This window comes from Rhinolophus sinicus, linkage group LG03, assembly GCF_036562045.2.
Source record: "Rhinolophus sinicus isolate RSC01 linkage group LG03, ASM3656204v1, whole genome shotgun sequence".
Classification (NCBI taxonomy): Eukaryota; Metazoa; Chordata; class Mammalia; order Chiroptera; family Rhinolophidae; genus Rhinolophus; species Rhinolophus sinicus.
In genome coordinates this window covers 22,002,835-22,256,674 of record NC_133753.1, presented here as the reverse complement: position 1 = coordinate 22,256,674, position 253,840 = coordinate 22,002,835, and the positions used below count along the sequence as shown (strand labels likewise).

Below are 253,840 nucleotides of genomic sequence, written 5' to 3'. Positions count from 1 at the left end.
TTCATTTTGTTTCTGACCATAATAGGTAAGTCACTGAGACTTGCTGTGAGCCAGACACTGCTAGGTTGTTTACTTGCATCATCATTAAACTCTCAATATTTAAAGTTTAATCTACAAAGTAGATTTTGTTATTAACTCTGTTTTACAGGCTCAGAAAGTAAAGAGGTTAAATAACTTTCCCAAGGTCACACGGCCGTTTGAGACAGCTGGGATCTGAATCCAGTAAATCTGATTTGAGAGGTGGCTTTGACACGCTTAGGTTCTCAAAGGTGGTTTGGGTACTCAAAATTTCCATCAGACCCCCCCCCCCTTGTTACATACAATCTCTTCTAAAGTACTATGCAAATACACCTTCATAACCAACCCCCATCTTCTTCTTCCAAACAGATTGTGCTACTGAGTTCTTCCATATACAGACGTTGTGGATCTGCCATTGCCACAGACGCTAACATAAATGCATCATACAGTACGTATAGTGTCAGTCTCACAGGAAGCTGTCAGTAAGTGTTGGTTATTATTAGTATTGATGTTAATGTTAGAACTATTGCTACTTAACATGAAAGTACTTTGTAAATTGCATAAAATGTAAGGACCATTATTCTTACTACTATTACTACTAATTGTAATAAAGTTCAGTTGAAGCAACACGAAGTATTTATTTTTATTTTGACACTTGACCTTCAGAGCCTTCCAGCATTCCCAGTACATGATCTCCCACTCATTCTGGAGCCCAGGGTGCAAAGGAAGGGGAGTTTTTAAGGATAGGGAGAAAGGGGAAAGGAAGAGCCCTAGGGAGCCCCTCTTTCATCTCAAAGCAGCCAGATTTCTGTTTTTGCAAAACAGTGAGCTCACTGTGCACTCCCCAACAATAATAAACTTTCCCTGGCCTGGCTGGCTCCGGGCAGCGATTCCTCTGTAAAGAGCCGCTCCAGGAGCCTTGCCTCACCCTTCCAGACTACAGCCCTCCCCATACCACAGCTAGCCTGGAGTGAGTCAAAACATAGGGCTGGGAAACGCAATGATATCCCCATCAGCCCAAAGCTCCGGGCTCATTAGCTTTGGCTAGGCTGGTTTTCCCACTTCTTTACATTTGTATTTATCAGCCCTTCCCTTTATTAAAACAAAAATGCTGAGGACTAGCAACCTAGTCCCAACCCTCTATCCAGGCTGCTAGATAGCAAGTTGCGATTCTGTTATGGTGTTATGTTTGGTATGCACACACGTCTCCATCTCCTTGTCTGTCTTTACCCTGATACTAAAGGATACACACACACACACACACACACACACACACACACACACGATATCTTGACACAGTTAGAAATAAACACGCATTTAAACAAACTTCCATACAGTCTCATAATCCTTTAAAAAGCATAACTCTCTTGATACCCTTCCCACCCTCAAAAAATCACCATCATTTATGGTGATAAATTTCATCTGAACAGCTTGTCTGAGATGGCCCTGCTTGGGGATGTGTTAAGGGATTGTGAGAGGCAAGAACATCAATGTCTTGGAGATGGATTTTTTCCCTGAAGCAGAATCCCATGTGACAACACTGTATCCATAGTGGGAAGGAACTGGGATGGGGCGGGTTTCAAGCAAAGCAACCAGGTGGAGAAAGGGACAGAACTCTGGCGGTAGGGTCTAGGAGACTAGGTAGCCGAGACCGGCTCAACGAGACACGTGGAGAGACGCCTGCTGCAGTCCTCCCTAAAGTTCCTTGCTACTTACGTTGCTGTCTTACCCCAGCTTGCCATGTAAACTGGCACTCTCAGAGAACTTCGCTCTAAATTGGAGCACAAGGTCAGCTCTCCACTTGGCCTTTTCAGAGGCCACAGCCAACGTCAGAGGTGAGAGGGTCGCAGAGCACCCACGTACTTCGAAGCTCCCTGTCCCTCACCCCCGCTGGTTTGTGGAAGAGATGGGTCGGGCAGGGGACTCCTAGGCCTGGCATCCTTGCAGCCAGCTGGCTGGGCCTTCGAAGAGGCCCAGGCTGAACCTCGAGTCACCCCGCTGCAGCGCGGCCAAGCGCTCGGGCAAGAGAAAGGCCTTTTTTGGTAACACTCAGCCCCGCGGTAAGGAGGACCCGGTTCTTCGAACCGCTAGAGCCGCCTCAGAGTGGATGAAAACAAACGTCTGGGTTGGGCGCTCCTCTGGCCTTTCCAAGGGCCCCCACCTCCGCGCGCCAGGAACCCCCCGGGGCTGCGGGGGTGGAGGAATCGAGTCAGCACGGTAATTTACACATTTACTCGCGGGCCGGTTCCGTGGCGGAAGTATTTGCCTTTTCCTAAAGGATTAATTCTGGTATTAAAAAAAAAAGTATTAGTTTAGGCCAGGGCGTAGGGTTACGCAAGAGCCACTCGAGCGTGAAATCCCAGGAACTACGTGATTCGCTGAGAACCCCCGGGGAGGGGAGACTGCGTCGCCCGCCAGGACCTGCCCAGCCTGGGGCGCGCGGGCAGCCCGGCGCTCTGCAAAATTGGGTGGAAGGAAAAGGAGGACCTAGTGGTTGATGCTGGCACAGTGGCCGCACGAGTGATCAGATCTCTGACTGCGTTCTTCCTGAAGGGGCGGGGAGCAGGGAAGGGAAGAAAGACGGCGGTGGTGGTGGGGTGAGGGGAGTCGCGTCTGGTTCCTACCTCCCCTCTTCCTTTCCCTGCCAGCGTGCCAGGGCACGGGGGAGCCCAGCGCTGTCCTCAGCAAAAGCTGGTGTGTTTTTTAGGTCCAAAAATAAAGGAACCCTGGAATGAGCCTCCCAGGGATCAGGCCTAGAGGAAAAAAAGGGGAAGCGCCAGACAAGGGTGCTATTCACTCACCCGGTAGGATTAAAACAAACACCCATACCCCAAGAAGGAGGGTAGCTGGGAAGGGGGGCGAGAATGGGCAGAGAGCCTGGCCGGCCGTCAAGACCACAGGTGCGCATACCCCCAGACCCTCCACTCTTGCCCGCATGCGCAAGGGCTTCAGCAGGGAGCAGGAGTGCCAGTAGGTTCCCACCGGACTGCACCAGAGCTGGGGATTTCCACGGTCCTGCTTCGGAGACCCGTCGCCGCCGGCGCTTTCCTGCTTGGGCCGCCAGAAGGCGGGGTCTCAGAGCTGGAGTCCCTCCCTGCGGCCTCGCAGTCTCGGTCAAATCTGGTACAGGCAGCCATAACGGCTGTCTCTGGTTGGGGTAAATGGGCCAGGATCTCCAAATATTTTGACTTGCCTAAACTGGGCGGTTCGATCCAACTCAAGAGACAAGGGGGAAGGCACGGTGCTTAGGATTGAGTACATATTTACAGTATGTTGTTCGACTTGGACTTGGCTGACCCTAAATAGCTGTGTGACCTTGAGCAGATCACTTGAACTTCGTTTCTTAGTCTGTAAAATGGGAATAATTGCACTGCCTTCTTTGCCTTCCTCATTGGTCTGTGTGAAAGATACAATATTATAATGTACTTAATCAAATGTAAGAGATTTTGAACAATATAATAACCAATATTTGTTTAAGGCTCTGAAGTTCATTCCCAGACATTATCTCACCAATCCCCACAGCAGCCCTGTGAGGTAGGTGTTACTTTCATCACCCTCCTGTATAGGTGAGGAAAGCAGGTCCAGAGCTGGTCCACAATTACTGAAACCAGGTTCTCTGGCTCTAAACCCAACATTCCTTCTTCTGCCTCACCGGTTGCTAGCCTTTTTTGGGGCTAGCTTCTTAGAAACCCAGATGCTTCTAAGAAACTGCAAGAAAGTCAAATGCCTCTCCGCATAGGAGTTTGCAGGTTAAGGATGCAATATCATGCACAAATTAGCACCAGTTATTTGGGAGTTAAAAATCAATCATTCAGCTTTGAGCAAAACTGTGTAGCTATGCTTCTCTGGCGATCCCCTAAGACTTCTCTCTCTCTGTTCCCGGGTTTTCTATACCCTGGCTCTAGGAAGGGGATCTGGAGGAAAATCTGAAGCTCTAGAACACATTTAAGTATTTAGGAGCTTGACTGAGTTGCCCTTACTGGGGATGGCTGCATTTTAAATGTCCACACCTGAGGAGGACCCCTCCCCTGATGATGAGTGGGGAGGAGGAAAGTGGACCTGCGACATCGCAGGACATCTGTTCTCATCTAATTTTGGTCACACCTACTGTGTGCATATCCACCCAATATGTACATTCCTACACTTAGCTGAAGGCCACTTGACGACTATGGCAGACTGCTGCTCTTAGAGCATTTCTAGCCTAGGGGAAGCCAATAGCCCTGACAGTCAGACCTGACCTAGGTATTACTGGAGCTAGAAAGCCAGGAAGCAGGTGGCCCCCCACCCCTGACCCATCCAGAGGACCACCATGCTTTAACTTGAATTTCCTTTTCTGGCCAGACCCAAAGGATCCAAGTCTGATGTGTCCCTAGTAGATGTGAAACTATTCTCTTCATTTACATTTTGTTTCAAAGCTGAAACTTGGTTGCCATTTGGCATGGTGGCTTTCCATTCCTAACTCCTTACCTTGTGCGCCTCTATTTGCCCTTCATTCAGTTATTCCACTATTTATTTAGAGAACACTTTCTTTCTCAGACCGTGGGATTTAATGACAAACCAAGCCAAATTGGCTTCAGCCCCAAATCTAGAAGCTTCCATTTCCTCCTAAATGTCCTAATTTCCTGATGCAACAGCCCCAAAGTCATTAGAGGCAGTGCTTGTTCAACACTCCCACCAGCCACATGACTGACTTAGAGCAATCTATTCTCTCTGGGCCTCAGTTTCCTCACCTGTCAAGTGTTGATATTAAAACCTATTCTCCCTACTTCAGGGGCTTACTGTGAAATTCTGTATGTTAATGCCGAGGGCTTTAGAAAGGTGAACCATTGTCATGAATCTCTTTTCCTGCACTAGGTCCTTCTAGGTAAAATAGCTGGAAAGCAAGGCCTGAGGCCGAGGTCTGTCTACCCTCTTCATCTTGCTCTTGGTGGGTTTCCTCCTGGGGTGGCAGCCTAGCATCTCTGTTCTTCTGGGCTGACAGACAAAGAAGCAGTGGCTGCCCCTGGACCTAAGAGCTAGAGCAAGACAATAACAAGGTTAGGCTGTCTTCTCGTCTCTCCTAGAGGGACACAACTTCCTTTTCCCAAATCCCTGGTGGTGCCAAAGCTTGCAGCAGTTGGATTTATTTGAGGCTTTTACTTTTTTTGTTTTGGTCAATTTAGGAAGAAAAGAGGCAGTGACCTCTTCTTTAAAAAACAAAACGAGGCAGGAAGTGTGCTGCGCCTGAGTGGCAGGGACTGAGGGTGTAATTACAGGTTTTTGTTCAGCGTTTTCATGTAATTAAATCGAAAGGAAAGCGAGAGCCTGGCCTAGCCTTCTTGGATGCAAGGTAGACAAGAGGGTGTGTGTGTGTGTTGGGCTGGGGAGGAGAGGCAGGAGGTGAGAAATGGATTTGCTTTTCAGGCTGAGAAGAAGCGGATTCTCACCTTTATTAATATCTTTACATTCCTTTTTCAAAAGGTAGCCAATTATTCATCTTTTATTCGGTGCCACTGCACTCTCCTTGGTGACATTTCCCAACCATGCGCAGCCTTCTCAGCACTGATTTCCCTTCAACCGTAGACTCTACCCCTCCCCATTTTTTCATATTGCCGCTTTCTGCCTGGCTGCCCACACAATAAACCCACTGCAGAATCCACAGCCAGCTTTCTTGCCTACGGAGTTTTGATACTAGCGACCTCCGACGCTGCGAAATAGTACCTCCTTTTGTTTTTAACATCTTCTGGCTCTCCCTGTGCCGCTTTACAGTACTTCCTACCACCGCCGCCCCATCCGGCCGTCCCCTTGCCTGCCTCGGTTTCCCCCGGCAATCAGTCTCTGTGCACTCGAGCCCGTGATCTGCAACGCCCAGAGCATTCCCAGAGCGTTTGAAATGGGGACGAAGCCTCCGGGAGCGCGGGCTCCTCTCCCCTTCCCTCCCCTTTCCTCTCCCTCCCCAGGCCCTCGGTGTCCCTCTGACGTTTCCTGGACGTTGTGAACTGGCAGCAAGAATGGATACACTGTCTGCTCACATTCTTAAGGGCAGGAAATCTGACCCACCCCAAACCACGCGCTCCAGAGTTAGGGCACTTGCAGTTTCCCGGAGGGCGGGCCTCTGTAAGGGTTAGGGGCGCTGGCCTTGGGCACCCCTTCCTCCTGTTCCACCTTCTCCTCCTCCTCCTCCTCCCACCCCCCATCGTGCCCGCAGATTACCACCGCCGCCACCCCCCTACGCCCCCTTCACCTACTCTTCCCAAGAACAGATTGTTTATCAGAACGGGCAGCCAAGAAACCTACTCCTGTTTCTAGCCTCTGCCAGAGATTAATCACACTTGGGAAAGGCACAAAACTTGACTGTGCTGAGGCGGGTGGAGGGGGGGGGGGCGTGGAGGGGTAGTTAAAAGAAAAGACCAATAATTTTGACATTTGACAAGCTGACCAAATTGGAGTTACCTTTTCCCTCCTTTAAGTCAGGCAGAGGACTGAGTTATATTTCATTCCCACTCCCTCTACCCCTCTACCCTCACCCTCCTATTCCCCTTTCTTCTCTCTGTCGAAGTCTTCATGTTTGATGCTTTAGTAGCACTGACTGGCTTTTAATTCTGATTAACATTCTCAACTGCTCTGTGTGTGTGTGTGTGTGTGTGTGTGTGTGTGTGTGTGTGTTGGGGGCTAGAAAGACACATTCACAAACCTGACCGTCTGACAAATCCCCCCTTTTAATCCTTCCCTTTGAAATGACATCAAGATGGACTGGGAGGGGGGAGCGGGGATGAAGAGAGGAGGAATGGAAAAAAGAGAGGGAGGGGGAAGCAATTTATGTGCTTTTCTAAGGCAGCTAGTAAAATTCCTAAGGGAGAACAAATGCCCAAATTGACTGTCTTGGTGTATTTTAGACACCGTCTTCGGGGTGAATCATGTCAGAGCTTTGCACTGGACCTGCAGCCTGGACGCCAGGGACAGGCACACAAAACAGCCCTGTGTCTGGGAGGTACCTTTCTGAAGGAGGCAGGAGACAGGTATTTGCTCTCACCAGATTCCTCTCTGTCAGGATTTTTTCCCCTCTAACTCATTGCAAGATGGATTTTTTTTTTAATGGGCGCTGATAAATAAAAAACAGGGATAGAAAATGCCCCATAAAACATGGCCCCCAAAGGGAAGGTGCAAAACCCATTTGATCCAAGATATAGATATCTCCACCCTGGATTTTTTTCCCCTTTGCTTTACAACTCTGCAGACATCAGGTTAGCAAAAGGTAATAAATAGTCCTTGCACAGCAGGGTCTGGACTAGTGAAAACAGTTTACTGAAATTAATGGGCTTGGCTTGAACCAAAACCTCCACTTTGGAATTAATGCCAGACATAGTTTTCCTGAACTCTATCCAACCGCCTAAGCGGCAGACAATTTTTGTTCTATTTGTGCTGGAAAATAAAGCCCGGACCCTTGATTTCAGTGTAGATTATAATTAAAAAAAAAAAAAATTCAGCACAGTGAACACTATACCAATTCTCAGTTTCTGCTAGTAGAAGCCCTGTGCTCTGAGCTATGCTTGATGGTGTGACTGTCAGAAGTTATCTGGTAAACTTTCCATTGAAAACCATCTCCAGACTCCTGCCCCATCGGTGGCCTCAGAGCTTTCACCATGACATCCGAGAGATTCAAGAAAAGCTCCAGAAACCAGCTCGGTTCTCAATAACAACTCTGTCTTCCCCAGGGCTCTTGGAAAGGCTGGATCTGAACCATGCTGCCTGCATGATCTCCATTCCCCACCCTACATGAAGCTCCAATACACCCAACCGAAATCCACCCCGCTAGCCGTCCCCGGTACTTAAGGTGTCTACAGTTCTGAAGCTCCTTTTATTTTTATTAATGTATTTTTAAGGTTGTGAGGCGCGCGCGCGCCCGCACACACAACACAGAGGTTCACACCCAGTGGTTATGGCAGGTACCATGGAGATCGGGTACCCCGGCTGTCAGTGTCAGAACCCAACCTGCCCTCTCTCCACCGCCCTCCTATTATTAATAAAAGCCTGGTCGTGGGCAGCCAGCGTTCTGGTTTTCATTGTACAGTCTGCACTGGTGACACAGGACATGTGGAAAATTTTGAGAGCACTGCAGTGAATGGCGTGCGGGGGGGGGGGGGTAGCGTGAGCAGGGGGAAGGGAGGAGGGCAGGGGAGGGAGGGGAACGAGTTACTTTTTAGCTTCCGCTAAGTACTTGGCAGCTCGCCAGGACCGGAGGATTCTGGGAAGCGAAAACCTCCCCAGTATAAACTGCCAGCTTTAAGCAGCCCTGACAGTTCTGCTCCTTCCAAACTTGGCAGCCGTTCAAAGTGCTCTTTCATTTGAAATGCTGGAAGCCTGCCATGTGCAATGCAGATTTGCTGTGCCTGTGCGCAGAAGGAACTGATAAATGCCGTTGCAGTTGCCATGGGGACAGGAGGCTATCAGAATGGCCTTGTGATCCGCAGCCTCTCAGCGCGGCAGGCTCTCGCTCTCCCTCCCGCCCCTCCTTCTAGTCAGTGAGATGGTGAAATAAATGTTCTGGAAAAAGGTTAACCCTCCCCGCTCTGGTTCTGCAGCCGAGAGGAGATTAACCTCTAAGCATTTCCCCGAATCTTAAGTGCCAGCCAGGACCACAGGACTCAGCACCATCCCGGGGCGGGTCACCAAGCCCCTCCCCCCACCCAAACAATCACACACGCACACACACCAGCCCTGCTCCCTGCCCCCCAGGGGCTTTCACAAAGCTGTGTTTTTAATAGAGCTTTTCAGCAAGTCCAAGTGTAAGTCTTTGAGTCATGAAAACCCGGATGTAAACACAGCAGCCCGACATTCTGCACAGTTTGCGTGTATTTTATCTTTTTAATAATATTTTGCTGGCAACTTAGAACTGCAAGGATGCCAGATATTTTAGCCAGCCACTTACATCATGCAGCATCCATCTTAGGGAGAGTGACTGCCTGTCCTTTCCTTGTTTGTTTCTCTCTCTCTCTCTCTCTCTCTCTCTCTCTCTCTCTCTCTCTCTCTCTCTCCCTCTCTCACTATCCTGAGACCGCAGGAAATTTGGGTCTTTCTGAAGAGATCTTATTACAGTAGAGGCAACTGCGTCCCTTAGAACTGTGCACTTTACAATGAGCATGACATTGCCCTAGGCAACAACAACAGACGTATGTTCCTGCTGGAGACAGGACACTGGGTGCTCTGAGGTGAAACAGGTCTATTATTGATGCTCAATGTGAGGGTGCACCAGTCTGGATGGCCAGCTCCCCATTTTGCACAAGCTGCTGTTTCAAACACAGTCTGATTCAATGTACAGAAACAAAATAGCACATTCAGATTTGGTACATGTTCAGGTCTATAATGCCAACTCTCCGGGTGGCCTGTTTAATGGGGAAAAAATGAAATACTCCATTCCAGCCAAGGCCTGTGAAGGCCAAAGAGGTTTAGTGATTTATTTACATTGAGCTGTATTCCTTCTCAACCCAACTCGCTATTTCCTGAAGGTTTCCTGAACCTAAACCTTTGTTAACATCCCAGGAAGAGAACATATTTTTCCTGTGGCTTTCAATATTTTCTGCTAAATATATTTCAGTGCACTGTTTATCTAGGGTTTCAGCTTTCAGACCTTTATGTACTTTTAACACCTTGAGGCTGTTCCACTGAAAAATGGTGTATGTTTATTAAAGAAGACTTTATGTGCTGGGCGTTAAGGCAGTGGGGATTTCTTTTTGGGTCTGTCTGTATAAGGGCTTCAGGATGAGATCCAAGTTAAAGGCCTGTTTAGTTTATGAAGCCCTTTTAAGAAAACGGGCCTTACATAGCTCACACAAACCCTTGAATATCACGGAATGTTGAACCAAATGAGGTATTTCTTCATAAGTGCACCGCTGACATGGAGGCTAGACGTGGGAAAGACTGAAAATTCCCCAGGTCCCTGGGGTTTAGCAGCAATTTCTTTTAACCTGACTCTCACTGGGTGTCTGCTTGTAATTGTTACGGCAGTTCTGGCCAGAGCGATGCACTGTCTTGCTGGAATTCTTGACTTGAAGTAGCCCCTTCCAAATAAATACATTTATCAATAAAAGCCATCTGCTTCACCTTGCCAGCAGGCTCAGAGCTGGAAGGGGTAATGTTCAATGCAATTTTTAGGATCAATTGGCCCTTGAGACATTTGGAGGTGGGTTTTGGCTCGGAATTAAACAGGACAGTATTGGGGGCAGAAATCAGGTGATTCAGAAAGCCCTTTTTCTCCCGCACCCTCCCCCACCACTGCCTCAGCCCCCATCTTCCCCAGACAATCCAGGCAGCTGGGTTTTTGGCTCTCAAAGCTGCTAAGCTTTGGCAAGCCAAAGCATATTTCGTGGTGGTGATTCCTTTCCCAGGTTGACCGACATGTTTCTGTACTGAGCAAGAGATGTTTCATGACTGCGGGTATGAATCAGAGGCTGTATTTTTCATCCAGGGCTTCTGGTGACAGTTTTAAGCTGGAAGAACAAAGCGGATCATGACGAGCCCCTTAATATCAGGGTCCAGAGATAAAGAATCTATCCTCAGAGCTGGCTCCCTATAGCTCGGATATATGATTTTTCTGTTTTAACCATGCCAAAAGCAACCCATCCCCCCAGAAGGCAATGCCTGTGTTCACATTTCAGTCACTACCCTTCCTCTCTCTCTCCATGTCCTTGTGGTGTTTGCTTATTTGTTGTCTTCAAAAGTTCTTCCTTTTTTCAGCCTTCCTCTCCCAAATGGGAAGATTTGCAAAAGCCATTTGGGGGCCCTTGAGTGCCTTTCCAGATGGAGGCAAGCCCTGAGATTCCAAACATCGTCAACACTGCCCTGTTACAGCTGGCTGACCACCGAGGGGCACTGGTGCTGTGGCCCCTCTGTACCAGGGCCTGAAGAGCCAGCTTCCCAGAAGACCATGGATTAGGAAGGTCTGTTCCGGCTGCCTCAGGAGCTGCCATGAAACAGCTCCCTTTTGTTTTGCTGTCTAGCATGTGACCAGAATGCTGCCAGCTAATTTTAACCCCACCAAAGTGCTGCTGAGAAAAAACACAAAACAAAACAAAAAAAAAACTATCTTGCATCTGGAGAGAGAAATGCTGTAGGCTGGATAAAAGCTTTTTCAGCCTGTGCTCCTTCCTGTTTCAGTTTCCAAACTTGTATTATCGGTAACCTGAAAAATGATGAGTTTCACCAAATTCCTGGATATTGCACAAGAAGACAATGGGTCTATTTCGGGTACTGTGAATGTGTCTGGCACAGACCTTGGAAGCCATTGTTTTCAGGAGGGAGAATGCTATGGGCTTTCCTGGTGCTTTCCTTCTAGGGTCTCAAAGCCCCAAAAGGTGGGGGCGGGAGGGCGCTCTCCACAGCAATCGTGCCAGCTTCTCTCTGCAAGGCCCTGGGTGAGAGTGGGTTGTCAGGCCAGTGGGAGGAAGCGTGGGGGTGGCATTGGCAGTGGTAGCCTTGGAGGTGTTAAAAGGTGGATGGTAGGGAGTATTTGAAGTGGGACCACAGGAACAGGAAGAAGTAGGGAGAGGGAAGCTTTCAGGATAGCTGGGTAGCCCCCTGGGACACAGGCCACCAGCTTTCCTACCAGATTTCCATATCCACTTTCAGCACTGGGAATTAATGGAGGACTTCTCGGAGTGCCTCACCCCGGACACTGGCTTCCCAAAGCATTCCCATGGCAGTTCATTGTCTGGCTGGGTGGCCGATGATGCTGGTGAAAAGGAATAGACTCTCAAGAGCCAGGAAGTTAAGCAGTTTGGGTAAGATAGTGTCTAGTTAGGCAGCTGCTGCCGGCCATCCTAAAATCAGGCAGTGAGATGGGCTACCATTAGCTTGAGGTCTACAGTGCAGTCCCAGAAGATATGATGGGGAAGACCCTGAGGGGAAAGGCTTCAGTTAATGCTGCAGCACTGCTGCAATCAGCAGAGCTTGGTGGCAGTTGTTCTGACAGCTGCTCGGGGCTTCAGTTGCCTGAAAAGCCATTGCTCCTGCCTGCCCTGTCTGACCAACTTGTATGTATGTAAAGGCTCTTCGCTGGTCTCCGAGGTCCCGTCTCCACCTGAATCCTCAGGCAGACACCATCTTTGGAAGGGACAGGAACCTCCTAGGAGACTCTTGCCCCATTGTCTGCCTCTAAACAGCCATTATACCCTGCTTAGAGTAGTCAAGATCAATTGGCAAATTCCTAAATTAAGGTTCTGTTTACTCTGTTGTTCCACAGACTTGTTTTGAGCAAGTTGCTATGCTTTAATTAAAAAGACGAGAGCTCATGAGTAAGTGAAAATATTTTCGACTCTTCACAAATATGTTTGAATTTTGTTTCTTGCATTTCACAGTGGGAGTGGGGTTGGGGGTCAGGTTGTTCATCACTTTCATCTGGATGACCACTAAACATTTTTTCTGTAACCTAACAGCTGGCTCTTCTGTAGAGCAGAATTATAAAGGGAACCCTAAGTCAAGAATTGGTTCCTTGTGCTTCTCTGCAGACTTTTTTTTGCATTCAGGTGTCATTAGGACACATTCCTCATTTACCTTTCCAGCCAGAGGATTCCTAAATGTTTCATAATAGCACCACAGCTGGAATGCAGCTGCTTCAGGGTGGAGCAAAAATAACTCCTTATGGGTCAGCGGGGTGAGGGAGGGCAGGGAATCTTGGAAGGTTGGGAAAGTCCTTCTTTCTAAAGCCAGAGCTCAGGAATGAGTGGGGCCTCTGGTGTGAAAACTTTCCAGATGGGGGAAGGAAGGGTAAGTTTTTGCCCTCTGAGTGGATACCGAAAAATCGCTTTGGGGAGGTCAACTATTTTGAAATTGCCTTTATAACAAACAGCACAAATGTTTAAATTGACCTGGAAAACCCTTCCTTTTTCCTTTCCCTACAATCCAAGTCTGTTCCTTTGAACATTAACCAATAGGAGTGTCTGCCCAAGCTTCTCTTCTCCCCCATCTCATTATCATCATCATCATCATCATCATCTTTGGTTTGGCAAACTTTTGGAAGGTTTCCCAGGCTGGAGCTATCGAATGTTTTCAGGAAAATGTATAAGGAGTGTCTGTGTTTTGAGTTTCTCTCGAGGGGGCTGAACATGTTTTTCAGAGAGACTGAGCTAAGAGCAGCCAGGTCTTGTGCAAGAGTGCAGCCAAGCAAAAGGGCAGACGGTGCCGGAAAGATCTGTGTGCATCCAAAAGCGCTGAAACGAAGGTGTGGTTTAGTTGGCCTGCCCGCTCTCGACCTCTTTCAGCCTTTTATTAGTGCAGCTGCCTGGATGTCGGTCTCTGAGTGGAAGCATCCGTCTCCAGAAGATACGCTGAGAACAGCTGGGGGCCAGGGTTTTAACTTTATTCTCAAGTTAGCAGCACTTGTAATTTCTGTCTCAAGAACGCTCCAAAATTTAGATGGAGAAGTGCGGGGAGTCAATACTCACCCAGCAAGCAGACGCCCCACCCAGGCATGGAATGTAATGGGTAAAAGGTGTCCTGGGGATGTGGCTGCCAAGGGTGCTGCCAACCCCCAACCCATGCCAGCACAGCTCCACTTGGGCCCAGAAACACACACACAGCTGCATGCACACATGTATCAGAAACATCTGGACATAACCAGAAAGCACATACATGAGGCCTCAGGGCAATGGGCACTCGCACGACCCCTCACTGATGGACGTGGTTCTCAGCAGCCAGAGTTTTTCTGGAAATATGTTCTTATTCAGGTTGATTCATGGGAGAAGAAGGAAGAAATAGTTCCACTGGAAGGCCGCCCTGAATGAGAACAGAGCTGCCGCAGCCACTCTACGGTGGGAACGTCTGCTTCCTCCCAGGTCAGTCCCCTGTGACCATGAGGACACAAGACCTCAAGAGAGGAAGGAACAAGTCGGGACCTGCAGTGCTGGAAATGAGAGGACACAGCTCCTGGCTCTCCTCACCCCGTGAGTTTGAAAACTATTTACTGGTAACACTGGAACTGGCCATGTTTCCTGCAGGAAAATCTTTTTTATTTTCCGTCCACGGGACACAGTGACTCCAAAAGGTATCTCCCCCACAGCAGGTTGGAAAAGTGCCTAACAGCCCAGACTTTGGAATATTAATAGCAACAATGACAAACACAGCTAACATTCATCGGACACCTCTTCTATGTCTGGCATGGTGCTAAGTATTTTAATGCAGTCTCTCTTCTAATCCATACCTAATGAAGGGGGTTCAGTTATTATCCCCATTTTATAGATGAAGAAACAGAAGCTCAGAGAGGTTAAGTAACTTGTCCAAGGATACACAGCTAGTAAGTGGTGCCCACAGTTAGAACTCAGGGTTTCCTTACTTAGAGTCCTTATCAGACAGACCTGGGTTCAACTCCTGAGTCTGTTATGTGTGACTCTGACCTGTACCAATCTCAAGGCTTCCTGATCTGTTTTCATACGTTAAACATATCACATATTGGCAATTTCATATAATTTAGCCTACACCTTCCTTACAAGATTCGTGTAAGAATTAAATAAGATAATGCATGTAGAGTACTTAGCAGAGTGCCTAGAATTAGCAAGCACTCAGTCGATGCTAGCTTTTAATAGCAATCTCAGAGTCAGTGTGTTTGTTCGGTATGGATACATTAGTCAAGTTATTCATATTCTTTGTGGGTCTTCTCGAACCTTTCGCAGGTCCTGCTCATCCCTGAAGAGACCCATCAGTCCCAAGTTGGCCACACTGCTGATGTCAGGAGACCACCTTCCTAGCCTTCCTTCTTGATGACTTCTCTTAACTTGTTCTGAAATCCACACGTCGAGAGCACACATCAGTCCGAGCCACTGATTTCTCCCTTCTACGTTGCCCACTCCCTTTCACTTGGGTTCCTAAGGGGCCTCAAGTTTTCAAAATCATTCAAATCTGATCACTTTACTGTCCTACTTAAAGATCTTCCAGATGCCTAACAGAATCAAGACAAACTCCTTTGCTTGGACACAAGGCCCCTGGGAAACTGCCTCCAACCTCTCTTTCTGCCTCTTCCTGCCCCTCAATTACTTTCTGACCACATTAAATCCCTCTTTGTTTCTCGGACGCCGCATGAATTTTCAAGTCCATGCCCTTCCAGGGCTCTTTTCTCTGCCTAAAAACTTTTTTCTCTCTCTTCTTCTTTGAGCAAACTTCTATGCATCTTTCAAAACCCAACTCAGTTTTCACCTTTCCTTTGAAACTGATCGCCAGCATTTCCAGCTCTGTTATCCCATGGCAATCTGCATATATCACAGAGTTGTAGTTATCTGTGAACACAACTCCCCCACTGGTGACTTGTTGAAGTTCAAGGCTAGGGCTTACCTTCTATCCCCAAAGTCACCTAGAAGGGCCTAAATAAATGTTAGTCAAATGAATGTACCCGAATGTAAATTCTTTTCCCCCCTTTCTTCTGCCTCCCCACCCCCACTCCGGTTCAAGCCATTGTTTCTCAGTCTAGTTGTGTAGGACACAGCTCCCTGGCCCATGCTGGTATTATGAGCCTTGCGCTCCCCCAGACTGAGGCAGTGGGTCACCAGTCGTCGGTAGGCCACTCACAGCAGCTCACGGCAGCTCTCGCCGGCTGCCGGCTGCTCACGGCTGCTCACGCTGGCTGCCGGCCACTCACGCTGGCCACTGGCCACTCATGGCAGCACACAGTAGCCCAGGCAGCACAGCAGCCGGCGGCAGATTACGCCAACCTCTGGCTGCTCACAGCAGCCCAGTTCCAGGGAAAGCTGTTGTACACAATCTTAGCTGTAGAGGGTGCAGCTCACTGGCCCATAGGGGAATCGAACCGGCGACCTCAACAAGGTTGGGAGCACAATGCTCCAACCACCTGAGCCACCAGGCCAGGCCCTCGAATGTAAATTCTTATAACATAATTTTATTGCCAGTAAAACAGTGTATGAGTGTATGTGTATATTATTTATACCCATCCTTGTTCCAACAAGAATTTGAGGTACATGTGGATATAAGAATCTTTCTTACTCATAAGCAGATAGGGAATAATGCTTGGTACATCATATAGTAAAAGAGCCAGGGCTTTGGAGTCAAACAGTTCTAGGTTCAAATCCTAACTTGGCCTCTGACTGTTACTTTAAGTCATTACTTCGTCTCTCTTAGCCTGAGTTTTCCCATCTGTGTAATGAAGATAACAATTACCTGTGTGGCAGACATTGTTGATTGCCATCCAATAGTCAGTACTGCTTTCTTCCTTAGTGCCCTGAATTTCTTCTCAGAAGTCTTCCTACTCCTCCATGTGCCTGGTGTGGGGGAAGGAGGGGTCCTGATAAGTCTACACTAAGCTTGGTATCCCAGGTTCTGCTTGTCAGCGATTCATTTTGGGATAGATCTGTGACTCAGTTCTGGTCAATGAGATGTAGGGAGGAATCTTTTTGACAGGTGTGTGGAGATTTGTTCTAGGAAATATTCTTTTGCTCTTAAAACATGAGAGAAACAATTGTCCTGCAGCCAGATGTTATGTCTGGAGTGATGGCTGGGGCTACAGCAGTCATTTTGCTGTGATGAAGACAACTCGTCAGAGAACCACGCCAACACGCTAACCATAATAGGATAGAAATATGTGGCCAGAAGCTGGGTCCTAGTAGCCGAATTCAGCAGCTGGATTATCCTGCCTTGGAGCCACCCACCTCTGGACTATTTTTTGAGATAATCATCTCTTCATTGTTCAATGAGGGACCACTGGCTCAATCCAACGGAGCTGATGTTGCTGTTACTTGCAGCCAAAAGCATCCTAACAGATCAGCTTCACAAGGTTGTAGTGATGGCTAAATAAAATAAAGTTTGCACAGTTCCTAACACAGTACCTGGCACATAGCAGGTTCTTAAAAGTTAAAGACTTTCCTGCTGAGACAGTCTGAGGTGACTACATGCATGACTGTGAGGAGTGACCCAAAGTATGTGGCAAATAGTAATAAAGTAGGATTTAAAGCAGTTCAGAGGTAAGTGGGTGCTGGAATGACAACGAAATGACAATGACAATGAAATTCAAACATTGTGCTAGTAAGTGTCTGATGGAACTTCTTGGGGCTGTAACAATGGTTCTCCTTTGTTCTTCTCGGGCCCTTTCTTAGCCCGGTCAGAGTAAAACACTGCGTGACACAGGCTTTTCTAATTGTGGGCAGCCACACTTGTACCATCGGGGTGGTCCCTGGTTACCCTGGGGCATGGAAGCCCTGCTACAGGATGAAGGCTAGAGTGTAATTTGTAGCTCCAGGAGGAGCCAAGATTTGGAAGCAGAACTAACATACCCACACAACATAAAACAGGGCCTGCAACTGACAAAAAAGCACAAAGCCTCCCCTCCCAGATGAGCCCCGCAGACATCTGCAGCTTGGGAAGGCCTGTATTTGGGGGCCCTGGGCCCTGGCAGCCTGCCTGGCTTTTGGCCTGTTGACCAGGCCACCGAGTTTTCTTCCATGCCAGCCCCATGGCCTTTCTGAACCTTGTTCCAGGATAGCTCAGCCACACCAGTGTCTGCCAGACTCTTGTCCGCCCAGCATGTGGGCGGCCCTGGCAGCAGGGGTTGGGGCAGGGTTTGTGCAAGGACATTGTGCCCCCCCCCCACCACCACCGCAGGGTTTTGAGAGAGGCAGTCTCACTTCCAGGGCAAGCCAGAAGGGAACCTGGAGGAGGTGAGGAGCAGAAGCTGCAGACTCAAGGCAGGCTTAGCCCCTTTGCAAAGACCCTCGTCACCTTAGAAGCCAGTTCCAGGTCCCCTTTTCCTCATGCCTGCCTTCTGGCTGTCTACTTCCTGCATGCCCCTCCCCTGCCCAGCCAAGTTCAGCACCGACATTCAATTCTGTCCACTAAACATTCTAGAAAATACTCTCTGCAAGATGCCATATTACTGCTAGCAACTGGGGGGTGCAATGCAAACAAGATTAGAATAGAAAAGACCTCAAAATGGTTTTTAAATTTCTCTCAGCCTCAGAACTTAACTCCCCACTTTCTCCCCAAATCCTACGTATTTAAGAAAGAGAAAACATGAGACTGCTGCCTCCATTGAATCCAGGGCAGGGACAGGGCCCTGTGTGCTCTGGCCAGAGATAGACTCTGTGGATAGATTCAGAAAAGCCATTTTCTACACCAGAGGGGAAACTAAGGCCCAGAGAAGTGAAGTGACCTCCCTGAAACACACTGCAAGTTAGTGGCCCAGCCACATTCAAATTCAGGTGTATGAGCACCTGGCCCGGTGTATGGCCCTACCCCTTGGCATTTGTATTAAAGATCAGCTGGGGAATTGAGGCAAACCAACCCATAATAGAATACATGTGCTGTAGGCTAATTAAAGAGAGCAAATGGTTCTAACACAGGTTGAGAAAGGCTGGAAGAGGGGCATGAAGCTGGGCCCAGAACAGAATGGGAAGGATTTACCGTGGACTCTGGCTGAGGTGTGGTGGGGAGTTGGGTGGTGGGAAGGAAGCAATTCCAGGCCGTGGAGAACATCAGCTAAAGCCTAAGGAATGACTGGCAGCTCAGAGTCCTGGGTTCTAGCCCTAGTTCTGCCACTACACGCTAAGCGACTTTGGGCCAGTGACCTCTGCCGTCTGGGTTTATTTCCTTGCACGTAAAATGGCAGAGGTAATGGGCTAGCTGGTTCTACTGTGGCATGCTGTGATGCCTTCTCCCCTCCCATGGAGTTGGCCCTCACCTCCCTACCACCACCACTGGCACCCTCTAGGACACTTTCCAGTATGTGCCAGGTGGCTGGAATTGACACCAGGAGGAAGTGTCCCTGCGTGCCCCATGAAAGCAGCACAGAGTTGGCAGGCTCAAGGGGCCTGCCCAGAGCTTTGGGGAACAGTGACAAAACACGAGGAGTCAGGAACCTGGACAGAGCTGGGGCAGGAACCATTCCTCTTCTGAGAAGGGTTTTTCCCAATCCAGCCCTCTCTAGAGGCGAGGCCTCAGCCAGGTGCCCCCTGCCCATGTCCACTACCAGGGAGCAGAAAGGGAGGTCTTGAGGGTAGGGGTGACAAACCATTTAGCCCCAAATCTCAGTATTCTCATTTTTTTTAATGAGGTAAAAACACTACCTTAGTATTCTCAATTGTAAAATTGATCATTTTATCGCCCCAGATGAAATGAGACTGTGCTTGTCAAGTGCCTAGCACAGGGGTGTCAAAACTGCAGTCGCAATCCATTGTTAATTGGCCTGCAGCAAATTCCAAAAATATATTTAGTTTACTTACATAAACCAGGTGAGGCAATATGTACTTCACCTCGAGTGAGTGGCCCGGCTGTTTGTGTATTTTACCGCATATGGCCCTTGGTGAAAAATGTTGAAAAAAGTTTAGACACCCCTGGCCTAGCATGTGCCTGGTGTAGAAACCACTCAGTACATATTAGATCACATGCATTGCCAGAGGGGCTGCCTTTTGGGGGAGACCGCACAATTGGAAGGCTCCTGACATTAAACAGGCTATTTGAAGTAAGGCCCCTGTATATCTAACACGCACTCAATCACAGGAGGGGAGAACGGTGAAGGGCGCTGGCAGAGGCTGGTGAGAAGCCCCTCAGAAACAATGTCTGCGTGCCCCCTGCTGGCTGGGAGCAAAGGTGCTGGCCTGCCGGTTTTGCGGGGGGGGGGGGGGGGGGGGGGCTGGGGTGATGAAGGGGGATCCTTGTTTAGCACAACCTGCTGCTGCCTGGTACATTGACCCAATATTCACGGAGCGCCCACGAGGTGTCACTCACCTGACAACGTGCTAGGATGTGGGAGGGATGCAAAATGAGTGACATGTAAGTTAGGTTTTTGGAGCCAATTAATTTGGGAGTCAACCAGTCATTGGCTCAAGCTCAGAGACCAGCCCAGAAACCATCTGAGTCCGATACAGCAGTGAGAAAAGTTCCTTGTATCTTAGGCTTGTAGGAGGTGGAGTGATCTTGGATAGGGTACGTAATGCCTCTGAGCTTCAGTCTCCTGGTCTGTAACAGGGAAGTCTTCTCTACCCCATCTCTCCAAACCACAGGGTAGCGATCCTAAATGTTGACCTCAAGGACGCTGTCACTTGGGAAAAGTTGAAAGTCACCACCGGCTGTCATGTTTTCTCCAGGGACACCTGATCTCTTTGAACCTGGGCTGTCACTTGCTTGGTTCATTTGGAAGGGAGCCTGTCGTGGAGCATGACAGGGTCCCCCAGGTTCTCCCACCTACCAGGTACCCCAGGAAACCCCAGCTCTGGTCCCTTCTATTCCAGGGTAATAATGGAGCCCTCACCTCTAATGAGAGGCCATTGAAGTGGATGCAGGAGGATCGTGCACACAGAAAGAGCTCCTTAGCCGGTGCTGGGATGGTCTACAACGTGAGTCCCCACACTGCGTGTTCCAGTTCTCCTTGAATTGATTGAATTGCTTAGCCTTATCGTGTCAGGGGACACTGGTGTTTGTTCTGAGCAACATGGGAGCCATCACGGGTTTTGAGCAGACTAAATGACATCATCTGTCCTGCATTTGAAGAGGATCATTCTGTCGGAGGTAAGGGTGGGAGAGTGGGGGAACAGGACTATTGGAGGGATGCGGGCAAAGGGTGGTAGTGGCCGGGTTAGTGAGACGGGACCTATGTACTTCTGGATATACTTCGAAGGTAGGGCAGGTGGGGTGAGTCAGATGAGAAAACAACCGTTTTGATTTCTATACATATTTCTTCTTCATATTTTGTTATGAGTGCCTAAGGTATGTAGGCAGAAGGACTAGTGTCCACACACAGAAACACGCTGGACACAGCAACAAATTACAGTGTCCACTGCAAGGCCTCACCCCTAAGGCAAGGACCCTTACTCTACAGGGGGAGTCGTGACAATATTACTTCCGTCATAGACACTTGTGAGGACAATATGTGCAAAGTACTTAGCAAACTCTTTCGACTTGATCAAGAGGAGCTATTTTTACTAATGAAGTACGGTCAAGGGTCCCCCACACCCTTTTCCCAACCAATACAGGTAATTCCAGCTCCCTTCTGAAAGTTCAGAAATTAGCACTTGACTTGTTAGCAGGACATGACAAAGCTCTATTTAGAGAAAGGCGGTGGGGAGAGGTTAATCAGGGTAGGCTTCCTGGAGGAGGAATTTGACTGACTTCCTCTCTTTTCAGGTGAGGACACCAAGGCTCAGTGACATTAAATAACTTGCCTGAGCTGACAAAGCTAGAAACTGGAAGAGAAGGGCTCGTGTCCATGCTTGTCTGGCTCAGAAGCCACTTCTTTTAGCCAGGGTGCTGCCATGGTGACAGGCCATTCCTGTTAGAGGAGAATGATGGCCATTCATGTGAACACCTGGGACAAGATGATGTGAATGGCCATCACTCAGCCAGGGTGGAGCATGAGTATGGGAACCTTGGGACTGCCTCACGAAGAATCACATTCTCGGTGTGAACAGGCGTGGTGTGCCAGGCCCTGTGCCCAGGGTTTTAGATGCATGATTCATGTAACCTTCATTTTGCAGATTAGGAAACTGAGCCCTGACAAGGTTACCCATCTCACCTGTGAGTGTCAGAACTGAGACAAGAACCCAAATGTCCCAGTTACTATTGTTGCGCAAGAGTGAAGTTGAAAAGTTAGTGGCTTAAAACAACCATTTATTTTTTCTCGTGATTCCGTGAATCAGGAATGTGGGCAGGGCTCAACTGGTTGGCTCTTCTGCTCCACATGGTGTTAGCTGGGGTCATTTACTCAGCTGCATTCAGCTGGTGGCTGGACTGGGAGGGAAGGGGCAAGAAGGCTTCATTCACATGCCTGGCACCCCAGTGTTGCTCTACATAGCCTCTCCACGTGGCCAGCATGGCAGCTTCAGGATAGTTGGATTTCTTATATGGCAGCTGGCCTCCGATGGAATAATAGCAAACGCTACCAGGTTCTTCAGGACTACTTGTGGAGCTGGCACAGGGTCACTTCTACAACATTCTAGTGGTCAGAGCAAGTCAGAAGGTGAGGCCAGATTCAGGAGGAGGGGAAACAGCTTTTTCCTCTTGATGGCCACGGCAGCATGCTTACACGGGGAGGGGCAGTGCCTGTGGCCACAGGGAGAAACTGCCTACCACCCCCGGCCTCCTCACTGCCAGCCTTTCTCCTCGGCCCTGGGCCTCATCCCAGGAAGCTCACATTTCCAGGGACCCACTAAAGCTGGCCAGGCCCCCACCTCAAGGGGCGCACCTATGTTTTATCTTACTGACCCCATTGCCCAGTGACTTCTGCATTCTTTGTGCCTGGCTTCTCAAGAATTTGTCTTGTTTTTCTTGAGGGCAGGCACTAGATTTGCCGACTTGGGGCCGCATCACTTGAGTTAGCCTGAGCATGTCTCATTCTTAGGAACCTAAAAGAACCTACCACATGACTCACAGGCACTCAGCCACCTGAACAAGACTGTATCAGATTCATCTTCGCAGGCCCGGTACCAGCACTGGACTTTTCTTGGAAGAAGAGATCTGTACACAGCGCTTACTGGCACCTGCGTTCACATGCGTGGGCCTTGAAGAAAGAGAGAGTCTTACCTGTCCAGGACCAGCCTCGTCATAGTCACCTGGGAAGGTGTTTAGGCACACAGCTCCCCCACACCTCCTGACTGAGAACTTGCATTTCCACAAATACCCAGGTGATTCTCATGCATGCTGAGGTCTGAGACAACGGCGGTGGAGGTCCCCAAGGTAAAGAGAACAGGAACAGGCTGGGAAGACAGACTCCAGTTGAGCCCACCTAGGATGATAAGGCGTCGGTCTCAACCTTAGCTGCTGGTTAAAATCACCAGCAGTGTTTAAAAAAAAAAAAAAAAATCCTGATGTCTAGTGTGTGGCTAGATCAACTAAGTCTAGGGCCCTGGGGGTCAGGCTCAGGCATCAGATTTTCTAAAAGCTCCTCGGGTAATTTTAACGTGCAGCCAGGAATGAGAGCCACTGGTTTAGGGTTTTGGTTCTGAAAATGCGGTCTGTGGTCCATCAGCAACCCATCACTCGGGGCATTTATTCAATATGCAGAGTCCTGGGCCCCACACCTGGTTGAGTCTAAATCTCCTGGGGTGGGGCCCAGCAATCCACATGTTAACGTCTCTCTAGGTGATTTAAATGTGCACTGAAGTTAGAGACCATTGATTTAGGGCGCTGAAGAAGCAACAGCAATGGCAATGCTGTTTTTAAATACCGCAAATAACAATGTGCAAAACATAGAAAATATAGGGAAGTAAAAGTAGGGAACTAAAAATTCTCCATAGTCCTACTGCCTAGAGCCTGTTGGAGGCCCCCCTCAGCACCCACTCTGGAGAAGCTGCCTCAGGGGCAGGGGTCGGCTGTGATCTGGGCTCTGTGCTGCTGGCAGGGTGGGGCCTGTCATCTGGCCGGGACAGAATTATTGCCTCAAATTACATGGTTGATTATCAATTACTTGTGTCTGTGTGAGAGCATGTGTGCGTGTGTGCATAAGTGTCTTTGCAAATCATTAAGGGTCGTAATTCTGGATTATCGTTGATTAACGAGAGGGAGACCTGGTACCTCCAACAGTCGGCATGGCAGCCCTGCAATTATGTCCCAGCTGATCAGTAATTGGCGCATCACAAGATAATTTCTTTCTCTCTCTCGGCAGCCTCCTCCCAGCCTCTCCTGCCGGCTCTGCAATCAGCGCCGTTGCTCATTCTGTTCCAGCCCAGGTTGAGTTCAGAGGCCTGCTTTCTGGCAAGGGGATACTGTAGGGCTGGCTTTGAAGACCACCACCCAAATGGGGCAGTGATGGCGGTGTGGGGGGTGGTGGCAGAGGCACCGTGGTGGGGTTGCGGAGCTGGCATGAACTCTAGCTTGGTGCCGCCTGTGATAGTCTTACCATCATTCTTCCCAGCAAGCTCAGGAGCCATTCTTCAATCTCCCCTCCCCTCCCCCACTGCATGGATGGGGAAACTGAGACCCAGAGAAGGAAAGTGGCAAAATAGAAAAAAAAATTCAAAAACAGTAATATAGAACAGCATGACAACATGAATCCAACCCCACAGAGCCAAGGAAGGAGCTAAGATATAGAAGGAGTCCCTCTCACCATCGCTCCCATCCTCGGGAGGCTGTTAAGGTCACCACTGGTAGTCTCAGTTTCCCTGAGCAATACAGCTTTTGTGTTCCAGAGATGACAACTAGTATGCAAGCTCCCGGGTCGGGCGAGAGTGCACTGACGGATGTGCGGCGTCCGTTCAAAGCAGCAGCATCACCACCTGGATTAGGGCCACGGCCTAACTGCTCCTCCCACTTCCACAGTGGGCCCCCAATACCTATCCCGCTAGAGACAGAGGGATCTTTATAATGCCCTCTCTTATTCTCCCTCCACCCCATCAAACTCCCCGTTGCCTGCAGGATAAATTCCAGGTCCCCAGTCTCCTTTCTCGCTCCACCCCACCTGCCCGCTCTGCCCCAGTGCAGACCCCTCTCGTCCTTTGCCCAATCTGCTCCCTCTCCTGGAACCCCAACCCCCTCCTCCCATCTTCTTTCACCGTAGGGGGGCAATGATGCTAGTGCTCATTCTGGGGCTCCATTCCCGAGAAAGGGGTCTGTCCTCACTGCGGACCAGTAGTTACAGAAGCACAAACTCTAAGGACGGTTTTACAGGGCTGTGAGAAAATGGAGAAGGCAGAGCTGCTCTGGAAACCTTCCACCTGAAAGACTCCCGTGCCTGCAGAGCCACCAGGCAGTTTGTTTCTGAGCCTTGCAGCTGTCTTGGCCATTTTCATTTTTATCTGCTGAGGGTGGTCAGCAGGTCATGGCAAGCAGGAGATGCAATGCTAATGGCTCCGGCTCCACGTGGCGACCATTCAGGAAAGAGCTGCAATGTTCTCTCTGCCACATTAATCAGAAAAACACATCGAGAGCTGTTGTGTGGAGACAGCTTTCCTCCCAGTACCTGCCCTGCATACTAATCACATCCTGGCAGTGAGTCAGCTCCGTGCCAGGCGGACGGTGAGGGAGGGCCAGAAACCCCAGCTCCATGCATGTGGGGAGCAGTCAGAGGGGCAGGAGCCATGCCCCCACCCTCCAAACACATACTGCCCATGACCATCATTGAGGCCCAGGCAGGTAGAGATGGCAAATTCTGAAAGAGGCATCCAAATGCAGACCCTAGACTGCTTTCTTGGATCTAGGTCTTCCCCAAGTTGTCCAGAAGGACCTCTCTAGAAGCTGATCCCTGGACAGAGTCTGGTTAAAGCAAGAGCGGCCTCACTGCCAGTCCCTCTGATAACAATAAGACATAACCTTAGATAATGCTTAACATGCGGCAGGAATACCTGTAAGCAGTCTAGATATATTACTCATTTAATCCTCACACAACCCTATGAACTGGGTACTATTATTCCCATTGTGCAGATGAACAAGGTGACACAGAGAGGTTAAGTAACAAATGCAAGGTCACACAGCTAGTAACAACCAGCCGGGTTTGAACCCCAGCAGCCATGCTCTGAACCATACCCCTCCACTGCCTCATTGCTCTGCAAGAGCTCAGTCGCCTGAGTCAGTAGTAACCATGGAAAACTTGAGTGTCCTTTGCATGTATTCATTCATTCATTCACTCACGCACTCATGCATTCATACAGTAACTATTTGCTGAGCACCTACTATGTACAAGGCACTGTACTAGGCACCAGAGAGACACTGGGAACACAAACACACACAGGCTTAAAAGGGAGACTGGCATCAATTTAGTATTTTTACAAACTTATAGGAATTGCACAATGTGATGTGCCATGAAAGAGTAGAAGTACTGGGCCCCATGGAGGCCTATGGGAGAGTGGGGACTCATCTCTTCTGGGAGGTCAAGGAAGGCTTCCTGAGGAAGTGACAGATGAGGGAATAGCTTCTATCAGTGGTTCTCAGAGTGTGGGCCCTGGGCTAGCATCACCAGGGAACTTGTTAGAAATGCAAATTCTTGGGCCTCACCCCAGACCTACCGAATCAGGAAGACTGGACGTGAGGCCGAGACATCTGTTTAAACAAACTTTCTGGGGGTTTCTGACCATGCTCATGTTTGAGAACCACTGGATTATGCAAACGCCCAGAGGTGAGCAGGAGCAGGCTGGAAGGAGGCCTGAGGTGGTGTGGGGGTGGGGCGGGAACAGAGTAGCCCGAGATGAGCTGGACGGGGCTTTGGTTACGCTGGCCTTGTAGGCACCCTAAGCACTCAGTCCTGCATCATTGACGCCCGTCACCAGGATGCCCAGCTAGAGGGCTCTTCTGCCCCAGGGAACCTCAAGGAGTAGCAGGTCACCTGGGTGCCCAGGCTGGCTGAGCTGAGAGCACAGGAGTGGCTACATCAGATGGCTTCTAGAAGCTCCTGGTCACCTGATCTTGCCGACGTTTCCAGGAAGCACGGATCAGATCCTGTTGCTGGGGAAGTGCCTTAGTCCTCAACACCAAGAAAGGAACTTATGAGGAAAGCTCCTCCTTATCCTCAAGAGACATTGGGAACCCTGAGAGCAAAGAAGACTGCATTGTGGAGCCGAGGGTCACTAGATGTGGTTTCTACCTTCCTCAGGAAGCAACCCTGAGCACAGGCATACGTAAAACACCTTGGGCAGCAGAGGGTGGCTATTACCCTCTAAGCAGAAAGCCCGTGGGGTGCCGACACCATGAGCAGCTGAAGTCAGGTTCACTGCAGGACTGGAGAAGTTCCCTAGCTAAGCCTGGATGAGCCGGATGTGGTCGCATTTGCTTCCCCAAGACATGAGCCCAGAACCAGGACATCTGACAATTAGGTTTGCGAACTTGTTGCAACAATGTTGCTAATCTTTTTTGATATCAGAGGAATTACTCATTATGAATTTGCACCAACTGGACAGTTAACCAAGTTTACTATTTGGAAGTGCTGAAAAGGCTGCGTGAAAAAGTTAGACGACCTGAACTTTTCACCAACAATTCATGGCTCTTGCATCACAACAATGCACCAGCTCACACCGCACTGTCTGTGGGGGAGTTTTTAGCCAGTAAACAAATAACTGTATTGAAACACCCTCCCTACTCACCTGATCTGGCCCCCAGTGACTTCTTTCTTTACCCAAAGATAAAGGAAATATTGAAAGGAAGACATTTTGATGACATTCAGGATATCAAGGGTAATACAATGACAGCTCTGATGGCCATTCCAGAAAGTTTCTAAATTGCTTTGAAGGGGGGACTAGGCGCTGGCATCAGTGCATAGCTTCCCAAGGGGAGCACTTTGAAGGTGACCAGAGTGATATTGAGCAATGAGGTATGTAGCACTTTTTCTACGAAGAGTTTGCGAATGTAATTGTCAGACGTCATAAATCAAAGTTGGTGATGACTGAACAGCTCCCCACCAGTCTCAGAGTCAAGTGGCATTTACGGGGTCCCTACTATGTGCTAGACACTATACAAGGCCCTTTTACGTCTGTTACCTCTCAGTTAGAGCTCTCAGGTTTTCAGAGCCGTCCCCCCATTATTCTGTCCACAAATATATATTGATCGTTTGTTCCGGCGTGGGCATCAGGACACAGTGGTGAGGAGGACACATGCCATCTCATCCTCAGGGAAGCCTAGTGGGGAAGACAAATAAATACAAATGTTTCAGAAAAGGAGCCATCGGGTGCTTTTAGGGCCAATTCTGAGGATTCTTTGTGTTATTTTTTATTAAGACACACTTGGTCTCTTTAAGGGTCCCTTGCAGGGAGAAAGAAACCAAGAGAAGACACCATCTGCTAGAGATGGTCACACTGGCTTTGCCCACAGTTACTATTAAATATCATTGTAGGACCTGGCGGTGGTTGAGCTCCTCGGTACCCCAGGCCCTTTGCATCTCCCGAAGGATGGGCTGGCCAGTGTTCACCACCTCCCTCTTCCCCAGTTGCCCCACCTCTCCATGGGGCTTTTTCACAAGATGCTCGGGGGAATTCCTGCATCTGTTGAGAGAAGAGACACCCACCTGTCTTCCCTCCCGGTGTGGGGTCCTGTAAACCTGACAATGAGTATTGGACGCCACAGGATCTTGGGAAAGGTGGGGAGTAAAAAAAATAGAGCATTTTAAAACATGTCCCTGTTATTTCCCGTCTTGGTCTCCCCCACCTCCCAGCTGTCATATGAACTTGTTCTTCCCTTATAGGGCTCTGAGAAAAGCACCATCTGGCACTTTCATCAGGCCCCTGGGCTCATTTCCATCCAGCCCACTCTGATTTCCTCCCAGCCGTGGGTCTGCAGAGTGACCCAACCTTCGTGAGGCCTGTGGAGGAAGAGAGAGACAGCAGCAGCAGTGAAGACGTGCTGATCGCCAACCGCCAGCTGGGAGGTGTTTGCTTCTGTATGTGTGGTGCTGCTGGCAACTGCCATCATCACCCCCATTTTTCAGAGGGAGAAACTGACATACAGAGATGTTCAGAGACATTCTTAACGTCGTCGATTGGCTGTTGATGGCAGACTTCGGATCTAAGCCATATGAAGCATCAGACTTTGCTGATCGCCTATCACGGAAAACCGAATCTTGGCTAAAAGATATTGGCAGGAGGGGGTAAGAGTTGAGAAGACGGGAGTCTCACCTGTCTGGCCAGGGGAGGTGGATGCCAGAGACAAGGCCGATAAATCCATGAGGAGGGGCAAGGCCTGACCGAGCCTGCCTCCCACCGAGCAGGGTCTGAGTTCAGTAAGTGAAACCAGCCTGAGCCAGGGAAGCACCAGAGGCCTGGAAGGCCAGGAGGACCCCTGGAAACAGCTCCCTGGAAACAGCTCCCTGGGAGCAGCCCGCTGGGAGAGCCGGTCAGGGAGAGGCTGGCAGCCCTCAGGAGACCCTGGTTTCCCCCTCAGGTTCCTTGCCCAGCTTAGGTCCTTACTGTCCACCCCTCCATCATGATTTTCTCTGCTCTCCAGGTGTGAGTGACAAGCACACCCTCTCCGAAGCCCACTGAGCATTAAGGTTGCACTGGGGGTGGTGGGAGTGAGCTGCCCTTTGGAGCAGAGGGACTTGAGCACAAATCTTGACTCTATGTTTGCTGTTTGGCTGTGTGGCGCCCATGTCTCTGAGCCTTATCTACGGGGTGGCACAGTTAAGAGGTATGCATGAGCTAAGTGTCAAGAACCCAGGTAGGCTCTTGGCACAGAAGAGGTGTGTGGCCCAGATGTCCTGTCCCCATTCCCTGTTCTTCCTTCTAGAACAAGGAAGGAGGAAGAAAAGGCCCCCAGGGCAGTTGGGGCAGGGCCTCCAGGAGGCCAGGCAGACACCCAGGTCTCCAGGACGGAAGGGCTCCTTTCTCAGAGCAGAGCCCCCGAAGGCCACAGCCCCTGCCCTGGCCCCCTGGGACGAAGTGGGCAGTGCCAGGCCAGGCAGAGTGGAAGGGCCCTGGCTTGGCACAGGGGATAGTTGTGTCCTGACTCCCTTAGCAGCAAGTAGCTTAGATCCGGAGGCCAGTGTGGGGGCTGTGGCCTCGCCTCACAGATTTAAGGTTCCCCAACACCCTGGTGGGGCCTGAGGCAGGAGGCAAAGCTGTTTCTTCCCCCTTCCACCATCCCCTAGGATGCAGGGATCAGCTGGCAGTGGCAGTGGGGAGGTCCCCCTAGAAAGAGCCCTTGTTGGGCTCTTCCCCACGTCTCCCCTGCTGCAGACTCTCATAGGAGGGGCTTTGCTCCCCTGCAGGCTGTCTCTACAGTGTCTCCTGAACAGCAAGTCCCCCACAGCATGGGGCTCGGCTCAGAAGTCCAGGATGGATGTCAGGCTGCTCTCGGTCCCCTCTGAGGTCACACAGGCCTTTTGCTTTGGGTCCATGTAATGTCCAGCTCTCCTATGCTGGGTTTTTCCTCTGAGAGACAAAACTAAGGGAACTGGGAGGGACCCACTGGCCCAAGAAGTACAGTAAGAAATGGGAATTTGGAGATGGCTGTGGTGGGTGAGGGAGTTGGCAAGAAGCACAGAGGAAAGGAGGGCCGTTTCCTTTTTTTTTTTAACACTAGTTTTTGTTTTTTTTTTCCTCCATAAAAAGATAATGTGAACATAGCGGTAAAGAGAGAAAAAGTGAAAAGTTCCTTTTATTCCCATCTCTGACCCATATCACTGTTTTCCTAGCAGTAACTTGTATTAGTAGTTGGCTGTGTATCATATATCATCCCAGAATTTTTCTGGGTGCACACGCGCGCACACACACACACACCCCTATGTGTATGATGCTGGGATCTTTGTTTTTCTCTGCTTTTACACAAATGAGATTATGCTGACTACCTTGCTCTGCAACTTTTCCCCTTACAGTGTATATCCTGGACATTTTCTCACATCAGCATATAGGAGCATCCTTGTTTATTTATTTACTTATTTATTTAACTTCTGCATAATATTGCATGTGTGGATGTGACAGCTGATTCAACCGCTCTGCTTCCACTCTCGCCCTCACTCAGGGTCCCCATTACCCATCCAATTCTGGGAAACATGGGTCAAAAGGCTTCTAGGATAAATAATGCCTCTGCATGGTTCCAGGGGTGACGCCCACATTCAGAAGGTGGCAGTCCCCTTCCCCCACAGACAGGTAAGGCATCCCCAAGTCTTCTCTGTGCAAACAATTCTGCAACCAGCATCCTGTCCCGGGCCTCCTGATGTACATGTGAGAGTTGTTCTCTAGGCATTGATGCCTCAAGGTGGAGCAGGTGGGCAAAAGTGCATGCATCCTATATTCAGTAGACCCTGCCATGGTGTGGGAGGATGGCTTGCGGCCTTCTACACCCCGCTCGGCTGCAGCAGTCCCCCTCGCACATATCCATCAAGTGGCTGTTGGCTGGGCCAGCTGCTTCCAGGAAATCAATTGCAAAGACTGGCGATTGTCAGTGGCTTGCACGCTGGAGGCCATCCAGGGAGTAGATTAAATTGTAGGAGAAAATTGTACTGGGCTCAAGACCGCTCGTAATGGAGACCCCTTGGTGACCCTTCTGGAGAAGTTAAAAGAACATAGGCAGATACATTCTCACTCTCCATCACCCACAACCAGTCCACCTGCCAGAACACAGCCCTCTGCCCTTGGAGAAGCTGTTCCTCATTAGCAGACACGGTGGGAAGGGGGAGGCCTGGTCCAGGGCCCCGGCTGCTGGTATGCAGGCAGGGAGGCCAGTGGGGGCACCTGTTTCCTGGAGTGTGGACCCAGTTGACCGTCAGGCCCTTAGCTACTCAAGGTCATGGAGCCCTCTTTCTCCTCTTCACCCCCTTCTGCTGCCCACTGTAGAGGCAGTCTGGCAGGGACGCAGCAACCCTCACCGACCCCTCTCCACCTGCTCCCCCGACCAGCGGTTTCTTCAGCTGAGTACTACCATTTCTCCTCCCCCTGCACAAACACAGGCACAGGCACCTCTGCCTCAGTTCTTATTATCCAGCTTGAGACGCTTGTCCTACACCCGTAGGAGAAGGGGGGGGTGGTCTCTTTGAGGGCAGCGTGCAGGTGTGGACAGGTGCAGTGTGGACAAATCCAGCATGTTCTTTAACCAGGAGGGTGGCTGGAGCCTTTACCTCATTTCAAAGGCAGCTAGGCTTATATAAGTTCTCACCCTCCAACCATCCCCCAGCCCCCATTCTTTCTTCTCTAGATCCCAGCCACCCCCACCCCACCGGGCCCCGCACAGAAAACCCAGCCATAGCTATGAATTGGGGAAACACATGTTCATTTTCTACACACAGCTGTCTCCTAGCTCTCCGGGCCGACTTACCTGATGACGATAAAAATAACTCCAGCCACCACCGATTAGGCACTCATAGTGCAGTGTACCAAGGGCTTTACATATATTATCTGACTTAATTTTCACAGACTTTATGAGGTAGGTACTACTGTGATTTCTAGGTGGCGAAATGAAGGCTCAGAGAGGTTAAGTGACTTGCTCCAGGTCACACCGCTGTAAGTGCCATAGCCAGGACTGGAAGCCAGTTCCCGTCAGACTCAGAGCTTGTAAGCATAACCATTGTGCTTCCCCAGTTCTCACTTCACTCCATTCCTTCTTCTAGGTTGTCCCAAAGACCAAGAGGAACTGGCCAATTTCCTAGGGCTGCCTCCCTGGGCTGGGTAGGGCTACCTCTTTTGGTTCCTGGAGCTATGCGGGTTCCTGGCAAGGAAACACTTTCACATCTACTCCCTGCTCTTTTCCAGATTCTCTGACTCTCTTTAGCAGATCCAGCACCCCTCCAGGCCAGCAAGACCTGACAGACCACCCTGCCTGCTGGGGAACTCTTGTAACAGTCACTCACTCTGGTTGCTGGGGGCCAGCCAGGCTGGCCTGGGCAGCTCAGCCTGAGGATTGTGGGACCTCTCTGGGCAGTACCTCCCCACCTGGGCCCAGGTGTGGGCTAGTTTCGTTTCTTCTGGGCTGCCAAGGTCTGCAGGCTGGAAGGTGGGAGAGGGAGGCAGCCCCCCATTCTAGGAAGCTTGCTGCCCTCGTGTGGCCTGGTGCCATGACTGCGGCAATTCCCTCCTCCCTCCCTCTTGCTGCTGCTGCTGCCAGGCCTGGGCTCTACAGGGCAGGAGGGAAGAGAAGAGAAAGCTAGAAGTGAGAAGAAGAGAGAAATGAGAAATACAGGAAGTGGGGTGGGTATGGTGGGGAAGGACAGAGCCTTCTTGAGTACCTGGAGAAGAGCAACAAGAACAATCATAACAAAACCAATAATAATTTAAAGGTAGCTACCATGTAGAACATTTATAACTAATAAATTCTCTCATTTAATCCTTACATTTACATCAACGTGATTAGTAGCTATTATTAGTTTTACAGATGATAATCCAAGGCTTGGTCATTTGTTCCAATGTCCCAGCTGGTGGGTGACAGCCAGAATCGTATTTGACCCCAGAACACTAACCACTCCACGGCCTCAGCCTCCCAGCTGCTGCTCCTCACCATTCAAGGACATACAGAGGATGGCAGGCCAGGGGGCACCTGCACCCCCCTTCCATGTGGCTTTGCCCTCTGTTCATCGCCCCCTCACTGGCGATGTACCCGGCTGGTGGAAGTCATCACAAGTCTGTTGAGATGGCGTGTCCTTATTTGTGCCTTGCTCGGCTCCAAACGTCCCAGACTGCCCCAGGACCCTCGCCCAGCTCCAAGCCCAGAGCAGGTGCCCACGTCATTTTTGCTGCTGAGGGGAAGGAGGCAGAAAGACCGAGAAAGTCCCAACCACCAGATAACACCACAGAGCCAATAGCATCCATGGAGGGGAAGTATACTTATCTGTTAGCCTGAAAATATGTCCTAGCATATTGTTCGGTTTAAAAAGAAAGCAAGTTTTAAAGCTATGTACAGTAAAACATTGTATCGATGAAACAAAAGTATTGTCTATGTGTCTAAGTATAGAAAAAGGGGATTGGCCAAGATGTTAATAGATGATCCTTGTCTATTTTTTTTTTTTTTTGGCTTAACTGTTTTCTATTTTTTCAATAAACATTGATTATTCATATGATTTTAAAAAGCAACAAAAATAAACCAATCCCAGGCTGATTGCACCTCTCCCAGTCTTCGTCCCTACTCCCAACAGCTCTCAGAAAGTAAAAGAACATCACAGTTCCATATCCCTGGGCCTTCCCTTCTCCTCCCATCATTTCCACATCTCGTGTTAAGTGGTGCATGTGTGTGTGGGGAGAGGCGTCCTACCTGCTCCAGGAAGCCTGCCCCTGACTCATGGGAGGCGAAGGCTGCACCCTTGGGCTTTTGCTTGCTGACCTGCCTCTGTCCAAATGCACAGTGTGAGGAGGCCCTGCTGGCCCTGTCACATAGGAGGACGTGCTCTGCTTTCCACTGCATTGTTTGCTTCTGCAGGCGGAGGCTGACTTCTCTGAGGCTGAGAAGCTCAGAGCCAAGGTCCTCCTGGGCATTGCATTGGAGCCCCAGGGCAAATGGCTCTGCTGCTGAGAGGGGATTATGGCAAAATGAAGAGTGAGAGGAGAGAGATCACAGAAACTTCTCATCATCAAAGAAAGAGTGGTGCCTCAGGATGGGGCTAGGCTGGCCCCTCCCAGAAGGCTCTGAGGAAACGAGGAAGGAGATGGGAACATAGCATCTGCTATGTCGGGACAGTGGACCCTCCACAGACACACTCCCTGCTCTCAGAACACGCTCTCCTTGGACAGGGGAGGCAGGTGAGGCCAGGAGGTACCTGGCTCTCAGCTTCTTGTATCTCTGGTGCTTCATCTAAAATCAGAGTAGGCTCCTAAAAATGACTCTGGATCGAGAAACTCATACTGGCTGGCAGCACCTTCTCCTCCCCATGTTATGCACTGTCCAGGCTCCCTAGGAGCTGTAGAGACCCCTCTGTTTAGGAGCCGGGGCTGCACTGCGCATTCTCCCAAGGGGGCTGGCTTTTGGAGCACCTCCCAGGTAAATGACGAAGGTTGCTATCTTGCGCTTAAAACAGCAGTCATCGGAAAGGCCGCCTAGAGAGCCCAGAGAGCTGGCCTGCAACACGACAGAACCTAGGGTCAAGGGAATCGAGCAGAGGACCTTTAGTGCCACCTTGAACCCCCATCTTCAAATCACATTCCTTGAGGTGCCCATCCCTGCCAAGCCTCTTTACACGTGCAGGCTGTGGGGTTGTGGTACTTGATTGGATAGCAGGAGACCCTGGTACTCTTCCAGCTCTGCACCCAACGACCTGGGTCACCTCAGCAGTGTCAGTCCTCACCACACAACCTCCTTCTACTTACACAGCGTTGTGGTGTCAAGAAGAGTTTCAAAGGGTGTTGCTGAGACGGCTCACATCGTCTCCCACATGGGCGTCTGGTGATGAATTCTATGCCCTGAGTATCTTGGTTCGGCTGCAGGTAGTTGAAGTGTGATTGAGAGTGACATCGTGTGGACACAATGGGTAACTGCACCCACCTGGATGGAAGCCACAGGATGACATCCAACTTTCCTCATTATGTGCAGAGGAGCTGATTGCAATTAATCACACTCATCACCTTACACAGGGAGCTGTCTTAGAGCTGGAAAAGAAACACTCCAAAAACAGAAAACAACCTTCCAGCCACAAATTCCTATCAGCCTCCAGCTATACACCTGATTCATTTAAATGTGTCCCTTTTCAAATATTGACCTGAGAGGAGAGTCTAGTGGCCATAGAGGGAGAATAATGTCAGAAGAAAAATGTAATGGACTGTTTACTCATGCCATGAATTTCATGCATTGTCTCGTTTAATCTTTCCAACTACCCAAGGAGATACATGCTCTCATTCCGAATTTTCAGAACAGAAATCTGAGATTTGGAGCATAAGGGGAAGCTATGTTTCAAACCTGGGCAGTCTGGCATTAGACCCCAATCTTTTTAACCACCACTCTGTGCAACCTCACTGCCCAATGTAATCCCTGAGACTGGAGAAAATCCAAATTCCTGGGGCACTGGCTTTAATCCCCAGACTGAATGCCCTGGGGACACTCTGTGGCATCAAGATGCAGGTGGACATGAGGGGCTTTGATAGGCCTAGGTTGGAATTCCACCTCTGTCCCTCATTAGCTGTGTGACCTTGGGCTCTGTCCTGAATCCCACTCTCCTGAACTGCGAAAGGTGGGTCATAATCCCTTGCCTTGGAGGGTGCCGTCAAGATTAGAGACATCACTTGCTGCTGAGTAAATCCTCCTAAAATGATGGTTATTGTTGTCTGCAAGGTGTGCCAGTTGACCTTGGGAGGGGCCAGTCTGATAGATTTCCGTAGGTGGCAAATTCTGACCCAGCCTCTTAAGAAGGCACCACTACTAAGAAGGGTTGGAACTCAGACGAAGGTGAGGGCCAGCCTCCTCACCTTTAGGCTTGTGCTGTTTCAGAGGGAACAGCCAACGTGCCGTTTGGTAGTTCAAAGAATCTGCAGGTGTGACTTGGCTAAGTTGACAGAGTAGAAATAAGATCCTGGGACTTTGAGCCTCCATCCCTCCACAGAGACACTATGAACCATAGGACAGTGTCCCAGAAGGATCGGAGGCCATGCATCCAGGTATCTGCAGGGACCCTGGTACCGTGACGCAGCCTCATGTAGTTCAGGAAGCACAAATCCAAGAGCAGAGGTGGTAGTCTGGGTCCTCGTTCCAGCTCTATGTGCCACTCTTCTTGTGGACTCTTGAACTTGGTTCTCTTCCCACCTCTGCAGGGTCATACCAATGAAAACTTCTCCTGGTGTCTCAACGCTCCTTCTTCCTCGGGCCTCTGCAGTCCTTCTTGCCAATATCTGTCTACTAGGAAAGGAATGGCCATAGGGCCATCAGCCATGAGTTGACTGCTCACCTCTATAGCTCCAGTCCCTAAAACAGCATCTGGCAGAATGTGCTCATTGGTGAATGAATAAGTAGGACACCTCACTACATACGGCTGTGGAGCCCATTGCTGGAAATGTCCCCAGAGAGAATGGCACGGGGGCCTCTGACCACTCCAGGTGCTATGTGAGAATTATAAAAGGACACTCTATTTCAGGTCAGATTGACGCCCCAATATGGTAGATGTCAGTATTAGTTATCTATTGTTGCATAACAGATTACTTCAATACTTAGTAGCCTCAAACAGTAATAAACATTTATTATCTCTCCGTTTCTGTGAGTAAGGAACTAGGAAATGACTTCCCTGGGTATTCTGGCTCACGATTTCCTAAGGGGTTGCAGTCATCTGAAGGCTAGACCAGGGCTGTGGGATCTGCTTACGCTTCAGTTCCTTGCCATGTGGACCTGTCCATAGATCTGCTGGGGTAGCCTCATGTCATGGCAGCTGGCCTCCCCCAGGATGAGTGATTCAGGAGAGACAGGAAGAATTCACAATGTCTCTTATGACTAGATTCATTTCTTAGGGCTGCTGGAACAAATTACCACAAACAGGGTGGCTTAAAACACTAGATATTTACTTTCTCACAGTTCTGAAGGCCAGAAGTCTGAAATCAAGATCCCCCTGAAAGATCTAGGGGAGAAACCTTTTCTCCCAGTTTCTGGTGGCTACAGGTGCTCCTGGCTTGTGGCAGCAGAACTCCAAACTCTGCCTCCGTCTTCACGTGGCCTTCTTCCTGTGTCTGTCTGCCTCTGTGTCTCTCTGTCCTTGTAAGGACACCAGTCATTGGATTTAGGGTGCACACTAATTCTATATGACCCTTGTTTAGATTTGCATAGACTCTATTCCCAAATAAGGTCACATTCACAGATACTGGGGGATAGGACTTCAACATATCTTCTTTGGGGCACACAGTCAAACCCATAACAATGACCTAGCCTTGGAAGTCACACACTATCATTTCTGCAAGAGTGAGTGTTTCCAAGGGTCATCCCTGTTTGTGGTGGGAAGAGGCCACGCGAGGTGTGACTGTGAGGAGGTGAGAATAACTGGGGACAATGTCGGGGGCTGACTATGCGACAGACCCCACGCGCAGTCCTGACAAAGAAAACAGTGCAGAACCAGGTGCACAGCCCATCAAGAACATACAACAGGTCAGATTATGGAGAATGGGAGGGTTTGGAAATAGAAAAAACTTCTGAGAGAGTAAAGCTATGCTGTGAGCTCCACCCCCAACAGGGTTAGGGGTCCTACCACCTCCATCTCAAGCCTTGTGATGGGGACTTCTGTGAAGCCAGTTAGAGTTGTGTCCCCCCATGTGTCAAGGGGAGGTGGGGTGGGATTGGGACAGGGGCATGTGAGTGCTTCCTATGGACCAGATGCAGCCCTGGGCTTGGGAGGTCCAGCGCAGGGTTATTTTAAGTCCTGTGCTGCTTCTTAGAGGGGCTGAGGGGTCTCAGTGGGAAGAAGTTGGACAGGGATGCTGGATTCCTGGGGGCTGAAGATGGAGTCGAAAGTTATTACCTGGAAAGGAGATGCAGACTGGGAACCTTAAGAGAAAGCTTCAACAATGGGAACCTCTGAAGAACCCAGGAGATCCCTCAGGAAACAACATTCGGCATCTGCCAGGCCCAGAGAGCTGGCAATTCAGTGGCCAAATGAGAATTGTCCTATTCCCCTCACTTCTCCCGACTTAGATCCTGAAAGCAACCGGCAATTGGGAGGAGGCAGGTTCAGGTGAGAAAATAGACAAAAGGCTGCCCGACCACAGCCCCAGCCACACCCCCACGTAGGACAGGAGCAAGAAGATTTATTTCTGGAGAAAGAGGACTGTGGCTTCATGTCTACGAGTGGGTGCTTTAAATCTCTAAATCAATCATGGATTTTGTGACATAAAATGACCGTACCTGAGCCTCACCAGAAGAGGCGTGGGGGTGGCTGGGCTTTCACCCAGGAGAAGGGAAAAATGCCTCCCTGGCTGCATAGTTCAAATGAACTGTGAGAAGCAAAAACTGAGCTGCAGTTTGATTATATGCCACACTCAGCAGATTGGTTTCCCTGAGCTCAAGCTTTCTCAGGGGAAATTGGGCCTTCTATTCCCTACTCCCCCCCCCACCCCCCACCCCCAGCAAATTCTGTCTCAGCTTTGGTCCAGAATTGAAGAATGTTTACTATTTCTATCTTCTGGAAATAACACTAAGAACAACAACAACAACAAAAAAGGACGCCTTGTTCTCATGCAAAACACCCACACCCTCTGAACTCCTCACCCTGTCTGGCCTGACTTCACCCCCCGAGGGGGAGGAGAGGCATGAGGTCAGCCGGCTGCTCCTGCTGGAGGAAAGGTTCCTGGGAGGAGACAAGGCCTGGGAACACTAGCTGTTTTTCAAAATCTTTGTGCAAAGTCAACTGAGTGGGAGAGGGGTCTGGGCAAAGCTAGGGGAGAGAGCATCAGGAAGGAAATCGCTGCTACAAACATTTTAATTCCCCAGGGATGTTGGGGCTGGGATTGATCCTTTAAGCTTCTTATTTGTTATTATTGGGGGGGAGAGGGGAAAGGCTGCCTCTGAGTCTCCCTCTCTTATTGTCCTTGCACGGAGCTTGGGACTGGCCCCCTTGAGAGAAGGAACTAGGACCACGCAGGAGCTGGGGCTCCGCAGAGAGTCCAGGGTCTTCAAAGCTTTGGTCTGCTGATCAGACACCCCAGGAAGCTCCTAGCAAGGATGCAGCTGAGCAGAGGCCGGGCTGGAAGCAAGTGGAAATGTCCCCTGGAAAGCAGGGCCATTCCATAGTGAGAGCTTCTGAAAAAGCCCTCTTTCCCCAGCACAAAGTCTTCAGAGAGTCGAGACCCTGGTTCTCTCTATTTTAGTAAAAAGCATTTATCGTGCTAACGTGACAGTGGTATTTCAGGACTTACACAAGCCTCGTTTTTCAGTCTGATGGAGAGAGGGCTCCCAACACTCTTTAAAAGATCTAGGCCCTACATAAAATCTTGTTGTCACTAGACCACCCGTTTTTCTCTCTCCCAGACCCTGGTGCCAAGAAGTAGTCACAACCCCAACCAGGATCAGTTTCCCCAAGGGCTTAATCCTGAGCAAGTTGCTGTCACTCTGCCTGGAGCTGACAAGCCTAGGAGAGTCTCAGGGTGAGGGAGGTCTTCCCTGATGAGAACACAGACCTTTCAGGGAGCCTCAGTTTCTTTAGGGGAGTAACTTCAAAGAGTCTGAGCTCTGCATGGGATGAGCAGGGCTCCTCAACTTCAGCACTAATAACATTTTGGGGTTGGATAATACTTTGTTGTGGGGGCTGCCCTTTAAGTTGCAGGATGTTTAGGACCCTGCCTGGCCTCCATCCACAAGATGTCAGTAGCATCCCTTTGTTCCCCTCCCCCCCTCATCGTGACAATCAAAATTCCTCCAGACATTGCCAAATATCCCTGGGGGCAAAAGTCACTTCTGGTTGAGAACCACTGGCCTGGAGCAGTGCCCAATCGGTGACTAGACAGCTAAGGAAATCCAGGATAGAGCTGGATATGGGCCACATATAACCCAAGAGAATTTATACTTCGTGCAAAAAAAAAAAAGACCAAGTCTCTGTGGCCCTTGCATCAGTTAATGCTCCCTTAGTTGCACTAAGTGACAGAAAATTCAACTGTAAATGACTTAAAAAGGGGCTGGATGCTGTCTGATGTAACTGAGAGGACCAGAAACGTAGGCATAGTTCTGGTCAGGCCTTGCTTGACCCAGATATCAAACAACATCACCAAGATTTGGTTTTGTCTTATCTTTTGATCCTGCTCTTCTCCATAGTGTCTTCTTATAAGGACAAGTTGGCTTTCAGCACTCCAGTCCCATATCTTCCCAGGTTTCAGACTTATGGAGGACACAGGGTGAAGTGGTTATCTTTGTGCAGTCCTAGCAAAAGTCTCATTGTTCTCCCTTGGCTCTGATTTGGTCATGGGTCCATCACCAAGCAAAACACCCTGACCGGGGAATGTGATGACCTAATTGGCCAGGTTGTAGTCACATGTCTACCTCTGGATCAGGGAGTAGAGTCAGCTCTGCAGGCAGCACATTGAAGATGGAAAAGTGGGGGTTCCCAAGAAGAAAATCAGGGTACAACTACCAGAGGACAGGTGACAGGTTTCTGGATGACAAAAAGCAACAGATCGCTACCATAGTCTTTCTACTAAAAAGAAGCTCATTGCTGTTAAATCCATCGAGGTGAGAGGTAACAGTGTACGGAGGACTTTACTGAACGGCAGTACAAAGCCTATGCCGTGATTGTCTAAATCAACCTCCAGGTGACAAACAAAAGCTTTCTTATGTGTCTCTAGGACAAACCAGCAACTAAGATGGTTCATTCAAGCAGGTTCCTTTAATGGAGACGATCAGAGTTTCACCAATATTCTTCCTTCCCTTCTGCCGTAGTAACATTCATAGTTGGATCCATAGCTGCCAAGCTGGGGACAGCATTTCCTCGGTGTGACCATGGGATTTTGTACTATGTGAACAGAAGAGAGGACCAGACCCATGCATTAAGATAGTGGGCCTGTCTAATCTACATTCTTTCCCCTTCCCTTGAACCAGAACTCGCCTGAGATCCAGCTTTGACCATGCAAGTAAGAATGGTGCGTTAGGTAATCACAGAGGAACATGCAAGGAACCTGAATGGCCAGGTAGAACAGAGTCTCCTTCTAGCCTGGCATGAATACTTCAAGTGAAAAAGAAAGAAATTTCTGTCTTTTCTAAGCCACTACATTATTGCACTTCAACACTTTTAAGATGCAAGTTTCTTTCATATTCTAATATCTCTAAAATCCATCAGAGCCCACCGTAAGTCAAGCCCCAGGAACATATTTTTGTGGAGCTCCTGTGTATATACACAAATTAATTTAAAATTAGTGCATTATAAAATTCATAAGTGCATGTGAGGTACAGTGATTGATTAATGAAGATTTAGAATTGTAGGTAAAGAAGAGCTGCTTCTTATGTACTTATTGTCCAATCAATGCATAGGAAGATTCTTCCCTGTGGCTAAGAACCATCTCTTCCTGTTTAGATCCAGAAACCATCTCTTCATAATGTCTTATCTCCCACTATAAGAAACAATAGCAACACATTGTTATGTTGACCAAACACTGGAGAATAACATTCGTTTAAGAATACCGTGCAGATGTTGTTTCAGCCTTTACTTGCTTTTGTTGCATCCTATTGATTGTTTGCTGCTTATTAAGGCTTTGTCTTCATTCTAGAAATTGCATATTGTATGGAAATGATGTTTTGTGTTCAATTTGATAGAGATCCTATGTGTTTCCGGTCCTAGATACCCTCATTGGCCAAAGCTAATGTTGAAAGACGGATTTTTAAACAAGTAACAGTGGTAACAGAACACTTGGTTTTGAACTTGGAATAAACTTAGATTATAAAAGCCAGTTTCTACAGTTTATTTCACCATTTGAAGAAGGTGTAAAGTGAGTTGCTGACTTGTTTTTCAGACCTTGGCCAAGTCCTCTGACTGAAGAATCCCGTCTTCTAAGCAACAGAGCGTGTCCTGCACCTGCGGCCATCAACCCTTGCTCAGGCCCTAGAGAGTAAGGTGCGGGCAGACCTGTGCAGACGCAGATGGAAAGTCGGGGCTGCCACAGGACCACCAGCCAGGGAGCCAGCAAAGGAGCCCTGACGGGTGAGCAACAGGCGCAGATGTGCAGGACAGAAATTATACAGAAAAGCAAAAGGGACAAGAGTGGGAAATGGGACAAGATCCCGCATCAACAGAACCTTTACCTCAAAATCAATTAAAAAAATTCCCTCCCTCCTCACGCTGGTTCAAGCTGTTATTTCTCAGTCTAGTTGTGTAGGACACAGCTCCCTGGCCCATGCTGGTGTTATGAGCCTTGCGTTACCCCCGGCTGAGGCAGTCGGTCGACCTTGGCCCCTCACAGTAGCTCACGGCAGCACCTGGCAGCTCTCGCCCGCTCACGATGGCTGCTGGCCACTCACGGTGGCCACTGGCTGCTCATGGAAGCACATGGTAGCTCACCTCAGTACACAGCAGCCCACGCCAAACACCTCCAGTTGCTCTGGGCAGCCCAGCTCCAGGGAGAGCTGTTGTTCACAATCTTAGCTGTAGAGGGCGCAGCTCACTGGCCCATGTGGGAATCCAACCAGCAACCTCGGTGGGTGTAAGGAGCATGGCACTCCAACCACCTGAGCCACCTGGCAGGCCCAAAATCTATTTAAAATTTAAGGCCAATCCTTAACAACAAAAAAGTCAATCCATCTACTACTATAACTTCAACCGTCAACCAATACAGAGAGCTTCAAAGCTCCCCAACTTAGGTTCATGGATCTGGCTCAAAGTTTGGGAGATGGGTAAGGGATACCTAGACCTCCAACAGCCTTTGCTGCTGGGGTTGGGTCTTAGGTGGAGGTCTGTTATGACCAGAGTCATGACTGGTTACGGACACAGGCTGGATTTTCCAAGGATATGACATAATATAGCAATAATGAATTTTTGTGCCCGTAGTAAGTGGGCTCCGGGCAGGGGCTCTGCTTTTCCTGGTTTCAGCAGTGCTGGTATTTGCCACTTCCTGCACTACTGGTGTTTGTCACTTCTGGTAAAATCAAGAAAGTGTCAGCATCCATACTTGAAGAAAGAATGCCTGTGGCTTGGAAAAAATCCCAGAGATAATAGTGAATTACTCTTTTTGTTTTTATTTATTTATTTATTTATTTATTTTTAATTTATTGAGGTGACAATTGTTAGTAAAATTACATAGATTTCAGGTGTATAATTCTGTATTACATCATCTATAAATTCCATTGTGTGTTTACCACCCAGAGTCAGTTCTCCTTCCATCACCATATATTTCTTTTTATTTTTTTAATTCAAGTTTATTGGGGTGACAATGGTTAGTAAAGTTACATAGGTTTCAGGTGTACAATTCTGTAATATGCACTAAATTTTAATGGTGGCTGTCTTCTCTGGTTGGATAAGAATTTTTGTTCTCCCTTCTAATTTCCTGTATTTTTCACACTTCAGTAACAACATTTTAATACTTCTAAGTATTAAGTGAAGAACACTTTCCTTAAAAACAATGTTATCAGCTTCTTTCATTTGAACCCAAGCTACTTTAAGGCAGGCAGTAGGGTATGTGACGGGGGCTGCTGTGTGCAGGTAGCCAATAGCAAGTAGATTTGAGAATAAGGCTATGAGGGGAATTGTGGTAGTGAATTACTCTTTTAAGATACGCTGTATCACCAACGCTCTTGGCATGAAGGATGATATTGTTGGGGAAAACACAGCCATGATTCTGAGACGAAAAGGGGTTCAGAAGAGGTGGCCTCTGGTGGAAAAGGGGATTTGATGCTCCATGTCAGTGAGCACTCACACATTCATCTCATCACAGTCATTTCCATTCTCTCTGGTTTTAAGAGCCGCCTCACCAGAAAGGATTGTTGGATTGTTGAACACTGTGCCTTAAGTCGGGTAGTGTATCAGGACAGGTCCTTTCAGTTCCAGGCCTCACATTTGTGCCGGAGACACAAAATGGTATGAGGTGCGGGCAGAGCGCCACACCTGGGAAAGACCCTACTAGCCCGTGATGGCCACTTGGATGTGACTGAGCCGCTGTGATTTCTTCCAGCTTGTCTTTAGAGAATAACAAACACTTTATAGTTTGCAAAGCACTTTCACCTGCACGATCTCATTCCAGTCTCACAACCTGGAAAGAGGGCAGACATTATCATCCCTCCATTTCAGAAATGTGAAATAGCTCAGAAAAGTAAGGGGCCTCACTCTCCGGTGAGCCCAGATGGTAAGTGACAGAGCTGGGCTTTGACAGAGATCTTTCATGCCACACCCTGGACTCTGTCCACCATACTGTGAAGTCTGCTTTTAAGGCAATCCCGTTTCTATCTTTGTCTTTTATATTATCTGGATCTAAACAGTTTGTTTTGTGCTGGTTGATTTTTTTTTTTTTTTTTTTTTGGCGGGGGGCAGAGTATGGATTAGAATCTTAACATTTACAGAGAAAATTCTTATAGAGCAAGAATGTTGTTTGACAAAACAATGTCAAGTTTTGGACTGCAACCATTGTAATTTCTCTTAAAATGGCATTCTCACAGATTGCTCATGAGATGGGAAATTTCGTGCCTTGTAACCCTAATGGAAATAAGAGGTACTTTTAAGAGTGGGGTGGGTAATTTTTACCTCATTTTCAAGTTATACAAGAAACCCTCAGTACTCCTGGGCCTTATGAATTATGGCACAGAGTTTACAAAACACTACCAACTCCACCTGCCCCAGTATTAGTACCTATTTGCATCAATTGACACACTTTTGTTTTGTTATAGAAGTAGAAGGGTTTTGTTGTTCGGTTTGGCGGGAGCTGTTTGTTTGGGTGCAGAGCTCCCTGCAGAGAAAGATAAGAGTAATGGAAGGAACTGAAGGACCATCCTGCCCATCCTGGCCTGAGTGAGGGAAGCGTTAGGGTGATAACAGAAAGAGAAGTAATCACGTAAGCCTCGGAGCAACTAAAGATACAAGAAGTTTTGCTTTGGGACAAAACAGGTAGCCAAGGGCAGCCAATCAGTGCAGCCAATCATTTGTTTCCCCACTGCTCCATCCCACCCTCCACTTTGGCAAGTTGGTGGCTTCGAATGGCCCTGGGACAGAATGCTGTGCCCAGCAGGGCAACAGGCGTGACCATTATGAGAACACTGTTCTTACAGAGGACGCACATGCTGGTGAGGCACCTCTTTAAGGGAATGTGAGGAGTAAGCGACCTCCGGGGAGGGTGCAGTGCAGAGCATGGTGGGTCTGCCAGTGAGCCTATGGGGCTTATATCAGGGGCTTCCAGAAATAACTAAGGAAGAGCTGGCAGGGGCAAGGGGCGAGTAGAAAGTTCTACAGACCTTCAAGAAGGTCTCAGACGTAAAGAAATTTGGGTCTGGATGTCAACATGTTCTCAGCGGCACCCACAGGCTGGTGAAGTCTGGCAGTGCGGTATTGGGAAACACTGCGCTTATCTTCTCTTCCATATGTCCTTCAACTTTAAAACTCCTGTCTTTAGTGAAGATGCCATGAAAGATGCTTACACTGCAGATTCCTTCTAAGTGCAATTATCTGGGGCAGACCTCCCACCCGCTGATTGCCCTGCCTCTCCCCACCCTTCCAGGGGAGAACCTGTCAGAAACTGTTCTTAGCGCAGTAGCTGGAGAAGTCTAGCTAGGGACTGGGGGTTGGAAGAAAAGAAATAGCTTCTTCTATATTAGGGTAGAACACCAAATATGATTTGCTAAAGGCTTTGGTGACTAGGTTATTAGGGAAAGATTTTTGCTATTTCAACTGCAGCATAAGGGATTTAGATGAGAGCAGTAAAGGATTTCCCAGTATCCAAGGGAAACAGATTCTCTATTCTAGGCCCATTTTTAAACGTAAAGTGAGAGGCCTCCCTTGTCTGCCAGCCTCCCAGATTTAGTGTAAATGGTTTTCTCTTTATCTTTTCCTAAACGCCCACCTTTTACCTGAATTCACTGATCTGTCTGTGTTCCCACATATTGATTACAGCACTTGACAAAACTGATCTGTGAGGGCTGGCCCAGTGGCCCAGGCGGTTGGAGCTCCATGCTCCTGAAGCCGAAGGCTGCCAGTTCGATTCCCGCATGGGCCAGTGGGCTCTCAAACACAAGATTGCCAGTTCGATTCCTCGACTCCTGCAAGGGATGGTGGGCTGCACTCCCCGCAGTTAGCCGTGGCGACTGGACCTGGAGCGGAGCTGCACCCTCCGCAACTAAGATTGAAAGAACAACAGCTTGACTTAGAAAAGGTCCTGGAGATGCACACTGTTCCCCAATAAAGAAAAAAATCTTTAAAAACAAACAAACAAAAACTGATCTGTGAACGTCTCGGGTAGAGATGGTGTCTTACTCTTTCCTGTGCCCTTGACCCTTGGAAGTGTATGTTGGTTGGATCGATCATAAGTGGGAAGCTGCCTCGAGACAGGAGACTATGTTGTACTCTTTACAGCAACGTATGTTGGCACTTTTTGAGCTTCACCTGTGGAATGGGCCCTGAGGAGCCATGCAGAAGTTATGAGGGGGGCGTGAGGAAGCACAAGGCAGACATCTATACAGGGGTCTCATACCGTCCCCTTCTCCCCTTTGTCCCCTTCTTCTGCCTGACATTGGGTCTGGAAGCAAAGGTCAGATACTCTACATGAGGACAAGCGATCCGAATGATTTCTTGAGAATGGTGAAGGGTCTGAGGGAACTGGATGGTGGAGAAAAGGAGCAGAGGCAGGTCCTGCAGTGGATCTGGGAGGGCAAGCAGAGAAACCCAAATGTGCTGAAATAGGGGGTGGAGAATCCTGATGCCACAGTACAACTACCCATAAGAGCTTCCTCTCTTCTTTGTGGATTCCTGATAGAGTCCACTCGGGAGGGGCATCTAATGAGTGTGGGCAGGACTGGGCCCCAGTGCTGTCAGGAACACTTACTTCACACCAGGCCCTGGAACCTTCTGAGGAAGATGCCAAGCCAATCCACCAGAAATATCAATTCAAGGTACAGGGGCTAGTCAAATCCCAGGCTCTGTCTAGCAACCATCTCTCCAGTGGGAAAGAATTTAGCTTAAGTGATCAAAAGACTGCCTAATGCAAGATCTGGAACATTCCAAAGTCCCTTCGTCAGTGGGGAGAGGCCGATGGCAGTGCTGCAAAGCAGACAAAGAAAGGCAAGGCACTTCTTTTAAATGGAACGTGTAAAATAGAGGCGTGTAAAATAGAGGCGAACACCTCGCAGCAATTATTCAGGAAGACTACAGTACAGACACCAGCCTATCTGACAACACTGACAGTGTCATACTTCAACAAGAGCTGTTTAAGAGCTGCTAATTACTGCGATTCCAATAAGAGCTATGTCTTAAAAGTGATTTTGAACTGACTGCAGCTGTGAGCTACAAAGGACGGACTCTAAATAAAAGTGAAAAATCCTTTGATCAAATACAAAGGAACTCTTCCGAATAAAAATATCTTATGTTACATACACATCTTAGCTGTCTTTTTCACACGTGTAAACAAATGATTTATACCCGTCTATGAAACATAGAAGGTCCCTGAGACAGGACCATACCGTTCATCCTCATGACACCTTACCATACTTAGCATAGACTCGGGCACATAGAAGATGCTTACAGAATTGAATTTCATTGAAGCAATTGCTGTATTAATGATTTGATCAGATAATTGTCATTTTTTACGATAATGGGCTACTATAAAATGAATACACATGAGGGTAAAGCAATAAAAAAGGCCATTTTAATATACTCAAATCCAGGAAAACATACCTATTTTTCTTGAAGCCCAAAAGAAATATGCAAATACAGTCATTCTTGAAGGCAAGCCAACCACTCTACATTCCACAACAGAGACCATGTTGATTGTGCTATGTGAGTTGCTAGGCAACCACTTGGTAATTCCCCATGTAATAGAGATGAACCTGTCATCTGCTTTCTTGGCTATATGTGACATGAAGAGACAACAGGTAAGGACAGCCAAGAGCACACGTAACTGGATGACACACTCCTGAAGTGTGGTGACACTGGAGAAAATCCCCAGGCCGTCAGAAAGTGCTGGAGGGAAATTTTCCTTAAACTATGAACGTGCAACATTCCAGTAATTTTTCTTGGATTTACCCTGCGGGTAAATCCTGTGGGTTATTCTGTATCCCTGTCCACAAAGCAGGAAACCAAAAGCACTACAAGTTCTGCGTGTGGATGGCTGTCAAATCAGTGAGGGCCCCAGATTCGTGTGTTCCCATGATGCCAGCTGGGACGAGACTTTACCAGATAAAAACAGCCTTTTAAATCTTAAAAAGGACACTCAACATCTCAAAGAAACCCAAGTTCTGGGTGAATAAACCACACTTTTTTATACCTGAAGAAAATGCTCTTAGTAATTTGTGTGGAAGAGATTTCCCAGACATTTTAGGTGAATGAGCTGCCAAGTGAAGAGTCCACTTCAGCTATTGCCTGACATCGTTGTCTCTGGAATAGGCTGAAAACACGACAAAGCGCTAGAGAATGAATAAGGACGGTCTCAAAGCTTCTCTGACATTAAGGAGAACTTAAATTTAAATGCCACTTCAAATTTGGAAGGCTTGAGAGGACTCATCCTTTTCACATGAATTTCCAAAAGGACCACCCCCAAAATTTAAAAACAAAAAGCATATTTGCCCACCCCCAGGAATATTATATTTAAATCTTCTTTGGAAATGGCTTGCTTTTCAGTCTCCTGTTTGAGATTTAACTTGGACATCTTGGATTCCTGGATCAGGCAGTCCTTTAAAGAGAAAGGATTCTCAATCAAGATAAAATCAACCAGGTAGTTTTGATGAACAGCTGGGCAAGGCGGCAACCCAACATCTGGTGCCCATTTACCCGACCTGTTGTGATGCTGACTTACACACGCTGGCCAGCCCTGTGGCGAGAAGCCTGTCAAAAGCACCAGACCTGCCTGGCCGCTGCTGGTGTGCAAAGTTCCCGGGCTTGTCTCTGTCTGCAAAGTACCGCCACTACATCCGTCATCTCTACTGACTACCAGCTTTTATAAGCTTCCTCGTGGAATTCCAAAGAGTCAGCCAGGAGCCAAATCAAACGTTAGGGAGGATTCCAGGGTATTCTTGAGCAAATGCTTGGAATGTAAAGACCCTCCAGTGACTGGGGGTGGGGTGGGGTGGGGTAAGGTCGGGTGGGAAGAACAAGGCTCTGGAATTTGTTTGCCTGAATGGCAAGTGTGGGGCAAAACCTGTCAGCAACCTTCACTCCACCTTGTCAACACACCCAATGACACACAGGGTTGTGTGCAAAAGATCTGGAGGTGGGAGAGAGCAGAGCATGTCAGGGAACTGACAAAAGAAAAGATCTCCAGTCTGCCCTTGTACTAGCAGGCCTGGAAGTGACTCACTCCCTTGGTGTCTTCCTTCTCTGGAGTCCTGTCAGTGATGTGTGAGCCCATTGTTAAATTTTCAGGAAGCTGGGGTCCCATTGATATCAAGCTGGTTGAACACTTACTGAGTAGAATTTGCTTTGAGGGAGAAAAACATTAGCTATAATCTCTGCCCTGAAGGAGCTTAGACTCCAGTGGGGAGAGACAGAGAGGTACCCAAGAAATTACAGTGTAGACCAGTCTGACCAAGCCACAGGAGACAGAAAGTGTTCAATTAGGGGATGGTTAACGTCTGTGTGGAGATCGCCCCTGATCTTGGGCTTTGGATCCAGCTTCCTAGTTACTGGTGTCAGGTTCCACCAAAGAGCGCCAGTTCCGTCTGGCTTTGCTGTGGGGGCCTGTGCTCCCCTCCTTGGGGCAATGCCATCTGGGAAACTCCACGGGGATCTAAAGGCTGTGTGCACAGAGGGGGGGATGCTATAAAGCAAGGCGTGAGCCCAAGGAGAACCTGTAGGTTACAAACCCTGTGGTTCCACACAGATGGGCAGCTGGACAGCTTTCTGAGTCCCCTAGAGAAAGAGAAGTTGTGAGTTTAAATCAAAGACTTCTTACTCAGTGGAGGGGGGCAGATGACACTTCTAACATCTTTTCTCCAAGTAAAAGGCAGCCGCTGAGTGGTTTGAAATCAGCATATACCCACACACACAACACATATTTCTACCATATGCAGAGTGAAAGGAAAAGAGGACGAGATGAAGGTGTGTTCTGCAGTTTGCCTTCATGGAGCCCAGACTCCATTCCTCGCGTGCCTGTCCCCAATGCCTTCGGGCTCCCCACTGGCCTCAGCCCAGTAGGAAAGGGTGTGACAGTACCTGAGGCAGCCTAGCAGGGGGGCTAAAAGTAAGGGCTCTGGAATTCAAATCCTGGCTCCACCACCTACATACAACCAGTGGCCTTGGCAAGTGATGTGGCCTCTTAGTTTCCTCCTCTATAAAATGAGAATAATGACAGCACAAACATCTCACAGGACTGTGTGAGGATTGAGTGAGTAAATCTAGGCAAATCATTTAGGACAGTGTCTGGCATAGCAAGCACTCTGTTAGTGGATAAGAAGAAAATTTGTCTTGGGTTCTAGCGTATTTGCAAGTTGAGCAATTATACTTGAAGGAATTCCAGGTATTGGCAAAACGATGGAGAGCTATTTGGGAGGGTTTCCTTTGCTCCTGAAAGCAAACCTGTGCCTCTATATATTAACACTCTGACTGTAACCTCAGTTATCCTGTCACTGTTCCTGCTCCTCCAGATACTGCCTTACAATATGAGCCAAGAACCAACCTGGCTGGTGGGGGTCTAGTCACCTAACTGAGGAGTAAAGGATCACCCACCTTTGCCTCTGCCAGCCTGGGACCTGTAGATCCCTCTGCCCACGCGCAGGCCAGAGCCCCTCTCCTCTTCTCTCACTGACTCATGGCTCTGGGACTCTGGAGATTATACATACCTACCATCCCATCAACTCCTCTTTAAAAAACTAAAGTGGCTAGCACTAATAATGCTAGATCCAGAATAGAAGATAACTGTTTTACAGATGGCCAAATTAAGGTTCAGAAAAATAAAATAGATGGCTCTCAAATGCTGGTCCAAGAACCGATGCCAGTTCTTATGGTGATGTTTTCACAGGTCCTCAGCAAAATTGAAAAAAAAAAAAGAATAATGCAATGAATTTTTCATAAAGCAGAAATTATTCAATTTTTAAATTATGAGATTATGGTCCACCTTCCTTCCTTGTGTATATGTTGGGGAAGATACTGAAATGCTCCTTCTTTTATAAACTATTGATAGGAGCTAGGATTTGAAACTCGATCTTTTGAATACTTTCACTGCTATTACACTATTTTAATCACTTTAAAAGTTTTTTTAAATAACTTTAATTTTAAATTTGACTTTAAGTATTAAACAATTATAAATATTTTATATTGTATACTTTAAAATATCTTCAAATAAAACTCAGCACAAGGTTAACTCTTCATGGCATCCTATGCGGGACTGAAAACTCAAATCCTGACATAGACAGTGGCAGGTAGCAATTTAATGATGAGCGTAGGTGCAGTTTCTGATCTAGTCTGAGAAAGAAGCCTACTTGCAAATCCCTAAGTACAGCATTGAAAAGAGCAGGTCTCCCCCTGCTGGCAGTGGTGGTGGCAAAATGAACCACAACTGATATTGGATCAAATTGGAAAGGACTGCACAGCAAGAAGTGGTGCTTCTAAACCCACTCTCCACCATAGGAACCTCAGCCTAAACAAACATGTGACAGCAAAGATTAAAGAACTCATGGCACCAGGAAACTATCAACAGAGATGATGATTTCAAACTGGGTGAATTAACAAAGAAAGGAAGAAATTTTTTTTACATTCATTTGGTTATATAAAAATGTTTTCATGAATTGCTTTTTCTATATACCTAATTACATCTAATTTTCATGAATTGCTTTTTCTTTTTTCTTTTTTTTAATTTATTGGGGTGACAGTTGTTAGTAAAATTACATAGATTTCAGGTGTACAATTCTGTATTACATCATCTATAAATCCCATTGTGTGTTCACCACCCAGAGTCAGTTCTCCTTCCATAACCATATATTTGATCCCCCTTACCCTCATCTCCCACCCTCCATCCCCCTTATTACCCTCTGGTAACTGCTTTTTCTATATATGTAATTTTTTTCTATATATCCAACCATACAGTAGCTCAATAAAAATCATGCCTATCACTAAATTGGTCTGATTCATTTGGTTCCATTACCAAATTTGTCTCTGAAGTTCAAGTTATAGATGTAACTGGCTGGTTTGCTCATAAAATAGGTAAAATCAGGGAAGTCTGACTTATGTGCACCTTTGCAGGACTAAAATAATCCTCATGCTTTTGCTTATTTCATTTATTCTCTTTGCCTGGTATTCACTATGCTCTCATCCATTTCCATTACTGTAATTCCAACTTTTATCTGTCCTAAAAGCTTTCCCTCCTGGTCTCTTCCTCCTCCAACAACAAAGAAAAAACAAGCTGAAGGGTAGTTTTTTACTCCCTGAATTTTATTAAATTTTGTTCAGAATCCTCTGGCATTTATCACATTCTCTCATACTGTTTATTATAGCATGCCTTTATTTCCTGTATCAGATTCTAAGGTGTTTGAAGGCAAAGAGTGTTTTCTTCTGCCTCAAACTGGGGCAATAGGGCTTAATGAAGATCCCAGTGTTAGTAGTTGGATCACTTCAGTGCCCTCATCTATAAAGTAAAAATGGTAATAAATAAAACCAACCTCATAAATTTGTAGAGGCATCGTAAGAGAATACATGTAAAACTGCCAGGCTGTTAATTACTGGATAATTGTTAGCTATTGTTTCCACTCCCTATATCCCCAAAACAAAAGCCTTACATGCTGTAGGCTTTCAATTACTGTTGGTAGAGTTTATGCTAATAAATATTCATACCCAGCAATGCATCAGCATTAGATAATTCTGTGTTTGGAAGACTAAGGTGATTAACTACGACCTAGCAGCGGTTAGAAAGGCTGGGATTACCAACATCGGGCCAATTTCCCCCCCTTGCCATCTAGACCAGCGGTGTTCAAAACAAGTTTCTGTGATGCTTGCAATGTGCTATAATCTGGGCTGTGCAATAATAACCATTAGCTATACGTGGCTATTGAGGACTTGAAATGTGGCCTGTAGGACTGAGAAACTGAATTTTCTTTATTCCGTTTTAATTCCTTCAATACCCCCTTCATGATTACTGTTTCCCCGAAAATAAGACCTAGCCAGACAATCAGCTCTAATGTGTCTTTTGGAGCAAAAATTAATGTATTATTTTTTTGCTCCAAAAGACGCATTAGAGCTGATTCTCCAGCTAGGTCTTATTTGGGGGGAAACACGGTAGTAGCTACCCTATTGGAAGGGCAGCTCTAGAACTTGCCTCCTCCTGTCCGCCTCTACAATTCACCAGTGTCCCCTTTTTCACCAGTGAAGGACTATTTCCTAATCTAAGAAGTAACTCTCACTGATTCAAAGCATCACAATTTCAATTGATCCCAAACCCTTCTATTCTTTAGCCGTTACACGTGTTCACCACCACGCTTCACCAAGAGCTGGCAAGACAAACAGTATCATATTAAACCCAGTATCTCGGGCAGTCGCACGGGACAAAGCGAGTCATACATCAAATGACATGAGACGACCCAACACAACTACTCATTGCGTCCTCGCCTCGCGGAGCACGGACCACGGAGGTAGCAGGGAACGCAAACCAACCGCCGCGACAGGCGTGGCAAAAACGTGATCGGCGAGCCAGGCGGCCAGGGCACGCCTCCGTCAGGCCCAGGCGGCGACGGGGTGTTAGCCCGCCTCCCACGCCGGACGCCGCCGCCACGGGCTCGCGTGCCAGCCGGCATGGCCTGTCGCGGTCCCCAACGCTCCCGGCCTCCCGGCGTACAAACCGGGAAAGCCGTTTACCCCGGCCAACCTCCACCCGCTCTCGCAGGAGAAGCACACCTCCTGCCCTGTTAGAAGCCAGTTTCTCCAAACCCTGCCTTGAAAAGGCCCCAACGTCTCCGGCCTCAAAGTCCCCCTTCAAAATGGCGGCAGGGCTGGGGGAACCAACCATAGAGACGCCCGCCCTCCAGAGCGCCGGCCTCCTCGGGCCGTCTGCGCCCTCTGAGAGGCTGGCGGGACTCGCCTTCCGGCGGGGGCGGGAACACGGTGCGCCTCCGAGGGCCCTTCTAGGAGAACAGCGAGCAGTCTCCATGGTGGCGGGGCGTACCAGCCGGGTCACGTGGCTGGCGGAAGCCGCCGCGGAGGCGGGGGGAGGAGAAAGGGGCGGGAAACCGGTGGGAGAGCCTGATACTCGGCGACCACGGGGTTGTCATGGAGCCGCGGGGCCGGGCTCGCGCATGCGCTACCTGACTCGCGGGGCAGGTTTTGGAGCGGCGACCCCGGCCCTAGGTGAGAAAGGACTGGGCGCGCCGGGAAAGGATCTGGGCGGGGAACGTGGGGAAAGGTGGTGGGAGAAGGGGAGGGAGGAAGGACGCGAAGTGGGCTAGTGGGAGAACCGGGACTTTCGGGGAACAGAGGGGGTCAAATATGTGGCCCTCCCCCATTTAGTTGGTTTGGCTGCGAGGGGTGGGACTGCGGGGTAGAAGGAATCACGGCTGCGGAGGGGGCTCTGTATCGGTCGGGGGGCTTGTGTGAGGAGCCAGTGGATAAGACCTTCAAGGCGGTGGGCCGTGGTCCAGCCCTGAGGGCAACAGCCTACTGGGCTTGGCGAGGGGGTCGGGGGAGAGCCTGGAGGCCTGCTGGACTGGGAGCAGAGGAGCAGGGAAATGGGGCAGGTGAGTGGGTGCGGGAGCTGTAACCTGGGGAGGGTCCTGGGACTCCGGTTTGAGAGTGGGGGTTTCGCTCCGTTCTGGGCCCAGGGCACAGGTGTGCTGTCTTTTCCAGAAACCTGCTGTCACCCACTTGGCTGGTTATTTCCCTTGGGTGGCCAGCTGGCCGGGCGTGGTGCCAGGGGATGAGGAGGTGGGATAGAAGGTGGGCAGTGCCAAGTAAGGAGTTAGTTTTAGTGGGTGGGTTGGGGGAAGCTCTGATCCTAGGCCCAGGGCACAGGCTCCCTGTTATTGCCCAAGTCCTGGCAGTACGCACTGCCTGGGCGTTTGCCCTGGGAGGCTGGTGGTATGCCAGTCACAGCACAGTCCTAGGGTCTGCCCGGTTCTGCTCTGCTGAGCTGGCAGGCAGGTGGATGCCTGGAGGGTACTCCTGCTGTCTGGCACAGATGCAGTGTGGGCTGGTGTGAATGGGGAGGTGGGCAGTTACTGTGAACCCTTATGGAAGCCGGGATTTGAGGGAAGTTCTCTAATCTTACCTCCTCTGTGGGAGAGGGGAGTGGAGTGAGCCCTCCTTGGGGGCTTTGTATGGGATCAGGGTTCAGGATCTTGGACATGAGTTTGCAGCCAAGTTGAAGAATGAAAATGGATGTGAAGGGGAAGATGAATATTAGAGATTTAGGTAGATTGGGGGGAGGCATTCTCTGTTAAAATACACAGACATTCCCCCAGACTGGTATGTTCAAATGTGTAGACCAAGAAAAATTACTTCAGAGAAAACCCAATAATGTATTTATAGTTCTAACTGGGAGTACTTGTAGTTTTCTGGGGGTAAGGTCTTAATTTTTTATGGCCTTGTCTTTTTATTGTATTTAAGCTCCTGCTTTGGCTTTCTCCTCACACCTTTGTTCATGCATGCAGTGTTATACATGTGATACATTATAAAAGAAACTTGAACTCTCAGGAAAGTTGCCAAGTATCTATAAAAGGAGGGATCTGAGTAACATATCAGATCCTTTCCTTGTAAACCTTGTGTCTCCTTTTTATTATAAGCCTAAATCTTCAGAGAGATTGTTTGTGGATTAGACCAACCTTAATTTGGTTGATGGGTTTATCCCTGAGGTTGCATCTTACAATAAGGGGTACATGAGATATCTGCTTCCTGCAGGAGACCAGACCTGGAAGTTAGATCTTAAGGTGACCGTGGTGTTCGGAAATGCAGAATCTTGACCTTCAAGCTGTTCAGATATTTCAGTGACAGCTAAATTGCTAGGGTTGTTAGTGAGACTCAGCAGGACAGAAAATGTGTAGGAATTTATTATTCTGTTGAGTACCTCACACATTGTTGGGGGCTGAAGTCACAAAAATGAAAAAACAACTCTTGAGGTTGAGGAGACAAATAATTACACTCTAAGGTAAGAAGCACAAAAATAGAAGAGCCAAGTGCTGTGGAATACTTGTTAGAATTTTATACCTATTTATATAAACCTCTATATTTATATGCACTTTCCTTTATAAGTTTCAGTGCGTACTGTTCTCTCTGAGAACCTTTGGATTCTGTGTTACATACACTCTTATAAGAGACCCAGTTAGGGTCAATTCTGACAGTTCGGGGAGCTTAAGTTGGAGTCCTTTTAATGCAGAGTCAGACATGTAAGGATCTGAGATGTTTGTAAAGCAGTGTTAGTGGTTTTCAGTCTGTGCTAGGAAATAGAGATCGCACAAGTGGGTAAGAGCTTGGTAACCCGTTTTCAACCCCTAGTCAGCGTATGAGCATCTAGCTTTATTGTAAAAATACCGAGGAAGAAAACAATCTTGTGGTTTGCAGACTTTGCCCTGGGTTTGAGCGCACCTGTAGTAAACACTGTCACTGCTTCTCTTCTGTCAGGAGCTTCATCTGGTGCTGTGTGTGAGTGGGTCTGTTGTTCACCAGCTAATTGATGTCCGCGGTACTACTTCCAGGAAGGAAGTGCGTCTCTCGGAGAAGAGAGGTCAAGGTGGGATGTAGCCCTTCAGTATCCATTCTACTTGAACCTCCCTGGGACACTAAGGCTTTCTGCTGCTTAAAAAGAACTTAGGACAGAGGCTTTCGTATTTTTAGTCATGTTAACATCCAAAGTAGTGAATTTACTATTCTAAAGTAGACTGTGTGTTCTTTATTTCCAACTGTCGCCAATTCCCTGGGATTTAAAATTTTAGAATCCGTTCTCCTTTTAACACATTTGTCAATGTTTCATATTTAGATTCCACAATCAGTATCGTCCTGCACATTCTCAACGGGCCAGAATAAACTCCTGTGTATCTTTTTAGCTCCATTGACTCTGCTTTAACAGCAGCAGCAAGACCTTCCTTCTCTTGTTACAGGATTGTGGAAGACGAAATTGGGATGCTTTACGTAAAATACCTATAAAATAACCCATATTTAGTAAGGCGTGAAACTTTGTTGTTAATTAGTTGCACCTAACATGAGCTGCCTTCCTAATCTAAATCAACAGCAGGATCAGACTTGAATAGGTCGGATTGCCCATCCATAAGCTATAATATATCTGCTTCATTTGGAAGAAGCCTCCTAGTCACTTTCAGACAGCATTATTTCAGGGAAATGAAACCGTGCCCATTTGCTGGGTTTTGTACAAAAGGATCCTGATTTAATTAGAGATACACTTTTACATTTTAGTCAACTTTTTAAACTGCATTGTCCATGCTGTTGCACTTGTCCGTGGCCATCCAGTAAGAGATACTGCTTTTGCATGGTGCTCTACAAGATACGACAATGTCATTTATTTCTTATGCTCATAGGGCTGAACCTGTGACCTGTCAAAGAGTACTTGATTGGACATGGATTGAATGGGGAAACCAGTTCTGTTCAATGAGTTTGACATGGTACAAAATAATTTTTCCCTGGAATTGTGTTTAAAATTCAGTCTTATTCAGATCAGCATGTGTTCCCGTTGGTCCACTTCTGTACGCAAAAATATGAGCGACAGGGTTGCTCGTAAGCATCCTTGTCATCTGTTTAATTCTATTTCGAACCCCTCCTCTGCTTCCGGAGTAGTTGATGTTCCTCATGAGATCCTGCATTAGCAGAAATGTTCAGTCTTGGCATTTTAGGGTGTTCACATACAGTGCTGCTTTGCTTGTGTTTCCCTGTTGCACTCAGAAGGACAAATGGATGGAGTTGTGAGTGGATTGTGAATTAAAATATCACCAGGCTTTGCTTACACCTACTGTCTTAGCATGCTTGGGCTGCTATAACAATATACCACAGACTGGGTGGCTCATAACCAACAGGAATTTATTTCTTGTGGTTTTAAAGGTTGGAAGTCAGATTAGGTGCCGGTCAGGTGAAGGCCTTCTTCTGGGCCACAGATTTCTCATTGTGTCCTCACCTGGTGGGAGGGACCAGGGAGCTCTCTGGAGCCTTTTTTATAAGGGCACTAATCCTATTCAGGAGGGCTCCACCCTCATGACCTCAGCACCTTCCCAAGACCCCACCTCTTAATACCATCATCTGTGGAGGTTAGGATTTCAAACATTCAGACCAACACCTACCCAATTTCATTATTATTGTCATTTTCCCGGTTGGCACCCTGTTCTCTTTAGCCCTGTCGTATACTTTGTGTTCTTTTTTTTTTTTTTCTTTTTTTTTAAGGTTTTACTGGGGAAGGGGAACAGGACTTTGTTGGGGAACAGTGTGTACTTTCAGGACTTTTCCAAGTCAAGTTGTTGTCCTTTCAATCTTAGTTGTGAAGGGCACAGCTCAGCTCCAGGTCTAGTTGCCAGTTGTTAGTTGCAGGGGGCACAGCCCACCAGCCCTTGCGGAAATCGAGGAGTTGAACCGGCAACCTTGTGGTTGAGAGCCCACGCTCCAACCAACTGAGCCATCTGGCTACCCGGGAGCCAAACGGCAGCTCATTGCCTTCATTGTTGTTGCAGAGGGCACAGCTCGCTGGCCCATGTGGGAATCAAACCGGCAGCACCATTGCCCGGAGCTCGCGTTCTAACCAACTGAGCCACGTGTCCGCCCTCTTTTGTGTTCTTATCATGCCAGCCTTACAGCTGCCATTCAGTGCTGACTCAAAAATGTCTGGGAAGTTTTCAACCTCTGCCAGCCCTTTGATGGGCTAATTTGTCTAATTCTTTGCACTGTTAGCCTTGTTATAGATCTGCTGTGAACCAGCTCTGTGTCACTGGGGCAAATCTAGGCTTCTTCCTGGGGCCCCAGTATGTACATGTGACAGCCTACCCTGCATCTCCACTCAGATGACCCATAGTCAGTCACTTCTCTCTACATGGCCTAAACTGAACTAGCCTGGCCACCCATCCTATCCTTTCCATGCTCTTCTCGGGCTCCCGAGCTTAGAAGATGGTTCCGCCATGCACCCCTGCCCCCAAGCAAACAATTACCAAGCCCTGTCAAATCAGCCTCCTAAATATGTCTCCAATCTGTTCACTTCTCTTCATCTCCACTGCCCTCACCTTAATTCACTTGGACTGCGTAGTAAGTAGTACAGCGGTACCTAGATGATCTCAATGCCACTCTGGCCTCTCCATTCAGTCCAGCATCCAAAGTGCTTTTAAAATGCAGGTCTGATCTTGTCACTCTTCTGGTTAAAATGCTTCTGTGACTTCCCATTGCTCTTAATAACCAAAGTCCTTACAAATTGGGTGATAGGGCACTGCCTGTCTGTCCCCTCCTCCCCCCATGTCAGGGCATGACCTGCTACCCTCTGCACTGCTCTGGCCTCCCTTAGGGCCTTCACACTTCACCCCACCCAGCCCCCTTCCGGGGCTGACTCCCACTAACTCCAGATCCCAGTTACATGTCACTTTCCTCAGGAAAGCCTTCCCTTCCCTTCCCTTCCCTTCCCTTCCCTTCCCTTCCCTGTCCCTGTCCCTGTTCCTGTCCCTTCAAACTGCTAGGCTCTCCCCTATATCTGTTACAAAAATAGTAATTCATTGTGTGATTACTTGATTAATGTCTGTCTCTCTCTAGACTCATTTCCAGGAAGGTTGCGGACAATGTTTGTTCCATTCACCCTGTATTCCCAGTCCAAGCCCGGTGCCTGGTTCACAGTGGGAACTTGATAAATATTTTAAATGACCAATTGTAACTTACCTGAGCCTCACCGTCCTCCTCTGTAAAATGGGATAGTGACAGGAGGACGTTGTGAGGCTCAAGTGAGACAACAGAAATAATGTTGTGGGCTTTTATAGAAGCAGAGCACTATTATATGTAACTTTCTTTCTGCATAAAGGGCTTTTTAAGCCAAAAAGTAGTGTGTGTACGTAAGGAGTTGTTTTCACTCTGTTCAGTACCTCACCCAAAGAAGTGAAAAGTTAATTTGGGAAACCACACTTGGGAGGTGGTAATAAGTCAGGGCTCGCAGGTGTATCCTGGGAAAGTAAGCCTTGTCCGAGATGGGCATCCCTCCTCTGCGCCCTCAGGGAGCAGGGTGAGTTCCCCACTCCAGAAGCCTAATCACATGTCCCTTTGTTAGCAGTTTACAAAGCCTCTACTGAATGTGGTTTGTGTGCCTTGAATTTGTAATGAAGTTAGAGGGCACAGAGAGGACAGCGAACCTCTTTTTGGATGGAAACCCCTCTACTATTTAGTAAACTTGAAGCCTTTTCATTTGAGACTTTGAGAAAATACAGAGGAAGAGGGCGAGGCCACTGTTCTTTGCCCTTACTTTACTCACCATTTGGATCACCTGCTTCAGCGATCCAGGCACTGACAGCTTATGTAATTGTTGTTTTTCACAGGACAATCCAGATGAAAGAGTAGTGGTGAATCCACTTCCAGCCCAGGAAAACATGGAGAAGAAAAACTCATCCAGAGGGAGTCCCAGAAGACTCTTGGCCAAACTAGGCAAAGGCACAGAGATGAAAAAAGTGGCTCGTCAACTCGGCATGGCAGCTGCTGAGTCAGATAAGGACTCTGGATTTTCAGGTTAAAAATACCTCATTCTTTGTATATTGTAACGGATGATTTGCCTGAAAAAGGTTTTCCCTAAAACTCATTTGTGTGATAAAGATAGGAAGCTTTCATGTACAGAATAAATAACTATCTGATCTCTTAAAATTGTAATTCTGATGCCACATGGCAGGGTACCCGTCAGTCACCATGGGGTTAGTTTGAAGGAATGATTTGACATCTTTTTCAACTCAGATGCTCAACTTTAAAATCTTACATTTTCAACTTTGGCAAATGGTTCCTGGGAAAAAGTATTTAAATACTCATAATTCTGTTGTCTTAGCTCCTATTTCATAGGAATAGTGGCATTGCAGGAAAGAAATACTGCATGTAAAAAATTAAAGAAAGTAATACAAAATTTGTTAAGGTAACTTTTTTGCTAAGAAAGTAATTTGGCTGTGTTTAAACACATTTCCCGTCTGCAGCCCATCCTCCCAGTATCTGTGCGTTTTATATTTGGACTAGGAACCTCCTGGCCCAATTCCAAACTTGAGTATCTATTAGAGATAAGAAAGTAGAACAATTTTCCTTACAAGTTTATCTTAAACTTTACCTGAAAGGGCTAACTGCGTACCCATTGAATCAATTTTGTGCTGAGGCTCTTTTTTATTTCCAGGTGTGAGGGGAGTGGCTTGACTGTGACTCTAGCGTCAACATTTTGGCCCAGGGAATGCAGAGGGCTGATGCCAGGGGATCTAGCCAGGCCAGCATCCTAAGATGGGAGTACTCTCCTAGAGGAAGATGTGTTATCCAGCCTCACAGAGACTGATCAGTCCATCCGGTTGATTTATTAACTTACAGTGAGAAATGCAGCTGTTAGGAACACGAAAACTGCCTCATCCTCAGATTAGTTTATTTTCTCCCCGTAGGCATGTTGCGTGAGAAGCCAAATTATAAATAGACTGTTGCTCAGAGAGGAACAGAGTACCCACCGACCGAGGAATTAGAATAAGGACAGTCTGGGGAAGGGAGGGCCGACTTGTAGCCCTTTGGGTTTTTGTCTATCTCTCAGCATTGTTTCCTAAGCTTACTTCTTGTATATTTTATTAGCTGACATTCTTCTGTAAAGAAGCACTTTCCCTCCTCACCCCCTTTTTTGCGTATCACTGTGGATTCATGGAATTTTTTTTGTAAAAATAAGTTGGTCAGTCCTTCACCATTATTGTTTTCAATACTCCAATTGTCCCCGATTTGGCCATTGGGAGTCCCTTCTAGATAAAAAGTCCCTGTGTCTTTTCGACATGTTCCCATTTGTGTTTGAGGACTTCCTTGCTTTCTGGGCTGATAAGATGTCCAGGCGCATCTTGTATCTTCCCTGCCAAAGACTTGGAATCCAAGGAACCTGGTTTCCTTTTCATGCAGAAGGGCATTTAGAACCCGAGATCCCCGCACCAGGTATGCACTTTGCTTCTGAGGCCTTTGTTCCTGGCCTAACGGTTCTTCACTAGAGACGCACATTTGGATAATTTGTGGTGCTTTGTTAAAATATACCTGTCTGGGCACCAGATAAATCAATTCAGTAGATGGAGGGGAGGACCCCAACATCCATAATTTCTAAAAAGTGTCACTGGAGATTCCGATTTAAATGCAAGTGTTGACAGTTGCCCTCATTTAAATTAAAGTCACATTCCAGTCTGCCTCATCCAGATTCTGCCGAGATTCCTGAGGAGCACTTGGGGTACCCCAGACTCCTCAATAGCAGGGTTACAGTAGTCTTTGGGTTTGCTCTAGCAGGTAGCTGATTAAGTCCTTTCTGTACGGATTTCACGGAGAGCAACCTCCTTTTCTTTGCCTCGGAGGGTCTCTTTCTGTGCAGGACCCGCAGTAGGCACACTCGGCGTGCAGTTAGGACACCAGCACAGGAGGTGCTTAACCAGGAGGAAGGAGCAACACAAACGGACACCTTTTAAACTTCGCCTTTGATGAACATATCCAGAATTTACAATTAGAAAACTTAGAAAGAAGCTATTTTAATTTCAGCATGGATGTAAGTTTTCAGGTTTACAGATTGGTGTTGTTTTTATTATAATTCCGTCTTCTAGTGCCCAGAGCCTCTTAAAGGGCTAATCCTGCCCCAGGTTACACACATACTCCCCTCCCCCTTAACAAGAGATTCTTGAAAGTAATAAACTACCTTTGAAGCCTTCAGCACATTTCTCCTGTGGATTGCTGATGATTTACTTTCACGTGAACCCGAGTTGCTGCAGGCTCTTGTCTGTAAGAGAGTTAGGAAGGAAGTCCTAGGGCAGTGATTCTTAATCTTTTGGGGTGAGAGTGATGAGTATGGATCCCCTTGAGGATCCAATGAAAGCTAAAGACCCTCCCCTCAGAAAAAGTCACAAAAACCCATCTCACAAATGTTCGATTCAGTTCCCAGGCACCCATGGCTGCCCTGGTTAAGAGCCCTGAGCCTAGAGCCTGAGTGCACTGACCGTTCTTCTGCCCACCAGATGGGAGCTCAGAATGCCTGAGCTCAGCAGAGCAGATGGAGTCCGAGGACATGCTGAGTGCCTTGGGCTGGAGCCGGGAAGAGAGGCCAAGGCAGGACTCCAAGGCTGCAAGCAGTGCCTTCCCTGCCCTGCCTCCCATGGTCGTCATGAAGAACGTGCTGGTCAAGCAGGTGAGGAGGACCGATGTCTCCTGGCGTCTGTGCCGTTTCCCGTTCCCGAGCGTCCTATGCGGAGAGGCCCTTCCGCTCTGCCCAGGAGAGAGTTTAGAAGCAGCCCATTAGAACCACGCTGATGCTGACTTCTGTCCCGGGGAGAGGAGGTTTCCTTTCAACTACTGACAGTGTTTTTGTTAAAAGGACTGTAAGAATTGTGACTTGTGTTCTCATTTTCCACACAGTAAAACTTATTTTTGTATCCCCAGTTTGTCTGAAGGGACCCCGGAATTCTTTTGTCATGCAGAAAGGAACCAAGCAGAAATGTCACAGCCTTTTATAGTGCATTCTAATATGTGGCAGAATTTAGGGTAGAAACAAAAGAATCTCTTTTTAATTTGAAATGCCCTGGAAGTTTAGAAATGTCGGATGTATTTGTTTAAGAAGTCGAGGCAGTTTCCACGTTTCTCATGTCACATTCTCAGCATTTTCTTAGTAATCAGCCAAAGCCGTGTCATTAGTGAGAGAACAGCTCTTTGGTTTAGGTATGGCTATCCCAGAAGTGTCCCCACAGCATTGCTGAAAAATACCCTGTTTCGAGCTTTATTATATAACTTTAAATAATATGTGGTTATTGTCTAGATGTGAAAGAAAAGATTCAGATGGAAACCTAAGCTAAGCCCCCATGTTTGAAACAGAACTTAGTCATATGAACTGGGTTAAAGAAGATTTAACCTTACCCTCCTTTGCTCTAAAATACATCAGTTCTCCCATGGGTCCATTGACGAGGCCGCTTGAAGCTACTGACATTGGAAATCTGGCCTTACGTTGTTGACCTTCCCGCCTTAGGGAGAAGAACATACATGTCTATAGCCTGACAGGAAACCGTAACATCTTAACTATTACCTAGTTATTTCTGAGGAACACAAACTGATTTTCAACAAGGCAACCTGGTGAGTTTGGAAAAAGAATTTGAAGATTTTTTCTTGGCAAATCACATCTCAGCGGGAAGCACAGCTCTGCTTGTTGAAATGAAGAGAGAGAATAAAGACACGTAATGGAGCCCAAATGAGCTTGTCCAGGCCCACCAGCGCTGGGATGCTTCTCAGGGCTTCCTTTCTCCTGGCTTTTTTCCTACCTGCCTTCCTCTCTGGCTCTCGTGTTACCCCTCCTTGTGAGTCTGTGTTTATATGCTTTCTTTGCTGTAGGTGAGGCTGGCAGCTCCAGAGGGCTGAGAACAGTCCACAGTTGAGGAGTGAGTCTGCTTTTCCAGCAGAGCTGCATTCTTCAGGACAAAGACCTTCCAGGAAGGCGTCTGGGCTCCAGCAGGAGATGGGCGGCTTGGGGACAGGCTGACCCAATGGAGTAGTCTAGGAGTTTCGTCTTCTTTTTTTCACACATGCTAGAATCCAGCACACTCCAAAATTAACATAATGGGATACTTTTTAAATCTCTGCATATTGTGTAACGTCTTGATTACTGCTTGCTTGGCTTTAGGTACTTTTCTTTTGAGGTTCTGATTCTAGTTCTGCCACTCGCCTGTGTGATCTTGCACACAGTCAATTACTTAACCACCCTGGACTCCAGTTTCCTCATCTTCAACATGAGGCTTTATGGGAAATGATTCTGAGAGCCTATCCGAGTCTAACATCATATTCCGTACTCCCTCAGGTGATTCAACATGAATAATACATTGTAACATCTAATAGCTAGAACAAGCAAGCTAAGTATCTATTGCGACAGTGGGCATCACAGCAGCATTAGGAAGAATCTAGTGAAACCATCTGAGGGAAGCAGAGGATTAGATATTTTCTGGATCCGTTTGCCTTGTAGGTCCACCCTTAGAGCAAGAATGACTAAGGGGACAGCCTGACATTTTGCTTCTGACGGAGCTGGACTAAGCCATCTCTCCTTTGAAAGACGCCTCATTCTGGATCCCCTCCGGCAGGGAAGTGTGGTTGCTAGGCCTAGCCCTGCTTGCTTATACACATCCCAGAGTAGACTCGAATACCAAGAGGGCTCCAGAATGGACTCCCCGGGCCTTCTCACCCTTGGCGCAGGAGATGAACTGTAGCTGGCCTAACGTGCCTCGCCAGGCATCCAGGAAGCTGAAATGTGTGCAGAGCGGTGTGCTTGTGAGAAGAGAGCTTCTGCTCAATCAAGGTGACCCACCAAGGATAAGAACCCCTGGTGTGGGCTTGCTCTCTGCCTAGCCTCGACACTTCTATCTTTGGGACCAGGTTGGAACCGGTCTGGCTTTTAAATAGTGGAAATGGGTAACCATGCCTTTTTTATTAGATTTGTATCTGAATCAGGACTTGAATGAAAACTGAAAGTGTATAATTGAGGAATAATATAACAAAGGCAGTATAGCAGAACGGTTAGGGTGGGTTTTAGAGTCAGTCAGCTCTCTCAGTAGCTTGTCGACTTAAAGCAAGTTATTTCAACTTCCTGTGCCTCAGTTTCCTATTTGTGAAGGGAAATGATAGCTACCTCATGGGGCTGTTACGGAGACAACCCGTGTAAAACCACACGCAGTGCTGGCCTGTAGTAAGCACCACTTATTATCATGGAAGGTTTCATGGTTGGTGAGTGTCACTGCCTTTAAAAGGGGCCCTGGACTCCTGGCCACGTGTAACTTTTTAATCAAAAGTTGTTTTCAGGTAGAAGAAGTTCCAGATGTAACTAAATGGAGATAGATGTTGATGTAAAGTCACATTTATAGTCTTGAGATTAGCACGTTTTCACGCCATGAAATTGTACTTTCCATATTTTTATTGCCTCAGTTGTGACCTTAGATAACTGTCATTACTTCACCTACCTACAATTTCATTTTCTGAGTGATAGCACTTGGATAAAAATAGGTACTTCCTCCAGTTTTCCCTCAGGAAAAGTTGAAAGAAAAAGGATGATATCAGACCCAAATGAACTTTCAAACTACTTCTCCAGTGACGTTCCTGAGAGGGGCTACCCCATCTGTGAGCAAAGCTCTGGACTTGAAGTTGTTATAAAGATCTCTGCTGTGCCCTTTGAGAGAAGCTTCGGACTTGTCTCCTTTCCGCAGGTAACGAGCCGCTCTTTTCCTTTGTTTTCAGGGCAGCAGCTCATCCCAGCTCCAGTCGTGGACTGTGCAGCCCTCCTTTGAGGTGATCTCAGCGCAGCCACAGCTGTTACTCCTTCACCCGCCTGTGCCGTCTCCTGTCAGCCCACGTCACGCTGGCGAGAAAAAGGCGGACGCCAGGAGCTACTTGCCTATTCTGAATTCCTACACGAAAATCGCCCCACACCCAGGCAAAAGGGGCCTTTCCTTTGGCCCAAAGGAAAGAGCAGAAAGTGGAATGAGGAAGAAAATGTGTACCGAGAGACTGGGGCCCAGCTCGTGTACCGGAGAGCCGACCAAGCGCGGTGCTGTGCCACCCTGTCCCCCGACTCCAGTGCCCCCCAGCGCCAAGCTTGCTGAGGACTCAGCTCTGCAGGGGGTGCCCTCTCTGGTGGCAGGAGGAAGTCCACAAACTCTTCAGCCGGTGTCCAGCAGCCACGTGGCTAAAGCTCCCAGTCTGACCTTTGCTTCCCCCGCCAGTCCTGTCTGCGCCTCAGACAGTACTCTGCATGGGTTAGAGAGCAGCTCCCCCCTTTCCCCCCTGTCTGCTAATTACAGCTCACCTTTATGGGCCGCAGAGCACCTGTGCTGCAGCCCAGATATCTTCTCAGAGCAGCGGCAGAGCAAACACAGGCGCTTTCAGAACACCCTAGTCGTCCTGCACAAGTCTGGCTTGCTGGAGATCACTTTGAAAACCAAGGAGTTGATTCGTCAGAACCAAGCAACTCAGGTAGAGCTAGACCAGCTGAAGGAGCAGACCCAGCTGTTTATCGAGGCCACCAAAAGCAGGGCTCCTCAGGCTTGGGCCAAGCTGCAGGCGTCTTTAACCTCGGGGTCCCCTCATACTGGCAGTGACCTGGAAGCATTTTCTGATCTCCCAGACATATAGCACAGAAGGCACATGTTCTTGTGACCTGAGTGGTTCTTTTTCACTCTTGCTGTTATCTTACTTCTGTTTCCCAAAATTTATGTAAGAGCTCTTCCTTCTAAACAAACTGTTCAGCACTTCACTTAAGAAGCCACATGCGAATACCTTGTCTTCACCTGTGGTCTGTGCACGGTTTACCTGTGTCTCCGTTCCACTGAGGACCTCAGATTCAGGGTGTCCTGGAGTCTCTTTTCCTTAGCCTGCAGGCACTTAGATGGATCACGGGGCAAAGCAGGAGGCCCTTCTGGCTGTCATCTCCCACCATCCCACTCACTAATCGTGATCAGGGTGCAGTGACATGGATGAATGTACAGTGACACCTGTCAAGCCAGGGAGTAGGTGACATAAAGATCCCTTCACAGATCTTCCCTTGAATGTCTTAGTCACAGAGAAAAGTAAGAGGAGGTGTGTTTGCCTTACTTCAGGCATCGGTGCCATTTGGGCACAGGTTGGGCTTAGGGTGCAAGCACTTAATCACTTAAGGCTTTGTTTTCTTAAACTTGAGAGTCAAGTGGAAAGGGTCATACATTGAACTAACTCACCACTTTCATCACAAGCCAGGTTTCTTTTCACTTAAACTGGGAGGCAAAGTGACTTCAGAGTTTTAAGTATGGAACAGATGCAGTACCATCTGGAGTGAGCTGATGAACTGTTTAGACTTTCGAGTCTGAAGAAAGTAGACATGGCTAGCATCTCTTGGTCAGAAGCTGGAAGATTCTGGTAATTTGTGCTCCCCCCCCCTCTTTTTGAAACAATGCAACCTGTTTTATGTGTGAAAATCTTAAAGATAGCTTCATGGTTCCTGAGAGGGTAGCATTTGTTACCCCTCTGCTGCCATCTCTTACTCCTCTTTTGTTTCTATAAAAGAGGAAAGACATGATTATTAAGCTTGATAGACTTGGGATTAAAGTCACCCTGAGGTTACAAAATAGAAGCCCACAAAAATTGGAAAACGTTCTGAACAATTTTCACCTCCAAAATGTTTGTCCCATATGTTGCACAGTGACGTGGAGTCACTGGAGCAGAGTCTTCTGCTGCTTCCGTGCGTTGGATATTGGCAGCAAACCCAGAGGAGTGTTGGTGATCTAGGAATGGAGGGTGTGATGAGAACTTACAGCTGATAACACAGTCAGCTTCATTGTAAAGGTAAACCAGATTTCGAAGTAGTAGAGTTTCAGACTTTCTCCTCTTTATTTAAAAGTGTCATCCTCTTGAAAATCATTAAACAAGTTCTGGACGACCAGCTTCATCTTTTCTGCAAGGAAAATGTTCTTAATGTTTTATGAAGGCCAGAAGCGAATGCTCATATTTACTAGGTAGTTGTAACTAACGTAGTTTAAGAATCATGAGGCTTCGGATTGCCTACACGTTGTCCTCACACATGTATGAGTTAGACATGACCAATTTAAAAATAAACAACTGGGTAAAATCTCTAGACTCTCCTGATCAGTGCAGAATCATTACCTGCCATTTGCTTTGTGAAAGTTTCAAAAATCAGAGCAAATGTGTCTTTAAGCCGACTCAGCGCCTTTGAATACTTTTCTCTTGGCCGACTCCCTTTGCCTCCCCTGAATCCATGTGGTACTACAGCAGCTCTGCTCTGCGCACCATGCTAAGAAGCTTCCTTTTTGGCAGAGTATGTTTGGCAACAAACTATAGAGACAGGTGCATTCAGAACAGCCTGGGCAGCAGTCATGAGTCTTACTGAGTGTCAAAAATCTGAACACAACTTGCTGAGAACCACATTTATTCCATCAGAAAAACCCTCTGTGGAACTATAAGCCTGTTGGACTCTTCCTAGATTAAGGCTTGCATTTGCCTTCCTGTCACAGTAAAAGATGATGAAAGCCATCATTGGTCCTCCCTGCTGAGTGGCAGGGAGTAGCAGCACCACCCCCAGCTCTTCTCTGCTCTTACAACTTAGTGCTGAAAGTCTCTCTAGGCTCTTAGCATGGGCGTTCCTTCCCTAGTGGAGCTGTAAGCAGGTGAAGCCGAGCAGAGAAGCTAGATCTTGGAAGGAGAATCCACTGAAGTGAGCAGACATTTGGGGCCAGAAGCCAGATCGACAAACGGAGACACCTCGGAGCTGACCAGAAAGACCTCTGTTGGTTGCGCAAGGCTGTAAGTAGTGGTCCTAGCGATGCATGATTTGACCTGGTGTGAAGTAGTGCTGCAGAGCGACTGTTTTCTGAAAGTGAGAAGCCATACCAACCCTAGCTCAAACCAACCCTTCAGAGAACTTCTGGCAGATTTTGTTGGCAGTGTTGAAACACATCTAGAAAAAGCTGCTGATTGAATTGGTTATGGGATTGGAATTTAATGACATTGTAATTTATTACACTCTCATTGCTTTTTATTGATTACAGTATTGTCTGACTTTGATTCCTTCAGCAGAAAAGTAACTCTCGTGCATATATTGAAGTGTTTTTCCAGCTATGGATTCTTTAGAGGTTTACTTACCAAATGTGAATTATTTTGAGGAAGTATGAAGTTTTGTAGAAATTGACTGTGAAATGTCAGAGAAAAATAAAAGTCACTTACTTGAAAACTACTTGGCCATTTTGATTTATAACTGCTTAAAAATACTAAGTGAGACCTTAGTATTGGTTTAAGTTTAAACATATGTCCTCATGTCACTTGGGCATGTTGGGATTAGATACTGAACTTGGGGGACTTCACCGCTCTGACTTGCACCAGAGTGCACTTAAGAGGAAATGCAGGCAGTCTTAGGGCAGACGAGGAGTGCAGCACTCCCTAGAGTCTTGGAGAGGTTTCTGTAGGGTAGGCTGGGAGGAGTGACAATACAATCCGATGACTGCTTCCATCTGATCTGACACTTTAACAAATAACATTTTCAAATGACAAAGGCACTACAGTTGTCTCCTGGGATAAACTAGAGCCACATGAAGTGCAGTTCTCTCTACAGCAAAGAGGTTGGTAGCAGGTCCACTTCCCAGCCTTCCTCCCCACTTTTGGGTGTTGATTCCTGACGCTGTCCTTCTCAAGGTTCACTCAGAGTCTCAACAGGTAGCTGTGTGGAGTCCTCCCTGCTCCCCACGGCCAGTCAGCATGCCCCTCCCAGGATTTTTAAGACACTGGGAAAAGGAAAACTTACCCTCCGTTAAGGGCCTACAGGGCTGCCCTAGTCTAATTCTACAGCATGACTTCTGTCCCAGACAACGTTGTACTTTTTGGGATCCAGAGACGCTAGAGCACTGAGGAGAGCAGTTACGCAGTGGGTGGCCCCCGGCCCCCAGGTGATGCCTGCATATGGCAATGGTGTCCAGCTAGGACGCCTGTGTGGGAACATGTCTGTCTAACCCACGTCTTCACCAGCATCGTCGCCTGGTGTGATGGGGGCTAAAGACCTGTCACATCCATTACTCATTAATTAGGTGACTGGATAAGTCCCTGAACCTCTCTCGGTGTCATTCCTTTCAGCTGAATACTAAAGAACTGGAACTGGCTCTCTCTCTGCTTCTTTCTAGCTTTAACCGTTTGTAAGATCTCTCGTCTATTAACAGGTGAGCCATAAAATTAGTAAAATACAAAAACACACAAATAAATCTGGGCTCCCTACATAGTACATTCCTAGTGCTCTGGTAAGAGGTTTCATTATTACAGTGTTCTGGCGGATTTTTGACTTGTTATAGGTGACTCTGGAAGGAGCGTTTTGCCCGTCGGCGTTGGTTTTGCCTTTCTTGTGATCACCTGGTTGCAGCTGACCCGGGTTCACTAATTCCCATATAAAAGGTTACTCTCACAGCACTAGCAGCCCCCAAGGAGAATGACTTGGGGTTAAAGCACATCGCGGTCTTTTCCAGTCAGTCAGCTGCAAACAGCGCTTTCATCTGAGATGAAGGATGTAACTGGTTTTATGTTGTGGAGAGTGTGTCACTTAGCTTTTATTTCCTGCCTGATTTCTCTCCCCACAGCCTGGGAGGGTGTTTCCACATGTGTTAGAAAGAGCCTTTTACGTTGATTTAACATTATCTCTAAGGTAAATAGTTACAGCCTGTGTAGATGCTCTGGTGTTTTGTGAGGACTTGATTCTGGTCCCAGCCTTCTGGGTATCACATCCACCTCACGAGATTAGAGATGAGAAGAGGTCTGCGTGAGCAACACAGTGCGATCAGAATGTCTGGGGAGGAAGGCAGCAGGAAGCAGCCTTTATCTCTGCTAGCCTGGTTCCCTTTCTCATAAGACGAGGGGAATAATACTTGCTGTCCACTTGACATCCACAGATTATGGTGAGGTGCAAAAAAAGGATTTCTCTAAAGTGTTTTAAAATTGCTCCTCTCTGCCCACAAACCCAGCGAAGGAATTCAAGGGATGGCATTCCACCCCTTAAAGGTTGTCATTTGCTTGGAGTAATTAAGACTATCTCTTACCAAAATCTCATTTACAACTAAAGGGAAGAGTAACGATCTCAACCCATCCTTTGACTGGTTTCCTGAAGGGAGATTTCTATGGGTCCAACCACTTTGCTTCTCAGAATTCTTCCATTTTTCTTAAAACGCATGGCTCTCCTCTCTCTTAAGGGATGGTTATGCAAGATATTAGAGAATTGCTTGAAAGAACAGTCTGGTTCCTGCCTCAAATTACAGCAGCTGAAGGAGATGAGTGAACGAGAGAGAAAAGCCTGTGGAGTATGAAGTTAACACAGCGAGTGGGTGGACGCTGTTAGGAAATGAAGAGGAATAAAACCTGAAAGCAGATCTGAGGCCAGCCCTCCTGAGGGCCCCTGTCAGGTTGCATGATTGGCGTGTGCAGCGAGGCCTTCTGGGTGGCTGGAGAGCATGAGAGTAAAAATAGCTGCCTGTAATTTTCTTAGACTCAGGAATTGCACTGGCTTTGGAGGCGTGCTCGCTAGTTCTGGTAAATGTATGAGAGGTGGGCCAGGGCCTCTGTCCCCCAGGGGCACCCACAAGACTTCCACTGTTGGGTGGGCAGATGGGGAGTGCCTGGCCTGGAGCCTCCCCCAACCTCCATTGGGTGCTGAGAGAGCGGCAGAAAAAAACAGGATATGCTACTATGTGTAGTAGATGGTAAAACCATAATACCTCTACAGCGAAGTGGGTTGAAATCACCATTTCTGGATATTCCTTATACAATTAATAAACTGGCCAAAGTCAGGGGAAAAGAAGCAGCTTAAAGACAGCCACAGATAAAACCCCACATCCTCAGCGGGCCCTGCAGCATCGTGAACAAATGCAGGAAAGCCTGGTTCCAGACATGTCCTCCTAGGGAATGTTTACGTTGCTCTCCAGCAAGTCGTCTGGGATTTTCCTCCACTGTCACTGGGCTGCTCAGGAAAGGCGAGTGTCTGCTTAAGCAAAACACACAGACGAAGGGCAGTCAGTTGCCCAAACCAGCAGCCCCGGGTACCTACAGCTGAGCACCAGGTTATAAGCAGTCTGGACAGCGAGCTTTCACTGGCGGACCTGGCACTCCGGCAGGTCGAGGGGCCAGGATAGTTACGGCGAAAGCCTTTTGAAAAGTCTCCAAGTCGATGCTCATCTAGTTGAGATGTAGTTGGAAGAATGTGCTGCTTTAATTCTTGAAGCCTTTTCCAACCTCAGTTACACTGTGGAGGCCCTTCCTAGTTACCACTTAGCTAGTAGGTTCCTAATGCTGCTGCTTGTTTTACTCAGGTTACATTGCAGTGACAGGAGTGGCCTCCTGGCCCCACCAGTTGCAGGGGATTGGGAAATGCAGGAGAACACACACTGAGTAGTAAATTTCTCTGCCACGTTGATTTTATTTGAATTGTGAGAAGAAAGGGCTCTGGGACCACTTGGTCAGGTGAGCAGGCACCTGGCAGCACAGGTCACACCTCAGGGTAGGACCCACTTTAGAGACCCTTTGTCATGCAGGGTCTCTGGTCCTGCTCCCCGCACAAGAACACAGGGTATTCTTGTGGCCAAAAAGGAGCCATAGATGGGGGAGTTATACCACTATAGTCTCGCTGGCGGCTGGGTTGGAAACACAGGAAGCGGGAGCCACAATCTGCTGTCCGTTTCTCTGCCAACCAACCCCACTCCACTTGCTAGCTCCAACCCGCGCCTGCCAGCTCAGCCACGGCAGTTATATTAGTGGCTAATGGCTAACCGGTAACAGCTGATGGCCGCCCAGCCACAGCGATGGCCATCTGATTACAGCTGATGACCATCTAATAACCGAGCCAGCATCTTTCCACGTGAAGCCGAGAGCCTGGGAACTGCACTCTGGGACTCTGTCCCCACGCCTTTAAAAATCCTCAGACATATGGTCCTCAATGCTCAGTTTTTCTCACACACACACACACACACACACACACACACACCCCAAGTTTTATTCTTAAACCCTGATCATTTCCACTTCTGAAAGTTTTAATGATTCCTGACCAAACATTGTCATTGTCATTGTCACTTCAGGGTAAAATACATAAAGCTGTCAACACATTTGTGTCCTAGGTGCTGAGCTACTTGTAGGGTATACAAAGGTAAAGGAAACAGACATGGCCCCTACTTATATTCTAGTGGGAGGGTAGCAATGACAATTGATTAGTCAATCACCCTTTTAATGGTTTGGGTCTCACTGGGTCTTATACATCCAAAGTTGGGCGTGTAAGCCTGGTTAAGGTGATATGTCCTACTCACTTCTTTCATTTTAAAGATTAATATTTTGATAACCTTTGGGTTTAGCATCCTTTGATGAGGGCAAGAGTCCGCAACGTTAATCTACTAGTTGAGAACAGAAGTGTTGATAAAAGCACAATATATTAGTTGAAAAGTTCACCCCAACACCCAAACATACTAAGCGTTCTCAGAAGTGGATTATCTGGTTTGGTGACTCACCTTCAGACATCTGAGCTCACCCACAACAGCACCTGCGTCTGCTTTCCTCAGCCTTCCCCCAGCTGCTGCAGCCGAAGCATTTGCAGGACCCCACACGTGAGCACGTTTTGCAGGAGGCACCTTGCTTGCCTTACCCTAGCCCTGGCCCTGGCAGCGCCAAATACTTACTGAGACCCAGGACCTACCGAAGATTACCTGTGATCCCAGCCTCGGAGCCCTACAGCTGAGCCAGGAAACATGACTCACGGGGAAAGTAGCAACGCAAGGGAGTGTGGCCTGGTATCCAGTGCTAACTCCAGACCAGAGTTTCAGGAGTGCTCCACGACCACGAAAAGAACTCAAGGAAAATTGAGATTTGAGCTCAGCCTTGGTGGAAGGTGGAGTTTAGATAAGCTGAGAAGGGAAGCAGAGTTTTAGCCAAAGGAGAGAGCATGAGTAGAAGCATCATGGTGAGATAGAAATGTCATGGCTTTGGGTCTGGATCTGGTTTCTCTGTGATCCTAGCAAGTTATATAAACTCTCTGGGCCTTGTTTCCTCATTTTTGTTAGGTTACTACTGCTCTAAAAAGATGATTGTACCATAGTGTGTCAAGTGTCTAGTATAGTGGCCTCCCACGGTGGGCACTCAATAAACGACAATCGTAAGACTGTTACTGCAGCTGTATGAGGCGTGAGGATGGGGCCAGCTGAACTGGCCTTGGTCCAAGGTCAGCCTTTCACTTTGTGCTTCCAGGCAGCAAGCAGCAAACCAACCAGCTCCCTGCCTGCCTCCCGCACCCTGCTACACCCAGAACAGAGCCTCTCCTTAGTACACACCCTACCGAGCACTTGGCAAGCTGCTCTCCCCAGCCGGTCCCAGGCCTCACCCCTCTTCAGGGCTATACCGCCAGGGTGTGGGGAACTATTGAGGATCAGGGATTGTCGGCCCCACCCTCTCCAGGATCGTTGATCTCAGACCTGGCTTGGCCTCCCACACAATCCATCCTCCACACCTGCATCTGGTGAACTTCCTCAACCCCCTTCCTCAGGCACCTCTGCTGCCGAAGCGCTAGCCTTGGCTGCACAGTGGAAGCCTCTGGGAGCTCTTAAAATCCCCATGTCCAGGACACACCCAGACCAATCGTGTCCGATTCTCAGGGAAGTAGGACCTCCCCCTACCCTGGCCTGCTTGTGATGCCTGAAATCCCCATTACCGGCTCCTTAAAGATAGCAGTGCCCCCCACAACTCCTCCTTTAAATTCTGGGAGCACCTCCTCTAACAAACAAGCACCTGCCATTCTTTCCACAAATCCTTAGCAACTACTATGTGAGAGGCTGGGTGCTAGGGACTGGGTATCAAAAATGGGCACTTCTACTAAAGAGCTCAGAGACCAATGGTGTGTGAATGTCGACATCAGCACTTCGCAGCTGTGTGTTCCTGGGCGACTTTCTCTGCCTCTCTGAACTCGTTTCCTCTTCTGCAGATTTGGGCTAGTCAAAGGCACAGGGCTGTGGTGACGGTTCAGTGGACTTCCCTAGGCCAAGTACTCACCAGGCGGCCTGGATCTAGCCGGGCTCAAGAATGATCGCTATTGTTACAAACAAAAATACTCCCAGGAGGTAGAAAGAAGGTGGAGTGGGGGAATACTGGGCCTCTGTAGGGCTTGCCACGGAGAGGCGGCAGGGATGAGGGGGAGATCGTGAGCGCTCAGGACCTCCTAGGAGGTGATGCGCAGAAAGCGGATGAGGGGGACCGGGGTGTGGACAAGGCCACCCTGTCCTCGCACTCCCTGCCCCCATTCCCTCGGATCAGGCCGGTTCTCCCTACTTCCCTGAAGCGTGGATGAGTCTGGGGTCAGAGCGCTAGCGCTCTGATCTCGCCTTTTGTCCCCCGAAGCCCCTTGTGGCTCAGCCAGGCAAGAAACCCAGCCGCCGCTCTACTCTGGGCTTGATTCGCCCCAGGTCCTTTCGGGTGTCCCAACTTTTGCTGGGGAAGTGCGGGCTCCGGGCGAGCCGGGCGCACAGCCCGGCGGCGCCCCCTTCCGGCGGCGCGAGCCACTGCAGCGGGTCCTGGAGGGTGCCAGGGTGCCACGCGCGGCTGGGAAGCACAGCCAGAACGAAATCTGAGCCCCAGCCCCACGCAGCGTTTGTCTCACGGGGTGGGGCCGTGGCAGTGGCATTGCGGCCCTGGCGTGAGCGGGGGCCTGAGGAATCAGCTTATGGGGTTCGTGTTCCTAGGAGGGTACTATTGTCTCCTGTAATTTAATTTTCTCTCCTGAAAGCGTTGCTAATTAAATCCTTTCTCCGGTGAGCGGTCGTCCTCTCCACCCCCCACCACTGTTTATTAATTACCCAGCACGTGCGAGAGACTTCTCGGCCTCAGCTGCCAGACACGCTCAGATGGATGGGCCTCGCTGCTGCCCCGCTTGGGTTCCAGAGCTTTCTTTGCACCTGGACCAGGCAAGCAATCCTCAAAAGCTGAGTAAAAGCAGGAGCAGCCCGTCCCCTGCAGCGGATGACTTCTGATGGCTCGGAATCCATCAAAATCAAATGTCATTTCACCGCCCCTGCTTTTCCAACTCTGAAGTCATACCCCTGGCTGCTTTCTCTTGTGCAATATTCCTGCCTCCCCCCTAGTGCCCACAGCACAGGGCACTCAGTAGGTTTGCCAGACTGGACCCAGTGGCTTGTGGAAGGTCACACAGCATATCTAGAGCATAGTGGGGACTAGAACTCAGATCCGAAGTTTAGCCTTTCAGAAATCCCAAACTCAGAAGCCTCCAGGGACCAAACTGGCAGGGGAAGGGTGTGGGTAGCTCTGTGTTGGACAGTGGGGAGGGGTGGAGTCTGGGGCATAGTAGAACATGCTTGCCCCTTTTGGGGGGTCACCCAAGCAATATGCCCCAAGGGTGTCCAGTTCTTGAGAAGTCTAAGAGTGAGTCCATTGTCCAAGGATGGTGTAACTTGCCCAGGGTCACACAGAGACTCAGTGGCAGAATGAGTGGGTACTCTGGACTCACAGTATGGTGATCTTTTCACGATGTCACTTACTGGCTGGGGATATGTGAGTCCCCCTTTCCCCCCAGTTCTGCCCATCAGAAGCCTAGTTACTGACCCATGCTGGAGGAGTTACCCAGGCTGGCACCCCTCCCACCACTCATGCAAGGCCCCCATTCCTCTCAGAGTCCCTAATGCTTTGGATGCCATTCTCCCTCCTCTGTATCTGAAACCTCCCATTCAGACCACTTCTGGCTCAACCCTCAGTTAGCTGTCAGGCAGAAAAAGAAGGCAGCTCAAGCAAATCCCTCCCAGAATTTGAAAGGAGTTGGGGTGGGGCACTGCTATTTTTAAGGAGATATTAATGGGGGAGTTCAGGCCTCACAAGCGGCCAGGAAGGGAGCATTCAGGGACAGGTTCTCTGAGGAGGAGCCCACAGTCCTGCTCTTGGCCTGCAGAGCTTGGCGTTAACGCTGCCTTCAGTGTGGAGGAAATTAAAACGTGGCCCCCCCCTCTGGAGGCTTCTATGTTCCCATGTGTCCCAGAGGAGCTTTGGCAGGTGTTTTCTCCTCAGAGCCCACTCCCTTTTAGGGTCTTTGGTTCCTCGCCTGACCTGGTTTCCAAGGGTGGGTGTGGAGCTGTGCCCGGCTGGGCTCAGCCCCCTGCCAGTGTCTGGTCCCCTCCTGCAGGCACCCTGACACTGCCTGGTAGGGCAGCAGCCCAGAAATAGCTCAGGTCTTCTTCCCTGGCGAGGCATCGTCCTTGAGCCCTGGGGTAGCGTCCCCAGCCTAGACTGTCCTCAGACCTCCACCATCAGCCTCCAAAAGAAACTCTTCATGCAGCACAACTTGCCCATTATCATCAGCCTCAGAGGGACCAGGTGCACCTTGTAGGCCCTGAAGCCAGCCTGTTTTCACCTGCAGAGCCACCTTAAGCTGCTGACTGTTAGCTCTGTGAAGGCTGCAGAGGCTGAGCCTCATTCCTTTCTCTGTATCCACCAGTGCCTACTGCATAGTAGGTGCTCCATAAATGTGTTGAACGAATCAATCAATCAATCAATCAATCAATCAATCAATCAATCAATCAATGACTTAATGAATGAAAACTTGACTCCTTGTTACTTTTCAGCAGGGAATTGATTTGGGTGTCTATAATAGTCCACAACAGAAAGCTAATCTAGTGTCTGGGTTTAAAGGATACATTCAGAAGCAGGCAGCCTGTGTTTGAATCCCAGCTCTGCCCACAGGCTTTGGGCAAGTTATATAACCTCTGTGCCTCAGTTTCTTCACGTGGAAAATAAAGATAGTAATAAAGCATACCTTGAGGGTTGCTATGAGACTACATAGTTAATACAGCTGCAGTGTGCATGACAAGGGCCTGGCCTGGAGTGAATGTTCAGTAAATGTGGGTCATCATGAGTGGTGGTAGAATTGCAGCATCGGCAATAATGTCGTGCCCTGTGCCACAGGCTAGGTGTGGGGGAACCCGGAGGATTCCACCGTCGCCATTCCTGTCCTCCAAGGTTTACAGTAAAGCAGAGATGAAACCCACACTGGAGGGAGGGAGGAAGAGTGATGGATTGCTGCCAAGTAGGGTAAGCCCCCTGGGTGTTGGACCTGCTGAGGAAAGACCTCGTGGAGAAGTGGGATGTAGAGGGTCTGGGAGAGGCCTAGGCTGAAGAAAGAGGCATGTTGGGGCCACTAGGTTATGGGGGTGCGGTGGGGAGGTGCCCACTTGGATGCAGAGGGCCATAAAGGGGACGTAGGCCTCTCCAGTGAGGATGAGGGGCTTGTACATCATGAAAGTTCATCCCTACTTTTCAGGATCTTTAGCCTATTCAGTTATACCTTAGCTCCTGGAAGCCATCTTGGTAGGAATGGTTTCCTTCCGACCCTATTTGCTGAAACTGTGTGGACAAGAAAGAGTAGTGGGGAGCTCCCAGAGGCTCCTCTGTAGGCTCAGAGAGCTTTGGGGGTCTCTGATGTTTCCAGGCTGATTCCCTAGGGAATGAATGCGACCCTCTGCCTCTGGTCTCCCACCTGGAGGTCACTGCTGACCATGAGAAAAATGACATGTCAGTCTGTGCTTGATTCACCGAAGAGGAACAGCCTGAACTAGGGTCAGTCTAGGTTTTGTAAGATGTCATCAGAAGGAGGAGGCAGAGTCCACCGGGAGTGTGGCCTGAGGACTAAAATTTCCAACTGTGGCTGCAGCATATAGACCCATGCCCCCCTCACTTCTCAATGCACACTTGGAATCCCCCAAATCACCTGGCGTTCCTGCCACTCCCACCCGTGGCCCTGCTTTTCTGCCCAGCCAAGTCCTATTCATCCTGCATGACCCTGACGTCGCCGCCTCTGGGAAGTCTTCCAGCCTCCCCCCGGCCACGTGAGTGCTCTCCTCCGGCCTCCATGGCACCCTGTGCTTCTCTCCCCCGTCAGCCACTGAGCCACAACCATCTGCAACTGGTCCTTTTCCCCCATCAGCTCCCCGAGGTCAGATATTGGGCCTCCTTCATCTTTGCATTCCTGGTTCTGGGCATCATGCCTGGCATGGAGTCGGCATCAAGGAATGTTTGAGGAATGAACAGAGGAGCTGGGCCAGCACCACCCACAGCGAGAGCAGTGAGGGCAGAGGCCAGCATCAGGCAGCTGAGCTCCCCCAGGCATCCCCTGACCTTCCAGCAGGCTCGCTCTGGCTGGTAACCAGGCCCACGGCTCTGCTTCACCTCTGAAATGTCTCACACAGGGCAGAACAAGGCACCCTTGCTCCCTGCCCATCCCCCCCTTTTCTCTATGACAGGAGGGGCTGCTTCCCAAGCACCCCTGAGAGCATGCCTAGGTGTGGGCAGGAAGGGGAAGAGGGTACAGAGAGGAGCCAGAGTACTTGGAGGACCAAATGCGTAGAAACAGGGACAATCATATCCTTAGGGAAAAGACTGTCTAAAAGATGGCCCCTGGGACCTAAGGACTGGCTCCCTCATTATAGCAAAGGGGGATGTGGTTCAGGTCTCCATGAGTTCGTCCTCTTCCCAAAATTCCTTTGGTTCCTGAACCCTGGAGGGAGGCAGTTCGTATTTTACCTAATCTGACACTAGGGCATAGACCAAACAAGAGTGCCCACTTTCCAGATAGGAATACTGAGGCACTGGGAAGCAAGTGTCTCACTATATCTAATACGGGGTGTGTGGGCCAGAGGACTCGTGACCGATATTCACATAAGCAGATGGTTCCCCTCAGCTTTGGGGGTCAGAGACTTGTGCTGCAAATACCACCTGCAGAGTGCCCTGAACCCCTTCCTCTCACAAGGTGGCACAGTGGTTACCATCAATTGCCAACCATGGGCCAATGACAGAGGAGAGTGCTTCAGGTGGCCCTGAACCCCAGGGGCATGGTATTCTCCCCACCCCGTGCTCATGGTGGCCTGTCCTTTGAGGTCACCCTGATCACTGTCACAGCCTGCAGGATCACTTTGGGCCCTCTCCCCGGCACCCCTCCAGTCACATCCATGTCTGTGAAGTGGCTCTGATGCCCTCCTGTCCTTACCAGCCCACAGCCGGTATTCCCACCCAGACCCTGTTCTGTCACACTCAGGTCATAGCAAATGCCTCTGATTGGGTCCCTCCCACTTCCAATCTACCTGCTAAGACTTCACTTTCGGAAATCTAGCTCTGATCATGTAGCTCCCTTGTTCACAATCTTCAGTGGCTTCCTGCTACTTGTGAAACTCACTCCTGACCTCTTAGCTTGGCATTCAAAGCCCTAGTGGTCAGACTCCAAATCAGCCTTAACTCCCTCTTGCCTTCCCATGGTGTCCCCTACGCTCACCGTTCTGTGACAACTCCAAGGCTCCAGACCTGTTCCTTCTATCTGGAAAGCCCTTCCTGTCCATCTCTACCTGCTGAGAGCTCATCCATCCCTCCAGGCCCTGGCACAAATGCAGCTGGATATGCTCTTCTCCTCTGAGCTCTCTCAGTAACCTCTCCTGGGATATGAGCCCCTCGAGGACACAGTTGTCTCATCTTCCAGCCCCACAATGTACAGAGCAGTGCTGGGCATATCAGGGGAATACAAGATGCAGAGTGAGCAAATGCACACACAGTCTGTGTACTCGTTCGGTCAATATTTATTGAGCACCTACTATGTGCCGTTGTATCCAGGATACAATGGTGAAAAAAGCAGGTGTGTCTGCTCTGTGGAGTGTAGACAGTCCATGCTCCAGAATGTGCGAGCATTAGCTAAGCGTTAGGGGATTTGCCACAGCTCCATTCATCCCCTCCCCACCTGCTCCTGTATGTCTGGAGGCTGTTGCCTGTTGGCGTGTGTTCGGGGGATGCAGACTCATACAGCACTGGCCTCAGCTAAAGGTTCTTAAACAGCCCATTTTACAGTTAAATTTCCAGGTCTGCACATCCTTAGGCTGCATCAGAGGCCATGTCCATTCGCCTGCTCAGGGACCCCTCCCTGCAGGGTTCAACCCCCTCCCAGCTGTCCCCAGGGCTGGGAAGTCCAAGGTCTCCAGGTGTTGTAGGGGCTGAGAGGGCATGGAAAGCAGTGGGAGAAGAGGAAGAAAGTTCCCAGGTCCATCCCTGGTCTGTAGACCTGCTACCAACCAGCAATGATATCCACACATTTACCAACCACACAGCACACCCCTGACCAATCACAATGGGCACTGGCTGAAATACTGGAGCAGGGGGGCTCACAGACGCCCTTTTAATTGCTGGATTACTAGATGAGCCAGGGGTCCCCGGGGAGGAGTGGGAGCAGCTGGGCCAGCAGCAGTCTAGACAAAGGTGATGTACCTAGTTGAACGGAAGTATTTTTGATACTTACCTTAAATATTTTAACAGCTAGTATGACTGCGTCAGTGCATTCCAGCCCAGCTACCAACCACAGTGTCCATACAATCACAGCAAATCCAATTTAAAACCACATATTTTATTGATGGCCTTCATTGACAATACAGGGTCATGTGTACAAATGCTCCTCGAGTCCCACACGTGGCAACCTTCTCATGGTTACCCCTCATGGCCCAATCTGCCAGGAGCTGACCCCCTGCAGGTTTCCATTTGGCTCCCTCCCCCAGTGGCCAGCCTCACAGTGCTAAATCTCCAGGAGGCCAGACTGGTTTCCAAGCTTGAGCTTTGGGGTCAGGAGATAGCCAAGGCCTGGATCGCCCAGTGCCTTTCCCCTCTTTTTCCACTCCCCCTACCTAAGTGTGGTCAGAATGGGAGTGAGGATGCCCCCCCATGACTCCTCCATCCAGGCACCCTGGGGTCTCCTTCAGCCCTCTCTGCCACATCCCTCCCCTCTAAGTAACCTGCCCTGCTGACCACCAAGGTGGCAGAGTGACCATTTTTCTGAGGGTGGAAGTCGGTTCATGGGGGCAGTGACAAGATGTCCCCGATGAGAGGAATCTCATTGTCTTGTTCACCACTGTATACCAGTGCCCGAAAGAGCACATAGTTTGCACCCAATAAATATATGTAGCATACATGACTGAAGGAATATGAGAGGGAGTATGAGCCGGTGGAGCCATTACTACATTAGCCCTCTAGGGGGCGCGAAGGCTGCACCAAGGTAAAGGCCTTCCAAATTCTGCTCAAGAACTCAGGGTGTTGTGTAGCAACAGTTGAGGTCGCTGTGGCCACCAGCTGGACACTGTAGGGTGTGGGCTTCAGCCCTGTTGCATGCATGGATAGCAGACTGGCCTTGGGACCCAGTCAGGAGGGAGCACTTGTTTAGTACCCACTCCCTCATCTGCCCGAGGGGTCTGGTCCCCTGAACACACAGCAGTGCCCCTATTCAGAGACAGTCAGATAAGCGGGGCTGGTCTGGCACTTGCACCCCTACATTCTGGTTTCCCTCATTCCACAGCCTCAACTCTGCCAAGCTCACCCTTCATAGTGAGCATGACCTTCTAGCTGTGCTCTCCCCACCACTGTACCCACCTGCCCTGATATTGTTCTAACTCCCTGTCTTCAAATGCCAACCCCCTCAACTAGCATTAACACCCAGGTAGTTCTGTCTCTCTAGAGACTCTCTCCTTGATGGCTGGGTAGGGTCCTGAAGTTTTGCCTCATGATTTTCAGGCCCTTCCATTCCTGGCCCACCCTCCATGAAAGCAAATAACTCACAAGCATGTCTACAGATCTTGCCTCTGGACGTGGCAATCATGAGAGAACACTAGACTATTGGGGGCAGAAAGGAATTTTCCCTTCCCTGACCCTGTGCAGAAATTCTCTCCACAGCATGCCTGCTAGATGACTGCTTAGTCCCTGCTGGAATACCTCGAGGACACTCACTAACTCCCCAAGTAGACATTCAAACATTGAAGTTTTAGCTACCAGAATGTCCTTTATACATGGCAGAGATGAACCCAGTTCCCTCTCTCATTCTCATTCCCCAAATATACCATCATCCAACTTCTCTGTGACCCTCTTTCTTCCCCTCCCCTAAGTATTTTTCCTCTCTCTCTCTCTCTCTCTCTCTCTCTCTCTCTCACACACACACACACACACACACACACACACACGACCCCTTTCATGTGGTTGTGCAGTCACATGCCTCTCTCATTTATCAGTATCTCTCCTTTCTTTTTCTCTTCTCCTTGCCTTCCCAGCATCTAGCAAAGACCTGGAGGCTGGAGACAAGGGGAAAGGCTGGAAGACTGCCAAGGAAAGGAAGCGTCCAGCCAGATCCTGGACTGGGCTGGGGTGGCCATCTGGGGCAGGATGGACAGGGGACAGCAGCTGGAAATCCCAGACCATTAGCTGCTGTGTCCCAAAGAAAGGGCCTTGCAAATTGGAGGGGCAGATGAGCAGCAAGCTACAGAGTTCTTTTTCCCTCCCATTGCCCCTAATTCCACAGAGGGAACAAGGACACACACCCCTCCTTTCCCACCCTCCCTAGCAGTTGACGTGGTCATTTTAAACATTCGGTAATTTTAAACCTTTTAGCCAGCCTCCAGGTCCCAGGGAATATCATAGCAGCAGCATGAATCTCCTCCCAACGTCCCACATGGGGCTTAGAAGAAGAGCTCTAACCGATGGCAGTGATGACAGGAGACATGGTAGAGAGTGGACAAGCCAGGCAGAGGGGAAGTAGGGACCCCAAGGAGAAGAAACAAAAGCAGAGGCCTCCGAACGGCAGCCACCTGGCCAGCCCGTGGGGAGTGTAGCAATGCCTGGGTGGCCATTTTTCCTCCTTGTCATGATCCACCTGCCAAAGCTATTCTATGTCACAGACCAGGGGTGGAGGCTAGGACCTTACCCGCCCGAGATTGGAGTGGCTCATGGATGGAGACAAGGGAGCAGTGGGCTTATGTTCAGGAGGAGTCAAGACGCACACACACAGAAATGATGGACTTCTGCTACTTGTCCTGGTGCTTGGAGTTCTCGCCTCCAACATAGAACATGGGGACCAGCAGTCCCAGCAGCCACCTTTTCCCAAACACTTCTTGTAAGTTCTTGCGCCAGGGCCGGGCCCTCACCGCCACCCCCTTCCGCACCTGGTGGCGGGTTTGCCCCCGGAGAATCAACAGCAGCTGATGGCAGCAGAAACCAGCGCAGGCCAGGCCGATGGCAAACCAGAGGTAGAGCATGAGGATGACGAACATTTCAGAACCGAGGACAGCTCCTGCAGGGGGCGGGGAAACACCAGAATCGCTTTACACCCAGGCCACGTACGGAACTGCAAACACCGCAGGCGCCTTCCGCTAGGAGGGGAGGGAGATTAATGAGATTGAAGATACATTTTGTAGCAGTCTCAGCGCTGCAGCGGGGGAAAGGAAGGATAAACTAGTTGCCCTAACTTTTTCTTAGTGCTGTCTCCTGAAGCGATGGCAGAGCTGGGGATGTTGGGGAGAAGGGAAGGAAGCTTCTCTGGTCAGGGCGTAGACACTAACATTTCCCGAATCGGGAGATACCCATCTCTCTCTGCCTTCTCTTTCTGGTCTGCGAACAGGAAGAAGGGATTTTTCTCAGGAGGAGAGAGGGGTGAGCTGAGGATCCTAGAGAGGAAGCTGGCGCCTGGGCAGCTGTCTAGACAGAAGCACCTTCTCCCTATGGAGCTGGGAGCACTGACTGGGAGAGAGAACTCAGGAAAGTGACAGCATGATGGAGAACAAGGCCTAGTCATCAAGAAAAATAAGTCACGCACTCCCAGTGCCGACTTAGAGAATAATTCGGTCATTAATGTTAACAAGAGGACAGTGTGGCCCTCCGGAACATCCAGCCAGAGCTGTCCTGTCAGTCAAAGCTTGCTAAGGTTGGAAGAGGCCCCAAGGTCATTAGTCAAGCACACTGCTTTGGGCAGGACCTCCTGTAGACCCCTCTAAACCAGAGCTCTCTATTACTGGTTTTTAAACGTTCGTTGAGTAAGAGCTCTCACACTCTGCTTCAGAGTTGGGGTGGTCAGTCCATGCTAAGCTCGAATCTCCCAGCTCTGTGGTCTCGCACAAGTGTCTTAACCTCTCTGAGTTGCAGTTTGCTCATCTGTAAAATGGGTATAATAACGATGCATGAGGGTGACATGACTCGGGAAAATTGTGTGTGAAGTGGCCAGCTTTCTGGTTCACACTTAGTGCAGTGCTCCCTGTTGAGAGTCATTCACAAATGAGACTATCTAACAAAGGCTCAACTTTAATTCCTTAGACCATCACGCTTTCTCCTTCTCCTTCCCAGGGCTTGCAGTCCTCACTGGACTGCAACTTTGGCAGCCATGGTAGAGACACCTACGTTGACCTGCCCAGTACCAGGGCAGTGGGCCCAGGAGAGGACTCAAAAGCCCTCCTCAGGCCCTCTCTCCCTGCAGGGTAAGCCCATCACCACCTCCTCCAGTGACATAAAGGTACCTGCTCCAGAAACCCATCTTACAACATAGCTGACCTCTGCAAATCTCAACCATGTTCCTCCCTTCTCCAGCTTCCCCTGTCCCCCACCCCCCAGCCCACCTCTTCTCTGGTTTCCCCAGGCTCCAATTTCCAGATCCCTGAAGGCTGGGATTTTAAAACTTGTCCAGTCTGATTAGTGGTGGACTCAGCCACCAGGATGAGGATATGGCCTCAATCAGGGTTTGCTCATTAGCAGCCTCTCTTGCCCTCAACCCTAGGAGTTCTGCTAGCAGGTTTCTCTTTGCGAAGTCGGAGAAAAAATAAGTCCAGCTGCCCAGGGGATGGAAAGCTATCCCCAGCTGGCATTTTGAGCAGCCCCCCAGCTGGCTGGGGGCAGCAGCAGGACAGGCTCACATTGGGCTGTGCCATCCTTCTGACCCACTTCTTCCCCTCAACAGCACAGGTTAGCTGAGGAAGCCACGTGCAGGAGAAAGGATCCAGGGACCATGGTTCCCTCTTGGCTCAGGGAGTGCTGACAGGCAAAGATGACCCTCGAGCTGGAATGTGAGAACTTCAGAGCTGTCAAGTGCGGGCCTGCCTTGTAATTCAGCTGCAGGGAGAAGCCTGGGCTGATGGAAGCTGTTTGCCATGGGCTTTTTTCTGGTACTAAATCAAGGCATGAGGAAAAGACCTTATGGCCTTCTCCTGGCCCCTAGTGGCAGCTACAAAAGGCTATTCTGGGTTGTTTGAAGTGTTTGAAGTTGCCTAACCCAGCTGTCTCAGCTCCTCTGAACTATTTAATAATGTTTCTGCTTCTTTTAGAAAATCACAGTTTTCCTAAAGGGCCTGAATGGTCACACCATTCAATCTCTCCATCCCTACTTCCCACCAACCATCTATAATACCTTTGACAGATCATCACCTAGCATCTTCAATATACATCAAGGGACAAGAAGCTCCCTCCCTCCCAAAGTGGCTCATTCATCAAGAAGCAGCTTCAGAGAGGCAGTGTGGTAAAGCGGAAGGAATATGAGCTCTGGAGGCTAGCAACCCTGAGTCAAAATCTTGGGTTGGAATCATACTAGCTGTGTGGCTTCAAAGTGATTTAACCTTGCTGACCGTTTGGTCAGCCATTCAAGTGGATATGATAATACTTCCCTCATAGGCCTGTCAAGAGGATTGGATGACATGAGGCCTGCACAGTGGGTGGCACGTAATAGGTGCTCAAGAAACGTTAATCTCCTTTCCCTTCTACTGGACGATCTGGTGGCACCCACCATGCTGATGTACTTATCAAAATGCCACGGCACAAGCCAGATGGCATCATCTTCATTTCCCATATGAGAAGAATGAGGTTTAGAAAGGTGACATAACATATACTGGTCCCATAAAGCCAAAAGAAAACTTCTAAAATCTACCTGGCCAGCCTCTTACCTCTTCAGCAGCCATTACAAGACCCCTTCCACTTCGGGTTCACAGGGCCCACACTTATAGCCATCCCATGCTCTGTGGCAGATCTGACTCAGGGGACCACTACTGGGGACACAAGTCACAGGTGGGGAATAATAGTTCAGTCTATTAAACAACTTGAGCTTTCTTACTCCCTACTGTCTGCCTGTCCTCCTGAGCAGATGAGATAAGGTGTGCTCTCAACTGTTTGGGTTTTGAATAGGGGAGGAAGAGATAAGGAGGGAGAAGCTGGAGAGGTGAGGTGTATGTGTGGGGGAGGGGAGAGAAGAAGGGCTGGCAAGGGGAATGATGAAAGCTTGGCAATGGAGGAAGATGAGATGGGAGTTGGAGATTCGAAATCTTGGCCTCCTTTTCCTGGTGGGTATGGTGATGAGATAAAAGATGGTGGGACTCATCCTTCTGCTGGAACAGGGATCTGGACCCAAGGTAGGAACTTACTGGCTCTGCTCTCCCATCAGATCAAAGAAATAGGTCCCTCTTCCTTCCTTTCTTGTCTCCTAAACCTGGGAAATGTGGACAGGCGTCAAGCCTGGGTTACCTCAAATGAAACTATTTCAAGATTCTCCCTTTGAACCATCACTTTTATGTGATGAAACTACTTGGAAAAGAAAGTGTAATCAAGCTCCGTGGCTCTCCTCATCTCTCCACCTGCCTGTGCTCACACTCCACCCCCTAGCCCGCCCACCTACCCTCCCCCGTCCTGGTTATTTCAGTTCCAGAAGCCTCCTATGCCAGCGCCAGGATCCAGAAGGCCCAAGAGCTCTGAGTTCTGGGCCCAGCTCAGCCACCAGCCCTCAAGGCACTCCCCACAGCTGGATTCTTCCTGGGCCCTGTGTTCCCATTGCCGAAGGACCAGGCTGCAGCCCCAGCAAAGACCGAAATAATGGCTCTGCACAGAGTGGAGCAGAATTTTTATGAATGTCCAGCCCAGGAACATCAAGACAACCTTGGGTTCTCCATGGAAGTAGCTGCACTCTGTCTTTCTTTGTCCCTGAAAGGTCAATGGGTGAGGAAACATGCTACTCGTATTCCCTGTGCTGCTGTAGGGGGCAGCCCAGGGGCTGCTATGCAGCAGTAGTTAAGATCCTGGGCAAGCCGTTTAATCCCATCTGAACCTCAGTTTCTTCATTGGAGAAATGGAGGTGATATCACATACATAAACGTGTGCATGCTAGATCGTAAGCACCACGTCAGTCAGAATCAAAGGCCAGGGTAGGGAAGGAGTGGAAGGATATGACATAGGGGCAAATTTGAAGTCCAGCTAAAGTGGTAAGAAATGCCAAGAGGTATGAGGTCCCTCTGGGCCAGGTATCAGGGAGCCGTTCTTGGGGCACACTATGGAAAGTACAGACCTCACCAGGGTGCCCAGCTGAGCACCACTGTGAAGGCCCACATGCTTGGCTCCCACAGGTGTAAGAGCATCTGGAGGCTCAATCCCACACCAGTCCTGTGGTGTGAAGATGGAGCCATTAAACATGGCTTTATCTCCAGCCAAGGTGCCCCCTCCTCTGAGCCATCTGCAGACTGGAGAATCACCTGGTGGGAGTCAAACAGTGGGCGGGAGGGCAAGAACTTAGCCTCTTGCTGGGGCTGGCCTGGCAACCTGTCAAACTTTACTGTGGTTGGTTGGCAAGACCTTTGGAGGGCAAAGTTCTTGGGGGAATCTGTGAACAGGACTGGGGTCCAGGCAGAAGAAGGTCATAGCATGGATATACCTCACAGGCTGCATGGAGGGATGACCAGCACCCAGCCCTGCCTGGCACAGAGTAGGTATATTGCCTGGATCGCCACAATTCTATGTGCAAATGGACAGTTAGGAGCAAGGAGGAGAAGATGAAAGAGGATGGGGGTGGGGAGAGAGGTTGCCGGATAAAATACAGCATGCCCAGTTAGTGTGAGTTTCAGATAAATAACAGCATTTTTTTTTTTTTTTTTTTTTGGTATGTCTCATGCAATATTTAGGAAATATTTATACTAAAAAGTTATGCCCTGTATATCTGAAATTACAATTCAACTGGGCATCCTGTATTTTCATTTGCTAAATCTGGCAACTTTGGGATTGGTGCTGGGGGTTTCTTTGTGTAGGGCTCCACCTGCCCGGCAAGGCCCACTCACCAGAGAAGAACTGGCTGATGGAGGTGGGAAGGAGCGTGAGGAAGGCCAGGGGGTGGGCGAAGGAGATGGAAAGGACAGCAGAGATGTAGGCCACGCCAGCCACCATGGAGTAGAGGCAGGCAAGGGAGGTGTAGAGGCAGAACAGGACGAAGTTGCGCATGTTCCTGCTGCCAATACAGTTGCCAGTGAAGAAACAGTGATGGTCGTGCCTCAGGGTGACTCTGGAGCACACTCGGCAGAAGTGGGTGCTGGATGGGGGACATGGAGCCTTCCTGGCCAAAGTCCCCTGGCAGGCGTCCAGGTCGTCGGGGGAGTTCTGGATGACCAGGACGTAATTGCCCAGGGCGTTGGTTGAGAGGAACAGGAAGAGTGCCCCGTGGAGCAACGCAGGCGAGAAGAGTGGGGCTGCCGCGGGGTCCTCACGCATGCTGGGCAGGAAGAGGAAGAGCTGCAGCACGAAGGTCACCAAGGAGATGCACAGGAAGTAGGCGGGGGCCACCACGTTAAGCAGCCTCAGGGCCAGCATCCTCGATTACATTCCTAAGGGGCCCAGGGTGAGAGGAAGACTTACTGTGGAGTCCAGGGGGCGCCCTAGGGCGCTCCTCCAGTGCTGTCTGTGCCGCTCCACGCAAATCCGTGCTCTGCGACCCCTGTCCTTCCACCATCGCTCCTCTCTTCCCTAACCCGGGCCCAAACAGGCTTGAGACCCCGAGACAGCAAAGGCCTCTGGGGGCCTGGATTTACTTCCTGGTGCCCTCTCTATTGGTTTTTGAGCGACCTCGGCGCCGCGCCCCGGGGTCAGGCACCAGGAGAGCGAGGTTGGGGCTTGTTCACCGTCGGAGGGGATGCGGGGCCGGGAGCTAGGGCTCCGCTCCTTTACGGCAGTGGAAACGAGCCCAGGTTTGGGATTTCTCTTTCAGAACCCCTAGGAGGAGAAAGCTAAGGATTTAGGGTGGGAGCAGAGAGAAATTACCTCCTGGAGGTCCTGCTTCGCCTCCCCTTTCTCCGCTCCCTGCCCACCCTCCCACTCCCCACCCCCATCTTGGGCAGTACGCTGGGACCTCACCGTTAACCTGAGGCTCTTTAGAGGTATGTGTGCTTGTGGTCCGTGATGTTTGTGTGTGTGTGTGTGGGGGGGGGGGTTCCTTGTGTGTGACTGTACGTGTAATCTGTGTGCGCCTGGATGTCTGTGTATATCTGTGTACACACACGCAGCCACTGCTACTAGGCTTTAAAAAATCAGTTAAAATAATTGATACATTCAAACACGCGCTCAGGCACCGGGTGGGGTGGGGGGGGCGCAGCTGGAATACCTGTGTCAGATGTCAGCGGGTCCTGGTCAGCCCACCTCTCCGACGCTGGCAGCCTTGGCTATTTCTTTGCAAAGAGCGTTTTCATTTAAGGCGACGAAATTAAAATCCCCCCGTTCGCTCCAGCCTCCCGCCCCCCTGAAGCGAGAAACCCAAACAACCCCGATTGCACAGAAACCCTTTCGGTACCAACAAGCCCGCGCTGGGTGCAGGAGTAGATGCTTGGCAAGCCTTTGGGCGGACCGACCCCCGCCGCCAAGCGCAGCCCCCACTGCATCGCCACTCCACCCCACCCCCTACAGATCTGGTTCCTGCCCAGGTTCGGAGACCACCGGGAAATGAGATTCCCGGTGCCTGAGAGAACTTTTCCAGGGGCTAAGGAGTCGGGGAGCCACAGAAGCAAGAAAAGTTCTGGGAAGGCTGCTGCACCCAGGATGGGCAAATGCCAGGAAGCCTCCGTCCAGGCTGTCCCGTCTGAACCGGCGACAGATCACCTTGGAGTACCCTCTGCAGGTGTCAGTGCCCCCGGGGACCCGCGGCCGCCGTGGGGAGCGCGGGCCTCTCCCCCGCAGGTGCTCAGCACAGCGCACTTCCGAGGGGTGGTCGCTGGAGGCTCAGCACTGTCCCTGGCCATGCACTCTCGGGGGCTGCGGCGGCCTGCCCACCCCAGAGAGAGCCTTCGGCCTCGGGCTCGGGCAAAGCAAGTGTCTTCCCCACGCTAGTCGCCAGGGGGGCGCGGGAGCAGCCTTCAGATGCGCCGCGGCGCCTGCAGGGCGAAGGACTGGGGCTGGGGGAGTGTGGGGCGCTCGGCGGGTGGCCGCAGCCGGAGCCCTAAGCCGGAGAGGGCACAGCGAAAACCGCCCGGGGGCGTGGGGGAGCTGTCGGTTCAGCACTGGCGCCGGCCTCGCCCACCGCGGAGGGCGGCATAGCCAGAGCCCCAGAGAGGCAGGCAGCGCGGGCGGCCGCCGGCTTCTCGGCCACCGCCTCCCTGATGCCCGGGAAGCCGCCCCCCGCGCCGCTGCCGCTGCCGCCGCTTCACCGCCGCAGAGGGGTGGGGAAATGAACTCACCGAGATCTTGTCGCCGACCAGAGGAGCCCTGGACGTGGGCTCTCGCCCTCCCCGAGGCTGCAAAGTTGTGGGCTCGGCCCGGCTGGCTCGCAGTCTCCTCACGATTCGCTTCGGGGACTGGGCAGGTAGCGGGGGTGTGGGGAGGAGGGAGCGGGCAGCTGCAGTCCTCCCACTTGGGCGCCAGCGAGTGGGGGCCAGGAAGCGGCAGGGATGGCAGCTGGGTAACCCCCAGCCCCGCCATCCCTCCCTCCCCTCCTGGGGGCGGCGCTCTGGCCACCCCTCTCAGCATCATATATTTGCCCCCACCCTTCTCCTCGTTCCCCTGGAGCCGGCTGAAGCGCCCTGCCTGACTTCAGCTATCGGTTCCAACTGGGATCTGGATTCAGTCCTGATGTGGAGGCTCTAGCCATCATCTACTCCCCCTCTCCCCAAGGTGGCTGACAAGCCTCCCTGCTCTCCACTCTGGGACAGGGAGAAGTCTAGGGGCTTGAGAACTAAGCCTGCAAGGGGCAACACCCATAAAGATCAGCGTCATTGTCACAGAGGAGTTGAGAGCCCAACTCTGGAGCCTGTCTGCCCAGATCTGAGTGTCCACCATTCACTACTGTGTGAGCTTCAGATTCCAATGTCCTCATCTGTAAAACAGAGATGTGAGGCTTATATGTGAAGTCCTTAAACAGGGCCTGCCCATGGGAAGCACGATTTGCGTGATAGATCATAATTATTGATACTATTTATTGGGCCCTGAGCACCAGGCACTGTACTAAGCCCTTACCACAGGACAGCTGTGTTAATCCTTTCATCAGAAGCTCTATGATCCCCAGTGTATGGGATTGAAGCATAGAGAAGCTAAGTCACATGCCCAAGGTCACACAATGGGTAAGTGGCAGAGCCTGGGTTTGAACTAGTGCACCTGCTCCCAGCCTCTACACAACCCAACATCACCCTGAGACCAGGGGGAGCGCTGATTTTGGACAAGGGAGGACAACAGAGGGGCTGGTCCAGACACAGAGCTTGAACTGGAAGCATCTGCGTGGAGTCCTGCTCCCGTCTCCCTGTTCTTGTTATTGCCTTCCCTTCCCTATTTCACTATTCTGAGGTGGGTACTGGGGGCACCAAGAGGGTGGGGACACTTGGCCAGTGTGCATCAAATGGGGGGCGAGGGAGGGAAGCAGAGCAAGCTTTAGAAACACTGCGGGAGCACTGGTGCCACCATCACTAGCTCAGTTTCCTGGGCTGTCATGGCCCATCTACCCGCTCTGCTGCACTCTTCTGGGTAAAGGCAAACATAACAAATAAATAATTGTTTAGTGCTTTCTCAATTGGTTGATGTAAATAAGAGCAATCCCTTAAAATGAGGGCCATGTGCTTATCAGCTCAGCCTGTATTTTTGAATCATCAGATACTGTTTTCTCCGTATTTTATCAGTGTGCATCAGAATAAAAGGGGTCCAGGAAACCTTTTCGTGTTCTGAAAGGGTCTTACATAGAAGCAAAAGAGCCGATTGCCAGGTGCTAGCCTCTGAGAATCTGGGAGCCCTGTGAGTTCAGGTGGCCACAGGGTAGGCACAAGGAAACACAAGTGGCCTTCTTTTCTTTAGAGCTGCTTTGTGTCAATATCATGGCTGTCAGGGCCCTTTTCACAAGCTCTGCCTGCCTCTCACCCTGGCTTGGGAGGGAGGAGTCTGGAGGGCTTGGTTTGGGCCGTATTGGTTGAAGATCTCCGTTCCCTAAATACCTTGAGAGTCTGGCAGTATTTCTAATTTTATTTTACATATGGGTGTGTGGTGGGAAGGTGTGTGTCTGAGTCTTTGTGTGTGTGATGGGAGGGAGAGGGAAGGAAGCAGAGAGAGAGAGACAGAGAGAGAGAGAGAGAGAGAGAGAGAGAGAGAGAGAGAAGCTAAATGAATGTGGGAAGATGTCCGTGGGGGAAGGAAATATTCAGCACCAGGAAAGAGATGGCTATCTGGCCACGGAAATGCAAATGGATGAGAATAATTATTTATTTGTTTATCAACAGAAAAGGACATTAAAGCTTCAGATCTCAAGCTAGTAGTTCCTCAAACTTCAATTCTGGCTCCGTCCGAATGAAGCAGACTAAGAAGGAACCCGTTAGTGCCCTTGCTGCCTGTGGGACCTTGAGCAAGTCACTTTACTGCTCTCTCAGTGTTCTCATGCATAGAACGGGATGAAGAGCTTCCCTTGCGGTGATGATGACCAAATGGGAGAGTGTGATTATTGCCTCAGTCCTGGCAGGAGACGGTGTGGTGTTAGCTCCTTCTTCCTCCTCGCTCTCTTCTGAGCCCTTTTCTTTATCCACAAGAATGTCTTATCTTTTCAACTAAAATGAGAGCTCCTGGTCTATGTTGGAAATATTTTGGAGTGTCCTCCATATCTCCTACCATGATGATTTGCCCAGAAGAGACACTGAGTAAAAGTGTATTGACTGATGAGTTGATACTGGTCTGTCTCTCAGAGGAAAAGCTGTGTTCCAAGATCTTTGAAATGTCTGTTGAGGGCACATGTGCCATTGATCTTGCATTCTGCCACCATCCACCCCACTATAGTCTCATCCTTCATAAACAGTGTCAGAAAATGATGTATAAACAACACTCTCCATTGCCTTTGTCATATATTCTTATAGGTAAGCTGTGACTATACCTGCAGGCTGTCCCAAGGGGGCGGGAACGCAGACAGGCGTCTGATGGCTGCTGAGCACATTCCCAGAAATATGGGCCATAAATCTTGCTATTTGAATAAAACGAATTCCGTCCCAAGTGGCAATCATTTCATTTTGCTTCCAAATGTTGTGCATGAACAGAGGAACTCTATGCAGCAAGCCACTTCTCCCATGGGTGGGGAACCCCACACACATGGGTGTCTGACCCTACAACTTCCCATGTGTTTGGAGTAGAGAAGACCCCAAGATGCAAGGGGCCACACCTACGGAGGCTCTGGGGATTGCCCTCATTCTCATGTTCTTATTTCAGATTGATCGGGGTGATAATAGCCTGGGGTCTCAAGGTTAACTGGTGCCCTGAAATTAAATTTTAATAAACATCCTTAGACAGGATGCTCTTTACAGCCTATGGGCAACCCCAAAGTGCTCCCCGAGTTTCAGAAGGCTTAGTGAGACACCATCCCAGCCTGTCTGCATCCAGAAAACACACAAGGATAATCTTCATCTTAGCCAACTAAATACATGAAAATTGGATTATCACAGAATTTCTATTTGGAGGTGGTAATTTATTTGGCCAACTACATCTTCATTTGAACAACAATAACATTACTTTGATGTAATAAAGTGCTTTGCAGGTAATAAAGTATATCCACAAAATTAAAATTTCATTCCGTGAGTCTCTCAACAGCCATGTAAGCTAGCTGGAGCAAAAATGATTAAACCCATTTTTCTTATGAGGAAACTGAGATTCAGAGATTTGCTGCATGTTAATTTGCAAGACTTGGCTATGCTCGAATTAAATGTGATGTAAGATGCAAAAATCTCATGGATACTTACGTTTTCTGGAACATGTCACTTGCATAAAGGAAACAGGTATATAACCTACTCCCTCAGAATAAGAGACCTGTATGATCTCTCTTTATGTAAGATATTTATGTAAAATTACAGAAATAAAGTACCCCTGCAGCACATTAATCAAATGCTCTCAAATACTCTGCTGTTTGTGGTGCTGAAAAGTGTGTGTGTGATTGGGGGCAGCGATGCTCACTGATCACCCAAACCCACATGGCAAGGTAGAAACAGCAGGTCTGAATGCCACCCTCTGGGTGACAGGTAACCCTGGCGATCTCCCTGATGATTGATGCCTCAGGTCGGAAAGAGCCTCCTTTGGAGCTTTCAGGCTGTGGAAGAATGAATGTGATCGTTTACCAATTAGCTCTGGTTTCCAGGAAGCGCTCAGGCAATCCTGGTAGGGAGGTCTGTGCCTGTGGACCAGTGTGCAGTTAGCAGAGGTGGTGGCAGCAAGATTAATTGGCCCTTTTGTCTCCAAGCATGCAGGAGGCGGAGGGAGGGAAAGCGGGCTATAGGGAGGGAAAAGAGGAGGAAGGTAGAGGGCAGAGGGGAGAAGAGGGAAAAGGAGACAGCAGAGAGAAGAAAAGGGGGGCTGAGAGAGTGCACACGCATCTGACTCATCTCTGTCTATGTCTTCATGATGGAGGGAGGTAGGAGGCGCAGGGGGAGATCAGCTTTCTCTCCTGAGAGCCCTGCAATGCCAGGTGTCCAGGGTGGAAGGGAAAGAAGCAGAAGGTTGATATCTCAATTAGAAGAGGAAGGAGGTGAGACCAGGAGATGAGGTCACTGCCATGCCCTTGGCTGTTTGTAGGACTCTTGGATATGTTGTTATGGTCATAGAGCATCAGGCAACACAGACCTCATACCCCTCAGCCCCCTGCCTCTATTCATCCCAGCCCCCAACCCATTCCAGCAGACATGGCCCAGGGCCCAAGAGGGACACAGTGCAGTGTGATGAAAAAAGCACGAGCTTTTGACATGAGCTTTTGTGTCTGCTGATCTGGGCTTGAATCCCTGTTTTCCCATTGCTGTGTGATCTTGAGCAAAATCCTTAGCCTCTCTGAGCCTCAAATTCCCTGTCCATTTAATGCAGATTTTAGCTACAACTTGTAGAATTTGTCATGAATTTTAAATGACAAAGATACCAACTCAATAGCACCTGCCTTTTCTACTGAAATAATCCACCAGTTACCAGCTACCAAATAATCCTTCTGGTTGCATAGAACTTATTGCCTCTATGATGATTGTGTTGGTATATTTATTTATTTGTTTAGTGCCTCTTTGATTGATAGAGTGTAACGCCCCCACAGGCAGGGACTTACCTGTCAGCTTTGTTTCTAGACCCAGTCCAGAGGTTGGCACATAGTGGGTTCTCAATAAATATTAGAATAAATAAGAAAGTCTGGGGGAGGGCAAAGGGGAATGAGGGAACTACTTGGGGTGTGGAAATCTATACCATGATTTTGATGGTAGTTACATGACTATGTTTGTCAAAATTATAGAACTGTACCTCTCAAAAGGGTGGATGTTGCTATATATAAATTATACTTCAATATCTGACCTTTCAAAAATAGGCTACAGGGAGCAGTGGATAAATGGAATTCAACTAAATAAAGATTCGTACTTACTGACATCCATTATGTGCCAGGCCAGCAGGGGGCCAGGTGCCTTCTTATTGGTTATTTCATTTAACCGTTATAACAGTTTGGTTAATGGAAGTCTGATTCTACTTATTTTATAGAGGGGGGAAATGGAGGCCCCCGGCGGTTATGAGATTGACCAAGATCGCAAAGCTTGCTGGCAGTAGAAATAAAATCCAGGTCACTTGATTCTAGTGCCCAAGCCTCATGCAATGCAGTTCCTTCCAGGTCTCTCACATATCAACCTCACACTGACATAGAAATAAAGAGACCATTATTCTTACGGAGAGGTAACGTATTCTGTTGGTGATGGTCTCTTACACTTTAGCAGGAATTAGCCAGTGAGAACCTTTTCTCAGTGAAGTGGGATGTAGAGAGAATGGCTTTTTTAGCTAGAGACCAGGAGTGGGGTGGGACAGGGAGTAGAGTTACTATAAACAGGCCTGCAAAAGTGTCAGATGAGACCAGAGAATAAGGAGCCAAAAGAGAGGGTTCAGAGAGCAGTCAGAGAACAGGCTCTGGAGCCAGGCGCTCTGGGTTCAGATTTCAGGTCCACCAGTCACTCATTGTGTGACCTTGAGCAAATTGGTCAACCTCTCTGTGTCTCAGGTTCCTGATTTGTAAAACAGGGTTAATTATAGTTCCCACCTCATAGTGTTGTTACATAGATTAACAAGATAACATCTGTAAAGCACTTAGAATAGTGGCTGGCCTTGTAAGTATTAAATAAGTGATAACTATTGTAATTAATTAAGATTAGGTTCTATAACATGTGACAGAAACTCCAAGAAAACACTGATTTAAACTAAGATGGAATTTTATTACACTCTCATGTTAAAGAAGTTTCAGGTCACCAGTCCAGGGCTGGCATGTGGGACCCAGACCCTTTCTATCTTATTGTGCCATCGCCCTGAGCATGTTGCCTCATGGCCCAGAATGGTTGCTCCTGTCCCAGATATCATATACATATTCCAGCCAGCAAGAAAGAGAAAAGGAGAAAGGACATGCCTCTCTCTCTTTAAGGACATTTCTTGGAAGTTGCCTGCAACACATCCAGTTACCTCTCATTGGCCAGAACGGGGTCACATGGCCACATCTAGCTATAGGTAGCTATGCAACCAGCTAAAATTTATGAGCTGTATGGATAAACAGGAAAATTAATTTGGGGGGACAACCTTGGAGTTCTTTCTTCTACTATGGAAAACTTTAGATACATTCAAGTTATTATCTCCCAGATCTCAAGACAGGAGCAGGATTTTCCTGGAACTTCCAGTCTCTCTGAGATTCCAGGTCCTTGTTGATCAAATGGGGCTAATACCCCTGCCCTTTCCCACTCTCCCACCTACGCTTGCCTTCCTCCAGGCATTTCACCTCACACAAACAGACCCAGAAACGGCAGCTCCCACAAGCCAAAGCCTTGACCTCGAGTGAACACGGACAGTGAGCTCCACAGACAGCTGTGGTCAGTGTCCCAGACCATATGGCCAGCTCAGCAAGCTCAAAATCGGGCCTTGGATGAAAGAGAAAGGGGAGACAGAAATGATGCACTTTAAATATTTTTATTTTTGAAAACCACATGAATAACCTGTTTTGTAAGAATATACCAAAAAAATTTAATTAAAAATAAAGCAGAAATCCTTAAATCCTTAACCCAGAATAATCATCATTAACATTTTGTGTCTTTCAAACTTTTGTCCATTCAGATTTTTTCCCCTTAATTACAAATTTGTTCTCACATCTTTATCCTCTTTTCTAACCAATGTTTAAAATTCTGCGATAGGCAATCTTTCCATGATGATAAATATGTTTCCCCAAAATTGTTTTTAACGGACAGCTGTATGTCCCTTTACAGAAAGGGACACGGTTTAGTAGGGATGCACCTCAATGTGGCCTTGACCTTGGTATCTTGTCAAAATGTGCTCTTTGGCTTCATCTTCAACGTTGAATAGCCACGTTCAGACTTGAGCGTTATTTCTAGGTTCCCAGGACCTGTGTGTGATCCATGATCCTGTATTATTAATACATAACCTTTGCATCCAAGAAGCATAATAATCTCCATTATGCACACACGGCATGTCAGCTGGATTTACTGGTAATAATCACTTTCAAACACAGATAACCTTCTAGACATAACTTGTAATAACTATCTTCTTTCTTGCTCTATTTGTTTAAATTCTATCAGTGAGTTAAATATCAAATGTCCCTAATGAATCACAAAAGTAAAATACTGTATCTCTCGTAATGATAAACATCGCCTCTTGATGTACGAAAATAATTTTTAAGAGCTTTCAAGTGTTTAAACATAGAAGGAAACCTTGATATTGAGGAAGTATGTCAGCCAGATACTTTTAGAAGATGTTTTTTGAAGCAACAACAATAAAACAGTCAAATAATAATATGAAGCAGAATAATAGAGACTGGATTATATCATAGTTCTAATCTTTGTAGAATTGTTTGGGATACTAGCATTCTTAACACTAAACAAAATACTGTAGTCAATTTTTAGTTATTTTATTCTACTTAGGCAATGAGGCTTTGATAAAAAGCCCTACTTGTAATTCTTGGCACCTTGTAGAGATAAACTGAAAACGGAATGACAGCCAACCTCCTAATTTCATGAGGAGGAAAACCTCTGAATTCATGTGTAGCCATATCCATGGTAAACCATATTTGACCCACCCTGGGGAGGAATATAAAAAATATGAAAGAAGAAATTGTTAGAAAAAGTGAGGATTATATTTTGTACCATCATCAGTCGAAAGTATACATCAATTTATTAACACAACTGTGTGTAATATATAACACAGGAGCAAGCTAGCTACTGCTACGTGTACTAGGAAAGTATTTTTCTTGCCCTATAATGTTAAACTCTTAAGCGCTGACAATGAAGTTTATTAATGATGAAATTATCATCACAAAAATCTCTGATAAAATTTTCAATGTACCCTTTTCTCAAAGACATTCACTCCCTGAGGTGATATCAGGTATTGACCTAGACTTCAGCTGAGTACCAATCTTAACACTTGGCCATCTGGCAGACAGCCAAAGTGTGTACTGAGTGCATCTCTAACTTTAGATTATTTCCAGTTTCTCACTATTATTAGCAACATTGCAATGAATGTCCTAGCACAAACAACTCTATGGGGCTCTATGATTATTTCCTTGGCTGATTTCCTAGAAGTGGGGTGGCTGGGTCAAAGGATCTTTATTGCCAAAGTACCCTTCAGAAAGTTTGTACCAGATTGCCTCCCATAAGAGGAGTAGAGGAGGGTAAGATTGTATCCTGGCTCCTCACCAGCTATGGCACCCGCGTCTTCAGCCTCCCACAGTGATGGGCAGTTGGATGGTGGAAAGCACCTTTCTTCAGACAGCTCCAAACTCTCCAGGATCCCATCGCTGTGATCATAGCTAAAATGTATTTTGTATTTATCTTGTTTCCAGCATTGTGGTGGACCCTTTAGGTACTTCTTGCATTTTAATCCTCACAATGACGGTACAAAGTAAACACTACTGGTCTCATTTTATAGAAGAGAAAATAAGCTCAGGGTTGAGTGGCCCTGTTCCTAACCCCAGTGAAAGCCCCCAGTGGCCTGACCAAACAACAGTCTACAAACCTTTTCCTGCAGATAAATGAAAACTGTAAGGTCCAATCCCCATGACTCCAGCTCTTCAGACCCTTGCGGGATAAAGGGGTCCTCAAGCCCTCCTAGCCTGCATTCATTTCTGACCAGGGCTTGACGATTGAAGAAAGGTGAAGGGCAGTGGGTTCTACTGAACCCCTCTGCTTTAGGCTTGGCTCTGTGCTAGGCACTTAATATACATCCATGTTTATCACTTCTCAGTGGTTTCTGAAGGAAACTACACCGGAGCCTCTAACAGCACCAGGAGCAAGTCAAGATTGTTGGCCATTGAGTCCGCCACCATAGGAAGTGGATAGTTGGCCACTTGTGGGGAGGGGTAAGTAGTGACCACATGCTAAGGATTTTATATACATTATCTCATGTAGGTCTCAAACTGCCAGGTGAGATATATTCCCCATCTTACCAGAGAGGAGCCAGAGGCTTAGGGAAGTGTTCAAGAGCTCACAGCTAGTACATGGTGAGGGACCGGAGTCATCCAGGATAGACAGACATACTTGCTCTGGTCCGGACAGGCAAATAAGTCCTAATTCGTTTCTATGTTGTACCCACAGTGCACAGCGTGGAACCTGGCCCAGAGTAGATACTCAGGACATGTGTACAGAGTAGAAGAAAGAATGAATGGATTCTGCAGGGGCCTGGGTAGTGAAACTATGGGAAACAGAGTGCTACCCTCTACTTGAGCCAGGGACTCCCAGGCAGGAAAGAAGAGGGCAGGACTTGAGTTACCATGGTGGCAGGCACCTTGGCATCCTTTGATTCTCTCAGGCAAGTGAAGATGCTTCTAGGGCTACCGTATACAGTTGTTTAGGCTCTGCACTTTACAATTCCAGGGGGCATCATTTTCACAGTTGAGTCATCATAGATTTGTATGGTTATTATGACAATTACCCAGTAGATGGCAGTGAAGCATCTTGGGTTGGCGAGCTTTGTTCTGTGCAAATGCACTGTTTGGACTATATGCAGTGCTGGTGCCTCTGTGTGCCAGCCCTCCAATCTACTGAGAGGTTGCCTGACACCCTTTCCCAGCCTTGACCCACCTCCTCTTCACTTCAGGGCTTTACAAACTACACCCAGAGCCTTGGTGTTGATCTGGGGACTTCAACGGCAAGAGCCATTAGAGCAAGAAATCCCCAAGTGCATTCTTTGTTCCAAAGAATGTAACATTTGTGATCAGAAGCACTGGGTTCCAGTCCCAGCTGCTGTGCTTCCTAGTGAGTGGTCTCGGGCAAGTGACCTTGCAGTTCGGGAACATAGCTTTGTCTTCTGGAAAAAGTGCCGTAATAATCCCTGCCCTTGAGGTTGTGAAGAACAAACGCTACCCTGAATGTGGCTGTGCATCCCTAGCTGTAAAGCACCACTGCCTAGGAGTATCCTGCATTAATAAAGTGCAGGGCTTTCCCGGGTGACCCCGGGAGGATATGCTGCACTATTAGGCAGGGGTGTGCTGCAGACCACGTGACTCCAGTTTTGTCAGCCCCCACCCCACTCATCATCTCCTAGAAGATCTCTCTCCTGGTCTCCATCACCACTCCGTTCCCGAGGGAGTGCCTTAGCCCCCTTCAATCTCTGCTCCAAACTCCTTAGTACAGTACAGTCAGTTGGCCACTCAACAAATATTTATTGAGCATTTACTATGTGCGGGACACTGAGTCAGTCTCTACCTTCTAGCTGCTTACAGTCCCACAGGGGCAATAAAGTTAGCATAGTCACCATTTTGTTTCTGAGTCTTCGGATCTCATCCTATTCCTGTGGGACTCTAAGGAGAAAGAGGCCTTGCCCAGTCCCTGACTTCTTCATTCCTAGGCCACTTAATGACTGGACACTATCTCTGGCCCACATCACTGTAAATACCTTCCAAGGTCCAGACCAAGAGGGGCTTCGCTGGGGTCTTCCCTGCTCCTCTCCTATTGGGGGAAGCCCAGGGTAGTGAAGCAGAGAACAAACTCACTATGGGATCACCCAGAATTTGAGTTGGCTCTGAAGGGACAAATAACCCAATAATGGTAGTGGCTTAAATAAGGTAGACATGCATTGCTCTCTCATGTAAATGAAGTCCAAAGGCAGACAGTCCAGAGCTAATGTGGTCACTCTACAGTGTCAGGAAGGACCCACGTTCTTTCTGGTGCCCTGTCATGTGATACATCAGTGTAGGCATCAGCATCAGAGTGGCGGGGGCAGTTCAAGGATGGCAAAAGCCTTCATGATACCAGGACCCGGGCTCCTTCTGTATCGTTTTCCTACCACTCTTACCATGCAGCTTCTACCTCATGGCTCAAAGTGGCTGCTCAAGCTTCAGCCTTCAGGTCAACATTCCACCAGCGTGAAGCAGGAAAGAAGGCTGAACAAGGGCACAGCATCTCTGCCTAAAGACACTCCCTGGAAGTTACTCATGATACTTCCATGTGTCTCTCATTGTCTAGAACTTAGTCATATGACCATATCTAGAAACAAAGAAGGCTGGGAAATGAGTCTTTATTCCAGGTAGGCCCAATTTCTGGGGAAGAAAAGGAGAACGGTTATTGAGGAACTGTGAGAATTCTCTACCACATCTTGCCTCTGAAGTACCTTCTCCTGCCTACCAGGGTTGCCTCTACCTAGCAGTCTCCTTGGCATAAATTAGCCAGGACAATAACCCAATAACCGTAAGATCACAGAACAAGAATTATACAAAGATGAGCTAATTTCCTCTCTGTGTAGCAATGACATCTGTGTTGGGCTGTGATAATCATCATTGCCATCATTCAGTGACCCCCATGCTCTCAGCTGCCACAGTCCTGACTCTGCCTGTCCAGCTGTAGCATCTTCTCCACTAACCCTGACACAAACCCCTGTACACCAATTGCTGCCCCTTCATCCCTTTCTAGAATGGAATCTGGCTGAAGTGACTGTGAGGGGAGCCGTGAGGGAGGCCTGTGACAGCGGCTGCCGCACAGCCAGAGCAGGCAGCGGTTGCCTTGCTGAGTTGGGCAAAGAGGCTTCTAGGATGCTGCCAAATGTATTTTCCTGACCCACCACTGCCTTCTCTTTCTTGCTTAGGTGATACCTTTTGGGGACTGAGACCCCTCAGTCCCACCTTGTCTCTCCTCCCCCACTTTAGAAATACCCACTTCCCTGATCATTACCTGTTCCTGTAAGAAGCGGGTCTCCAGCCCTCGGCACCCTAGGATGTGGATGAGAGATCAGATATTGACATTTTTCCCCCTGTACCCCCACAGCACCCCTGTGCCTTAGGTACTTCATCCTCATTTGACAGATGAAGCCACCGAGCCTGAGACCTGCTAGGCCAGTGGCTCTGGTCACCCCGCTCATAGGTGGCAGCTCTGAGACTAGAAATAGTTCTCTGACTTGAAAGCCCACAACACCTTCATGAGTTACCCATCCTAGGTAGGATTCTGATGGCAGAATTTCAGGCATGCTGCCAGATGGCAGAGGAGACATTTGGGGCAGCCCACATCTGGAACAGAGCGTAAGGACAGAAAATGTTTGCAGCACTGACTGTACCCCTGCTCCCGGCATTTCAGGGATATGCTTGGAACAGGGAGAGAATATATAACCTTGATGGTTGTGTTAGCAATAAGCCACATAACTGGCCTGTGATTTGGGCAGACACTTGAGAAAAAGAGGCTGTCCCCCTGCCCTGTCTGCCCCACGCTCCCTAATCTCCAGGGATACTGGCTCTACCCTCACTGCCATCTCTCCAAACCCAGAAAAATCGTTCCTCTACTTAGCAAGGGAGGCCTCATCTGCCTTGCCTTCAGTTCCCCCATTGCACCCCTTGGCTTCTCCCTCCCCGTTCCTCAGTCCCAGGCTGCTAGATCTGGGAACTCCCCAGAAGGTCCTATAATCAGAGGGGTGCCTTCTCCCCTCTGCAAGGCCAGCTCCCCTAAGAGTCATGCATCTGGAAGCCTGTCTGGGCAGCTTGCTTCCCTCCCCTCACAGCTCTGTTCAGCAACTAGGACGGGGAGAAGGGGAGAAGGGGTGAGGACTGGAAGGGCAGTTAGGGGTTAAGGCTCTCAGCCCACATCCTGGAACAGGGCTTGGGGATCAGGAGCTGGATGTTCGGAAGTTTTATATGCACGAGCGTGCTCCTACGTGCAAACACACACTCATCCACATGCCAGCATGCGTGTACTCACGTACTCAAACGTTCATCAATACACGCGTGCATAGACACATGACAGTCACACACACACATTTTCCTTAGTCCAAAGTCCTCTAAAGCATCACACTCTTATGGTTCAGAGTCGGGGCTCTGAAGTCAGACAGATGCTTTTCCACACTGCAATACAGTCTTGACACTGGGGTTTCTCCTTTCAGAACATAGTCTACGCGATTAGAAACATACCGAGGTGCAGTAAGTGCAGGGTCCATGTCCTCCAGAGTACGCAGGCTCTTGTTCCCTCCCAGGGGCAACCCTTGTCACCTATGTCTCCTTCCAGACATTGTCTGCAGATGGCAGCCTCCATGCCAGCATGTGCCTGTGCCCCCCCCCCCACACACACACCCAGTAACCCACTGGCACCCGGCTCTGTGCCGTGTGGGCCATCTGCAGTGCTGGGTGCATGTGTACCAAGCTCCGGGCTGCTGGGAGGTTGCCTGACACCCTTTCCTGTCCCTGGCACTGCTCACCGTCACATTCACATGCACACAGAGCACGTCCGCCTTTTGGCCTTTGTAGTAGTGACCTGGTCGCCTCAGATGGATCTTGATTTGTTTAATGTGCCCCACTGAGTGAGCACGGATTGTTCCAGCTGCTTGTTGTACTTTATTTGCTGCCACCTATGGCTCTCTAGTGAGTGCCTGTATACTTTAGCCCACGTGGGCGTGCACATCTGTCAGAACTGAGTATAAAGAAGTGACCTGGCTCAGTTATTTGGCCTTTTGTACCTTACTTTCTGAATCTGTAGATGACAGCAATGACAGCACTGACCTCAAAGGTGAGGATGATAGGAAACCGTACATGTTGAGCCCCAGCACCGTGCCTGGCACACAGAAACCAGCAATGTTAGCTCCTGAGGGGAGAAGCGCGGGGATGGGGTGAGTGAGGGCCCATGCTGCCTGGCAGGAGGCTGCCCAGCAGCCTTGCTCAAGGCCACTAAGGGTGGATCATAGGGGTCGCAGCCTAGGAATTCCCCTGACCTTGTGATGGGGTCAGAGAGATTCGTGCCTCTGACCGACTAGTGTGGGTGCCACTGGGCAGAGAAGCAGGGAGTAAAAGAAGGGGAGTAAGGGGCCCAGCAGCTGCAAAGGAGCCAGAGTGAGTTGCAGGCCTGGCTTTCCTGCTGAGTCATTCCCACTGGAGCTCTGAAGGAGGTGGGCAGCCCTGCTGTGTGTGTGTGTGTGTGTGTGTGTGTGTGTGAGAGAGAGAGAGAGAGAGAGAGAGAGAGAGAGAGACAGAGAGAGAGAGACAGAGAGAGAGCGGGAGATGTGTGTACACACACACACACACACACACACACTCACACACCCCAGCTTAAGGAAAACGAGCCCCTCCCAGCAGAGAGAGGCTTTGTTCTCCATAAAATGTAAAAGCCATGGAAACAAAAGAAAGGCTGCTTCCACCGCCCCTGTCCCCAGCTGCCGTTTCTCCAACGCTTTCTCTGTCCTCACTCCATTTCCACCAGCCTTCTCCTCTGTCCGGCCCCTAACCTGCCTCTAGGGCCACCAACCATTTTGGATGGCCCAGGATGACACAGTCCCAGGAATAAGTCACTCTACTTGCCCATCTCCATTCTCCTCCTCCTCCCGCACCTGCCCCCTGGTCTTGTTCCCCTGTCAATCACCCCGACGAGGCCCTTCTGGGGCCACAGAAGCTTCCTGGCTCTGAGGGGGTGTTTTGATGTAACAGACTTTTATGAGACTCATCTGGTGCTGCGTGCGGGGCACCGAGGTGAGTGAGGCTGCGTCCCTGTGCCTGAAGGGGCTTATACTAAGGGGCTGAGGACGGAGCTGGTTGGGTGCTGGGCCCTCACAGGGTGGGGCTGCCTGTAAGTGGCAGAGGTCTGGATGGGCTAGAGTCGCAGAGGGCAGGCTGCTGGAGGACAGAATGTTTCCTTCCATCAAAAGTCACGTTTTGTCTTAGAATAAAATTCCAACACCTGACTGCTGTCTAACACCTGGCTCTATACCCTTCTGGACATATTTCTATTCATATGGACCCGGTTTATGGAAAAGTCTGAACTTGACAGGATTCAAACTGGTAACGTCTTGGCTTTGTTTCTAATCACAGCCTACAGCCGGGCTAGAAGGTCACATCTCTTCTTCTAACCCTGAACAACATTCCTGGCAGATTCCTAGTTTTCTGAAAAGATTTCCCTTTTTTCTTTCTTTCCATTTTTGAGAATCCAGGTGAGTATAGTCCAATTTAAAAGTTAAACATCAATCAATCAATCAATCAATCAATCAATCAATCCAAGTTAAACATCATATGCAAATATAGGGTGTTCACCCTTTCCCCCCAGTGCCAAGCAAGGTTAGGAATGGGGGACAGGGTTTCTTCTCTCTCCCTCCCCCATCAGAGTGCTTTCACCTCCAGGGTTTGAACTAGGGGTGTGAGTGGGGAATGAGAGCTGGAGGGGAGCAGCCACAGGTCTTGTTCTCTTGGCCAACACTGCCTGTGATCAGTGCCTTCTGGGGGGCAGGCTTCCAAGTGGGGTGAGTGGTGAAATTCTCTGGGGAGAGGGCTTTCCCAGCTAGACTTTTCCCAACACACCCTGGCAACGTGAGCCCCAGAGACACACTGCTATAATTCCTCCCCAGCTACCTCCCCACGGTTTACCTGGGCCACAGGAAACTCCTGCACCCTTACCTGGACCAGTGGGGCCATGCAGGCCATCTCCACTGCCCCTGGCTCTGCACCGTCTTCCTATCTCCACTCCTGTTGGCCTGTCAGCAGATAACCAACTAAGTCCCACCCCTCACAGGCACCCCACTCTGTGCTGTAAGTCTAGCAGCCCTCCCTCCACTTCCAGAAAGTAGTGGGGGGTGGGGGTGAGGGGACCAGAGCACTGCTGTCCTAGCCTGGGAGACTCTGACCTGTACAGTCGCCCAGGAGCACCTCATGCTCATGGTCGAATGTTCTACTATCTTGAAATTCTTCCTAATTTTTGAACAAGGGGTTACTCATTTTCATTTTCCACTGGCCCCTAAAAATTTTGTCCCACCTGGGATTGATAATTCTGAGCATCCTCGCCTGCTTGTAGAAAGGAGGGGAGGGATGATGGTACTATTTAGAGTAACAGGGCTGGTTCTGGACCCTGAAAATACCCTGGGAAGTGACTCTATAGTGATTTCCACCTTTTTTTAGAGTAAGGGATGTCCAACACCCCATTATCCCCCAAATCTGCTCTTGAGCCCTTCGAGCGAATTCTCATTTCAGTTATACTTTTCAACTTCAGAATTTCTATTTGGTTCCTTTTTATAATTTCTATCTCTTTATTGCTAGTCTCTATTTGGTGAGATAGCATTCTCATGGTTTTTCTTTAGCACTTTAAGCATATTTGAAATGATTAATTTAAAATCTTTTTAAGGAAGTCCAATATCTACGTTTCCTCGGGGACAATTTCTATTAATCACCTCTTTTTCTGTATGTGGTCCATACTTTCTTGTTTCTTTTCATGCCTCACAATTTTTGACTGTTAGACTAATTTTTGAGTAGACATTTTGACTATTATAACGTGACATGTCTGGCAATCAGATTCTTCCTCTCTCCAGGGTTTGTTGTTGCGGCTTGTTGTAGTAATTATTTATTTATTTAATGTCTTTTCTGAACTAATTTTGTAAAAGCTGTACTTTTTGTTGTATGTGTCCCCTGAAATCTCTATCCCATTAGGTTTGTGGTCAGCTAATGATTTCATAGAGATTTCTTTAAACATCTAGAACAACAACATAAAAATGATCTCTCAGTCTTTGCAGATGGGCTCTGTGTTTGTGTTGGGGCATGCCTCCAAGACTCAGCCAGGCAGTTTACAACTCTGCCTTAACCTTCACTTTCTGATTGCCCCGAGAAAAGGCCAGCCAGAGGAGAGAGGTTAGAGACACCATACAGCAACAGCAGTCAATGCACTACAGTGCATGCTACCGCCTGAATGAGTTTTCAAAATAGAAAGTTGAAGAAAAGAAGCCCAACATGAAGTATATATAGACTCTGATTCCAAGAAGGTCCACTTAAAAAACAGACCAAACCAAACTCTATTGATTAGGGATGGTCAAATGATACAGCTAAGGAAAAAAGAATTACCGTTAAGGTCAGGATAGGGTTGTCTCTGGGTGGGGGGACAGGTAGAGGAGGAAGGGGTGTGATTGGGAAACACAGGGAAATGTCTGGTGATAATATTCTATTTCTTGAGTTGGGTAGTGGTTACACAAGTGTTTGCTTTATGATTATTATAAATATGATTGTTTTATAAATACTTTTCTCTATGTGTATTATATTTCACAAAGTGAAGAGAATTTATAAAACAAAGAAGGGGTTTATTACTGAAAACGGATGCCAACTCCTATTGGAATGCCTGCAACAAAGCTGCTTTCAAACACCTGGCCAGATAGGAGATCCTCAGACCAGAAGAAACACAGTAGGAAAGCCATATTTCTACCCCATGAGAATCTGCTCGGTGGTGGTGGTGGCGACGGGGGGTCTTTAACCTCAATAAAATATCAATACAAGGGCCCACGTATTCTTTAATGACCTTTTCCTGCACAGCATCAGCCAGGCTGAAGACAGAACGGAGGTCAGGCTCTGTAGGCTTCAAACCTGTAGATCTGTCCGGAAATGTTACTTGGGTAAATTCTGCATGGGAAACCCTCCCTCTCAAATGTCTTCAGAGCTCCAACACAACAGTGGTGCTTCCTTTGTGATGTCGTCAGCATCTGCCTCTGACTTAGCCATCAGAATGTTCCAATACGGGTAACTGGTGGTGGCTGTCGGTAGTGGTGGACAGTGATGTCCCACCAGTCACGAATTTCTCCTCATCCAGGAGAGAAGTACTAGTAACAGAGGCTTCTGCTAACTGACAACATCTACCTGGTGGGGTCTTGGTGAGTGGGGCCCCAGCCTGAGGCCAGGGGTAAGGGGAGGCAGGGAGGCCAGGGTTGTGCCAGTCGAGGGGAGGCCTAGCTTCTCTACCATGGAGGGCCAAGCAGTTCGAGGGACCTGACTTCTGCACTCGGGCCCACCAACCTGATGAATGTTAGCTTCTGAAGAGGGGTCAGCGCTCTATTCTGGACCTAAGCCTGAGGTCTGTCCTCTCTTAAAATCTAGAGCCACATGTCTGGTCAAACAGAGACAACTTGAAAATAGTTTTCCATTTCAATACATTGCTCCCTTACTTCTGTACAGGAAACCAAAGTCCCTTGTGTTTGGAAAGGCAGATTAGGATGTGTGACAGAAGCCCAAGCTCCCCAAATTGACCCACTGTCTTGGAGAATCTTGATTTGGCTCTTGGGGAAGGGGGTACCCTAGAGTATCTGAATTGTCACTTGTCACTTATTGTGTGGGTAGTGATATGGTTCTGCTTTGAAAATACTGTCCTTCTCAGTGCATAAGTTTACATTCTGGATCCTATAGCAAAATCTGTGGAGTCTAATGCCCACCGCCCCAGGTCCCCCAATCCTACTTAGTCTCTACCTAGCACTCTCGCCCAGCTCCATGATGAAGATACTAGTGGAGCGCTCCTTTCTTGAAGCCTAAATTCACTGGAGTTGAGAAACAGGCGGTGAGCACACCTAGCTGACTCTTTCCTGAGGCTTCCACGTTTTCCCTCTCATTCTGAGTTTTCCTGAACATCTCATCTGGGCAGTACAGAAAGGCCATGTACAGATTGTGTACAGTTGTGTTTGTTTTAAGCAATTATAATCAGTTCTGTAATGAGCATCCATGGGCATGTAGGTCTTTCTGAGCTCAGGGGAGTGTTTCTGATGAAATGATTTCTAGACAACAGAGGCGAGGTCCCAGGGCCACTGTGGGCTCATGACACTCTCGGCAGTGAGAGCTGCGCCCCTGCAGCTCTTCCCTGGAATGGCCTAGAACCTCAGGCAATTTCATTGATCAATATCCCAAATCAGATAGTGGGCCCCTGTTAGGCTCTGGCCTCCACACTAACACAGATTTCACCCTCACAGCCATTAAGAAGTATTTATTGAGTCAGGGCTCTGTGCTGGATTTTAGGAGTAAAAAGGAAAAGGAGATACAAGTTGACCTTCACAGTACTTATAATCTAGCAGGAGAGAAGGTAAATATCAATGAATCGAAATCTCTGCTTTCTGACCCTTGAGGATAGATATCATTTTGGATGGCTGAGTTTTTTGGATGCTGAAGGTTTTTACCCTGAAGCATCAAGTTTTATTTCATGCTCACCATTTTTGATCAAAAATACTTTCTAAATGTATCATAGAATCACTTTCCTTTTAAAATAAAATATTTAACCAGAACATTGTATTTCTCATAATGATTCAGCATGTTTCCATGAGCATATTTCCAACATTACCTTGTCATACAAGGGTGTTCCCAAGGCCTCTTGCAGTGACCCTGAACTAAATGGCCCCAAACTTCTGATTTTGTTGTACTGTTCTGTTGCCTTTGCGATCTACTTTTGCTGATTTCACTGTGCCTTTTTCATGTCCTTTCTCCTTCCAGTATGTTCCTGCTCATCTGCTGTGGACTTGAAAAATCAAGAAACTAGGTTTATCAGTGAGGTTATTGGTTCGGCTGTTGTCACAGAGACCAGTGGTCAGCAGTGCAACGCTCTTCTCCTCCAGGTCAGCGTGAAACTCAGGTTCTTTTTTCTTTTTTTAAAAAAGATTTTATTGGGGAAGGGGAACAGGACTTTATTGGGGGAACAATGGTCAAATTGTTGTCCTTTCAATCTTAGTTGTAGGGGGTTCTGTTCAGCTTCAAGTTGTTGTCCTTTCAGTCTTAGTTGTGGAGGGCGCAGCTCAACTCCAGGTCCAGTTGCCGTTGCTAGTTGCAGGGGGCACAGCCCACCATCCCTTGCGGGAGTCGAACCGGCAACCGTGTGGTTGAGAAGACGCGCTCCAACCAACTGAGCCATCCGGGAGCTCAGCGGCAGCTCAGCTCAAGGTGCCGTGTTCAATTTTAGTTGCAGGGGGCACTGCCCACCATCCCTTGCGGGAGTCGAGGAATTGAACTGGCAACCTTGTGGTTGAGAGCCCGCGCTCCAACCAACAACTGAGCCATCCAGGAGGCAGCTCAGCTCAAGGTGCCGTGTTCAATCTTAGTTGCAGGGGGCAGAGCCCACCATCCCTTGCGGGACTCGAGGAATTGAACTGGCAACCTGGTTGAGAGCCCACTGGCCCATGTGGGAATCGAACCGGCAGCCTTCGGAGTTAGGAGCACGGAGCTCTAACCACCTGAGCCACCGGGCTGGCCCCAAAACTCAGGTTCTTAATGTCTTGTTGATTGTCCAGCCCTCGGGTGCTGTCTTTGCAGCATCATCAAAGCTGCCCCTCACCTCCATCCCTATGTCCACGGTCCAGTCTGCACAGGGGAAAAGAGGAATGGCGAGCATGCAGCTTCTTTTTAAGAATGTGGCCCAGAAGTGAAATCACTTCCACTCACATCCCATTGGTTAGAACTTAGTCTATTAGTCACAGCCACTGTATGAGGTAGGTAATTAATCTCAGTGTGGTTAAATAACTAGTCCAAGGTCACACAGCTAGGAAAAGGGAGAGCCCAGATTTGAATGAAGGTTCAACTGGATCCAAAGGCCATGCTCTTTCCACTTAACACAAGGCCTTTCTAAAGGAACAGTTTTTACCCCCATACATAGGATCGTTAGTCCTTCTACCCTGGGGTCAGACACTAGCTCTATAATGAGGAAGCTGAGAAAGAGGGGACAGGCAACTTTTGTCCAGGTTCTACTCGCTCCCATCAATACCATAACAAGAGCAACAACAACTAATGTTTACTGAGCATCTACTTTGTATACAGTCTCTCATTTAATCCTCATGACCACGCTTTGGTTGTTATTATTATTTCTCCCATTTTACATATGCAAAGAATGTAGCTCAGAGAGATTAAGTACCACATTTAGATGGCCCAGCCCGGATTCAAATCCAGGCAGCTAGAGTTTTTAAACACTACTCATGTACTTATCTGGCTTATCTTTGTTGCTGCCAGCCCTTATCCTAGAAGAGAGTAGTAGAAATGATAGGTCTGGAGGGGCCTTAGACCCCAATTAGCCCAGCCCTTTCTGTGTTCCAGATGAGAGGGAAAAACAAAGTCAGAGAGATTGAGTGAGTTACCCAAGATTGCACAGCACACTAACAGCTGAACCAGGGCTGGAAACCAGACCCTTGAGGCCCTATTGTCCCTGCATAATAGACATCCAAATACCTTCCTGTCCCATGAAAGAATAAATAAACTAATGAGTGGGTGAGTGAATGAAGAAATGACAGTTCTTTTTTTTTTTTTTTTTAAGATTTTATATGGGGGAAGGGGAACAGGACTTTATTGGGGGAACAGTGTGTACTTCCAGGACTTTATTCCAAGTCAAGTTGTTGTCATTTCAATCTTAGATGTGGAGGGTGTCGTTCAGCTTCAAGTTGTTGTCCTTTCAGTCTTAGTTGTGGAGGGCGCAGCTCAGCTCCAGATCCAGTTGCTGTTGCTAGTTGCAGGGAGCGCAGCCCACCATCCCTTGCGGGAGTCGAGGAATCAAACTGGCAACCTTGTGGTTGAGAGCCAATTGGCGCATATGGGAATCGAACCGGCAGCCTTACGGAGTTAGGAGCACGGAGCTCTAACCACCTGAGCCCCCAGGCTGGCCCCGAAACGACAATTCTTGACAGAATGTGTCTAGTGGCTCACGTTGGCTTTTCATGAGGTGGCTAGGTCAGAAGAACCACAGGTTGGACATAAAGGGTGGAAAGCAGGGACATGCCAGGGAAAGACATAACTAGGGTGTGCCAGCCTGGAGAGGGCACTGTGCTGCTGTTATGGGGAACCAACCCATGAAAGCACAGCTACCCTTCGACCCTCCACACCGTATCTCATGACCTTATATTCACACTGCTTCCTTTATCGACTTCTTATCATCATTTTGCTAACATTTCTAACAATTTCTCCCCATAATAAAGCTGTTGAGAGTCATTTTTAGAAACTGTTTAGCAACCCTCCTCTCTCATTAGCTTTTGTACAGTAAGTACCGGATAATATCTCCTGTATAAACGTGTCTAGACTCCCTCCTGAGAGAGAGTGAGAGTGGCTGTTTATTACAGCCCCTTACTACTCATACTGACCTTTGGGGGCTCAAACACTGGCACCTGCCTCCAAGCTAGTCTCTAGAAGAGTAGCCAGGACTTTGACGAAACTAGAGACATGCAGGACTGTGGCCCACGGAAAATTGGAAATGACGGAACCCACTCCCTTGGGCCTCCCAGGCAGGGTTGTGGCCAATTTGTGGATATTTCCTTTGCTGGGGAAGAAGGAGGGGAAACTGGGTACCAACCACTGGGCTGGTGCCAGGAGTGGTCCTTGGGTGGGCAGAGTGCTGCTACCTTTGGGATTGTGTGTTTTTTCTTGCTTTGGCTGGTGGGGTTGGGGAGTCGGGAAAGGGGACAGGCCTCAGAGGAGAGCTTGAGGTGGGATGAGGGCTGTAAGGTGGGCAGAGAGTAGCGAGAGCGCAGACGAGGCCCAGAGAATCAGAGGATGCTGCAGCGACAGCAGCAAGGGACCGGCAGCCTTGTGCGTTTGCGATGGTAATTTGCAGATGGTTCCTGGTAGCGATGAGGTCTCTGAGGCGGAGCCTGGGCCTTTGCGTTTGATAATCCCGCTAGGGTTCCCCGGCGGGTCGGAGCAGCCTTGGGGCGGGGCCAAGGTTGCCTCCAGCCGGGGAGGAGCCGGGATGCCGCTCTCGCGGTGATGCAGGGGGGAATTTGCTGACAGTCCCTTGCCAGGTGGGGCTGGCTCCACCAGGCCGGCGAGGAGGGGGACCGGCTGGCAGTCTCTTCCCAGGTATGGAGTGTATCGCCTGTCGCCTCATCGCAGCGACCTGAGCACCTCGCTTGGGGCTGGAGCTGTGGCGCGGAGGGAGCAGATGTGGTGAGCATGCCGGTGATTTGAGCCAGGACTGACCCGGCCGGGAGAAGGAGCACAGAATCCGGGTTCTGGACAAGGGAGGGAGTGGGGAAGGGCGGCTTGCTCCGTGCTTTCTCGGACCTCTGAATGGGAGGGGTGGGGGTGGGGGAGACTGCGCCACACTCCTTTGCCACGCTGGCTATCGCCCAACCTGGACCCACGAGAGAATGAAATGAGCCCTCCACTAGGGAGCGCCGTGGCTTGGTCGACCTCTTCACTGGGTTTCAGCGAAAGGTGGGCAGGAGGTTTGCCTGGGGTCCCAGGCCGCCAGCCTGACAGCCCGGTGGGAGTTGCCTCTCTGGACCCTCCCCAGCCAGGGATTCCCCGGGCTGTGCCGCCCACTCACGGGGTTGGGCTGGGAGGGGTACGCTTTGCCCCTGCAGTCTACTCCACTGTGACGAGTTATAACAGCGTCACTGCTGCGCTGCTGCTGGCTGAGGGGTCGTATTCTATGCTGGGTGGGCTGGGTTCCTGGCCCCCAGGGGCAAAGGATGCCACCTTTTCTCCTATGCTTTCAAAGGAAGCTTCTTGCCTCCAACCTCACCTTGGCTTTGAGAAAGAAACTTTGGATTTGGATGATGGACCTGGGGAAACTGAGGCCCAGGGGTGCTGCGAGTTCACCAAGATCACTTAGCAGGTCCTGCAGAGCTGGCCTCTCAGGCACTCTGAGAGGGATGCTTTCTGCTGGGGCAGGGGCTGGTCTTGCTCTCTAGACCTCTAGTCCCGTCTGGGGTGGACTCCCCACCCCAGCACCCCCTTTCCTCACCCCTGAGAAAAGGGAGTTACAACTTCCACGTGGGGCTCCAGGGAGACATGGGTATGAACATTGTAGGGATCAGAATTGTCTGGGGACAGGAGAAAATTCTCATGAAAAATGCTCATCTGAGCAGAGGGTGCGATGGGCCTCTGCCATCTTTGGGTTCAGGGAGAGAGGAGAGATGGTTTCAGGGAGAGGAAGGCCCAAGGGGCCAGCCCAATTCTGGGCTTCAGTCTCATGTCCCAGTCTTGCTAGAAACCAAGTGGATGTTCCCAGGTCTCTGGGGGGAAGGACAGGGGACAGGAGATGGACTTTCTTCTTTAATGTCCTGCATCCTCTGGAGAAGAGGCTGGGGAACTGTTGGCAAGTCTGCTTCTCTTAGCATCACCCTCTGTGATATATATAACCTTATCCTTGCTCTCTCCCTGACTCCTGTCCCCAGGAGAAATGGACAACATCGGATCTGTTGCTCTTGGAGGTGAACTTTACCTGAATTCACCATGTCCTCCTCCTCTATAGGGCAGATGCCTTTCTCTGGAGGGAAACCGAGGCAGGGAGAGAGTGATGTTTTAGAGCTGGAGCCAACAAGTGTCACTGTGTAGGTGAGGAAACTGAGGCACAGAAGGTGCAGTGAGTTGTTCCAGGTCTCTTACCAACACACAGGCCTCCTGACTCCCTGGCCCACCACAAGGCCCCTTCCTCTCTCCTTTGCTCCCCCACCCCCAGGTCCCCCAACCCTGGTAAGGTGGGGCTGTGAGTGCCTCCTGATGGATGGAGGGGTGTGTCAGTGATGGGGACAGCTCTAGCACTTTCTCCTCCTTTAAGATATGTTTTCAAGTTACTTGGGAAAGAAGCAACTTGAAAAAGGGGCCAAAGTCACTTGGTCACCTTCTCATTGTGCTCCCATAGGGAACACACCATTTGTATAGGCCTCTCAGAACCAAGAGGAGCTGTCCCTCCTGCCCGGGTGCTAGCAGCTGTGACCACCCAGGAGGGGGCCTATGGCAGAGGGACTTCAGCTACCTCTCTGACAGCATCACAGGATGGGAGGTGCCGCCCAGTCCATTCTCAGTGGGAGGGAGTTACCATGAGCCAGCCACATGAGTTGCTGCTTTTTAGACACACCCCCTGAGCACAGAGCCCCCGAAGCTGGCTCCTGGGGAATCACATCAGCTTTTGGTTGTATGCTGACCCCTAGTAATCACTGGGGTGACCTGTGGGAGGAATGGGGTTCCAAGTACACCAGCTCAGACCTGGATGCCCATGGGCTGATAGTGCAATGCCAGAAAAGGGAGAGGACTCACCATATGTCCAGCTCCTCTGCTGGGTTCCCCGAGGGTCCCTGCCAGCTCTTCCCCAGGAAGAAGGCCACTGCCCTATGGTCCCAGGTAGCTGGTGGTGTGTCCCTCCCAGCTGGCAGAGGCAGAGGCAGGCCTCAGAGAGGCCCCTGGGTCGCGGGAGGAGAACCATTGGCTGAGCATAGCACCTGGTTCTGGACCAGAGCCCCTATTGGCTGGCACTCTGCCCTCAGTTTGCCTACCTGACGGCTGGGCATGAAAACACCTTGCCCAGATGGATGGGAGGGCTTTGGAAACATGTCAAGTGTTTATTACATATGGGAAATGTTATTCTCGGAGACTCTGGTTTAGATGGAAGCCATCTGTTTCTGGCCTCCACAGAGGAACCGTGGCTGTTCCCTCTACCAAGGATGCCTTCTACCCCCATGGCTGGTCTAGGGTTCTTCTAGGCTTGGAAAGCAGGCCATTCCTCCCCAACCTACTTCAAGTTGTGTTTTGGGCCTTTTGATGACTTCCTCTTCCCCCTCCTCACTGCCTATGATATTAAACCTGATTTCCATGCCATAAAATGCTGGTGATTGGCAGTGCAGTGGACCTTCTTCTAGGCCTATATCCTCCCCAGTGACTCTCAAATCCCATGGACTCTATTGTGGTTCTTCCTGAAAAGCAGCTGGTGGAAGAACCGTGGAGATAATGGGCATAAAATGCTGGGAGCTCTTTGCACAGATTGTCCAGGGTGCGGGGAGTGGGTGGGGCATTCAGGAGCATAAGCAGCCTGGCTCTCGGAAAGGCTGTGATGAAAGTGCTTAGGGGGAGTGCTCAGCTTCGAGTGAGATCAGCAGCTTTTAGTGCACTGTTTTGCCTGATGTGGGCCTGGTGTTCTCACCTCTTCCCTGTCCTGGGAGGGCAATGGTTTTCACAGCAGACACATCAGCACGACTGGCGTAAACCAGACTCCCATCCTTATCCATGGGTTGGCTGGTGCAACTCATGCAAAATAGGGCTATAGCGGGAGCTGAGCTGAGAACCTGGGGCCACTGAGATGAGAATGTGGGCAGTTCATGAGGTAATGAGGTGTGATGTGTCTTTGTTCTAGATCTGTCTGGATGCCTCTGGGCCAACTGAGGGTGGCTCTTTAGAAGAGCACCTGTGGCCAGAACTCTGCATCCTGTGTTTCTCAGGCGGGGTAGGCACCCAAGCTGCCACGTGCCTTCCCAGCACCCCTGGGACTGGTACTAAAACAGGCAGAGGCAGGGTAAGATGGGAGGGGATGCCCCATTGTCACCTCTTGGCGATTAGTAATGTTCCACAGGGGAACTGAAGCCTGGACTCACTTAGGAAAAAAACAGGATCCGAGTATCGTGGGCTCCCATCTTCTGCTTTCCCCACCCTTCCACCCTGCTGCATGAGCACCCTCAAGACAAGCTCGGAAGCGCTGGGCTGGCGGTGGCTAAGGTTTGTCATCTCCCTGTGCCTGCAGCCCCTTATTCATGCCAAGTCGAGGCCTCTGGCATCTGCAGAGAATCAGAGGCAGAGGGGCCAGGCCAGCTTCCAGCGGGAAGTCTAGCCTTGCCCTCCTTATCACTGAGTGGCCTCACCAAGGGAGGTGGCTTTCTCCCCACTCTGACTGAGTCCTCTCACAGTTGTCTCCAGCCAGAGAGACACTGGCTTTAGGCCATGGAGTCCTGGTAAGAGAGCAAGGCATCCTGAGGCCTTTGGAGACACAGAAGAGCAAGATAGACCTATGGCCAGGTGGCTGAGGATACATCTGTGTGTTGGGATTTTGGTGTGGAGGCCTCATTGCCTCGGGTGTCTGAGTGGCAAGGGTTTGGTCATAGGCTGGAAATGCCACAGAGGGCAACCAGACACTCACCCTGGGCCCCATAGGGAAACCAGCTGTGCTTTTTTGGGGGGTCATGGGAGCATGGAGAATAAGACACACACAGACAAACTGCCTGAGGGGCACTGGGGAGCTGGATTTCCACCTGCTGCATTACCTGCTTGCTTCACCTCTGTGAGTCTTCCATTCACAACATGGCAAAATAATCCCCAGCATAGGGCCATCTGGAGGATGAATGAGAAGGAGGAAGGTACCCAGCATGTGCTTAGTGACCGGGAGCCCCCTTCTTTCTATTTGCTCGCCTCTTTACCGGCTCAGTGGCCGGGCTGTCCAGGGGTCCCTGGGCTGACTGGCCACACTTTGGTGGCAGTGGCTGACCAACAGTGTTGATTGTTTCAGGCACCATTTGAACTGAGCTGTTCCCTTCAAAAGAGCTTCTGATCCCTGAGGGCCTGGCAGGGGGGAGGTCTTCTCGGAAGCACAGGGTGTTGGGCAGGGGTGGCAGGCATGGGGGTGTGCTGCAGTACAGTACACAAGCTGTTGCTGGGCCAGGGATCCTGGTGTGCCCAGGAACCCCAGGACCTAATGTGCCCAGACCTGCAAACTAGGCCAGGCTTTGGGGAGACCCTCTCAGGCACCAGAAGAGCAATAGCCTGAACAGGGTCCCTGGCCTGAGGTCCTGGAGCCACTCAGGGTCACATTCCTTAGCACTACTTTTTAATCCCCCTCATATCCCAGGGACAGACCAGGGGTGAGTAGCCCACTTAGATGAGAAAGCGGAGGCTCAGAGAGGTTGTAATAGCCACAACCACACACAAAAGTGGCAGAACCCAAACTGGCCCCAGGAGGTCTGATTCCAGTGGAGTGTCCCTCCTCCTGGGTGGCACACGGGCCACACCCTCAGCTCCCCTGCTATTGCACTGCTGCTGGTTTTGCTGAAGTTGCTTAAGACAAAACGACTTGGAAGGGAATGTCAGGCGTTTCTCCCCTTCCCCTCCACTTGGGCAGGGTGCCCAGAGCTGGGTCCTGCTGAAGGACAGCAGGGCACGGAAGGATAGGATTCACCCCACCCCTACCCCACACCCTGGGACACATGGCCTTGAGCAGAGGCAGGGGGAGGAGCTGCAGTGCGGCCAGGCTTGGCTCCATGCTTCAGGGAGGGGCTCCTTGGGACCCTGGCCCAGGAACCTCCACAGAGCAGTGGCGATATGCACTTTTCTGGCCTGGTCACACCGCTGCAACATGGGGGCGCAGAGGGACACCTGTGTGTCTGGGAGGAAACCCAGGGAGGCAGCCCAGATCTTTCCACAAGACAGGAGGGCAAGAGGTTGGGAGGAGCAGCCTCTACCTGGGCCTTATTGCAGGCGCTGAGTATCGCTGCTCTCTGCCTGCTTGTCAGAGGAATCGTTTTTGAGACCAGCTCTGACCTGGTCACTTCTCACTGGCTCCCAAAGCCTGCCATCGAAGATTCCTCTCTGATTAAGCCCCAACCACCATTTGCAGTGTGCCCTCCTGTTGCCTTCACCCTTCCCTCACACTCTGCTGTGGCTCAGAGAGTCTTCCTGCTTGGGACGGGCATGTGTCAGATCACCTCATAGTTTTTACAAAGTACACACGCCCGACTTTTCTACCCTGCCCACTCTCAGCTTGGCTAAGAAGTGGTAACTCTGGCACGAAACGTGCCCGAACTGTCTGACCCACCTCCTCCTCCCAGCACAGTCCTGTCCTCATCCCCATCCTCGTCTATTCAGAGTCTCCCTCAGAGTCTCCCTGTTTTTCAAAACCCAATCTGAGTGCCACCTCCTCCATGAAGTTTTCCCTGATCCCAGCCAGCAGAGGCCTCACAGCCTTTAGGACATTGTCCCATTCGAGTCTGTGTCTTCTGCTGGGCAGCGAGCTCATCCTTTCATTTATCAAGTGTTCATTGAGACCAGTCACACTCCTGCCCTCTGGTAATTCGCGGGAAAGGGGCCGGTAGACAAGCCAACAGCTAATGACAACAGCTTCAGAAATGCTCCAATAATGGCAGTACAAAGCACCAGGGAACATTTTGGCAATAGCAATTAAAACAGCAAATGTCCATATTTTATGACCAGCAGTTTCAAATCCAGGTGTATAATTACTGAGAGAAACTCATCCATGTGCATAAGGAGACAATTCTAAGAGTATCTAGGGCAGCGACGTTTGAAACACAAAAAAGAGGTCTCAACCTCAATATCTACAATAATGGAGTAGACAGCTAAAAATGGGATGTAATGCAGCAGTGAAAACATACATAACTGGGGAATTCTATGTTTTGTAAATTATACCTCAATAAAGCTGATATACATATATCAAAAATATATATCCTCATAAATCTCAAAAATAATATGGCAAGTAAAGAAAATTGCAGAATGATAGCATTAGTGAAAATTTAATTGTAATAAAAACCACAACACGATACCATCTATGACTTACAGGCAGAGACATGTTGCAGTGTCGCAATGCCTCCCAAGTTCATACTTGCGGTGGTCTTCGCAGACCGAGGAGCTGAGGCTCAAAGGGGAAAAGGAAGGCTTTCTCATTTCTCAGCAACGCTTCTTTTAACAAAAAGATCTGAAGCAAAGATGACAGAATGGTACCATTTATTAATTCTGTCGGTTTTATACTTTTAACTTTTTTGTGTTCAAAATTTTTCAAAATGGAAAAAAAAAAGATGTCTGGGATGTCAGAAGAAAGGCGCCGACTTTTCCCAGGAAGCCTGGAAAACTTCCAAAGCTGATTTGACAGCTGGGTGTTGAAGGCAGGGTGGAAGCTGGTGGGTTTAACTGGGGGTGGGGGAGTTAGGAAAGGATATGTAGGGTGTTCAAGGCCAGGAAATATGTGAGCAGGCCAGGCTCTTGGCATTTCTTAAATGTTTGCTGAGTGACTTAACGCTTGTCAAGCTGCCTCTCTCCTGCTACCTTCCTCATCCTCGTCCCTGATTCCGGCTTCTCTATTTTTGGGCTGTGAACATAGTAAATAGGCTCCTGAGGGAAAACAGCCAGATAATAGCCAGATAAATAACATTGGATGTTAAAAGGGGGAAATAGCCACTGATACAGGGAAAATAGGATTATTAGAGGATACGATGGTTGACCACATGCAAATTCAGTTGAAAACCAGCTGTAACTGAATTTTCTGAGAAAATATAAGTCATCAGTTTGGTACCAGAAGAATTAGAAACCCTAACAGATCAATAATCATGGAAGAAACTGAGTTTTCATAAAACTCTCCTCTGAAAAAAACCCAGATTTAGACAGCATTTAATTTCCATTGGACCTTCAAGCAAGAGATAGTTGCAATGTTATTTAAACTGCACCAACCGTACCAGATGATAGTGAAGGAAAGATTCAAAATTATTCTATAAAGCCACCACACATTGACAAAGACAACACAAAAAAAGAGAAAAATTACTTTCAAAAACCTTATTTATGAATATTGGTGCAAATTTTTCATGAAGAGCAACAAATAGACTCACACTGCATTATGTTAAAAAAAATGAATATACCACAAGCAAGTGGGGCTATATCCCAGAAATATGGATTCAATATTAGAAGAACTATTAATATAATTGAACAAATTAATAGTTCAAAAGAGATGAAATATCATATAAATAATTCCATAAGTGTTAAAAATGCCTAAAAAGACTGATAAAATTCAACATATATCTCTAATTTTAACTCTTATTTAATAGGAATAGGTAGATATTACTTAACATGATTTTATGTGTGTGTATGTATGTGTATATGTGTGTTATATGGACATAAACACATACAAGGAAAAAATAACCACTGTTAACTTTATTCCTTAACACTTCCCTAGAAGTACAAGCCAATACAAATTTTGAAAATAGAAGTTATAAAGGGAGGCCAATTTATCAATTAAAATTGCAGGTGATAAGATTGATCCCCTATAATAAAAAAGAATAAGACAATCCACTGAAAAACCTATTAGAAGTAATAAAAAATACTAAGATGACTGCTAATAAATATTAAAACCAAAAATGTATAGCTTTTCTATATGTAAACCTTAGCCTCTTTTAAAACATACTGGAAGGAAACATTTACAATATCAATATTGTAAACATTTACAATTATGATACTAGCACGGTAAAAGTGCTAAACGTAACTGGAAGTAAATCTAACCAGAGTTGGCAAGAACAGCCCTTAGTACTGCTATTCACTCCTGGTTCCCCAGCACTTAGACACATAATAATAGATACGTATTTGTCAAATGGTGGAACTGGCTCACAGATCAACGGAAGAGAAAAGAGTATCTAGACAAAGACAAAGCACATTTAATATGGTGATCATAGTAACTGCCAATATATAAGTAGTTCCCATGTCCCAGGCACTGTTCTACACTCCTCACCGGTAGCCTAACACGTGCTCTATCCTGGAGAATATTCCATGTGCACTTGAGAAGAATGTGTATTCTGCTGCTGTTGGGTGGCGTGTTCTGTATATTCTGTTGGGTCCAATTCGTCTATAGTGTTGAATATACTCAAGTCCTCTGTTTCCTTGTTGATCTTCTGTCTGGTTACTCTACCTATTATTCAAAGTGATTTATTGAAATCTCTTCCTATTATTGCATTACTATTTTTTCTTTCACTTTTGCTTCATATATTTGAGTGCTCTGCTAGGTGCATATATATGTTTATAATTTTTATATCTTCCTGGAGAATTGACCTTTTGTAATTATATAATATCCTTCTTTGTCTCTTGTGGCCATATTTGACCTAAAGTCTATTTTGTCTGATACAATTATGGCCACCCTGCCTCTCTTTTTGTTACCATTTTTATGGAATACTTTTTTTCCATTATTTCACTTGCAGCCTATGTGTGTCTTTACAGCTAAGGTGAGTCTCTAGACAAGACATAGTTGCATCTTTCTACACCCCGTACCTGAAATAACTCATTTAGTTCTCACAATAACCCTATGCAGATGGTGCTATTGTCCCCATTTTTATTTTTTTAATTTATTTTTTAAATATTTGGTTTTTTATTGGGGAATATTGGGGAACAATGTGTTTCTCCAGGGCCCATCAGCTCCAAGTCATTGTCCTTCAGTCTAGTTGTGGAGGGCGCAGCTCAGTTCCAAGTCCAGTTGCCGTTTTCCATCTTACAGGGGGCACAGCCCACCCTCCCTTGCGGGAATTGAACCGGCAACCTTGTTGTTGAGAGTTTGCGCTCTAACCAACTGAGCCATCCGGTTCCCCCTCTGGAAGCTCAGTGGCAGCTTGTTGTCTTCAATCTAGTTGTGGAGGGCGCAGCTCACTGGCCTGTGTGGGAATCAAACCAGCAACCCTGTTGTTCAGAGCTCGTGCTCTAACCAACTGAGCCATCTGGCTGCCCCTGTTGTCCCCATTTTTAGATGAGGAAACTGAGGCACAAGAAGGTTAGGTAACTTCTAGATACAGTGAAATTGGGATTTGAACTAGCACTTCACTCAGAGGTCATGTTTTTTGTATCTATCCTACTATATAGTTAAATTGAGATTTTTAATCTAGAGGGAAGGTGGTGGTGGGGGGGGAAGGAAATTGATTATTTAAACAATTTTGGGACAACTATCAAGCCCCTTGGGGAAAAAATTAAACTGGGCCCTACCACACTTGTTGTACCAAAATAAATTCTAGAAAGAAAAGATTAAAAAGGAAGAACGATTAAAATGAAAGAAAGAAAAGCCTAACAATTCTAGTGAAAAACACAAGCAAATATGTTTAGGGTCCTCTAGTAGGAAATACTTTTGACTGCAGAAAAATCTGAAATTCCTCAAGCAAAAGATGCCTTAAATAAAGTAAAAAAGAGACAAATGACAATACACATGACAAAAGTTCGTTGCCTTAATTTAGAAAAACCTCTTAAAAAGCAGCGAGATCAATTAGAAAGACCATAGACAGTTCACGGAAAAGGAAATGCAAATGACAACCAATCAGTAAACATGAAAACAATGTCTGCCTTTTCTGATTATTAAGAATTACACTTTGAAACAAGACATCGTTCTTCATCTCTCATACGGCAAAGTTTAAAGATTTGATAACACACAGTGGTGTTGAGGGTGGGGGGCCACAGACATTCTCATGCATGGCTGGGCAGTGCCACCTGGTTCATCCTCTTTGGAAGACAATTTGGCACTACCTATCGGAATTTTAGATCCACCTAACTTTCGACTCCTTACCCTTAAGGATTTATCCTACTGCTAACCTCACACATATGCACGAAGATATGTAATCAAAGGTGTCATTGCAACTTTGTGCAGCAAAAATATAGAAACAACAAAATATCCGTTACCAGAATATAGGCCCATAAATTATAGTGCATCCTTGGATGGGAACACTATGAGAATGAAGGATCTATCTGTGTTCCTATGCATAGATGTGTGGTGTATATTAACTAACAAAACGAAGACAGAGTACCAGGACTATGTTCCTGGTTGGGTTTAAAAAGAGGATGCAGGCATAGAAAATGTGTCAATATTTATGGAAAAATTCTTGAAGAAAACTAGAACAGGAAACTTGACCGTGCTTATGTTTGGGAGTGGAACAGAGGTCTGCGATAGCAGAAAGACTTTTCATTGTGTATTATTTTGAAAGGTTTGATTTTTTCCCCCCATAAGCATCTGATTTTCAGAATTTAAAAAGAATATTTAAGAAGAGACCAATTGTAAGGGAGAATATTATTTAAAATACCTCACCCTGAACTTTCTTTTCAAATTTGTTTCTCAGTGAGTTCACCAGTTCTTACATTAAACTTTTACATCTGAAAGGGCCCAAGAGACCACCTCCAGTCTTCATTTTGTCCATGAGGAAAATGAGACCTAGACAGGTTTCAGCAAGCTGCCTGGGTGGGGGTTGGGGGTGTCCCCTGGCCTGTCTGCAGAGACTGGCTCCTATGCTGATGCTGCTTTCAGGAGAGGGACCCACGTCCCTTTTATGAGTAGGAGCAAAGCTTCATCCTGGGCCTTGTTGGCCCTTTCCCAGCACTAGTCCAGCAAGTCTCATTCCATGTGCATCCACATGAAGAATCTTGTAAAATGCAGGTTCCCGGCACCTTCCTGGAGAGTCGGATTCAGTGGGCTAGGGTAGGGCCCTTCAACCTGCATTTTAGCCAGCCCCCCCTCCCAATGATTCTCAAGTCTTACTGGAAGTCACTGGATGGGTATGGCCCTCTCTGATCTGCCCAGCTCAGCCTTGCTGGCATTGTTCGTGTATCCAGGCTCACTCCCGTCACCTCAGTAAGGGAAAGTGGGGTGCTCCAGCTCACCGGGGGGAAGTGGCAGAGCAGACCTTGGTGCTTGGACTTCCAATGCAGTCCTCAATGCATGGATTCCTTTCCCTCGGGCCCCTGCTCTGCTGGGATGGAGGATGGCTCTCCAGCTCAGCCACCTCAGGGGTGGGTACCTGGATGTGGGGGTGGGAGGCAGACTGGGAGTCATGGTTGCATCTGGGGTGACCCTCACCCCATCGCTCCCCTGAAGCAGGCCTTGGGAAAAGACGCTGACAAGCATATTGGACCTGGAAGCAGTCTGGCCTGCCTGGGCGGGGGGAGGAGCCGCGGCGAGGCTGGGGCAGGGTTGGGATCCATGCCCACCCGCACTGAAAGTGCTTCATTGTCCCTGTGCCACAGAGCCGTGGACGAGCCACCTTTGTGCTCAGGAGTCGAGTGGGGTTGTTGGGCTACTCAGAAGCACCTAACGACAGATCTAGAGGAAGACGGGCCAGTGACCGCTCATCTGCCTAAACCCCAAACCTCACCCACTACTCCAGGTAGGTGCTCTTGCTATCCTGCCACCCAGCGGGGCTAAGACCCTAGTACTAACTCCTTCCTCAAGCCCAGGAAACGTAGCCACCCCACTGCCATGGCCTGTGGCTCTCCACTCAGCGCTTGGGTGAAGGCTCTCCCTGAGCCCTCCTAAACCCACAGCCTGGTGGGGGGTGCAGGGGAGTGCAGCAAGGCCCAGTCCCCTCTCCGAAGGACTCTATCCCAGATGACCCTGGCTCTCAAGGCCTGGGAAGGGGACCAAAGCTCTCTGGCTCTGGTTAGGATGCTCCCTGCTCTGCAGAAATGCCCCCAGACTGGGCTGCTAGCTGGGTTCCTTGAGTGGCTCTTGCCCAGCTGACCCTGGTTTGGGACAGGCCCAGAACCCAGCCAGACATGGCTGTTCTGAGAGTTCCCTGCCTCTCCTCACTTTTTACTCAGGAAAGGGTTATGACAAATGGTATCTTCACAGACCGATAGAGCTAGAAGGGATCGTAGTGATACCGTGTAACCTCAATCTTTTACTTCTCAAGCATTACTTCTATCAATAGTGTCGTTTTAAATGTTATAGCCGGACAGCTCAGAGGAATCAGGGGTAATCTTGTCAGGACAGCACAGGAAGCTCGCAGGTCTCAGGTAGCCTTTCCTGGTTCAGGTGCGTCCTTTCTGCCTGGTCCCTAGGAGCCTCGGCCCCAGGAGCCTTTCCTCTCCTTCCACCTATGGGGTGACTCCCAGCAACTCCTCCTGCCTTGTGAAAAGGATACTGGCGGTGTTAAAGCTAGGCTAGCATCTAAGTGAGGCTTTCTTCCACATTTAAGTAAGTAAACGAGTTAACACGTTGCGTACGGCGGGGTTTAAATCCCTCATGAAGATTCTCGTGATCCGTACGCAACGTGTTAATAAATGAAATCAAGAAAGGACTGGCTAGTCAAGAGAGGCTGTAACTGGTATAAGATTTCTCTGTTTGAGAGTGTCTTTAAAATCTCTTTTCCGGGAAAGAAACAGCTATCCTGTGTGGGCTGTTGGCCAAGAACATTGTAATTATTGCTATTATCGATAAAAGTAATCTTAGATATAGTTCTTTTCTGTGCAGATCAAAGTGCTTGATGTTCACGTCTCCCTTAGAATTTCCTGGTGCGGCCTTGTGAGAGCTCCCCAGGGCCAGGAGTCTTAGCCCGAAGCAGTAGTTCACTTCCGTGCCTCCGGCCTTGCCCACTGCCCCCACCCTGGGCTGAACCCTGGTCTAGAGGACTAGGTCTCCCGTCTAGAGTACTAGGAGAGGCAGCATCGAGTCGTGGTAAAGAACTCAGACTCGGGAGTCAGGTGGGTTTGATTCCCAGCTCCACCGCCTACTGGTACTAGCATTATAATCTCTAAGTGCGTCAGTCTTTTCATCTGTAAAATGGGGATAACAACAGTACCCTCGGGGTACTGTGAAGATCAAAGTTAATATCTGTAAAGTGCTTGAAACATCATCTAGCACTTGGTGAGCACTTACCACGTTAGCTGGGCTCATTACAAAAGCCTCTTCTCCCCCAGCCACACTATGCGGCCTGATTACGTCACTAGGTCACTATGTGACCCTAAAGCACAGTGTGGTTGTCTCGCTCCCTGGCTCTAAAATCATCCGTGGCTCCCCATTGCATCTGTAGTGATGGTGCTCTAACCTGCCCTGTAAAGGCCTCCAAGGTAGAACTCTATCATTTTCTTTGTGTATAAGAATCAGTAACATTTGCTGAGAGAGAGGGTTTCCACCCTCAAGGTGAGTAAACTGAGACCCTCAAGAATGGCAGTGCGGCCACCTCAGCTGCGGGTTTGATCCAAGCTCTTCTGCCTCCCCACCCATGGCCCAGATATGACAGCCCTGGATGTTGGACGCTGGATGTGCACATGGGGGGAGAGTTGGCTTCCCTTGGATCTGCTAGGGCCTCAAATGCAGGGAGCCCTATGTTAAACTCCGACTCTCATGGTTCAGATTCGAGTGAGGAGAGGATGCCTGGCCACAGGCCAGAACAGGCAGTGACTGCAGTTAAACTCGCACTCTGAGAAGTTCAGGCCAGGTGGCAGACGTGACGTCATTGTCCTTATTCATCCCTGGAAGGTGGCCAAAAGCTCAGCTGGCATAGCTCAGGTGGGAAGCCTGAAGCCAGCAGAGACCCTGGTGATTGGGCGCCTTCGATGGAGAACACAGCAAGCTCTGCACTCAGCCTGCATCTCAGCTGCTTCTCTGACAGAAGGGAGGCCATGTCCCAGGGAAAAAGGAGCACTGGGTGGAGTAGGCAGGCCCGAGTTCAAAACGGGGCTCCTTACCTGGTGTGGAGAACTTGCCAGGTCAATGAGCTCCTCTGAGTCTCTATTTTCCCATATGTAAAATGGGAGGATAATGCCAATTTCATAGGGTGGCTAAGAGGCCAACATGGAACTAATGCCCAGAGCACCTATCCAGTGCCTGCAAGGGGTGGGCATTCAGTCATTTGAAGTTATTCTGGTCGGTTCATCAGAGTGGCTTTTCCAGACTGCCCCGTGGAGCTGCCTCAGTGCTCCCAGCCTCTTGCTTTCCTTAGCTGAAAATTTTCTCCCCTGGCCTCCACTCTAAGACGAGGGAAAGTGGTGGTGTTTTGGCAGAGGAGGGGAGGAGAAACAGTCCAAATCTTCCCAGACTCCTGGCAAGGGTGAGAGGCACAGCAGGGGAGAGACAGAGTTCTGTCTGATTTCCTCAGATTTTTCCACTCGGGTAATGCCAAGCTCAGGAAGCCAGAAGTGAAGTGACAAGGAGGGAACAAACAAGATCCTGCTGTTGCTTGCAGGGTGGTAGTTTTCTCTTGATTCATTCAACAAATGAATGAATTTGCTGGGTTTCCAGTTATATGCTAGGCACTGGGACATTCAACAGCAAGTAAAACAGACACGGATGCTGCCCTCATGGGGCTTTCATTCTAACGAGGGTGGAGGCAGATGATAAACAGCATAAACTAGGCATGACGTCAGTATGTTAGAAGGCGATAAATGCGATGGAAAAAGCGAAGGAAAGGGGACCGGGAGTGCCAGGGGACTTGTGTGATTAAATAGGGTCTTTAGGATAGCCTCACTGAGGGCAACATTTAAGACTCCAATTATCTGCTCCTCTGGGGAACCCTGAGAAGCCTGTGGGCTCAGAATCAGGGCCAGGTGCTTTTCATGAGATACTAGGAAAGGAGCAAAATCTAGAAGCCCTTCAAGTCCCAGCCCAGATGCCATGCCCTTCCTCCCAAAGCTTCAACAGCTCCCTACAAATTAACTGCAAGTCATTCAGCCTGAGATTCAGGACCGCATGGCCCAATCTGTCTGTTATCTCACCAGATTCTTCTCTCCCTACCTCTGCAGCCAAGCCATTCTACCTGCCATTTCTAGAATATTTCACTCTGCTTTCATCCTCCCCTCATTTGTCCCTTTTGCCTGCCCCCCCATCCTTGGTTTTTGTCAGCCTAGAAATGCCACATGCGACCAATTCCCTGGCCCCCTGGGGCTGTGGTCTCTGAGCCCCATCACCTTGACTTGTACCTTTCTCATTGCATGGCCCTTACTCTGTCTTGGGTATAGGTAGCAGTTTACTGTCTGATCTCTCCCCCTGGCTGGAAGTGCCCCAGGCAGAGCATGAAGCTTTTCACCTCCGGCAGGTGTAGGGCTCGGCAAACCTTGGCTGAATTGAGTGTGACCAAGCTCAAAGACCCCCAGCAACACCAGGAGAAGCTGGGGGGTGCCTTTGGCCCATTCAGACGAAGAAAGCAGAAGCGGGAGGCCAGCAGGAAAGGAGAGAGGGAACTAAAATGTAGGTGAGATACGATGGAGGAGCTAGTAAAGGAAGGGGAGAGAGAAACCCCCACCATATTTTTTCCAGACAGGTAGACAGAGACAGAAGGACAGGTCTCTTCTACCCCAGAAGTAGCTACCACACCCTTCAGCATCCCAGGCCAGTGCTTCTTTGTGCCTAACTAGAATACCTCTTGCTGCAGCTGGAGCTCATTGCTCTCTGGATTCAGGTAGCTATTTGGGTCCTCATTCAGCATGGAGCAGAGTGGCTTTCCTAACCCTCAACCCAAGGGGCAGGAGCAAGGTCATCATGAGGCTGGCCCCTGGCCTGGGGACTAGTGCCCTAGTGGAGGAGGCCAGTGACCCCTAGGGCCACACAGAGACCGCCTGGGGGCCAAAGTGTGGAGGCCCCATAAGTCATGGCGGTTGTGCCAGCCAGTCATCCCTCAGCGTCTCTTCAGGGCGAACCTTCGACAGCAAATCCATACGTAGAGAGCCCCCATCACAATAGCACTGGGATTCTTAGGCCCCTCATGTTCCTGGCCCTCTCTGCCCCCCAGGCCCTGGGAAGCCATGTGACCCAGACCTGCAGCCTCTGCCATCTGGCTTCCACCCATCACTGGAGCAGCTGTGCTCACAGAGAGGCCGCTCCCTTTGCCTCTCTCTGATCCCCCTCCCTCCTTGGCAGCCAGTGTGCTTCCTACCCTATTGAGACAGATGGGGCCAGAGTCTGGTGTCCCTCCCATCTCTGCTGCCCCGATGGGCGGTACATGTCCATCTGGGGGACCCAAAGTCCCTCAGAGAAAAGCCTGAACGCCATGTGAGTCCACCTCCCCGTCTGCTTTAGTGCATGCATGCTGTCCTCCTGGAATAGCCGGCCCCTGGCCTCCATATGGCAGCTCTTCTTCAACTGGGAAGCCCCATATGCGCTTGAGACTGGGTACATGGCTACTGGAACCAGACTGGGCTCAGATCTCCCTTCAGACACAATAGTTCCCTTCTTGGGGTTGTTGTGAGGATTAAAAGCTTGTACTTGCAGAGTCTTAGCACAGTGTGAGGCAGTAAACCTTCAATTAATGTGACTCCGGCTAGCCCTCCTCCAGGCAGCCTTTCCGGATTGCCCAGGTGTCGTGGGGGGCGTCCGGTGGGGTCTCTGCTCCTGCTCCCCACATAAGAACGCAGGATATGGTGAGGCCAAAAAGGAACACCCACGGAGCCATAAGTAGGGGAGTCATATCACTATATTCTCACTGGCGGCATCTGCCTCTCTGCAATCCGCTCTTGCTAGCTCAGCCACCACCTTCTTGCTAGCCCCCATTTTTTTGCTAGCGTAGCCACAGCAGTTATATTAGTGGCCAATGGCTCACTGGTTACAGCTGACAACCAACTAGCCACAGCTGGTGGCCATCCAATCACAGTTGATGGCCATTTACTACCAGAGCCAGCAGCTTTCTATGTGAGGCCGAGAGCCTGGAAACCTTTCTGGGGCTCTGTCCCCACACCAGGGCTCCCAGCATTCCTTCTCCAGGCCTCCAGAGTGCACTTATGCCGACCTGTCATGGTTTCTTTGAGGGTTTGTGACCCACTAGAATCTTATGCCTACACTATAAGGGCCTTGAGTGCAGAACAGAGTCTGGCCCATTACTTTGCTGAATAAATAATTTTGTGAGCGGCATAGGGGAGGCTGGGACTAGGAGACTAAGAGAACAAGATTGAACCTGCCAGGGCTGACTTTTTCTTTTTTTAAAATTTTTATTGGGGAATATTGGGGAACAGTGTGTTTTTCCAGGACCCATCAGCTCCAACCAAGTCAAGTCATTGTTTTCCATCTAATTGTGGAGGGCGCAGCTCACTGGCCCATGTGGGAATCGAACCAGCAACCTTGGTGTTGTGAGCACTGTTCTCTAACGAACTGAGCCAACCGGCCGCTCAGGACTGACTTTTGCAGGGTCTGTCCTAAAAGACCAGGATGTCCACACCAAGCAGTGTCAGTATCACCAGGAACCTTGTTAGAGATGCAAATTCTCAGGCTCCACCCAGACCTACAGCATCAGAGAGCCAGGTGGGCCCAGCAACCTGTGGGGTAACAAGCCTGCCAAGTGATGTTGATGCTCCCCAGTTTGAGAACCACAGCTCTAATGTTTCAAAGTAACTCAGATTCATAGGAGGTGGAGTTCCTCTCGGGGGTCCCGGCTGTGCTGAAGGCTTCCGAGAAGGCTGTCAGGATGGGCTCCAGGGTATGGCTCCTGCTGGACCCACAGCTTGTGCTGATAGGGCAGGTGCAATTGGCACACTCCCCCCACAGGTCTCCCCCTTTCCCAAGTGGCCCTAGACCCAAAGGGATGCTGCCCCCACCTTGCCGTGATGCTGGTCACTCCCCCGGCCACTGGCCAGCATCCCCTCGAGGCCAACCCCTGCAGCAGGGTCCCTAGGGAAGATTTCTGGACTGTTAGGGCTGAGAGAGACCCTAGAGATTGTTGGCTACACACACATATGCTCTCACATACACCAACACACACAAATACAGAGACACACACCAATGCATATACAGACACAACTCAGTGTGTACATATAAACACATAAATGTGCATGCACCCCCAAACCCAAATTATAGTCACAAACACAATCTCAAGCATAACCAGATACCCCCCAAAACATACACAGACACACACAAAACACATTGATACACCTTAAAATATACAAACACAAATGCATAGACCCACTGTATCCATTTCCTAGGACAGCTGTAACAATTATCATAAACAGGGTGCCTTAAAACAGCAGAAATCCATTCTCTCCCAGTTCTGGAAGGTAGAAGTCTGAAATCCAGTTGTTGGCAGGGCCATGCTCCCTCTGCAGGCTCCAGGGAAGAATCTTTGCCTCTTCCCAGCTTCTGGTGGTTGCTGGCAACCCTTGCAGTTCCTTCAGTTGTAGCTGCATTGCTCCAGTCGCTGCCTCTCTCTTCAGTGGTTTTCTTTTCTGTGTGTCTCCATGTAGCCTTCTTATAAGGACACCAGTCATTGGATTTAGGACCCACCCTAACCTAGTATGACTTTATTTTAACAACTTATATCTGCAGAGAACCTATCTCTAAATAACGGGATGTATATAGTTTTTAAAAATTGAGATAAAACTGACATATTATATTAGTTTCAGGTGTACAACATAATGATTTGCTATATGTATATATTGCAGAATGATCACCACAATAAATCTAGTTAACATCCATCACCATATACAATTACATGCACATAAATAAGGTCATGTTCTGTGGTTCCAGGTGGACATGAACTTTGGAGGGATACTGCTCAACCCAATACACTTACACATCCCAAATTACACAGGCCCAGAGAAAGGGCCAGACACACACTCACGCACCCCTGGAGGATGGGAGCTGGAGATCCTGAGGGGGGAGAACCCCTCAATGTCAGAGCTGCTCTTTCCTCCTTTGTAGCCCAGCACAAAGTAAGTCACACCCCAGTACGGGTGCTACTTTTCATCTTGGTTTTGCTTTGTTTGGCTTGGTTAGATATGCACATGGTACAAAATTCAAAAGTAAAAAGAGAGACCATAATGACAGTAAGTCTTCCTCACCCTGCCTCAGCTTCCACCTACTTGCTCTCCCAGAAGGCAACAACTGTCAAGAGTTTCTAGCGTCTTCCTGCAGAGAAAATCCAGGCGCAGGCAGGCACCCGGGAGGCGGCGTTCTCCATGTGCTGCCTGCATCTTGCTTTCCTTACTGAACAGGCATCTGTTACTCTGTATTCTGATTGGCTGCTTTCCCACTGTTTGGGTCCCCCCTCCCCCACCTGACTATTCCGACTGAGGGCAGATCCCTTTGTAATTTACCTTTCCTCCCCACTTCCTAGCTCGGTACTGGCACAGAGCAGGTGCTCAGTGAAGGCTGGTTCTAGCTACACATTAACAAATCATCAACAACTGGTTGGGTTCGCGTGAGCCAGGGCTCAGCCTCCTGGCTGTAGAGCCCGGATCTCTCTGTCTCACCTCGCATGTGGCACCATCCACCAGAGCCCATCTTGGCAGCAGGAGCTGCTGGGGTGGGATGGCACCCAACCTCATCCTGCTGCTGTGCACCTTCCTTCTGGCTGTAACTGGGGCTGAGTCTTGGATCCATGGGGCATCTGCCAAGTCTGTATCTCCTCTCCCCTGCCCTCCCCTCTCAGTGTACTCAGGACTCCTGTGGGAACTCCAGCAGGGAAGCAGCTCGGGAGAGAACAATGTGGGGGTGGGGGAGTGCTGCCGCTGTGAGCCCTTTGCCCAGTCTTTGCTTGCTGGAGGCTTAGTCCAGACTTGTTACCACGGAGACGGGAATTAAGGCGATAACTGTGTCACACTGAAGCCTGCAGCTTCACCTGCTTCTGGTGGTGATGTATGTGCTCCACAACACTGGGATTTGAGATGTGCCACATTTTTTTTTCTAAATCAAGACATAAATGGCTGCCTCAGTCAAGATTTCACTATGCCCTCAATCTACTGATTGAGCGGAGCTCCAGGGGGAGAAGGAGACGGAGGTGGGCAGGGGCTGCCCAGCCTGAGAGAGGAAGCCAGGGAAATGTTAGCCAGCAGCAACCTCTGCTCATCAGCGAAGGAGGGGCTTAGGTTAGAGGATTTGTACGAGGCTCTCCAGCCACAGCACTGGGGGTTTGAGATCCATCCTGGGGGCCAAATGAGACCCCTCCTAATCCCACCGCCAATCATTCCTTTCTTCAACAAATATTTGTAAAGCACTAAGCTCTGCCTAGTTCAGCAGAGAAAAGAAAGAGCAAACCCAGCCATGGGTTCTGTCACCAAGGAGCTTTCCATCCACTGAGGGAATCGGCCACTTGCTATGACATCCTGTAAATAAAAATCAAATGTTCTAGGTAATAACAAGGAAAATAATACCTAACCATATCGAGCCATTGCTATGTGCTAGGCTCTGTTCTAAGGGTCTCATGCAAATTGGTTCACGCAATCCTCACATTCACCCAATAAGGTAGATGCTATTACCATCTCCATCTTACAGATAAGGAAACTGAGGCACAGGTCAAGAAACATGCCCAAAGACATGGAGCTAGTAAAGAGCAGAGGTGGGATTTGGACCCAAGGAATCTAGCTCTCCATAGGGACCCACATTTAAATGCTACACTATGGAGGGCTGGCATGGCTGGCTGGCCCCCATTTGCCCAACTGAGAGCTGTGCTGGGGGCAGGGGCACCAAGCCTCCTCCCTGATCACTGCTCTCGGGTCTTGATGCTGTGGTCAGCACTGTACCATGTCCGCCAGGAGGAGTTATTGATCTGGGGAGAAGGGTGCCTCTGGCTTCCAGGCCAAACTCCAGGGGTCCGGTGGCCACCTTGATCTTCCTGGCTCAGCCCAGACCCTTGAATCTTCTCTCTGAGGAGGCAGCCTGCACAGAAGCCACTGGGCTACTCCACTCCTTCCACTCCATCAACAAACTCGAGTGGGAGCTGGTCAAAACGAGGGCACTTGAGGAGGGAAGAAGGTTTTGAGGCAGAAGGAACAATGGAAGCTGATGGTACATATGCCTGGAAAGATCAAGCCTTCCTTTCTAAGTAGGAATTTTCTGATTATAAACAATAATGTATATGCATATCAAACCCTTTTTCAAATTCAGAAAACATTTTTAAAAGACCACTGACAGTACCACCACCCGGAGAGAACTGGTCTGTTTTTCTATAGCGATAATTTTGTTTTTTATTCTTTCTTTTCTTTTTTTTTCAATGTTTAGAATTGAGATCATCTAGTTTAACAGCATTATATTCTGCTGTTCTTACTTTCCTGCCTTTTTATCACAAGCAGGGAGTCACCCCCCCTCGTCCCGGTGTCTCCCAGTGTCGCTGCCCAGCTCCCAGGGGTCTGGGCCTCAATGACATGCCCACATCTGCATCTCCCTCCTGCCTCCAGCCCCATTTGGGCACTATTATGGCTACTTCCTGACTTGGGGCCATAGGCAGAAAGGCATGGACCCCTGAAGGGGGTGCAGGGTCTTCAGGGCAGTAAAAGGAACCTTCCAGGCAAGGAGAGGGGTCCCAGAGGTGAAATGGATGAGGGGAAAGCCATCAATCACACTCAGCTTCCAGCATGGTCCCGATGGCCACCTTCTCCCCTTGCGGCATTCCAGCTCTCTGTGCCACCTGCAGCCTTTCCTCCCCTTTAGTGGAGAGTCCCTTAGATGTAGACAGATCTGAGAGCCTGTCTTCCTGTACCCAAGAAATACAGCCCTCCTGAAATGGGCAAAGCCACTTTCTCCCCAGTTGTGCCTTCAGGCGCCTCAGGATACAGTGGAACCAGACACTTCGATTCCAATCCTGCCTCACTCTCTGCAGGTGTGTGACTTTAGGCCTCTTTGAGCGAGCCTCAGTTCCTTTGCCTGTAAAATGGGGATATTGATAACTACCTCTTAGGCTTCTACTCCTGGCTTGCTTGTGAAGTGTAAATGATGCTCAGTGGGATAACCGTCAGAAGGCACCCGGTGCCATGCCTGGCCCCTCGCAAGGTCTGTGTCCTCTCCTTTTCCTTTCTTTTCCTGAGGCCTTCTCAGGAGCTGTGCCCACTTGGGGCCTGGAGTGCATTCCCGAAATTTCCTGTCAGCATTTACTTTTCTCCATTTAGCTTCCGTCTTGAGCCCGAGGGCATTATTCCTGGAGAGGGCTGGGCCATCAGATGCCCTGGGCTCAGGTCCCACTCAGGTGGCTCACTGGCCACCTGACCTGGGCTAGTCACTAAACTTCTCTGTGCATGAGATTCCCCATCCATAAGATAGGAGAAAAGCAGAACCTTCCTGTTCTTTGTCTAGGAAGCAAACACTGCTCTAAGAATTTTCAACAAAACAGAATTTAATGCAGGGAATAACATTAATCACAAAATTACTGGAAGGGTTAAAATCTGGGTCTTCAGAGCAGAGCAGAACTAACCCACCAGACAAAGCACTCCTCAGCCACGGCCAGGATGTGACTACTGGAGCCTCTTCTGCAAGCCAGGGATCAGGGAGCCTCTGCAGCCTGTTCCAACCACTACTGCCGCCAGCGCCTCACTCCCACCCCCCACACTCCAGAAACCAGTGACTGGACATTGATCTGCTTCAAAGAACTCTTCCTCTCCCTAGCATTGCTTGTCAGCAGAACACAGCCCGAGCAGCAGGAAGACGGCCTTCTCCTCCCTTCCGCCTTATAAATCTATCTCCAGGGCATCTAATTGATGGACCCTGATCTGTATTCAGATTCCCAGCTGCAAGGGAGTATTGGAAACATAAATGTTAGCTTTCTAGTTTCTGCAATATAGGAAGGCACCCTAGAAAGAGGTGGGAATGGATGCTAAAGGCCATTGACTGTATCCAACATGTAATCTGATAGGTGCATTAAGAAAGTTGGCGCGGTGCCTGGCACGTAGAACGGTTTCAACAGATGTTAGCTGCTATTCTTATTATTGGGCCAGGGGCACCAGCGGGCACTGCTGGGCCCTGCCCACAGAACCCAGGCAAAGAGAAGCAGCCTCAGAAGTGCGGTGCTGTCCATGGTGCTGAGCAGCCTTCTGTGGGGCCCAGCTGCTGTCTGCCTTAGGATTACAGTGGGCTAGACGGCCAGGTGGAACCCCAATCCACTCACTCCATGCTGCGGCTTCTGAAGGAAGGATGACCTCCGTCCTAAGAAGAGAACAGCAAAAACAACAACCAACATGTGTGGTACACATAGTTTATAAACATATCTCTCTGTACCATCTGTAACTCACAAACACCTGGTGTAGGCCGGATGGACAGAATTATGTCCATTTTATAGAAGAGAAAACTGAGCAGCAAGAGGTTAAGTTTCAGTCAGTAAGTAATAGAGCCAGATGCACACCAATCTCCTGACCCAAAATCGTATGCTCTGACTTGGGAAGCAAGACTTGGTCACCAAAGGTGAGCTATGGGAAGGCAAAAGTGAGTGTGTGCAAATGTGTGCCCACCGGGGCCTGGACTGCATTCCAGAAGTTCAGCCAAATTTGATTCTTTCCTGTCCCTGAGTGTAGCCCTGGATAAAGGACCGTCTGTCTTACATTAATGTGTACTACTACATGCTGGTCATTTTGGTAGAATCACAGTGACATGGGCCCTGCCATCAAGGAGCCCATGGATTTGCTGGGGGACTAACTGGCTGTTCATGTGCATGGAAAGATGAGAGAATAGTACCAGGCAGTGGTGGCAAAGAGGATGGGAACAAGGTGCAGCCCAGGATGCTCATTGGAGGAAGGTGTCAGGGACGAGGCTTGGAGCTGGACCCAGGGCTTTGAAGTATGATACCACCAAGGCCCCAGCCTAGCCCAGGAGGGAGTAGCTGAGGCTCAGTCAGGGCAGGGCAGGCAGCTCTGAGACAGGAGGACAGGGCAGAGAGCAGGCTGGCGCCCCATGAAGTGGCCAGGACAGTGACATCTGGCATAGGGAGAAATGCACGAGCTTGAGATTCAAGTGAAGAGGTGGTGTGGGCCTCTGTAGACCTCCCACCAACTTTCCCGTCTCAGAATGAGCTGGGAGGGGGGAGGGGAGATCTCCTGAGGAGAATATAAGGACAGGTCTCCTGAGCTGCACCACTGCAATGTGATTTAAGGAGTGCTGAGCTAACATCCTCATCCCAAACCTCCTCATCCTCCCTCCTTATTCAGGGGAAGCCAGAAAACATTTTGGATCTTTAAGAACTCCTTATTTAGATGCAAATAACCCTGGAAATCTGAAGCTGGTGTTTCTCTATCTCGGATACACATAAGAATTGACTGTCAATTCTCATTCTTAGAATCTGGAGTGGGGTGTGAGTCACTGGATCTACTAAATACCTTCTGGGTGATTCCAGCCCTGCTCCCACCCCCAAGGCTGACAAGTCACTGATCTAAGCCTGAGGGCACCGAGGGGAGCCAGAAAACCCAAGATCTGATCCCAAATCCACCACTTTCCCAAGCCTTAGGCAAATCTCTTAGCCTGCTGGTGACCTAGTTTCTTTATACGTTAAGGTGGGCAAACCATCCTTTGCAGTAAAGATATGAGGAGAGGGCCGTTTAGAGCAAGGAAGGACTTACTGCCACTTAGGAGAAGATGCATGGCCAGCTGGCATGGTGGGTGGGGAAGGACATTAGGCAGAACCCTCACTGCAATAACAACCCCTGCCCTCCTCCCTCTCCTCCTAGCAGTGAGAGTGAACCTGGGCCACTGAGCTGATGTCCTGGAAGGGGAGGGAATACAGATCTGAGAACAGCCGGCATGGAAGGGACTATGAGGAAAGACCCAGAGCAGAAGGGGAGGTGGGAGGGGGTGCCCATGGCCAGGAATTCCAGTTTATTTTTTTAATATCCAGAACCATGGGAAATAATCTTTCCTGTTGTTAACAAAAAGGTGATGAATTATTGAAGAGACTGAGAAGGCCAGACAGCAATGGAGCTGCGGGGGAGGAGGGTGATGGCGGGGTAGGCGCTGTAGCTTTGTGCATTCTGGGGGTGACAGCATTGGGGGAGAAGGTGGGGGTGGCTCCCCACCCACAGTTTCTTCTCCTAGGACGTGGCTTATGACTACAGTGATGTGCTTGTCCTAATCAAAATGCAGTCCCTAGGGACCAGCTCTTGAGAATTCATGTGGATAGTGGAGCAGAGTGAGCTCTGGGCAGTGCCAAGAAATGCAGGCTGTGTGGCTGCAGGATGAATCTCTGAGACATCTGGAATCCTAGCTCCAGCCTGGCCATTAGAGACCTCCCATCAAACCTCCTCGTCTTATAGACAGAAAGCCCAGAAGAGGGCTGTCACCTGCCCAAGGCCACACAGGTGGCCCAGAGCACAGCTCTCCTGGGATCCCTCCGTCCATGGCACTTTCCACTGCACCACCCTAAAAGGCTGGGAAAGTTTCTATCCCTGGACTAGGACTTGAATTCGGTCGTCTCCTTCTTCTGCCCCCTGCCCAGCACTGCCAGCTCAGTAGAGGCCCAGTGGGTCCAGGAAGTAGCAGAGCAGAGGCTTACAAACTGCCCCCGTTCAAGGGCTAGCTCTGCCACTTACTAGCACCGTGACCTCGGGGAACTTATTTTACCTCTCTGGGCCTTAATTTTCTCTTTCATCTAGGATGACTCCAGTACCCTAGGGTACTTGAGGATTAAGTGAGCTAGTGATTAAAGGGGAAGTATTTATCCTACATCAAGTGTTCAATAAATATTAGCTATTAATAAGACTGGCCCCTCCCTAGCGATTCCTGGACCACCCTCGCTCTGGGATTTATGCTCCCCACACAGAGGACTAGGCCTTGAGGAGGGGAGTGGGGAACAACGTGCTGGCCTGACCAGTGGGAAGGAGGGTTGTGAGTGATGGGTCAGAGGAGTAAGCAAGACAAAGCAGTTCTTTGTGAAGCCTTTGCCCAGTTGCGGAGGAAAACTTTATTCAGGCCTAAGAACTGCTAAGCCTCCAACTTTTGCCACTGGAGGCTGGGATGAGAGAGAAATGGGAGGGGAGAAGGCCACACACTCCCCCATCAGAGGAGATGTATAGTTGAGGAAGGGACGTGAGAATCCTGACTCACCAGCCAGCATTCACACTATCTCTCACTGCCCCTTTTTGGCCCAAAAAGCAAGGCTGACATTTGCTTTTCCTGCACTGGAAGAACACAGGCAACAGCCCCGTACAGGCTGCAGTTTGTGGGGTACTGGACCATCTCTTCCCATACTCCACATTGCTGCTTTTGCCTGTCCCAGAACAGAGTAGGTGGAAGGAGACTAGGAATGGTTCACGCTGGGCCCCTCACCACCATCTCACAAATAAACCGATGACGATGATGATAGTACTGGCTAATATTGAGCACATGTAGTTCTCAAGCATGGTGGGAATTATCTTATTTCATGTTCACAGTGACCCTGTGAGGCAGTATTGTTATTATCCCCACTTTGCAGAGCTGGAAACTGAGGCTCAGAGAGGTGAAGTCACTGTCCATGGTCAACACAGCTAGCAAGGGTGGATCTGGCATTTAAGCCCAGACAGTCTGCTCCAGAGACCCCAATTCTTCCTGATGCCCTGAACAGACTCCCTGTGCTCTGCTGTGAAATTCAAGGCCAAAGAGAGGAGATGCCTGATGCCCTTGCAATGGGCAAGTTTGTGCCCCTGCTCTGTGTTCCTTTAGCCTACTCAGATTTCAAGATTTATCCTCTTCAGTGCTGGTGCTTTGGTCTCCAGGAAGTTATCTGCCCCTCTCCTGCACATCCAAGTGCTAGCTTTTCCCTCCAGAAAGAAGGAAGGTCCAGGCATGGTTTATGGGTGAGGAGAAAAGGCTTGGCGATATTTTAGGTTTCCATGGCAACGTTCTCCCTCATGACTGCCTTGCTTGCTGCTGAGAGCTCAGGAGGGTGGTGGGGTGGGAGGGAGTCTCTCTTCTTTCTTCTCCTTCCTCACCTCCCCTTTGGGTTGGGCAGCCAGGTGAGCTGAAAGCCTGTGCCTGACCCAACCCTGCTACGTGGATTCCACCCCACTCCAAGCTTAGGGGCCGGGACCTTGTAACTGGGAGTCCTCGGCAGAACAACAGCCTGGGCCAGGCCTCCTAACAGCAATTCTCTCCCCAAATCCCAAAGGCTGTAAAGTCCCTGAAGAAGACTTCATGTTTATACCTCCAGGGTCTACACAGGGCCTAGCAAGAGTAGATACTCAACGGACTTTTGTTGAAGGAATGAACAAATGAAAGAACAAATCAGTGATCCATCCTACACGGTAGCCATGAGTATTCATTTTCACTTTCCCACAATGCCATGCTCAGTCTCCCTTCTGAGTCTCTGCCCAGATGGTTCCCTCTTCCCATGCTTCCCCAACACACTGTGCTGATTCCAACACCTCCTCAGAGTTCCGTCTGGAGGTCACTTCTTTGCAGAAGGCTTCTCTGACTGCTCCAGAGTGGGCCTTCCCCATGGTTCCCTTTACCCAGGCTTTTAGAGTGTGCAGTGGCGTGTGCCTTGGGTGCTTGCCTGGCTCCCCCAGTGAATCTGGGAGCCTCATACAGGTGGGAACCAGTCTGCCAGGCCCCCAGAGCCTGGCATGATGCCTGGCTCACGGTAGGTACTGAACTCTTTGTAGAAGGAAGGAGGGAGAGGGAGGGAGGGCATAAAGGAGGAATGCTTTTGGAATGAGATTGAATGAGGGAGTGGGAGTTGAGTGGAAAAGAGCAGCTTCCAGAACTCAAGCCTTCTTTTTAGAGCCAGATGGGTGCCCACAGCTCGTCGCAGCCCAGGACACCCTCCCCTTTCCTTGTCATGCATAGTATTAACCAAACAATAACACCAATCACAAGTCCTTATGGTTGAGTAGCAGTTCACGGGCTCTCACATCCCTGGCTTGCTTCCAGTGCCCAGACAGACCTGGGAGGGGCTTATGAGCTGTTCGCCTCATTTTAAAGGTGAGGATTCAATTCAACACATGGTGCTGGCACCTGCATGGCCATGTGACAAAGGTGACCTGAGACCCTTATCTCACACCATACGGAAAAATTAACTGAAAAATGGATCATAGACGTCAATGTCAGAGTTAAAATTGTAAGATTTTAAAGAGAAAAATCTTTGAGTCAGGCAAAGATTTCTTAGATACGATACCAAAAGTGTGGTCCATAAAAGAAAATTGAATATGTTGGACTTTGTCAAAATTCAAAACTTTGGTGCTTTAAAAGATACCATGAAGAAAATGAAAAGACAAGCAGCAGACTGGGAAAAAAACATTTGCAAAACACATATGTGATGAAGGACGAACATCCAGAGCATAAAGATGACGAAAGGGGCCCTGAGGGATGTTGCTGCCAGAGAAGATGACCAGGGTCCCTAAATCTTGTGGTCCTCCACTGCATTTGTTCTTTTGCAGCAGCCCCGTAGCTGAGCGGAGCCCCCAGGCAGGCCTGAGTTGGACCCTCACTGGAGAACTGACTCAGGTAGGACGTCTCACCAAAGCCTTCAGATCCCCACGCCCAGATTCGCCTCTCTCCTCAGTGCCTCACCCGATTCCTCAGCGCGGGCTCCCCCCAGTGGCCATGAACAGAACTGTAGCTTCCTGCTGCAGCTGACCCACCGACTGCCTGAGATGGCTGGATGCCTGCCCCATCCCCCAAGAGACCCCAGAAATGCCATCTCTGCTCCTCCGACCCTCTGGCAGAAGGCTTACTGTTAAAATGTACCATGTTCAATGTCAACTACTATAAGTTTACATTTGGTTAAACATGTTAGTGTAAATGAGTTAACCAGTGACCTGGTTGTAATAATACAGTGGGCAGCCTATGCAGAAAAAGAGGGGGCAGAAAGTAGGGAAACTTAAGATAAGCAAGAAGATCCCTGCTCCTGCTAGATACTAATTTAGCGGGGAGAAGGGTGAGTGTGTGCTCTCTTTCCTTTTTACATCTCCGTATACATTTCCTTTTATACATCTCCAGGGCTGATCTCATTATACCCTTTCCCCTGTTTTTGTGATTTAGCACAAGGAACCCCAGCCTCCCAGGCCACCTCCCATCACCTGCATGCCAGCCCTTTACCTCTATTCCCTCTCCATCCACGCCTCCCAACCTTCCCTGCATCCTAAAACCATTCCACTCTGCTCCCTGGGACTCTGCGTCCACTTTTCATTTTATAAACATCTATGTGATACTTCTTGTGTTCTAGGCATTGTTCTCAATGCTTGACAAATCTTAACCCACTGTTCCTATTAACAGCACTGTGAAGTGGGTACTAACTGATAGCACCCGCCCCCTTGTACAAATGAGTCGATGGTCATGGAGACCTGAAGTAGCTTGGTTGAAGTCGCTCACTGAGTAAGTGTTGGAACTAGGATTCGGTACCACAGAGCCCAGGATGCTCTGAAACACCCCCAGCTCCTCCATGCCCCCCCTTCACTGCGAATTGAAACCCAAGACTCCCCAGGACCCCACTTCCTTTAACCCCTCTCCGAGAATGGTTTATATTTCTCCCCCATCACCACTGGCCTGGGGAGGGGAGAAACATCTTTCTTGCTCCTCTTTGCGACTTGCGGATACTTCTTCCTCGCCACGAAAACACCTGTCTGTCTTGGACCCTTGGCATCCACCTAGACAGCCTGCTCTTTGTTATAGGGATTGACTCCTCGCCCCAGGTCAGGTCCCTCCATCCCCAAAAGGGTCCGATTCCTGCCTCACTGTCAGGCCAGTACTATTCCTGTCTTTGTTCTTATTGATTTCAATTCCCACACATCCAGAGATGTTCCTTCCGCCAACTGGACAAAACAATTCTCCTGGTAGTCCATCAAAAGAGGGTTTGTTTGGGAAAAGAAAAAGAAACAAAACCACCACGGCTGTGTGAGGATACACAGCTCGGCTGCTCACCTCCGGCCAGCCGCCCACCTGCAAAACCTGCCCTCTTGTCAAGATGGCCCCTTATATAAATAAACCCCTCTTCTGGAAGTTAGAACTATAAAGTTGTTTTTTTTAAAGACTGACTTTGTGAGGGACTTTTTTTTTTAATTTTTATTGGGGAATACTGGGGAACAGTGTGTTTTTCCAGGACCCATCAGCTCCAAGGCAAGTCATCGTTTTCAATCTAGTTGTGGAGGGCGCAGCTCACTGGCCCATGTGGGTGTTATGAGCACTGCGCTCTAACCACCTAAGCCAAGCAGCCGCCCCTAGAACCATAAAGTTTTAACAGGAAGTCAAGACTAGAGAGTAACAGGGAGCCCGGCTGCACCCATAGACCTCCCAGTTCTATGGTTAGTCATCTTAAGATGCCAGTTCACTTTTATCACTTCCAACGCTCTCATGGTGACACGCCTCAGCCGCTCACTCCACGGTCATGCCCTAGACCTTATCACTCCCGATAACTGCAATCCCAGGTTCAATGTCACCCAGATCATTTTCCAGCAGCCACTTCCTATGTCAGCTTGCACCCTCTAGAACTCAACCATCCTCTTACCCACTGGAACTTCAACACCTTTCACTGTTCCTCACCCATCTCATGTCCCGTTTCTCTTCTTACCTGGCTCAAATTCCACATCCAATCATTAAAGTTACTCCCTTGTATACGTCTTCAACCCTCTTGTCTCATTCTCATACTTGCTTTGGAAAACCTCTACTGTGGTTAAATCTAGTTGTCTGCCTTTTTCACACCTGCAACCACGCACATGAATACAGCTGGGAGACGTGCACCCAGCTTAAATCCAAGACCATGAATCTCCACGGGCCCTTCGTGCTGCCCGGCAATCCTACTACGTTCTCCTAGTCCATGCACGAGATCACTCCTCTAGATTTCTATTTCTACCTTTATTCCTGTCCTCAAACATGCCCACCACCAGCATCTCCCACTCACCTGAGACCTTTTGCCTTATTTTACTGAGAAAATAGAAGCAGTGAGGAGATGCGTCTACAAGCTCCACCAGCACGCCTGCCTCCCCTCCTGCTACCAGGGGTCAGCGCTCTGGTTCTGGGCAAAGGCCACCTTCACTTGTGCACTAGTCCCCAAGCCCTCCCACATCCTTACAGCCAGTTCCCCATCGTTCCTATGTCAGCGCACCGTGTGCGGCTGGTTCTCCCATCCTAACCACTTTCACCTCTTGTTACTCTGCGAATGAGCTGTTCCTACCCATTGGGTCCAAATCCTCTCCTGCCCTTCTCTCTTGCACCTATTCCAGTCTGGCCACCAAATAACTCGCACTCATTCTTGGTTGTCATCTCATTTGACCACATCGACACAACTGATCCCTCCCTTTCCTGGACACATTTTCTTTCTCTGACTTCCAGGACACCACCGTCTCCTGTGTTCCTCCTTCCTCACTGGCTGTTCTTCCCAGGGCCCTTTTCTGTTTCCTCCTCACCTGCCCAACCTGCTATACGGGAGCCTCCCAAGGCTCAGGTCTCGCATAGCCCTCTGTACTCGCTCCTCTGGTGATCCAGGCCCCTAAGAGTCATCCATACGCTGGTGTCTCTCGCATTTATGTGTCGTCTCTCCTCTGAATTGCAGGCTCACACATCCACCCGCCCGCGTGGCATCTCCACTTAGCACGCCCAAACCCGGTTCCTCATCCCCACCTCCACCCTGCACTTCCTCGCCTGCACTTCCTGTCTTTCCCAGCCAATAACAGCACCTGCATTTTTCCAGTTGTTTGGGCCCAAAACAGTCATCCGGACTGTTCCTCATACTCCCCATCTGATCTATCAGCAAACCTTGTTGGCTTTACCTTCAAAATATGTCTTGTGTCTGTCCATTTTTCGCCACTTCCACGGCTCCCATCCCGGCCCAGGCTACCATTATCTCTCGCCTGGATTGCTACAATTTCCTCCTCACTGACTTCGCTGCTTCTATTCTCTGCTTGCCCCTCCCCCTATTTATTCTCAATACAAGAGTCAAAGTGATCCCTTTATACTAACTCATTTCATGTCACTCCTTGGCTCTGCCTGGGCCTTCACTCTCTCTCCTGGCCAGACACCCTCACCTATTGCTCTTCTGCGATGCTCCATAGATCTCGCACCCCCAGGCCCTTTGCTCTGCCTGAAGTGCCCTTCCCCCCCCCCCCCCCCCCCCCCCCCGCATCTGTGTATTGTGCTCCGTCTCTTCAAGTCTGTGCTCAAAGGTCATCCTCTCCATGTGGTCTTCCCCAGTCACACTCTTTACAATTCTAATCTCCTCCTCACCCCTGCACTGCCTCGCCCCACCAGAATCCCACCGAGGGAGGGCTTTTATTTGTCTTGTTCACTGATGCATTAGTCTGGCCCAAGGCTACAACAGCGATAAGAATTAGTTGTTCACGAAATATTTGTTAAATGAATGAATGAATAAGCCCACTTTTCTTGAATGAGAGTGAAGAGTTTCTAGGGCGAAATGAGGTCTGGAGCCAAAACAAATGATCTTTTAAAATCAGAACAACTTTGCAGGTGAGTCCAAGCAGCTGCTAGTTGCCTCCAGTTTTCACCTGCACTTTCCATTCCTATCCATGCTTGAAACACACTGATCCAGTGACCAGAGCCCTGTACAAAGCAAGTCTTCCCTAAATGGTCAGGCTCACTGGATTGGCTCAGGTCCCTGGGTAGGTGCGATCTCCCTGGTTCAAGGTCACCGTTAGATAGTGACGTTTACTGAGTCACTGCTATGTACCAGGCACGCTCCATCCTCACCTAATTTCGTTGTAGGAGCTATTGCCTCTCCTGGGCTCTGGATCAGAGAATCGTAGGATGTTAGAGATGCTCAGCAGTGAGCCCTGTCTGTTTGGGCGTCTGTGTGTGAATGCAGTGGCTCCATTCTCCAAACTGAATATTTCCACTCTGACCTGCCTTTGTGAAGTTTGTTCATTTCTATACAAGAAAAGCTTCAGAAAGGTAGAATTAGGAAGACGGATTAGATGTGCATTTTATAATTCCTTTTGTTAAGGGATCAGGTGGTACAAAATATAAACGCTCCCGGGCAATCTGGGCTATTCTGCCATCATGTCCCTGGGCGTGAGGATGCTGTTCTCTTATAGGATGGGGCTGCATGCCATCTCAGGGACCCCTCCTGCCTTGACCAGTTACAAGCTGGCACTGGGCACTGGGCCTGATGTGCACGCCCTGCCCCTTCCCCCAGCTCCCTAGCAGGCTCCTGTGTTTTGCAAAGTGACAGAAGTTCCTCATGTCTGACCCACATACCCCTCTGTTCATCAGGGAGCCTGTCAGGATGGCTGTCTCACTGAGCAACCTGGATGTGGCGGAAAAGGCACAGAACATGTCAACGCAGGACTGCTTCCAATCTCACAGCACTGTCCTGAAGGGACAGCCCTTTGGGGGTGTCCCCACTGTGCTGTTTCTCAATATCATCTTGTGGGTGGTGAGTCCTGGACAGGCCATGCGGTCTCAGCTGGGATAGATAGTCAATCTTTCACAAGTGACACAACAGCTGTTCAAATGGACACTGGCCACAGTTCTGGGGATTCCCTGGATGGTAGTCCCATGCAGGGTGGCCCTGTGTCGGTGGGCCTTGGGCAGGAGGGTGCTGAGAACAGGTAGAATTCCTAAGACTCTCTCCCATGCACTATGGTCCACAGGCCCGCCTGGCCAGTGCCCTTGGGACTCCATTCTCTCTACCGTTGCTGATTTCTTCAAGGGGTATCTTGTCCGATACTTCCAAACATGCCAGCACCTTCATTCAACAAACTCTGAACATCCACTCTGTGTCAGGAAGCTGCTGGCCACTGGGAATCCAGAGTTTAAAAGGCAGGGCCCCTACCCTGACAGAGCTGGCCACCTCGTTGGGGAGCCCCTGGGGACCTCAGGGACAGGGTGTCTCCCAGGGGAATGCAGGGGCTGTTGAGGGGAAGGCATCATGAGCTCTCTTGCCCCATATTGCCTCTCCTGGCCTGTAGCTCATCGTTTTGGTTTACTCCTTCCTCCGGAAAGCCGCGTGGGACTATGGGCGTCTGGCTCTGCTGATCCACAATGACAGGTGAGGAGAGGCTGGGGGATCAGGATGAAAGCTGTTTGCTTCCTTGGGGGATGTGCTGCAAGCAGAACACAGCTCTGACCAGTACCCAAGCTGCAGCAGATGTCGCGTCAGCAGGTGGCATCTCATTACCCATCCCTGCCCCTGCTCTGGCCCTCCCTACACAGAGGTGACTTGGAGGGCAGCCATCTCTGGGCATGAGGCCACTTTTTTCTCAGACCTCAGATTTTCTGGATCCCATGACTCCCCAGATGCGTTGGGCACCTGGCAACAAGGGTGATGACCGTCTATACCCAGAGCTGTGTGCTTAGCAAATGAGCTGAGACGGCTCTGCTACTGGGCCGGAGGTGACTGCAGCCCTCGGCCCAGGGAGCAGGAGAGAGAGCAAGGCAGGTACCTGAAGCCTTTTCTGTCCTTTTCCTCCTCCTCTGCACTTTTCCTTCCCGGCAGCCTGACCTCGCTGATCTATGGGGAGCAGAGTGAGAAGACGTCTCCGTCGGATATTTCCCTGGAGATGGAGCATAAGGACAAGGTGGGCGCCGGACTGGAGGGGGCGGGGCCGGAGGGGCGGGGCCGGGAGGGGGCGGGGCTGGAGGGGGCGGGGCCGGGGGTAGCTGGCTCTGGGCAGGCAGCCCTGCCTGCTCTGTGCAGGCTTCCCAGTCAGCCAGACCCAACCACTTCTAGCAATGTGACATGGACAAATTCCTCAGCCTTAGCAAGCCTCAGGTTTCCCATCGGAAATATGGAACTATTAACCATACTTATCTCCTAGGTGCCAAGCAAGTGTTAGCTAATTCTAATATTTTAAAGGGATTTTAAAAACGAATTTGTCTAGTCTTCCCAAATCTCCAACCCTTCTCTCAGCCCCAGTCCTGCCCCGAGCTCCCACTGAACCAAGGACTCACCTTCCTCTTCACGCTGAAGATTCAACACATCAGGCAGGGACTCCCCCAACCTCCTGCTGCCCAATCTTCCCTGTGAAGCCCAGGCTTCTCCTTCCTTCTCTTTGCTGTCAAATGCCCGTCCTCCACCTGAGCTTGTCATTCATTCAGCCGGTTACCATGGAGCACCTGCTGTGTGCCAGCCACTGGACTGGGGACTGGGCACTGGGGAGTGAATAAAACAAAGGAAGTCCTGCCTCATGGCACTTTCTCCCTGGGTGAGAGACACCCAGACAGACACATATAGGACAATGGTAAGTGTGTGAAGGAAAAAAGGGGCAAGGAAGGCCCTCAACAGCAATGGAACAGAGCTGAAGTGTTACAGACAGTGGACAGGGATGGTCTTGGGCGTAAGAGGACATGTGAGTAGGGACCTGTATGCAGAGAGGGAAGGAGCGGGGAGAACTTCCTTTCCCAACCATCCCCCCCACCACACACACACACACACACACACACACACACACACACGTACGACTGGCAGTGTACCTCTGCCTTGTCACAGCTAATCTGAAAGAGTGGTGGTTTGTGCTTGTTGTCTTTTTTTCTCACCTCCCACTCACTCAACCCCCTCAAATGTGGCTTCCACCCCCATCATTCCATCTAGGGTTAATCTCTCCAGACAGCTCCCAAAGTGGTCAGTGGTCCCATGCCATGAAACCCAATGGACTTTCCTCAGTTCTCATCTCATCTGATCTCTCAGAAACAGCTGACCCTTCCTGAACAGTGGCTTCTATTGACATCATGCTCTCTGGGTGTTCCTCCTACCTCCCTGGCCGTTCCTCCCCTGTCGCCTTCACAGGCTCCTCCACACCTGGAATTCCCCACAGCTGATCCCAGACCCTCCCACTCTCACTGTCCATTACCTCTTTCCCCGGCAATGTCATCCACACACGACTTCAATTGCCACCTCGACACTGGTCCCTCCTAAGTTTCTATCTCCAGCTAAACCTCCCTCTGGGCTCCAGCCCTATTTGTGCAATAGCCTGCCAAACATCTCCACATGGATATTGGAAAGGCATTTCAGATTTCATATGTCCAAAACTTGCCACGATCTCCCTCCATTTCCACCTGTTCCTACATCCCTGCTCTCAGACTCTTCCCACCATCCACCAGATGTACCTCCTTTGCTCTTGCCCAGGCGCCTGGGTGCCTTGGTATGGCCAGTTCATGGCCCAGTTGTGTTGCTTTTTCCTTCTCAGTTTTGTTTCTCTCCACCTCTCCCACCATCCCCCAGGCCAGGCCTCCCTCAGCCTCTTGCTTGAGAGACTGCAGTAGCCCCTAACTGATCTCTTTAAGGCCACACTTGCCCCCTACCCCAGAGTGAGCTGCATGAACAGAGATACCCATTCCCCTGCATAAACCTTCAATGGCTTCCTAATGCTCTTGGAATAAATTGCAGATGCCTTGGTCTTGTGGTTTGGCCCTTTGCTCACCTGTCAATCTATCTCTCTCCTCTGAACTCCTCCACCCCTGGCCCATAAGCCATCTTTTAGATCCTCAAAAGTGCTACTTCCTTCCCTCCTCAAGGCCTTTCTTCTGCCCTTCCCTCTCACCCTTCCCCACTGGCCCCTCTCTGAACTAACGCACCCACTCTTTGTTCAGACTCCAGCTCAAGCACCACTTCCCTAGCACAGAGAGGGGGACTTAGAAGGTGGGCCCCATGTGGAAGGGAACAGGGAACTTCCTTCTGTTTCTTGTTTGCCTGCCTCCATTGCTTCCTTTGGGGAACTACCCCTTCCCCAATCCTTATGGTCCCAAGGGACCATCCGCCAAGTGGGCCTGCCTAGTTCACTGACATGCTTGTGAGGGCTAATCAAGGACTGCCGCCTTCTGCAAGGTTTTATTAAACACTCTGGGATCCCAGAAGGAAGCATGCACCAGGGTAACTTAACCGGTTACCAGATCTGGCAGTTTTTAGAGTCGGGGGCCCCAGCCCATCCTCGTGCACACTCTTCCTAATCTGACTCCCTCTTAGGAGCCCCCAGCCTTCCCAAGGCCAAGGCCACCTTTCCCCACCACCCAGAAACGCCAGACGGCAAGACCCCGAGAGAGAGAGGCATAATCCACAGATATAAGAAACCAAACCAAACCAAACCAAAAAACCTCAAATTAGTGCTACAAAAAGGTAACGTGTGGCTTGAGTGTGGGGAAATCCAAGAGAAGCAGCTGCTTCAGGTACAGCTAGATCCAGGAAGTTCAGTGTTGCCACCATGAGTCCCTCTCTGGTCCTCTCTCTTCTGAGCTGGCTTTTTTTCTCAGACAAGATCCTGCATGTGGCATCAAAGATGGCACCAAGCCACTCCACGCTTCATGGTGGTTACCAAGGTGAAGGAACTCAGAGGCAGAGAGACCCTGTCTCCAGACACCCATATCAATCCACCTTAAGAGAATTTTGATCGGCCCAGCTTAGGTCGTGCTCCTATTGGTCACCTGACCATTGGAGGCAGCCGCCTACTTGATGGACAGCCCACTGGGCCACAGGCGTGTGGGAGGGGCATTTTCCCAGAAGGAAGCAATGAGGGACAGACAGAAAGCAAGTGATGTCCACCCTGGAAAGAGTCCCCTCTCTCCCTCCAGCCCAAGCCCCTATTTCCTGTAACAGGATGCCAAATGACAAGACTGTCACCTCACACCTGGAGAGACATCTCCCTCAGCAGTCACCACTGATGCCAGAGCGAGCCGCTTCCTTCCAGGACCCAGGCTCTTTCTTGAGGACGTTTGCCTGGGCAGGAGGCCCCCCAGTGGACACTGCCTCAGACCCAAGGGCTGCCTGGGTTCCCAGAGGTGGGGCGGGCAGGCCGAGGCCTGGATCTTCTCACACTTTCTCTCCTTGTTTCCCCAGGGCTTCTATTCCTGGTTCTTCAACACCATCACCATGAAGTAAGCGCTTGAGCTTTCTGAACTTGTAACGGCAGCATTTCCTTATTTAGGGGCGGGGGGTGGGGTGGCGTCTCCTGGCCTGAATGACGGGCCTGGGCTTCAGTTCTGGATCCCCACTGACTGCCTCACCTCGGCCCAGGCAGACGGCGCCTCCTGGGGTTACAGTTGGTGACATAGGAACTGAACTTAGCCCATGGCCCATTTTAGCTCTGCCATAGCCCTCAGGAAAGGACCACTTTCATATACTTGTAAAAATACTTTTATGAACGTCATACCAGGAAAAAGAAATCCTTCTTGCATGCTATTTGCTTAATTCTTGTGACCCTTATTCATCATATTTGTCAAAATGGAGAGAACAACAACACTGAGCAGAACAGCAGGTTTCTCCTCTCAGCCTCAGCGCCCGATTACAAGCCATAGCCCCTCTTACCTCCTGCATCTCTTCAATGCCAGACCCCATTTGGCAAGGAGACAGCCCCTAAGTCACCTGTTTTGTCCTGATTCCCCGCGACCAGCCAAATGCTTCAGCCAAGCAGACACGTAAGAGAACTCTGTGCCCACTTGTATGTATACACATGTGCACACATACACAGCTCTCCCTGCACCTCAGAGCCCTGCGTGTTCCTGCGCTCTCCCTGAACGTCCCCCATCCGTCCTGCTCTGCTTGCCCTTCAAACCCCTCCTCCAGAGCCCTCTCTTGCATCGTGATGCCTGCCTTAGGATGCAGCCTCATTGCCCCTCAGAGGCCATCTGCACCAGGGGGCCTGGCTGGCCCTGCCCATTTGCTTCTTTGCAAAGACTCATAGGACTTCTTTCTCGTGTGCCTCCATGCCCTCCATTCAAGGGCTTTGCTGGGAGCATTCACACATTGTCCCAAGACCCCACCCCACCCACACCACCAGGAAACCTCTCCTTCCTGAGACATGCTGAAGGGCCTGGGACCCTGTAGGGGCATGGGGCACCCTGACTGGGCCTTGGGAGTCCAAAACTGGGCTTAGGACGAGGGGACCCAACCCCACTGTGGGGGACTCCCCATGGCCTTGGCCTGCGGTCTTCTTTCATCATTCATCAGAGTCCCCAGGAAGTGAAAGGCTAGCTTGTGTGTGGTTCAAGAAATTTAGCCCCATGTCAGGGGAATGGAGGGGGAGACTTATTTTTTCGCACCTTTTCTAGTTTTGCTTTGCCAATTTTTAAATCATAAATACATTTCACATAAATACATTTCATTAAGAGAAACATAGAAGTCCACCTCCAGTTGCTCACAAACCCCCTCCAGAGAGGCAATCCCTGTCAACAGTTTTAAGAGAGCTTTATTTTCTTTTCAACAAGCATTTACTATTTTTGCATTTAAAAAATCACCAATAATGCATAGGAACATTTGGAGCTTCTTACCCTAGGAGGCTGGACGGGCTGGCGCTAGGTTCCTGGGTATAGCAAATTCACGGATGATGGACAGGGCACGATGGTAAAATAACCAGGCCTTTGCATGGGAAAGAGGGAGGGGAAACTGGGTGGATAGGCAGGCAGAGCTGACCACATCGTCAGGTCTGGGAGAAAAGGAACCCGAGGATAGTTTGAGGCTGACTATTTTCTCTGTGGTCTGCTGACATGTCAGTGGACATAGACAGGACCTAGGAGAAGTGTGTTGGGAGGGAGTAGCATACATGCAAAACATAAAACTTCATGTGGCAGGTGTCTCTGCAGTGTGCATGGAGTATGAAATAAAAGACGCAGGTCAGTGCGTTGGTGCAAATCTGTGTGTGCTGCTGTTCGTGTGTGTGTAACTGGACCTGAAGGTCAATAGGCAGGCCGTGTGCACAGCCGTGTGTGTGTTTGTATGAGAATCCTCTTCCCCGCACCCCCACCCCACCCAAAGTCCCCTCCATTGGGAGCGCATTATTCGGGAAGGGAGGACAGCTGGGTGTGGCACTGTGTATCCTGCACCCTTTGACAGCACTGTCTAGAATGCTTAATGCATTTACTGGGCAGGAACGAGGAAGCCAGAGCCCCAGTGCACGAACGCCAGTCTAATTGGAGAAGCAAAAGTTAACAAGACTCACGACGTGTAATTCATAATGGGGAGGTTGTAATTGCTGTGCAAAGGACATTTGGGAGAGTGAGAAATTAATTCCAACTGAGGGGTTCAACAAAAGCACAGTTTTGAGCTAGGCCTTAAAGGATGGGTAGAATTTTCTCTGCTGTGATGTGGAGGGTCCATCAGAAATAAAAGACTGTATGAGCAAAGATTTGAGGAAGAGATGGGCAGCGAGTGTCCAGAAATGGACCCTGGTGTGGCTAGAAGCAAGGGTATATGGCAAGGGAGGAGTTCAAAGATTGGGCTGGAAGGACCAGCTGGGGTCTTGACTGCCACACTGAGAATCTTAGGCTCTGATCTAGAGGCAGTAGAGAGCCAAGTACTATTCTTGAGCAGGAAACTCAGGCTTTGTCTGTTTATGGGAAGGAGTATGGGAGGGAGGATGAATAGCAGTTGAGAAAGTCCAAAGGCAAGTTGAGTAGCTAAGGGGGCTTTCCAAACAGTGTCTTGACAGAAATAGTGCATCTGAGATGAGGCGAGGTCCAAGAGAAGCTCCCATCACGTGGAGGGAGCAGAGGACTGGATGAGACCAAGAACACAAGAGATGGGAGGTGGTGACCAGAAAAACAAGGTGGGGGGAGACCCAGGGGAGGGGGAGGCCATGGGGTTGCAGTCAGTGGGTTGTGGTTTCCACCTGGTTAAGAAAGAGGGAAAAATCGAGGTCTGGCTTCTGGGCAGAAGAGTAATGCTATTAGTTGGAAGATGATGAAATATGATGATATATGATGAGTTGGAAAAATGATGAGAAATGGCCCAGGCAAGCATGTGAGATGACCAGCGAGCTATTGAAAAAAACAGGATTAAAGCTTAGGAGAAAGTTTGGGGCTAGAGATTCAGACTTGTGAGATGGGTACACAGAGGTTGTAGTTGAAATCATGCGAGCAGATGGGTCACCCAAGGGGACTAGATCAAAAAAAGCCCAAGAGGGACTGTCGCTGAGGCAGGAGGAAGAGGTGGCAACCTCCAGGGTGTGTGCTCATTGAAGCCAGGCAAGCACCTGGAGGCTCCATGGAAGGTATGACCAGCAGCCTTCAATGCTATGTATGAGCTTGAGTGGAATGAGAGTTGCAAAGAGACCATTGACTTTGAGTACCTGGGTCTCCATTGAGAGGGCAGTTCCAGGCTAAGGAGATGGCCAACAAGTAGAGGCAGAGAAGGAAGGCCACCTTTTTCAAGAAGTGTGTGGGAGGACAGAAGATATTGGATGGAACTTGAGGGGCAACAGGTCAGGGAATGGATGCTTAAAGATTTTCCTGTTTTATTTGCGAGTAACAAACGAACCCTTGAACCTGGCTGTAGTTTAAGGGGAAGAAGTGTGGGTGGGTGTAGAGAGAGGTGGATGTTAATTTAAAGATGTGAGAGAAGGACAAAGGATACAGCAAGTCTCCAGAAAGAAGTAGAGGAGGGAAAAGGATTAAAGCAGAGACTTGATTGTGAGTAGAAGAAAGGGTGATGGCTGGAACGTCATGGTGGTGGCACTTTAAAGAGTGGTGGAAAGAGGCAAGAATTGAGTCGAGGACTAAGGACAGACTCAAAAATATAGGCTTCCCTTGGAACTGTAAGACAGGCTGCTGAGTATAACCTGGGCTTCCGGTGGAGATGGAGCAAGCGGTCCAGTGTGGGAAGCAGGAGTTGCCAGCGCAGGAAGGAAAGTCTTGTGTTCTTGGTCCCATCCAGTCCTCTGCTCCTTCCACATGATGGGAGGTTCTCTTGGACCTCACCTCATGTCAGGTGCACTATTTCTGTCAAGTGACCAGATCGTGGCACCCCAAGTCTGCAGCAAAATGCTCCCCTGTTCTGCCTCTTCAGCATGGAGCCGTCTTACCAGTTCTCATTCACTCCATTCTCAGGACTTAGTTCTCAAGTCTAGGCCAGGAAGTATTTTCACTGTTTGCAGTTTAAAAATCAAGAGCTCTAAATAATTCCCTAAAGGGGATATTGAAAACCTTAAAGACATGCTCTTTGTAGTATTGTTTAAAATAAATCTGAATCCTGGACTGTATGCTAGAAGTTGCATACAGCCTACAAGCCTGACCAGAGGGCAAGGGTGAATAAACTATTATACATCCACCAGTGGAGTGAGAAGGCCAGCATGGGGCTCGGCATGAACCAGTGCCCCATAAATGGAGGCCACTGTCACCATTATTACTGTGCTGCCATGAACACATTGGGACAAAATATAAAATAGTCAAAAAAGGCTTAAAATGAAAACGTAAGCAAAAGACCAATACATCTAATGCTGTTTATACTACAGTCATTAAGTCAGCACAAGACACTAAAGGAAATTAACCAAAATTCCTAATACTCATTATTGTCTTTGGTTGGGTGAGATTGTAGGTGCATGATTCTCTTCTTTTTTGTATTTTCCAAAGTTTCTGTAAAAGTATGTGTTACTTTTAAACTTTTTATTGAAGTATAACACACACAGAAAAGTGCACAAAAAATAAATGTCCAGCTCAGTTGTCACAGAGCAAAGTCTGTGCAACCGCCATCCTGAGCAAGAATTAGGACGTAACATTCCAGAAGCCCCTCCTGTGCTTTCCAATCCCCTACTACCTGCCCTTCTCCAGAGGCAACCAGTATCCTGACCTCTAACTCTGGAGCTCGATAGTGCCTGTTTTTGAACTTTGTACATGAAATCATATGGCATGTATTGTTTGTTCCTGGCGTCTTTCACTCAACATTGTATTTGTGAAGTTCAGCTAGAGTCATTTATTTTTATCTCTGTACAGTATTTCATTTTATATCTACATAATTGTTATCTATTTATGACAGATAGAGCACTACGTATATATCATATATATATACATACACACACCAGGGGTGCCAAAAAATGTGTGCAAGTGGACACTTTGGTCAGTGTTGCTCAAGCAGTAGTTCGCTATCATCAGAAGTGTCTGGACGCTGATGGTAACCACTTTGAGCACCTCTTGTAATTGCAGAAGTCAGACGTGACTTGCATTCGTCTTTTGTTATCAGTATATATTGAGTACTACAATTTTAATACAGTTTTCCTTTCTTACAATGTGTACACATTTTTTTGGCACCCTCTGTATATCTCACAATTCTTATGTCCATTCCACCTTTGATGACATTAAGTTGTTTTCAGTTTGGGACCAGTACAAATAATGTACCTGTGAGATTCTTATGCACGTCTCTTGATGCATCTGTCCATGCATTTCTGTTAGATATAAACCTAGGAGTGGAATTGCTAGGTCACAGGGTGGGCTTCTATTCAATTTCCATAGATAATAACAACTGTTATTCAAAGTGGCTGTGCCAAAGTATGTACCCATTGACGTGGGAGAGTTCCCAGCACCCCATTCCCTTGTCAACACTTGGTATTGTCTAACTTTCTAACTTTGGCCAATTGGGCAGTGTAGGGTGATATTTCACTATGGTTTTAAGTATTCCTTTTTAATGTAAATAATTAAAAGAAATCACTTTTTAACAGTAGGATGCACCTTGCTATCACTTAGTAGTTCGTCCGTTTTCTGCACCATAGCAAGCACTGAAAATGTTTGAAGAAGCAAGAAAAGACCAAATGAATGTTTGATTTCTGGAAGTGCTTCTGGATTCCTAAGTGTGTATCTATAACATAGCTTCTATCTTTGATAGGCCCGGGAAATTCAGCGAAATACATTTCAGGCATAATAGAGGCTTTGAGAAAAAGGGTACTATTTCTTAAAAACAACAACAACAAAAAAAACACCCAACAAACAAAAAAACCTTGGGGTTAGGATGGTAATGTTGTTTCCCTTTCTCCTACCTACACCCCCTCCAGACTTAAGCTGTGACCACGCTGGCTCCTGAGGCCTGTCCTTGTCTGTGTGTCTCTTCTAGGAACGAGGATCTCATCAGCAAGTGTGGCGACGATGCCCGCGTCTATATCACGTTCCAGTATCATCTCATCATCTTCGTGCTTGTTCTCTGCATTCCCTCCTTGGGCATCATTCTGCCCATCAACTACACTGGGACCGTGCTGGGTAGGCAGAGCTTAGCGGGCCCTGGACCTGGGCCACTAGACCAGAGAGGCAGGCTGGTAGTTAAGACACAGCTTGGGTCTTGGATGTCTAGAAATCTACCTTTTAATTCTGCTTCCTAAAATTAGTTACGTGACCTCAGGCAACCCGTGCTTTAGGTCTCTCTCTGGAGACTGGAGATGATACCTCCTTCATCACCAGTTTGGCCCCGGGCCTGGCATCTAGCAGACAGGTAGTAGGAATTCAGTGTGAAACTATATTTTTCCATGACCCACACCACACTTGCCAGGTGTTTCTGGAGGCCCTTTTATGACATGTGACCCACTGCAAAGATTTCTGAACCTGATTTCTCCCTGTACCCATTCTGATGGGCACAGACCCTAGGGCAAAATGTGTCTTGTAAGACAGCTACCCACACTTGTTATAACAGCGTAAGTCCCTTTGACAAAATAATATCATGGGTGAGGGCTTGGGCTTCAAAGACAGAAAAATCTTGCTTCCCAACTTTTACCCACATCTGCTTCTCAGAAAATACCTTTGCCCAATCTAGCAAATTATTTAATCTTATATTCGGTCAATCAATCCCCGCAAGCCTCAGTTTTCCCGATTGTCACGGGGATTGAGAGATAGTCCATGCTGGCACAGTGCCTGATGTAGTAGGTACTCAGTCAATAACAGCCAGTATTTCACTAAAAAATAGGAAGATGGCCAGAGCTGTATGAAGGCTGTACAGCTACGTGGTGGGCAACAGCACCTGAAACGCCCAGGTGGCAGCCAGCTTTACCCTGATTGCTCAGGTTGCTACTTGTTTCGTCTCGGCCAGAAGCAGACCTCAGTTAACTCAATGTAGCACACAGTATTCGTGCCACCAAATGCCACCACCAGAGCACAAACAACTTCTGACCCTGTCTTTTCAGACCCTCATCCCAAGCTAGTGAGCTGGCAATGACAACAGAATGCAGGATTTCTAGACACATTTCCCAACACCTGAGATGTCTAAACTGACCAACTAATACACTTAGCCAGAAGGATTTATTCTGAGGAAGGAAGCGTCACATTTTCTGGAGTTTCAGGGTTTTGTGCTTGTTGTCAGTGGTAACAACGTTGCTAATTTCATCGTTCCCCTCATGCTGGGGGCGGAGGGTTCCTTTAGCAAGCACTGACCAAGACTTGGTCTTGCTTCACGGCCGAGGAGCCCCATTCAGCAGACCCGGGGAGAAGAAGAGGCTTCTGCTATTTTTGTTGGAAGCTGGAGACAAGCTCTGGGGAAGTAGAAGGAAGAGCAGGTCGCAGGCAAACATCTCCAGACCCCAGGCTCTCGTTCGAGAACCTTGAATGCTGCCCCCCCCCCCCCCCCCCAGCCATCAAGGAACCAGGCTTGCAGTGAGCAGCTTTCTTCTCTTTCAGACCGGAAGAGTCACTTTGGTCGAACCACCATTGTCAATGTCCCCACAGAGTAGGTACCTGATCCTCTTACCTCCCATTCTACTGGCTGAGGGTGTTGGGGGGCAGAGAAAGTCCGGAGTGTGGGTCTGTACTGTGGGCACCATTTTGCTGTTAAGAAAGGCCTGGTTTCCTTGGGAACCCGTGTGCTAAGTGGGACGTCAGAAGTCGTATTCTCTTGGTGGGCCAGGACTCGGTGCCTCAGAGTGTCCTGAAATGGGTGTCTTGGTGCAGTGTCTCTATAATGGATGGAACTACCCAAACCACACACTCCTGAAGACTTGGGAAGATGGTCCTATTTGCTTAGTATGTCCAGTTCCTAACAGGCAAAGACCTTATAGCTAGTAGAGGTTTAGAGTATTGCTTCCTGCCCACAATATAGGTCCAGCCAACCCTCATATAATTGAGGGAAGCATAAACCTGATTCCCCCAGTGGAGCGGTGGAGGGGCCACATGACCTGGGTCCATGCCCCACCTCTGCCATTAGCTGGCCCTGGGTCTAGGACAGTGCATCCACCCCTCTGAGCTTCATTTCTAGTCTGTGGCAGGGGAAGGGCTGTTGCACATGATCTCTAAGCCCCCTCCAGCCCTCATGGTCCAGAAACCATGGATTTTACCATCAGCCAACCCAACAGGTGGTCAAATCAATTTGTACTGAGCTAGATGAAACCTTGCTGGTTTATGTTGAGAAAACAGACCCACTAAGTGTCTTGGCCGGGCTTGACCAACTTCCTGACAAGGCAGAAGCAGCAGTTCCTGCAGGTGTGAGTGGGGGTTCACACACACATGCTCCACCCCACTCTGTTCCTGCACCCTGCAATCCATCAAACCCCCAAATCAGCAGAATGGGGCTGCGGCCTCCTCTCACCTCCCATTTCAGCCAGCTCCTCCTAGGGTGCTGCAAATACCAGAACAGAGTTAGCAGCTTCTCCCAGGCCTCCCCTGGTGTGAGGTGCCTACACCTTCCCAACAAGAAGTGAATTTTAACAAGGCAGCAAAGAGCCATCAAGATTCATAAATCCATACTGGCACCATACTGGAATGTTCCTTAGAGACCACATAGCCTTGCCCCCTCTGAGGAAACTGAGGATCGAGGCGTCCAGCTAGATGGGACTGTTAGGTGAAATGTCAGGCACCTGCACAAGTGGTGAGGAGATATTTTGAAGCAAGGCAGCCTTTCTGTCCTCAAACCACACCAATAAGGTAGGCCCTATTTCTGAACAGCCATCCTGGCCAGATGCCGTGGGACAGTATCACATGAAACCAAAGCCCTAGTGCCACCACTCGTTTTAACCCAGGGGAGGGGTAGCGAATCCACTGGGTCCACCTTCCTCCCACTCGTGTAGGACCCCAGAGTCCCTCATCACAGAGGTCGGGCAGCCCTTCCGCTTGGCCCACTGGGCAGCTGTGGGGATCTGAACTTCAGCCACTGACAGTACAACACAGCAGTAGGGAGTCTCTGGGCTCACCCACCAGTGTTGCCACTGCTGGGAGTGACCTCAAGCAGATCACCTCATTTCCTTAGGGGTAGATGGAAGATAGTACCTATCTAGTGAGAGTCTAGTGAGAAAATGTGTGTTAAGTAGCTAGTCCCACCCTGGGTCTGGCATAGAGTGAGCACTCAGTAAATGTTAGGCTTCGTTAGTGGGACACCCCCGTCTCACCACTGCCATCCCTTCCAAGAGTCTGGAAGCACGCACTAGAGGGTGGTCTGAGGGAGAGGGGTCCCGGGGGAGACTGTGGGGGTGGGAGAGGGGCTCTCACCCTCCCGTGTCTTGCTCCTGATAGGAGTAAGGTCCTGTGGCTGCATAGCTTCTTCTCCTTCCTCTACTTCATCACCAACCTCATCTTCATGACTCATCAGTGCTTAGCATTTGTGCCCAAGAAGAGCTCCAAGGTGAGTAAGTGAAAAGAGCTACCAGAGCTGCTCCCTCCCAGCTAGAGCCCCTCCCCCGCTGAGCTGCCCACTTGCAGCCTCAGAGGCTTCCCGCTGAGCACATTCTGCAACCTGTGGGGACCAGTCTCCCCTGAGCAGAGAAGCTCCCTCCCCATAGCCCTGTGGTTCACCACCTGGCACCCCTGCACAGCCATCCAGGTGTTAAACCATGGAGTCACTTCCAAACTGGTTGGTAAACAGCTGCTCCCAGGTGCCTCCTACCCCTGCACTCCTGGTGCCCTGTCCCCTCTCCAAGGACCCTTGGACCTTCCCACCATCTGAAAACTCAAGGGTTAAGAAACCCCTGGACCAGCAGGGTCCCACATCCGAAGTGGTCAGTGTCCTCTGCTGAACCACTGGGTAAACATTTTCATAGCCTTGCTTGATGTCATGCAGGGACTCAGCTCCCATTTCCCGCACAAGAACGCAGGATATGGTGAGGCCAAAAAGGAACACCCACGGAGCCATAGATAGGGGAGTCATACCACTATAGTCTCGCTGGCAGCTGGGTTGGAGACACAGGAAGCAGGCGCCACACGATCCGCCGTCCACTTCTCTGCCAACCAACCCAACCCCACTTGCTAACTGCAATCCGCGCTTACTAGCTCAGCCACGGCAGTTATATTAGTGGCCAGTGGCTAACTGGTTATAGCTGATGGCCATCTAATAACCGAGCCAGCACCTTTCTACATGAGGCCAAGAGCCTGGAAACTGCTCTCTGGGACCCTGTCTCCACACTTGCTCATTCTAGCTATGCCCAAGCTCCTTGACCTTTTAGAATCTTTCTTAGGTCAGAGACCCCAGTTCCTGCCCCCAAGTCTCCCCACTATCTCGGTTTGGATTACCCCCACCCCATCTCCCAAGCAGACCCTGAGACAAGAGTTTGAGTAGCATTTGTTTATTTGGGAGGTGATGCCAGGAAGGACCGCTGGTGGGGGAGGTACAGTGGAACTGGAGGAGAAGCCTGTGATAAAAGGCAGCGGCAAGGGCAGCTCGCCACTGTGGACGCCGGTACTTAATCCCATGGGAAGCTTTGAGAATTGTGGTGGAGTTCCCCAGCCTAATGGGGAGCCATCGGGGCATTTTCCCATCAACTCACTGCCCATCACTCTGAGAGATGCATTAGGGGGCTTTAACTCTACTCCACTCCTTGCTCTGCACGTGGGCTGGGCACGCTCCCCAGGCCAGGAAAGAGGCTCAGGCAGCGTCCCGGGGTTTGAAGTACACAGGTGCCTTTGGGTGTGGAGACGAGCAGCCAGGGGGCGTGGGCAGGCATCACAAGGGAAGAATCCTGCGAGCTGTCCAGCTCTGGTGGGGAAGGGAAACAGTGAAGAGGAACAGCCCTGGGTCCTGTCCTCGGCCTTTCACAGGCTCAGGGGAGTGGGATAGCTCCTTCGAGGCCATCCCTCCGAATGATTGACTTTACCCCACCCCAGAACCCAAATCCACATACCCCTGAAAGCTTCCCCTGAATGCTTCAGCCCGTTGGGCGTGGCAAGTAGAAGGCCTGCTCCAGAAGCTTCCGGGCCACCCAAAGACCCAGATATCCAGGAGTTTGTGAGCACAGTCTTCCTTCTCCATTCGCCCTCCCCCCTAGGTCACAAGGACACTGATGATTACCTACGTCCCCAAAGACATCCAAGACCCAGAAGTCATCATTAAGCATTTTCAGTAAGTGGGCTGGGTGGGCTGAGCATGCACTGCGTCGTCCTGCTAACCCTGCCTGGGTGCTCACGTGGGTGGTGAGTCAGCTCAGGAGGCTGGGGTGAGAGATACCGCAGGTGATGGCTCACCCTGGACTGGGCTGAGGGTCAGCCTTTCAGAGTGAGGGAGCCCTGGGGCCAGAGCAGGCCTTCTGAAGTCAGGGATTCTGTGCATGGTGTGGGTGTTGGGGGTGGGAGAGCTCATTTTCCTTTCCCTGTTGCTCCAACTACAAGCCCAGGGAGGTCCTGGACCACAGTTATCTAAAGCAGGTCATCTTGAGACGTCTTTTGTAACCCAAGTTTCCAGCCCCAGGAGCTCATTATTTCTCTATGAGGAACAGTTTCCAGCTCTGCCCCTGGGCCCTGTTCTGGGTCATCTGGGAAGGATGTGGCCAATCTCAGATGACCAGGGATCAACCCTGAAGTTTGGCTTTAGGAGCAAGAGCTGGGTTCTCTACCCAAGAACCAGGAACCACAGGCAGCTAAGCCACCCAGCCCTGTGGGCTGAGGCTCTGGGCATGGGGTAGGGTGGCACATTCCCAACCCCACAGCTGGTTCAGCATCCATGTTTGTGGCTGCAGCGAGGCCTATCCAGGGTGTGTAGTGACCAGAGTCCACTTCTGCTATGACGTCAGGAACCTGATTGATTTGGACGATCAGAGGTGAGGCTGCAGCAGGGCCTGTCTGGGTCTGAGGTGGGGGTAGGAGGGGAGGAGGTGGCTTTGCTGGCCCCCCCACTACGAGATCCCTCCCCGCCCCTCCCCCGTTACTCCCCACGGACAGGCGCCATGCCATGAGGGGCCGGCTCTACTACACGGCCAAGGCTAAGAAGTACGGAAAGGTGATGATCAAAACCCACCCCTGCTCCCGCCTGTGCTTCTGCAAGTGCTGGACCTGCTTCAAAGAGGTAAGAGGCAAAGGCGTCCTGGGGCACAGCAGAGGAGGAGCTGGGGACTGCTCTGTCCAGGGCTCGGGCAGTGTCCCTCACCCGCACCCTTAGGGCCCAGGACCCATTCAGCCTGCTCCAATGCTATAGCGCCTTCTTCCCTTCCTTCCCGCCCGTCCTGCCTCCTTGTTGAGAATGTAGAGGAGCCGAAGCCTTTCTGGGCCACCTCCAGAGGGATCCGGGGAGGCTTTCTCTGGCCCACTTCTGCTCTTGGATGGGAGGATCCAAGAGAACATAGGAGGTTGCTATGCCTGCTGGGGCTCAGGCTTTCACAGAGATAGGACAGGAACATGTGAAGGCAGTGAGCTCCACCTTGTCACCTACCCACTGTGGCTAGAAGGCAGCCTCAAGACTCAAATACCTGGCTCAAGGCAGCCCCAAATTCTAGCCAGTCCAGAAAAAGAATCATCCCTCATTCCTGAAAATGCTGCAAACCCATTTTCCTGCTCTTCTGAAGTCTACTCTAAGTCCTAAAGCATCCCCTTACGCCCAGCTATGCCTCACTTTCCCCAGATCTAAGAGCACGGAGCTAATTTCAGAGTCTTAGCCTCTTCCTGTTCTAGAGTTGGGATCTTGGAGCCCATCTGGGGTCCTGAGCTCTTTGCCAAGCTTCAAAGGGAGCTGGGGATGGAAATGAGGCCTCAGACCCACCATCTCCTGGGCTACTGAGCGGAGAGAAGGCTCATGTACAGGCAAGGGTTTCCTGGAGCTCTGGCCTCTCCAGCTCTGAGGGCCACATCTCACGCCAGGTAGATGCAGAGCAATATTATAGTGAGCTGGAGGAGCAGCTGACTGATGAGTTCAATGCCGAGTTCAACCGTGTTCAGCTGAAACGTCTGGACCTGATCTTTGTCACCTTCCAGGACGCCAGGATGACGAAGCGGTGAGTGCAGGGCCAGCAGCTTGCTGTGCCCAGCCCAGCCTCAAGATTAGGCCTCTGCTTCTCTGAAACCATCCTCCTTTACCCTCATTTCAGCCAAAGGAAGGAGGAGAGCACCTCCCTCCAGTTTGCTATATCCTGACCTCCCCTCAACTCCTCCATGCTCCTCACGGGCAGCCGCCATCTTGCTTTCCAGAGCATGGCCACATCCATTTCCCCCCAGCTGCCAGGCTCGGCTTGTCCCCAGAGACGCCCAGGCCCTGGGCTCCTCATTCCCATATGTCCTTGCTTCAGCACGGAAGTGGTCAGGGTAACCTTTGAACTCTTGGTTCCTCTTCTGAGACAAGAATGATATCCATTTTCTCCCTCATTACACATCACCCCTCTCCTCACCAGTGACAGAGTCAGAATAGAGAAGCTCAGCGTGCTGTTTCTCCTCTTGTGCTGTAGGCCTCCCCTTATTCATAGTCTTACAGCCTCCTCTCTCCTCTGCCCCAGCCTCTGGCAGCCCCACTGTAGAGCAGGTCCACTGTGAAATGTTCTAGAAGTATCCTTAGCTCCTTAGCACTGGGTCAAGTAGATGAGAGCCCCAGAATGAGTCTCTTGATTGTGGGGTCCCACCTCTCCCTGGAGAAGCCTGATCATGCACCACACTTTGTGCTTGTCCACTGCCACCCTGCAAAGCAGCTGCGGGACAGCCTAGAATTTAGTCACAAATAATTGTGTGCAATTTTGTAAGTCACTTACACTCTCAAATTTTGTATTTTTCAAATGTGGTTACATATATCTTCCCTGTCCACCTCCCAGAGGGTTAAGAAAGATATATGTTCTATTTGGTGTGTGTGCTATATAAGACCGTACACCTGCATAAGACAATCCTGTTTATTTTCTGAGACACTGTCACTCAGTAGAGAGGAGCTGGGGTTTAATTACAGCAGAAGTGGGTTTAATTACAGCAGAAGTGTGAAAGATGGAGTTCCAAAACCAGCACCTGCCCCTCTTTGCTTCTGTCTGCAGGCACGTCAATTTAGTAATCTGTGCAATTGGGAGTGTATTAATTGCCAACTAGCACAGTGTCGGGTACCCAGAAAGAACTTAGTATTTGGTACTGATATTAAGATGAGGCTGAAATTAGTACCTCCCCGTCAACCTCAGAGAAAGAGCACGTTGTTGTACTGCCACTGCTAAGAGGCCCAGATATTAACTGAGACCTGTGTGGTCCCCTCCCTTCCTGGACAGTCCCTCCCTCTAATGCCGCTTTCCTCCAGCAACTAAGCCTTAGGAGCTGCCACCTCTAAGGTCCTGGGAGACCTATCTGAGGCTTCAAGGATCTGCAGGAAGTGATGAGCGCTTACCTGTGGGACCCTGGCATGAGATCCCTGTAAACCCGTCAGCCTCACCCCAGACTTCTGTCTCCTTCCCCCATCTCCGCAGCATCATGGACGATTACAAGTACATCCAGTGTGGTGTGTCCCCCCAACAGTCCTCAGTGACCACAATTGTCAAATCCTACCGCTGGAGGGTCGCCTTTGCCCCACACCCCAAAGACATTATTTGGTAAGCCCCCTCTGTGCATCCCCTCTCCTCTGAGCTCCTCTGAGACTGAAGAAGGCAACAGGATGTGGAAAGGAATCAAGGCCTCCTCTCCCACTTTGCTGCCCACTTACAGTCCCCACTGGGCTGGGCCGTGTCCCCTTCTGAGCACCACAGCCTCTGCTTACTCCCCAGCCCCCCCTCCACAAGTATGGAAGGCACCAACCCTTGGCGAAAACGTTTCTCCTGCAGAAAGAACCCAGATCTATTTTGTGGCTCACCCATGGGATATATTCAGAGCATTTACAAATGGTGTGATTGAGGGAAAGGTCCAAGGCCAGTTGCATGCAGGTCTGGGCCCATGGGGCTGCATTAGACCAGGGCAGCCTGAGCCCACAGCTGGCATGCAGGAAACAGCACGTGGGCTCTGTCTAAGGACCCACCCGGGGTCCTAAGTGCGGTCTGCTTCCTCCATCCCTCCCCAGGAAGCACCTGTCCGTCCGCCGCTTCCATTGGTGGGCCCGCTTTATCTCAATCAACACCTTCCTCTTCTTCCTGTTCTTCTTCCTCACCACACCTGCCATCATCATCAACACCATCGACATGTACAACGTCACCCGCCCCCTCGAGAAGCTGCAGGTGCTGCTCTGCTCAGGCCAGGGTGGGGCCCCAGGGAGGGGAAGGAAACACTCAGACGAGGATGGAATGAGGGGCCCATGGGGACACAACTCCAGAGCCCGTGCACCGCCAACATGGTGGAGATGGCAGCGGTGTAAATGGTGGGGTGGAGTTTCCTTTGTTTTAAAAGGGATGAATGCAGGTCTCTGCCCATCTTAGGGACTGGAACTGGAGAGCAGAGGGAGAGTGGGGCAGCTGCAGGCAGGCTCTGGGCTGAGTTTTGGGGCTTGGTTGGTCCAATCAAATGTGGGTTCGGACGGCTTAAGTCAGACCCCCCCTAGACCCTCTAGTGGTACAAAAGTTACAGCAGAGCGTGTGGCAAGTGTGACAGTTCTGTTCTCCCCATGTTCTCTAGAGCTGGGGTCCTTGGTTTCAGGTATAGGGTTGAGGGTGGAGAAGAGTGAGGTACGTTCCAACACAGCCTTCTGAGAGAAGTAGGACCCCAGACTTGTGTCCACATCCCTCACTTCCAGACACACCCACTCCACAGTGGGAGTGCTGGACCACACAGGAGCCATTCCTGAAGTCAGAGCATGCTTCATACTGACAGGAGGTTTCAGAGAATTTGAACTGGCCCCTTCCAAGTTCTACAGCCTCAGGCTGTTACATGGGCCTAGAGGGCCTCTTTCTATATTATCCCTATCTCTCTTCTATCAGCATGCACGTGTACACATGCTTCCACACACATACACACACACGCACACATACTTTTGTCCTCCTCTGTCATCTTCCCACTAAGCTCCAGGTAGGAGCTCCGTAGCAATCCCTGGGGATTCCTTTTTCCCATCCTTCCCCTTTGACCACTTCTCGCAGAACATCACATTAAAGATGGCATCATCTCCCAGAGGTATGAGGCAGCTGGCTCTGGCCTTAGGGTGAAGTCACTAGGGGTAGCCCAAGGCTGCCCCTCCAGTGACCTCAGCATAGAAGATCTAAGCCTGTTCAGGATGCCACTTGACCTTGGGGGTGCCAGCTTCTGCCTGCCCCCAGCCAAGCAGACCCCTGGTCAGGAAGGCGGGTAAGAAACACCAGGCCTTCTGTGCCGACTCAGGGAAACCAGGCCTGCTCTGGGACTGAGCTGGAGGAGAAGAGGCCAGGAGTGTGGGAGAAGGCAGGGGTGGCCTCGAAAGGGAAGGGGCCTTACTGCATTGATGTCTCTCTGCCCTCCTCTGCTCCGCCCTACAGAACCCGATAGTGACCCAGTTCTTCCCCTCCCTGATGCTCTGGGCCTTTACAGTGTCGCTGCCTCTGATCGTCTACCTCTCTGCCTTCCTCGAAGCCCACTGGACCAGGTGAGCTAGGGCCTCCTTTCCTAGGCCAGCTCTTCTCCCCAGCTCTTCCCTGCCTGCCACCTCCACCAAGCCTGCTGCTCAGATCCTCCCATCTGGCCTAGGGAACGGAAATTAATACCCAAAACCATCCCAAAAGAGGGGACCAGGTTGTCTCTGGGCCTCTGGCTTCAGGGATGCTGAGACAGGGCCACCATATAAGGGATATGGGGCCCAAAGCAGGCCTCCTTGGGCTGCTCACTCATCAGCCAGCTATGCCCTGAGCAGATGGAGCTGCGGGCAGAGATGCAGGCAGAGGGCAGAGGACGAGAGGGAGAAAGCAGGGCTTACGTGGAGGCTATGGGGAAGGCTGCTATGGCTGTAGCGAGGAGCCCATGAACTCAGCCTGACTGTAGACCCATGGAACCCACACAATGCCCACATTTTAAATAATCAGGAGCTAGCTCCCATTTGTTAGCCCTAATAATTCTATGGGGACTAATTGGATAGAAAGTATTTATTATATCCTGGGGCAGGTGGACCTGCTTTGGCCTGAAGACTATGTGGGTCTCAAAAGTTATTTCCTGCACCAAAAGTTCCTACCATCCTACCAAGCAGTAAACCAAGAGGTTTGTCCTAACAAATGCTTACTGGTCTTCCCTCTGGCCAAAGCAGGACTTATGTTGATTATTGAAACTCTGAAGGGATTCTGAGTATCCTTGGTAATGTCCTTTCAGCAGATACCGAGTATATGGTACCTGTCCTTCCCTTTCCTGTGCCCAGGGCAGGCATCACGAGTTAACCATGCTACTCTTTCCTGCTGCTCTCAGTCACGGCATGCCTCATAGGGCTCCACGGAGATGGCGTTGGGATGCTCTCTTAAACCAATGTTCTAGGCCAGGGCGCTGTCTCTCTCCTTCTCTTCATTCTGGAGTTTGACCTTTGGTTCTTATCATGTCTCGCTCACTGAATAAATCTCTCTGTGTGTTTCCTTTTAGATCAAGCCAGAATCTTATCATAGTGTACAAGTGCTACATCTTTCTGGTGTTCATGGTGGTCATTCTGCCCTCAATGGGACTGACCAGGTACCTCACCTCTAATTATCCCTCCTCTCTCAGCCAGGCTCACCCTAGAGGTGGAACCTCCTCTGTAGGCTGACCTGTGATTGCTGCAAATCCATTCCTCAAATGACAATCCAGCGCCTGTCCTGAGCCTAACATGTCCTAGGTCTCATGTGAACTCTCAGGTGTCAGCCATGACCTCTGCCCTCAGAGTTTATCATTGAACTGGAAGACAAGCCATCCCTCCCAGCTCACTGGCAGCCCAAGTTGGGGAAAATGCAGCCAAAGTGCAGTAGAAACTCAGACGAGGGAAAGAACATTGTGGGAGAAATGGCTTGGTGAAACTTTGCTAAAGGAAGTGGCCTTGAGCTGAAAAGCCAAAGGGTTAGGGGCAGGGGTGTCCCAGCATTAAGAAGGAAGAGAGGCAGTGTGGGTGGACTGGCCATATTAGGATGCAAGAGTCTTTGGGGCTTGGGCAAGGGTGGGTGGAAGGAGTGGAGACAGTCCAAGAAGAATTGCACCCCAGGCCTTAGCTCCTAGATTGATTAACGCAAAGGCTGGCCTTGTGCTTGCTTCTAGTTTGGATGTCTTTTTCCGCTGGCTCTTTGACATCTACTATCTGGAGCAGGCATCCATCAAGTTTCAGTGAGTACTCGAGGGCATGTTTCCGGTGGACTCCCAGTGTACACTGGGGCTGCTGTGGGTTCACACCAAGTGGATACATATGTCCTTTATTTGCTCACACAAGTAGCGATGAGTGCATGCAAACACTCTCATTAGGCAGCCTCTTAACCCTTCCTGTGGCAGAGATCCCTTTGGGAATCTGGTAAAGCACAGGGACCCTCTCCCTGAAGTTTTTGAAATAATTACAGATTTACAGGAAATTGTCCCCCAATAGTGTCCTGTGTACCCTTCATCCAGTTTCCCCCAATGATAACATCTTGCATAACTACAATACAATATCATAACCGGGAAACTGACATGGAAACAATCTACAGAGCTTATTCAGATTTCACCAGTTTTACATGTACTCTGAGTAAATGCCTTCAAATGCACAAAATACCTGGATTACAAAGAATACCAATTATACTGAAATGTAGTTATCAAATATTGTAAAAATAGAATTTGTAACACAATCTTTATAACACACTTAATAACAGGAGAAAGCGTTTTACATATAGGCAAGTTAAAGTTACATTTTATTGTTTTAGAGGCATCAATGTGAAAGCCGATGTTATTTAGCTGAAAAAAATAATATTATATTGGGGTAGGGAGGATCTTTTAACAAGGCAACATGTAGGTCGTATTGGACCTCCAGCCAATTTCATGTTTTTTTAGGATTATAGATGTTGAAAATACTAATTTTCAACGATCAGATATTGCAAATGACACACAAGTTTCCATAGCTTGCTCTATAGAGTAAGGACCAGAATTCTCCAAGTTTTCTGTAGTTTCTGCAAACTATAATTGTAATAAGTTGTTGTTTTTTTCCAAAATGAATGAGTTCATTTTGGGCTATTCAATATCTTGAATACAGTTTATATGTGAGAAAGAAAAGTATTATGAGTCCCTGACTCAACTCTGATGCCATCAAGAAAGAATAGCTTTTGAAGGACTTCTGAACTACGTCCAGGGCTCTCAGATTACTCTTTTCAAGGAAGTTGACAGAATTCTGTAGATGCCTGAGTCACCAATGTGAGAACAGGCAGCTTGGCCATTAGGTGGCTGAATGACTCCTTGAAGTTGGGCAGCTCCGTCTAATACTCGTCTGCAGAGAGGGAATTTTCAACCTTGTGTAGTTGAGCAGCGTGTCTGATAACTAGCATCATTTTGGAGTTGTGATGAGCACAAATGATATTGTAAGATGTCAGCAGTGACTGCAATGTGAATGAAAATACCTGATTTCAGTGGGTGACAGACCCACCACCATGGCTGACATTGCGGTGTTTTTTTGCCCACATTCTTAATTGAAGGAAATGCTAAATTGCAGATCGAGGGTAGTAGAAATAAAGATGTAATTTTTTTTCCCCATTCAAGGTCACAGACGCCCCCGCCCCTCCTCAGCCCAATTCTACTCGAGGACTCTCCAGGGGCTGTGGGTCCAGGTCAAACAGCCTGCTTTAGATCAAGCCAGCACACGCATCTCCTAACACATCCACACTGTATGGACATGAACCCCATCCTTGCTCTGAAGGGCGACTGTTAACTTAAATTGAGCTGGGAGCACAGATTATGAAACATATTCTCACCATCTCTACCTCCACCCCACCCCCTACCCCCACTCCCTTCGCTCTTTTCCTCTCTCTCTCTCCTCCCTCCTCCCAACACCTCTGCCTTTTCCTTTTCCTCCTTGGCTTCTGCTGCTGCCTTCCACTCTCCGCCATGCCCAGGTGTGTGTTCCTGCCAGACAATGGCGCCTTCTTCGTCAACTACGTGATCACAGCAGCTTTGATTGGCACAGGCATGGAACTGCTGCGCCTGGGGTCACTCTTCCTGTACAGCACCCGCCTCTTTTTCTCCAGGTCGGAGCCAGAGAGAGTCCACATCAGAAAGGTGAGGGCCAGGCCCTTCTCTAAGCACAGCCCTTAGTTTCCCTTGGGAGAGTGTCAGGAGGGGGGGCCTGCTGGAAGCACCAAGTGTGGGAGGCATGGTCAGGTGAGGTAGGTGCTTCTTAGACTCCGGGGTGGGAAGATAGGCTGCTTCCAGGCCTGAGCTGCCGACCAGCTCCCAGAGGACAGATAAGGAGCCACAGAAGTAGCCAGGCCAAGGGGGCCTGGCCACCTTAGGGTGACTCCTGCCTTCTGCCCCAGGACCAGGCCATAGACTTCCAGTATGGGCGAGAGTACGCATGGATGTTGAACGTCTTCAGTGTGGTGGTGGCGTACAGTATCACCTGCCCTGTCATTGTCCCTTTTGGTGAGTTATCCCTAAGGCACAGCCAGGGCTTCACACCCTCAGATGGGGAGGAGGAGTTGAGCCCCACAGCATCAGACCACCTCCTAGAGCAGGAGGAGAGCTGGGATAGCCTGTCAGCAGGCTGGGAGGTGTCAGGGCCAGGGCCAGGTCAGGGGGCTGAGGTTGCATGGCTGTTCACACAGGATGTTTGTTGACTGAATGCATGAGCGAATGATGCTTCACCAAACTGACAGAATAGGTCCTGGGGGCTCATGGGAAAACGATGGTCCCAAAGGTCGGCCCCATGGGGCTCCCGCAGCCTGTCCCCGGCCCTTGCTGCTCCAATGTGACAGGCCCCGACTCTGGCTTTTCAGTCCTTTGGGGGACTTGGGGCAGCATAAGCCCCAGCTGGGGAGCGCCACTGAGGGTGCCTCCCTGTCCGGGCCCCCAGGACTGCTGTACCTGTGCATGAAGCACATCACCGACCGCTATAACATGTACTACTCCTACGCCCCGACCAAGCTCAACGGGCAGATCCACATGGCCGCCGTCAAACAGGCCATCTTCGCGCCGCTGCTGGGTCTGTTCTGGATGCTCTTCTTCTCCATCCTACGGTTAGGTAGGCCCCGGCCTGCCGGCCATCCCCCCTCTGCCTGCCCCGCTGCTCCATCAAGCCCTCCACAGCAGCTCTGCGAAAGCTGAGAGCCAGAGGGCCAAGGTGCTGCTCGCTGAGCGTGGCCCAGCCCAGTGGCTTCTCTAGGCCTTAGGGGTTCACATCAGAGGCCAGACAGAACAGAACTTTGAAGGTAAGGGCTTGGGCCAGCAGTGTCCAAATTGGAGGCATTTCGGTTTACAACCCTGAGGGCAAGAAACATTATATTCCTTCATTGTAACTCAAGGCTGGCGGGAAATAAGATGTTAGCCCTCAGGCTCAATTCTCGTGACATTCCCGCTGGGATCCTGGTCTTATGAGTTGCCAGAAACCTGGGAACTGGGGAGGAGTCAGCGTCTGCCCCAGCAGCCAGCTTTTTCCTTGGCTGCAAGAAGCTGCTCTTCCTGTCCCCTCCGGCCAGAGACTAGAAAACCTCCCTGAAGCAAGAAGCTCACCCTGACCTCCCCGTCCTCCTTCCTGCCCACACCGTATTGATTCCTTTCTCCCCCCACACTGGCCTGACTTGAGGGACACTTGACCTTGACCTTCTCAGTGGCATGGGGGAGGGAAAGTCTCTATTTCTTTACTCTTTCTGTCACAGTGGCAGCTATAAACACTCAGCTCTCAGTCACTTGTGTGTATTACCTATTTGTTGCCACCCCCCAACCCCCAATTTCTTATCCCCCTAGGCTTTTCCTGCCACCTAGCAGATTCACTTTTTGGAATGCTTTTCTCTAAGTGTAAGGGAACACCTGTTTATTAGAAAAATAGAAAGATCAACATTTGAATGACCCATAACCTCACCTGGAGCCTGGTTGCTCCCAGACCTCATTCTGTGCACACATTTTGGGGAGGGGGCAAAGCCGGAGGGAGTTTATTGGCTTGTTACGACTTTTCAAAACGGTGATATTTGTTTTATAACATTTGGTCCTGTATCCTGAGTTTCTCCACTGACCATTATGTTCTGAGCCATCTCCTGTGTGATTAAAATACTGTTTGAGCACATGCCTTGTAATGGCTGCACTAAACTCTATCAGGGTTAGTCATTTCTCCATGGTTGGATATCAGTGTTGTTTACCATTTTTGCTACTATAAAAACATGATGCTAAGCATCGTTTTGCAGTTACCTCTGACTATAAAGACTGATTTTTAATATTTACGTAGTTAGGAAACTGCTATCCTAAAAAAGTTACTAAATAGCGCCAAGCAAAACACAGGTGACTGTTAAATTCTGGATTGCTTTTCAGTGCCATTCGCCTGGCTAAGTGCACGCTCACCAGGAAAGGTGTGGTCAGGGATCGTATGTGGGGGCAGCAGCACAAATGAGTAACTCAAAGCTACTTCCCAGAGACTGTGATGTGGGAGGTAACTGATGGGTGGAGGACATGTTTAATGGGCATTTAAGTGGGTACTTAAGTCAATTAAATGTTTTTCATGGGACCCACAAGATGCCAAGTTCTAAATGGCCAAATAGCACCAAGGCGTGATGTCGTTGTGTCAGGCTCATTGACTCCAGTTGTTAGGAGGGAAAATGGGCAAGAGCCTCTCTGCTGCAGGCTTGAAGCCCCTACAGAGGTACTGAGTGGAGCCCAAGCATCTGTCAGTTTAGGTGGCATCTCAGCTGGCAGACGCCTGACCACAGCTCCGGTCCTCGAGCACTGAGCCCCTTTTCTTCTCATTGGCAGGTTCCCTCCACAGCATCACCATCTTTTCCCTTACTACTCTTATCATTTCCATGATAATTGCCTTCCTGGGCACTCTTCTGGGGAAGTTTCGGAAGGTACCTGACTATAAGGTGAGTTGCCAGCCTGCTTTTCCTGCACTGGTTCTCCCCTGTTCCTGTGGGACACAGCTCTAGGATACCCTCCTGACCTGGGCATTCCCAGCACCACAGAGATGAAAGGTTCTAGACTTTCTCTCTGATTACGGACTGTACAAACTCTGTGTGTGTGTGCATGCACCTTGCCTTGGCCCAGGCACTAGCCCCCTCACGGGATGGGGATATTTAGAAGACAACAAACTGTCCTTTCCTCTTCTCTCCTCTGACACCTCCTCTGAACAGCAGCCTGCTGGCCCATGCCTCCTACCATGTGAGCCTGTCCAGCCACTGAGCTATGAGCACCATTCCAAGGGATGGAGGGCTGAGAGAGAGGCTGGAGTGAAGGATGGGGGTGGGGGAGGTGGTAAAGGATGATGACCTGGGGACAGGGCATAGTCATCGTCTCACTTTTAGAAGTCCCAGGATATTGACCTAGAGGCTGTCTGGGGGGGAGCCTGGCTTTCTGGGTTCCGTGACTCCTTCGGCTCCGTGCGGCTGGGGCCCAGCCTCGTCATTAGAGAAGGGAGTCCGTCCATGCCCATGGACAGCCCTGCCAATGGTGCTGTGTGCTCTAGCTCAGCATGTCCCAAAGGGAGGTGTCTGTACAGTCGACGGGAAGGATTCCCAGTGGGTGAAAACATTACCTTTTGTTTTTCATGGTTGCACATTTATTTTTCCATTAGTTCTTATTTATTCATTTTTCTGTTATAGCAACAACACTGGTTTTCTGTTTGTAACAGTGAATTGTTTCCTTTTTAAATTAATTTATATAAGGAAAAGAAAGTTGGTTGATTTAAAGTACTAGCATCCAGCTGAGTCAGAGGAGGAGCTTCTTGGAAAAGGCTCCTCTCGCTTCTAGTGACCACATCATATCTGGGACCGTGGGCACAGACCCCCACTGCCCTTTCCACCTAGCCCCCTCCTCCCTTCCCTGGCCCAAGTGCCATGCTAGTGAAGGAGTGAGTGCATGATGCCTCTGGCTCTGTCTTCCCAATACAATGGTGCCATGGGATCTGGTTGCCCAAGTGTCCACTCTGGAGAAGGACGGTGGCAGGGGACTAGACCATAGTGGTTTAGGACTCATTCCACATAGCGAGGGGAAATCCTGGGAGGAAAGAAGAGTGAGTCGAAGTCAAGGCATTTCCTAGACTCAAAGCAAGATCCTCTTGGAACCCCAATCCCAACTTTGCTTACTTCCCCCATTATGGTTCCTTGAGAATGGAACATTCCAGAAGCATTCCCTAGCATCCCAGTCCTCTCTCTGTCCCCCTGAGCTTTAGCCCTGCCACCTGGGCTGCAGTTCTAGACATCCAGAAGATCATTTGAGTTAAGGCTGAGTTAATAAGCCCAGGTGCAGGGTGCACTCTCCTCTGAATGAGGTACAGGAGGGGGCAAAGGGCAGATACCCCCATTCTGAGACCCTTCACGTTTCTCCCCACTGTTGCAGCACGAGGAGACAATGGAAACCGTGTTTGACATGGAGCCAAGCAGCACCTCCTCCACGCCCACCTCCCTTGTGAGTCAGTGCCTTCACCCTGGGGGACAGGTGGGAGGGGGTGCCTACAGGGGTGGGTTACTCCAGCAGCATTGTGGGGACACCAACGTTCAGTGCTCACCCTGGGTGCTGGGGAGGAGATGGGGCCCCCTTGGGCTCCCTTCCTCTGACACAGCAGGACTTGGCCCAGGTCAAATTGCTGCCGTGGCCCTGGCTGAAGATCTGGAAAGATAGAAGATCCAAAGTTTACTCGGCGTTCCATAAAAGGAACTCAGAGAGGAAGAGAAAGGTCAGGGAGAACCCAGCCACAGCAAGCTCAGTCGTATAGACGCAGGGACGTGCTGGGGCTCGGCCTCAGGAACACAGGCTGCCTCCAAGGGCACAGGTGCCAGGCAGCGCGGCACAGACAGAGCTGCAGGAAGCTATTGGAGGTCTGCACTGAATGGTAAGGCCAGAGTGGCACTAGATAAGTGAGCCCATTGGCATGTGAAGAGACCAGGCCAGACGCAGAGTGCAGGGCCCAGCAGACTGGATGTTGGCTCCCATGCTGTGGCTCGGCCTGTGGGGGTATGAGCACTGGCCCACATCCTAGCTCCAAGCACAGATATAGGGCCACCGATGTGTCCACTGAGCTGGGGACTGGTTGGCCCATGTCCATAGCCTGGGCGCCTTGGAGGAGCACTGAAGAGGGCACGCGGAGAAGGCTTCCCGGAGGAGGGAGCATCTAGTCCGACCCCAGGAATGGGAGTAGGGGTTGCCAAGTGGAATAGGGTGTGGGGGAAGAGCATTGGAGGGAGAGGATCAGCCTGTGCAAAGGCCCAGAAGGACAATCAGGAGCATTGGCAGAACCAAAGGCAGCCTGATGGAAATGCAGAGTGGCGGGCAGGGCCCGGTGGGAGAGCGGGTGCTTCCGTTGTGGCAGAGTTAGGTTCAAATACAGAGACACAACAGCGCTGGAAATGCCCACTCCCAGACCACAGAGCTACAGGTCTGCCTCACATTTAAAAAACAACAAACCTGCATAGGTGGACAAATTGTCTCTGGGGGTGGCAGGGGAGGAGGAGCTTCAGCACTGGAAAGAGGAGGAGCTTTCCAGTCAGGAAAGTCTCTCTTCACTGAGCATCTCCCCCGGGGCCCTTCCAAGGTGACCCTTTTCAAACATTATTAGCAACGGGTTATTGAAATTTTCTTAGGAACTTGACGCTGGGCCATTCTCGTTCTTGATCTTTATGATAAGCCCACATAGTAGGTGTTTTCATTCTGATTCTACAGATGGGGAAACTGAATCTCAAAAAGGTCAATTTAGACCCGAGGGTACTACTAAGCAGGGAAGTGACAGAACAAAGTTTGAACCAGGTCTGTCTGACTCTAAAACCCGAGTTTGCTGGAATTGGTTTTTTTAATCTTTCATTATTACAGCAATGGTATATGAACACTGTAAATATCATGGGGAAAAAAACAGATGAGCAAAAATAAGAAAATAAAAATTATATATTCTTACCACCCAGAGATGACCACTGATACCTCAGTGTATATTCTTCCAGATATATACTGAGGGTGCCAAAAAAATGTACACAAGTGGACACTGGTCAGCGTTGCTCAAGCAGTAGTTTGCCGTAATCAGAAGTGTCTGGAAGCTGATGGTAACCACTTCGAGCCCCTCTTGTAATTGCAGAAGTCAAATGTGACTTGTATTCATCTTTTGTTACCAGTATATACTGAGTCTTACAATTTTATTAGTTTTCCTCTCTTAAAATGTGTATACTTTTTTTGGCACCTCTGTATAAATAATTTTTGCTAAAATGAAATAATCCTGCATACAGTTTTATAACCCGTATTTTTTGTTAACAATCTCCATCTTTCCATATATATACATTTTTACCTGTTCGAATACCCAGTCCATATTCAAATTGTCCTAAGTGTTGCAGAAATATCTTTTATAGCTTGTCCAAAGCAAGATCCAGTCCAGTCTCTGTGCTACATTAACCTGGCACTTGTGCCTGTCTCTTTAATTCTAGCACCATCTCTTTCTAATGACTTGTTAGAGAGACCAAGCCAGTAGGCCTGCAGAATGTCCCACCTTCTGGGTTTTTCTGTTTCTTCGTGACATCTTACAGCAGATTCCACTACCTCCTGTGTTTCCTAAAAATTGGAAGTTAGATCCAAAGGCTTGATAGATTGAAGTTCAATACTAGGTGCTAGACCACATTACAGTTTAACGCCATGCATCCCATCAGGAGATACATAATATCCTGTTCAGTCCCGTTAATGATGCTAAAGTGACTCCCTGATGAGCAGCTGACAGCTGGCTTCTTCCATTGTTCAGTTACAATTTTCTCTTTATGACTAAAAGGTCATCTAAGGGATTTACTTTGGTGTTATGCAAATGTCTAGATTCTTCTGCAGGAAAATTGTTCCCTCATCAACTAGGGCTGTTTGGTTTCACTGAAATGACTTCCTACAGGAAAGGTTTAGTTCTATCCCACAATCTTTTCAAAATAAGGAGTTGGTTTAAAAGCCACTTCGTAGGATGACAAACAGCTCTATCCCCCGTACTTCCTGTGTTTCTCTATTACCTCCCCACCCCCAACCCAGGCTTTCCTGGGACCATTCCTAGATTTAACAGGTCACATGTCCAAGACCTCAGACAGTAGTCTCAGTTTCAAATCCTGATTCACAGGCTAACCAGTGACACAGCCTGAGGGAGTCGTGGATGCGCCTCTGAAGCTGTATTAAAAAGTGCATTCGCTCAGGAATGGGGGGGATCTCTCCAGACCCTACCGTCGGGGAACCTAATATCATGTACCCCTGGGTTCAGTCTGACCTGGAACCCAGAATGAATGACATGTGTGAAGGAACAGTGGACCAGGAGTTAGGAGACCTGTACTAAAGAGCCCTGCGAGCTCGTAATGCTCATTAAATGACCAAGAGCAACGGGGCAGGTGGGATGGCCAGGCCTCGGGGTGCAGGTGAAGGAGGAAGGATCGTGGCTTGGAGGGGCAGAGCTCCGGGGGTAAGGTGTAAGGGGAAAGGGTATGCCCAGAGCCTTGCCCCAGATGTGACCTCACCCCGATCTCCCCTCTCTGTCCCCATCAGCTGTATGTGGCCACCGTGCTGCAAGAGCCAGAGATGAACCTGACCCCAGCCTCTTCCCCAGCCCGGCACACCTACGGCACCATGAACAGAGAGCCAGAAGCGGGAGAAGAGGAAAGCAGTGTGAGGGGCTTTGCAAGGGAGCGGGATCCGGCCCAGTTCCAAGAAGGCCTGGAACTGGAGGGCCAGAGCCAGTATCACTGACGAGCACCTGAGGCCTCCACCTGGCAACTCCAGCCAGGAGTGGCGGCCAGGGCAGGTCCTACACCTCCCCACTACTTCTGCTGACTTTGGAAAGGCCCAGCGTAGCCATCTGCTACCCTGGCCATTGGCTGTGTGGAGGCCCCGACCTGCTGACCAGCTAGAACGGGAGGTGCTAGGCAATGCAGAGGGACCCCAGGATGGCAAGCACCATGTCTTGGGAGAGGTGGCTGAAGCCCTGGGCACAGAGACTGAATGCTGGGGGGACCTTCCTGGGGTCCAGATGGAGGTGTGCATAAGGGAGGAGGCAGAAAGAAGCCCACCGAAGACTCTCCAGGGGCTTCTCCACCCTTCCACCAGCTGCCCTACTAAGGAGCTTCTGCTGCTGCTCTGCCCCCCCCTCACCCTACTCCTGGCCCATCCCTCCCCTGCAATCTGAGGAAGCAAAGGTATGTGTGCTGGGCCTTGTTAACAGGACAGGTGACTACCTCATCCAGGTTTCCCTGCATGGGGGTCTGCAAAGAGAGAGTTTCTTCCCCCCTCCCCACCGGAGCAAGGGGCAGCTAGGACCCTAGACCTGAGAGGCAGTGACGGAGGCCCTTCCTGTTCCTGTGACCCTTAACAATTGTCCCCAGGAGCAGCAGGGTAGAGACCCTTGTCCTTTGTATTCTTGTAAAGGTAGCTGGGGCATGGTCACTCGGGGCTCATTAAATGGACCTGTGTGCATTATGATGAAGGCAAACCTCGGATGATTGCTCTGAGGTGGGAGGGACAGAGGCGGCATTCACAGAGGGCGTCTTCTCCCAAAACGTCGGGTGGTGGGAAATCACCACACCTCCTCAAGCCCCAGGGCCTAATGAGAGGAACCGCAAGGCCAAGGAGTGGCCACTGAGAGCTGCTCCTGCCTCATACCCACGTGAGTGCCTGGGCCCCCAGCATGGCCAAGGTGGGCAGCAGCTTAGGGTAAGACATCCATGCCTCAAACTGAAAGCAATGGCCATTCCCTGGCTTCCAAGTCGGACCTTTCTCTCCTCTCTTGCACTCCGGACTGAAGACCACTCAAGTGGTCTCCAGGGTGGTCGTGACTCAGACCCTGTGGATACCCTGCCATGGGTGGGGTGGGGGCTGTATTCTCCACAAAGAAGCCCTTTCTAGTGGAATAGGCTGCCCTTCCATGGCTGCCACCACCTGAGGCCTGGATGAGTCAAATCCTGAGAAGGAACAATGCTGGGGACATCCAGCACCTTTGCCCCAGAAAGGGGGTGTAGGCCTCTGCCTCTGGGGACAGGCCCCCATTAGGACCACCGGGCACCCCAGCAAAGGAGGACATGGAGAAGGGCCAGCTGGGGCCTCCGGGGACCAGAATGAGCCAAGCTGAATGGGGTCTGCATGCTCTAGAACTCTCCTGAGCTCCTTCCTCCAAAGGTCAAGGTCCCTGCAGCTAAGCTGCTAAAGGTGGGCCCCAGGCTCACAACACCTGAGTGTATTAGCACATGGATGCCCCTGAACTCAGATCACCTGGGCCTCACCCCTGCTCCTTCCTTGCCCACATCCCAGCTCCAGAAGTTCCCAGCTTCACCCCACAGGGGAAATGCTGCTCAGAGGGCACACGTTGCCGTACCCCCAGATTTTGGCTTGAAGGATCTTATCAGAGAGCATGAGTCTGCTAGAGAGGAGGCAATCTCTCCCCCTCCTGGCCCAGCTGGGAATAAGGAGGGAATTATACCCGTCATCCCTCATAAATCCCCACAGGATGCCCAGGACCTCCTCTCCTAGCATTTCATGAGCCAACAAGGAGACAGGTCCTTCCCAGAGTAGGGTGGTCAGGGCTGCAGCAGGGAGCTCCAGGCCCCGCCTGACCCCCAGAGTGCCCTGTTGTGTGTGTGGGCGGGGGAGGGGTTCTTGCCAGAAGCTGTCCTGTGGGCCCTCCTTCACTGGGCACTACCTGCTGGCACCTACCTCTAATCTCTGCAGCCCCGGCTGCATTGTTCCTGCTGCTTCCACTTCCACCGTTGTCCCTCCTCTCTCCTCCCGCTGCCCACCCGGCAGCCTGTGGAAGCTGCATATGGAAAGGGTCCCAGCAGATGACATGGCAGCATGCCTGAGGGCTTCCCCTTCGGAATTTGGGCCAAGTGCAATTCAGTTCTGAGAGAATGCGTGCGAATGTTGGGAAAGTTCCAGAATCCACTCACTTCTCTACTCTTCCTGGAGACCCAGGCAACTGGCAGGGCTCCACCATAGCCACTCGACCATCTCTGGTCACTGTGGGGGTGTAAGGGGAGGCAGGCTTGGGCTCCTTACCTACCACATCCAGGCACCGGCCCTCCAGCCTGCTCTCTCGGCCCACACCTGCCTCACACATTGGCCTCCATCCTACTCCCCTGGCCCACCTCCCAGCTGCCTCTCCCCCATCTGTCCACTGAAGCACCCCCTCTCAGATTTGATCCATTCTGGAGGGAGCTGGCTCTGCAGTGGGGGGACCTGGTACTACCTAGAGCCCTCGAGAAGCGCCCCGTGGGCCTAGAGCAGCTCCACACCTGCCTGCTTCAGACACTTCTGGAAGCAAAGTACCTGTCAGCAGCATTGCGTCCTCTGGGGCCCCAAGTGGGAGGTTTGGACTTCCCTTGGCTACCACCACTAAAGGAATGTGCCAGAATGTCGAACCTTCTTGTTATTAATGCTATGACTGTGCCTTGAATAAACAATGCCCCCAACCTCTGCTGCAGCCTGTGCTTCTGTATCTGGACCCGCCCAGCAGGGCCTTCCTTCCACCTGGAAGGAGCCAGAGCTGCTAAGGGCTGAATCTCCCTGAGGTCACTGTACAGAAACCCCACACCTTAAGGCTTTGGCCCCTGGGGCTAGAGCTGCCCCTCATGGGGTCCTCTCACCCCTGAGGACTTCCATGGCCCTGGTTCACACACAGGAAGGCCTGGAAAGTGCTGCCTGGTCTGCTGGAGGACAAGAAGTGAATTGTCGTGCGGGAGACCCTGCTCGCTGCGCCATTTGTCATGCGGGGCGGCCTGCGGGGTCTCTGGTCCCGCTCCCCCCATAAGAACGCAGGACATGGTGAGGCCAAAAAGGAACACCCACGGAGCCATAGGTAGGGGAGTCATACCACTATAGTCTTGCTGGCGGCTGGGTTGGAGACACAGGAAACAGGAGCCACACTATTCACAACCTGCCGTGCTAAATGCAATCCGTGCTTGCTAGCTCAGCCACCATCTTCTTGCTAGCCCCCATTTTCTGCTAGCGTAGCCACGGCAGTTATATTAGTGGCCAATGGCTCACTGGTTACAGCTGACGTCCAACTAGCCACAGCTGATGGCCATGCAATCACAGTTGATGGCCATTTACTACCTGAGCCAGCACCTTTCCACGTGAGGCCTAGAGCCTGGAAACTGCTTTCTGGGGCTCTGTCCCCACACTCCATACCTCCAGGCTCTCGCCTCACAATCTACGCGACAAGTGTCTTCCGCGAGGGGCCCTGTGCGAGGAGCCTGGAGGTGAATGCAATATCCTGGACACAGCCAGGCTCTCTGGGCACAGCCAGGGTTGCTCAGGGCACCACCAGTGCTTCTGGGCACAGCCAGACTTCCTGGGCTTCTTAGGGTACCACCAGTCTCCCCGGACACAGCCAGACTTCCTGAACTCAGCCAGGGCTCTCAGGGCACCACCAGGGTTTCTCATTTTCTCGATGGTGGCCGGTCGAGACACAAAAGCAAACATCCGCCAGTTCCACTACATGGTGGTAAGTTCCCAAGCAAACAGTCAAGCAGTCCATTAAATTTGGGATGGAAGGCAATTCCCCATAGCCATAGTCATTCACCAGGGCTGTCCTGGGGGTGAGGGACAACCTTGACCTCACCCTCATCTCCCACGGAGGATTCGGCAAGTGTTTCCTCCTGGGACTACAAGTCCTGCATCCGGGCTGCCTCAGCAAGAACTTCCCATCCCACAGGGCTGCAAGGACCTTCGCTTTCTTCGGTCTATACTGGTTGGGGAATCATCCACGTCTTTCCACCCCTCCACGGGGGTCCAGTTCTCTGGCAGCTGCTGCTCCTGGTTTTCCTGAGACTGAGTGTTCATGCACACAAACTGCTCCACCGCCCTTTGGGGAGCTTTGGCCAGCACCGTACCCTGCTCGCTGCGCCATTTGTCACGCGGGGCGGCCTACGGGGTCTCTGGTCCCTCTGCCCACATAAGAATGCAGGACATGGTGAGGCCAAAAAGGAACACTCACGGAGCCATAGGTAGGGGAGTCACACCACTATAGTCTTGCTGGCGGCTGGGTTGGAGACACAGGAAGCAGGAGCCACACTATTCACAACCTGCCGTGCTAACTGCAACCCGCTCTTGCCAGCTCAGCCACCATCTTCTTGCTAGCCCCCATTGTCTGCTGGCATAGCCACAGCAGTTATATTACACAGCCAATGGCTCACTGGTTACAGCTGATGGCCATGCAATCACAGTTGATGGCCATTTACTACGTGAGCCAGCACCTGGAAACTGCTTTCTGGGGCTCTGTCCCCACACTCCACGCCTCCAGGCTCTCGCCTCACAATCTACACGACAAGCGTCTTCCGCGAGGGGCCCTGTGCGAGGAGCCTGGAGGTGAATGCAATATCCTGGACACAGCCAGGCTCTCTGGGCACAGCCAGGGTTTCTCAGGGCACCACCAGTTCTTCTGGGCACAGCCAGACTTCCTGGGCTTCTTAGGGTACCACTAATTTCCCCGGGCACAGCCAGGGTTCTCAGGGTACCACCAGTACTTCTGGGCACAGCCAGACTTCCTGGGCACAGCCAGGGTATCTCAGGGCTCAGCCAGACTTCCTGGACTCAGCCAGGGCCTCTCAGGGCACTGCCACTCTCTCTGGGCCTCTCAGGGTACCGTGCTGGAACAACAGCGACTCACAATCAAGGTGCTTACATATTCTCGATGGCGACCGGTCAAAACACAAAAGCCAATATCCCCCAGTTCCACTACAAGGTGGTAAGTTCCCAAGCAAACAGTCAAGCTGTCCATTAAATTAGGGATGGAAGGCAATTCCCCATAGTCCATAGTCATTCACCAGGGCTGTCCTGGGGGTGAGGGACGACCTTGACCTCACCCTCATCTCCCACAGAGGACTCAGCAAGCGTTACCTCCTGGGACTATAAGTCCTGCATCCGGGCTGCCTCAGCAGGAACTTCCCGGCCCACAGGGCTGCAACGACCTTTGCTTTCTCCGGCCTGTGCTGGTTGGGGAACCGTCCACATCTTTCCACTTCTCCACGGGGCTCCATCTCTCCAGCATCTGTATGGCTTTTTCTGTGCTGGTGGGAGAACCGTCCACGTCCTCCCACCCCTCCACGGGGGTCCAGCTCTCCGGCAGCTGCTCCTCCTGGGCTTCTAGAGACTGAGCGTTCATACACACAGACTGCTCCACCACTCTTCGGGGAGCTTTGGCCGGCACCATACCCTGCTCGCTGCGCCATTTGTCGTCCGGGGAGTCCGGCGGGGTCTCTGGTCCCGCTCCCCCCATAAGAACGCAGGATATGGTGAGGCCAAAAAGGAACACCCACGGAGCCATAGGTAGGGGAGTCATACTAGTATATTCTCGCTGGCGGCACTATACTCTCACTGGAGGCTGGAGCCACACTGTCCACAACACGCCATCCTAACTGCAATCCGCTCTTGTTAGCTCAGCCACCATCTTCTTGCTAGCCCCCATTGTCTGCTAGCGTAGTCACAGCAGTTATATTAGTGGCCAATGGCTCACTGGTTACAGCTGACGGCCAACTAGCCACAGCTGATGGCCATGCAATCACAGTTGATGGCCATTCACTACCTGAGCCAGCACCTGTCTATGTGAGGCCGAGAGCCTGGAAACTACTTTCTGGGGCTCTGCCCCCACATCAAGTCCATTGAAATCCACAAGGGCTGCTCCCAGGGGACAGAAATATGAAGACCACCCTGGCTGGGTGGGAGGAGCTGTGCCCTACTTTCTGGGAACTGGCCTGGGCTGGTGGCTGCTATGGGAACGAGGGGCCTTTTCCTAGGATCCATGAAGTCCTGCTACAGCAGCTGCCTCTCAGGGTCTCCTCCAGCAGCCAGCAGGCTCCAGGGTCCCCCAGATCACAGGTCCCGGGCCATTCCTTGGTTCAGCAGACGATTCAGGGAACATTGCTGTGGGGGCGGAGCCCCAGAGAGTAGTTTCCAGGCTCTCGGCCTCACATAGACAGGTGCTGGCTCAGGTAGTAAATGGCCAACTGTGATTGCATGGCCATCAGCTGTGGCTAGTTGGCCGTCAGCTGTAACCAGTGAGCCATTGGCCACAATATAACTGCTGTGGCTACGGAGAGGAGAGAGGAAGAGAAAGAGAAGAAGGATGGGGCTAGCAAGGAGATGGCGGCTGGGCTGGCAAGCGTGGATGGCGGTTTGCGGACAGTGTGTATCCAGCCTCCAGTGAGAGTATAGTGCCGCCAGAGAGAATAAAGTGGTATGACTCCCCTACCTGTGGCTCCGTGGGTGTTCCTTTTTGGCCTCACCATATCCTGCGTTCTTGTATGGGGAGCGGGAGCAGAGACCCCGCGGGTCTCTCTGCACGACAATTGCTCAGGCAGAGACAGACATAGGAAGACAGATAAAGAAGCTGAAGAAGGAGGGCTACGGCCCTTGCATGTGAAGTCCTGAGGAGAACGAGGTTGGTTAACCTTCTCTGTCCTCAGCAGGCCAGGCGGCCAGGAGGCCTGGAAGGTGGATGCACCTGGTCTGGGTGCCGTGCTGGGCTCTGCAGGGCTGGGGAGGAGGCAGAAGGACCCTGGGGCCAGGAGGCCAAGTGTGAGGTGGCCACAGGCACCTCCAGGGCCGGCTCCCGCCACTCTCCCAAGGCATCATGCTGGCAGAGGCTCAGGTTGTCCCGAGGAAGCTCCATGCGGGCCCAGCTCCAGGTTTCCTAGTCCGCTCTGGGGCAGGCATGGGGGAGCCTAGCTTACTGGAAGGCGCTTCACAGCTTTTCTCAACAGGGTGTTTTCTGAACACTTGATGGCTCTTCGGCCTTGACAACCAGCAGCCCAGCATCTCCAGCCTCCGGGGCCGAGGTTCTCCATCCTGGCTGCAAATGAGTCTCCTGGGAGATTTTCAACAACCCCAACGTCCAGGCCCATCCTAGGACAAACCAAACTTTGGGGTGCAGCCCAGGCACCCCTGTTTTACAAAAGCCCTCCAGCTGACTAATGTGCAGGGAGGATCGAGTGGGTAAGGAAACCCATCCCAGCCCTTGTGTCCCTGGAATAGGGGAAGTAAGTCTCAGCACCTCACACTGTGGCCCTGCAGCCTGTAAACAGCCACAAGGACAGAGGCTGGGAAAGCTTCCTTCACTCAGCTTGCTGGGAGCTCCCATGTCAGGTGCCTGGTAGGTAATCAAAGGCTAGGCCCAAACAAACACTTGCTTTCCAGCTTGTATGGGATTAATACCTAGTACTGGCACAGCTTCTGTCCTAATCACCTTCCTTTGCAGCAAATACTACTGTGTGGGCTGGGCCTCGGCTCACTCTGGCGTCACCTTCAGCACAAGTTTAAAGAACCTTCTCTTCCCTCCGCTCTAAACACAGACCCAAAGTGGCTTTCCTGTCAGCCTTCCCATTTCGACTGCAATAGATTGTTAAGTGCAACAAACCAATGTATGTCAGGGCTTTTGGGTGGGGAGAAGTGCTTTGAAGGAAAAATAAAGCAGGATAAGGGGAGGCCTCGTGCCTGGAGATGGGAGGGATCCAGGACAGGCTCGTGGAGAGGGGCTGTGCGAGCACGTAGAGGCTGCATGAAGGGGCAAGGATGACCTGCTGCAGGACCCAGGGATTGGTGGGGAGGCCAGGGTGGCTGGAGCAGATGCGAGGTCTGAGGGGCGACAGGGCTTCACAGGCCACAGTTAGGACTCTGAGGTTTACGCTAGAGATATGGGAATCCAATGGAGGATTCTGAGCAGGGGAGCGACATGATCCCCTTAGATATTGAAGCAATCGCTGTAGCCACTGGGTGGGGACAGGGTGGACCAGAAATCCACCTTGGAGGATCCAGGAGAGCCAACATGGCAGCTTATAGGCAAGGAGGGACAGTGAATGAGGGGAGAGGTAGAGAATCCAGAACAGGATCTGAGGATGGATTCGATGTGGGGTCAGAGAGAGAGTAAGGCAGTAAGGCTGACTCTAGTTCCTCAGCCTGAACTAGGTAAACTGGTTTACCGAAGCCGAGGACGCTGGAAGGGGCGGGCCCAGGGAAACCACCAAGTTCTACTTTGGTTGTTACATTTGAGATGCCTCATAGGGATGTTGGGCAGGTGGCCTGATCTGGTTCTGGAGTAGAAGAGAGTTAGGTGGCGATGTTAACGTCAGCGTCATCAGTACGTGGGTGGTATTTAAAGCATGGGACTGGCTGAGACCTCTGCGTAAAAGAGGGGAAGGAGAATCAGCAACGGAGACTGAGCAGGAGTAGCAGTGAAGAAGGAGGAAAACCAGGAGAGCCTAGTGTCCAAAAAGCCAAGGAAAGTAAGGGACTGTCATGTGGGGTGTCATGCAGGGTCTCTGGTCCCGCTCCCCGCACAAGAATGCAGGATATGGTGAGGCCAAAAAGGAACACCAATGGATCCATGGATAGGGGAGTCATAACACTATAGTCTGGCTGACGGTGGGGTTGGAGACACAGGAAACGAGCCACACGATCCGCAACCTGCCGTCCGCTTCTCTGCCAACCAACCCCACTTGCTAACTGCAATCCGCGCCTGCTAGCTCAGCCACGGCAGTTATATCAGTGGTAATGGCTAACCGGTAACAGCTGATGGCCAACTGGTCACAGCTGATGGCCATCTACTACCCAAGTCAGCACCTTTCCATGTGAGGCCGAGAACCTGGAAGCTGCTCTCTGGGACTCTGTCCCCACAGGGACTCAGAGAGGAAGGAGCGCGCCCCAGCTCTAACCACACTTGACAGTAAACACGGGACATAGAGGGGTGAGCTCAAGGACACCACAGAGAAGCACTGGCCAAGTTACAGTGCAGGACATGCCATTAGGCAAACAAGCTGGTTTCTCCCACAAATCAAAGGCATGGGGAATGGGGGAGGGGCTGGTGGAGAATGAAAGGTGTAAGAGACACAACCAGATGCAATGGGTGGCCCTTGGTTGCATCCTGAGTTGAACAAACCAGCTACACAAAGACATCTTTGAGACATCAGGGGAATTTGAATACGGACTGGGCATTAGACGATGTTGAGGAGATACTGCTCGTCTTGGTAGGTATGTCCATGGCATGGGTTAAGAGGTGAAAAAAAAAAGTACCAGCTGGGAGTTCATATGGAAGACTTTACGGGTAAAAGAACGGGAAGCCTGGCATTTGCTTTAAAACTCTCCAGCAAAATAAGAGGGGTGTTGGGGATCTTGAGTTGCTCACCATTGATGCTGGGTGAAGGGTACATGGAGATTCACTAGGGTCTGAGTTTTGTGTATGTGAACATTTTTCCATAATAACAAGTTTACAAGTAAAGGAAAGAGTGGTCAACTCTTCCAAGTGCTGCTGAGCAGAAGAGCAAGATAAGAACTGAGATGTGATGCTGATTGCGGCAGGATGGAGGCTGTTGGTGACTAGGGGTGGAGATGAAATAGGTTTCAGTCTGCTCCTAGGAGTGAGAAAATGAAAATGGCCAGGAAAGACAACTCTTTTGAAGAGTTTTGCTATCAAAGGAGGTAAAGAAATAGGACTGTAGCTCGGGCCGGCCCGGTGGCGCAGGCGGTTGGAGCTCCGTGCTCCTAACGCTGAAGGCTGCCTGTTCGATTCCCACATGGGCCAGTGGGCTCTCAACCACAAGGTTGCTGGTTCAACTCCCGCAAGGGATGGTGGGCTGCACCCCCTGCCACTAGCAACAGCAACTGGACCTGGAGCTGAGCTGCACCCTCCACAACTAAGATTGAAAGGACAACAACTTGACTTGGAAAAAGTTCTGGAAGTACACACTGTTCCCCAATAAAGGCCTGTTCCCCTTCCCTAATGAAATCTATAAAAAAAAAAAAAAAAAAGAATGAAATCAGATCTTTTTTGAAAATAGAAAGAAATAGGACTGTAGCTGAAAAGAGAGGACGGGTGTAGAGTGGGGTGGTTCTTTGTATCAGATAGGACACGTGGGCTGATAGATGGGGGAAGAATACAGGAGAGAGGATTACAGGGCCGAGACCTGCCCTAAGGGAGGAGGACCCCCCACACACACACACGTACCCATGCACAAGCAGAAGAGTGGCCTTCAAGAGAGGTGAAAAGCACCCATGCTTAGGATGGCTCAAGACACAGGTCAGAGGAGGCTGTTGGCCTTTCCAAAGCCAGGTCACCCCAATCACCTGAGTGGGTGTCAGACATTCAAAAGCCATAGGCCAGTCATGGCCTCCTGAGTCGGATCACACAGCAGAAGAGGCCCTATCTCAGTGGAGACTGTGGGGCTCGAGAGAAAAAAAAGCTTCTGGTGGGCAAAGCTCCCACAGTGGGCAAAGCATTCCTAACATGCTCCAGACCCAAGGTCCGCAGTCACACGGCCTGCAGGCCTGGCTATCTGAGCTCAGCTGGGAGCTGGGGAGGTTCCGCTGGCACCTGCAACATTGGTCTTGGCGAGAAAACTGAAGCCTGAGGGTGAGGGCAGCAGCCCATGTGCAGCCCTTCCAGCCACTCCCAGCCCAGCTCCAGGACCCCCCACCTCGAGGCCAGGGCATGTGGGGGTTAACCGCGAGCCTGTTCACATAATGCCCACCCTGAAGGCTGTTCTCTCCCCATCCCTGGCTGTCTCTCCACCTGTCTGCCTGATCCTCCTGAACACACACGCTCACACCTGCTCTTCAACTCCAATGTACATGCCAGCTTAACCAATTTAATGCCCTGAGATTGGCACCTTCCCCTCCCAGGAGGGTCTACAAGCTTTCCTCAGAGTCTTTAGTGCCCTTTACTGCTGTCCTGGCACCTGGACCATTCCCATCCCTGGCCTCACCTTGTTTACCAGCAGGTGGGCTCCCAGGTCTCTGGATTAGTGTGGGCATGTGTTGTGACAAACCAAGCCCCAAATGCATAATGGCACAAACACAATAGAAGTTTATGTCTCTTTCCTATAAAATTCAAAATGGGTGAGTCCCTGCTCTACATGCTGGAGAAGAACCTGGGCCCCACTGGGCACTTCTGATTAGTGGGCTCTCTCCTCCAAGCAGTGATTCAGGGACCCACAGTCTTTCTACCTGTGGCTCTGTCACATTCAATTCATGGCCTTCAAATTCACGGTGAGATCTGCATCAAACTGGCAGAAGAATGACAGACCACAGAGGAGCATCCATGGGGTGGGAGTGGCACACATGTCCACACATTCCAATGGGACCAACTTGGTCACATGACCCACCAAATTGCAAGGGAGGCTGGGAAATGTAGTCTAGCTCTCAGGAGGAAGACTAACTGGGTTTGGTGCTATGACAGGCAGTTACCACCACAGATGCCTAGCTCCGTCTCAGCCACTGGCTTGGCTTCCCCTGGCCTCTCCCTTCTTTTCCACCCACTCTAGCCTTAGCCCTCCTGAGCCCATCCTCCCACCCTGGGTTCATCACCCTGCAGCTTCATCTGGCACACGTTGACACCCAAGAAAAGACCAGTTCTGGAGGGTCAGAGAGGTATGCAGAACAGATTTATTCCTTATGAGTTTATACAAGCACAGCATGGAGCCAAAGATAAAAGTGCAGACAGCTCAGGGTGAGGGCAAAGGGCCTCTCCTGCTGCTTTCTCATCTCTCCACCTGCCTAAGAACAGGCACACACTGGGTAGAAAAGTTGGGGAGTTGTGGGTCCACAGTCGGTGTAGGCAGAGGCAGAAAGGAGGGTGGGGAGACGAGCCCGAGGCCCTGCTGGAGGGGGTGGTGAGGAACTCAGGGCTCTCTGGAATGGAGTCACCCCTGCTTCCTTGGCCTTCCACAGCTTCACCCTGTCCCACTGGCTAACTTGTTCTTACAGAGCAAACATGAGGGCACTCCCACCAGAAGTGCTGAGTGAGGGAAAGGGAGGTACTGCAAAAGATAAAGCACTCCGTCAGGTGACATCAGGATAGGACTCTGAGACCCCACTGAGCCCTCTCACATCCCAGGTCACCTGTCCCTTCCTCAGCGGTGCTCCCGATGACCTTCTGTGATTCCACCAGGGAGGCTAAAAGTGTCCCTTCTTTCTCCTGGGGAAGAGCAAACACCCCTGGGAGAGAAAAGCATCAGGCAGGCGAGATGGGAAGGTGCCCAGAGCTCAGCCATTCCTCTCCCGACATGGCTCAGGCTCACCCGACAAGGGTAGCTGACAGAAGCGCCCATTCCCTCAAAGCCCTATATGTTCCCGGCCCCATGCCATCTGTGCCACCAAAATGCTGCTCCTCCTCATGGCAGCACAAGGGATGCCAGAGGGGAAATAAGACAGGCAGGGAGGAGCTACTGGGGACGGGGTGGGGGGTGAGGAGGGGGATCCAGCAGACCCTTCCTGAAGGAAAAGCCACCCCCATCCCCCTACCTACACTTATGTGGGAGTCGGGGGGGTGGGGCAGATGGAGACCCAGCCCTACTCCATCACCTGTCCAGTATGGCCAAGGGGACAAGGACCAAGACACAGGGAGGCCTAGGAGAGCCTGGGCTACAACAGACACAGACCCACAAGCAGACACAGACAAATGGAGGCTGCCAGGTGGAGGCCCCTGGCAGGCGCCACCTCTTACTCGCCATCCCAGCCTCGACTCATGGCCTGTACTACGGCCCCATAGAGCTGGCTCCAGGCGGCCCTGGTGGCTGGTGTGAAGGCGGGACCCAGGCACTTCTCCAGCATGTAGAGCAGAGACTCACCCACCGTCTGCAGAGGCAAGGAGCGCTGTCATTCCCGAAGGCAGGAAGGCATCACTGCATCCCACTGGTGAGAAAACTGAAGCCTGGGGCTGGTGAGGGCTCCTGGGCCTTTCTTCTCTCCTGTACAGGGTCTCTGCTTCCTGAGCAGGATTCTGCCCCAATCCTTGGGTACCACATTGTGCCCATCTTTCCCATTAAATTTGAGGCTTTATAGTGAACAAAGTATTTCATTCCACTCCCAGCCTTGCTGAGTGACCCCCAGCTCAGACCAGCAGTCGTTGGCCCCGGGCCTCAGTTTTCTCCTCTGTAAGGCAGCATTCATGGTGTTAAAAGCCCAGGCTCTATGACCAGATGGACCTAAGTTCACTTTATGACTCTACTGTTTATTAACTGTGTGACCTTGAGCAAGTTATGTAAACTCTCTGAGCCTCTGTTGCTTAATAAGACAGAGAAAGTGAAAAAGTTCCGATTCATTGGGTTGTTGAAATGATTTAATGAGATTATCTATAAAAAGCTCTTAGCACAGCATCTGAACACAGTAAGCCTTCAGCAATAAAAATGGCTCTCATTTGTTATTAGTCATAACACAATAAGGTTTATTTATTCCACAAATACTTATTGAATGGCCGCTGAAGACCAGGCATTGTGCTAATGCAGGGGACAGAGGGAACAAGGCAAACCCGGTCCCTTCCCAAGGGGCTTCCCACCTGGCAAGGTGACTGGACTACGTGGTAGACTCACGTCAGTGGCCCCCAGTGGACCTCACCTTGAGTAGGGGCTCTCCATCTTGACACCGGTCTCATCCGTCTGCCTGACTTTGGCCAATGGGACATTAGCAAGAGTTACGCAAGCAGAGTCTAGAGAAGCACTTGCCTACCCGGACTGGTCCTCTTGGAACACACCCACTTAGACTCAGCTGCTACTCTGTACAGGAGCTCAGCTAGACTACCAAGTGATGAGGCTGCAGGAAGAGAGACCCCCAGGATGACAGGCTATCCTGGCCATTCCAGCCCCAGATGAGCTCCCAGCTGAATGCACTGCATGAGTGACTCCAGCCGCGCCACGTGGAACAGAACCACCCCGCGGAGCCCAGAGAAATCAGAAATCGTTGTTTGTTGGTGTTGGTCTTATACACAGCAGTAGATAACTGAGCAGAGAAGCTAATCCTTGCCTTTCTATGGTTCTAAAAGAAGCCATACCAGAGAAGAAAAAACTGGAGGCTCAGAGAAGGCAAGGCAGCACCAGGGTCACACAGCAGGTAAGTACCAGATGCAGGCCCGAGCCCTGGTCATCTGAGGGTATAGGAATAGGGAGGCAGGGGAGGCCTGGGAGAGAAGGGTGGCCTCAGCTGAGGAGCTGCAGAGAGAGGAAGAGCCCCCTTACCCACCGAGAAGGAGCTGAGCTTGACGCCCACGGCACGGTGCTTCTTGCCCAGGCCTGTAAGGTAGCCCTCCAGCGAGGACAGGTCCTCCACATTGGTCACTGCAGTGTCAATCACGAGCATCACCTGCCAGAGCCAAGGGAACACTGAAACAGGCCAGAGCAACCCTCTGCTCACAAGCCCAGTCCAGAACCTAGGGGTCCCAACTGGAGGTAAGAGAGATCACTCAGTTTTTGAGGATTAGAAATGGAAAGCAATCTGTGTTTGCATGTTGTTAATGTGTGGTGACCAAGCCACTAACGTTACACCATGAAGGAAGCCCCTCTCTTCTGAGGGACTCAAAGTCCTAAACATGCACGCAGAACAGTGTCTGCCTGGGACGAGGGGAAACTGAGGCCCTGTGAGAGATGAGAGTCTCTAAGAAAACCCCATCTTGGTTTTCATAGGCAGATGGCCCAACACCACCTACAAGAGCCAGGGGACAAGGCCGAGGGCAGTGACAGCTGGGACCACCTGGCTGAGCACAGGGTAGGGGAGAAAGCTGACTGTGGTGCCGCAGACTGGGCCCAGCTCAGCACAGAGGGAAAGGAGCAGATGCCCCTGGCGTGAGGGAGCAGAAGGAGGGGAGTAAGACCAGGCCCAGGGCAGAAAACGGAAATCATTTTCCCTAACCCCAGGCTCTCGTTCTCCCCCAGGAAGGTGTTCTGCTGGATCCCAGAGGCCACGCTGGCCCCACCTTCCCCTCACCTTCCTGATGTGGTCCAGGAACTCGGGGGAGGACAGGCAGTCCTCTGGGCTGGAGAACTGGCGGCAGTTGTACTGGAAGAGGGGCAGTAGGTCGGGCTCCAGGTCAAACAGCCTGTGGGGGGAGGCCCAGGTGTTAGCCCCTGCACGCCCCAGCCCCGAGAGCCCTGGCTGCCCGCAGTGGGAACGAGGGTGGGCGAGAGTTTCGGCTGCAAACTATAACACACCCTCCAACCTGGCACTGACCCCTTCACCAGCTTTGCTGATGTCCTCTTCCTAGAAAGAGCATGTGTGCCCAGGTCACTCTAGGACCCAGCATGTAGCAGTCCCTCCATAAACAGTCGAGGGGTGCTGGAACAGGAAGGGATCCTTAAACAGGAAGCCTGGAGTTAACATTGTGGAAAGAGGATCTCTCTCTCTCTCTCTCCCCCTGCCACCTTCCCTTTCCTAGGTCACAATCTCCCAGTCTCATCTCACGTCTTCTGGGACGGGTTGGGGGGAAGGAGTTGGGGAGGGGGCTATGGCAGTGATGACAATAATAGTATTAAGAACTCCTTACACTTACTGAGCAGCGAGTACTTTACATATGGTTAAGTTGTGCATTGCTCACAATCTGAAGCAGTGGGTACAACTGTTATCCCGATTTTATAGAGGAAACAGAAGCCCAGAGAGGTTAAGTAACTTGCCTAAGGTCCCACAGCTTGGGAGCAGCAGAACCATAGAGGATGCCTGAAAAAATAGTGGGCTTGGGGACAGCCGGGAGGCATAGCTGAAACTCTCAGCTACATCTGAGAGGGCTCATCAGGGTTTTAGGTAACTCGGTGAATTTATTTCCCTTTTCGTTGGTGGGGAGATTTTGCAAAGCTTCCTCAGAAGTTCTGGGCTGGCTTAGGGAACCAAGGATCCTGAAAAACCATGGTGAAAGGGACCCTTGCCTCTTTGGTGATGGCAGAGGAGTTTCTGAGAGACCCTCCAGCTGAAGTTGAAGACTGGTCTCCCCCATCCCGTTCTGGGCTGTGCACCCCCATAGCTCTCTCTCTAGTAGTGAGAATTGAGCATCTGTCATCCCTTCCCTGGCAGTTCTCTGTCTAGCCTGCTCCTTTCCTTCGGTTCATTGCTGGAAAGGCACTCTCCTGGTGTCCAGACCTGTGCCCCACCAGCCAGGCCCTGGGAACGCCCCATCTCCTCTTCCTGGCAGCAGTCGGTGCCCCTGGAGTCACCATCCAAGGAAGAGACACAGGAGGCACAGAGCCCGGGAGGAGGCGCAACGCGGGGCTGGCACCTGCTGGCCCGAGTGTAAAATCTCAGTGAGGAACCCGCCGGCCCCGGCCAGCCAGGTTGGGAGTGAGTGTGTGGCGCTGGACACCAGACGAGCCCACTGCCGAGTGAAGAGCAGAAGGGGCTGCGCCACCGTCGCCGCTTGCCTCTGGCGCACATCTGCAGGTGTCCCATCGCCGAGGCAGCCGGCCAGCCTCCTGGAACACATTCCCGGTGAAGGCTCCCGCCCCCTCGCCCCCCGGGGCGCCCGGGCCACCCTCACCTGGCAAATAACACTGTGCCATGCTCCAGCGGGCTGCTGCTCACCGCCCGCCAGCTCTGCCGGATCAGCTCCGGCTCCGGGCGCTCCATGCTCGCCCACGGACGCGAGGCGCAAGACTGGTACCCTCGGGGCGCGGGCGCTGTCACCGCACGTGCCACGCCATCTCAGCGGCGATGCCGGCCACTCTGCAACCCCTGCAGCCCTGAGTCTCGTCCCGGCGGGATCCAACCACCACTCCTTCCCCGTCCTAGGTAGAGGCACCCCAACCCTGCCAGCCCCGCTGGCGCTTCTGGGGACCCTGTTCCGGCTGCTGCACCCTGTGCCCGGTGGCTCCGAGAGCGCCCCGCCCCGCGCCGCCCCACTGGGGCGCTTTAAAGCAACCGCGGCCTCCGCCCCTCTGTCCATCAAGGCGCGCATCTCCGGACAACTGGCTCTGGCTGGAGACGACTTGGTGTCTGGGAAGTGCCTGGGCTTCACACCTTAATGGAAATCATCGAGCCTCGCTGGACCTGTTTCTCACCTGGAAACGAGTGGTAATATTACCACCTACTAGTTAAGGCACTGTGTTGAATTTGACCGCCTTGGGTAGGCTCTACAGGCGCCACCTGGGCACAAGACTTACTCAAACGCTGCCTGGAAGCATTTGAGTTTACCACCCCCTTGGGTTGGAGGTCGGGATGCTAGGTCACCTACCTGGATGACCAGGCTGAGGCTGGGAGTGCCCGCTGCCCTAATTCTGGATCTGACTGAGGCACCCCCACACCTTGGGGGCCACCTGGGCTCTCTGCCTTAGGGACAGCGCCAAGACCACAGTCGTTTCCAGCTAGGCATGGGTTTTCCCAAGACTCCATCTTTAGAGATCTGTGGGCTGTAGTTATCACCCAGCTCTGCTTGGCCAGGGCGGGTGGCGTCTCAGGAATAGCAGCTGTGGGCAATGCACTACCTGGACGCTGAGGGAGTGAAGCTCCAACATTCTACTATCCCACAATTTCTAATAGGCTTTTTAAAAAGTTTATATAGAAGTACTATTTATGTTACAAAATACAAGTTCAGGAAGGGAATCTCACGCTTGTCATTTGAGTGTGAAGTTGGTCACCTGTCATTTAGACCTACATTTTTTCTCTTTCAAACATGAAAGTTCCTCGAGCTCCAGCTCAGTGTAGTGGCCCAGGTTTGGGAGAGCAGGCCTGTTTCCACCCTCATTTATCAGTATTTGCAAGTGTCTGAGCCATCTCCTCTCAGTCTGTCCACTTCTCTGAGTTTCCTCAGCTGTACTTAGTGCACAGCTGGGTTGGGTATCCAGGTCTAGAGGGGCCTCTCAGTCCACCTCCTTTGTTTCCATGGATACAATGTGGGCATGGATACAACTGGGGCCATCGGTTATGAATGGGTTGTGGCCCCATGGTCAGCCCTGTGCTAGGCATGGAGTGTGGAGTCCTTGCCTTCTAGAACTTCTCCTTCTGGCCCCAAATGAGGACTAAGGGCCTCAGCAGAACTCTTGTGTCCAGCACCCAAGCCCAATGGAACCATCTAGCCGCGCTCACTATTACAGGGACCCAGGAGTTTCAGTACCTCGTTACCCTTCCCCATCTCCCCACACATCTCTGGGGTCTCTGAGCTGGAGCACAGTGCAAGGCTGTACAGCAGCCAGGTTTGTGTATTAAGAGTTCAATAGATCCTCACGTAAGATCACAAAGGGACTGGGGCTGAAGGGACAAGGCCAAGGCTTTTCAGGGACTAGACTTGCAGCTTGGTATCCCGTGGCCCTGCAGACAGGTCACAGGGGAAGGGCACGTCTCCATCAACCTTTACCTTCTTTCAGTGCCCAGATGCCCGGTGCTGTATGCAGGCCACCTGGCTCATCAAAGGCTTCCCACTCCACCCATTTGCACTTCCTGACAATAGTCTATACTCAGGACCCTTCTTGCCTCCTTTCCCCTTTGGACGGGGTCTGGGATCTGATAAATTAATAGGAGGTAATGGCCTTAGCTAGTATGTGATGGAGTCGGCACTCACTCTGCCTTTCTAGAACGAGGAGGAGGCAGGAGAGGGCTAAGTGCCCTCTAATCTCTGCTCCCCTTGGAGAAAAGGCCTGAGAATCTGGCTGGGCCTACGCAGTTAGGGTGGTGTATTCCAACCAGAGACTGAGGGTCTGAATCCATATTTGAGGGGCTGGGGAACAGTCACGGGAGCTCCCCTCCCTGCCAGACATCTGTCCATGACTCAGGCAGGAAGTTCCAATTGAGGAGAGTTTCAATACTGCTCGAGAGCCAGTGCTGACTTTCATCAACAGTAACGAAGAGCTACCATTTATCAAGCATTCGTGTCCGGACATTGTGCATCATTAACTCTTTTCATCCTCACGATGCCTCTAAGAAGGAGGTACTATTTATTACACCCTCGTTTTACCATTGAGGGAACAGGGGATAAGAGGTTAAGTAACTAGCCCAAGTAACTAGTAAGTAGTGGGGCCCAGACTTGACCTCAGGTCTCACTCTGACCCATCCTTAGGCCTCCATGACCCACTGCCTCCCTCATTTTAATGGATTGTGACCAAGAGCTGTGTCCATAGCTCAGACCAAGCCACGGTCACTGGGTCTGGATCAGTGGTGTACTGGAACTGGCCCTTAGATGGCTCATGAAACCCCACTGTGCACATCTTTCCAGCTCATTCAGTGACATTAGGTTGGTAGCCTTGAATACGCGGCCTGACAATTAAGTTCACTAACTTGTTGCAACCATGTTGCTAACCTTTTTTGATATCAGAGGGATTATTCATTATGAATCTGTTAACAAATGGACAGTTAACCAAGTTTACTATTTGGAAGTGCTGAAAAGGCTGCGTGAAAAAGTTAGATGACCTGAACTTTTCACCAACAATTCATGGCTCTTGTACCACAACAATGCACCAGCTCACACGGCACTGTCTGTGAGGGAGTTTTTAGCCAGTAAACAAATAACTGTATTGGAACACCCTCACTACTCACCTGATCTGGCCCCCAATGACTTCTTTCTTTACCCGAAGATAAAGGAAATATTGAAAGGAAGACATTTTGATGGCATTCAAGACATCAAGGGTAATATGATGACAGCTCTGATGGCCATTCCAGAAAAAGAGTTCCAAAATTGCTTTGAAGGGTGGACTAGGTGCTGGCATGGGTGCATAGCTTCCCAAGGGGAGTACTTCAAATGTGGCCATAGTGATTGATATTCAGCAATGAAGTCTGCAGCACTTTTTCTAGGAACTTAATTGTTGGACCTCGTAGGCCATGGTAGGAGTACTTACACCACGGAAATTGGCAAATGCTACAAATCAGGGTTTTCCTCCCAGAAAACCACTGGTCTGGGGGCACCAGGAAACACCGGGCCCTAGAGGAGCTATCAACGCAGTCAACAGAACATACAATGAAACACGCTGAATCTGAATGCCTCTGAGCTGAGCCCAGGTCTTCTCCCCAGGGGTTCCAGGGCTGCCAGGTGGTTTTAGGAAGGTTCTCCTAGTCCTAGGACAGGCCGCAGAAGCAGAAAAATCCCAACTTGGTGCCTACCCCTGGCCCCACTGTTTACTAATCACGGGACCTTAGGCAGGTAATTTAATCTCTCATGGGCAGAATGGGGACAAAAACAGCATCGACTTCACTGGGCCTTTACGAGGATTGTGTCTCAGATGTGTCGGGACTTGGTAAATTGGGCTGTGCCAGGCAAGGAGTGTTTGGTCCGTTTCTAACCTGCCTGTCCTCAGCATTTCCCAGTCCTAAAGATTTGCATCATCCCCTCCGTGCCCCATCTCCAGCTACTCTTGGTCCTAAGAGGGAAGGGGGGCTTGGGCAGCCCAGAAGAACCCCAATTTCACAGTGCAGGCTGCTCCTCTCCCCCCACCCCCGGCCGCCCACCCCCCACTGTCCAACATGAGTCAGCTCTTACCTATTTTGGACCTTAAGTTCGCTCCTGATAACAGAAGACCCCTGTCAAGATGGGGGCCTCTGGTAAGCAGGAAGGAAGTTGCTACAGTGCTGGGCCACTCAGCTGTCTCAGAAGTAGACGACTATTTCTCTCATTCCTTTCTATACTTGTGTGGAAAGGTTAAATGAGAAAATATAAGGTCCAGCTTACTACTTATTTTGGAATAAGTTTAAATAAATCAAAATAACCAACATTACTCAAGAAACCTTATATATGAGAGTGCCCAAATATCCGCTGGGGTAAAAATCAGGCTCATCTGTCCGGCCCAGGGCCTCTGCTGCAAGCGGAACAGCCTCAGACATGAGACACGATAGATGGTTCTTGCACTCAAAACATTCTTCTTCTCTTTCGGGGAGCCAGAGGGCAAGTCAGATTCAATTAAGTACAATAGGAACAACATGACATTCAAAATAAGAGCTATTTATTACAAAACTAAATGGCCTCTGATTATCTGTGGAAACTTTTTTTTTTTAAATGTGGCTCAAGAAGCCGACTGGCCGGTGGGCTGACCACCCAATGTCTTCTTCCTCTACCAGCAAGGCTGTGGGGCACATCACATGTCTGCCAATTCTTGGGTGCTGGCCCCACACTGAAAGCACCACTCTGACAGCCCGGCTCCCCAGCACCTTCCAACGATAGAACCTGAGCATCAACTGATGCAGCCTTGTCCCCAGAGAAGGACCTACCAGTCTGGGCAAGGAGGAAGAAGAGTGAGTGGACAGACAATTCTCCCATGCTTGGCAAGCAACAGAAGAGACAGAGGAACCCTTTGTCCCCATTGTGGCCAAAATAGCAGGGAGACACGGACCAGAATCTGCCTGAGATTTCTCCCTCGTCACCCGCACTCAGAGTGGCTGCCCCTCTGAAGGAACTCTCCTTCAGTTCCTCCCTTCCAGTGAGTTCCTATTAGGAAACACAAGGCACAAGGGAACATCAGCCACCCCGAGTGTCATCGTGGGCCACTGTTCTTTGCTGAGAGCCAAGCACAGATCCCTGCGTTCTACCTCCAGGACAGCCCACCCAGGGGGCTGCCCCCATCCAGCTCAGAAGAAACCACTCTGCAGGGAGGAGGGGAGGTCAGTGGTGGGGTGAAAGGGGTGAGCAGAGGTTCTCCACCCCTGCTCTCCTTCCCTTCCAGAAAAGCAATAAGCAAGCAGCCCAGACTCAGCACTCAGGCCACGCTTCCTGCTGGGGGAAGTCAGAAGGGCTGCGGCCCTGGGAGCGGGAGGGCATCAGGCCCCAGATCTAATTAACAAACCTGCCTTGCTTTTGATGTCGCTGTATTTCCTCTATTAACATTAATGATGGTTGGTCTGAACATCCAAGCATGGCCTCCCCACCACCCAGTAGGTAGCACAGCCTGTCCCTGGGACCAATTTCCAGTCTCCGTGGCAACTGCTCCCAAAGATGCTCTAAAGAGCTGTGACCCTGTCAGAGGACGGAAGATGGAGTGTGGCAGAGATTCATCATTAACCTTGAAGCATCACAGTCCTCTGTGACAAAATAAGGATTCTGCCACAAGCTTGGATGAGGGAGGCAGGCTAAAGGGCGGGCCTTGGGTTGGTTGGGTTGTGCCCCAAAGCTTCTCTTAATCCCTTACATTTGGGGAGGAAGTGCAAGGATCAGCTCTGAGCTTCTTGCTTGGGCTTCAAAGCAATACAAAGTAGAAGCTTTCCTTCATTTCTAGAAACTCTGGGACTTTGGGGAAAAAGATTGGTGAAACAGTGACACAGAGAAAGGGAAATGAAATGGAGTGAAAGGGGGAGTCAGCAGGGGTGGACTAGAGAAGTAAAAATGGGGAGCACTTAACAAGTGACAGAACATCAGCTCACACTGGGACCCCAGCCCAGCACCACAAAGACCCCTGCTCTGCCGCACATCTACCTTGGCTGCTAAGCAAGGGGCCCAGAGGCCATCAGGAGAATACATCTGTCCTTACAGCCAGGCTGGATGCAGAGGACAGCAAGACACCACCCCTGGCACCCACGGCCTGGGAACACAGAGCAGCCAAAGACAGGATGCCATTCCTCCCACCAGTCTCATCGTGGGACATTCTCAGACAGCAAGAGACTGAGGACTGAGGGGGGCCAACCAAGGGCTGGCGAGTCCTCCGCTGCTGCACTGTGTGCACACGGCAGGCAGGAAGCCCAGCCACCTGCGGCCACACAGGAGACTTCCCAGCAGCAGCCTCGTGGGCGCTCTGCCGTAATTGCTGGTTTGTGCGAAGCAGGTCAGCACAGCTCCGCCAGTCCCACCTGGCCTTCCCGTGGAGATGTCCCAAGGTGGGGCCAGCGCTCTCAGCCCGCTGGGAGGTCAGAGAATTGTTGCTGAGGCTTACTTACGGACCCAATCCAGTGTGAAAGAAATACCAGAAAGTACTACTGTAGCCCTGGACTATTTCTTCAAGTTTATGCTGCCCCGCCACTGTTCACAGTCAGTCTGTTCCACAGGCACATGGACAAAGTACCCTCACACTCGGCATTCCCACCCGCTCTCTCACACACTCACGCTTCACATGTTGCACACTTGGGGAAATGGGCCTGACAGATGTTGTCCTCTGTGGCTGAGCCACCCTCAGAGGTGGAATCTCTGCAGACAGAGCATGGCTCTCTCTAGTGTTGTTCGAGTCTGGGTATGCTCCCAGAGCTTGGTCCTGGCAGGCTCCTCGGGCAGCTTCCTCCACAGCTGGAAGGCTCAGGGACTAGCTCCACAGCTGGCTGTCCCCAGGAAGTTCCTGGCCTGAGGCTGGAGTCCTTGCAGTGGCTTCAAAACTCCCATGATTCCAGCCACCTTAGTCCTGCCATCGGACTTCGGGGGTCCTGGGCTAGGGGACCAACCATCCCGTATGCAAGAGGGTGGAAGAGGTAGAAGCTGTGAGAGAGAATTCAAAGGGACGCAGTTGGCACACCAGTGCCTCAGCGGAGACCAGCCGCCCTGCAGATCTTTTAAAGTTCAGCCCCTCCCGCTGGAGCTCATCAGGTCTTGTCTGCCGACAGGACCTGGCCCCTTCCATCAGCACGTCTGCCGGAGTTGGCCACTGGGCACACAGCAGCTGGGGGCTCCGTAGATGCTGACTTAGCGACAGTAAAGGAAAGGGCTCTTGCCCAGAGGCCTCGGGGGAAGACCAGTCCAGGGATGTGGTCATGGGCTGTTTGGCCCTGAATATTGGTTAAAATGTGAAAATGCTCTCGGGTCACAGGTCACCACTTCCTGTTCACATGTTTATGTTGCCCCCTAAAGGCCAGTAATTCTCAACAGGGGACCTGTGAGGCTGGCAAGGTGGGGAGAAGAGGGGTGCTTTCCAAACAACACCCTTCTTCCAGTTATTCTGAGCCAGGCCACACACCCCCACGCCCCTCGACCCACCCCACTGAGTGCTATTCCAGGAGGGAGCCACTGTGACTCCAGAGGGGCCTGTGGTACCAAAGCTGGGAACCACTGGCATAAGGGAAGAACGCAGAGTCAGCCCCATGTTTCTCTTCCTATTTGGCTGCACATTAGGGTCACCTGGGGAGCTTGAAAACTGTGGCTGACTGGGCCCAAACTGGGCTCGACTGAATGAGAACCCCTGGAGATGGCACCAGTATGCTTCTAAAGCACCGCAGGGGGTTCTGCAAGGCACGCAGGGCGGAGGCCTCAGGGCTGCAGTGACTCCAGTGCAGGGGAGGCTCACCTGTAGGCAGTTCCCAGGAGCAGGCTCAGGACTCCCGCCATATGGATGCCGCTGGCCAGAGAAGAGGAAGCCAGGCTCCAGGCACAGAGCCGCAGCAGCGTGTCCCACAGAACGCCTGGTGGACAGGAGAGAAACCCAGCACAGCCTAACAGAGGCCGCCTCCCGGGGAGGCAGCAGAAAGGCGCCGCCCAGGTCAGGGCAGCAGACTCGCTCAGTCCTGCTGCTCCCCGTGGCCTCCCCTCCCCGTGGTCTCCCCTCCCCGTCCTCCGCCCTCATCACCAACGCCAGGTGAGCAGTGCTGACCTGTCAACATGCTGGAGAAGAGCATGGCTGGGAAGTAATGGTGGAAGTAGAGGACCCGGCCCATCAGGAAGAACGGGAAGTAATGGAGCACCCAGCCGAGCAGCAGCTGCCCGCCTCCTCGCAGCAGGACCTGGGACAGCCCTGGGCCAAGGAGCACAGCCCCAGTCAGCAGACGGGGCGGGGCACGGAGCCTGGGCGCGAGTCCAGCTCTGCCCCTTCCCTGCTGTGGGGCTTGAAGAAGCCACATCGCCTTACTGGGCTTTCCTTCCCTCCTCTGGACCAAGTCGAACAGCCCTCTGGCAGCTGGCAGACAGGAGCGGCCGGCTGTCAAGAGCCCTGCTCACCACCCCGCCCAGAGGGGCCGCGGCACCCATGGAAGGCACACCAAACACCAGCAGGAGGCAGCTCGGCCTCTAAAGAAAGCAAAATCCTGCACACCCTGCAGGGAGCTGCCCCCCTTCCTCCATCTCCCACATCTTTGCTGCCACACAGATCTTGGCCGCTGCAGACAGGGTGGAGGTGAGGTCAGAGATGAAGAGGGAGGTGGGATAGAGGGAGTCTGGGACTATGGCTGTTCAGACAGGGAGCTGCAGAGGCAAAATCAGCCTGTGTGAATGTCTCTGAGGCTGCGGTCTGTGACCAGGGGCAGCACTGGGATGGGAACCCACAGATCTGCTCTGGGGGCTCCTCTCTACCCCATTAGAGGACAGGGCCATGGAATAAGGAGCAGGCAGAAGAGATGGGCAACTCTGTACAGAGCAGAGGCCAAAAGTGTAGACTATGAACTCAGACTGTTTGGGTTTGAACCTCAGCTCTGTCACTTACTAACATGTCCTGGGACAAGGTTCTTAACCTCTCGTGCCTTGGTTTCCTAAACCATAGAATAGAGGTCATAATCTCTACCCTCCAGGGTTGCTGGGAAGATGAAACATCTAACACATCACCGGGCGTCTGGTGACTCTGAGCTTTCAAAAGCTAAGGAGAAGGGACAGAGTGGCCATCAGCAGGCAGTCCTTCCTCTGGTTGCAGGCACCCCGCCAGCTGCTAGGCCAGGGGAGGCTGCGGACAAGGGACCTGACCTTCAACCTCTGCAGACAGACGCGCCCCTCTGTGCACAGCTACAGCAATGACGCTCCCTGAGAGGATGTAGAGGGCAATGCTCAACAGATTCAGCCACCAGACCACCTGCATGGAAACGAGAACAGGAGTGTGAGGGGAAAGCAACAGCCCTAAACAGACCTGGCTCGAGGCCCAAACTGGCCTGGTGGGTGCTCACCGGGTTGCCAAGCAGGTACACGCGGAAGTCCGTGTCGTTGATCCCCGAGAAGCGCAGGCCCTGGGGAGGGAGCACAGCACATGCTGCCGACCCAGGCCCCGTTCATGCCAGCGGCATGCATCCCAGGGGAGGAAAACCGGTCACCCTTCACAGACAGGGAGCCTGCACAGGAGGCTCAGAACGTGCAGATTGTGGTGAATCTGGGAAGGCTGGGTCAGGATCAGGGTGGAAAACAGAGCCCTGTCTCCAGCCACCCCATCCATGCCAGGCAAGGTCTCACCCTGCAGCCAGCACACCCCACCTCCACCAGTCTCAACGGTCACTTTCTGGGCTCCATTCCCTGGGAGGGGCTCTAGCCTCAGGACCTACCTGATAGTTGATAGGCCAGTGCCAGGGCTTGGAAGTGAATTCATTGTCCTTGGGTTTGAGGCCATTGTTCCCCTACAGGAAAGTGGCAAAGAAAAACTAGTCAAGACAGAGACTGAGAGAACTCACAGAAATGCGAGGCACAGGGATCCCTGATAAATGGCCAAGTGTCAGGAGAAACCCTCTCTCCTGTCCCTCCCATGCAGGGAAGAACCAGGAGCTCGCTCTCAGCACTTGCTCACAGCTGCCTTACTTCTCCCAGCAAGCAAGCCTCCAATTCCCACCAGAGATAGTCCAGTCAGGCCCTCTCTGCTTGAGAAAGAGGAAGGAGGGATTTGCTTCCTATGGGCACAAAATATACACCCATCTTTCAGGCCAAGGAAAAGTGTCAAGAGGGTGAGGAGGGGGCATCTAAAATCTGGGCTGACTTACTGTTCCCGCAGAAGGCCAATTCAAACACAAACCCAGAAATGCTGATGAGTTCTTGGACTTCAAAAATTTTACTTTAGTGTTTCTCAATTTTTTTCATTGCTGCCCCTCCCAGATTTTTTATAGACATATTTTTTTCCTAAACGCCTCCCCATAACATTTTAATACCATAGCTATACTGTAAATCTGTTTATATGCTGTGTGAATACCTGTGCTTTATATACTAAAAAGTTAACGTTTTTTTTGCCCTCCAAGAACACATTTTACCCACTGGAAGTGATACCATTCCAGTTGAGAACGCACACTTTGCCTGAAGGACCCAGACTCAGCCCCTTTAATCCACTAGCCAAGAATATCCAACAACCTGTCTCTATATGGCAAAGTCAGGCCTTTGCTAAAACAAGAGGGGAAAGGACCAGGGCCCTGGCTCCTAGTCACCAGGACGGCATCAGCCTCATTATGAGGGCACCCTGAGAAGGCATTCCCCGGGCCAGGAATACGGTCTGTGAGTTAGTTCGGGGTTTCTCCCCTCGCACTACTGACATTTTGGGTTGGGGAAGTCTGGCAGGGACTGCCCTGTGCAGTGTAGAATGTTTCGCATCCCTCGCCTCTGCTCACTAGATGCCAGAGCATCCCTGCCTCTCAGTTATGCCAGCCAAAAATGTCTCCAGACACTGCCAAATATCCCCTAGGAGGAAATCATCCTGTTGAAAACACTGGTCCAGCCCAAGGAAGATTCAGAAGGTCTGGCTCAGTGAACCACCACCCAGCGCCTTACTCACTAATCCGACTCCTCGAGGGGTTGGGAATTGTTTGTATGCCTCCCTGCAGTGGCTGGGTTGCTCCTCCAGGGTCAAAAGTGCCATGAGGGTGTCAGACCCAGGGTCCAGGTACACAGCCCCTGAAGCACTATAGCCACCGGAAGGGCCTCAGAGTGAAGAATGAATCAGTCTGGACCCCAGAGCATCTGCTGAGGGAAGTCAACTCCTTCAAACCAGTCCAGTCCCAAACTCGGGACTCCAGCCAGAGCCATAACAAGCCAAGGGCATCCCATTCACTACATCAAACTCTGAGAAATCCAGCTCCTTTACTAAACCAAGAAACGGAAGGAAGGGAAAATGTGTAACCATTATAGGTATATGCATTTCTACATTACTCTCTGTCTTAAACCCTACAATGGGTCTGTCACCTCCACACGCCACGCAGCCTTCTCCGCCCAGGCCCCAGGCCCTCCACGCAGCTGGCAGAAAAGCCCTCTCCCCTGCAGTCTGTGGTCTGGACTATTTGGGTCTCTCTCTCCATCCTGACTTTATATCAGTTAAGTAAGAAAGATTCCCTATGTCCCTTTTCTTCTTTGATTCTACCTCTTAGATAATAAAAGAAGAAATGAGACTATTTAGACTCAGTCTGAAAATTCTACCCAGACCTAGAATAACACTTTGACTGACAGGCACATATTCAAAAGAGCTGTATCCCCAGGCCACAGGGACAGCTATGAGCAGAGAGTCAGAGAAGAAGTGACCACAGATTGCTTAATGTCAACTCATCGACTCCTAATGTGCAGACATGACAAAATCTGAATTTTTAAATTTAATGTGGTGATTTAAGTCAACTATATTTACTGGTACTGCTTACACAATCACTTCCAGGAAAGTCCACTAGACAATGGCTCACCAGGGGAAAAGCCACAGCTGTTACATCTCTCTGCAACTGTGGGTGTGGAGCGATAATCACATCTGGCTTGAGACACAGTGATTCTTAAACATCATTCCTACAGAATATCGGTTTTCCCTAAACCAGAGTAAAAAGGTCTCCCCCTACGCATCAAAACTGCAGCAGGATTTCTCCAACTCACAGGGGAAATTTTAAACTAGTAGGTAGAATTTCTCACTTTAAAGATTTACTCTCTGAAGTGTCCTTAAACCTTTGATGCTACAACTGCTGTCAGCTACTAATGATCCAGAGTACAAACAGCGAGTGTTAGAAAACCTTAAAAAGAATCAACCATGCTCCCCTAAACAGTTTGTTTCTGTCTGGGAACATGAGAGGGCTCGTGGTTGGGATTTTATGCTGCATGTAAACAACACACTCCAATGAGCTATTCATCCTAACTGACCCTAACTTCATAGGATGGAATGGTCTTCAACCAAGAGCTCTTTGACTTTCAGGGGCTCTGCCACTTGAACAGATCGCAGAACCACGCAGAGGCAGAGGAATGTAGTGGTAACCAGTGCTGACGCTCAAAGCCCGCAGCCTGGTTTGAAGCCCGGATCCACCTCTTACTTTTAGCTGTGTGAGTCTAGGGAAGTTCCTCAATCTCTGCCTCTATGCCCTCATCTGTCACCTGGGAACATTCATCTCCACAGCACTGTCACAAGTAGCAGGTAAGTTCACATGTGTGCAGAGCTGCGGTAGTGCCGGCACGTAAGAGCCCTGGAGGTGTTCACTCCCTTCGCTGCTGTCATCCTCCTCCCCACCATCACTCTGTGCTAAGGGAGATGCCTTTGAAGACCAATGCAACCAGAAAGTGAAGACACTTTCAAAAGTCCTCCAGGAGGCGGCCGTGGATCTAGACCACGGCTACTGATCTGCGATCCGAATTTGTGGGTGGCCCAGAGCTCTTCGAGAAGCCACCAACTAGGAAGGGGCCATCGTACCCGGATCATCACCATGTGGGACTCCAGCAAGATCTCAGGAAAACTGGGCTGCAGCACGTCCAGGCTGATGTTTGGCACTAGAAAAAGAAATGACAGAGGAGCAAACCGTTGTCACACATTCCCTCTCACAGCTGCCCGTGGTATCCACACTGCTGCCAGTCTGAGCGCAGCTTTTCTGACAAGCTGACTGCCAAGTAGGTGAGAGTGTTGCGGAAATGGGAGAACGCTTGGCCTGATTCTTGACTATTCATTCAACTTGTACTAAGCACTCATCAGGCACTCTGAGAACTACAAAGGCAACAGACGACTAGGCCCGTCCCTGGGTGCTTCCACGGCTCTCAGCACCATCGCCCTTCCTTCCTGTTCTGGCTTGAATGCTGCTCTCCCCTGCTGGGCAGAAGGTCTGTGAGGATGGGGCTCACGTCTATCTCATTCACCAGTATGCCCCCGGGCCCCACATGACTCCCAACATACTCAAGAAAGAGTTGCTTAGTTAATGAATTAGCTGCTTGGTTAAATTAGGTGGTAAAAAGAATGAAATGAGAAGCAAAGAGGGGAAATCAAGCAGAAGCATGAAGAGGGCAATTTAGGAGGACAGATGATGGATCCAAAGACTCACTGAGTTGAAGATGACACTAAAATAGGAATGTCAAATTGCACCTGGGAGTACAGAGATGGGGCTCAGATCAAGGGTTTTGGCTGTCAGTTTCTGCAGAAGGGCTGGCTGGCTGGGAGGAGTGAAACTCTCCACAGGGGCATAAAGGGAAAGCACCAGCCTGCTCTAAGCCTTGCGGGAGGGTCAGGAGGTGCCCGAGGTGCAGGAGATTGAAGAACCGAGGAGACAAGACAGATGGACCTGCTTACAGGTGTCAAGGAGGAGAAGAGTCACATCCAGAGAGAGGCAAGGAAAATAAGAGGCAACTAGCTCTGGCCCCAAGAGAGGTTACTGGGTACTTCAAGGAGAGGAATTGAAGGAAAATGGAAAGTTTAAATGGATGGAAAAAAAAAAAGGGGACAACGCATATGAAGAGATTAGGTTTGAAAAAGGAAGAAAACGGCAACAACAAGATGAAGTGGCAACAGAGTTTATGAAGGTTGATTTTTCTAAGATAAGAGTTACTTATAAATGTTTCCCTTCAGAGCCAGCCCAGGAATCGACCTCACTCACATTTGGGATTGATATGGTCCTCTACATTCCAGACGGAGTTGAGGTTCTCCTTTAGGTATGGAGTGCAGGTAACTTCCAACTGCTCCCAGCCCCTGTGAAAAGTAGTCAGATGTCTCTCAGAAGCCCTGAAACTCACCAGACAGCAGCACTGTCAACTGCTCTTACATCCATGGGGTCCCTCTCTTTCCAACCCAATGGCCATGTTTTCAACCTCACGCTTTCATATGCCACGACTATCCTAGGAGTATTCTAGCATGCAGCGCTCCCATTTTAGGAAGACAGATAGATCCAGTTAGCACATGCCAACTGTACAAACACTCAACTATCAGAACATATAAAACACCAAAGGAACTCTGGAACTCCGCTCTATACCACACCTGTTGCCTTTTCTCCCTCCATCTGCCACTAAAAATAAGCAAATATGAGGTGAGCAATGACACCTGGGAAACAGAAGCTTCTGGTATACTCCTTGTGGTGTGAAAGGAAAAGCATGAGCCTCAGCTGGGACACCAAAACCCCAGAGACTCACCACTTGGGCAGAACCTTTCCTGATGAGCCCAGGACACAACCTGTGACCAGATGAATGAAGCGAATTCGACTTCTCAGCACTTTGATCCGGTTTCCAAATTTTCTATTTACAACCTCAATCCGCCAGAAATCATTTGAGTCCCCTGTCCCATTCTGCCGCATAAGAAAAAAAACAAAAACACAAAGAAAAAGGAGATGGCCACCCTTCCAGATGCCACTGTTATAATGGTCAAAGACTAAAACAGCCTCAGTGATTGAGGTGGGAAAAGGGAGGGCCACGAAAATACCCCAACATTGCCACAACGAGAAAAGTAGTATAACTCTTAGAACCTGAAGTCCAACCCCTCACTTGATAGGACTAGAATTTAAATTCTAAATAGATGTTTTTGCCCTTAAATCAAACTCAGGACATCACCTTAAGCCAACAGAAATAGATCTAGGCCACTTTCATCCATTACTGGCCATCTGTACAATCACTCATCTAAGCCAGAAACATCTGGCCTGAATATTGTATTTTGGAAATTAAGACAGTCGTATCTAATTCTCCTTAGAAGGTGCCCACAAGAAAAAGATGAAGTTCAGTCTTGGCTCTGGCACACAGTTGGATGAGCAAATAGAAAGCGGGTTGGGAAGAGGGCCTGATGAGAGTGGAATGCCTTGTGTCACTTGGGGTACTTCACCTTACGAAACCCAGGATCTTTACTGATGCACCCACGCCCCTGGAAGGGAATGTAACTGATAGTCGTAAGTCTAGTTGCCCACCAGTTGTTTTTGTTTTCAAATTACTCCCCAAGCCATAAATACTCACTGAGCTTCTTCTATTAACTGCATCACCCCAAGGTAGTGAAAATCCAAAATAAATGTGGTTAACATTTAAGGGAAGTAATCCTTCAAAATAAAGCCAACGAGAATTTGGGATCTGGCAAAGCATAAACTTATATATTCATCTGGGGCCATATCGTGGGTCTGTGGCTTCTACCGTGTTTCCCCAAAAATAAGACCAAGTCTTATATTAATTTGGCTCCAAAGGACACATTAGAGCTTATCTTCAGGGGAAGTCATCCTGAAAATCATGCTAGGGCTTATTTTCCTATTAGGTCTTGTTTTCGGGGAAACACGGTATGTCCAATGTGATTTTAAAAGGAATCCAAATAGTATTCATATTTGACATTTATTAAGTGTTAGAACTTAAAAATGGCATCATTATTATGGAAGGAGAGAGATGGGGGCAGAGAGGCTTCATAGGCTGCCTTCCCCATAGCAAGCCTAGCCAAAAAGTTCCCAAATGTTAAGAGAGTCCCTGTGCGGCCTCCAATCCTTAGGAACATGGCAGAATTCTGGGGAGGACATGTTCCGCCACCGGGCCCTGAGCCACATCCTGCTCATGGCACGGTCCCGCTGCTTACTTACTATGCCATAGCCAGTGACCTGATAGTGCTTCCGGGTCAGGGGGGCCTCATGATAATGACTGTGCAAGTTCCGAGAAGTCCTAGAAATTGAGAAAAAGGAGTGCCATTATCCTGAAGAAAAGACATGTGCAATGGTTCTTCTTTTACCAAGGATACTCAGAGTCAACTGTTAGGATAAGAACAATTAGAATCTGAATATTAAATCCAACACATCAGGAACTTTGTGCCTACTTACTCACAAGAAACAGCCAGAGTATTGGAGAACTGCCGGAACAAGGCGGGGCAGACGGGAGGGGTACTGGACCCATGCCAAAAAGGGGCTCACTCCACGTGGGCGAGTGGGCAGCTGGTAATGACTGACCTCGTTTGGTGGTTTTGCAGCACTAAGCTTGCAGGTTTGGGGAGAAGAAAGTTAAAATCCATAATCTACATTGACCTGAGACAGGTAAACCTCCGCTCTCCCACTTGCTCTTTCTACTCCTATCACCAGTCTTATAAAGTGGAAAGTGGGGGTTTCATTTACATTTATTTACTTTGTGCTTTTTATAATGTTCTTACTTTTATCCATAATAAGAAATAAATGTTCATTATAAATATTTTGGAAATTTTCAAAAATAAAATTGAATAATAAATGTATTAATAAAATGAAAATTATTTAATAATAAAATTTAAAATGTAAGTATCCATACTCTATATATGTAACCCGATTTTTAAAAAATCTGTATCTAACAATTCTAGTATATGAAACTTTTAAGGGCTGCTCTGCTGTCTACTGTTCCTGTTCATTCTTGCATGTGGTGTCTTATCCTGGTGTGTTTAGCTATTCTTTACTGTGTACTACTCACTGTCACTGAAAAACTATTTATGGGAGCGGATGACAATGTCTTTCTCAAAAGAAGATGTACATCTGCTTTTATCCATGCAGCTAAGAGATACTACCAGTCTAGGATTACGTTCATTTAAATGTATGGCTTAAAGATTTTGAGACCATCCAGGGGAAATGAATTGGGCTACAAATCCATGTGAGGATCAACTGGTAGTTACAATTTCTCAGGAACCAGAAATACCCCCCGTCCCAAGCCCTCCCAGCACACTCTGCTTAGCAACTTTTCCGGGGGGTATATATATATATATATATATATATATATAGCAGAGTTACCATTACCCTAAGTCTTTGGGGCTCCAAATTTGAGGGGAGGATCACTTAATAAATTTATCACTTTGGGTGAGCCTAGAGCTTTGACTTTAAAACTCCCTCTCCCAAGAGGCGGCCAAAACCAAAGATCCAAACTCAAGATTGTGGGGTCAAGGCAGAGTGGCTACAGTGTCCCCCTTGTTTCTCTGCATTCCCTCTTTCACTTAGATTTTGGCTTGGTAACTCCTTACTATCTTGTCAGCTCTTCAATGCTTCTAAGAAGATTATTCTAGTTTTATATTTATATTCCAGTTTTTCTATTATTAGTCATTTGCAGTGAGAACATTGGTTAAACAAACTAGCTTGTCATATTCTCAGAAACAGACTCTTACATCTTCCTAAAGGCAGCCGCTTATGAAGCTTTGGGTAACTCAATTTTTTGTTTCCTCTAGGAAAAGGGAAGCTGAAAAGTACCTTAAAGTTCAAAGCTTTCCAAAGCCAAACTAGGCAGGCAAAGGCTGGCCAGCTTATTTCATCAACTTTCATAAAGTTGTTCTGCCATCCTAGCACAACAGCGTTTTTCCATTTATTAGAGCCTCATCCAAATCTGATTTCTGTTTATTTCTAGTTTAAAAAGAATTCCCTACCTGTGGTGCCCATACCACTCATTTATCCCCAAAGCAAATTTACTTACTCTTTATGTTCTAGTCTAATGATGTCTCCGTGTCTTACAAACTCCACTGGGAATGAAGGGTCTAGAGGATCTGCCAAGAAGAAACAAACATTGATACCTGAAATTATTCACTCATCAGGCTAGTACTGATTCAGGGCTTAGTGGTAAAGTTATAGCACAAGACGGTACGTGCTGGAGGTACTAACAGAGAGCTGTGACACCAGCAAGAAAGGGCCCCTTACTGTTTCAAAGGACTAGAGAAAAGTGTCCTAAAGATAATGCTTGAAAAGTCTCTTAAAGGAGGGGGAGAATTTTTTCAGGTGAACAAGTGGGAGAAAGGCACAGAGGTATGAAAAACCAAAACTCATTTGATCAATGGCAAATGGTTTCATATGTTAAGGTGGGTGGGCAGCAAGGAGAGTGGGAATAGACGAGTGTGTGAACAAGTGGGCCAGACTGTGGTGCCAGGCTGGTTAGGAAATGCGGCCTTTCCCTTAGAGGCACTGAAGCCCCCACTGAAAGATTTTTAAGCTGGGAAGCCAAATAGTAGTAAAATTTTCCTTTTAGTAGTAAAAATATAGTCCAAAAATTAATTCCATGCAAATTATCATTTGCCCAGCTCTCCTCAAAATCACATTAAACTCTGCAAATTTTGCCAGTGATATTGTCTCTGGCATTACACTTGCTAAATGTGGGTGAAGAAAATGATGAAACGATGAAAGAAAGGGACTACAGGTGACTCTTGAACAATATGGGTTTGAACTGCGCACGTCCACTTATATGTACATTTTTTTCAATAAACACTGTAAATATTTTCTCTTATGATTTTTCTTAACATTTTCTTTTCTTTAGCTTACTTTATTGTAATAATACAGTAAATAACATATATGACATACAAAATAAGCGTTAATCAACTGTTTATGTTATCAGTAAGGCTTCCAGTCAACAGGAGGTTATTAGTAGTTACGTTTTGGGGGAGTCAAAAGTTATATGTGGGTTTTCAACTGTGCGGGAGGTTAGCACCCCTAACCCCCGCGTTGTTCAAGAGTCAACTGTACTTCTGTATCATCTAGAAGTCAAGACCAATCAGGATCTAGAAAAGTGATGATAATGGAAAAGGAATCAGCAGTAATCACAGCATCACCAAAGGATCCTCGCAAATTTCTGCCCCAAACAGTGGGACACCAACAGTCAAGGTCAGGAAGACAAATTTGCCAGCACAAATCAATCTCTCAAGAGAATGAGAGAACTCAACCATACAGACGCTCAATCCTATGTGGGCTTTTAAGATCTCTTTAAAAGATTAATCAGCAAGATAACAAATCCAAAAAGTCAATGGGAGGGAAGTTTTATTTCATAAAAATTTGGGGGAGGGACACTTATAGCCATCAAGAACTCAAGGACCTCCGTCCACACAGTTCCCACTTCCCACAGTGCTTGTAGCTATCTGCCTTCACACAAATCCTTAGTTGCTTCAGTGAAATGCAACTACTTTAACCTAGAAGCCACAACGGAATAACAGGCCAGGGATGTTCACACTGTGGCCCGTGCCCACATGACTTTCCAGGTAAAGCTAGTTCTTCCCTCATAACACCCGTCACAGACCACGTAAGTCTGACCCGCTGAATCAAAACACAATTAATACTGGCGATAAAAAAGGATAGAAATAGACCCTGCTCAAGAGTGTCATAATTTATATTACTGAGTGTAGGACGCAAAGGCGGTGGTTGTGTATGCCACATTTCTAGTCCAAAAACCACGGCAAGAAGAGGCGGGGAAAGGCACAGAGAAGGTGAATTTAGATGAGCATCTGCCACCTCCCCACAAAGGCTCAGGAGCAGATGACCCAAGATAGGCTGAGCCACGTGACGTTTGCTGAGGAGTCACAGAGAATACCTGTGGCACAGGACAATCTGCAAGGCTCAGAAAAGTGAGTGGGAGATGCCCTCTGTTCCCTTCGCAGCTGCAGCAGAAGGCACAGCCTATAGGTAGCTGGCTATCTGACCAAAACAAAGGACGATCCAGATACGCCCATGTCATAAAGCCCTGAGAGCCCAATAGGTGTGCGTCAGAGAGGCTTTGCCAGGCCGCCAGAGGCAGACCAGCAGGCAGTGAGTGAGGCACCAGACACCAGCCTAGACAAGTCTAGCCACTGGGCTGGCAGGCCCTCAGAACTCCAACTGACTGGCCCAGTCAACGGATGACCAGTGGGCAGCAGCGCTCTATCACGTCAAGACAAGTTGAGCTGCACCATATGCTAGAGTGTGCAATGCTTGGTGTGCTCTCAGTGGGAAACGAGAGCAGCCACCACAGGCCACAGTTGGGGCTATTCACCAGCCCCTGGTGGCAATGCCCAGGTGAGCTCTTCTGGATTCAGTCTGAGCCTTGGCCCTGCTCTCTGGCTTCAAAATGACAGCTCTAAGTGTGAGATCTTATTTGTCTTGCTCACTGCTTATCACCTAGGCTGACAACAGCATCTGGAATATAGTAGGTGCTCAATAAATAATTGTTGAAAGGATCATCGAGACAGTAAAGATGTCCCAGAATGCTCAGGAAAGCCCATCTCAGGACCATTCTGTTGTGAAAGGCTCGGAGTAAGTACCACTACAAGAAGCATCAGTTCCCCACCACGGTACCTGCGTTCGTGTTATGTTTCTTGATGATCCACAGGTTGTTGTAGTCCTTGTGCAAATAGGTGGTGACCTGGGGGCGGGAGCGAACACCGTCATTGTCAGCAGAGCCGCCCCTCGACAATCAGCACAAACCAAGCCCGCTTTAAACCTCCTTCAGAAATCCCACCACCACCCCGAGGGGCCGAGCTTCCCAGCAGACTCAGAAGGAGCTTTGTGAGTGAGAGTCTGTCCTGCCTTCTACATTTAGAGAACCCTTCCCACAGTAGCCTTTTGATTGTCCCTTTTGTATCTTTCTGCATCTTGTTCTTAAAGTGCCAGCCTCCTAGAAGGAGGAGCTATGATACCTTGTGGGACACAGTCTCCAGGACACAGAGAGGATTTAGTGCATTTGAAGAAGTAATTAAGACCATGCCTCAAACTCTCTAAAGAAAAATCCATGCTATTATATTTTCTAGAATGTGGACAAATGACACTAAAAAGTTCCAGCCATGAATATCTCATCCTAGGAGGCTGAAATTTTAGCCCATAGCCATTTTGTATGCACTGACTTTTTAAAAATCATGTGTGTGTATATACACACACACATGTAATGCTGTGAGTAATCTAACAGCAAGAACCTGGAAATAGTGGAAATGGTATAAATGTCCAATAGCAGAGGAAGAGTTAACATGATGGTATGTCCACAGCACAGAATATTACACAGCCACAGAAAACATTTCACAGCATTTTTTACAGCATAGGAAAAGGCTTATAAAATGCTGATGCTGAAAATGGCCACCATTTATTACCAGGCACTGTTCTAAGCACTGGGCCATAACTACTATGGTTTTCCCTACCTTACTTACAAGGAAACTGAGGTTAAGTAATTTGCTCAAGGTCACACAGCTGATCAGCTGGAGAGTCAGGATTCAAACTGAGGCAGCTACTAACTCCAGTGCTCCCAGGAATAGAGACTATCTATACACAATTATGCCAATTATGTGGACAAGTACGTAAACACCCAGAAACAACAGAAATATAGGCATTTCTCTTACAACATGAATTTGTATAACTCCAATTGGACAAAACATGACTCATTTACTTGCAAAGAGATTTGGAATTAGCATTTAGGAAAATATTTATGCATGTATTACGGCTGCTTTGTTTCAACAGCTTTTGGTTTCTCAGGAAAAAATGAGAGGTAATGGTATTACGACCATACAAGAAGCTACAAAGTTTTATTAGTCCCCACTCCTGAACAAAAGCTGTACGTAGTTCACGCAGCTTGGATTTGCTCAAGGATGTTTAGCTTTTGAGGTGCTCACTCGTCCTCCTCCATTCACCGTCCTTTGTCACAATTACTGCCTCCTCACTGGTCTTTGCTTCCAATCTGCTCCTCTTCTCAATCCACCACACTCCTGCGAGAGTTACCATTCTGTACTAGAGACCTAATCACATCGTGTCCTCCCTCAATAGCTTTCAATGCCTCCCCAGGGTCAACGGAACAACGTCAGATCTGCTGGAATGCATAAGGCCTCTCCACAACTGGCCCCACCACCCTCTCCAATACTGCTTCTCCCTCTCAGGCACGTCCACCACAGCCACACCTAACACTGCGTAACAGGGACCGGGACACAGGACCACTCATTCATTCAGACAATACTCACGGCCAGCCCTCCAACGTGCACTTTTCACCTACTATCTCATTGAATCCTCACAACCACTCTGTGACGGACAGCGGTACAACTGGTTTTCCCCAATTTAAAGATGAGGTCCCTGGCACACAGAAAGGTTAAGGAATTTGCTGGAAGTCATACTTCAGGGGGACCAGGATTCGAACCGAAGAATATAGTCTGGTTCCCAGGCCTGTGCTTCTAACCACTGAACTTCACTCATCACACACTCTGTGCCAGGCCCTGTGCTGGGCACCTGAGCCTTCCAGGAGCTAACAATCAAGGCATAAAGAGACAGGAGGAAGGAAGGAAGCACTCACAATTCAATGTGAAAACAGCCACTACACAGGCTTGTAAAGGGGCCAAGAAAGCCTCTCACACCAGGGCCCTAATCCAGGTCCAAGTAGAGGTGGCTCATGGTGGTCAGAAGGCAGCCCCTACGCTGAAGCCTAAAGAAACTAGAGTTAGCCAGAGGAGAGAGGAAAAGGGTGCAGGAGGAGGGAGAACGCCCTAAGCAGGGGAAACAGAGCAGGCAAAGGGCAGGAGGCAAGAAAGAGAACAGCAGGTTCAGTCCTGGCCAACCATTGGTGTCGCTGCAAGCCCAGTGACAAAAGCTCACTGACCTGCTGCTGGCGGGCGCCAACGCCCTCGGGGTAGAGGTGCCTGTGGGAGTGGAGGTAGCCGATGGCCATGCGCAGGTTCTTCATGGTGATCACAGAGCCGTAGGCCAGGTCTGCGAGGAAGGCAGGTGTGGAGAGTGTGAGCGGACACCATGCTGGGGCGGCCCCTGGCCGGGAGGGGCCTCCCAAGCCACAGGGCTCGCTGCCCCTCTCAGCCCCTGGGCCAGCCCTGCCTGAAGCGGCTGCACAGTTGTCTTCTCACTCCAATGGGCCAGGCCAGGAGGGAGGTCAGCACAGGGTCTCACAGGCCCTCCCTCTCCCTCCTCCGAAGGCCTTCAGAAGAAGCTGGTATTGACAATGTGATTATTACAGCACTGTGCGTGATAGCAAAGGATTAGAAACAACCTGTCCTTCAGTCAAGGTCTGGACACGCATTCATGGAACAAAGGAAGTAGTAGTTTATGTCTTCACCTGGAATGTTCTCCAAGATACAATGTTATGATAGATTGTTAAGATAGACTTTCCACCCTCTATCCTTTTGTGCCTTTTGAATCTACTACCTCTGTCCTCGTCTCAATCCCCGCTCCACTGAAACAGGTCTCACTCCATCACTGATGGTCTACTCCTGTCTTCCTTTGTTCTTTCAATTGGTCAACAGACTGACTGTACCAATTACACGTGGCTCCAAAGGTGGAGGAGGCCCGGCTGCAGCCCCAGCAGGCTAAGCCTTGGGGAGGGAAGGCGGCTCCATACGCTGATGAGCACCAGCCAATGGGCAGGTGCCCCTGCAAAGGTGTGACGATGTGTGACATGGTGGGAGCCCAGAGCAGGGTGGGATGAATTCTCGCCCAAGGAGTAAGAAGAGGATGGCTGATGCAGGAGACCATAGCTGAGCCGGGCTTTCTAAATAACGAACAGGAATTTGCTAACCTCCACAGCTCCATTCTTCCAAGTTCTCACTCAGGCCAACACATGCCCCTGCAACATGTGCTCCTGCACACATACGCTGCACCTTTCCTTTTGAAAATGCTCTGTTCTCGCTTCTCAACCCCACCCTCCCTCATGGACCCTCCTGCCCTAGCTAGTTCCACCTCCTCCCGCCTTCCCCAGGGACCTCACTTCAGCCCTGTTCTCTTCCTCTTTCTAGTTTCCTTACGGGTCACACCACTATCACAGCACCAATCACCCCTTCATCTGGCTGATTCCTCCTTTGAAAGCATCAGCCCCAAGCCCACTGACCCCATTGCATGGATTTCCCTAAGCATCTCCAGATGAACCTCTCTAGCATAGAACGCAGTACCTGCCTTTCCAAACCAACTTTTTGCCTGGCTTCCTATTGCTTATTCTCCACAGTCTTGGAGGGCTCACTGTGTTGTAGGCACTGCACAAGGCACTGGAGAGACAGAGATGTAGTCCTCGCCTCCAGGAAGCACTCACCTGGGCTCCAGTCCTCAGTGACATCTTTCTTCCTCCCTTTCCATGTTCGGTCTCCCGCGTATGTGCCCGTCTACCTTACCCTGTGACCAGTACCCCCATGCCCAGCTCAAGGCCCTGCCATGGCATTTCAGAGGACATCCCTGCATCCAATCCCGTGCTCTCCCTTGCCATCCTACACTTGGTCACCAGTGTCACCTGCCTACGGCAAAGCTTTCCTGGCCTCCTCCCTGCCCAAATGCCCCACTGGGTCTCTGCTGCTTGTTTAATGAAGTCAAAGCCTCATCCAGACATTTCAAACCCTCATAATCGAGGCCCAAACTATCTTTTCAACTTTATCTTCCAGCGCCTTGCTGCACATAAATCTGTGCCTTGAGTTCTTCCCTGTCCTTGGCCTTGATCATGCTGTCCCTTCTGCCCAATATGCTCTCTCCTCCCTCTCCATGGGTTGAAATCTACCCATTCTTCCAGGGCCTGACTCCAAGGCAACTCACTCTATGCACCTCTGACCCCCTCCAAACCCCTAGCAGAAGTCATCTCTCGCACCCTTCAAACCCCATAGCTGTGTTCCCTCTTTAAATACTTAACACATAGTCCACACCGGGCTCTGTACTCAGGAGGGAGTCCATCTACAGCCTCCAATGTGGCTAACGCTTGCTCAACTACTATCTGTGAAGAAGTAACAGGATGTGAGTGACAGAATATGGTGGTGGAAACTGACCAGTGGCCTTGAAGGCCTTGTTCTTTCCCCGATTGCTCTGGTTGGCCCTCCCAGAGCTGGCTGGGATGCTTCCACTTCCCACTGAGAAGGCGGTCTTCAGGGTCAAGGAGCTGGCTGCTCAGGACATCTACCTCTGCACTGCCTGTGCCCCAACTCATTCTCTGGAGTCCTTGTACTAGAAGTAACTGGACCTTTCTCCCACTTTGCCATCTACAGGCTGAAATAACTCAAGCTATCAAACTAGCCTTTTCTAATTCAACTCCCAGGAAATCCTTCCGCCCTTCTACATTCGTAAAGGCCAGGAGGTACTCACGCTCAGGGATGGAAGCGTTATGAAGGTTGTTTCCTGAAAGCCGGGCCTGAAAGGCGGAACTGAAGAAGCCATCGCCAGGACCACTGGGGGAGAGGAGGCGCAGAAAACAGCCAGGTTAACAGAATGAAACTGGGACTGCCCAGGCACCCTGGAAAGAGCCCTGCTTGGTTAGTGGTAGGCGCCGGAGCAGCAGTGTGGTATCACAAGACAGACCTGGGTGATGGAGCAGGAGAAACTGGAGTCCAAATCCCAACTCAGACACTTACTAGCTAGCTGACCTTAGGAAGACATCTTTGTTTAGCCTAAGTTCCTCATTTATAAATGGGGGATTAAAAAAGATCAAAAGAATTCAAAAATGATTATGATTGAATGTGATAATGTGTACAAAACACTAGACATAGTTCCTGACACTTAGCAGCTACTCGGTAAGTAGGAGCTGCTGCTGGTGTTACTACTGTTACCCTCACTCCAACAGCACACCCTTACGGTGGCCCATCCCCATGAAGCAGCAGGGGACTTTGCTACGGGGTACGGGGCAGCTTGCTGTTAGGAAGTTCTCCTCCTCGTTCAGGGATGGTGCTGGCCTTCCCGAGCCCTTAGGCTACCCACAAAACAGCACACAGGAGGAAACAAACAGGAAAAAAGCCCTGGGTCCCCCTCCTACCATCCCAACCAGGAAATCACACGGCCCATGCGTGGGCTGAGAGGCAAGAGGAAGACCCCAGCGAGGGGCTGGACAGGCTCCGCTCTACCTTTTACTCAGCACCGTGAAGTGAACAGCGTAAGTGGCTGTGTAGAGAGCCAGCGGGAGCACGATGAGGCACAGGACGCGAGCAGTCAGGTGTTTCCCCACAGTCACCTGCAAACAGAGCCAGGGTGGGGTGCTGGGCACAGGGGGCTCTGCTAGTCTTTATACATTATTTGGGCATCATATGTAAGTTCTTTATGTATGTAAGTTATAACCATAAAAAACTGAAAATCTAACAGCCCAAAATAAAGAAGAATATGTGGAAACCCTAAGCCTTTCCCTAACACTCCACCATTGAAACAATGCGGGGGACTGAGCATGGGCCAGCCCTCTGCTGCCTGTCCAGGCCTCACCCAGACTGTGTCTCTGCCACTGAAAAGGCACTGCCTGTACCTTCAGCATTATCACTCATCAGTCCCTTCTATTCTATATCTCAGTCACACTGAGTCCTTGCACTTTCCTCATGCTTCCTGTACTGTGCCAGCCCCACCCAACATATGGATAATTGCTCCTTATTTTAACCTCAGGCCTCTGCTTCCTCCCAGAAGCCCTCCTAGATCTTCTGAGACTGGGCTCATACCCTCCTCTGTGCTCTCACAGCACTTGTGGGCTGGACTGTAATTGCCTGTTTATTTATTTCTCTCTGTCCATTGTCTCTAGGGGGCAAGGATCTTTGTTTTAGTCATCTGCATATTGTGTCTCACACTTAGTGGAGAGTCTGTCTATATTTTCTGAATGAATAAATGAACTCGTTGCGACTTGGTTCAGAAGTAATGGAGAAGCATTATAGTAAAACAGCTCCAGCTTGGAGTCAGCCTGCCCTAAGTCTGAATCCTAGATTGGCATCTTACTACCTGAATGACCTGGGGAACATTACTACCTCTCTAGCTCTCAATTTCCTCAGTTAATGTGTATATATATATATATAGTCATAGGATGTGGAGTACAGCACAGGGAATAGAGTCAATGGTACTGTAACAGCTGTATACGATATCAGAGGGGTAGAAGATTGGGGGAGGGAGGTTGTCACTTTGTGAGGGGTGTAAATGTCTAACTATTACATTATTTTGTACACATCTGACACTAATAAAAAAAAGAAAAAAGAAAGGGGAATACCATATTTTGCTGTGTATATGCGCTTTTCCCCCCAAATTTGTGAGGAACTATAGGATGTGCATTACACATGGGTAGCACTAATTCCATATCTATATAAATGTTTTTAATTCTTTTAGTTATGCTCATAAGTTAAAAGTGTAACTCTAGAAATCAATGATATTCGTATGCAAAATAATACGCTGGAATATGATAATTGGTTTTGTTGAACTTACTATGAATTTGCAACAACGAAGAGTTCTTGGCCTTCTATGATGAGTAAATATTGTAAATTTGTTACGAGTAACTTGTATCTGTTCTTGTGTTTTGTAATTATTTGTTACATAAAATTTCTTGAACCATAATGTTAGAAAAAAATGCTAAAATTCCTTTATAATACCAAAAACAAGTGCCTAAATGTAAACAGATAAAAATTTGAATTAAAAAATAAGAACAAAAGATTTTTTTCCCTGAAAGTTTGGGCCAAAAACGTTGGTGCATATTATACATGGCAAAATACGGTAACTACCTACCACATAGGATTGTCACACAGTGCTTGGCACAGAATCAGCCCTTAATAATAATATTGTAATAAACCCTACAGGCCAATCTGGAGACTACGAGGCAGGAAAAGAAAACTGTGAGTTCGGAAAGTCATCCCACCCATTTTCCCTAAGGTCCCATGCAGTCAGTGTCTGCCATGTATTCGGCATGAGCCCAGCTGGATAGAATCCCCTGGCTGGGTAGTTTGTAGAGCATTTAAAAAACATTACAGAAACGAACGCCAAAAGAGAGCTCCAAGAACGGTAGTTCATCTTCTCCCTTTACACCTGTCCGGCCTCTCGGCCTTGGCCTCCTCCCTGCTCCCGGAAACAAGACTAGCCGGACAATCAGCTCTAATGCGTCTTTTGGAGCAAAAGTTAATATAAGACCCCGTCTTATTTTACTATAATATAAGACCAGATCTTATATAATATAATGTAATAGGAGACCAGGTCTTACATTAATTTTTGCTCCAAAAGACGCATTAGAACTGATTGTCCAGCTAGATCTTATTTTCAGGGAAACACGGTATCATGCTGCCTACAGAAGGCAGTTGGATCCAGCCCCCGTCAGGCCCAGAACACAGCCACTCCACCGTGGGCAGCAGAGGCTGAAAAGGGCCACTGGCTCAGCTGAGCAATACTGGGGAGCAAATACATTTCTACAAGTACTTGGGTTCTCACCAATGAAAGACTGAGGTCTCCAAACAGGTGCCAAAGGTCTGAAATGGTGTTCCACCCCACTTGCAGGATGATAAAGAGGCCAACAAACTTGACTCCTAAAGCACCAGCCAGATTAATGCCAGTCAGGCTGAGCCAGAACCACCAGGGGGCAGAGAAAGGCCTGAAAACCAACAAGATACAGAGTTCAATTTGGCAGCTGGAACCAAACTCAAAAGCAAGAGCGACAGTGGGGACGGGCAAAGGTTCTCTGACTCTCAGAGGCTATGCTGTGCCCCCCTGTTTGAGGGCTCCTAACCTCATGGTGGCTCCAAGGAGGGTGTGATTTGTGAAACCCCTGAAACTGCAGGAAGCACAGTGCGAGAGTGAGAAGGAGCTTTTTCTGGGGAGAGGGGTCATAGCTTTCCCGGCTAAGAACAGAACTTACAGCAAGCAAGAGGCTTATTCCTCAGTAGTGACCCATTAAGTGGGAGTCAATGGAAAATCCAGAGAAGCTCACTGGACTTGGTCAGCCCTCTCCTTTGTATCACCTCTGGGCCTTGGAAAAGCCAGCATTTATTGAGTGCTTACTATGTGCCAGGCACATTCCAAGTACTCTACACATATTGACTCTTTATCCTTCACGATCCCGCGCTAGGTCCTATTATTATCCTCTCTTTACATATGAGGAAATCAAAGTACAAGAGGTGAAGTAATATAGGCAGCAAGTGGCGGAGTGTGGTTCCACAGGGTTTGCTATGCTCACAGCACCTGGGACACTGTGCTGCGATTTTCTGATTATCTGGCTGCCTCCCCTGCCAGAGTGAAGGCTCCCTAACAGCCAAGACAACGTACCTCGGTACCTCCAGTGCCTAGCACAGTACCTGGCACATAGTATGTATTCAAGAAATGGCAGGTGGCAGTGAATGCGGGAGAAGTAAACCCTAAGCCAGAGAGCTGGTAGCCACTGGGTCAGGCTTTGTTAGCATAACGCAATTTAACGAGCTTTGCCATGCTAGGGTGAAACCAAGTTGACTTCTGGAAAAGCCTAGGCAGAGCCAGCTCTTCTGGTTTAAATAGAAAGAATGACTGATTCTACTCTCTCATAGGCAGAGGATGATCTGGAAAAGACTATCCTGAGGGGAAAGCCGGCCCTCCAGAACAGCTTTAGAACTGAACAGGGCCTGCAGGGATCCCCTTGACTGCTATGGACCATGCAAACCAAATTTATATCCATTATTCTCATTGTTAGTTCAGGACTCTGGAACCACTAGGGGCGAGGAGACAAATAGTTTCCAGGCAGTATCTGCTCTGGTGCCCGCCCCTCTCGGACAGATAATGTGCAGGATAAGTCGTCCTAGGATCTGCGACCCAGCATCAGTGCCAAGATGTGCCTTACCAGACGGTGAGTGGGGGGAGGTATTGGACCCCCTCCATAATATCCACAAACCCCCACCTAAATCCATCCCCACTGTAAAAATGGTAATACTTTTGAAAAAGACATTGACATTTTCTTAGTCTTATGTAAAGCAAAAATAGAAGCATCTACAGAAAACTTTTTAAAATCTATGTTTACGATCTAAGTGGGTAATCTACGTTAATTAAAAAACAAAAAGTTGGCACGCCTTAAACCCAGCTTCAAGACAAGTCCTCTAGGCACCCACCCTGTCCCTGGCCATTATAGAAATTCTGACCCCCCACCCCCCAAAGAGGGTATTTCTGACCTGTGAGCACAGGAGTTGTGCTTGACCATGCTCAGCATGGCAGCCATGATGAAGAACAGCAAGATGGGGTCAAGCAGGATGTACTGGGACAGAGTGAGGCATCCTGTGTCTGCAAAACATGAGCTCGGTGGTCAAAACGGAGACTGAGCGATGGGCCCCCTGAGAACTAAACCCCCCAGCAATAAGAAGCGGTCCCCCGTGTGCTTAACTGCATGTAAGCATTTGTGCCGCCAAGACCAGATGGCCCCTGAGTCATCACGGAGTCATGAGAGAAGTAGGGGGGCCATAGCTTTGGGGTACACCAAAGCCCAGCGATAGAAACAGCATCTCACACTGCTTCCAGGCCCTTGATCCAAGAAAGGCCCATGTCATTTGTTCAGAATAGAGATGAGAGCTTCTGCTCATTTCCACCATCAGAAAGGGAGTCCTGCCTCCCTGCCTCCCTGCCTCCCTGCATGTGTAGCCACAAATGACCTACACCCAGGACAGAGTCTTACCATTTTACATGAAGTCTCTGGTGGGAGTTGATTCTCCCACAGGTGCCGAAGTGATTTATTTTTAAAGAAAATTGTATTACATCATGCCCCTGCTTAAACCCTCCAATGTCTTTCCTTCTCACGCAGACCGACAAACTCCTCATGACGCTGTCAAAGCCCGTACGGCCTCCCTACCTATCCAACCTCCTCTCCCAACACTCTCTGCCGCACTCCCTCCACTCTGGCCGTGCTGGCCTTTTCTTGCTGTTCTTTGACCCAAGTGTTGCCTTGTACCAGGGCCACCACACATGCTGTTCCCTCTGTCTGAACACTCTTCCCTCAGATCTCTGCATGGCATAATCACCTGCTTCCCTCACGTCTCTGCTCAAGGCGACCTCCTCAGGGAGCTCTTCACTGACCACCCTACCTAAACCAGAATGACTCCCCACTATTCTGTTCCTTACCCTACTCTATTTTCTACATCACGCTCATTGCTTAGGATGTTATATTACAGACCTATTCATTTACTTGCTTACTGTCTGTCCCACTCGTGAGTAAGCTCCAAGATGAGAGAGTGTCTCATCGGCATATCCCGAGGCCAAGAAATGTGACCTACCACAGAGTAGATGCTTTAAAAATAATTGTTGAATAAAAAATGAATAAATGACAGAATGAGTAACTGAAATGGGAAATTAAAATGACACAAGGAAAAAGTCACCAGTCCTCTACAGAGAGGCCCTATAGTCAGGCAACATACCTAGCAAAACAAAGCCAGAATTACCCCTAAAATACCCACCTAAATTGGTCTGCACTTCTTTAAATGCTACCCTCTATGAGATCATGAATTCACTTTCAGAAGAGCAAGGCTAACAACAGGATCAATTTCTATGGGTCAATTCTCATTTATCCACGTGAAGATCAGCCACAGAAAATATTTAAGTTCCCATTTTGCTAACTCCTGCTACCCAGCTACTTCTGAGCCATCTGCCCTTGCATTCAGTTGAAATTAGTTTAAGGAATGCAAACTAATTTTGATAGCAACCTAAGAAAAGTAGAATTAGAACTGCAAGCCTCCTTCAAACTCTCTCTCTCTCTCTCTCTCTCTCTCTCTCTCTCATTATCCAACCCAGACTCAAATGCGGATAACCTGGAGGTAATCTAGTCCTTGGGATTACCCATGCCAACTCTCCCCTCCAACAATATAAAGGTTCGCTACATACAAGTATGTATCTATGTAAATGTTACACATATAATGTGAATAAAATGAGGTTTGTAATACACTTACCCAATCCTAAAGTTATTTAAGAACTGGGCCCACAGACACGACTGCTGAACTTACTCCTTTCCAGCTCCGCTCACAGTGGTACTCAATTTCCCGAGAAACGCGGTACAGGGCAACTTACCAAAGGTGAGGAGGGCGGCGGCGAGCAGTGCTGCTGGCAGTGACCTGGACAGCTCCAGCACCGTGAGGTAGGCAAAGGGGATCAGCAAGGAACCGAGGAACGCACAGAACTAGGGAAGGAAAAGAGAAGCAGTCAAATACCCGGCTAAGCTCAGCCCCAGGGACCTACTGGACTCCACGCAAACTAATGTTTAACATAAAAGACCCTAAGGAAGGCATGACTTGGTGACCTAACATCACCTGGAATACGTATAAATGAGAAAGTGGTGTAAATCAAGCAACATTTATGTTCCTTCCCATTGAACACACACTTTTGCACTGACACAAAATCAGCACCGTCCAGCCAGGATGGTGCAGGCAGGATGCCACACTGGTTTCAAGTGGGACACGCTGGGGTTGGGCTGCCCAGCACTGCCAGCTGTGACCCTGAGAGAGTCACGTCTATCTCTGTATCAGCCTCCCCATCTGTGTAATGTGAACAGCAAGAGTTCCTACCTCATAGGGTTTACTCTTAAGATTAAATGATCTAACGTTTATTAACACACAGGAAGTACTGGATAAATGTTAGCTTCTATTAGAAAACTGTGGGTACAAGGTAAGCAAAACCTCTCTGAAAGTGTTTTAATATTTCAGATAATTCTAATGTTATTACTATTATTTCTCTCTTGGCCCTTTTCTTCAATCATACCAGGAATCACTTTCTACTCTACAGGTTGTATTTTGATTTTGGAAAAAAGATTGGTTGACATTTCATTATCTGGAAAGTTTTGTTTTGTTTTGTTTTGTTTTGAACAACCAGCCTTCTTTCCACCTCGCTACCCTGTCCATCAAAAGTAAATAGACAAGCCCAAGAGAATGGAAATTCTCACATTGGGGTTGTCACTTTTTGTCAACAGAAAGCAATGTGCCCTAGTGTGAAAGGGAATGAGGCTGTTATATTTGGCCTTCTCAATTTCCATAGCAAGTTCACAATGAGTCAAGCCTATATCCAATCATACATGTTAAGTGGTGTTAAAAAGTCATTAGAAAGACACAGAATCGCTTAAGAATATGAACTTGAGGGTATGGGACTCTCCTTGTTTCATACAGTATGATATGACCATGCAAATCATCCAATGATTAGCCCAAATAAGCACTTAGCATTTATCTAAAGTGCTTTGAGCTCCTCAAGGAAAGGTTTGTAAGTGCAACCTGCTCTGAAAGCTCCACGTTGAGGGTCAGTTTCTTCAGGTTTCATTTTACAGTTATGGACGTGGTCCCCAGAGTTGGGTGTCTAGGCCCTGCCATGCTCCATCAAGGCTGGTGCTGGGCCTCAGGGCAAACACATGGCCTCCCTTCACAGACTGAAAAAGCCCTGTTTGTGCCTGACACCTTCATGGGAAAGAAGTAGGAATCTGGTGACAGGGGCGTGGATGCTGAAATCGTAGGAGGAGGCCCTCGGAGGCAGACCACAATATTCCAGCAATAGTGGTTGGAGAGAGGAAGAACGCGTAGCTTGCTAACATTCTGAGGCCAATGTCAGGGCTCCAGGTGGCTCCTGGCTGCCTAGGCCCTGGCTGCTCTCCAACCTGTAGTCTGATGCCTCACACGGGCAGGGTAACAGGTGACAGGGTAGACTTGCTCCTATCTGTAATCTCCGAGGTATCTGGGCCCCGCCCCCTGCCCTTCTTACCCGGCTCATTTCCGAATCTCTACACCTGAATCTCTACTACAGGGTATGGGTCCAATCAGCTTCCCTCTTTCCCCTGCCCCCTTCCTCCAAGTTCATTTATCTACACCTGCCACCACTCCAGGGCTTCCAACTGTACATTTCTGACTGGGTCTGTCCCCAGGGTCCAGGGAGGCTACACCAAGTCAGGAAGCCTTACTCCTCTCATTCCCATGTAGTTGTGATGCTCATATTTGTCCCCAGGCTTCTGGAATAAAAAGGTACCATCATATCCACTCAGGTAGCCAGCAAGACCTATCAGCATCTGAGGAGAGAAGGAGAACAAACAGAAAGATGAGAGACCTTTGAGAGAAGATTCCTTTGTCCCCTGAACTTCCCTCCAGCTGCATCCAGACCTTGGCTTCCCTCGACAACTGTCCATAGGAGTTGCCAAAGTGACATTTTCTCCTGCAGCTGTTGCAGGGCAAAGAATCTTTTGTCTACAGAGATCATTGCTTGAAACAAATCCTCTCTTGTGTTAAGGCCAAGTTCTTGGGAATAGTGCAGACTGAACACTTTAGGAAGAAAAAATCCCCCCCAGTTTGAAGGGCAGGGCCAATAATGGGCTCTCTCATTCAGCCTTCTTTCATTTGCTAAGAGATAAAACAGGACAGCTCATGGGGGCTGATTCCAGGGAGACTGGCCCACTGAAAGGAAAATGAGGTTCCATGTCAGAATGAGGAGGGAGAAAATGGGCCAAATTGTTACACACCAGGAATAGAGAGAAGGGGAGAAAATAGAAAAGAGGAATGCAAAGGCAATTGCCTTTCCCCAGAGGGGAAGAGAAAAGTCCCAGTGGAAAAAATGCCAAAACGCCAGAGACTGGTTTCTCCTTTTTCCAGTGTTCCAAAGGGAGGCAACCCTGGCACATCACAAACCAGCAGAAATCAACTATAAACTAAGAGTTGTGAATCCTTCAAACTATTTAAGAGGATCAGCTTCTTCATTCCTATCTTTCCTTGGCCATCAACAGTGTAAAATTCTCTTTTTCACATAAGCAGCTAAAACATAAAAACTGTCAACGAATACCCAGCACCTGGAACAGCCCCAGGTCGCCCCAGGAGGGCTCCTGTGTTCCAGTGAGGCGTGTGGAGGGCAAGCCCTTCCCAGCAGCAGTGCTTGTGGGGGCTTGGATGTGGACCACTAACCAGCTCAGTTTTTTCTCCCAGGAGTTCTAAACAGAGTCACTCTCTATAGTTCCATGTCAAGGTACAGAAGCCAAAGTTCAGCAGTAAGTGATGATAAAGACTTTTGTTTAAAAACAAAAAAAGTGGGGAGGAAATCCTGGGTCCAGAAGTTAATTAATATAATTAATTTAATATAAAGTAATATAAGGTATTAGAAAGACAGAGCCATCCAAATACACAGATGAACTAAAACTGACAGGTGACAATCAAAACGAATGCTCATTCCCACGTGGGATCTCAGATGGCAAATCTGTCTGGTGCTGGTCTGACTTCCCAGACTGCTTGGCTGGTCTGGTAGAGCGAAGACATGAACAGATGGTTTGGATCTCAGCACCCCACATGCTAGCTGTCTCATTGTGGACAGTACTTACTATCTCTGCACTACAGGTAATAAAACCTTCCTTGCAGGGGGTTGTGAGGATAACAGGTGATGCTGGCACTATGCCATGTGCTTAACAGGCAAAATTCTGTGCCCTCTTAGTTCCTTTAAGGTGAAAAGTAGCCCTGAGCTTACTTCCTAACTAAAGAACTCATTCAAATCAATAAGAAAAAGAACAACCGACAAGAAAAATGGGCAAATTCATAGAGAACAGAATACAAATGGCTAATAAACATATGAAAAAAATGTTCAACCTAACTCATAAAGACATGCAAATGGAAACAATGATATACCATTTTTTGCTCTCAAATCGGCAAAGTTTTGACAGTATAATCATACCAGTGCTGGCAATGGTGTGGGGGAAGCAAGCACCTCCATACGCCATCGGTGGGAATATATATTATGACAGTATTTTTTCAGCAATATCTAACACAAATTTAAATATCCAATTGACTCTTTAGTTTGCCTGCTGAGAATCTTTTAGATAAACCTGCACAACTCTGAGAAGATAAATGTACAGGATGTTCATGCAGTACCTTTTGTCACAGCTAAAAACTGGAAATAACATAAATGCCCATCAAGCGAAGAGGGGTAAAATAATTTATGGCACATCTGTATGACGGAATAATATACAGCCATGAAAATGAATGGAGTACATCTTTATGTGCTAATGTGGAAAGAAATTAAGCTATATCATGTTTAAAATACAAGTTGCTGAACAATTCGTCCGATCCATTTGCATAATGTGCTGTTCGTGTGTATTAATATGTATGTATAAGTACATACACTGATAGTTCTATAAAAAGTTTCTGAGAGGATATATAAGAAACTGTTAAGAAAGATGACCCACAGTTACCTCTGAAGAATAGAAATGTAAGGAAAAGTAGCTTTGGGCCTTTGACTTCCTTCTGTTTCCCATGTGCAGGCATCTTTATTTCTCTTACAAGTACCTATTTGACTGGAGCCCCCAGGCGCCCCGGGTGGGCGCCCGTGTGAACCGGCAGGTACGGCCTCAGCGCGGCAGGAGAAAACTTCCTGCTCACCACTTCAAGGGGCTTTTTGATTCTTTGGCCTGGACTCTGAACCAACGAAAGCTACTCTGCTCCTTCGCACAGGTTTCTAATTTGCTCACCGCTCTCTTTCAACCAAGTAGAGCACAGGACCACCAGGAGATACTTCAGAGGAGTAGATGGACTGCACCCTCCTAGGGGCAGCCTTAGAAAGAAGCCTCACATTTCTCCCTCCACACAGGGGCCAGATGTGAGGAAGGGAAGGCTTCACTAAAAACAAATCAGCCAGTGCTTTCCACATGTCTTCACTGAGCACTAGGGAACTCCAAAAATGGACAGGCAGGCTCCAGCTGAACGACTAGGCTGGGTTTCCTATGGAAAATCTTGCCAGAGGTCTGGTTCCCAGGCAAGCCCAATGCAAATATTCACCACACTGTTGCTTAATTCTATGGCAGTAACAGATACAGTCCGAGTACTGAGGCAAGGCACGTTCACGAGGCAGTGTGGCATAATGGCTAGGAGCGCAGACTCTAGGCCCATCTGAACCTTGACTCTGTCACTTCTAGCTTTGCTCCCTACGGGAAACTACTTATCCTCTCTGAGCCCATTTCCCCATCTGTAAAATGAAGATACAACGGTACCTACTTCATAGGGTTGCTCTAATTTTGAAAGAGGCCACCTATCCCACCTGTAGGGGCCTCCTCCCTGGCCCTGCCCTATGCTCTCTTGCTTCCCTAAGCCCATCTGTCACAGATCGCCCCGCCTTCCCTCACCCCTGCCTTCATCCCCAAGTACTCCATGCTCCAAGATCACTCCCCCACTTCATAAAAGGCAAATTCCTGTCCCCTCAATGCTGAAGAGCTCAGCCTCCAGTTAGGAAGAAAGGTCTGAGTGAATGTCAGGGCTAATCCATTAGCCTTCTCAGAGGTGTTTGTTTTTAAAAGAGTAAAAGGAATTCTGATTGGTGGAATTTCTAACTTAAAACATGTAAAAGGAATGTGCCAGGAGCAGCCTGATGGCTCAGTTGGTTAGAGCGTGAGCTCTTAACAACAGGGTTGCTGGTTCAATTCCCACATGGGCCATTGTGAGCTGCACCCTCCACAACTAGATTGAAGACGAGCTGCCGCTGAGCTGCTGGAGGGGCGGCTGGATGGCTCAGTTGGTTAGAGTGTGGGCTCTCAACAACAAGGTTGCCAGTTCAATTCCCGCATGGGAGGGTGGGCTGTGCCCCCCGCAACTAGATTGAAAATGGTGACTGGACTTGGAGCTGAGCTGCGCCCTCCACAACTAGACTGAAGGACAACTTGACTTGGAGCTGATGGGCCCTGGAGAAACACACTGTTCCCCAATTAAAAATTAAAAAACGGAACATGTCAAACAATGTGTTGGTAGTGGGGAGAGGAAGAGGAGTTTCACTCCCTGTGAAGATTAGCTCCCCTAAGCTATTTCTGCTTTAGGCAACATAGTCCTTCTCTCCATTTCTTTCTTTCTTTCTTTTTTAATATTTATTGGGGAATATTGGGGAACAGCATGTTTTTCCAGGACCCATCAGCTCCAAGTCAAGTCACTATTTTCAATTTAGTTGTAGAGGGTGCAGCTCACTGGCCCATGTGGGAATCGAACCGGCGACCTTGGTGTTATGAGCATTACGCTCTAACCAACGGAGCCAGCCGGCCTCCCCACTTTTGTTTCTTTTTTTAAATTGAGATAAAAGTCATACACCATAAAATTCTCCATTTTAAAGGATATAATTCAGTGGTTTTTCTGTACTGAATTAATTAGGTTGCGCTAACATTACCACTACCTAATTCCAAATTATTTCATCACCCCCAAAAGAAACTCGACACCCATTTGTAGTCATTCCCCAATCCTCCCTCCCCTCAGATCCTGGCAACTATTAATCTTTCTGTTTCTATGGATTTGCCAACTCTGGACATTTCATATAAATGGAATCCTACAATATGTGTCCTTTTATGTCTGGCTTCTTTCACTTAGCAAAATGTTTATACTATTCATCCACATTGCAACATGTATCACTACTTCATTCCATTTTTATGGCTGAATAATATTCCATTGTATTAATATACCTAATTTTGCTTATCCATCCATCAGTTGATGGACTCTCTCTTCATTTCGGAGTTAGAAATACCCCTAAAAACACCAAAGATTTTCCATGAAAGGAACTGGTCTGGAATGTCAGGAAATTCTTTCTACAAGGCTGAGAATTAAGTCCAAAACCAAGGCTTGGCTCCAACCCTTAGGACAGTTGTTCACCACCCTGCTCACCTTTCCCAGAGGTGGGTGCACATCAAAGAAAAAGGTGCGGTTGATATAGTAACTTCCCATTTTTCCAAAGTGAGTCTCATCCCAACTAAAGGAAAAACAAAAAGAGAATAGAATTTTTAAATTATCACATAATCCAAATTGCCTTAATAAATAAAACATGGTTAAAATTTCAGTTAAAACCAAAAGCTATGCGTTTCAAGCAATTAATGAGAAAATTTGAATTTTTTTAAAAAAGCTTTTGATACAAGTGATTTGAGGAAGCAAGACATCAAGCTGGTCATTAATCTTCATTTATGCAGACGAAAAGGGTTAGCAAATATTTACCAACCAGTTATCATAAATTTATAAGTTAAATCTATACTTATTCTGTATCTTGAGCTTCTATTTATTTTAAAAGGGCAAAGAGTTTCCCTATAATATAGAAAGGTTTGTAGTAAGAGTTGTCTTCCAAGGCTGTTACCTTCTAACACTGAGATTACATTTGCTACTAGAAACTACATTACTATTACCACAAACTACATTGTGGGCAGAGAGAGCCTATAAGCCATGGTTGTCACAGAAGTCTGATTTTGTTCATCAACTTATGATGACTAACTAGCTGACTATGACCTCACTGGTCTTGAGGGCTTTCTTACTAGGACCCTAACTAAAACCGATCCTCATTGCACAAATTATTTTGCAAGTAAATAAGTGATTCTAACACAAAGCCTTGTTCTTCTATACAACCACATAACACCTTTTACACCCTACACAGTGCTTTATGGTGGCAGCGCAGTTATCCAGCAGCGCCTGGACATTTCTGTTTGTTAGTCTCTCCCTGCAGCTCAGAAGAATGATTGCTTTCTAGTGACTATCCAATCCCCAGGTCAGCTTCCATAGTATTTATTACTGACACACAAAATAATAGGCAGAGCATGCTTTTCCCTAAAATGCAGGGTTCTTTTTGTTTTTCTGTAACTTAGTGGGTCCAACAGAGACAGAAGAGGAAATCTGCTTCTGCATCCTATAAGCATGCAGCTTGACATGAAGTGAGGACAGTAACGTGGTGATGTCAAAGAGAGAAATAACTTCCAAAGAGTGTGACAAAATAGATTTGCAGAAAGAAGAGATCCAGTCCCAGCTCCAGCAGTTACTAACAGCACGACCTAGCAAATTCACTCAGCTTCTTCAGGTTTCTTTTCTCATCTACACAATGGAGACAATAATAGTATCCGCCATATCCCCCTCACAGGGAGGTGTTAGGGCTCAAGTCATTTGACATGTGACAGAATTCTGAAGACTATAAAGTCCCACACATGCTGGGCACGATTTAAACTGAACCAATATTTGTGGTTAGTTTTGAAGTCTGTTTGGAAACATACTGACAAAGGGGTATGAGATTTTTACTTCAAAAATTTCCCAGGTAAAACTAGTACAGTAAGTCCTCACTTAACATCGTCAATAGGTTCTGTGACTTTCAGCGAAATGATGTCTAACAAAACCAGTTTTACCGTAGGCTAATTGATATAAACAAGAGTTAAGTTCCTGTGGCATCTCATGGTTACAACAAAACGTTAATCGCCATTAATGGAGGACCTGCTGTAGTAATATCCACATTTCTTCTTGTTTTTCCCTGCAGCTTGTGTTGGGAGAGACTGTCCTCCTTGACTCTCCTGCTCTGCTCCTACAGACCTTGCGGGGCGTAGGCCAAGAATGCAAGGTCCTGACTGCTCTTTCCTCAGGCCATTTCTCACGGTTCTGTTTAAGCAAGCAACCTTGAGGGAAGAGTTAGCGTCTCCCTCTGTAACAGATAGCAGTCTTGTTTACTGCTTATTGTATTACAGCAAATTCCCCCAGCTCAATATTCCTCAGCTGAGATACAACCCAATACGTGTGCAGGCACAGACCCGCGGCATCATGTGAGGCTTGGGGGGCAAGGGGAACCGATGCCAACACGCTGATGCTCATCCTGCTTGCTGTTTCATGAGAAATAACGTCCTTGGTCTCTGATCCAGGACTTTGTCTGCTGCCAGCATCTATAGAACAGTGACCGGCTAACTTATTAGCTTGCACATAGGGTAAAATAAAATCCCAAGTCCTGACAGTTTTGGTGACAAGCAGAGGAGGCTGAGACATAGCTTTCTGTAAGAGAAAGGACAAGGACACCTCCAGGTTGGGTTACTGGATACGAGAAGACTCCTCAGCATCTGGTACTGAATGTTCTTGCCCAGTAGTGGGCAAGGAAGGTAATAAAAGTCCCTCACTGTCATGCTTGTTAATGAGGCTGAGTGGGGAGAGGCAGGATGCAAACAAATGGTCTAAATGCTGCCGTGGTTACTGCTCACTCTCTTCTGGGGGAAGGAGGAAGCGACGCAATCATGACGAGAGGGCAGCAAGCCTAGGCGCCCCTGCCGAAAGGCAATGTGGACGTGGCTGCCGAATCAAGGAGTCTCTAAAACTTACATACATGGTGCCAGCAGTAAGGACCTTGCTACACGATGTAGAACTTTGGGAAAATGAAAACATTGAAAGATCCTTGGCTGAGCTGTGTTCTCAAGCCAACAGTAAACGAGCCTTTCTCAGAGGCTCAGAACCACCATCTCCCTCTGTGTCCTGTGATTCCCCCCCACCCACACACACACACACAACCTCAGCTGCTTTAAGGAGTAAGATGATGAAAGGTAGGGCCAAGGTCTCACTGTCCCGAAAGAGGACGGAAGGCCATACACACCCCTCCTAGCACGGGGCAACTCCAGGGAGGCGAGGAACTCAAACTCAGGACTCTATCGAAATCAGGGGCCCACATGTCCACCCTATTCAATCCTATGGGGGGTGGTGGCTTCCACTGTTGAATGTCTAACTGGTATTGATCCCATGAGTGTTAAAGAGGATCATCGCATTCAGGGACTGTTGTGTGTTGAGGGCTGATCCCGGTGGTCCAGAAGAAATAATACAAATCCCAAGAACAGAACGGGAAATCACCGCTTTAAAGATACAATGGCTGCGGGAGTGCCCAGAGAGGCCATTCTCCGGGATAACAGCGCCACCTGCTGGACTCAGGCACCAAGTACACAGTTTTTTAAAGGGGCAACTATCAACTAAGCCTTTGTTGAAATTGAGTGACTCACCATGAAAGCCTTAGGACCCCTGCCACTTTGGGGCGGGTCAACTTGGAATCTATGGCAAAAAAGGGAAGGGCTCAACAAACCTTGCTGGTGAAATGGAAATGGTATATTCAAGAGTACAGCCGCCCTGGCCCTAGAAGCATCTCAATTTTTCATGAAGGGGTGGCAGCTCCCGCTTTGGGAAAAACCATCTTCCACTCAACCACTTAAAGCAAAGCCACTGGCTCAGTGGAGCCCTTGATTCACAGAGATTCTTCTAAATGCTTGTGCCTAGCTCACTGACGGTCAGTTAGGCTCAATTAAAAGCTGATGGTGTCCACTGGGCAGCGGCAGTCATCCAGCCCCAGTGACAACTCTGGAAGGCCAACTGCAGTAAGGGTTGATCAACACAATGGGCTGAATTGAAAGTCTGCACCCTGGCCTTAGACAATACTCCTAAGAAACAAACAAGTTATATTTTTATTTACTCGGGCTTTGCCCATTGGCCTAGCCATCTGGTGTGTCACTTGGAAAACTATATACTGAGAGATAAAAAACACCTCTCTTTAGAGATGAGAACTGTGGGAAAACATCATGGCTGCCTACTGGTGGGACAATCTGGATCACTCACATAGATGTCCACAGAGGGGCCAGAACTCTGATAAGACTGGATCAAGCTGCTGGTCAATCATGCACCAGCCAGACTGCTGCCATTGCCACGTGGATTCATCAATGCACCGGCATGGAAACACATCGACCATCATGCACTGGGCACAGAGTAAAGGACTACGTATATGTTTCTGAAGCAGAAGCCATTACTGCACTATGGTGGCTTGTGACTCCTGCCAAAAGTTGGCCTGTTTGCTTGCAATAAAGGAAGCCACATTGCATGGGGTATTGACCCTGCCTGCTCCAAGACAACTGAATATATTAGGGTTCTGTTCCCCTCTGTGGGCTATCGTTGGTGCCTCAATGCTGCTGACGCTTTGTCAGGTTACAGTGTTGCTGATGCTGCTCCAGTCCAATCATCTGACTCTAGATACAGCATTGTGGCCTTGAAACTAAAACTATGCCATGTTTCCAGCTTTCCAGACCATTTGCAATCTGATAACGGTACACCTTTTTTTTGGCAGTGGCCACCAAATAATAGGCCAATAGTCAAGATATTCGATGACATTCCACACTCCCTACCATCCACAGGCATATGATATTGTCAGGCACGGAAGAGCTCTCTCAAAAAGATTTCTGACTCTACTTCTGTCTGGGTTCAGACACCTTAGTAAAGCAGTTTGGTCACCTAACGCAGCCATCACCAGAAAGGGTTCATCTCCTCTTGGCCACCAACGGGGTAAAGATCAGGATAAAAGGTGTGACTGGCTATACAAACCTATTTTGAAAATTTGAGATTCTTCCCTGACTTTCCTGGGCATGATTTGTCTTTCTTTCCCCTAACAGCAACTCCAGATCAGCCTGGGGACATCTATGGGATTCAAATTTAACTCTAGTTCAGTCACCTGGATTTTCTTGCTGGCGTGAGATGGTCTTAGAGCATAAAGCTAATGACCATTTGGTTGAGTACAATAGTTGTCAAGTCACCCTATAGTAGTTCGCGTGGGCCAAGGTGGGAGATATAATGCCTCAAAAAGATGCATTAGAGCTGATTGTCCAGCTAGGTCTTATTTTGGAGGAAACACAGTATATGAAATAAGACCTACTGGTCCTTTCCCTACCCCCATGCCCCCACAGTTATTCACAGGTGGCTGAATCCAGGTCCCTGGAAGGCATGGTTGTGGTTAGCACCACAGGTTGGTTTCATCCTGCTGCTTGAGAGTCCTCCTGAGAGCAGCCTAAACTAAATGCTGTATGAGACAAACTGAACAGATTTGGTCCCTGCATCTGTCAGTCAGGTTCATCAGAGTAGCCAATGGAGTAGCACATTCATATGAAAATGTGCTATAAGCCAAGACATGAAGGATAGAGGGGTGAGACATGGGGAGGGACAATCCTCCATGGGTCTCGTCCTGCCACACAATCTCGCTGGGTATGCAACAATGTAAGGCCCTGACTGTACTTTACCTGGGCCATTTCTCAGAGTTATGTTTACATCAAGCCACTTCGAAAGATGAGGGAATGTCTCTCTCCAGGACAAGAGTAAGCTTGCTCACCGCTTGCTATAAAACAGGAGAGTCCCCGAGCTTATCGTTCCTCAGCTGCAAGGGAACCTACCATGTGTGCAGCCATCCATCTGAGCCCATAGCATCGCCCTGTGGGACTTGGTGGGGAGGAGGGGGAACTACCTCCAACATCCTGCTTCCTGTGTTGTCCGTAGTAAGTCCTTTGTCTCTGACCCAGGAGTCTCATGTCTTCTGCCAAGACTCATGAAACAACAACAAACTAATTTATTAACGTCCAAGTAGGGTGGCCCTGACAGTTTGTTAGCTTGCTTGCTTTTTGGTCAAGGAGTTCCATTTCTAACATCCCTACACTTTTCTCCTCAGTGGTAATGAGAAAATATGGTATCCCTTATTGACCAAATGAATTTTCAGATTAAAATTTTTCAATTAAAAATTTTCCTCCTTTCAACTGGAAACTTTTTAAGCTTATGTAATGAAATCTGGCCATGCCTCAGTCCTGCAAGTGAGTCTTACAAAATAAAACCTTTAAGAAAATAAATCTCTCCTCACAGGTGACCCTAGACCTGCTTCCTGGAACCCCTGTCACCATCCCTAGACAACTAAGTTGTCCCTGCTCCCCAGGATGAAGGTACCCAGTTAAGAATTTTCCCCTCCACTGATGTCTGGAAATCTTGCAGATTGGGAACTCAGGCCTTAGGAAATTCTGTACAAAAATGTCCAGTTATCCTTGGAAAGTTCAAAGCACCTTTAAGAGCCACGATTTGAGAGCCAGGTGAGACACTGCACGCAGCAGACCCTGGAAGGCATGAAAACTGCTTCCTCGGATCCTAGGAATCCCACTGCCACTGACTATAGCAAAGACTCTTCTTACATAGACTGTTCTTAGCCAAAGGTAACCACCGGAAACCTCAGTTTCCCCTCCAGCGCGACTCCGCCCGTCTCCCTGTGAATCCCGCCCCCTCTGGGCCACCGGGCCAATGAGAGGGTGCGTCCCTCCCTCCCGGTTGCCTTGGTACCCGGAGAGTCACTCACCAGACGTGCTGCGGCTCGTCCAGACGGTGGAAGCGGGTGGCGAAGGACAGCAGCGTCACCAGGGCGAGCAGGGCCCACCGGCCGGCTGCCTCGAATTGCCGCGAGCCCCAAACAAGCCGTTTGGGGCTCCGCGCTGCAGTCTCAGCAGCTACGTCCCGGCTCCCGGCCCTAGCAGCCTGGGGTCCACAGCGGCCCCTCCGGGGACGCAGCTCGGATCCTGCCAGGCTTGCGCCCACCGCCTGCAGCATCCTTCCCCTCCTCAGGAGCGCCCTCCGGCCCGTAGGCACACTAAGTCTTGCGAGCCGCCCTGCCAAGAAGCCACAAAGGGGCACCTCGGGGTGCCCTGGGAAATGTAGTTCCTTACACCGGCAGCGGGCCGTGGGGCCCCGGCCTCTTTGGTGGGCGGGGAGTGCGGCGGCCTCCCGGGCCGCTAGGAGGTGGCTAGTGGCGCAGAGCATGACGGACCGCGACAGCCGAGCGGGCCAGGCCGGGGAGGAAACGGGCGCAAGGAACTGCAATTCCCAGCAGCGCCGGGACTGGGAGCGTGGCGACAGGGCGGGGCGAGCTAGAAGAAACCGTAAAGATCATTCTAGTCCAACCCCTCCTTTTACTGAGACCTGAGCCAACGTTCTGACGTGTCGTGGTCTCACTGGGCCTCAGCTGACGAGTCAGAGCGTCCCAGGTGCGAAGTTTACTGGCCTGGAAGCGGTGTCGCCCGAAGTGCGAGATGCAAGCGGGGAAGGTGTGTGCCACGCATCCGGGGAGAGGGGAGCTACTCAGAAATACTGAGAAACCCGGGGGGCGGAGTCAGAGGTGCGCCGCGCGGCCCGGGCCCCAGCTCCGACAACGACTCCCAGCAGGAAGCGCGCCGCGCCGCCCGCTCTGCGCCTGCGTGCTGGCCGCTGGGACCCGCGGTCCGGGCCGTGTTAGGCCGGCGGCGGCGCACCTTGGGGGCACGCACCGGGCAGCGTCGCGTGGCTGTTCCCTCGCACTTCGCCTGATTTCCCCACCCCCCGCTACGAGGACTATAAACGTTGTCCCTCGCCTGCCTCTTCCGCGCTGCCCTGCGTGCTCCTTGCCTGGCCGATCGGCCCGAAAGGCCCTAACAGTTAACGTTTGCCCTTGAGAGCCCCAGGGGCCAGGCGAGGCAGTGGCGCTTTAAGTCATCACAGTCACTTGAGGAGCTTCCCGGGGCCCGTGCCAGAGCCACTGTATCAATCTCTGGAGAAAGGGGCCCGAGAATCTGCATGTTTAATAAGCGCCCCCAGATGAGTTACTAAATTCTCGATAAAGTTTGAGAACAGCTGTGGTAGCTGGAAGGAAGGTGGCGGGCACGTCAGGTGAGATAGAACATCACTTTAATAACGGAGAGCCCTCCCGCTCCCAAACGGGATTTTAGGAGTCATTAAAGTCCTTGTGTAAGAGACAGATGAAAAGTGAAATTTACAGTGATCAGAATCTGTATTTGAACTGGAAACAAAATTCTTCCAAGAGTGGGAATAAAGAAAATGGATACTTGGGTTTAAAATTTAGCTCTACACGTGTAAAAAGGAACATGGAATGGTTTATATAGTTATCATTGGTTAAAGAAACTGTCCTTCAGTACGCCTCCCAATGGCCCATAAGTAGAAAACCTGAGGACATTTACAGTGACTCTGGTCACCCTTCGTACACGTCAAAGGAATAACATTTATTAGGTTGGTGCAAAAGTAATTGCGGTTTAAAAGGTTAAAAATAATTGCAAACGCCGGAATTACTTTTGCACCAACTAATAGTAATTAGGAAAGGCATTTCTTCAAGGATTCTAAGCTGATGTCTGCAGCTCTCTAGTGGTCCCATCCTTCACCAGCAGTCGCTGTCGTGACCCCAGGGACCCCTCTCGCCTGGCCAGGTAGGGAAAGGAATGCACCTCTGAATGTGGCGCATCCAATTGTAGCCACCCAGCTCCTGCCCTTCCAAGGACACCCACTGCCCATCACCTGCCCTCCTGCCAGAACAACCTTCACTTTCCCCACAAAAGGGGCCGTCAATACAGGCTGGAACTGCAGGGCTCGGGGAACCAACTTGGAAAAGCCTGGGTTCTCAGCTGTGCCCCTGCCCACCTAGAAGATGGAGGTGGTGCTTTAGGTGTGGTGAGGTAGCAGCTTGGTGTGAAGGGGGGAAGGGGAGAGAGAACGTGGGTGAAATGTCTAGTCAGAGGGATGGTAGACAGGGATGACCTGACAAATATTGTTGAGTTCTCCCTCATGAGTTCTGTTGAGTTCTCCTACATGAATCCACGTAGGAAGATTCATGAATGCTAATTACTGGTAACTACCCTGGATCCTGCTTGGAAATGCCGGTTACCCAAGAAGCACCAGAGGGATAATGTTGAGTCCCTTGAACTTTAGAGGAGCGGTCTCATACTCAGCTGCCGCCTGGGTCCTGAAGGTCACAAAAATGAGAAAAGTGGACCAGGTGGGGTCCATGGCAGATCAGAGAGGGCGTGCTCTGACAGACGGGGGCCCTTAAGCAGCTCCAGTCAGTTGTTGCTGAGTCCGCAGTCTCCAAATTTTTTAAAGAAAAAAGACAACAGGATTTATATATGAAACATCCTGATTTTTAATGTTGGTAACTACAGTCATCCCTCGATATCTACAGGGGATTGGTTCCAGAGCCCCTCCACCCAACGTGGACACCAAAACCCGAGGATGCTGAAGTCCCTTATATAAAATGTATTTGCATATAACCTACAGTACACTTTAAATCATTTCTAGCTTATTTGTAATACCTAATACAATGTAACTGCTATGTAAATAATTGCCATACTGTATTGTTTAGGAAATAATGACAAGGAAAAAAGTCTGTACATGTTCAGTACAGATGCAACCATCCCAGGAACTATATAGTGCACGTCAGCAACAACGTCACTTGTTTTTTCCAAATATTTTCAGTCCAGGGTTGGTTGAGGTTGGTTGAATGCAGAGATGCAGAACCCGCAAATAGGGGGAGGGCTGAGTGTAACTGAGACATTTTTAATTACTGTGTAGACCAAACAGAACATTGGGCTACCAGCTTGAGACCTCGGCTTTGGAGTGAATGGGCACATTCCCCAGCTACTTTTATGAGACCAGCTGAGATCCTGGAGGACTGGTGGGTGGGAGGTTGAAAGCAAGGGGCACCAAAGCATGAAGAAGTAGAATTCCTGGTCTATCTGCTACTACTGCTGGAAGAAATCTAAGCAATCATTTACGACAATGCTTCATTTTACAAATGAGGGAGCTGAAGACTAGAGCAGGCAGGGCTGCGTCCAAGGTCATACAGAGCTGGTTCCTCCACTGGGACTAGACCCCAGTATACCAGCTCCCAACACACTGCACCACACGAACTACTAGCTCAAAACCAGGCCACCCTATCCACCAGGAGCATAAGAAACTTCCCACAAGTTGGAAAGATACCCTTTCTGACCTGAGGCAAAGTCCCCCTGACACCTGCCTCGCCCAACTTCCCCATTGGCTGATGGGACCCACCCTTCAGGGTCCCTCCTCCTTTCCTGCATTTCTGTGAAAGGGCACATTCCTCTGAAGGCCAGTGGTCACCACAGCACCATGACTGAGTCTGGCAAGGTAAAGGAGGGCACTTGCAGGCTGGCTTCCCCTCAAGAATGCGTGACAACACAGTTTGGAGCCAAGGGACCCCACGGGACTCGTGGCTTCTGACCCAGAGAGCTCTGTGCCTGGCCTGAGTTGCCCATACGCAAGCCTAAGGAAGGAGACCTGGCGGGATGGCAGAAACAGTGCTGGCTTGGACTGGACCCCCCTGGCTGGATGCTGGTGCCCCTCTCCAGTGGGTTCCTGGAGCTGGGAACCCACCGAGCGCGGGTTAATGTACACCCTCCTTCTCTCTCCTCAGCCCATCCTCTATTCCTATTTCCGAAGCTCCTGCTCCTGGAGAGTTCGAATCGGTAAGAACTGTGCCTCCACCAATAGCCTGGGTGTGGTAGGGTAGGTTAAAGGAAGGCCTGCGTGAAAAGCTGTCCTGGGGCAAAGAGGTGCTCTGTCAGAGCTTCACCCCCTAGCAACCAGCACCCCCAGTCTCCTGGAGCCCTCAGCCCTGAACCGCACCGCCACTCAGGAAGTCCAACAAGAGGAGTGGGGGTGGCAGGAAAGGAGACTTGTTTTTTCTCTTGGGCCTGCCACTTCTCCCACCCTAGTCTCCAAAGCCCCTTAGCAACTATGCTTAAAGCGGGCCCACAAAATCCAGAGGGCCTTGGTAACGGGCAGGAAACAGCTGGCCTTCCTCAGCTCTTATCTTACTTGATCTGGCAAATTAAACTGAACTGGCCATTGTCCACCCCAGTTCATCCTTCCCTCCCTCAGTTTAACGGGGTCCTTTGCAAAGGTCATAATCCTAGCAGCTCATGCTGAGGGAGAACTGTGCTGAGTGCTTTTGAGTGCGTAACTCCACCTAAACCTCGGAACCCTAGGAGGGAGATACTGTTATTGTCCCCATTGCCCAGGGGCTCACAAAGTTAACTTGCCCAGGACTGCACAGCTAGCAAATGAATGATGAAATCTGAACCTAGACCTCATGGGGAAGCCAGCCTCCATGATCCCTCCCCCATCCCAGTCACTTGGTATTTGCTGGAATCAGAACGCAAAAGCACAGGGGTGCCCGAGGACACATTTCTCTGAGAAGACGCCTTCCCTGGGCCCAGAGCCTCTGCGCTGGCTGGGCCAGAAACCAGAGCAGCTTGGGCACTGTCTCTGTAGGGCCTGCATACACGGGTCTCTCCTTGGCCTCAAGCACTTTCGCTCTCCAGAGGAGCTGACCAGCACTGAGGAAGAGCCCGTTCTCCCAGGCTCTCTGCAAACTGATGCATCCTGTGCTCCCCTCACTCCTTTGCTCTTGCCTCAGACCGACTGGCAATCATGAGGGCCCCATTGTGGGTACAGAGTTAGGGGAGTAGGTGGTGACCAGGGAAGCTGGAGGGAGGGGAGAGGGTCAAGCTTGGCCTTGACTACCTAGCGGAGAAAGAAGCCTCCCTCTGCAGCCTCATAGCGTCCTGCAAAGTAGGCCAGAGGCCGTCCCCTGACTCCTGTCTGTTATCTCTTCTAGCTCTGGCCTTGAAAAGCATCGACTATGAGACAGTGCCCATCAACCTGGTAAAGGATGGGGGCCAGCAGGTAAGGCGAATGCCCCCAGGCCACAATGTGGGAGTTGGAGGCCTTGGAGAGAGACCAGTAGGGGGTGCAGACTTCTGCCCCCAAAAAGGTAAACAGGCACCGCATGGTCCACAGACCAGAGGAGACAGGGTGGCAAGCTGAGTAGCTGGAGGAGCCACTGGAAGGGCCCAGGCTCCAGGCTCCAGACCTCAGCCTGGCTCTCAATGCCGGACCCCAGGAGGGTGGGTAGTGAGTGGGTCCTTGCCCCATGCTGGGCCCTCTGGATTTGCCGTGGTGGCCAGCGTGTGAGGTGCATTTAGCCAGGCCATTGGGCTGAAGCCTGTATCTCAGCAGCCCTTGGGGGTGGGGATACTGCACGGAGCACCCAGGCGTCACCTTGGGCCTAGGAGCCAGAGCTTTACCCAGGGGACGGGGTTCAAGTGTGGGCAGCGGACCTGGGGTCTTCCTGCTTGCCTGGTTCTGCTTTAGCCAAGTCAGGCCAGGCCGCCTGCCCACCAGGACCTTGTCTCCACAGTTCTCTAAAGAATTCCAGGCCCTGAATCCCATGAAGCAGGTGCCGGCCCTGAAGATTGATGGCATTACCATCGGCCAGTCAGTGAGTGCAGGGCTTGAGATGGCCCTCGGCCCTCGGGGAGAGGACCTCCCAGCATGATAAACGTTTGTGGGAGGGAGGAAGGCTGGTTGCTTGTTTGGGGAAGTGAAAGGAGACTGGCCATATGGGGAAACAAGTGCTGCAGGATGAGAATCCAAACTGAGCTTGGGCCCCTGGGGAGCCTCTTGGCGTCACAGGGCTCAAGCTGAGGTGGGGACGGGGGAAGGAGGAGTTTGCTGGCCTGTCCCCTGTGGACCCCTCACCGCGGGCCCCCTCACTGCTCCCTCTGGACAGCTGGCCATCATCGAGTACCTGGAGGAGACTCGGCCCACTCCGAGACTCCTGCCTCAGGACCCAAAGAAGAGGTGCCTCGTGCGCATGATTTCCGACCTCATCGCCAGCGGCATCCAGCCCCTGCAGGTGTGGCGCTTGCGCACTTGTACACGCGCGCACTGTGCTGAGCCCACAGTGAGGTGCCCATCTTGGGCGTGAGCGTGGCAGGAGGACAGGGAGGGCTGCTCAGGGGCTTAGACCACGTGGTGAGGAGCGGGGAGGGGAGGGATCTCAGAAATCATCCACTCTGCTGGGTCCACAACCATATTCCCAGAAGCCCTGGGTTTCCAAGAACGTGCCAGAGGTGCTAGAGGGGGAAGGGCCAGGTGACAGAGAGACTGAGCAGCGTAGATCCACCCCTCCGGCCTTTAACCAGAGCAGCCTCCTTTCATCTGTGCTGACCGTAGATTGGAATTCCTGTAAGATTTTACTGTTTATAAATGTTCAGTGGTAGGAAGGAAGGAAGGAAGGAAAAGAAAAGTAATAAAACAATTCATCTGTGCTAACCCCTGACTTTGTGAATGAGGAAATAGCCCCAGAAAGGTAGAGTGACTTGCAGTGTCACTCAGCTGAGAATGACAGAGCAAGGACCAGAGCCCAGGACCACTGACTGTGCACCTGTGCCCCTGTCCCCATGTCACTGTCTTTTGTAACAAAGGAGGTTGTCGCAGACAGTAATCCCCATTTAACAGATGAGGAGACTGAAGTCCAGAAGTGAACTGTTTCCAGGGGTGCAAGGATGGAAGGAGTCCAGATCTCCTATGTGCCTTTCACCACCCCACCACCCGTCCCATTGCCCCATCCTGTATCACGCTCCCACTCCTCACAAGGGACCATGTAAGGGGGAAGCGTTGGATGCAAGGGATAGAAGCCTCGGGTTAGGGCCACACCTGGCACAGCCATGGCAGCATCCTGCGCCCCCCCTTACACATCCCTGCCAGCATCACAGGCCTCCTGACTAGAGGAACCACCGGGGCCGGAGGCTGCCAGGATCGTCACCCCCCTTTAACGTCAGGGCCCTGATGGGAGGAAGGGCTCGGAGCCTGGAGGAGTGGAGGGAGGAGGAGGGACACAGCCAGGGACATGTGGGAACTGAGCTTCCCTGAGGAGGCTTGGCTGAGCCATCCCAGCCGGGCTCCCAAAGCCAATCAGAGTTTCCTTGGGCTACACAGAACCTGTCAGTCCTGCAGCAAATGGAACAGGACAACCGGTTGACCTGGGCCCAGAAGGTCATCAGTTCTGGCTTTAATGGTGAGTCCATACTCCTGCGAGCTGCCCCAAGGTGACCTCAGAGAAATGGCCTTTGTGCCCATGGCCTTGGGCATCTGAAATAGTTTCCCAGGATCTTTGGACAGTGGCATGGAAGAGGGTAGGGGGCAGGGCTGGGGAGGCAGTGGGCTGAGCAGCATCCATACCTGGCCTCAACTTCAGGTACTTCTGGGAACCTCAGTACCTGAGGCCCTTCAGAGCTGGATGACACAACATCTGCTTCACTGCCCACTCCGGCCAAGAAACCAAGGCCAGCAAAGTGCCAGCCTGTCAGTGTGAGAGCTGCTGCCTTGGCCAATGACAGATCTTGTCCCCCTGGGGGAGGGAATGGCAGCTGGACTTGAAGAGCCCAGGAAAACATCGTCTCATCCCCATGTCCCTACCAACTCTCTGTAAATCTGGCCTCCGTATTCCCCCAGCATACACGCCCCAAGCTGTCACTCACAGCCACCCATTTCAGAACCATGGGGGCCAAGGCCCAGAAAGGCTGATCTCCCCATTCTGTGCCTGGAGTAAAATGATTCCTTTGGCCTCCCCACAGCTTTGGAACAGGTCCTGCAGAACACGGCGGGGAAGTACTGCGTGGGGGACGAGGTAAGCCCTCCCACGCCTCCCCGCAGCGGCCTGCTGCCTCATGCTGACCCTCTTCCACGTAGACTCAGCCATCTCCCTCCACCCAGGGCAGGCTCAGCTCAGAGTTTCCTGAGAAGGCATGGGGTGGGGGAAGGGGAGAGACCAAGGCTATCCTCTCTGCCAGGCAGAAGGTACCTCCTGGGGAGTTCTTTGGCTCATTCCTAGTCAGCTGCCGCAACAGGAAATGAGTTTCTTATTCCTGGAGGTATTCAAGCTGAAGACCTCATCTCTGGGATAAGGGGGTGGTGGTCTAGGCATCAGATGAGGGATTAGACTAGGTGATGTCTCCTGTCCCTCCCGATTCTGAGGTTCTAGGGCTCAGGTGCCCTTGACTCCTACAGGCTAAGGCCCTTGCCCTGTGAAAATTCTGGTACAGGGCCCCAACCGCCACCCTGAGGCATCTCCTCTCTCCTGGGAGCCCTCACTAAGGGACTTGGAGAGCATTTTGTAACCAGCACAGTATATCCACTGAGGCAACGAAGTGTTTTCTGGCCACCCACAGAGTTGGGTGTCAGAACAACTGGAGCATGGCCTGGGAGAAGCCTTCAGCTCTGGGGACGGACCCAGACAGACCCAGGAGTGGGTGGGGCAATGTGGACAGATGGAAGAGCCAGCAGATGGGAGCATCGGGCTGGTACCCCAGTATAGTCACCAGTAGACACAGCAGCCCCACCTGTAAGTCTGGGGTGCACACCCTGACTCAGACCTCCCCACCCCTCTTTCAGGTGTCCATGGCTGATCTCTGCTTAGTGCCTCAGGTGGCAAATGCCGAGAGGTAAGAGAGAGCTCTGCCACCCTCCCTCTTCCTCCTGGCTCCTCCCCTCCAAATGCCCAGCCTCCTCCCACAGTCAGCCCAACCCCGCTCTCCACGCCGCCCCAGCCCCATCCCACTTCAGCTACTGAGGTAGCATCTCATGCAGAGACTGCCTGACTGGCCAAGGGCCCTCTGGGCCGCGCCACACCAGCCACTGTGGCCTGGAAGAAACAGTGCAGAGGAAATCAGTGGAATGCCCCCTGCCATGCCTGCCACAGCCCAGGTGATCTTACACAGTCCCTGCTCCTAAGAGGAGGAGGCCCACCTGGTGGCCACCCCAAGAGCCTGGTATCCCCAGACATGGTGTGTCTGTGCCCGGCAGTGAGCTCTACCTCTGCTCTCCTCCATCAGCCCTTCAGTGGGGTGTGAATGAGAACGAGTCTGGAAGGCATTGCATTAGGCGCCCTTAGGGATACAGAAATGCCCCCAAGGAGCTGATGAAACGGATGGAGAGAGAATCTGTGTATATAAATGCCTACTATGTGCCTTACACATAGTAGGTTCTCAATAAATACCCATTGCTTGGATAAGAACAGTAGGTAACAGAGATACCAGACGATACTGCACAAGACCTACCCCTCCCTAGAGAGCTGCCTGTGAAAAGGCTTCCCACCTGGCAGGGCCACCTTCATTGCCCTTCCCTGGCCAGCCCCAAGGGCTTCCTCCAGCCTGCATCTGTGCTTCCCTCACCACCCACAGGGCAGTCTCCCTGTACCCCTGCAGACCTTGGCTGAGGAGGGTGTTTCTCTGCCACAGGTACAAGGTGGATCTCACTCCCTACCCTACAATCAGACGTATCAACAAGTCACTGCTGGCCTTGGAGGCCTTCCAAGTTTCTCACCCCTGCCGGCAGCCAGACACACCTCCTGAGCTGAGGGCCTAGCTCTCAAACCAGGCCCCACTGGTGCAGGAGTAGAAGCTACGTGGACTGAACAGGCCTAGAAACGAGCAAACCCTAAGTGAAGAGGCCGGAGACTTGCACTCCTAGCCCTTGAACTTGAACTCTAGCCCTGGATCTGCCTTCAGACTGAGTCTTTCTGCCTTCATTCCCTCATCTGTCAAATTAGGGCAGGGTGGAGTGGGAGTGTGCCGGGAGGGAGGGAGGGAGGGAGGGAGGGAGGTGAGAACATGACCTACTCTTTGTCATGGGGCAGTCATGAAGATGAAGTGAGAATGTAAACTAAAATGCCTAGCAAGCTTACCAGAGAGCCACAAGGACATCGGAGCGCCTCTTCCCGTCCCCTCCGCTGTACCTGACTCCACAGAATGCCCCTGCTGCAATTTGATAATTAAACTGAAGCCTAGTCCCCCAGCTTGTTCAGTTAAGGCGAATGTTCAGTTGTTCAATTAAGGCAGTTCCAGAAAATGAACACTCTTCCTGGCTGGAATCCCTGTGTCTGGACCAGGAGAAGTCGTCAGCCAGCCCCTTGCCCACCCTGTGGTAGGCCCCTGGGACCTAATGGCAAGGAAGAGAAATCAGCCCCAAAACCTGCCTGAGAGAATCACACAAGATCTATAAGATAACAGATAGAAGAAACAGAAAAGAAAGTAGTTTGTGACCAGCGAAGTTCCCAGGACTAGGAATGGTACCATCGCTGTGTGCCCCCACAGCACTGAGAGGGAAGTGGGCCCTTCACGCCAGTCCCTCATCTTTGGGGGCAGCATTCTCTGGACCAGTCCCAGGATTAGGCACTGGGGGTAAATCCAGTCACGAATGAATGGCCCTGGGAACTGGAGATAGCCTCCTCCATGGGCAGTGGGAACAGAAACAGAGACCGGGTGACAGTTTACCTTTGGTTCCCTTGCCTGGCAATGTTCAACCGGAACTAGGACCACCTCTTGGCAGAGATATTGTAGGGATACTGGGATCACTTTTGGGAGTGAAACAAAAGACCTTTATGTCTCATACCTGACATTGCATTTCCCCTGCATGGCTGATGTTTAAACAGGGAATGAAGATACGTGTCTGGTTCAAATGGAAGTTACATTTCTCAGCCATGAGTTCCTTTTCTTCAGCCCCAATCCTAGGGAACCTAGCTCTCCCCTCTCATCCTGGGCTCCTTTGTGGCCTCTCCTTCTCTCTTAGATGACGGGGGTTTCAGGCTCCAGAATGACTAAAGTGGGCCACTCTTGTTCATGAGGTGAATTTATCCTTTCAGAGCCAGAGAGCACAATGGGAGAGTAGCTATGACACAGCAACGATGAGTGCGACTCAGGGGTACTTCCTGTCCTGCCCTGCTGCCATCTGGACCCTTTTCTCAGGTTACTCCAGACTTGCCTGGCTGGATAAGGCTCACCGGCACTTTCTCCAAGAAACCTTTACTTGAGATGAGACTAAGCTCCTTAGCTTGGTTAACAGTAGTCACCTGATTCAGGCATTTGAAATAGGCAATTAAAACTCCTGTGGATTTTAAAGACAGAATGAACTTGGGAAAGGAGGGCAGCCCCATACTTCAGGCCATGCTTCTATAACGCCCACGGCTGTGTGCCTACCTGGCCCTGAGGAAACAAGGGCTCAACAAGCAGCAGTCGGCAAGCCACAGGGGCTAGGCTTGGCCAGACCGACGCTACTGTCACTTCCCCGGGATTAAGGAGGCACTTGGCTCTGCCTCTCACCAACGGGCCTTTGGGAGCCCAAAGGACCTGAAACGATTTCCAGTACTGCCGAGGTTACCAGGTTCCCGCACCCCTTCGTCCTTCCAGCCTCACCTCCAGGCAACAGAAACCCAAGAGACTTCTGGGAAATGAGGGAACTAGATAGAATCCACACCAAGGACAAAGTACAGAAACAGACCACCTGAGACCAGTCCCCCTGCCCTGAATGATTCTAGAGAGAACTAAAGGGGGTGAACCAGGATTATTCCTAGAAGAAAACAATCTGGCTGTCCTACCCTAGCTAGTAACCGGACTTACAACTTCCCTCCATCCAGTCCACCAGCATGCAGTGAGCCCTCCCAGGTGACCCCCACGGGCTGGGAGCTGGGATATGTGGGTATATGATAGACATGGCCCCTGCTCTCACTGAGCTTACATCCCTCTACTTACTCCCAGGAATTTAGTCGGCGTGCTCTAACTCTACATTCAACATTGTGGGTCTGTTGCCTACCTGCTGGCCTCTGATCCAAGATGATTTCCAAGTAAGAGTTGATATATTTCAAGTCGAGTCTCTTCCTAGTCAGTATCAAAATACTAACCTGTTGACCCTGGGGCTCCATCAGCCATCCTAAAACTAATGATGAAAGTTGAATGGATTTTAAGGAAATCTAAATCATGTAAAGAAGCCATACAGCCTCCATTATCAAACATTTAGAAACCATGCCTCATCGAATGCACCAAACTCATTTTACGTATTTTCCCCATAGTTCTCACAGTTCAGTTCCTCTAGTTCAACAGGAATTTCCTGATATGTGTCAAATGAAACCTGAAACCAGCCCGGGAGGGTTGGGGGAGAGGTAGAGAACAAATGCTGTGGCTTTTCCTCTGGATTTAGGAGAGATTTTGGAGTCCATGACATTTCTGAGGCTCTCCTTTCTTATTGGTTTTCCCCAAACCTTCCACCCCCAAACCCAGACAAACCTGTCCCTCCCCACAAAATCATAAATGTGTCTGAGCCCAAGAAAGTCGCTCTAGGCTCCCCTGAGGTGACTCACCTGGAAAGTGCTGGGTTCCTACAAGCATCCCCACACCAACTGCCAGTGCCGCCCAGAAGGTGACTGACCAAAGCTTTGTGGTTCTCCGCGGTACTGGCGTTAGGAGGACAAGAGTCCATCTCCTTGTCGCAGGATGCTTTTGTCAAGATTGTAAAGCTAGAACCTAAGCCATGGGAGCTCCCCACCGTCCGTAGCAACACAAGCTGGTCTCGAGGCTAGGGCTGGGAACCATCCTTGCCGCCTCCTTCACCTAGAACCAAGGAGAGAACCAACCCAGGCCCAACTCAGCTCTCACAGGCTGGCAACAACTTGTCTGCTGTCTCCTGTGGATTTCAGGGACCAGGGCTGTGAGGAAGTGAGGGGAGCAGTGGAGCTGGAATTGAGAGGGCTGCAGAGAGAA

At 49.8% G+C, this 253,840-nt stretch overlaps 6 protein-coding genes and 2 long non-coding RNA genes across 32 annotated transcripts; 5 read left to right on the top strand and 3 right to left on the bottom strand.

Moving 5' to 3' along the window:
* Positions 1-1,876: 1,876 nt before the first annotated feature.
* Positions 1,877-8,045, top strand: LOC109448373 (uncharacterized). 2 transcript variants are annotated; one of them, XR_002137510.2, is made up of 3 exons: positions 1,877-2,235; positions 6,894-7,016; positions 7,713-8,045. It is a non-coding gene; the product is annotated as an uncharacterized LOC109448373 (long non-coding RNA). The 2 variants fall into 2 exon arrangements; XR_012494583.1 differs by lacking the exon at positions 1,877-2,235 and adding an exon at positions 5,245-5,347.
* A 4,632-nt stretch (positions 8,046-12,677) lies between these two features.
* On the top strand, positions 12,678-23,297 carry LOC141570523 (uncharacterized). 2 transcript variants are annotated; one of them, XR_012494585.1, is made up of 4 exons: positions 12,678-12,759; positions 13,719-13,934; positions 20,217-20,493; positions 21,109-23,297. It is a non-coding gene; the product is annotated as an uncharacterized LOC141570523 (long non-coding RNA). The 2 variants fall into 2 exon arrangements; XR_012494584.1 differs by lacking the exons at positions 20,217-20,493; positions 21,109-23,297 and adding an exon at positions 14,661-16,375.
* Positions 23,298-54,007: 30,710 nt separating this feature from the next.
* On the top strand, positions 54,008-69,695 carry CIPC (CLOCK interacting pacemaker). Of its 5 annotated transcripts, none has more exons than XM_019733627.2 (5): positions 54,015-54,160; positions 56,426-56,534; positions 60,304-60,490; positions 62,965-63,134; positions 66,212-69,695. In XM_019733627.2, exons 2-5 carry the CDS (start codon positions 56,478-56,480, stop codon positions 67,103-67,105), a joined length of 1,308 nt encoding a protein of 435 aa, XP_019589186.2. In that variant the 5' UTR covers positions 54,015-54,160; positions 56,426-56,477; the 3' UTR covers positions 67,106-69,695. The 5 variants fall into 5 exon arrangements, with proteins under 5 accessions (XP_019589189.1, XP_019589186.2, XP_019589190.1 ...); XM_019733628.2 differs by lacking the exon at positions 54,015-54,160 and adding an exon at positions 54,403-54,546; XM_019733630.2 differs by lacking the exon at positions 56,426-56,534 and having other exon boundaries at positions 54,008-54,160.
* On the top strand, positions 69,126-182,761 carry TMEM63C (transmembrane protein 63C). Of its 14 annotated transcripts, XM_074327154.1 has the most exons (26): positions 69,126-69,265; positions 111,204-111,325; positions 126,204-126,343; positions 142,983-143,049; positions 147,766-147,928; positions 148,464-148,543; positions 148,991-149,072; positions 152,324-152,361; positions 158,300-158,442; positions 159,847-159,895; positions 161,671-161,779; positions 163,416-163,489; positions 164,073-164,183; positions 164,305-164,428; positions 165,217-165,350; positions 166,782-166,904; positions 167,366-167,519; positions 168,744-168,850; positions 169,825-169,911; positions 170,467-170,532; positions 172,278-172,440; positions 172,698-172,803; positions 173,234-173,401; positions 175,120-175,229; positions 176,701-176,769; positions 179,845-182,761. In XM_074327154.1, the coding sequence occupies exons 5-26, from the start codon at positions 147,779-147,781 to the stop codon at positions 180,043-180,045; spliced, it is 2,448 nt and encodes an 815-aa protein (XP_074183255.1). In that variant the 5' UTR covers positions 69,126-69,265; positions 111,204-111,325; positions 126,204-126,343; positions 142,983-143,049; positions 147,766-147,778; the 3' UTR covers positions 180,046-182,761. The 14 variants fall into 14 exon arrangements, with proteins under 14 accessions (XP_074183255.1, XP_074183261.1, XP_074183260.1 ...); XM_074327160.1 differs by lacking the exon at positions 126,204-126,343 and having other exon boundaries at positions 142,986-143,049; XM_074327159.1 differs by lacking the exon at positions 126,204-126,343.
* ZDHHC22 (zDHHC palmitoyltransferase 22) lies at positions 81,879-91,897 on the bottom strand. Of its 2 annotated transcripts, XM_074327167.1 has the most exons (4): positions 91,759-91,897; positions 90,693-90,756; positions 89,380-89,919; positions 81,879-84,599 (listed from the first exon to the last, which is right to left on the bottom strand). In XM_074327167.1, exons 3-4 carry the CDS (start codon positions 89,903-89,905, stop codon positions 84,334-84,336), a joined length of 792 nt encoding a protein of 263 aa, XP_074183268.1. In that variant the 5' UTR covers positions 89,906-89,919; positions 90,693-90,756; positions 91,759-91,897; the 3' UTR covers positions 81,879-84,333. The 2 variants fall into 2 exon arrangements, with proteins under 2 accessions (XP_074183268.1, XP_019589027.2); XM_019733468.2 differs by lacking the exon at positions 90,693-90,756.
* An 8,939-nt stretch (positions 182,762-191,700) lies between the features above and the next one.
* On the bottom strand, positions 191,701-200,739 carry NGB (neuroglobin). 2 transcript variants are annotated; one of them, XM_019733274.2, is made up of 5 exons: positions 196,568-200,739; positions 195,031-195,142; positions 194,290-194,409; positions 192,779-192,909; positions 191,701-192,270 (listed from the first exon to the last, which is right to left on the bottom strand). In XM_019733274.2, the coding sequence occupies exons 1-5, from the start codon at positions 196,654-196,656 to the stop codon at positions 192,186-192,188; spliced, it is 537 nt and encodes a 178-aa protein (XP_019588833.2). In that variant the 5' UTR covers positions 196,657-200,739; the 3' UTR covers positions 191,701-192,185. The 2 variants fall into 2 exon arrangements, with proteins under 2 accessions (XP_019588833.2, XP_019588835.1); XM_019733276.2 differs by having other exon boundaries at positions 191,701-192,909.
* A 190-nt stretch (positions 200,740-200,929) lies between these two features.
* Positions 200,930-241,442, bottom strand: POMT2 (protein O-mannosyltransferase 2). The gene is made up of 21 exons (XM_019733494.2): positions 240,985-241,442; positions 234,735-234,819; positions 230,033-230,137; positions 228,166-228,274; positions 226,287-226,395; positions 224,587-224,746; positions 222,273-222,379; positions 221,521-221,603; positions 219,056-219,165; positions 216,784-216,850; positions 214,169-214,238; positions 212,341-212,419; positions 210,932-211,083; positions 210,403-210,494; positions 209,235-209,311; positions 206,152-206,223; positions 205,783-205,842; positions 205,586-205,691; positions 204,507-204,647; positions 204,204-204,318; positions 200,930-203,401 (listed from the first exon to the last, which is right to left on the bottom strand). The coding sequence occupies exons 1-21, from the start codon at positions 241,440-241,442 to the stop codon at positions 203,296-203,298; spliced, it is 2,463 nt and encodes an 820-aa protein (XP_019589053.2). The 3' UTR covers positions 200,930-203,295.
* Positions 241,443-241,585: 143 nt separating this feature from the next.
* On the top strand, positions 241,586-251,102 carry GSTZ1 (glutathione S-transferase zeta 1). 4 transcript variants are annotated; one of them, XM_019733497.2, is made up of 9 exons: positions 241,586-241,726; positions 244,876-244,927; positions 246,082-246,149; positions 246,664-246,744; positions 247,036-247,161; positions 248,247-248,325; positions 248,885-248,937; positions 249,702-249,751; positions 250,547-251,102. In XM_019733497.2, exons 1-9 carry the CDS (start codon positions 241,712-241,714, stop codon positions 250,671-250,673), a joined length of 651 nt encoding a protein of 216 aa, XP_019589056.2. In that variant the 5' UTR covers positions 241,586-241,711; the 3' UTR covers positions 250,674-251,102. The 4 variants fall into 4 exon arrangements, with proteins under 4 accessions (XP_019589056.2, XP_074183252.1, XP_019589055.2 ...); XM_074327151.1 differs by lacking the exon at positions 241,586-241,726 and adding an exon at positions 244,488-244,589 and having other exon boundaries at positions 248,763-248,937; positions 250,547-250,685; XM_019733496.2 differs by lacking the exon at positions 241,586-241,726 and adding an exon at positions 244,489-244,589.
* The last annotated feature ends 2,738 nt before the right edge of the window (positions 251,103-253,840 follow it).

Coding starts and splice junctions, on each gene's coding strand:
- CIPC (XM_019733627.2), top strand. CDS start 56,478: ATGTCCGCGGTACTACTTCCAGGAAGGAAGTGCGTCTCTCGGAGAAGA. Junction 56,535..60,303: donor CTCGGAGAAGAGAGGTCAAG/GTGGGATGTAGC, acceptor TGTTTTTCACAG/GACAATCCAGATGAAAGAGT. Junction 63,135..66,211: donor AGAACGTGCTGGTCAAGCAG/GTGAGGAGGACC, acceptor CTTTGTTTTCAG/GGCAGCAGCTCATCCCAGCT.
- ZDHHC22 (XM_074327167.1), bottom strand. CDS start 89,905: ATGCTGGCCCTGAGGCTGCTTAACGTGGTGGCCCCCGCCTACTTCCTG. Junction 84,600..89,379: donor CATCAGCCAGTTCTTCTCTG/GTGAGTGGGCCT, acceptor CGCCCCCTGCAG/GAGCTGTCCTCGGTTCTGAA.
- TMEM63C (XM_074327160.1), top strand. CDS start 147,779: ATGGCTGTCTCACTGAGCAACCTGGATGTGGCGGAAAAGGCACAGAAC. Junction 169,912..170,466: donor CCCTCAATGGGACTGACCAG/GTACCTCACCTC, acceptor GCTTGCTTCTAG/TTTGGATGTCTTTTTCCGCT. Junction 176,770..179,844: donor CCTCCACGCCCACCTCCCTT/GTGAGTCAGTGC, acceptor TGTCCCCATCAG/CTGTATGTGGCCACCGTGCT.
- NGB (XM_019733274.2), bottom strand. CDS start 196,656: ATGGAGCGCCCGGAGCCGGAGCTGATCCGGCAGAGCTGGCGGGCGGTG. Junction 195,143..196,567: donor GGCACAGTGTTATTTGCCAG/GTGAGGGTGGCC, acceptor CTCCCCCCACAG/GCTGTTTGACCTGGAGCCCG. Junction 194,410..195,030: donor TCCTGGACCACATCAGGAAG/GTGAGGGGAAGG, acceptor TGGCTCTGGCAG/GTGATGCTCGTGATTGACAC.
- POMT2 (XM_019733494.2), bottom strand. CDS start 241,442: ATGCTCTGCGCCACTAGCCACCTCCTAGCGGCCCGGGAGGCCGCCGCA. Junction 216,851..219,055: donor TTGGCGCCCGCCAGCAGCAG/GTCAGTGAGCTT, acceptor TCCCGCCCCCAG/GTCACCACCTATTTGCACAA. Junction 212,420..214,168: donor ATTAGACTAGAACATAAAGA/GTAAGTAAATTT, acceptor CTCAATTTCTAG/GACTTCTCGGAACTTGCACA.
- GSTZ1 (XM_019733496.2), top strand. Junction 246,745..247,035: donor GCATTACCATCGGCCAGTCA/GTGAGTGCAGGG, acceptor CCCTCTGGACAG/CTGGCCATCATCGAGTACCT. Junction 248,326..248,884: donor CATCAGTTCTGGCTTTAATG/GTGAGTCCATAC, acceptor GCCTCCCCACAG/CTTTGGAACAGGTCCTGCAG.